This window comes from Zonotrichia leucophrys, chromosome Z (genome assembly GCF_028769735.1).
Source record: "Zonotrichia leucophrys gambelii isolate GWCS_2022_RI chromosome Z, RI_Zleu_2.0, whole genome shotgun sequence".
Taxonomy (NCBI): Eukaryota; Metazoa; Chordata; class Aves; order Passeriformes; family Passerellidae; genus Zonotrichia; species Zonotrichia leucophrys.
Window position 1 is genome coordinate 66101145 of NC_088200.1, and position 288358 is coordinate 66389502.

At 37.2% G+C, this 288358-nt stretch overlaps 1 protein-coding gene across 7 annotated transcripts; it reads left to right on the plus strand.

Annotated features, from left to right (window-relative positions):
• Positions 1–3919: 3919 nt before the first annotated feature.
• Positions 3920–162242, plus strand: PRR16 (proline rich 16). 7 transcript variants are annotated; one of them, XR_010443140.1, is made up of 4 exons: positions 3921–4174; positions 98204–99092; positions 115445–115540; positions 142832–145791. XR_010443140.1 is itself a non-coding variant. In XM_064736574.1 (3 exons), exons 1-2 carry the CDS (start codon positions 4013–4015, stop codon positions 98954–98956), a joined length of 915 nt encoding a protein of 304 aa, XP_064592644.1. In that variant the 5' UTR covers positions 3920–4012; the 3' UTR covers position 98957; positions 142832–145791. The 7 variants fall into 7 exon arrangements, 1 of the variants encoding a protein (XP_064592644.1); XM_064736574.1 differs by lacking the exon at positions 115445–115540 and having other exon boundaries at positions 3920–4174; positions 98204–98957; XR_010443144.1 differs by lacking the exons at positions 115445–115540; positions 142832–145791 and adding an exon at positions 162187–162242.
• The last annotated feature ends 126116 nt before the right edge of the window (positions 162243–288358 follow it).

The following is a 288358-nucleotide window of genomic DNA, read 5'->3' on the forward strand; positions in this document are numbered from 1 at the left end:
AAGATGAAAATCTGTCTTTCACAATTGAGTGGAATGCAAGTTAGTGGCATTGGTACTTTATCTTAGCCATTGTTTTAATTTAACTTATGATTAATTTTGAAGATTTTATTGAACATTTTAAATACTATGTGTCCAACATTCAAGCCTCTGGCAATTGATTTAAGCTTTCTTCCATACAATTTCATTTGGCAAGAAAAAGACAGTTTTACTGTTTCACTGCCTCCCTAACTTGTATGTGGATAAGTGGAATACTCCTTTAAGGACACATTTTAAAGAGAGATGGAAAATAAATTACGGTTGTATTTTATCATTCACCAAATTAAGATGTAAACATCTTTTTGCCTTGTAAATCAATTGCTTTTGGTTGGAAAGTTTCACAATGATTTAAAATTAATCAGAACATCCAGATCTTGTTTGACCTAAAAGGATTTATGGAACTTTTGCCTTTGATAAATAGCCCAGACTTCAAACAAAATACCTGCATCAGGCAAAATCAAATTATTTTTTATTAATTTATCTGAAATACTAACAACTGGAGGAAACTGGGCTGTAGTTTTACATCTATAATCTGTAAAGTGCTCCCATGGCACTTTATATTCTCATACAAGAATAACTACAAAGATTTTATGGTGCTAAAGAAGTCCCTCCAAGCAGGCAAGCATCTGGGACTTTTTTTTTTGTTTGTTTTTTGTATGAGAAAAGTGATTAAATTTAAAAGTCAAAACATTTCTTATATTACTGCTGTGGCTGACTTTCATGCAAAATAATTTCTGTGATTCATGTACATTTTATGATAACTCATGATTTCCTGCATAGTTCTCAAATCTTAGTGACTCCATACATAAAATAAATAGCATAAACAAAACAGCATGATAAAATCACTGCTTTGTGTGAGTGCAGTTCATTCTATTTGTAACACTTGGCTGAGATATAGGATGTTTTTTTCCAGAAGGAAAAGTGCCATCTACTGAATCACCAAAACAAAACTTTGCAGCATCTTGATAGATTTTTGTGAGAGAGGTCCTTCCCAATTAGTGCAAGTCTTACTCAACTTGCAAACTTAATTAATTGAGATCACCACTGACACAGTGATATGGCACCTCACTAAGTAAGTATTTAATATGTTGTGTGGGCTTTTGGGTTCTTTTTTCCTTGAGTAAGTGTTCCTGGATTTCAAGTGTTAATGGAAAATCAGTGAACTGTACTTTGAATGTTGTAAGATTTCTACTTTTTGAATTACTTTTGTCCCCAAAATTTCTGGGGGGACTTCTTGAGCATCCTCTGCATCTCTTTAACACCCTATAGAGGTCAACTTCTGATAAGGAGTTGCTCTTATTTTGCCTGGTTAGCCAGTTCAGGTTTGGTGAAGGTATAGACAGAACGACTATAAAAACAATAAACTGACAGCACATTAATAAATAACATTATATGCAGAGAAAGAAGAAAAAATAACTGAAATTACTAAGAGACAACTTTGCTGTGGGAAAGGACTTATTAGTTAACTAAGACATGGTTTGGCAAAGTATAGAACATTTTCCAAAGGCTTTAAATTGCTTTAAAGACCAATAGGACAATAAACTTTATTCAGGAGTTAGAAGTGCTGTCAGTATTCTTCAGGGCTAAGCAGTAGAGACTTGAATGAAGCACCACTGTATAATCCTGCACAGCTCTTGGAAGAATGTCACTACAGAAGTGGAAGGATTGGGAAAGTGAACATGATTAATATCTCCAAAAGTTTGGGAAATCTCCAAAGATAGTCACAGGCTTACAGGAATTGGATAACCACAGGATTACGGGTAAAGTCTTGTCATGACTTAAAACTAACTGATGATATAGAAGAACAGGAATCGATTATTCCTTCTTAAAATAAAAAATATTTAGCAGTGAGACATGGCAACACTTTACACAGAGACAATCTATAAAATGCTCAAATTACTGTGGCTGTATCAAATCTGGTAGCAGTTTTGTGACAATGATAATTATTTGTACAGTAAGAAAACTGCCCCTTATCTATTTAAGTCATGTTGTGTGTAGCCAGGTATACAGTCATACAGCAACCTTAACTTGTGTCACAAAATAGGCCTTTTTCTCTAATTATAAACTGGATGTGTGCTGGTTTCTGCATAGATAATTCCACTGATAGCTTTTCATAAATGTTTTATTTTTTTCTGTTCATACTATACCCCTGAGGAATAATATTCAAACACATTAATTAAAACTTATTCAACAACTTGTGGGTTGCTTTCTTTCTAATTTAGTGGTGACTGCAGTTTGGAAATTCTGACTTAGCCAGCTTCAAAAATCATATGATGTTGTTGCTCATATAGAAACAGTTAAGTAAAAATAACCAGAGGGAATGATTTTAAAAGTCAGTGTTGGAAGAGCTTTCACTTGGTGAGATAAAAAAGAAATCTCTCATTTGACTTGAGAAAAGTTGAGAGGAAAGACAGGGGCTCTTCTTGAACATGACCTCCTTGAAATTGTTTGAAACATCTTTGAGATACTTGGGCAAAAAATTAAGCTCCATACCCACTAACATTCACAATTTCAGCCAAATATCACAAATTTTACAGTGGCAAAATGTGGAAAGATAATTACACTTCATCCTAGGCAGTAACAGGTGCTGTCAGGCCCTCTCTATTCATATCCCATTCCTACAGTCTTCCCAGAGACAAACTGTTCGTCACCAAGTGGGATTTTTACCACGTGCAGACACACTGCTCTGGGCAAGGTTGCTTTTCCTGTCCTGCTTTAGCTAGGTTAAAACATCTCAGGCTGCCAAAACTCTTAGAAACATTTACAACATCAAAGTCAGCTGCAGCCATGCAGGGTGATGTTCAAAGCATGAGTTGGCTGCATGCCCTCTTCTCGCTGTTCATAGCTAGTGGAAAATAGAAATACCTAAACAAACTCCTTTTAGCTTCTTTTGCAGTAAAATGGAAAACCATCAGAGGTTAGTTATATCTTACAATCTCTTAATTTTTCTTCACAGATCCATCTCTGGAGAGTGGTAGGGGAAGGATGTGTTCAAAAGCGGCACTGGCCGGTACTTCAGAGAAAGAGCCTCAAAGAATATTTGTGAAAGATACTCGGGCTCATGTGCCTCATTTATTTCTATATGGTGTGATACACAACCTTGACTTCCCAACCAGAACAGGGTCTCCTGATCATTGTGTTTCTGCAGCACAGTTTACACAGGTGAGTAGGGACATAAAAGTGCCTTTTACTGATTTGGTGACATTTACACAACACTGTCCTTCCATAGCTCATTCCTTAGTCCAAACCGAGCCATGTACACTCCAGACGCCGGCCACTTAACAGCACAGGTGTGTGAGTGCCACCCCTCCAATAATGACTTTTATCAGCAGAAACAGGCACTGCTTTTGTCTTCTTCAATGAGCCAGCCACGAAAAGCGTTTCCTTTTTGGGGGCTGTTTTGGCGGCTTTTGACCTTTTCCCCGTCAGACCCGGTGCGACCCGTCCCGCTCCTGCGGACAGCGGCGGGGGGCTCCGGGGAGAGGCAGCGCTGCGCACCCTCTGGGAGCTACAGCACGGTGCTCTCGCCCCCACGGGCCTTCGGGCGCCGAGGAGAGCGGAGAGCATCTCTTCCGAGCAAGCCGCCGGGTCTCCGCGGCGCGCCAACAGCGCGGGCGGTGGGCGCTCCTCCCCTGGCCCCCGCTGCCGCCCGGAGCCGGGGCCGGGGCGGGCCGGGCCGGGGCGGGCCGGGCGCGGGCGGCGGCGCGGGCGGGGCGAGGCGCAGGCGCGGCGCACGGCGGGCTGCAGCCGGGCCCCCGCGCCGCTCCGGGAGCCGATGGCAGCTGCACAGCGCGGCCGCCCGGCGGAGCGCGGCGCGGCTCGGCGCCCCCGGCGCGGGATGCGCGGGCGGGCAGGCGGCGGTGGCGGCAGCGGCTGCGGCAGCTCCGGGAGCTGGAGGGACGGGGCCGGGCGGCCGGCGGCCGCCGCGCTCGCCTGACCTGCGTGCCCCGCTGGCCGCGCCGGGCTGCCCCGAAGGATGTCCGCCCAGTCCAAGGGGACCGCATCCTCCTCCTCCTCGCCGTCCGAGGGGCCGCCGGCAGCCTCCAAAACCAAGGTGAAGGAGCAGATCAAGATCATCGTGGAGGATTTGGAATTAGTCCTGGGAGACCTGAAAGATGTCGCCAAGGAACTTAAGGAGGTGAGAACGAAGGGCTGCGCGGCCGGATCCTCCGTCTGCCCCGTATGGGGCAAGCGCCCCACCGCCCGCAGGCTGGGGTCCGGCTTCCCCCGGAGCTCTGCTGCCGCCCCCAGGCTCCTTTTACAGCTTCTCCACCGCGGGCCGAGCAACTGGTGTCCAGGCCGGGCACGGGGCAGCTCCCGGCCGTGCCCCGGGGTGGGCGGCAGGGCATCGCTGCGCTGCCCGCCGTCCCGGAGCGGGCTGGAGCCCCGGGTGCCGTGCGCCCCGGGACCGCTCCCCGCCGCTGTGAGGCCGCCCTTCTCGGGGACTTCCCACCTCAGGGCACCCCTCAGAGTTTTTATTTTTGCCGAGGGGAGCCTCTCCAGAGAGGTCTCTGCTGGGCGAGGGTGCTCAGGGGAGCTGCGGGACCCGCAGCAATGCCCGGTTCCGGGCTGAGCCGCGCTGGCGTCCCGGGGCTAGGAGAGAAGTCAGGAACGAGCCCGCTGCCGCTCCAGCGAGTTTAAGTTTTGGGCTGCGCGGTGCAGCAGCAGCGTGCTGGCCCCGAGCAGCAGCGGCGGCAGCAGCCCCAGCCCCAGTCCCGGCTCCGGCCCCAGCCCCAGCCCCAGCCCCAGCCCCAGCCCCGCTCACACCTGCCCGGCCGTGAGCGCTGAGCCGCCCCGGAGCCCGCACCCGCCGCCCTTGGCGCGGTGAGGCTGCCTCAGCCGCTGCTGCCGCTTCACCGGGAGCTCAGCGCCCTGCTTATCGGCCCTATCTGGCAAGGTTGCCTTCGCGATCTCTTGCTGGTGGCGGGTGTCATCTCCTCTGCGTTAATCTGCAGGCAAAGTGCGATTGCCGCGGGCATGTTCATGAGAGGGGAAATGCAGTAGCTGAAGGAAAAGAATTTGGCTGTCCTTTTGGAGATTTCCTCTTTATCTTGATATTGCTACACAGCTGGTCGACAGATGGTTGGATTATACACCGAGATTCAAGTCTAGAATCTCTGTGTATTGCTTTATAATCCTATATTTGACATTTGTAATAGGCTTCGGTTTTTTGCCTTCATATATTTTTCTATTTTAACAGCATTGTCAACAAGTTTCTTTGAACCGTCTTTTGCCATCTGAGGCAGTCTGAAATTCACCCAGTGCTTTGTATAATGTTGAAAGATGTATAAACACACGGCTCACTAATCACAGCTGTTAGACTCTTTTTTCGCTCACAGTGAAGGTTCCTCCTTTTTTCTTTTTAATATACCTATAATTTATCTTTTTCTTAATGTTCTGCTGTCTATGCTTTGCAATTTTTGAGGTATTTTGAAATAGAAATAAACAATATTTATAGAGCACCTCTTTAAACGTTTCTAAGACTGATAGCGTAAACTGGCTTCTGTTGCTGCAGAAGCACATTTTCAGGACCTGGAAAGGATGTAATGTGCTCTGTCCCATGAATGTAAATCGTTCCCTGCACGTAGTCAGTCCTAGCTTTCTTCTAGTGAGCAAACAGGATCGCTGTAAGTGGAGATGGTATATCATCATTTACTGTGGCATGTTTTATCTAAGCAAACTTGTCTGCTCTGGTTGACTGAGTCTGTAAAAGAGAACCGGATTTACCTCTGCTTGGTAGGGAAACCTGTAGAGAAATGGAGCTGTAACTCTGTTAAGTACTGTGTTACCTGTTGAAGGGTGCAAGGATTGCCAGTGGCATCTGTTTTGAGAAAATGAAGGTGTTTTAATAGAAAGGATAGTTAAATCTTGTTTCTGACTACACATGAGGTTTTTAGTAATGCTTTTCACCAAATATGCCTTGCAAAGATGGTAGCTCTGATACTCCAACCACTCTGAGTAGCATACATGTACATCTGCTTCATTTGTGTAACATTTGTTTTGGAAAGTCTGCAAAAGTTTGGCATCTGAGTACCTTTAGTTTGTCTGCCTTTATAGAATGGGCTAAATCTGCACAAAAACCCTTGACATAACTGCATTGTATACTTTTTATGTAAAAGTGAGGTAATTGGTGATATTATAGGCTGATAACCAGTCTCTTTCTCAGGTGGTTTGTAGGTGTTAGGAAGGAATGATAATCTCTTGGTTAAAGCTAACAGGAAGCTAGTCTGTAGTCAGTTTTGGTGTATTACGCATAGAAATATGACTGTGCTTCATTTAGGTTCCCTACTGTAGGGCCAGTCAAAATCATGAAATAGAGGATGGAAAGTTCACACTTTCCACTTTCACTGCAAATTCTGTATTTCTGGAAATGTTGTTGCTGCCTTTTTTTTTTTTTTTTTTCCCTCAGGGTGTTTGCTGCAGCCCAGCTGTTGAGCTGCAACCTTTTCTGTTACTTTCTTTTTAGATGAGTAATATTGTATACTAGAAACAGCAATTCATTTTTTTTATTACTATTTAAAAAGTTTTCCATTCTGCTACAGTGAGAGGGCATGAAAGTTTTTTAGCCCCTTTTTGTGTAGTTCCAGTAATATTTATTCAGTTGTGGTGTAGAAAATACAATGGTACTGTAACTTTTTTTGTTTACATAATTTACATAATTTTTAAAACACATTCTTTTCTTTTCATGCCTACGTATTTGTTACCCTTAAATATAAATTATGATTATTCTTGATGGAGCACTTAAGTTATTATGATAGACTTCATGACTACCTTTCAGTCTTCTTTTTTAAGATTCATGGTCAAAGTACTGTCAAAATGAAACACCATTTTGTTGCTTCCAAATGAACTGCTCTGTAGCAGTAAGTAGCATAGCTATACAGCATTTATGTTTTACTACATTTAGCTTGTTATGCTTCACTTACATTAATAAATTTGCATCTGCCCTTTGTTCTGAACCTTTTTCTGATTGGTTCTTTAACATTTTTTCATGTTTTTAGAAAAAGGAGATTGAGAAGTGAGTAGAGGATGGCACGTTAAACGCAAGTGGGCAAACCATTAAGTTTATAAATATTCTCCAGAAGCATGTGACTAATCATGCAGATTAAAACAAATATATTTTAAGAATTACTGTGTCTCAGAAATGAGACATCCCTTTCTTCCCTCCCTCTCTCCCCCTTATTTATTGTTCCAGTCTGATTAGGCTAAGGTAACCACAGAAGATTTAGGATGGAGCAGGGGCGTGACTGGGAGGCATGGAAGGATGGAGCAGTGCTGAATCCAGAGTCTGAGCTCGTGTATGGCTAGCCTTCTCTAGAGTGCTGTTAATTTAGGAGAGGCTTGGATGAACCCTTTTGTCTCCTTGTGTGGGTGTGTAGCAACAACGGGATGTGGTTTTGCATTGAAAAATGGATTTGAAATGGTTGAAGTTGCTGTTATTTAATGAATATTCCAAAGAAAAATCAAAAGGGTGCTGGAGGATTGAGTAACACTTTCTATTCCTTTAGTCCAGACTATTTCAAAACTAAGTTGGTGGAGCTTTGATTGTCCTCCAGAGGATTGAATGAAAGACCTTTTTCACTGGAGTTTGTATAGAAAAATGGTTATTATTAAGTCTTTTTAGGAACTGATACTTATCTCTCTGGTACCTAAGAACCTAAGTAATGTACTGTTGGAAAACAAAAGATGTGTGCTAATTGAACTATTGTAGAATGCATTATGTAGCCCTCTGATTACTTCAGAAGGGATTGTAGGGGATGTACATGTACACCTGTGGACAGCAGGCCACAGAGATTTATATAACCTCATAATGATAATATATTTTTTAAACCTTCCTTGCATTCACATTTTATGGTAATGTTACACATTTCTGTGGTCTTGTGCTTGTTTTCATGAAGGAAATACTTAACTAAATAATTTGATAAATACTTTTTGTAATAATAAAAATTCATCTTGCAGAACAAATTCCTGGAAGTTATGTGTGAGGCATTTGCATAGCTTTTAATTGGCTAAATATGCTCCAACCTTTTATCGAAAGGAAGCAGCTGTGTAGCTATTGCCAGTGTTTAGAATACTCCAAAATGGAGGTGCAGGAGAAACAGAAGCCCTCACAGGCATTGCAAGTACATCAGTGAATTTCCAGTCATTTGAATCTACTTCCTCTGCTTTGAATCCTGTGAAAATGTCTTGCTGACAGAATGAGTACATTATCTTCTGTCATATAAATGATGTGTTTATTTTCTGTAAAGATATGATCTATATAATTTCAGCATTACTTAATAAATAAATATTTTCTAAGTGATGATGAGACTAGCAGATATCAACCCCCTCCCCCAAAACACCACGACAAAGTTTGTTACAGGACAAATGTTGGAGATTTTTTCAGGGATGGCCTAGAAGGCAGCTGTGAGGAGCAGGTTCTCACAGCCTGTTTCTGTGAACAACAGAGGTTCTCAGGTTATTTTTAATTACAGGTAAAAGTGACAAACATGAAGGCCTTGAGAGCCTTGCACATCAGAGTTCTCAGGCAGCTTTCTCATAACAAGTGGATGTTCTATTTTTGGCTGTTTTGGGAAAGCAAGAATAATTTTGAGAACCCAAATCTTGGTATTGGAAACATAAGGAGGGGTTGGTATGTTATGTCTGACCTATTGTGAGCTCAGATTTTGCAATATGCATGAAGTGAATTAACACTGTTATAAAAGGTGCCTGATTGATGAATAAAGTGGAGTCGATGGCTGACCAATGCAAGGTGGGTCGTCTCCCTTCTAACTTCAATAGACAAACGACCTGATTCCATAAGCAGGCCACTCATCACTCTCTTTAAGTGAAGGGTGATCATGTGTTCTGTGGTTTTAATTTCTGGATCAGGACTGCAGAAGTGTATTACAATTTCAGCTGCCAGTTTTTTTCCATTCTATTTCTGGTTTTGTGTTCTGGTAACTGTCCAGATGGCAGAAGGTACTTCAAGTTCTTGCCTGTTAAACCAGAACTAGGAGGTGTCAGGTCCACCAGCAGGACTGGAGCAGCAATACTCAATCACGCATGAGCATCTCTGATGTGTGGACAGTGAAGGCACTAATATAAAAGTGTTTTGGGTTCACATTGCTGCATGAAGATGAGGTGGGGACTTATTACAGCATAGGTACAGGAAATACCATATAGAAAACTAAGGATAGGTAGAAAAATAGCAAGCATTTTAATCCATTCCTTTTCTCCTGGTTCTTGCCTCTTTGGATTCTGTCCAGGTGTTAAGGACCTGCCACTCTTTTTTGCTAGGTAGAGGCAGTTGGAGCTTTTTGTGCATAGGCATTCCTACCATTAGAAATCCAATTAAATGCAGATACCCTGCTTATACCTGGATGAGGGATGCAGGCCCTCACTCCAGTGTTCCTTCTGGAGTCTTTCGTGCATGCACTGGCTGTGTATGCAGATCCTGGTCAGTAAGTGTGTGAGGGACTGAAGCTTTTTTGTAAATTTTTTTGCTGTGGCTGGGATTGGGGTCTCGTTCATGTACCAGGACCAAGGTGTTGCATGAATAAAGGCAGTTGCCATTCCAAAATTTGCTAATCTCTCCAAGATTAACAGATTAATTTTTTCTTCTTTATTACTGCACTTGTTTCTTTTGTGTGTGATACAATCATGTACAGTACCTGGATATTTGACTGCAGAGTATGATTCATTGTGTAAGGGAAGCACTGCACAGCAACTTTATTGTGATCTGCCCAGGGGTCCAGAGAGGGCCATAAATAGTCATTGCAGATAACTGTGTTGTATTTTTTCTTCCCATTTATTTCTTGTGGTCTGTGAAGCATTTATACAGCTGTAGACAATAAAACCTGCAATGAACTAAGATAAAACTCTTATGCTAGTAGTGTCAGTTAAACTAATGGAGCTAAATGGTAACTGTGAACCATGAAAAACCCCATGTGTTGGGGTGGTCAGAAACATTTATATGCTGATGCATGGCAGAGCAAGGTTGCTCCACATCTTGATTTGTAACCATGTCTGCCAAGAGTCAGTAATTGTATTGTGTAACCCCATGAAAAGAATACCTATACAGAATTGCTTATTGATATCAAGATACTTGACAGAGGGAAGCGCACTGCTCATTTGTGCCACCTATTTTATGCTTAAACTCATGTTAGCTACTTCATTACTTACATGTAATACTGAACTCTTGATAGCAATGTGTATTGTGCAGTCAGGAGGTAAATAGAGCATATATAAATTCAGTTTTCAAATAAAAACAGTACCACAGTGGAAATATGTATGTTTTTATAAATTTTGAATTTCACACAGTCTGTGCACTGCTTACCATGATACAGGAAACAGAAATAGTGAGGCACAAACTTCAGTCTGTTGCAGTCGGATTTTTTCCATTGACTTTGGAAGAAAGAAAACTAAATTTAAGTGATGAAAATTAATTTTGGGTTGCATAATTTGTATTTAAACTTCATAATTTAGAGAATTTAGTTGCTACTACACATGTGTACGAGTGCATTATGCAACATCAATGACTTGGTTGAACGGGATCATTGAGCATTTGAAGATTTTTTATGTTTTCTTCTGGGAATGGTACAATGTTTCTGTTCACATTACTCACCTTGGACAAAGTTCTGGAATACCCCTCCTACTTCCAGTAAAAAAATTCCAGCCAAATTACTGCATATGTTGTACACATGTGTTGTGTACAACTAATTAGTACTGCTCTTGGGAGAACTGGGGGAGAGGTGCAGATGTTGTCCCTGGGTTTAGAGTGGTTTCCCACAGTGCCTGTTTCACAATACCTTTGTGAATGAGCATCACTATTCTCTTCCAATTTTCCTTCCTTTTAGAGTTGCAAAATATCGATGGCTCATAGTCTTCTCTTAATGTTACAATTGTTCTTTGAAAGGCTGGTGAAAAAAACAAAATGTTCAGTAACCTCACAGGGTTATGTGTATCTTGTGCAGCTTTATCCCTTTTTCCTACTTCAGCAGAGGTTGCTGCTGTGAGGCAGAGTAAAGGGGTGTAATTTGCAAATGTATTGCTTTCTTTCCCACGTAGCCTGTGCCTGACAGCCGTGCAGATTACCGCTAGCCTAGTTACCTATATGTAGACAGGGCTTTATTTTTCTTTAGTAGTAGTGGGGCTACTTGCTTGTTTGTAGTGCAAGTAGTTTGCTTGCTTGTTGTTTGTTTTTAATAGAAGCAGCAAATTGCTTCAAGTTAATGTACACTGTTTTCTTGATGGGTAAAATGCTACCTCTTATTTAGGTATGAGTGTGTGATAAAGGACTACAGCCTATACATACCTCCTAATTACAGCTCCTGTCCATCTCTACACAAAATTGACTGGTCATTCTTGGTGCTGTGACCTGCAGTGCTTCAAAATGCCATTTATTACTGTACCCAGGGGAAGAGGAAAAGCAGACCCTGTCGAAGGGCTGAGAAAATCCTCCAGCAGATCTCAGGCTTTGTTCAGAATTGTTGCAGTACAGCTGATGTTAGGCAGTGAGGAGCAATTGCCTCTGAAGGGCAGCAGTACCATTGGTTGTTCCTTCTGCAAAAACTGTGGTGTGTTCATGCTTCTTTAAAGGTTAACAAACCCATCCGTTGTTTCATGCAGCATATGCCACATTGCATTATGAAGACTGAGAGCACTGATGTTGAATCATTTCCAGATTTCATTGAAGATTATTTCTCAGTAATGTGAAAAATCCTGTAATTTTAAAATGCTTTTAATTTTTTCCCCTTACTTTTTTTGATAAATCCACAGTCATTATTCCAGTGTTGGACCCATGGTGCTATTATGTTCTTTTGTTTGTTATGGTCTGTGACTTCAGTTCTTTGAGTGAAAAGCTTCCAGGTAGAATCAGAGTAAGATATCCTTACTTCCAGTGCAATCATTTGCCTTGTCGGTAGGAGAAGAAGATAAAACTCAATACCTAGGAAAATAGTGTGAGAAGTTAATTATGTATTTATTAAGTTTATTAGGTGAGCGGAGCTGCAGCAGGTTCTTAGACTTCAATGTGATATGAAAAGCTTGATTTAAGCTTTTCATTCAGCTGCAAAACATAAGCGTACCAAAATTTTGGTATCTACTGACATTTCCTACTTTACTAGAAATGTCACTGTATTAAAGCAGGCAGCTTATGTCGCCTAAAAGAAGTAGAATCTATAAACTTAACAAAGTGAAAGTATTAAGAAATTGTTTGGACTCGCTTCTCCATTATAATTTCTTGGTTCATAGCCATGTAACAGTGTTCTTTCTGTATAAAATTATATGTAAAAATTTGAAGCATCAAGGTCAGTATGTTTTTTCTTTACTGCAATGTAATAAAAAAAAAGTAATTCTTTTTTTGTATGCTTTTTCATTGAGATTTTCAGCTAAATAAATGACTAAAAGTTCAGTAGTTAGTGGACAAAGAGTTGAACAGATATTTTATTTCTTAATACAGAACTACAGACTGGCTGAGATTCAAAAGGGCATCTATAAATTGACCAGATTATCCATGCAAGAGCCAACTAGAGCAGGCTGTTTAGGATATTGTTCTTGAATAGCTTCAAGGATGGTGACTCCACAACCATTTTGGACTGCCTATTTCAGTGTTGAATCACGCTTTTTTTGGTCTTGTGTTTAGGTTGAATTTCCTGTATTTCTAATTGTTCCCCTTGTTGTCTTCTTTACTCCTAATCAAGTATGTAATATATGCTCCAACCCCTTCCAACCTCTTTTCTGGACTAGCTCCAGTGTGTTCAGATCTGTCTTGTCCTTGGGAGCCTGGACCTGCACACAACATTTCTGATTTAGATTCAAAAAATCAGGTATATATATTTAGTAAAAATGCTAGGCCACAAACATTTGCTTCCGTCAATAAACATCTCTTTAGCTGAAATTTTAAAATTAGCAGAAGAATATATTGTGTAATTTTTCATCAGAGTTGCAGTAATAAATGGTTGTGTACTTCTCACTGCTTGTGATCCGAAGACAGATTTTATTAAATTCAGACAGAACAATGAACAGCAGATTTGCAGCATAGCTCCCTGTATGAATATAACAGGTGCATACATCCAGGGCTCGGAGCTGGTGTTTGAGGGTGCAGCCACTGGAGAATCCATGTCATGTTTGGCAGTGACGATTGGAAGGAAGGGCTGCAGCCCCTTCTGCTTTTATAGAATGCTACTGCTCTCATAACATCTCTGCACTAAACTGATACATGCTTTTCCTCACCTTCTAATGAAATTGTCTGCTTAATTTTCACTTTCATTTTCACTCTACTAATCTCTTAGTAATCCTTCCATTCCTCTGAGGCTCTTTGTTTTATTTTCCTAGCCCTTTTCCTCTTTCTCCCTCCTAACAGGTACAGGTGTTAGTGTGACTTTATTTACCTCACTGCTAGGAGCTGTCAGACGTCATCTGTGTTCCTGAGCTTTAGAGTGCTTGTCTCTCCACTCTTGAAACTTGACGCATGAAAGTCAATATCAGAATTTCAAGATTGTCCTAAAATTTTCAGGTGACTCTGACATTTATCTTAAAATCTAAATTGTTCTGCTCTCGCATCTTCTGTGTGCTACTAGGAGATTCTTATGTGTTGGCTCATTGTTAGTAATTGTTTTTAGTTCAGTTTCTAATCTAATGTAGATAGAAAGTGAAAGCTGTTTTTTGGATTCAAGTTAACTGGTTGTTATTACAGCAGCAAAAGCCAACCATGGTAGATTATTTTAACATTGTTTTCTAAAGTTTGCTTGATCTTTTCTCAAAATACTGCATAACTGTTCTCTTAAATAAATTGTTTTCAGTTACCAGTTAAACTGTACTTTATTCTTTGCATGTTTTTGCTGACAGTTGCAGAGATGCTTTGAATGAGGTAAGTTCATCGTAGCAGGTGGTCTGTGCTAGTGCTAAGAAGTTTTATCTGTGATATCTAGGGTGGTCCAGTCTAGAATTATTTGGCTTTCAATGCTTATAGGTAATTTTATGGCACGTTTTAAGGTTCAGTAAAACTATGGCATTTGATTAAAGAAATAACCTGTGTATGAACACACTGTTCAGATAACTTATTAAGACTGGAAAACTATACAACTGTGTCTACCTCTGCTGAAGTAATAACTTTCTGTTCCTTGAAATCAAAATACAGGTGGTGTGATGAACCTGAAAGACTTAGAGAACACTGTCTGTGATCCTCCTGCTCAAGCAAAAGAGGGAGGAGATTATGATTGTTATTATTTCTTGTTCTCTGTTGACAATTGATTTGCATGTGCTTGTTTTTCAGTTGGTGATTATTTGATTCTGTCTACTAAAGAAAAAAATAGCAAAAAAAGAATGCTTGTATTTTAAGGACTTAAATAGTATCCGAACACTTATTTATTTTGTTTAGATGCCTTTAATCTCATCAAGCAGAATGTTTTCTAATGTGATACAGCTTTGATTTTGATAGAGCTGTGCCATCTTGTATTAGCTTGGCTGTTGTCCCTAAGCAGTTCCAGTCATTCCAGACACTTGATCTATATGTTTGTGTGCAAAGTTGGTGTTTTGGATTCACATACCTGATTTTAGGAGAAATCAGAACCCCAGTATTCATATAGACAGTAATGTGTTATAATTGCAATGATAAAGTTGCCATTCTTTTATTTAAGCCTGAAATTCATGTCACACAAAAGAATTGTAGTCTAAGATTGATTAAAGCTATACATACATGGAAATTTTCCATTCAATATCAGGTAACTTATAGAAATGCTGTTTAAAAAAATCTAAAAATATCTCCTACATTTTAAAAGTTCTTAAAGGTAGTTTTGAAACTTTCTGTTCAATAATGGATCTTTTCTGAGTGTTTATGGCAAGATTGCAAGTACGAGAGGTATGAGCCTCATAGAAGAAAACAGACTGTATTTCAATGAATGACAGCTGTGTACTATTTCTAGGAGATGAGCACTTGGCAGGCATCATGAATATCTACTTCAAGTTTCTAACGAATCAGAAAAAATTATATCAGCTCTATCAAAGTCAGAGTTTATTCAGTGTACATCATCTTAGGAACAGAAGCTACTTTATGATAATTTCAACAGAATTTTTAACTTACCTAGTTATTTTTCCCATAATCTGGAAGTCTTCTAAAAGTTTTTTTCTGACTTAATATAAAAACTGTTTCTGAATTTGTATGTTCAGCAGAAATTAGTCCATCAGGGGCATAAAACAGGGTACTAAGGTAAAAATTTAATGAATAAACCTCTGGATTTATTCTTTCTTTGGGAAAATGTAAGAAAGGTTGATGTGATGCTTTGTATTATGGAGTCAAATGTAGTTAATAATGATCTGTTATGAAGAAAGGAAAATCTCGTAGGTCTTGTGAATAATTTGCTAAATCCGTAATGGGCTTTTGTTTAGGTTTCACAGCTTCTGACAGTGACATCTCATGTTTTAGGAGTGATGCCCTGGTGTTGTGTGACAGCTTTTTAAATGGCTTTTGGTTTTCTTATCACAATCTTTTGGAAGAGTGGCAAGGCCCAGAGGGAATTTGGAACATTGTTGATTCTTAATTTTCTAAAAATCAAGTTTTCATTTAATAGCAACTTGTTTTGTTCAGGCAGAGTACTTCTGCCATGTTAATCTGTTATTTCTCAGTTTAATTTACTAATCAAGAATGAGGCATCATTTTTGTCATTCTGAATTACGGATATGATATGTCTTCCTTAAATGCATGATTTCTTCTACATAGTGAAACAAAGGTATCCGTTATGTAAATGCTGATACATTGCAATTAAATTATGATCAAGTGGATTTTATAATATTAAATGTCTGTTTTTGAACAGATTAAATTTTTTCCTTGCTTTTGGTGCAGTAATCATAGACATGCAACATTTCTATAGAATTCTTCCTTGAAGAATGTAGTATTAATCTGGTAACTGTGTGGCTAGGAGACGCAACATCAGCGTTTTGCTTTCTCCTGCTTAGTGCACTAGCAGGTGTATATGTCTTTAAGGTTTTCTTCCAATGGAGGAGATATATGAGACTTCACATGCTTCTTACTGCAGATTGCCATTTAATGCAGACAGGAAGTTTAGTACTAAGTTTAGTACTTTTGTGAAACTGTTTAATCTAGGCCAGTAATTCCATTGGATAAACAAATACCGAGATTGTTGCAGTTTCTTTTTGCTAATGTTGTCACTCAGCTCTGGTAGCTCTTGAATATTTCTTAATTTAGTTGTTCGTATATGTTGATACCTTAGTAAAGAATTTTTATTTTTTGTTTTAATTTCTCTGGTAGATTCCATATTTGATGAAAAAGAAAAAGCTCAGTTTTGCTTGAGTTGTTCTTCAGAGGAATCTGTGCAGTACTATAGGTGCGATCTAATCAGAACTTTGCTGGAACTCTGTTTTGCTAGATTCTGACATTTCATTTCTATTTGGTGAGAAATTGCCCTCTGGCAGCCATTCCATGATGAACCCTCTGCAAAGAGCTCTATGAATTCCTTGACTTCCAGTCTGTAGCACAAAGATATTTAGTTTCTCCTCATGGTTATGATCATGCACAAAGGGAATTTTATCCCACTTTTAAGTATCTGAGAGACTTACTTCATGCCTTGTGTATTGTCTGTTAGCTCTCCTGCATCAGCAAATCTATTGAGAGCATTTGCAACTTTTGTGATACGGTAATTAATAAAAATAGTGTATGACATCAGCCAAAGTCTGGTTAAGGAGTTCCATTACTGTTTCTTCATGACCCAACTCCACTGCTTGTTCCATATCTAGAAAACATATTAACTATAAAATGATCAGCAGTCCATCTGGGCTTCTCTTTTCAGACAGTATGTACTTAAATTGTAGAATATTTTGCTGCTATACAATATAAAGAAATATGAGTTTTTATCCATTGAAGATGAGAGCAGACAAAATTAAGGAGAGGGTGTTCTCTGAAGCCATAGAAAAGCATCTCTGTTCTTCAGCATCTCCTTCTACCTAGACTTGGTAAAGCCTTTGATACTGTCACCCACAGCATTTTCCTGGAGAAACTGGCTCCAGGAGTGTAGTGGGTGTACTAATTGAGGGGTAAAACACTGGCTGGATGGCTGGGCCCAGGGAGTGGTGGTGAATGGAATTACTGGTGGCCCATCACCAGTGGAGTTCCCTGGGGCTCAGTCACAGGGCCGGTCCTGCTTAATGGCTTCTGTCAACATCTGTATTTTTTAAATGCAAGGCCTCTTTATGTTTAAGGCTTTAAAATTGTTTGTTTATTTCCATCTAAATGTGTTAATCTACTGTTATTGTGTGCCAGGGTTTCTATGATTACCTTTTTTTTACGGAGTCTGAGATGGTCTGTGTGGGTGTAATCTTTAATTGAAGAAGGATTTGAGAAGGATTTGTCTGCTTTCGCCTCAGGAATACTCGTATATTACCATCAGCAGTGCTAATGTTGCAGGTGTAAATGGACATATTTGGAGTTGGGAAATGCCAGTACCAGTGTATGAGTACTTTACTGGACAATGAAGTAGATTCTGTGGGCTAGATTCAAAGACTTCTAATTACCAAGCCTTTTTGTGAAAGAATGATTACAGTCCTGTAGTGTTGTTAAATTACTGTTCCAGCAATATATATTAGAGAAGTTGAGCTTGCAAGGAGATGAGTTGAAAAGGCAAGAAAAAAGTGAAGGACACATGCGGGTTTACAGAATCTGAGCAGTGTCTGTAGGGTCTGGCAATGAAATCTGAAATGTCAGGACTACAACCTCAGAAGGATTTTCACTGAAGTTTATCCTTGCTATTTATTATCCTTGCTATTCTCATTTTTTTTTTCCTACTTCCTGTAAAAACTTGCTGTCCATAACCATGAATTGCCAGTCTTATTTTCATGAAGGTATATGCCCACTTTTTTCCACATTGGTAGTCGTCTACTATTATTTATAGGCCTATGTTTCTATTTCTTTTGGGATTCTTTTGTCAATATTTTGTTTTTTTGGATATTCAAATGTCAGATTCTCTTGCATATTGCATCATTAGGAAAGCATATATTGTGGTTCTGAATTTTCTCTGTTTTTTCATACCATGATTATTTTCCAAAGGCATATTTCAAAATGCCTTTTTCTATTTTCCCTCTCCTTTCTCCCTCCATCTTAGAGTAAGTGCTACTTACAAGACTTAAATTCTGCCCTTATTCTAAGATAAAGTAATGGTACTAAACATTAGGTGTGCTGTCCTGCCCTGTCCTGTTTTGTTTTGTGCCAACTCCTTAATGCTCTCATGGGGACAGTTAACTTTGACAAGGTTCCCTGTCTTCCTTGGAGGGTTAGGTTTCATTTGATGTGAAACCATGGTCACTGAGTAACACCCTGCTGGGACTAGAGTTTCCTATCCAATAGTTTTTCCCCCATTTCTGCTCTCTCTAGTCTTCTGGCCTTTATTTCAGGCTCTGGGAAATGTTATATCAGCATACCCCATTAAAAGTAAGAGTAGTAGTAGTTGAATACAGCAATTTAAGTGGTGTTCTTCTGTGAGGGAGTGACATTAAAAATTTGTCTCTGCGTGTTGGCATAAACCTACTCTATCTGTGAAGTAAAGTAGTGTCAGAAGGACCAATTTGCTATAAAACACTGTATGTTCATGTCAAAGGAGCATTGTCCAGAATGGCTGGATACATTTACAAATGCGCAAAATGCCATTCTGGAGTTTACTTGGTTTTGTAAATTTTTTTTTTGCTTTGAAGACAAACGTAATGTTGTAGAAAGTGTAACACATCACTAGCTGCCAGATGCTTCCCATTATAAAATACCACCTTCAGTTATTTTGTTAAGGTCAAATAGTTCAGACAGAATTTTTCAATGCTGAGTTCTGTATCATGCTGTTATTATTTTTTAAAAAGCCCCCTTTCTTTTAGACTAAGTAGCTGATCTACTTCAGAGCAATAAGCCTGGGAAAACGTCATGGTTTTGATCATGCTTGTCATCTTCATGCTTGAAAGCTTTCCCCCCACCCCCAGCCCCCTGCTGCTTCCTTTCTGTACTCTAGCAAAGAAGTCTAGCCTTTGCTAGAGTGTAGTTTTTTGATCACAGAAGCCTGTCTGACATGACCAGGGGATGTAAATGTTCCCTCTGAGCTGCTGTAACAAGGTTCTTTTTTGTCTCCTCCTCTCCTGAGTAAGCCTTGCTACTGTGGTAGACTGAGTTGTTGGAGAGATGCATACCTCCAGTGAAAGGAGAAGGCTGAGGATAAACTGAGCTTAAGATATTGTGGTGCACCTAACTTGCAAGTACAGTTTGCCTTCATAAAGGAAGATTGTCATAGAGGGGTGGAAAATGGCTGTAAATGAGATACCAATATGAGAATGAAGTTGTGACCAGAGGTGTGTATGTTAGATAGCTCTGGGAAGAAGAGAAGTCTCACTGGAAGCTTGAGAGTTTTGAGTGGAATTCATGTACTAAAGTCCCTTTTCTTCAGAGTGCTGAATTAAAAGATTCCCAGTGTCCTAGATTTTCTTGGGCCTTGACCTCTAAGTGAGTGAAACCCTCTAGTAGAAGGTGCCTTAGTCTTTCACTCATATCATGAGTGTCAGTTCTCATTTCATTGTGTACCAGTGGTCTTATGGCAATCTGCATGACACAACCATGAGTGCAGTATCAAATGATGGAGTTGGTCTTTTCCTCTATTTTGGTTTGCATTTTAAACTGGGAGATGCAACATAAACTTAGGTTACATATTCTAAAATGGTTTTTTAATTAGTTTTGATGAAGTTTTCAGTTGCATTTCCATAGCTGTTTTATGTAAGCGTGCCTTACTCAGTGTATTACGCGATGGTTTGTGTAATTAGCTGAGTGATACTATGCCACTATAATTATTTGATGTAATAGCCCTGCCTTATACATAGCATGACATTCAGGGCTTTTCTGAACGAAAAATTAATTCTCTGTTGGCGTTTTCTGTGGAAAATGTCACTGTGGTGCTGGAAACTCTCATAAATGTTTAATGCGTTTGTTTTCATAATACATTTATGAGGTGAGGGGGTTTTATCTCCAGTTCACAGATATAAGACTGGAGGGTGGCAAATATAAATCAGTAAACACCTTATTTTTCTGTGTATTAAGGACTATATGGATCTCCTTACTTCAGCTGAAGTGGGTTTATCATTGACAGATCAGAAAATAAGAAACACACATCTGCAAGATAGGTGCAATTTTGATGTCAGTTATATCCTATGGTACCACCAAGCTGTGTGACAGAGGCAGGGGTAGGATCAGTATATTTTTGAAACTTATTGAATTGTCTACTGGATCTTCCCCCTGCCACCTTTTAGGTATTTTTTAAAGTCTCTTTTGCTTTTGTATCTTCCAAAACAATAATTCAGAGCTCTCTTACAAAAAGATATTGCTTTAGTCTCAGGCCAGCTTGGCTTTTGGTGTTCAGTCACATTGGTCTTAGTTGAAAGTCCTAAGTCTGGACCACAGCTACATGAGTCAGGAGCTCCAGTTAAACTTCTAAGGGTGATTTTGTTTATTTGAATTTATGTCCCAATATTTAAGGTTTAGACTCCAGTAGAAGGGACACTGATGTCATGTAAAATTTTACTAATTAAGTGGTCCAGGAAAACTGAAACATGCATAATGGAAGCCAACATCTAAAACCAAATCCCTGACTGAAACAACACTGCTGTAAAATGGCAATTTCCAAGATGGTTTATGCAAAGCAAATCCGCAGCTAGCTGAAATTAGCTAACAGAATTGTGAAGAAGTGTAATAGTTTGTCTATCTGTTAGCTGTTTTCAGCTGAAGTGCTGTTGAAATCAGTACACATTAGAGGATACCACCAAAAAGCTGACCGTATTTTTGGGAGGATATTTTGCCTTTATATTTAAGCAGTCTGGTGTAATGGAAGGTGCCCTGCCTATGACAGGGAGGGGTGGGCTTAGATGACCTTTAAAGTCCCTTCCAACCCAAACTGTTCTGAGATTCTGTAATTGTCTTTTCACTATTCTGTGTTCTCAGAACCTTTTCCAGAGAAGGATCTTGTAGTGCTCATGTAATGTTCACTGGTCTCAAAGGCATCAGGTAGCTATTTTAAAAGTGTTTCAGAATCTGAGGAGTCTAATCAGTCTATGGCAGTATATTCAATTATGGTTGAATAAAGTAGCTGCAAATATCCCTTTTAAATGATCTGAATTGCATAGTTTTACTAAATCGACATTTTATCCTGCTGGTATATAATTTTTTCTCTATAGTCTAAATTATATAAATCTCCTTGTTAAAATTTCAATCCTGTTTTATTTATCAAAGATAATCTAAACTATTTTCATTAAAAATGTATCATGTTCTTGAAAAAATGTGCTCTTGTTTTACCTTGCTAACTAGATCAATAATCTCCGTCAATCATGGTATGACACTCAAAGAGAATATTTAGTTCCTTCCTTATGAATGATCTTGATCCCTTTCAGAAGAAAAGTTTAAAAAATAGTGCAATTTGCTCGTGCTTCATTATAACATGTACTGTGAAAACTGACTGGTTACACTCTTTTATTTTAATTTTAATTTTAATTAAGCAAAACCATCGAGGAACTAGGGTAGATGCTTCTTAAAATTTAAATTGAAATCCTTGGAAAAATGGAGCATATTGGAAAAAGGCTGTACTTTCTGTAGGTGAACTATGTAACACACTGCTATTTCCATGGCACATTTGGTTTCCATGCAGTGTACTTTTTATGTAGTAAAAAACCACCAAAAATTAAAATACTAATATTTTCCACTTTTTATCTCTGGCAGTCCCTTTTTTCTTTCACTGGATAATACCAACTTTTTTTTGTTTGTTTGTTTGTTTGTTTTTTGGGGGTTTTTGGTTTGGTTTTTTGTTTGTTTTTTTGTTTGTTTGGTTGGTTTTTTTGTTTTGGGTGGGTTTTTTGGGTTTTTTTTTTGTTTTTTTTGTAAAGGCAATGAAGCTTCTGGTGTAATACACCATGAGGAAAGACACTGTTTACCTACTGCTCCAAATTGGTTTTCAGTCCTGAATTGTGTTGCAGCATAAACAAGAAGTCAGTGATGTATTATTTTGTTTCACATATGTTGCAAGACTCTTCCTAGTTTCAAAATAAGGGAAAAGGAGGGTTTTTTTCCATAACTTTTTGTTATATTTAGAGGTGGCAAATTGCTAGTTTACATACAGCTAAAATTATGCCTAAGTCAGCAGTTGAAACTGAGAAACAGATTATATTGTTACTGTGTTGACTTTTATATAGCTTTTGTGTTTTTATGTTAGGGTTTTTAAGCAAAACAGAGTTTAGCGCAGCTTTGATACGCGTGTACTGCTGGCTGTTCTTTGTATACACAAGTGTACAAATACATTGTGTTACCTGTTTGGTTTCTTTTACACATTTCTTTCAAACTGTATCCTTTAGTAACCTTTCTGCATAATCACTGTGACGCTGTTCAAGGTCTGGGGCGTTCAGAGCACATTTTTCAACTTTCTTGCTTGACTGTTGATGTCCTTCCATTGCATGTGCATCTGTTCAGATGCTAGGAGGACCATCTTTGCAGTTTCATTAGCTGAATTAGTTTAAAATTCAGTGGGAAATAGGAGTTGTTGTTACAGCAAACATGCAAGACAAGCCCTGGCTCTGGCTCTAAACATGAGCTTCAGTAAATTCTTCTCTTGAAAATAGTTTTGCTATCTAAATGTGATTTTAAATTTGAAACTAAGCTCTGAAGTTAATAATTTTTCCTTGGTTGACCTAGTTTTGTGTTTTATTACAAGTATAGTGCACCTGGAAGTGCCTCCTGAAAAAGGATTTTGTAAATTAAATGCTGTGTAACATTATAGCCTAAATGCAGATCTGCATCTGTGCACTTGGTTTCACTGTATTTCATGACCTCACCAGGGTGTTGTAAAAATAACTGCGGTGAAGATTGTTAAATGCCTATATATTATAGTAATAGGAGCCATGTAAGTGCCTAAGATAGATAGATAGACAGATAGCATTAGTACATTAGAGGTTTCCTTGAGAACACTAACCAGATTAAGTGCCAGTGTTCTCCTATGTAGCAATGTTAATTGCCAATTTTTGGCAGTCACAGAGGCGCTAATTACTTCTTAATAGAACCAATGGAAGAAAATTTTCCACTAAGCTTTTATGGATAATTATTGCAATTTTTTTCCTTCCAGGAGCTTGAAACTTTGCTCTTACAGCATCCATCAGATCTGTCTTGCAGATAAATGGTAGCATTACAGCACACGCAAGATTGTGTTCTACAGCCTTATACCATTCTTGTCTGCCTTTTAAATGAAACAATTTAGAACCTTCTCCTCCCTATCAGAATAGTTTCAAACTCTTCAAACAGAAAGTTTCTACAAACAACACATAAAGACATTGCTTTGTCTTGTTCAAATGCATAGAGTATTTACGCAGTGCATTGCATAACAACTGCATCTGTAGGGTCTTTCCACTGTAACCAGAGCTTTTGAGGCAAAGTTTTGCAACCATGAGGAATAAATCTAGAGGAGTGCTGGGATTTATTGTGCTGAATTTGCCAGTGTCTGTTTCCTTTCTATGGCTCATTCTCTACTTATATATTGATGTTGTGTTCTAAATAAAAAGAAGAAATCATTGCATGAATGGTCTGAGAAATAGAAGATACACTCAAGATGCTAAGCATTAAACCACGTCAAGAGGTGAATGTGTGATCGCAGTTAGACTGAAACACTATTGGTATTATCTTATGTCACCCTTCTGTCAAGAGTTTGTCACACTTCACTGGGATTTTGGTGTAGTACTCATGTTTCATAATTTTCATAAACCAATATGTCATGCCTTTTCTGTGGTAAAGAGGCTAAACATTTGTGGTTTTGGCTGCTTACCCCAGCATGGCTTCAGTATTCCTCATGGGTAAAGTATCTGTGTTGGGTCCAATCCTGTTTAGTGTCTTTATTGATGACCTGGATGAGAGCATTGAGCCCGCCATCAGCAGATTTGCAGATGACACCAAGCTGGGGGAAAGTGCTCATCTGCAGGAGGATAGGAGGGCTCTGCAGAGGCACCTGGACAGGCTGGCTCATTGGGCTGAGTCCAACAGCACGAGCTTCAACAAGACCAAGTGCCGGCTCCAGTGCTGCAGGCTGGGGACAGGGCGGCTGGACAGCGGCCAGGCAGAAGGGGACCCGAGGGCCCTGATTATCAGCTGATGGACATGAGCCAGCTGTGTGCCCAGGTGGCAGCAAGGACAGAGGCATCCTGGCCTCTGTCAGCAATCGTGTGGCCAGCAGCAGCAGGGAGGCCATTTTCCCCTTTATATACTCAGCACTGATGAAGCCCTCGAGTGCTGTATCCAGTTTTGGGCCTCCTGCTTCAGGAAGCACATTGAGGTGCTGGAGCTTGTCCAGAGAAGGACAGTGGAGCTGGGGAAGGATATGGAGCCCACATCCAATAAGGAGCAGCTGAGGGAAAAGATGTCTGAATCCAAACCATGACCTAACACCCCTTTGTCAACTAGGCCACTGAATGCCACATCCAGGTTCTTCTTAAACACCTCCCAGGGACAGTGACTTCACCACCTCCCTGGGCAGTCCATTCAGTCACCCTTTCAGTGAAGAAATTCTTCCTAATGTCCAATGTAAATCTTTCCTGAGGCAGCTTAGGGCTGTGTCTCCTTGTCCTGTAGCTGTTTGCCTGGGAGAAGAGACCAATCCCCATATGGCTACAGCCTCTTTTCAGGTAGTTGTGGAGATAGAGATAAGGTCTCACCCAAGTGTCCTTTTCTCCAGGCTAAACACCCCTCAAAGGTCTTTTCCAGCCTAGTTGATTCTCTAATCAGGTCTTCAAGCTTAGGAGGTTTCTTGAAGAGCAGTACTTTTAAACAGATTTAAATAAACACAAATTTAAAAGGATATTGAGGTTTGTACTGGTCAAATTCTAGTACTTTATCATAACACTATTAAGATAAAAGCAAGAGTGTTTTGGTGGTTTGTGGGCAGGTAGGGACAGGGTGTCCCAATCCATTCACTCAGTGATGATTGATGTTCACACTGTTCACACAGTTGTCCTGTATTTGATTCCCAAACTCTGACAAGTGTGACTGTTTAAAAGATTACCAGAATTTGGACAGCTTTTATTTTTTTTTATTCTCACCATAATAATTATCCAACTAGAAGGATTAGAGGATAGCCAGTGTTTATACATGAAGTATTAATCATAAGGATCTTGTTCTTAATGTTACATGCAATGATTCCAGCCTATACACATAAATTATAAATTACAACACAATATGTAATTATGATCGCAGAGTAAGAAACCTTTGTTTTAATTTCAAAAATAATTTTGATGTTAGCGAAGTTGAAGCTATGTTTGCTTAGAGACCCATTAAAAAGATCTCTTAGTGTTTGCGTGTATATCAGGATGATGTGTTTGTAATGTAGTGTATATTCATTCTCTTGTCTAGTGCTAGTTGATTTGCATTAATTGTTCCCCACCGCTTCTTAATCCCTTTCTATATGCTTATAATTACAAAAAAGCCTCATCGAAACTAACAAAAAAAAATCCCTTTCTTTCATAATCGCCTTTCCATCCCAAACCATCTTTTTTCACTGTCCTTACAACTTAGTGATTGAGTATCACAACCCTTGCTTACAGTACTTTATGTGGTATTCATTTGCACTTTTCAGGGATTTTAAAACTGCAGCTGCTTATGGCTCTGATCAAGATGAAAAATATTGTTGTTCTCTTGAAACTTAATAAAATAAATAAAAATGCGAGTTACAAAGTTTGTTTCCCTTTCTGAACTTCTTGTCAGAATAACAATATTGTAATCAGTTTGTATTGAAGTATTTTTTAGTCTTTTAGTTAGTTATTCAGACAGATGGAGTCAAATGAATAGATGGGGAGGATCGGAAGCAGCATGGAGAGGAATGGCTTCTAGGAAAGGATATGCTCTTAATGGTTGGAATAGATGGAGTGTAGCAGAAATACCTGTGTGAAGTAACCATCAGCTTTGGATGTAACTGAGTTGACTGCTTCCCTCATCTCCTGGTGGTAGAAATAACTGCAGATGGTTCAAAGACATGATTTGAATTACCAGTGCAGGACTGCTGGGAAGATGTGTAAATCTAAAAAGTTCCATTTTCCAAGATCAGCCAGATATGGATGTGGAGCATCCATATGAAAGCATAAACACCTGTCAAAACAGACAGATAGAAGAATTCATGTAAAACAGAGGATGAAGAACTATACTCCTTATAAATCACTCTACATCTTGTAGCAGTTTAATCCAAACTCTCATTAATATCTGGATGTTGGACTAAATGGCTAGCACAGGGACCAATAATGATATCATCCTCAGCAGCTGTCTTCCCATAACTTGTAATTCCTTAATAGAATATTGCAGAATGCTGATACATGTAGAAGTTTATTCCTCAGAACAAAATTCTGACTGTGTGATGATTGTCCACAGTTGGATGTAGTCCAAGGCACTTCTTTCAGTTCCAGGCACTCAAATCATGGAGCCTCATTAGAGCCATCATTCTGTACAGTACCAGATCTGCTGATGGCTCTGCCACTGTTCTGCCACTTTTCCTGCAGTCTGTGTGTGGAACAGGGTTATATGAGGAAATCTGCTATATTTCTTGTGTAACACATTAGATGTTTATTTGCCATTAATATACAACAGATTTTGTGATGTGTTTTTGGAAGTAGGATTCCCTTCTACTTTCAGAAACTTTGGCCATACAGGAGGGCCTTAATTCTGTACCAAAGACATTACTGTTTCAGGTTTGAGTTTGTCATTAATTTGAAGCTGAATTCAGAAGCAGTACAATTTAGTTCCAATGAAGATATGAACCAGCTTATAGTTCTTAGAAGGAAGGATTTCTTACAGTAGTAAGTTTGTCACACGTGGAATTTTAAGCCTGTAGGTAACATCAAAGTAAGGACAGGAGGTATGTTTCAATAACTGACATAGTTTCCTAAATGTGTGACTGATTTACTGGAACCCACCAGCACAGGAAAGTCTAAACTGCTGATGCCAAGTCTAAAGAAACCCTAACAGTAGTACTAGAAATGACTGTGTTTCTGCTAATAGATACTACATTCTCCTTTTCTTTATCATTGTAAATTTATTAGGTATAAATCTGCATATTTTTAATTATAATTTCAATGAATTTTGGGAGAATTAAAAATGTAAAATGGTTTTGTAGTCAGAAGTCTTATTTGATGGTTCAAAATCTGTGTTTCTCTGGTTTTGATGATAAGTACAAATTTTGTGACGAGGCAGCCATTTGTGGACTGTTCTTTAAGAGACCCTTAATTAGATTTAGTCTTCCTAATTTTATCTCATTAAGTGCTAAATGGTTTGTCTCTAGTGAGTGTTTAACAGTCTGGATGATTTAGATTGTATACTTACTCTTTTTTGGCCCTTGTCTGAGATAAGAGGGTTACAATGTAGGCTGTGGAGGTTTCTGATTTTTTAAAATTACAGTTAAATTTTAAGGCGATACTGAAATTACTTTATTTCGAGCCTTGTGAAATATTTTCCCTTTGAAAACACAATAATTTATTCTGTAAAAGTTAAAATGTTAAGAATTTATAATGCTATAAAAATATTTTCTGGGGATTTCTTATTTTAGTCTTGTATTGTTCTGTAAATCTACTTGACTGAGAAAGGAAACAATCTTTGGGAATTGACCTTGGGAGGCTGTTAGGTGCTCTGTCACTCTCCCTCTTCACCAGGAGAAGAGAGACAATAAGGTGAAAAAAACCTTGTGGATCAAGATGGGAAGAGGAAGTCACTCAGCAATTGACATCACAAGCAAGATCAAAACAGACTTGGGGAAAATAATTTAATTTATTTCCAATTAAAAATGTAGAGTAGGATTGTCAGAAACAAAGGCAAAACCTAACCCACCTCTCCCTTACCTCTCCTTTCCCAAACTCAGCTTTACTCCAGCTGTTCTATCTCCTCGCCCCAAGTGGGAATTGGTAGTGGGCTTGTAGTCAATTCCTAATTTGGGGTTCCTTCTCCTACCTCCTCATGCACTTCCCCTGCTCCTGCTTGGGTACCCGTCATGGGATGCAGACCTTCAGAAACAGGCTGCTTCAGCAAGGCTCCTGCATGGGTCAGAGATCCTGCCAGAAAACCTGCTCCTGTGTGGGCTCCAGCCTGCAGCTCTGGCTGAGACCCTTCTCAGCCATGGCGTTGCTGTGGGTTGAAGCTTCTTCCAGGGCTTTTCCACCTGGGGTCCTCCTGCAGATGGGTCTCTACTCCACCATGGACCTCCATGGGCTGCAGGTTCCAGCTGCCTTACCATGGTCTTTGTCATGGGCTGCAGGGAATTCTCAGATCCAGTGCCATAGGACACCTGCTTTCAGGTATAAGGAACGAGTTTTTCACATGAGAATGGTTAAACAATGGGACAGGTTTTTTGTAGAGGTGGTAGATTCCTCATCTCTGTAAGCATTCATGGTCAGGTATGAAGAGGCTCTGAGCAGTTTGTCCTAGTTGAAGATCTCTCTGATCATTGCAGGGTAGTTGGACTGACCCTTAAAGATGTCTTTTGACACTTGGTGATTGTGTGATCGTGGCTGCCGAGCTCAGCTGTGCGCTGGGGTGGGCCCGTTGGAGCTGGCTGGAGCAGCTGTGCTGGCACAGTGTCTGCTCACAGGGGCCTCCCTAGAGCTCACCTGCCAGCACCTGGGCAGCTGGCACAGCACAGAGGCTGAATCACTTGTACGGCTGAGTGGGGGGTACCTCTGGTTGATGGGACACCCCGATACTGAAGACAAGATGTGGCGCAAGTTCTTGTCAGAATTAGGAGACATGAAACTGTTCTAGACTATGAGTTCCACTGGTTACTTTGGAATACATAAAGGCTGTAATTGTTTAATTTAAGGATTCCCTCTTTATGCAGGAAAAAAAATTGGAATAATGTCTTGTCAATGAAATGCATTATTTCAGATGTGTTATTACAGTTGATATTGTTGATCTAATTCAAAACAATATGGAGGCTCTAAGGTCTTTGCTTTTACTGTGTGATGGAAAGTCTGCTATGTCAGTAGCTGAATAATGCAAATTTGATGTCTGCTCAGCCTGCTGGGTTGATACCTGGCATTTTTTTTTTTGTGTAATTCAAGATGTTTTTCCCCTGTCTCCTTCAATGGCATTACTGTTATAGCACCCTTGGTAATCTTCCATAAATATTTGCTTCCTTGAAGTTGAATATAATTATAATTTTGGTTTTTTATTAAAGTGTTAACAAAGCTTTGACATTTAATTCACAGTGAATTAGATATCTTTAGTGTTATTACAGTATCATGTTCAGGAGGACATTTGGGTTGAGGTGGCTCTAGGTGAGTAGCAGGTTTGGACAGATGCTTTGTTGCACTTCAGAGGGACATTGCAGGTTTCCTCGCAGAAAGAACTCGTACTTTGGAATGTGGCACTCAGCACTGAACTGATGGCATTATGCCAGGAGCTAAGAGAACTTTCTTAGGGCATGAAGCTCATTCTGACTTGCCTGAAATGTTATCTATTCTCCAGAGACACAAGATTGTCATTATTAGTACAAAACTACTATTTTAATAGGTGTCATAATAATAAACTGGTAAAGTCAGCAGCCTGAACAACATCAGATTCAGTCCTTATAAGAAAAACATTGACACCTCACAGGAAAGAGAAGTAATATCAGTTGGGTCACACTTCTTTCCAAAAAAAGTGACTTTTTAAATTATTTTGTGACTGAAAGTGAATTTGATTGATGATTGATAATTGACTGATTTTAGAGTCCCCTAACATCAGCATGGTAATGTAGAAGTATCTGGAGCAGTAGAGGTGAGGAGAACTTACAGCTAGAAGCGAAGTCAAAAGAATACAGTGTGTAAATTTCAGAAATAGACAAGAAAAGGCAGTTATAAACCTTTATGAGTGACTCCTTGCATCTCTCACTTGAGAATTATACACAAACTATTTTATATTGAACAAGTACACTATTTTTTTGTTCATTTAATGTGTTTATCTTGTGAGCAAGTGCATGCTACGGTATGTCATTCAGGGAAGCTGATCTGAAGCATTGAGTTTTTCTGAGCCCTGGATGGGATGATGGCAGGAAAATGAAATTATCTGGGCCTTTTAAAATTCTGAGATGGGAAATATTTTAGTTCAGGAGGAAAAGGCAAAACTGAAAGCAGCAGCCAAGAGTCTGTACACAGCTGTGACCATGTACAGACTTTTGCTTCTGGGACAACCTGAGTCTTGCCACCAGGCTTCTTCTGTTTTGTGTGTGTATTTAATACCCTGCTGCTTAGAACAAAATACTGAGGCTGGCAAGTGGAATAGACTCGCACAGTTGGGTGATGAAGGAAAAGAAATCCATAGGTTGCTTCCACAAGTACTTCGTTGTGCAAAATGGTTTCTATTACCTGGTTGTCTATCAGGGCCATATTCACCAGATACTGTAGAAGAATGTCCCTGCTGGTATGCAGTGTGACAATAATACAAAAATCAATGGGTGAGTATTAACTGGAAGCACAGGAAAACAGTATTCATCAATATGATTAGTTCAGCTGTGGCTTTTTGCATATTTTGTAGGAGGAGGTAGAAGGAAGATAATGTTTTTCTGCAGATATATCCAGCCTACCTTTGTGGGATATCACTGGAGAAAGGTCATAAATTTTCATTTGAGAATTAACACTGTGGGATAATCATAGATATACTACTATTGATGTTCCTGCTGCAAGGCTAAGTGAGAGTTCACAGTGGAGAATCGGGAAGGGAAGTCAAAGCAGGTAATGCTTGAAAATGTGATCCACTAGAGAGAAAATGCTTTCAAAAAGATTTTTTAGATTAGCCATCTTACCTGCACTGTTGAAGATAGTTCTGGCTGAGACTAGTTTATCTTCCTCAAGGCCTGGGAAGAGGATGTTGCAATAAGCTCTGCAGTTGCTGTAAGGTTTCTACAGCAGATCATAACAAGATTTTTTGGCCTGGGATGTTTATGAAAACTGTTCAGCAGAGTGTATGAGTAAGAGTGCCCAGCATAGTACACAGATGTTACAAATCATGGAAGAACTTGTAACAGCTGCCTTTTCTCCATCAGTAATCACTCTGCCTTGAGGAATGGAAGCCTGTATTTCTTAGTGTCTGCAGAGCCTGTCTCTAAGAACAGCGCAGATTGCAGCACAGCAAGAACTGATGCTAGAATGCTATTGATGGCTTACCTGCTATCAATTAATTATTGCCTTCTCTAGTGAAGCCAGAAATTGTAGTGGACAGAAGACATCATTTATTCTTTTTTTCCCCCCCACGATTTACCCACCACAAAATAATAAACTGCAGAAGTTTTCTCTCTCAAACCTGGCCCAACTCTGTTTTTGCAAATAGTGGCATCCCCAAACACTCCAGCTCCTGTACAGTATTTTTGCACTCTCAGATTCCCCAAGTTTACAAGCAGTAACATGTTTTGTGATTTCCGTTCATCTGGTTTTCCTAAAATCTCCAGCCCTCAATCTCAGTGTCAAGTGTCATTCCTGGCACCACTTCTGTGGTGGGTGAATGCCAAGGATTTCAAGACCTCTAGTCATCGGTGCAGTAGGTCTTTGCTGCGAAGACCTAAGGGATATGAAGAGCTGAAATTGCATATATTCAAATGCACCATTCAAATCCCCCTTTTTTTAAGCCATTGGTGTGAATTTTGGAGGCTTTTTGAATTTTAATAGTTGGTTTAGTAGTTTTCATTTCAGCTCTTTATTCCAAGGTAAAGACATCCCTTGTATTAGGGCAAGTAGCACATGTTTGCACTAACCTTACTAGTTCCTCTTCTGGTGTGGTGCCACAGCTCAGGTCCTTTGGTCACAGATCTCAGAAGCCCCCCTGCCTTGCCAGTAAATAATTCCAGCAGGCTGTGAAGAGTTTCCCTGAAGGAAGAGAGACTGAATGACTTCTGTCAGGATCATTTTAAGAGTTTTAAAGCAATGATCTTTGGAATAAGCTGGAGCAAGAAAACATCCAGCTGTGATCATCACATGTCATGATGTGATGCCTGAGCTGTTCAGTTATGTGTAAGGTTGTATGCAGTATCTGTTTCCAGAAGATTGTTTTACAGATCCTAATTTTATAAAACTCTTACCATTGATGTCCTGCCTGTATGAAGGCTGTTGCTTTTTGATCTTTGTTCTCCAGCTTTACAAATATCTTGTATGTTTATTGTACATTTGATTTTTCCCCCATTTTTCAGATAATGGAGGAGGTACATTAAAGTATGTGATGTACTGTACATTTTCTAGGTCTACTTGTGTGTATGCACAGATATGTTTCTCAAATCTATTGCTTTCCCCTTATGCAGATCAGTTCTGAGACATCTCCTCTTTATCGAATGGCTTTAAAAACCAAAATAAAGCCAAAAAGACAGACTGAGATTTTGTTCTTGGACAAGCATCAGAATATAATTATGCTGAGCTCCGGTTAATAATCAGAATGTATGTGGAGCTTAAACTGGCTATTAATGGTGTACCTTTTTTTTCCTAGACCATGCAGGCATGATTTTTCCTGTGAAACTCCTTTTAAAGTCTTTATTGCTGTAAGTATGTCTTTGAGGGGGAAAGTGTTTTTCAGCATTTCAGTGTATTTGCTGCATGACTGATGCAGCCTGATATGACTTATCACAACATGACTTGTCATCAGAAAAAAGCTGAGAAAACAAAAGTGAGTTCCTGGAAGCTAATGCTGAGAAAAGAAGTGCTAAGGGCAGAGCAAGAAAAATGCATGCTTTAAAAAATGGCTTCTCTTTTCATCATCTTGTTCTCTTTCCACATAAAGAAAAAGTGGATAGCTAATAGAAACTTGTCAAGCAGTAAACTTTTAGATCAGGTCTTCGATTTAGAGGCTCTTTTCTAGTTTTCAGACAAAGGAAAAAATATGAAGGGTATTGCTTTAGTTCTTTTTTTGGGGGGAAGAAGGGGTCAGGCATTAAATTCTTAATAAAGGAAGAAAGCTGATAATGAGAAAAATAACTGTGGAGATTGTAGATTTTAAATATTGTTGCATTTTTATCAATCACTTTTGGTAGTTGGAAGGTTGAAAACATTTATTTTTAGTACACCAATCTCTCAAGATTGAATTTTAGCATGCAATTTTTATTAAGTTTTTTATAATTAATTTTGTAAGTTTCTGCTTTGACAGCTGTTGTTCTTCAGCTAAAGAACTTTGTGGAAGTCAAAAATAAAGCACAAATCCAAATATTCTTTTTGGTTAAATAGAAGTATTTAGTAAATTTCTGCATATTTAAGAATTTGAATACACTCAGGAGCATGATCATTTTACAAAAGTTCTACTCCTAAGCTCTTGTATGGCAAGTTAAGAAGACGGAATAAAGCATTCTTAACTGGTGTCTGTAATGAACTGAATTCTGAATTTACTTTAGGTAGACTGAGTTTATCTGAATGGTAGTTATACCGAAAACAAATTTGAAGCCTTTTGGAAGTTATTTCAAGGCCTCCAGGTGTTAAATGGGGGAAAATTTAGTGCAGGCACAACCTATCACACCTGTTCTTATGTTTCAAAATACAGTCTGTGCCAGGTCCCAAGTGTTTAATATCATTTTTGCTGGCTTTCTGCTATTTATGTTGCACATATAAGGTAGGATTCTAGTGCTAGGAATTGCTAATGGGAAGTTGATATGTAGCAGCATAACTTCAGAATGAGTGCTGCAGTATTTTAGTCAGGTACTTTCAGTTCATGATGGGAGAGGAAGCATGAGCAGAGACAGGAGTCCAAGTCTACCAGAAAACTGCTGGAAAAGAGAACTAAAGAGATGCAGCGTGAAGTCAGTAACCAACATTTATATGTTAAGCGTATTTTGTGCATCATGTGGTTGAATGCATAAAGTTTCTTTTCCTTCAAAGAGCCAGTGGGAACAGAGTACAAACTGCGGGGGGGGGCTTGGTCCAGCTGACTAATTGACATCCAGTCTCACTCATTATGTCATTGCATTAACTTTTGTTGTCATGGATCCTGAGAAATGTGAATATTTGACATGAAATTTTCTCAGTTTTGGGGTTTTTTTGGTGGTTTTAAAGATTCATGTGCTTGAACCTTATTAGAATCACTCTAAAGAGAGAAACTAATTTTGTTATGTGGAAAGCATTTCCTAATTATATATTTTATTGTAAACTCTGTAATCATAATATTTCTTAGTTGCAACTCAAATACAGAGGAAGAACAGCAGGGAACTTCAGATGCAGTTTAGCAAAAGAGCCTGTATTAGAAATTTTTCAGCTCAATTTCCTTTCTGTGCCGGAATTTATGTATGTTATTTTCTAGTTAAGGGAGTTTAAAGAGATGGCTTAATAATGTTTGATAATCCTTTCTGAATTAATTCAAAGTGACCTAATATACTAAAGAGCATATGAGTCATTTGGAAAAATTTAAAAGTTGCCTATTTCAATGGATGTTCTTCTTCTTCTCTGAGTATATCTTTTGTTAGTGAAATCTGCCAGCTGTCTACTAATTTTTAAGGAGTTCTAGTGTATCACTGGTTAATAATTGTCTTGAAACTTTCAATAGGTTTGGAGTTATTAAGGATAAAACCCAGATGTAGTACAGATGGGTTCTTTTACTTACATAGTGCAAATGCAGTATGTCAGCTTTAGAAACCTTATTGAACCATATAAATAAAACATAATGAATTTGGGATAACGTTTAGTCAGTGTTCTGTAAATGACATGGAAAAGGTACTTAACTCAAAATTAGGTATAAGTTGTTATTGAATTGGGAAGATGAAAAAAATTTGCATTGGAAAGATGAAACAGATTTTGTTCTGAAGTAATGTGGGTTAATTTGTTCATTGAGACTCCCAGCTTTTGTATTTCCAGCATTGTAGTAGAGATTTGTTGGGGTTTTTTTTGCAGCTGGCAGATGTTTTCTTTTGGCTGTGTTGCTGTTTTGTAGTTGGCAGCTCTAAAAGTTCAGGCAGTTACTCCTTACCTTTATGAACGTGTTCTTTGTGATCTCTCCGTGACTTCTCAGCATGACTGTAGCCAGCTTAATTTGGTTCTGTGAAATAAGCATCACCACCATGTCAAGCCAGTGACTCTTGCAGACAAATATCACAAAGAACAAAAAAAGAATAAACCTATAAGAATAAATCACCTAGAAATATTTATTTTTACAAGTATTTTAAAGTGTGATTGTTCTTTCTCAGATTTTGTCTCTGTGCAGAACATGTGTGGAAAATGCTTTTTCCTCCCCAAGGGTTTCATCTAGCTTGAGGCAGGGAGAGAAAAAGAAAGAGGATATGGAAGAACATGAGTGAAATATAAACACAACTTTGAAAGCAACTTTAGTGGTTTTACTTGTCCAAGTGTTTTGACAGAGGTAAGCCTCCCTCTCCTTGTCTAGACTTTATATGTCTTACCATATGAGTGGCATCTTGTTTCTTCAATTACCCTTCCTCCCGTTTTCCTTGAAATGGATAAGAAATGTTTGTTCAGGAAATACTTTTCAGCTTGCTGGAGTGGTTTGACAGTTTTTATGTTGTAATAAGTAGTGTTTGAAAGCTCAGTTTAGGAACAATCTGCAAATATGTAATTTATTTTCAGATGTAGATAAATACGCATAGAAACTACCTGGCTTATTCATTTAAAAAGCCATCTTAGACTCATCACTTCCTTATTTCATCACTGCATATCAGTTGGGCAATTGGGAAAATGTAAGATCTCTTGGAAGTGCTTAGGCAATATTTTGACTGTAAATTTTTTTTTTTTTTTTTTTTAATATGACTGACAGTCCTGAGTAGCTGTGATTCTGTGATCTTTTCTTTATGTGCCTGGTGAATCCCACCTCTGGTATGTTGAAGTGATTTAGTCCAGTCAGTTGCATGTTCCTGTAACAAGATTGTGGGAACCTACTGGTGATCATCGAGTTCCCTTTTCCTGGTAAAATGTCTTTTTTTTTCCTCCATTACATTTCACTTAAATATGTTAAAAAGGAAAGTTTGAAAAAATTTCTAGTTCTCTAGTACTCGAAAAAAGTCTAAATTATTGTGATAATTGAAAACATTTATTTTGAGGCAGAGATTGTTATGCAAATATCTTTAGCCCTCCAGAGCAAGATTTCCAAACTTGCAGCATAAAAGGTAAATAATGACGCCTAAAGATACAGAGTGTTGTTTGAGAGGAGGAGGAAAAGGAATCTCTTTGGAATACTTGGTGTAACCCACAAGGGCAAAATTGCTGTCTTCCACAGAGCACTGAATATGAATCCTGGCTGATTTACTGCCCTCCTGGTGGGTCTTACTGAGGCAGCTGCACAAAGTGCTTCTTTTGCATCCCATATGTGTTGTCTGAGCTTTACTGAGGAACTGATGAACATCAGCACGACCTGATCTTCACAGAAACAGCACCAGGTTTCTTCCAAGAACTCAGTTGTTCCATCCATGGGGTTGTTCACTATGTGGGACGATGGAGTAGCTCAGGATGGTGTTGCTCAGGCTGTCCTTGTGCCCTACCGCAGCCCGAATGCAGTTTGTTCATCTGGAAAGGGTGTGATGACAGACCCAGTCTGCATGGAGCTGCAGAGGGGGCTTTCTGTGTGCAATTTCCGACTTGCAAGTCAGGCAGGTTTTAGTTTGTACCCATTATTCTTAAAGCAACTGGAAGTGTTGAAGTTTTGCATATTCTTAGGGTAAGAGGTTTTGGCAAAAATAGTCCGGACATTACAAAGTATGCACAAAGGCGGGTTCTGCTTAGCTTTCCATATGCTCCCTGGGCCACCAGAGCACTTTTGAGATAGCTGCTCTCAGAACCAGAGCTGCTGTTCTTCATAAAGCTTGTGGAATTCCCAATTTTCTGCTCAAGGAATAGTGTGCTGTGTTACTATTCATGGAGTGCTGTTTTGGATGGTGTGGTCTGATGGGCTTTTTTCAGGTTCTTTCAGTAGTTGAAGTAGAATGATGTCATCTGGAACCTCGGTAATTCCTGATTTCTTAATTCATATGTTAAAGAGAATATGCAGGCAGGATGGTGGTGAAGGCAAATTTGTTTAGACATGTATTTATCATTCCAAACTATGTTTAGAGGCGGGCTAGCAGATAGAAACTGAAGGACTTCTGTCTCTGCAACGAATGTGTGTTTTACTATTTAATCTCTTCACGGAGTACTGAAAATGTTCAGTGCTTGATTTAGAAGGTTAGGGATGGAAAGGATAGCAGACATAACTAAAAAGGATTTATTTTCTGAACACAGTTTTTATGTTTTCATTCCTTCCATTCAGGGATGCTGACTACCTTCAGTGTTATGTTAAGTAAAATGGATGAATCTTTCTGTTTTTCAAAGCTGCTAAATGTGATTTCCCTTCCTCTCTTTTAATTTTATATGATTTTAATCTTTTTTTATATTAGTGGTTGTTTCTGAGATAGAAATGTTATTAATAATTTTGGAGAATTATTTTTTCTTAGGTTAATAAGTATCTTAGGAGTGTTCTAGCCTCTTTGACCAAAGATGCATAGGGGAAAAAAAAGGTATTTTAGTGCCTGAATACCTGGAGAGTGGCTTTGTTCTGGGATTATTTTTAAGGTTTTGGAAATATGACATGACTTCCAGTAAGTTGCCTTTACATCATCCTAATTTTCATCTTACTTAATAGAACCTGTTTTTTTCTTAAAAACTAACAAAGTAAACTTGCACTTCTCACTTCAGAGAATCCACTTTACCTTAATTAGACTTCAAATGGCATAAAACTAGGGAAGCTAGGTAAAATAACCTTTAATTCATTCCTTTCACTATTCTCTTTGTTGGCCATGAAAAATAAAAATACTTATTTGCCTTAAAGTTTTAAGTTTGCAGGGCTTCAGCAGTGCAGTGAATGCCTAAGCTGTCTTTGTATGGGTCAATATTATCTAAATTTCACAGTATTTAGAATACAGAAGTTTTCTTCATCATTCTTTGCTCCTTATTTTAAAATTGTATTTCAAAAGACTATGTCATTAAAAATGCTCCACAATTTCAATTTGATATCTTGTAAATAAAATAAAGGCAGTGAAATTTGGTACATCCTAATTATTTGGCAAGGAGGACAGTAGGAGTGTCAAACCTAGTAGTTTAATAAATCATAATTTGTAACAATTTCAGTACTGGGTAATTAACATTTGAGAAAAAATCTTCTGCAGATTAGTGAACTGTCAGCATATGTGTTAATTCAAGTTTAAAGCCATGAAACAGTTCCCTGCTTCAACAGGGAACTTGGAACAGATGAGCCACTGTGATTCCTTCCAACCTTACCAATCCTGTGATTTGCAGAATAATTTCAGTTATGCTCAGGGTTTATTTGACACTCATAACGAAGAGCAAATCTTACAGATAAATTCCAGTACTCACTACTCTTCTTCATCTGCAGGTGTATTTGTGAATTATTTCATTAATGTTTCTTACATTTTATATCTTGACATATTTTATTCTATGGAAAATATCTGTAAACAAAAACAGTGTTTGTGTGAAAGGATGAATATCAAGCCTTTTTGGTGAAGTATACAGTCCCATTTGTTTTTCATAGGGCAAGACAGTGGGAAGCTTGGCAAACAAGCATAACTTAATTTGCTTTCAAAGATGTGAATGCCTCTTGAAGTGAAAAGACCCACTCTGTTGCAGATCTAAAATTAGATTACATATTTTATAGTCAAAGCTGACAAAACAGAATAGCTTCATGGTAAGTGCCATTTCGTTGATATGAAAATGATTTAAAATCCTTTTTATGTGGCGTTTTTGGTTAAATTTAAGCTCAGATTAAATGCTTTAGACCTCATAGTCCTGTTCTCTGATGGATGTCTATCTTATTTTTTTATCTCAAAATAAAATAAAATTAAAATAAAGGGGAGTTAAGAAGTTATTGGAAAACTTGATCCACATTCCAATATGTGCAAATTCCTGTATTCTTGACACAGCTTCCCCAGTCTTAACCCATGAAGATTTTCAAGCCCTTCAATGAATGAAAGAAATTACGGAGAGAGATCAGAGCTTCTCTGCTCCTTGTCAAACCCCATGGAAAATTTTTACCTATAATTCCGTATAATTTTTATACTTGTATTTATACTACAGATACTTACATAACTTCCAAGCATACATTTTTATTTTCTCCTTGCCTTTATTTCAGGCTGTCTCAGGTGACACTGGAGACCCAGGAAGGGGTGATCTGTTAGGAAATGCGGCCTGTGAGTTGGGTGCCGCAGGCACAAGGCCCAGCCAAGGCCAGGCCAAGGCAGGTGTGGTCACAGAATGCTGCACTGCTTAGCACACCTTGTTTTCTTGCTTCTGAGCTTTCTGGTAGTTTTCCAAAGATGTGGCAGGTCTGTTGGGTGGATCTCTTTGACACTGCAGCTTTAGGCAAAATATTGTGGTGTTTGGTGCAAGATAACCACTGCTGTACAGCACACTTTACTGAGACTGAAAGCAGTCCTCTTTCTAATCTAGATGGGAATTGAAAAAATGATGCATCAGGTGGATGTGCCCCCTAATTCAGGCAAGGCTGTTCAGGTATGATGCTTGGCCCAGGCCTGCTCTTTGTGGCAAAAGAAAATTAAATACAAACATGCCGTGTAGGCAATTCCTCACGGTCCTGTACTGTCTTTCTAGATATGTCTTCCACAATAATGTTTTTTCCTGTTGATTCACCTTCCTGAAAATTAGTTTGTTGTTTCATAACAATTCACATTTTGAGCATTATTCCACTTAACAATTGCAGAAGACAAAGAAATTAAAAATATACAGGTGTAGTATTTTGCAGCTTTATTGCTGCTTGTCTTCAGCTGATGCTGGTTTTTCTAGTGACTTTCTTGTTTATAGTCTGTTTTCCTTTAACCCTCACATCACTTGTCAAACACAGATTTAAACTAAGACAGCTTGTTTTCCTCAAGATGGTTCCCTTTATACCTTTTTTGCTATGCAGAGGCAGATATCTGAATGGATTACCCATGCCAAGCTTGAGCATGAGATTGATTTAGGGGCAGAAAGTGGGTCATGTCAGTCTTGCCTGAAAAATATAGTAAGATTTAGATGACCTGCTTTACCCAATGGTTCAATTGTGATTTACTAAAACAATTCTTAAAATAGATAATACATAATTTTAACTCTTCTCTAAATTATACCTTTGCCAAGGCAAGTACTAATTTAAAGAACATTAATATATTTCCTCCCAGTTTATTGATCAGCAAATCAGGTATCACATCTTGGAGAGACTATTAATTTAATGGCTTCCATTATATAGATATATATATATATAAAGGTATATATATACCTCTTTAGTCCAGAGGTGAAAAAGAGAAGAGGTGAAAAAAAGAAGTTCCTGCCCACTTGAAATATGTGTGCATCTGGGACAGCTGTGGTGGAGTGGCAGCACAGCAGCTACACAGTCTAGCATGACAGATAGAGATACAGCTGTAGATTGCATAGCAGGCATTCCTAATTTTCCCTAGTAGTACAGTTCCTAAATGCTATCATTAATCACTTTTCTGTATTTAATCTAAATACAGCAAAGTGTGGATTGCACTTACTACTTACAAATAATCACAAACCTGTGAATAGTAATCGTGAAGCCTCGATGAACAGACTATAATGTGTGTGGAATATATAGTTAGTGCAATTACTCCATATTAGTATAATTACTACATATATGTAGACATGGTATTGACTTATACATGGATTAATGCAGTTCTGCAAGACTTTGTCTGAGAGATGTTGTATGAAGAGCAACCAGTTAGATAGGTGCTTGGTTTGTGTTAATCATTGACACATTTTAGGTTTGTATAAAACCATCTACATAACTTTTATTCTGGTCAAATCCCTGTCATGTCACTTGAATAGAGGTGCACACTATCTGTGTGAGGCACTAAGCAAGCAGTCAGCAAGAAGGACAGAATTTTCAAAATGCTTGTTTTAGGTTGGGTGGAAGGGAGGACGTCACTGTCAGCCTGTCTGGGCTTTACCTGGGTACAAAAAAAATGCATTTGAAACGTAAATGTTTTGAGAATTAAGTGTACACCAGTGCTAAATCCCTTACTTTTTCAACTCCTCAGAATGTAATATAAACTCTGTTTATATTTGAAAACAGAGAATTTTGACCTTTAGAAAAACCTGAGTTCAAGAAGTATAAAAAATTTTATTAAAAGTGTAAGGTTTGCTGCAAATACAGGAAGAAAGGCATCCACTTTGGAAGCTGATGTTTACATAAAACCCCAAAATGTTACACTGTTATTTCTATGATAATTAATTAACATCACGCCAGGGGTAATCATAATTCAAATGACTTGTATGTTTCGTTTCTAACTGCTGTATTTTGTTCTTTTTAATACTTGATGACTTTAATCAAGCCAACAGCCCTTCTGAAGAAACTTTTGGTGCAGTACTGGATGAAAATAAATCACTTTTTTTTTGTAGAATCCCCTTTAGATTTGTATGAGTTGTTTTCCTTTTCCACACCTCTACAAAGACTTCTCTATAAATTGTCTCCAGAGCAAGTCAATAGCATTGTAAGATTATTTTTTTTTAAGCATATATTGTGACGATCTAGATGTGATCTCCAGTGCTTGTAAGTAAAGCTGATTTGAGGAGACCAATAGCATAGAGTCAGGTCTTTCTTGACTTTGGCACAATTGTTATTTCTATCAATTCTTTGCCCTTTTCTCCCCAGTTTCTACCCTTCTACTGTACCTCTTAACCACCTTGAGTGCAAGCTGCAGAAAATGATGGCTTGCATTTATCTTGTGCACAGTGCAGTGGTGCTCCAACTCTGCTCCATCTCTGAGCACTGCTGTATTAATAGCAACCATACAGCAAGATACAGGGAATCTGTAGTATCTGCTGTACACAGATTTCTGAAGCACTGGGAACACTAGGTAATTATGAACCTAATGTATGTACTGTAGAAAAATCCCAGACAACCTCTTCATATCTAGGTAATGTAATCATACATTACCTAGACATGAAGAGTAATCATAAAAAGCATCCGACATTTTCTTTTCTGTTAATTTAAAACAATCAAATCATAATTTTAGAGGTGACATGCTGTTTTTTAAAATGGTCCTTTGGACTGGAATGGACTGGAATAGTCCTTTGATGTTACAGTGATGTTTTTTGTTAAAAAGGTAAAACCAAAAAGGTCTGAGCATTACGGTGTCTAGGGGAAATCCATTGTCTGTGAGGGAAGTAAGTAATTGGCATTGGTTGTTCCTCCTATTGCTCATGGCATGAGACGATTTAGGGGCAGCCTTGCCAGCACTGGAATAGAAATTACAAACACAGGCCTGCTTGACTGGGGAAGGAGGTTTTGGGTGTCTGATGAAAGGAGCTGCTCACAGCAGAGTCAGCCAGAGGGTTAGACCGGACTGCCTGAAGCTCCATCCTGAGGATCCACAGTCTCTGGCACAGCCCCTGTGCCAACAGTTCTGTGTTCTCCTGGGGAAAGAAAGGTTTTCTTACAGTCAGTCCTATCTTGTCATGTCCCAGTTCTTGCAGTTGTCTATTTGGTCTATACTGTTAATGAAAAGTATAGTCTGACAACAAAAATGAAATTACCATATTTATATCACCAGAACCAAGCTATTATAAATGGACCTAATAAATTTAATATATTCAGCAAGAGTGTCTTTTTCTGTTTTGACATCCACTTCAATGCATGCATGATCTTCTGGTACTCATTAAATAATTGCAGTACTTAGAGGGTTACTGTTTCTTTCAATGAAAACATCACAGCTTGATCTAGCATTAACTACATCTGGCAACAGGAGCTGACAGTGCAAGTAGGATTCTTAAATGTGCTAAGAGGAGGTTTGAAACACTAAAGTTTCAAAATGAAAGTGGTATGTTAGAAATTACTCGTTTGGAACACGGTGTCCAATTTTAGGTTGCTTTTCAAAGTGGAAAGAAATCAAGTGACTAAGCGGATCAGCTAAGATAGAGGGCCATTAGAATGTCTAGTGTGCGGTGAAATTTGCTACATATGAAAGTGGAGATTAAAAGAAAATGCTGATCAGGATTTGGGTGAAACATGCAAATTGTGAATGCTTATGAAAATGAATGGATCCTTTTTCTTCTGTTATAAAAAGAAGAGAAATTACTATGGAATAAAATTACTTATCTGTATTTCTGGTCTGCCTCAGTGGGTAGTTACAGGTATTTTATTTTTAGTGGTTTATTAATTATATTTATTTATTTATTTGGTCTTCTCATATATGACTAGTTGCTGAATCAAAAAAAAACTAGGTGTATCAGTTTCTATGATCGTGTCATAAATGGAGGACTGTGAAAAGTGGAGGTGCTCTAAAGGCAGGATTTTTCTCTTCTTTTCAAAATGCTCACAAACCTGTATCTGAGGGCAGAGTATCATGTAAAATATGATCAAGCATGGCACATGCAGTGCACTGTGGAACGGTACCATTACAAACATTAGATCTTTTTTGTACATTTTAACAACACTGAAAGCACAGCTACGGTTTTTGACCATCGTGCCAGCATTGATCTACACCTCGCACATTAGCCACTTGCTTAGACCTGTCAGGAAATCCACTTCTGGGCTCTTGCATGTTTTTAAAACCTGTGAAGCCTCTCTAGGTGCTGTCTGTCCTTGCTGCATGCTCTGGCTGTGCCCAAGGGCTTTGGCTGCAGACTCTGGGTGGCCTCAGGCGTTGTGGGGTAACCTGTGGGCTGGGAGCTCAGCAGACCAGCTCGCCCTGCTCTGCTCCTTGGTGCGGGGACAGCTGCCAAGGGCTGAGCAGGGGCCTCAGGGACAGATCCTGCTCAGTCCCAGCAGCCTGAGCCGCCACTCATTTGTCCTTCATGGATAATGTTTCCCAGTCCCACCTGCCCCTCGCCGTCCTGCTGAGAAGACTTCAGCTCCCTGACAATCCTTCACAGGCCCTGAAGAGATTTGGTGCCCCTGGAGCTGCCCCTCTCTCCAGGCCTAACCAGCCCTGGTCCTCCAGCCTCTCCTCACAGGGAAATGCTCCCGCCACAGAATTATTAGTGTGGCTCCGCTGAGCTGATTACTGTGACTTACCAATGTTTCCTACTGGTAAGAGGCCCCGCACTGGACTGAGTGGTCCAATGGGTCTGAGTAGAAGCAAGGAAATCCCGCTCTTTTTATACAAGATGTGGCTGCCTTTGCTTTACATCCGAGCCGTTGAGGAGTAATGGTCTTTCCTGGAGGTGCACTGAAGGTATATGGTTCAAATGTTCAAAGCACTGGATTAAAAAAATAGATGTTGTACATCATTAACCACCACAGCATTATCTGTACCTGTTAATAAAAAATATTGTAGTGAAAATCACATATCTTAAGCACAACACCTTTATTCAAGATTGTTGTGTCCTTAAGAGCCTCTTAAGTCTATGGGGGTTTTGCGAAGGTGTTGCCAGAAAGCTTTCCCACAACTTGAGTTAGTGAAAGTATCAACAGAAAATAAAAGAAATCAGGTTTGGTAATCTTGCAACTTTTTTCCTTATTATTTGGGAACAGCAGCTGCAGCACTTGAGGCAAACTTGAGTAAATGTTCTGAGTCCTGACAAGCCAGTCTTCTCTACTAGGAGCTAAACTCTCATCTAGAGTAAACTGATTCACTGTTAGTGAAAAGACAGTAGTTGTTTTGTAGTACAAAAAGGATGCCTTTTGCTGAGATCTTGATGTTGAGAACTACTTTTTTGTCATGAAAATAGTTATATTTTATTTCCCTTTCTATAAAAAGAAAATATCTTTTCCCTGGTGCTATGAAAATGTGATTGAATTGGAGTAGTTGTTCAGTTTTCCTTCTTACAGAACTGGTGCTAGACTTACACAAGCAAACAAACAAATTACCGAAAAAACCCCTCTCCAAACCTGAGAAATCTGTGGTTTTTATGGATTGGTGGCATATTTAGGCTGAAATAAAAAATAAAAAATTCCATTTTAGTTTGCATTCTAGAAGATTAAAGATAATAGTGTAGAAATCAGTAATTTCCACAACTTTTGTTCCTGTTTTCCTCATTGTGAATACTCAGAGTCTGCTTTCTGTAGCTGGAGGTTTAGTTTGTTTGTTTTCAGTGCAGAAACCTATCATTTCTGCATTGCATGCTCTGCCTTCTATTTGGTTATTCAGAAAGGGGCAGTGTAAGAGAGTTACACTTACTAGTGTAAGAGAGTTAACTAATAAAAAAGAGGAGAAGCACATGAAACATGGAGTTGCTGTGGCACAGATCTGATGCAGAGCCAGACCTGGCAATGGGCCAAGCCCACATTTAAAAAATCCTGTCTAGTGCCAAAAGTGGGTGAATAAAACATTTTGGTCAACTATGAGATCCATAAAAGTGGGTTAAGAAGTTGATATTTCATAGAACCTTTAAGGTTCAGAAAGACCCCCAAGGTCATTGAGCCCAGCCTTTGACAGAACACCAGCATATCAAGTAAGCCATAGCAGTGAGTGCCACGTCCTCTCATTTCTTGATCACTCTCAGGGATATTGTCTGCACCACCTCCCTGGGCAGCCCGTTCCAGTGCTTGAAATGTCATTTCTCAACTTCAAAAGCTGTCAGTAAAAATACTAAGATAGCCTTTGATGTCTTTGTTGTGAATTTTACACTTTCTTGCTTGTTGTGGTATTTCTTCTGAATATTAAGATCTGTGAATACCGAATACTAATGTATTCAAATTGTTGGGGTGTTTATTCTGATGGAAGCTGACTACCTTTTTTCTCTCTTTAGGCAGATAATAATACTCACTACACATAGGAGATTTTCAATGTTGACAGTTTTGTGGAGTCATTAGTTAAACAGTTAAGAGAACCTTGGTGAAGTTGAATTCACTTAAATGAAAGACATGAAAAATTGGAATGCAGTATTATCAAGTTCTAGTATTTTCATTTTACTTCTCTTGAGAGGCTTTAGAATCATGACTGGATCACTAGTTTTGATGTAGCTTCCAGAGGTAAAACCAAGTATTTGAATAATTTAGTGTGCAGAGGATCTTTCTTAAATTTTGGTTGCCATAACCTTCCTCTCAAATGACCTTTTGTTACTTCTTTTATTGAGATCACTAATGGAGCATTTTTCAGAATTTTACTGTAATTTACTTTAAAGTCACACAAATATGTACTTTATTACAATTTGGTATGCCACACAGTCAAAGTCAAACACCTGTTTGATCTCGTGATAGCAGAGCCATATATTGTGGAAAATGCAGTATTTAATTGTGGATTGATACATCTGATATACTTGTCATTTCTTCAGAGGCAATGCACAACTGAGTTAGATGTTAATAAACTAGTTGCAGTATTTCCATCTTCCACTGTCATATTCAATTGCATTTCAATAAATCCATGTTTTTAAACTTAATTATGTAATTTAAACCAGGAAGTGAAGTACTTTCCATGTAGCAAAAGATACCTACATTCTTCTCTGTAAGCTGCAGAAGGCTGCTCTTGAGTAATTTTCAGTTAGCTCTCATATTTGTGACTGCTGTAAGTAAAAACAAAACACCATATTGTATGTTTGAATTATTTAGTGTGCATATTTATGACTGTAGTGTTCACGTGGATCATTTATACTCTGTTTGGAGGGGGGCAGTGATGCATAAAATGTAATGCTAATACATGATACAGCATTAGCATTTATGAAAATATTTCATTTACAGAATACAGCATAATAGGCATTTTGAAGGTCTGATGCTTTTCCTGTGCCAGTAATCCTGATTAAAATAACATAAGAAGGAATTGACACAAGCTGGTATAGTCCATTATGCCAGTAATCCGTGGTTTAAGGAATCCTAAGATACTGTGCATGTTGGTCTGAAGGTACTGTTGAACCATAGTGTTAATGGTCTACAGAAAGATTTAATTTTGTCATTTTATATCAAATATATCTTTTGTGTCCTTAGGGGAAAAAGTTTTACGGGGTGACTGAAAAAAATATTGTCAATAAGCAAAGGCTCTGGATGTAACTGGAAAAATCCCACAGATAAATAATCTCTGGTGTATTTTGCAACTATTAAATAAATGTATGTGGTTGATTAAGGCATGAATTTTATTTTTCAAGAAATAAAGTTTTTGTATTGATTAATAGACTAACAGAGAAAACTGGCAAACACCTATTAAGATTATCTCAAACTGTTGCAGTACCTAATCACGACAAAATGAAGGGAAGACTGAGTGGAAGTTAATTTAAATTTTTTAGTATTTGTAACCCCTGTACCTTTAGATGTTGAAACTATAGATGTTGATTTTCTTGGGGAGTTTAAAAGTAAAAGAAAAATACTCAGAAATAAAATCAGATGGATTGATTAAAATTCAATTTATGGGCTTATCATTACATTCTTCAAACAAAGTTTTGTGATCTATATAAACAAGAAACTTCATGACTGAAATCTGGAAAACATCTGTCACGGATGACAGAACCTGAGAATTATTTTGTTATAGCAGACACAAAGATTTAGAGAAGGTCTACTAGGAGGTGTAGAATAAACCTCTGTGATATATACTCACTAGTTATGGGAAAGTAGGAAGCTGGTATAAATGATGAGTTGGAGGTAGGATTTTGCTCTTCAAACTTGCTGATAATGACAGTCATATCAGTTGCTGTAGCACATGTGGACAGAGGGTGGACAGATCTTCCCAGATTCGGGGAGAGCTGACTGAAAGTCAGTATAAATGAAAAATAAGACCAAAATGTTTGAAGGGAACAGTTCTTCTTGAGAGCCAGCTGAAGGGAACAGAGGTGGTATATGTTATTTTGGATTTATTGAGGACAAATATACCAGTGGAGTGAACGCTGATTTGCTGAAGAATGGGCAATTGTTTTGAGGGATGACTAACTGTTGATAGCATTTAGGACTAATGATACAGGTTTTTCAAAAAAATCAGCCAAACAGAACTTCTGCATTTGTTTTTGCAAACATGAATTCCTTGTAAGATGTGTGAAGTCATTGTTTTAGAATGGCTAAAGCATGAACTGCTCATAAAAGAAAAGATCAAAGTGAGAGTGAGAATGAGGAGTTCGGACTTGTTGGTGAATAAATGCAATGAACATTTAAAGAAATGTCACCATGTTGTGTCATTGCATCTTTAACTGATTTTCATGAGTTTAATATGGATTTTTTTTAAATTGCTGCTTTCTCAAGGCAATTCTGGTTTTTAGTACAAGTACAGAAGGCATTACAGTGAAACTAATAATTTATTTAGTTCTACCAATCCATTACTCCTGTTCCTAAGAGCCTGCAAATCACAGGATAGGGTTGGGTTTTTTTAAGAAATATTGTGGAAATAAAGACCAGCTTTATGCATTTTTTCTGGTGGAAGTGACTTTGAAGTTTTAAAAATGATACACTAATATCACAACTAGGCCATGTGCTTGTTGTATTTTAAGAACTGTAATTCATTTCTGAGACAACTTACAGGAGCTCAGCTGCTGGAACAAAATGTTCATTGCAAAAAATTGAGATACTTCTCAGCTATAGAGATACCTATGTGGGAGATTCAGTGTTTTTCAAAAATAAACTTATGCATTATATTTTACTGATGAACTATGAATGTTGAACTGTGGTTAGCAGTCAAAATGACTAGTATGGTTCTTCAACTAGTTAGCAATTTAAAGGTAGATATATCTTTTAATCTTTACTGATATATGTGGTGATTTGATCTGTTACCTTTTCAGAGCTGTTTCAGATAACTCCTAGGAAAAAATCATGTTGAAATTATAGTAATTTACCAGAAATTTGTGGAACAATGATCTGATTTTTTCTAAGCAACCTAACTAGAAATTGAACAAGAATTTGGTATCATGTGGTATCAAATCTTAATATGAAACTAGAAAAGATTATGTGGGAGAAATACGACAATGTGTGTAAGTTTTTGGGCCTTTTCCTCAGGTAAATACTGCAGTTTTGAAAAGATCTTGAAAAACTACAGGAATACTCATTCCCTTCAGGCCCCTTTTCCCATACAGCAGTGAAATATGGGTAAATCCAATACACGAGTTTCTGGCCAAAGCCAGGCCAGTGCTGCATCCCCATCAGAGAATCAGCTGGACTGCAGCTCCATCAGGTGGTCACAGGCAGCTGGCGTGGGTTTGGGAACTGGGCCACACACAGTTCTGTGAACAGATGCCAAAACAGGACACCAACAAAGGGCAGGCAGAAATAGTCATTACATGGAGGAGGTGATACTAGTGTAAATCATAAATTAGATCGGCAAAGTTAGAAATACATTTTGTTGCTTCCCATGGAGTTTTTTGTTTTGGTTTGTTTGATTGGTTTAGTATGTTTCTTTCTTTATTTCTTTTGTTTTTAATGTCTTTTTTCTAGCATTCTGTTTAGTTTTGATTGAGCTGCCACTTGCATCCAAAGCACTGTGGCCAGCAGGTCGGGGGAGGTGACGCTGTCCAGCTCTGGATCTTCAGCACCAGAAGGACATGGATCTGTTAGAGCAAGTGCACAGGGAGCCACAGATTTGATCATGGTGATGGAACCCTCTCTTCTATGAGAAAAGAGTGAAAGAATGGGGGTTGTTCAGCCTGGAGAAGAGAAGGTTTTAGAGTGACCTAATTGTGGCCTTACCTTTCCTGAAGGAGCTACAAGAAAGATGGAGAGGAACTTCTGACACGATTATGTATTGGCAGCACAAGGGACAAAGGGAGGTTTTATAATGAAAGAAAGTAGGTTTAGATTAGAATTTAGCAGGAAATTCTTTACTGTGAGGGTGGTGAGGCACTGGAACAGGCTGCCCAGAGAAACTGTGGATGCCCCGTTCTTGGAAGTGTTCAGGGCCGTTTTGGAGCTCTGAAAGATGTCCCTGTCTATGGCAGGTCGATTGAAACTAGGAGATCTTTGAGATCCCTTTCAGCCTGAACTACTTTGTAGCCTATATAGGTTGGTAAATCAGACCTGTAAATCTGGAAAATCTGGTAAATCTGGAAATTCAGGCCATCTCCTTCATACTTGAAATTTTAACTTTGCAGCAAGTGAAACAAAAGTTTTTCCATCAGTTTATTAGCACTGTTTCCAAAGGCATCTCTGCTGTCCTACCTGTTTTCTCTGAGACTTATTTTTTCATGAAAACCTTAATTTTCCTTCTAATGCCTGGTCCTTGAAATGGATACAGAGTACTCAAGAAACTAAAATTTGAAAAATAAATATTAAAGAAGAAGGAGAATGTCAGTGTAAATGTATTTGCTGACTCTTCCTAGTTCTAAAAGTGAAATAACTACAAAGAAAAATGCATGCATCTAGAGATGCCCAGGTTAGTTATCCGTACAAAGGACATACTTATTCTTCCTGCTGCACTGGTAACAGATATTGAGAGAGCTGAAGGAGGCTTGTTTAGAAAGGGAAGTAATCTGAGAGGAAACCTGTCTCTATTTTTAGCACAGGAGTGAGAAGTGCTGCCTGTTGTTGTCTCGCTTGAACCCGATTAAGCAAATTGTCCCATATCAGTAACCCCCTAAACAGCTGGGAGTACCCTAGTGGTTTTTACTGAATAAAGTTTAAAGATGATAAATTTAAAATGTTCCATATTTTGCTAAAATTAACAATGATCAGGAAGAGTCAAATTCTATTGCACTAAAGCTTGCATGGAAAACAGAATTTAGGCTTCTGGTTTTTGCAGATAGAAAATGCTTAATATTTGGAAGAAGAAAGATGTTTATATTTGGTTTCTTGACTTTAAAAAATAATTATTTGAATGTATCAATTTCATATAAAAGAAGGAGAGAAATCTTTGGGCACTAATTTGTATTTCTCTATGCATAATGTCATGATTTACTTTTATTGTTCTTTGGTGCTTCTGATTAACCTGATTCTGTTTAAAGACCACTTGTAGAAACTCATTTGACCAAGAATGGAAAGATGGATTCACAAACTGGTTTTAAAAGCTAGCTCAGTTAATATTTACAATTTATTTGATGCTGGCCATGAACTTCTCAGTTTTTCTTAAGAAAATTGGCTGATGTATTTTGTATTTGGTGGTATGTTTGTGAGTTGTTAAAGTGATAATTTAAAGTTTTTCACCTTTCATTGTCCCTCAAGGTGTTCGGCCGTGGTGAACCTCTGAGTGTTGTAAGCAGGTCTCTTTAGATGTGCTGTGGGTGCAAAGAAACATCCGCGAAAGATAATACAGATGTAAAGACTCTCATTTATCATGGATGCTGATTGAGGTCTTGAAACTATTTATTTGTGTTCTCTGGCAGCTCCTGAAGTGTGAGCCTTGATCTCAGCTTTTTCATGTTCTGTGAAGAAGTAGCATTTGTGTGTGTGGAAGGAGCCTCGGGACCTCTGTGCTCTGCGCTGCTGCGCGGAGTAGATAGGAAACCTGAGTACCTAAGCTCCTTGTGTAACAATTCAGGAGATGCAGGTACATTTAAGTGGGGATTGCAACAATCAGCAGATGGGACAGGGCTGAACTGGTCAGGAGAAAATGCTCTTGGTGCTGTGTGGGTTTAATCTTGCCTCCTGGACGCAGGTAGGATGTCCAGCTCCTTCCTAGTGTGAGTTCTTTCTTTCACAAACAGCAGAGGCATCACTTATTATAGAAAATGTCAGGAAGTGTATGGGAGGTGGTGTCTAAAAATAAAAGTGATAATTGCTTTCTGCTGGTGGGAGGATTTATTTTGGAATACAGAGAAAAGAGGAAAGAGTGGAAAGGCTGCAGCCAAGGGAAACCACAGCAGGCTTTAGCCTCCATTTTGGTGTTACCTCTCAGTTACTGCAGATATTTGTGATGCTGATTGCTTATGTTTGTACTTGGTGTAAAAATTCTTAGCGCAGATACCTGATGAGCCTCTGATGAGATGTTTCTGCCATTGTTTGATAACATGAGCACTTTCCCTCTGCCATGGATCTAGAAGCCAGGTGGTGCTGGGGAAGCAGCAGGCTGTTGGGTGCTGATCAACCTTAAGTGCAAAAGCCCCAGATAGGGGTACATCAGAAGTATTGGGAGGGAGGGAGGAAGGTTGGTGGAAGATTGGTAGATCGGGAAATATGTGCCCCTTTTTTGTCTGCAAAATTACAGGAGAAATGGTTGAGACTAGTCTGCAGTAGTCCAGTGCTACAAATAGACAACATTGCAGCTATTTACCCAGTCTATTGTATCTTTTATGCTTTAGTGCCTGAAAAAATAAAACTGAAGAAAGCTTGAGAATTTTGGCTCAAGTGGACATATGTGATAATGAAATACATTTATATATTGAGTTGCATGTCTGTTGATGTTGAAGGATCACTAAAATGGCAAAGCATTTATTTTTTGCATTATTGAAGACAAAGTATTTGTTAATTCCTTCTTTTTCTTAATCCTTAGTCACAGTACCTTTAAGATGATGCACGTCTGCATATTTATCAATATCAAGCTGTGTTTACCAAAATTAAATATGTTCAAGTTTGAGATACACTTGTTACAGCATTTACAGTACATACACATGTGCACAAAGTCTTAGAAGGCATAGCTCAAGTAGTAAGCAAAATTGTAGACTTTCTCATTTAAAAGAAAAATTATTTTTTCTATACTAAACAGATTTTCTCAGATACATTCTCCTGAAGGAATTAAATAAAAAGTTCTCCAATTCTGAAATTAAAAGAAGGTAAGAGATGATCCTTTCCCCTTTTTGTGCTCTAAGACTGGATCAAAATTATGTCTTTTATGAATATCTGAAATCACATAGACTAAACAAAATTCTCAGTTGATATGGTTCAGTGTTCCATTGCCCTTTCTCTTGTAAAGGTTTCTTAATGGAGTCCTCTTAGCTGCACTTAAGGCAGATTACTTTTTCTCTACATCTTAGGTGTTTAGTGGCTTTATTCTCTCCAGTTTTCTTTGCAGGTGTGTCTGTCAGCAGCTTTAGAATATTCTTCTCAACTGTTCTGATTCCTTTTTCTATTTTTCAGTATACTGTGCTGGGTACATACAAGACTGGTAGGAAAGAGAGCTATAGAAAAGAGGAGTAAGCAGCAGAAAAACATAAAGAAGATAGGTAGGGATTACAGTTTTACTGGGCTTAGTGGCGATCATTCAACATAAAAAATGGGTAGTTTGGATGACATCTGGATTTATACAGATAGGAAATTGTTATATGGTGGTTTGGTAAAACAGACTAATGATTTTTGTTTGATTTATTGTGGTCAGGTGGCTGTATCTGAGAATTTCCTCCTTCTTGGAACAAATTTTTTCCCCTCTTGACAGATTTAGTAAAGATAACAAGGAATTTAAGATTAAAGTGTGAATTGGACTCTCTGTAAGGCAGAAGTGAAATGCATAGGCAGTGAAATTTCTGGGGCATATCTTACAGCTGTGTCAAACTCGTATTGGGTAGAAATACAATATTGTTTCTGGATCTGTCAGTCATGCACCTTTCAGAGCTAATGAAATGCAAGAGGCTTTCTGAATGAGGTCCTATTTTAATACTCATTCCACTTTTTTATCTTTTCCTGCTGTGGCAGAAGTGCCATATTTCTTTCCTAAGATGAAATACATGATTTTCCTTCCTTGTTGCCATGTCAGATCACCATTAGCTGTAGCTGTTCTTAAGTCTTTAACATAATATGTAGTATACAGACAGCCACACCAGAAACATTTATATCCAAGAGATTCTTCATTTTGATCCCTCTCAACCTGTAGTTGTTTTATTTTTAACTGATGTTTGAAAAATTTTTCTTCGCAGATTTATGTGGCAGAATGGTGAGAGCTGATGGCAGTCTATGAAAAGTTCAACTCACTTTATATCATTAAGTTTCCATATGTTTTACTCAATTTTCTTTAATTAAGAAAGGTCACAAACCAGTAAGATACAAAGTGGGGAATAGTACACCACTAGAAACACAGTTATTGAGACAGCATTTATTTACTGACTGTATTGGAATTTAAAAAAATATTATTTTAAAAATCTAGAAATTAGAAGTCATTATTGAAACATGATTTTAGTTTTTAAGTTTGATAGCTGGATGTGTGTTTGGAGAATAATTCTTGTTCCATCTAGCTCTTTTAAAAGTTATATGGATTTTTTTTTTGAGGAAATCAGTCTTACCTGGCTTTGAAAAGGCAGAATTCTGCTAATGTAATTGTGAAAAGCTGTGTAGAGAGACCTGCCAGGAAAGTGTTGTGTTTGTCTGAGATGCTGACGTGATGACTTTTCCATCTATCCAATTCTTTTACTAATAAAAAACTATGGTTGATGCAAACGGCAAAATAAAATTGATGTCTGATCAACAAAAGCTCAGGTTTTCTCTTTTCCTGTTCTGATTTGGGATGGGCATGGAGAGAAGGTCTGCTTTGCTTGCTCCAGAATTGGTAAGCACCACAGCAGCATCGAGAACAGAAAGCTAAGTTTCAGATGTCACTGGGATTTCTTGAATGCAGAGCCCATGACGCAGAGCTGTTGCTGATACATGTTAATTTTGGCATCAGGTTCCTTCCTCATCTGTGTACACAGGAGTTTGGACAGAGCACTGTCATTGTGCTGTGTCTGAGGCTGCCTGGTGACAAAAATTCTCTGCTATGTCTGCTAAACTCTTGTCTCGACGTACCAGGAGTCAGGAAGCATTTTTTATCACTGTGGGGCTGTGCCAGCTATGCAGCAGCACATGGCACCCGCATGCCCTTCTCTTTCAACCTGAAGTCAGCCAAATCCATAGGTTTTATTTGAGTGTTTCAGTCATTGTAGCAGATATGTGTCTTTTATTGAGAACTCTGTAGGTGTCCCGCTGTGATCCCGTACATGCTGTGACCCTCTCAGTAAGCTCTTCTACCCGTATGCCCTGTTTCACGGCTGCTGCTCCATCTCTCAGAGTCTCTGAACGCAGACAGGTGTCTTATGAGCAGTTTTTAATGGTTTTTTTTTTCAGTGAATCTTCTAAAGCCTTCCACATATAGAAAATTTAAATCTGCACTTAACAAAGTCAGATACGACAAAATGTTAATATTTCTCTTGGCTCAAAGTTTGCCACAGGATACAACAGTATGTGAGGTGTTTTTCAGGAAGCAAGAATTTCCAGTGGTTAGCAGAGAAATTGTTTTAGCACTTTTATCGGTCTGCCAGGGTAGGGTAATTTCAGGAAAATACCACAGTATCCTAGGGAACTATTTTACTTAGTATGACTTACTTGATATCCATAAATACTGAATATAAAGCAGAGAAAAATCTTTCATATAGCGTGGCGTTATGCAAAAACTTTTTCTTATTATTTAATACTGTAGTACCTTTAGGCATTCATGGAAGCGTGTTGCACCTAAAAGTTGATTAGGCTTTAAGGTCACTGAGGCTGCTATTCTTGCAAACATCTGCAGATTTCCAGACGCATCTTTTCTATCATACTGTGGAAACAGAAATTAAAAATATATATATATACATATTTTTTGTTGATAAGGACAGCCCATATTCCTGCATAATTTTTCTAGTAGTTCCTGCACTACATTTAGTCCTTTTTCTTTCAAATGTGGTTTTTATCCTTTTGCTAAATATCCCGTCCATTTCAATGAATCATAATTTCTGAGGTAAATATTTTTTTAAAGAGAAGAGTGTTTATGAAGGTGGAGCTTCATTAGTTCAGGAACCGGTTGTCACCTGTTTATAGACATTGTTGAATCCATAAAGTTGGTGGAGCTTTGAATTCATTGGCATTACTAGAGACACCTGGAAATTTACAGATATTGTGGAGACACTTTTTTTTGTGGCCTCTTTCTGGTATACTGGGGATCTGGGAGAATTTTCAGTGTTCTTGGTTGTGGGATGTTTGGATATTTTTTATTTTTTTGTTTTGGTTTGGGTTTTTTTTTTTTTTAATGTAAAAATCTGCTTTGATGAATAATACGTGATTAACTGTGGGTCCAAAGTCCTTTCTTCTGATTTAGGTGGTTCTTCCTCTCTTGTGTTTGTCCAGCTGATCATATTCTTATGTAGAAGCAGCACATTGTTGGCTTGCATCTTACCTATTTCAGATCACATCCCATGCTGGTGATTTAAATTCTGATCCTCTTCTACAAAACAACTAAATTGCCAGTGCCTGTGGATCTAAAAAAGGATAGTCTCCCTTGCTCTGTGTTGCTACTTAAAATGCAGGATGGTAGCAGAGCTAAGCCACGCACCTGAGCTGTGTGATTTGCTCAGTTTTTCTGGTGTGGTAGTGACCCATTGGCAGGTGGTGTTTTGGTACTGCCTTCAGGGAGTTTTGCTGGTGGCATGGTGGGATGCATGTATGAGATGGATTGGAGTCTGTGAATACCTGCAGCAAGTTTTCCTTTGTCAGCAGGCTGTGGGAGTGATGGCAGGGTGCCAGGATTGTTGTCCCAGGTTTCTCTGGTGTTCAGGGTTATCCCACGCTTCAGCTTGTAGGGTGGCAGGGCTGTCTGAGAATGATTTGTTACGACACTCTATGTGGCATTATTTCCGACGCGGGGAAGCCTTCATGTTTTATCTTACTTTGGGCTCCAGTGTCTGAAATTGGAGGCCTACTTAGAAAAATGGGAGAAGAGCATTTGCATAACTCAGGTGCTCACAGCATCAGTGTCATGTGGGTATTTTTAACCTTGATGGATTGTGCAGGAAAGCATCCTGCCTAAATTCTGTAGCATGTGGCAGCGTCATGGAATAGATGTTATCTAGACTTTCATTTTTTTCCTGAGACATCCTCTTCTCCCTTTTCCTTGGTTAATGAAAAGTTTATTGCTTTGTTCCTTAATCAGTCTAGTCTCAAGTAGACACACAGGAGTGGAGGATGGGGGACTAATAAAACTTAACTGTACCCTAAAACATACCTGCTGCAGACAGTGTTTGCAGACTGTCATTTCGAGGATGAAACATAAGGAAAAGACCACAAGTTATTGCATCTTTGTGTCTTTCTTATCCATTACACTTGGTACCCTGTAACAGAAGCAAATTAGATTTGTTTTGACATGATTTGTTCCTGACCAGGATAGTCAGTGTTGGCTATTACTCATCAGTCTGTTGCTTTGCCCGTGTTTACAAGTAGTCACTTTCACTATTTCTTCCAGAAGTTTTTTTTTTAGGAATTGAGGAGTTTCCAGTAGTTCCTTGCATTTACAGGGAATTTACGGGGAGCAATAGTATAAATTTTAAAAGGTAGGTATTCTTTTCACCCTTTTCCAGTCACGTCATATCTCAGGTTTTAAAAATGGTTAACCTATCTCCTTCAGTGGTCTATGATTCACTCACTTTTAGAAAGAACAGTTCTCCATTCTTTCATGTTACTTGGATTCCTGTTTATTCGCATTTCTTTGCTTCTACCAGCGTGTCTGCAGTTGTAACTTTACAGAAGGGTAACAAAAAAAATACAATGAAGTGAAGTGGCAACTGTATGTTGCTATATTATTTATTTCAAGTTAAGAAAGAATAAGATTCATGAGAAGCAGGACATTGGGGTCAGACTTTTCTCTGCAGAAATAAATTTTGTGCTATATATAGTTGTCCACCTTTTTTGGCAGCAACTGCTACTTAGCAAGCCAGCCATTATGCTCTGTATTTCATCACTTAATTCATGATGAGAATTTTTGTGAAGGTGAAATTCCTGGTGCTTTGTATCAAGGATGTAAAAAAAAACCCCAAAATCCCCACCAAAACCTAAACCAGAATAAGAAATTACAGCCCAGGCATCAAGCACCTCAGAGGCCTTACACAGCTTAGAGAAAGCGTGGATGCAACTGCTTGATTATGTTTATATTCAGGGGCACAAGTCTGACGTTTCATAGCTAGTCAATATTCTTACTAAGGATCCAGCTGGCTCTTAAAATACTTTGTGTGCAACTGTTTCACCTGCAAGCTGAGAGCATAACTGTATCTTGATATCAGGAGTAAAAGATCTCGGATATCTTCTGCTGTAGTGGTTTGCAGTGGTTTGGTGGTTACACAGTGGTTTGGTAACCTGTGGGCTGTTAGGATCACACTGCAATGCCTACAGTTAAACTTAAAATTCCTAAACTCCCAGCAAGGTAGTTAAGAAGTCTGGCTCCGATATTTCAGTTTCACGCCTTGGCTCTGTCTCATGTTTTAACTGTTGAAATTAAATGGCTTGATATCCTTACAACAAATGCATAAATTGATTTCCAAGAAACTAGAATAAACTCTAGTTTTTCTGAGATGGACTTTAAAAGTTTCAAAATTTAAATTTCAGGAAAAATTAAAATACAAATTTCATTTGCTTCTGAAAGCAAATATTATTATTCACAAAAAAGTTTATAATATAAAAAATAAGCAAGCCTGCTTGTTGCAAATAAAAAATAAATTTAAAAAGATGAATACATTGTACATGTAGCTAGGCAGACAGTTCACTTTTGAACATTGATTTCATTTTTTAAAATATATTCTCTGAACTTTCATTATCGACATTTATTTAATACTGAATTTGTAGTTATCAGCAGTGCAGTCAACTTGTCATGTTTTAAACAACTAATATTTGGGGGCACGGGTTTTCCCTCCAAAATCATGATAGTCCTTGTAAATGTCAAATGTGAGTGTTAAAATAATTTCAGATAAATGGTTTTTGAAAGACCAGGTAACTGACAGGTTGTGTCTGTACTGATTGCTTTCAAATCTCAGTTCCTTTGCTATAGGTTTCTCTGTACTATCTTAAAATAAAATAGCTATAACTGTAGGAAGGCATCAGGGGTAATAATTTTTAATATAAGTTTCCTTAAGAAATTATGGAAGACTGAATTAAACTCATGGGTGTTTGAAGCAAATTGTACTGCTTTTGCTAGGCAAGAAATACTGCCCTTCTGTTTAAAAAAAGTATATCTCACAAGTAGATTTTCCTTATAAAGTTATATGTTTTCTGTGGCCCTGTAGTTGCTCAGGTACATACTATCTTTAAACTGGTGGCTCTTTCTGTGTGTGTGTGGCACACACACTGTTCTCTGGGTAGCTAAACCAGTGTTTTTCAACTGATATTTCTGTTATAATTGTTACAGTTCTGATTTATAAAATGCTACGTACTAAAGTGATTTTGGAAAGATGATTAAGTTGCTTGTTGTATATACATGCAAATTAAATAGTTGTTTCTGGTTTGGTTTTTTTTACAAGAAGGTCTGTGACTGTATAAAATACTGTAAAACATTACTGTTTATTAATAATAGATTTAGATGGTGATCCAAGATACAGTATTCCTCCTTTTTCCTATTGATGTGCTGGCCCATGTGAGAGGCGTGTGTGTTGAGCAAATGGCACAGTGAGATGGGAATCACATTTAGAACATGTATGCATTGGGAAAACTGCATATTTTGTCCTGAGTGCCGCAGAGGTTCCAGGGCAGTGAAGCATTACACTTCCTTGTTTTTTCTGTGACCTTATTCTCCACGTGGAGTTGATGCTCCTGGCTGGTGCAAGGAAGTGGTTTCTGATGTGTGGGGTCTCTGAGCATGAGAGGGAGATTAGGACAGCTTGCAAATTCCCAAAATGTGGGAGGGGCAGCAGAATAGGGGATAGTCTGGCAATGGGCATAGCTGCTGTACTGATACCATCTGGTTACTGCTATTGTGATAAAGAGGAAAGAAGTTAAAGCTAGAAATGGCTGTTTGAAATACTTGGAGACACACCAATCTTGAATTGATTTGTGATCAATCTGCAAGCAGTGGGAAACAGAGTGGGACAAAACTTCAGTTCTCTCCTACAGCTCCTATCTGCAGCCCTGCCAGTTTCACAGGACAGCAAATCTACGTGACATCACTCCCCCCCAAAAAAGATCAAACCAAAACCACACAAAAATACATTGCCATGATGTTTTAAGTATGACATTGCCAGGTTTTAAATATGACCATCTTGTAAATTCTCTTGTTTTTATTCTAGTAAATGACTGAAAAGCTCTGTGGCTTGCACTAGGTTCTGCAAGCAGCATTGTTGTACTAACACAGAGAGCATATCAGGTGCAAAACCCACCCAAGTTTTATATAACCAATTTATTATCCATGGAGATGATTTGCAAAGGCTGAGCTGTGTGTTACTGTGGAGACCTTATTAGCAATTTTAAGCTGGATTTGGTATATCCATGTGAGCTGCCGTTGCAGCAGTAACTGCAAGGAAGAATACCCTGAGGGAGAGATGATGGGATTTTTCATTTTCCTTAATCTTAAGTGCAGTTTTGTCAAGCTTCTTAATGAATGTTTAGCTTCAGTTCTCCCTGATGGTGAGGAGGAGTGTATTTTTAGGCAGTGTTTATGTCCCCATGAATTCTGGAATTTGTCACAAACAGGTTGTTCTGCTTTTGGTGACAAACTGCTGCTGCTGCTGCCTCACCTCTGCCTCTCTCCATTGTGGTATGTATTCCTGCACATTCCTGTGCTCCTGCAGCTGCACTGATGAAGAGTAATGTGTATAGCACCATATTTTAGCCCCTGCCCGGTTTCATATACCTTATTTTGACACTGGCAGTGGTCATATTGCTTATCTTCACAGACATTATTTTTAGTTGCAGGAGCCTGCCCAAGAACCTCTCTGAATACTGCCTAAGATGTACATAGGGAGGAAGGTGACCTATTTTGACTCTCCAGAGGATACTTGCTGCCTTTTCACTAGAACTGTTTTTTGCTTCTTAAAGAGAAAGTTGCCTTAGGCCGCCTTTAATGCTATACTGAAGGTAATTTACGTGCTTTGTACATAGGCAGGTATTATCTGTAAACTCTTGACCACTTTTTAGAGACATGCACTGACAGAAATCAGTGTTCAAAATGTGCAGTCCCTGCCAGATTTACATAGGGAGGGAGACAGACCCTGCTTCACCTGTTAACTTTCTGTATTTCCAGACAGTTTAGGATCTGGCTTTGGTGGGATATGTGTCCTCAGATAGTTCCTTGGTTACATTACTGCTTCTATAATCTGGTCTGTTGATGGGACTGAATTGTTGGCTGCTCATGGAGTGCTCATTTTGTATGGTTCTGTAGGCTTTGACTGGATAGTAGCCATTCTGCAGGAATCACTAATTTGCTAGTAATTATTATATGTCTTATGGAGTAATAAAAGCAAAATAAAATCTTGCTACCCTTTCTGGTAAGGGTTTGCTCTGCCTTCTTGTAGACGTATTTTGAGTATGCCAGATCAAGCTTTTTTTTTTTGCATAATCTTTTCATTTCAGAAGGATCACACTTAGTTTGAGACAGTAACTGCAGAGTAGTTCCTAGCTGGCAAAGGGCCTCTTCCTTAGCTGTGCAGCTGGCAGGTGATTAGTGAAAACCTTTTACAAAATATAGCCTTAAACTTGGTGTTGACAAGCTAGTGTTTAGTTTTGTGAGCTACAGCCTCAAAGTTAATTTTCAACAAGGCCCTCTTCCCCACACAGTGCAACAGCTTGGGGAGAGTTTTAGCAAGATTTTCTAAGAGGAGTAGTGTGTTTGCCTCAACCCTTCCAATTGGGAACCTGAATTCTGATTAAATTTTATGAGCTACCTTACTAGTGCCAGTTTTATTTAAAGCCTGACAAATTTGCATCTTTCAGAAACAGGTTTTTTTTCAGCTAAGATTTTGGAACCAGATATGAAGAGACTGCCTGCACACAAAATCTGCATAAACAATTGTTTTAGCAGTAAGGCCATTCAAAATCAACAAAACCCAGTTGTTTTGCAGTGCAATGGGAGAAAAGAAATTCGAGGTCTGTAGCAGTTCAGCACAATTGACATACATTCTAGTTACCAAGATTGTTACAGTTCTTACACCACCCTTCCTTCTGTCTGCCCTTTCCTTGGTGTTACATTCAAGCTCTATCACCATGGGGTGAGCAGTCCCTAAGGTGGTCAGTTTTGGCTGGGTAGTGTTGGTTTAAGCAAGCTGTCAGCATGCACGTACCAGGACAGCATCCACATGTGCCAGGACACTCATAGTGCATGTTTCTTCCTCCTGTTTGCCAAGGAATGAATCTCTGATGTTGCTGGGATCTCCTTCTCCTTCCTTGAAATCACACCGTGTGTGCACCACGCTTTACACCAGGCTCAGTTTTACTGGTCTGTCAGAATTTGATAGATCCAGTGGGTTTTCTGTATGTTGGCCTTTGTTCCCTTTGCTGTCCCTAAGAAAAATGCTTTCTCTAGATACCAGGTTTTCAATAACTTCCGCTGATGGCAAGAGGGCTGCTTATAGCTGCAGGATCTCCACTGTGATGCTCTATCCCACTGTTGTGGTACAGTGCTTGTACTCCTTTGCACTTTATCCTGTTTCCACACTTTTGAGGCTGCTGTTGCCACACCATGCTGCTTTTTTTTCTTTTCTTTTAAATGCAGATGACACCATTGTAACAGGGTCGTAAGTATCTAATTCTGTTCAGTCTAACTGCTTGTCACTACCAACTATATAAAAATTGTGGTTATGCCATGTGATTATTCAAAGATAATTAAAATTAAAAAACAAGTAGACATTAGGCATCTAGGCTTTTATAGCTAAAGCAGCAAAACCAAATCTCTGTGCAAGCCAAGACATACTCACACAAAGCCTTACAAGTCCCAAGGCCTTTCAGAGTCATTAGGACATGTATTACTTGCACTGGTGATGCTGTAGTCACAAGGCTACAGAGTGACAATACAAAGCACATGCAATGCATATTTCATACGATGAGTAATTTGTTGTATAACAGTCTAAAAGAATTCCTAACAGTCAGGAGCTCTTTTAAATAAATACGAAACCCAACTGTGAAGTAATTAAAGGCCTGGTGGAGGTGTGGTAATAAGAGAAGGGTTCAAAAACTCTGCCATTTTCCAGCTTGTGACACAACTTCAAAGGCAGAAGAGATATGCATCATCAAAGTTATGTTTTTATTAAACAGGAAGCATCATCCCCACATTTCATGTAAAAAGAAGTAGATCTAGAAAGTGTTATTAACATTGGCTCTAGAGGAATGCACCAAAACAGAAGAATAGGAAGCTGAGCACAGAGAGGCTAGAAATGCTCAAAGGTGGGACAGCAGAGCATGGGGAATATGTCACTAGCTTTCAAGCTTGCTTTAGGGCAGGATTCAGGAAAAAAAACCTTGTAATAGTTATGCAAATAAAACCATATATATGGTGATTGATCCATGTGTTTTGGACCTGGGATTGGAGGAACCTGGGAGTCTCTGCTGCAGAAACATAGGCAATGACGGTGTTTCCACACTGATTTGTCATGCTGTTTCTAATGTTAGAACCTCATGGGATTCTCTGGTTTTACTCTTTAGCTTGCCTGAAGCTGCAAATTAATTCAAATGTGATCATTCTGGGCCCTGTTCTTTAGAGGACATGGATCCAGACAAGAAGTGGTCCATGCCTTGTTGCAAAGCTTGCTATGTGGTCAGTGTTTCTAGAACTTTCAGAAGAATGTCCTGCAGTATGAGTGTTTTTTACTGTGTTCAGATAGAACAGAGAAAGCTTTGCAGTGTTAAACCAATGGACTCTGGAGTGTCCTACTCATTTTAGCCCTGCATTTTATAATTCTAAGTAGCCCTATCTTTTTAGTACCATACAGGGACTAAAAGTATTGTTGATGGGTTTGTGTGTATATCTTCCTTCATGGGGATTTGCAGCATCTTGATCTGCCTCTTGTTTTTTGAAACTTGTTTTCTACTGCAATCTTTTCACTAGTTTGTTGAACCAAATTAAATTACTAGGTCTCTGGTGAAAGTAATCTTAAGTGTGTCCTGTATAAGTAGGCTTAATTTCTCTTTATATAGTGAAGTATATTGATGCTGCTATAACTCTGTGAGAAAGAAGAACCAGAGGCCATGGAGTGAAGAGGTTAGAGGTGATACAGGAATGAGCAGGAAATTTCTTTAAAGTAGCTGGGAAATCTATGATACTTATGCTGCTTGATAGATATAAAATAAAAAAAAAATCTTTATTTTAAAAATCCCTAAACTTCAGAGAACAGGAACAAAATCACTCCTCCACAGAATACCATTTCTCTTTATTTGTATGCAAATGGCAACTCAAAGTTGCCATTTTCTCAAGCAATAGATTTGTTTTCATAATGCTGATTGCAGGTTTTAAGGATGTTGGGGTTTTTTCCTACCTGTCCTTCATTACCAGGGTTTCTGCACCTGAGGTGAAGCCTAAATCTTTCACCATCTGCAACATTCCAGAATTGGGAATTGTTTTCCTCCTACTACTAATTTTTTTTGTTGTTGTTGCTGCTGAGGACCAGATTTTTCTTTCTCAAATGAATACAACCATTTAAAGATAGTGCCTGAGAGCAGAAAAGACATATTGTTAAAATTTTTGTTCTCTGAAAGCTTTTGAGTGAAACCATGTTTTCAGTAAAATAGGGCATATCTGGGCTGGGGGAAGCTTTGTAATTAGAGGATAACTTTGTGTTCAATACTACATCAAACCTGTATTTACAGTGCACCAGTGGTTTTGCTAACAGATATTGGAGAAAAGAGCTTATCACCGTGGGCTAGGGCATGAAGGAAAAGTGAGCCGTGTTTTTCTTCTTTACCTACAGATAAGAATCAGCTAACCAGACTGCTCAAGAGGAGTCACATTTTAGCCCAAGTGTAAATGGGGCAGATGTACTTTGACAAGACAGTTGGTACCACTTAAAAATAAAATCACACCTGTCATGTCTGAAAAAGCCTAACCCAGAACCCTGACTTTTGATATTTCTGTACTCTTTAGGTCAGCTGATAGCCTGTGAATTGACTCTTGATTGTTTCCCCAGAAAAATTAGACAGTTGTACATGACAGTTATGGAGTTGTCCTCTTTTCTCCAAATATATGGATTCTTTTATGTGGGCACAGGACCTTAGGTATGGATTTGAATATTTCAATACAGAAAACCAATTTCAGTAGTGAAATTCAGTAGTATGGTTCTCAGAAATTTTTCTTCTGGTAGAGGGAAGTCTAAAGTCTTTTGTTTGTCCCATACCAATGGGATAAATAGTAAAAGTCTTGCAGGTGATTCATCATGAGCTTCTACAGACTGAACTCCTTTCTTCTGAATTCTTAGTGCTCTTGAGACACCAGTTTTAGGTGTTTTTCTGTTTTGACTCATGATTTTCTTCAGTAAAAAACTGGAAACAGAATGCAGCCCATTTATTTTAGAAGGGTTTATTTTATTTATAAATGTTTTCTTAAAATATTAATATGGGAACAATATTGGAGAATGTTTTCAAAAAAGGCAGAACAATACTGAAGCTAACATTTTGTGCGTGATTAGATAAATTAGGTTTCTGAGGTGCTGGCTATAAAGATTCCATTTGTTTCACAGAAAGCAGACAGTAACAGCATTTAATGGTTACTTTCCTAGTTCAGGGGATAAAGAAATTTTTTACTGTAAGACCAAATACTGCTTCTGAAGTTAAAGACTGATTGCTGGTAGCCCTCTTCAGGAATTCCTGTGTTCTCTTCCATTTTCTGTCATTATTAATTTTACAAAGTTTAAGAAAAATGTGACAGAACTTGGTTTTAAATCTTTGGACCCCAGGTATTGCATAAAAATGGCTCTTTACACGTGAGATCTGGGAACCTGCCTAGCCAATTTCCCCTAAGATCTTTAAACATAATTAAAACTCAAGTAATGTTGTGTAATGGCTGTTCTGAGTGGTAGCCTTAACTGTGAGAGGTTTCCAAACTAGGGTTTGCTGGATTGAAGTTTAGAGGATTCAGTGGAAATATCAGATCCCTCAATATTGCTGAAATAATTTTCAAGTCTTTCTTGCAGCTTTTAAATGTTTATGCCACCAATCTTTCTTTCTCGAGTATCTCAGTATTAATAATGGGAATGGCAGAAAAAGATGAGTCAGAAATGACAAATCTTGAATTTGCCAAGGAAGTCATAAACTTCCTGCCTGAAAATTGGCATCTACCAAGGGAAGTTATCAAAGGCTAAAATAGGGGTAATATTTTAGTTGCCATTGAAAGCCAAAGAGTTTGGGAAGTCTAATAACCTTGAAAGTTCTGCATTTCACGTTTTGGCTGAAAATGAAGTTTGTGCTTTTCAGGATGGCAGACACTGAAACAGAGAAGCATGTTGTCATGGGAGAAGCTGACCTTTATGAGAGACTGACAAAAGCAGGGATAGAGCATATTTCTTGTGGAAACTGTAGGGGAAGAAGTAGATCTTGGTTTCGTTTTCAGAACTTTGAATCCTACCCCACTGCTAGTTATTTTTTACTGTGGTATTTACTTGAGTTGCATATGCAAAATTTCTTATTTTTAACACAGAAATTTTTGTTGCTGACCCACTGCATTCTTTTTCATATTGAAATTACCCAATTGTGTGTATGTACCAGCATCCTGTGAAGCTGTATTAATAGAATCTGTCTGAGAACCATATGCTGTATTTCAAACTGCCTTTTTTTTTTTTTCCTCCTTTCTTTTTTTTCCTGGGACTATAAGTGGCTGGAGACCTTACAAAATATGTCTGACAATCAGGAAAAATCTGACTAAGTCCCAGGGAGTGTTCTGAAGTGTATTTATTCAGACCTATATATTATTTGCACCACAAACCATAGTGTTTGGTGTTTCTTTAATATGTAAATATTAAATGTACAAAATGGAAAGATGCAGGCAGCAAAATGGGAAGCAGAAAGATGACTTCTACTTTTTTTTAAAAATCACAGAATTTACAAATGGAGGACCTGTCCATGGCTTGCATGCATTCATATTTGAAATGTAAGGAAAAAAGCTTTTTCCACTGACACTTTTTTAGTGTCAACAGTGTCAATTGTTTAAAACTATACATGATGAGCAGTAAGTGTGTAAAAAATTCCCAGTGATTTCTGAACCTAACAAATCAGGTTTCTTGAAATAAAAGATTTATTTCTATCCTCAAGTATTTTTCTTAAGTGCAAAAAGAACAGATGGCTATTGCCATGCAGTTAGAAATGCTTTGTCTATGACAGTATAAAGCTGTTCTTTGAAATTCCAGTAAAAAGTATCAACTTCTCAGGCAAGGAAGTTTTACTGTAAATTATAGAACATGAACCAGTGTATCAGCAAGATTAAAAAAAAAATGTATTATTGATATAAATCATTAATAGTTTAGCTTTTGAAAATCTCAAGAATGCATTGAACCTACAAACTATTGTAAAAATGTAAAAGAAAAAACAAAAAAGCAAAACCCAAGAAACTCTTCAGAAAAATGAAACAGAATCAAGTAAGATTATTAAAAATTGTGATCAGTGTACTGATGTGTCATTACTATCCAGGAATTTTTTTTTGCGAAATACTTCTGTAACTCTGGTGATGTTAGGTTACTGCTTTGGGTTGTTTTATCTATGCAGAGAAAATTAATACTTTGCTCTTGAGATTATTTGTTGTGCAGGTGAACTGAATGTCTTTCCAATCTGCAGTATTTCTTACAGCATCACCTAAACTGCACCTGTGTGCTCAAAGATGTGGAGTTTTTTAGTTGTGCAGCATTCAAAGCATCCCAAATGCCGGCCAGACATGTTACAAACAATATCTAGTAAAGCCATGAAAGCCCTGAGCATCTGAAATGCTTTTTGCTTCATAATATGCCTAAAGGTCTTGTGTTCAGTCAGCAGCAGTCTCTGAGGTCTCTGCTTCCGAAAGCAATTTGAAGCCAAAGGAATTCTGCTCTTGCAATCACGGCTCTTGTACCTGAGGGAGGCTAAAGCTGACTGCCTCTGTAAATCACATTGGTTCTCCTGCACTTGGTGTTTGCTCTTGTTCTTCTTTTTTTCCTTGACAAATGCTACTTTGATAAATTCAGTTTGGCAGGCTTGCTTGAGGAAGAGGCTTTGTATTTGCCCCTCCTTTATATTCATGATTTATTTTTTTCAAAATCAACTGCTGGCATCATTCCTAGTCTCCTATCTAACTCTATAAAATTACTTGTGGTAATATCCATCAGTTTTAACTGCTTCTTAGAGTTAATGCTGGGTTCAAATCCCAACCAGCTAACTGATTTTTCAAAAGGTGTTGAAACTGGAAATGGTTAGCAGTGCTGTAGTGTGTGTGTGTGTGTGTGTGTGTCTTGGAGCACATCTGGGCTGCCTGTGTCTGGTTTTGGTGCCCCAAAATGAGACAAAAGACATTGATTGATGAACGGGGCAGAGCCCAGACTGCTTTGCAGTGATTGTCTGGAGCATGAGCAGGGGCTGGGAGAGCTGGGCTCCTTCACTCTGCAGAGGAGGCTAAAGGAGGTCACAGGCTGCCTAGTGAGCATTTTCTGCTACCCATAGGGAGGAACTGGACTCCTCCCAGACATGCATAACAAAAAGATCAGGGACAACAGGCAAATTGCAAGGAGAGCAATTCCAATCAAGTGTAAGAAATTTCACAGCAAAGATGATGAGACAGCTTTTTGGGGGCCTAGAAAGCAGGGCATACTTAATGGATTTTTAAAAACTCAGTCATTAGAGTAAAAAAATATCTAAGGATTGCTTTAAGCAACCTCAAACAAGTAGTAATTTTTCATTAACCTTTAGGTCCCTTATAATTTATTTTAATTGATCTGTGAGGAGCTTTAACAAAGGTATGTGGACAGCTTCTAGTTGCAGTACCTATTGTATATTTAGTGTCCGAAGGTGCTTTTCCATTCTGTGATTCACAGACCCTTTTCATTATTTTTCATGAACAAGTAGCCTTAGAGAGGCTTTTAAATTACACTGTAGAATCCGCTTTCCTCTCCTTTTGTTTCAAGGAAAACATTAGCAAGACTCTTTTAATAAAATGGTCCAGTAGCTCTGGAAGACATTATTTTCTATGGCTGTTTATTTTCAGTTAGGGTTATGAAGATATCCTTTAGAATCAAAAAGTACCATGGGAATCTGGTTGAACACTTTCAAGGAAAAAATTAAATCATAATCAAAGCAAGAGAGTATATCTTGAAATACTTTTGTATTATCTAGTGGTAAGGATATGAATCATGTGTTAAAATTTTGTAGATATACTCCAGACATGCAGGAGTTCCCATGCTGAGCAAAAATAGTGGTAAGCAATTAAACTTCAATATTGGGTGAATGCAATTATGTGGAGGAATAGCAGAACAAGAACAGAGTTGAAGGAGATGTTCTAATCATTTTAAAATGTTAGCAAACAATTGTATTCCCAGACATGTTTTTTCCATTTTAATTCTCAACACATGTATGGTCTTTCTATTGATAGGACTAAAAAAGATAATTTATGGCCTTCATATAAATGCTTCATTATGCTTAGAGTTTCCATTACATTCCTGTGTCAGACCACATAAGACAAATACATAAAATTAAAAAAAGAGACATCAAGTCTCATCTCCAGTTGATGTGTACAGTGTTCTGATTCATTCAGCTAAATGAATCAGAACTAATGTCAGAAGTGGTTGTTGGTTTTTTTCACTTAATTCTTCAGGTGGAAAGAAATGTCAGTCAGTTTTGTGTCTATGACAGAATGTAGACCCCTTCTTGCTTTTCTGGACCTCACTATGTCTTGATTGTCTTTTAGGTTATGTACAGCAGTCTTAAATGAAACTTGGTTTTTGAAATGGTGTTAGGTCTAACAAATGTATAGTTCAAAATTAAAAGCTTTCTAGCCAATGTAAGCCTGCAAAAAAAAAAAAAATCTGTTTTCAGTATATCAGAATAAGTCATTCCTTTTGGTAGGTTGAAGAATGATTAGGTTTTTGAGTGCCTTTGGATGCTGAGTTCTTCAACATTTCAAAGATGCCTTTCAGTGTGATTTCAAACACCTTTTGAATCTAGAGGGTGGGATAAGTAGAGGAAAGAGTAGAGCTCTTGTTACGGCTTCAATGAGTGCATCATCATCCACATTAGTAACCAATTTTATCCAAATTTATCCTAAACCAAATTTTATCCAAATTTGATACTTTCTACATTGGTACATAACTGCTGTGCTAGTTAAGGGTTTGCCCCAAGGGCAGGCATCAGTGAATATCTAGACAAGTGACATTTACATACAGTTAGGTGAGAGTCATTGTTATGAAATTAAAAATCCTCCAGATATTGTCTATTTGTGTAAAACGTTGTCAGTGTTTTCCTCTCACTTGTCCAGAGGAAAATTACCGCCCTAATGAGGTAATTGTTTCTGTCGCAAGGGCTCAGTCATCCATGCCATAACCTCGCCAGCCTCTCTGCTGGTCACTCTGTCTCTTCTCACTGTCATAGAAATGAAACCCAGGCTTGACCAACCTCTCCTCTTGTGAGTATCAGGGCTGGTTAGGATCATGGGTGCAGGGGCATTGGATCTAGGTCGTTCCTACCCTTCTGCATTGTCCATGTACGTGTATGGCCATGGGACATCTTGCTTCTAGCAGGATTGCAGCCACTTCTGGCAACAGGACCTTGTATGGGGCCCCCAAGTCTTTCCAGCCTTACTTCTCAAACAGTTATTGTTAATAAAAATATTGAAACTAGATTTAGAATGATAAAACATTTAACATGATTTTTAAACAATATTTTCTTATGGCTGAAACTTGCAGAATCTCAGCATTTGCCAAGTTACTGTTTAACAAGGCAGCATCTCCTGCCATGTTGATGCGAATTCTTTACTAATCATTTAAAGATGAGCAAACCAAAACAAAAACTCGCAGGAAGACCCACTGTCTCCTCCTGAGAGCCCAGCACTGTGCCTTGGGCTCCAGCTGTGGCTCATCAGTGCTGAGTGGAGGGGAATGATCAACTCCTAGGAGGCTACTGACAGGCCTTGCTGTAAGGGCACACTGCTTGGTCATGGTCAGCGTGGTGTCCAACAAGTCCTTCTCTGCAAACTTTCGTTCCAGTCACTTAGCCACCTGATGCCAGAAGTTAAGTGCTTCCAGCCCATTTCTGCATGGGATTCCTGCTTAGATAATTTTTCATTGCCTGCTCTGCCTTTGGTAGCTCAGAGGCTGAGACCTGTGAAGCCACAACGCCTTGGAGGAGACACAGTCCATTTCTCTCTTCTTACCTCTGATAGTGTCTGTGACAGTGGTCACAAGGGTCTTCAGGGTGAGAGAGAGGCAAGAATGTTGACCTCATGTTCAGAAGGCTGATTTATTATTTTATGAGAGATATATATATTACATTATGACTATACTCAAAAGAAATAGAAGGAAAGTTCTCAGAAGGTTAGCTAAGCTAAGAATAGAAAAGAATGAATAACAAAGGTCTGTGTCTCAGCAGAGAGTGAGACCCAGCTCTGCCGTGAGTGGTCAGTAAATCCAAACTGCCACAGGAGACCAATCACGGATCCACCTGTTGCATTCCACAGCAGCAGATAACCATTCTTTACACTTTGTTGCTGAGGCCACAGCTTCTCAGAAGGGAGAAAAATCCTAAAGAAAGGATTTTTATGAAAAGATGTCTGTGACAAGTGTCTAGATTTTTCAGTTCCTCTGTGGCATGAGTGGTCCACCAGCATGCACATGCTGCAAATTCCCCGCTGTCATTGCCTCCTAGGAGGCTGGGACCCATGCTGGTATTTCTTGTAAGCTTGAAGAAATGCTAAAGATATGTTTAAGACCCAGTACAGGAAATTTCAAGTGATCTCACATCCTCTTACACTTAATTTTTGACTGCATGTTGAGCTTTTTGGTTTATTCATAAATCGTCAATATGAATGCATCTTCATAAAATTTGGCAACTCTTTTGATTTCAGGACGTTCTCCATTCGTCAGTACATGACATTTTTTAGATGCAGTGATTTTTATTTTCTGAATTGAACTGAAATTTCACAGATGTCACCTACTAAATTTTAATCTTTTTCTGTGCAGCTAGGAACACTGTCAGTCACAATGTTGGCTACTGTGCAGTTCAAGAAGGTTTCTGAATTTAAACTTCTTTCTCAGGAGGGTAAGTAACAAGCAGCTGGATGAGAGGAAATTTCACTTATTCCACCACGGTACAGAAGTCCTGTAGCTGTGAACTGAGAGAAGATGGTCTTTCTATGGTTTGAAAATAAGCTTCCCCATTCATGTAGAATTAAACATCAGCAAAGAGTAAACAAACTGAATATACATTAAAGCCTCTTCTCCTGTGACATCTGGCTAAAGTTAGGTTCTACTCTCTAAATCCATTTGTTAGGGTAGGCTGCAGGTATGAGGAAAAATTAAAGTTCTTTATTGTTATTTGATGAGAAATTCATGCCTTTAATTCCAGATGCTGGAGCAGCTGATCTCTCAGTAAAGGTCAACAAATAAACAAGGCCAAATAATAAATCGTATCAAAGTTGATAATTACTATCAGCTCCCGTTTATAAAAATACTTGCTTACTAACATTTTTAAATTAGAAATTATTTCCAGTAAACAGATTCATAGGGCATTTTATTTTCATGCATGAGAAATTAATTAGCTAGTTTTACAATGGCATATAAAGATTGTTGATTCCAATATAAACTAAGAAATCTTGGCTTTTGTAGCTCACTTTTTGCTCACTCATATTAACTTTTTTGGGTTAATATGCACAAAATTCCAACTACCTATATTTGCACTCCTCCTAAGTCTGATAGTTCTTTATGTGAATATCCACATTTGTGAATGCACAGCCAGCTTCTGAGAATATTCTTCACTCCTGATAGACCCTTTAGCCTATTTTCCAGTCAGTATTGTTTTGGAAACCTGTGTTCAGTGCATTCCTTTAAAAATATTGAACAAAAAAATTAAGAACTCTAGCCTTATACAACAACATAAGGAAAGCAATGCTTCAGGCAAATCAGGACAATAGGAAAAGACCAGGTCTTTCTTGGGAGCTTTGAGCCATGCAGTCATCACATTTGTTATCTTGCAGTCAACATGATGTGAATAGAAGTCAGATGCTCATTAATTCAGTCAGTCCATCTAAGCAAAGCTTGTGCTGTTTGAACTCATCTGTTCCATTTATTTGAATACTTTAGTACTCTTCATATTATTGAAAATGTCACGGTTTTCCAGCAACAGACTGTGATGGCCAACAAATCAGCCTCCAAATGTATTCACTGCTGGTTTTCTTTCCATCAAGCTATTGGGATATTTGCTTACAGGCATTGTTAAGGTATCAGTAATACACATATGTTTCCAATTCTGAAGGAAGGTACATGCTCAATAAGCATCAAAATGCAATATTTTAAAGTTTCTCCAAAATAAGAGTCAGAGTGACTGGCTCTTTTAATTTATAATTAAAATCTGAATGATTGCCTTTAATTTGAATCATCTGTAGGGATAATTCCTCTATATTAGGGCCAAGACACCCTGATCTTCTTTTCATGGAAATATTCCCCAGAAGATAGTGTTACTCAATTACAGCATTTAAAATACACATTTTTTTTTTCTTAAAACCTGGCTTTCAAAGTATTTAAGAATTCAGAACAAGTAAGGCAAGGAAAGGCATAGTACATATCTGGAAAAAGAATCTTTAGACTTACCATGTGACAAACCAGGGTAAAAGGAAATTGCAATCAAGATCACTTTCTTCTTTTTCTCCTCACTAAAGGTGGATAAACAAAGTTTCAGGAGTAACACAATTCTTTGCCTCTGCTGCATAAATGGAAGAAGTAAAGAAATTGTGTTTATATAACTTGCTCTGTGGAAAGGGTAGCTTGAAGCTCACCAGCTGTAAGATGAAGTCTAGGAAATTATTGCCAGCTCAGCAAACATGTAGAAAAGATGTGAGACAGAAAATTAAATGTACTTGATGACTTATGAAATGTACTGACACTGACTTTATCTCTTCATGTCATCAACTTATGACTCATCAAGTTTGTTTGTTGGTTTTTCTATTATTGTTTTGTTATTTCTATTCCTCCTTTCCATTAAAGAAAAAAAAAGAAAAGCAAGAAAATTATTGTGTTTTATGCTAGGAAGTCACATATTCTAAAGGTAGCCAATTGAAAATGTGTGAAAAATAAAAGCATATGTTAATTTTTGTGTGTTAACCTGGAATAATGGTATTCCCTTAAGATGTGATTGAATTTACATGAACGAATGTTACAATAAATAAAGAAAATATACAAGTAGTGTTTTTCTTATCTGTGAATGCCTTTTCTTTCTTTTAAACATCATGTTTTCCTCAGTGTGCTGATATTGCAGATTAACTGAAGTGACATGTAGCTTCATCACAATAAGCTGATTGTATCAATTTTAACATCTGAAATGTGTAGTCAAACATGTTGTTCCATTTATGCTGATGGACATTTGTCTTTAGGCTGCATGTACTCAAGGGGCTGCTGGACACTCAAGTTAAATCAGTAAGTGTCCAGATATGTCTTACTTCTTGACATCTGCAGCTGTGTTCACTCTTCTCTTTTCATTCGTCCCTCCTGTTTCACGTTTATTCACACAGGAGAACAGGATGACTCTCCCACCCTAGAACAATCTTGCACTTATATGTCCTTAATTGCCGCAGATAAGCAGGTTTTTTCAGTAAGTCGTGGCTCTGTCTTTTTGGGTGAAGAAGTCAGGGGATGGTGCATGGCTGGAAATCTAACATTTACCTGAAATCCTAGGACTTTGCGTATTTCTCCAACTCCACTTCCCTGCAAGAAAAAAAGAGGAACTTACTGGAGGAGAACATATAATCCATTCATATGAACATATAAAACATTCAAGTTAGAGTTCAACTTTCTTAAGGGATTTTCTGAAATGAAGGAGTGTAGGAAATATAAAAGAATGGCTGATTTTAGCTAAGACAAGAATTTTAGTGATGCTGTGTCTTGAAATTGCATCTTGATAGTTTCATTTAATTCTTATATTCTACATTATGAGAGCAAGTGACTAATCTTTTCCTTGGTAGTGGTGAAAAGGAAAAAGATTAGTCACTCATACTAAGGTGTTGGTGAATAGCAGTTTGTGATTTGATTAGATCTTCCTTCAGCTGCCACTTTTCCAAGCTGAAGAAACTTAATCTATCTATGTAGGGTATTTTACTCTTCTTTTCTATACAAAAGCCATTTCATTGCCCTTTCAGTTGCCCTTCTAGCTACCTCTTCTAATTCCACTGTGCCATCTTTGGGATGAGACACCAGAATTGAGGACACTGGTCCAAATACGGTGTATTTTGGATGCATTCACTGGCCTCCTGCCATCAGTGATTAAATTCTTGTTGGAGTTAAACTTTCAAATCTTGTTAGCTCACTTGGTTTGTAGATTTGATTACCCTGTGCTGGGACCCTTCCTGACTGAATTTCTAACATCTTCTCTTCACTGAGTGTGGAGGAATAAGAAAGGAAAGGAGAAAAAGGATAAACATGCATTTCAGCTTGCTGTTGTTGTACTGAGGTATTCAGGGAGTTTCATAACATTACTCCTTGTAATGTGTAAGGTTAGCGTTTATTTGGAAAACAACAATTGTGATTACTAGCCTATTCATCTCAAAACAAAACAGGGTTGGGGGTGTTCCTCTGATTCTGAGTTTTAAATCTTACTGAAAATAGAAACAGCATGGTGCTTTTTATCACATAACAGTTTTTAAAGTTTTATTTACCTTTTTCCATATCTGTTCCATGAAGATTCCGGGCATTGTTGAATATTTCCAGGGGGTAACATGAAAAAGAAAAGGAATTATGAGGAACAATGCCCCATTCAGCAAGTTTCTTCCAGGAAGACTTGCCACTCCACACTAAGCAGTTTTTTGTAGAGGTCTGTCTTAATATAAACCTTATCAATTTTCTAAGAAGTTGGTGTTGCAGGTTGTCATTTTAGCTGGAAAGTGGCAATAAGAAACACCAAGAGTAAGTAAAAGATAAGTGTGATTGTCTTTCTCATGGTGGACATTAATCTATCATTGTTTGTGAGCAGCAAAGGAATTTTCTTCTGGGTTTGTAGGATAGATGTTCATAGGAAAATTTATGTACTGATATTCTTAGTATTTCTAGAGGTGAACTCATTGGATTTTCTTTTCATAACTTTTATGAGCAGATAGGTCATTTATAATCACAAGTATTAATGAATTAATAAATGCCTCTTTGTGAATTCAGCATAGAGATGTAAGCATGGAATTGCAGGAATTTATGCTCTTACTATAAAAGTAGTCATACAGTAGTCAACACAGAGCTCTGGCCTCAACTTTGGAAATCAGACTTATTAAGTCCTTTGTGATGCTCCTGCATAAAATTTTACTGCATAAGGTCTTGGCAATGCTTTGTCAAGTTTATTTTTACATGTCCCAAACTGCTGTGCTTTTACAAGCATTTCCCATGACTGACATCCCTGCATACACTTTTATTATTTTCTGTGTGATAAGGTGCATAGAGAGAAAGGAAAGAAAAAGCTTTTTAATTTTGTCACTTCTTCTCTAGAGCAGAAGACTGCTGTTGCAATTTTCCATCACTAGCACTAAATTTTTCCTTATTGTTCATTCTTTAATTGTTAAATTAACAATTGTTAATTGTCATAGTTAGGTTTTGTGGTTCTATAGACTATTATTTTGCATATAATTGCATGAAATTAGCTGAATATGTTTATATATGAGTCTGTGTCAAGGTTCATAATGGACCATATATAATAGGCATATAAATTGAAAAATAGTCCTGTTTTATGGAAAACTGCATTTGTCATACGCAGGACAAATACAGTACAGACTAATGCTTTTGAGATGAAGCAGTATATTCAGTAAGGATGAAATACTCTAAATGGCTTATTCCCGCTTCTGTTGAATTTAAAAGCCATTAAAATTCCCAGCTGTTCACAATATGCCTGGACTTACACAGTCAGTCAACACTTCCTGAAATATGAGGTCTTTACTATAAAATGGGCTTTGAGCCTTGTGAATGCACCTTGATTCTCCTGTAAATTGCCTGGATAATTATTTTCATTTTCAGTCACCTCACAAATGCCATTTGACCAATAAAATGTATTAAAAAGTTAACTTGTGTTTGGTTATATCTTCTCAATGACTCTTCTTGGTGCTCTTTATAATCTTTTTGCATAGATCTCCTCTGGTACATAAGAAGTGTTGCAGGGAAATAACCCCAGATCATACTTCCTGCTAGAGTACTAGGGCAGCATTTTTAGGAGTAGAAGCACAAAACTGTGTTGATAATTTTTCTCTCATGCTCTAAGAATAGCATCTAGTCAAACACTTACTTTGACAAATGTAATATTTTGACTCGTGTGTGAACTTGCATAATTCCATGGCTTCTGCTTGGGCAGTTACTCGTCTCTTGAAGATGAATAAAAATAGTTCAAAACCTTTCACACAGCCCAGCCAACCTTCTACAGTCCTCTTTTTCAGCTGTAAAAAGTCTCACCAAAATTTGTTTACTAGCTTGCTTTCTGTAATACAGTATCACTCCCAACACTCTGTGGTTCATTAAACTTGGCATAAAATTAAATAACAGTGTTTTGCAGCAGCAGAAAGAACTACAAGCAATTGCAAGCAAGACTTTTGGGGGGTGTGGGTAGGTAAGGACTTGTTTCTGAAGTTCCTTTAATCAGTAAAAAAAGCCCTGGGATCTTATTAGAAGTAGTATATGGTGCGAAACAGAGTAAGAGAAATTGGTAACAATGTTGAATTCTGACTAAATAAACCAAGATAATGGAAATACAGCTAATCTACTCTTCAGAACAGTAACTAAAGTTATACTGTATGTTAAAAGCAACAAATTGTGTTTATTTGTAAAATGCATATAGCTATCTTTTGATACCATATAATTTTTAGGGCAATCAAAAAAATCAAATTAGAAGAATACTTACTTTTCAGCACTGACTATATTTTTAGAATTTTTCTTATGCTGACAGTTCTTTCATTCAGTACAGACAAATTGTTTTCTATAGTTAAAGATTCAGAAGTTAGTAAAGTTAATTTCACAGAATCCTCCCTCAGAACCAATCCTGGTCATGATCTATGGTATTGCAAGGGACAGAAAAGCTTTTCACTGTTCTGCCCCCAAAACTGATAGACCAGTGGTACAAGAGAAACTTCAGTAGAGTAGTGGTTGGTAAGGGATGCCAGATGCATCTCCCAGGTGTACTCAGGAGAACTAACAGAAAACAATGGATTGTGTCCAGAGCTGGGAATTCCATGCTTGGTGGGTAAAGTGTGTGAACATGAGCCCTGGAGACTGGAGATTTTACCTACTTACTTTTCAGTTCATGTAAATGACTTCTGATGTCTGAAGTAGCTCCAAAACTGCAGCGTAGTCTTCTGCCATTTTGCTTGGCAAAGCCTTTTCTCTCTCCTCTTTGTCACGGGCCACTGGAGAAGGCTTTTCCACAGGCACAGCTGGGCACAATTGCAGCAGGAGACCTCAAGGCAACACGAGCTTCCTTTCATGGACATGGTGGTGGCTGATCCCTGTCTTGTTTTTTCCCATTTCCAACAGTAATGGATTCCTAACATCCTCAGGAGAGTTTTTAAGTTAAATTAAAAATTAGCATGTCTTTTAGAAGTTTTATTCTTCAAAGTCATCCTTCTGTCATCTTGTTAGTATTGTACTTGCAAAAATGAGAAAGAGAAAATATGGATATGTATGGATAAGTGGCTGATTTGTGATTTGTGTAGTAGTGTTAATTTCATTTGGCTGTAATCACTGTAGGATGGTTTTCTCCCTTTAATCTTCCCTATTTCAGTGTTTCTAGATATCAGACATCCAAGACAAGCAGGTATGTTACACTTTCTCATGCAAAGATGCATCCTGCTTATTCTCTTATGGTCTATTGGAACAGCAAGTTCATTCAGTGATACACTCACTACTTTGAAGATTAAGACCTGTGTAGCTTTGATGCATGGAACATTATTGAGGCAGCATGTTTGGTTCTTCTTAGCGTTGGTACTACTAATGATTGCTAAGGTTTGAGCAATCTGAGCAGTTCTTACATTTTAGTTGCCAGTTGGGTGTTGCACATGCATGGTACTGCTGTGTATGAAAGCTTCAGTGGCTGCTTTAGTATTGTCAGTGTGGTTACTGCAGTACTTCAGAGTGGTGCAGTCTGGAGTGTTGATGTCGCAGCACAAATCGCAATTTGCAAATCCCCATGTTCAAATTTTAAGAACATGAACTTAGTAGCTTGTGCTAGTGACCAGAACAGGAGCTCAAAGAAAAAAGCATTCATTTTCTTTTATTAGTGCATTTTAATAATGTGATTTTTATTCAGTAAAGCCATAGCTGCTTTAAAAGTTGAACCATGTAAATGTCAGTTATTACTCTGAACTAACATGGTTTTGCTCTTGCTTTTGGCTCAAATATTAAATATTTTTTACTGAACCCATGACTGCAGGAAAGTTGTTTGGCAAAAGACAACGGTGAAAGATTTGAAAAGCAAATAGATGTCTGAAAAAATTCAGATACTGAAGTTGTGAAAAACTGTGTTTAATTTTGATCACGTGTTTAATCACAACAAGGTGGAGGATTGAAAATAATGTGATAGAAGTGAGCAGTGTAATGAATAGCTACAATATTTGCATATAATAGATTTCAAAATATATGAGAAGGCAATATGAGTTAACAGAAAATAGAATTTAATTTGATTTTCATTGAATGGTGCTTCTTTGATCAAAACTTTTCATAACTCATGGATTAAAGACAACTATGTCTTCATTTTCTGTGATGAAAGCAAATTATTTCTCCCCTGACGTTGGAGATCACAAGAATTAATTTTCACCTCTTTTTTTTTTTTTTTGGTAGAATGCACAAAATGAGAAGTTGGAATGTCTGGTTTTAGTAAAGAATTTGGATGAGCAAGTCTGATATTTTTCTCTTTCAAAGTTTTCATTTTATTGAGAGAAGGAAGTAGATCTATATAATGGAATTGAACTGGTCACAATGTTGGAAAGAAAGCCTAAAATCCTTTTCCTTTTTCTCTTTTTTCATGCTTAGTAAAAAACTTTTATGTTTAAAAGCCAGAGTGCTCTTTTCCAGCCATTGACCAGGCTTATAAAGATATTACTGCTTGCTTCTTCTTGTAAGGAAACATGTTAATCAGGAAGTGAGATGCACTTCAGTGTCTAGACAAGCTTAGGGGTCTTTTTCAGTTAAACTCTAATGTATAGTTTTCAGTAAAATGCCCTGGTTTAATATGGATACAAAAAATAATTACAGACTCTTAAATATGTGTTCTTTGGAAGATTAATTTCCACAGCCTGAAATTATTTATTTTTGTGTTCATTAATTCTCTTAATTAAACTCTGTCCTTACAGAGAAGGATTAAAGATAACTCTATGGCTATTAATGTAAAAAACTTTATTAGTGAATTTGTTCCTTACTAGGATTCACTACTACAGTCCAGTGAAGAATAATTCAGATTTTTATGCTCTGCAGTTCCCTCTTTCACTCCATCAGTAAAAACTGTCAGCATGAATGAACATGTTCTGCGTCTCTACAACATCTTGGCTCATGGATTCCCCTTTTTATTGTTTCCTTTATATCATCATGATGCATTCTTTATTCTCTTTCTTTTTTTTTGAGGTAACAGTGCCACCCTTTCGGATCATACTTACTGGTAGTAAGGAACCTAGTTTTATCTGCAGAATCAGAATCTGATGTCAGTGACTAGAAATAGGTTGATTTAATTAAGGGGAGAACTAAAACTTTTATTTCATTATCTGCAAATGTGGGTGTGCTTTCTTAAACAAATCATGCAACAGTTGTAATGCTTTAAAGATTTAGTCTTTTAGATGTCAGGACTCTGTTCTGCCTGTTAACTCAGTTTATTCTAATTGGAAACCTGTAATCTGCAACTAGATAATCTGAACATAAGGGTGTTTTTTCCTTGCCGTCACGGTTTGACCCTGGCACAATGCCAGTGCCCCCATGAGAATACCCTCTCCCTGCTGTCTGCTGTGAGATGTGACCAGGAATAAGCAAAGCAGGCTCCGGCTTAGAAATAAAGAAAACTTTATTAACTAAACTACAAGAAAATAACTAGACTACAAGGAAAGGAAAACAACCACACAAGGAAAATGAAAACCCTACAAAAGCATTTTCCTCCTCCCCCCACCAAATTTCCCAATGCAGTACATTCCCCCAAATCACCAACTCTCAGTCAAGCACCACCCTTTAGAATACTCAATCTTCAGTTCATCAAGAGTGAGGAGTCCCTCTTTTGTCATAGGCTTCCCCATGAAACACCATTGAGACCTCGTGTGTTTCCATGTCACTCAGCACCGCCCAGAAAATCCTTTGCCATCGTGACACCTTCATTCCATGCCCAGTGCTCTCACCACTGCACATGGACCAGAGCTGCTTCTAGGGTTCCCCTTTTAAGGGTGCTTTTGTCCAGTTCCAACAAAGAGCACAGTCTCTCACTTTTGGGACACCTGTACCCCCCAGATTTCACCCCCTGGGGCCAGAGGGTCTCAAGAACAGAGATCTTCTCTTCCACTGAAGAGAGGGGGCACCAACCACGCTCCTCACCTGTTGTCTCTGTTCGTGCACTCTTACACATCACATCACTGCACTCCCTTGGCTGAGCCACTGCCTGCCCCTAAATGCAGTCTCTGTGTCACAGGAAAAAAAATGGTTCCGTCTATGGCCACACAAGAAAAGTCCAGCCAGAAGGCCACTCCGTCATCTCTCCCCCACTCAAGTCTTCTGCACTTCCCTCGTGGCCCATCCCCTCTTATCTCATCCCTTATCTCTCTTCTTACTTAGCTCCAGGAGGATCAGCATTTTTGCAAGGTTTCTATCATGCAAGAAAAGGGTTTAATATCTCAGTCAGCCTGTCCAGAGCCCGGGCACTCCCACGCTGCCCTGCCGGGCACCTTCTCGCTGCACTCCCCCCTTCTCCTCCTGGGCCGGCCGCTATCAAATTCTGTTGCTGCTCTCCCTCTCTCTCTCATGGAGGTGGGGGGTGGCTGCCCAATGTCTCCTGGGGCTCCTCCACCCTTCCAATCCTCAAGGGCCTCCTCACCCCCCATCTCTGTCCAGCCCCAGGCCTACCGCAGGGCTGCCCCTCCCAAGCCCAGCAGCAGCAGCTGAGAGATCCGACCCCTTTGCCTCACGGTCCCAAGAGAAACTCCAGGGGCGCAGCTCTGGTTTTTAACCCCTGTGTGGTCTCAGAGGCGTGTCCCATTGTCCCAATGGCCACATCAGGTGCCAATATTAAAATCTGAACACCTATTGGTGGCTACAGCCTATCCCAGAAAACTCACTTCCTGTCAATGTCAAACCACGACACTTACTAAGCTTCTGAAAGTCTTGAATATTTTCTTCTTTAGTAGAAATGACATGTTTACTATATACCACAATCACTTTTCAGGTTTCATAGTTATGACACAAAAAAAACCCCAGACCAAAAATTCCCCAGAAACCCACAACAAACCAGGCAACCAAAAAAATCCACTCCAAAAAAGCAAAACAAACCCCCTCCCTCTAAAAAAAACCAAATACCCAAAAACCAGAAAAACAAAACAAAACAAAAAACCTAAACCAATACAACTAAATTTTCTGTCTTCTACTCTCTGCTGGTTGTTTAATGCTACCATGACTACCTATGTGAGGTACATTGCATTATTTTCATTCTGTGATTTATATTTTTTTTGTGTCAGAGGTGCTGAAAATTTTGAATTTTTTATGTACCTGTGCATAAGCCAGCCCTCACAATGCAATCTCATGAATAAGCTGAGCAACTTTAATGCTTAATTTGCTTCATTACCTTTCTGCTGTGACTATTTATATATATGGATTCAACATACGGAGATTTTTTATAATATTTGATGTAATTTCTACTTTGAAATGAATGCATGTTTGTGTAGCATATATTTGTTTTTGCTAGTCATTGAGGCACCATACTGTTGTTTGTTTTTGTTCATTGGAAAAAATGCTCAATATAAGTTCTGATATTCCTCCATGGGAAAAAGTAGTATTTTCTGTAATGCATTAAACACAGCTGTTCCTGTGTGTACTACAACTCTTATGCAGGGAAATATTTAATCTTTCAATTAATGTGTATGTTTATTTTGGATTTCTTTAGAAAGAACAAAGGGATCCTGTTTTCTTCTTGAAGTTTGGGTTCTCAGACAAGAGGTTTATATCATTTCTTAGGCAGATATGAGTAATGCTTGAATGCCAGCAAGATCTAAGACCCAGGCAGTGCTGGGTGTGCTGATCAGTGTCTATGAGAACCTCACTTTGTGGTTGTGAATGGTTTGATGTGTTCAGAATTGCCATGGAGACTTTTAGTCTTACATAACCTAATACGTCATATACTTACACCCGGCTCTGGAAAACATGTAATTTCTGCAATAGCTTACGACAAATGTTATCTGAAAAATAACTCCCCAAAAGGTTGTTAGATGTAGGGAATTTCGAGTGTTTTGTTTTGTTGTTGATTGTTGTCTTTTTTCCCCTAAATAAATATTCCAGTGCATATGTTGCAAGGAAATGTCAATGAAAAGGATATTTGAACTTTAGAACATCTACACTTGGTACTTGACTGTGTTTTATTTATCCTACTGTCAGGAGAATCTATTAGCCAACAAGATTACCCAAAATCGTTCCACTCTGCAGTACTTTAGCAGAATAATAGTTAAAGGTAGCACACATTTTGCAGGATGGGTTGCATGAGAGGTGTAACCCTTGTTCCAGAGCATATGATGTAAATGGATAAGAAATAAATAGAAGAGAAAAATAATGCCACATAAAGATTGAGCTCTGCTCCTGAGTTAACACAGTAGTTACACGAATAGCAGAGGTGGAAATTAGAAACCGCTGGGCAGACTCCAATCTGCTGTGGTCTTCTTTAGGATAACCTGTGTAGTATATGAATACACAGCCACTACATTCAAAGCATTTTGTGTGATTTTATTTTTCTGTTAAAAAAGTATTATTTATACTGCTGCAATACCTCTGAATGGATAGCATGTTGAAGGACTTAATGGTATTGGTTTTGCAGTATGATCATGTTGTTTTTAAGCTTATTTTTCTGGACAAGGAGGAAATATTTGATCTTAAAAATACTTTAGGAGGTATCAACAAAGCTACCTGCTCTAAACATGGGGACAGGTATCATCAGTGGATCCATTTTTTTGGTAATGGTCTTATCAGTGCAAAAAGGCCACTATTGTAACTATCAGGCTAGAAATGTAATTTTGCCCTTAGATTTTACTAACCTAGAGGAAACAAAAAACAAGATACAGTGGTCATCAGCTTACCTGGATATATTATAAATATCTGACAGCAGGTGTAAAATGGAATATAATAGTGCATATAAGTGTATAAGAACTCTTGCATAAAAATGTACATAAAAGATGAAGAAAATCTGTACACCTAACAATGTCTGTGGTGTTTTGGAAAGCTGCTTTGGTTTTAACTGAATAGATGTTAGGAACAGTCCAAACAACTATGATCCTTGCTTATACATTAAAGCTGAGTTTTTTTATGTCATGACATTTTCCTTAGTACTTGTGGTTAAGAAGGTAGTTGGTGTGTGTCACAGTCCTAGATATTCAATAGAAATATTTAGTAAGTAATGGTACAACTAATGTTGTACCAATAAAGTACCAGCTGGCTGTAATTTAAATGTACAAAATTAAATCTCTAGAATATAAATCTTATTTATAGAATCAGAGAATGGTTTGGGTTGGAAAAGCCCCTAAAGATCATCTTGTTCCAACTCCCTTACCATGGCAGGGACACCTCCCACTGCATGAGGTCACTCAAAGCCACGTCCAACCTGTCCTTGAACGTGACCAGAGATGGGGCATCTACTTGTGATGAGGGCTAGCTCTTCCAGGTTTCACTGCCTTCACAGTGAAGAATTTCTTCCTAACATCTAATCCAAACCTGCTCTCTTCAATCTGTACCTATTCGCCCTTGTCCTGTCATTGCAGTTCCTGATGAAGGGTCCCTCTCCAGCTTCCCCCCAGGCCCCTTCACATCCTGCAAGGCTGCCATGAGGTCTCCACACAACCTTCCCTTCTCCAGGCTGGACATCCCCAGCTGTCTCAGCCTGGCATTGTAGGGGATGTGCACCAGTCTGCTTATTGACTTCATGTTCCTCCTCTGCACTTGCTTCTACAGTTCCATGTCCTCCTTGTGTTGGGGACACCAGAACTGGACACAGCTCTGCAGTGGGGTCCCACCAGAGCAGAGCAGAGCAGAGCAGAGCAGAGCAGAGCAGAGGGGCAGAATCCCCTCCCTCGCCCTGCTGGCCACGCTGCTTTTGGCACAGCCCAGGGCACGTCTGGCTTTGTGGGCGGTGAGCACATGCTGCTGGCCCGTGTGGAGTTTTACATCTGCCATCCCCACCAAGTCCTGCCCCACAGGGCTGCTCCCAATCTCTTCTCTTCCTGCCCTGTGGGAGTGCCTGGGATTGCCATGACCCGGGTGTACGAGCTTGCACTTGCACTCTATTGAACTTCTTGATGTTCCCACAGTCCCACTTTCCAAGCCTGTCCAAGGTCCCTGTGGCTGGCATCCCTTGCCCCGGGCATGTCCCTGCCCCACACAGCACGGCGTCATCAGGGAGCTTGCTGAGGGTGCTCTCGATGCCACTGTCCCTGTCACCAGCAAAGGTGTTGAACAGCATCAGCCCCAGATCTGACCCTGGGGATCACTGCTGGCCTCAGGTCTGTGTGTGGACAAGGAGCTTTTTGCCAAAACTCTTTCCATGCAGTCGTCCAGGCAGCTGTTCATCCACCAAATGGTCCATCCAACAAACCTGTGTGTCTCCAATTTAGGAGATGGATGTCCTGTAAAACAAGGATGTCCTGTGAAACAGTGTCCAAAGCTTTACATAAGTACAGGTAGACAGTGCCAATTGCTCTGCCCTTATCCACCAGTGCTCCCTTATCCACCAGCAGCTCCATCACAGAAGACAAGATTTCCCCTCTGTAAAGCCATGCTGCCTTTCTCCAGTCACCTCTTTGTTTTCCATGTGTCTTAGCATGGTTTCCAGGAGAATCTGCTTCATAAGCTTGCCTGGCATAGAGTTAAGGCTAACTGCTCTATATATCCCCAGGTCTCCACTTTACCTTTTTTAAAAATGAGGATTACAGCTCCCTTTTTCCTGTCATCAGGAACTTCACCTGACTGCCATGATTTTTCAAGTATGATGGATAGGGACATAGCAATTCGTCTACCACTTCCCTCCGAACTCTCAGAATTTAATTTAATGTTAACTTTTCCTTATCTCTGAATTACCATCTTCAATATGTTACATCTAGCCTGAAAAAATGTCTTAATTCCTGCCAGGAAGATGCAATCTACCTAACTCTGCATAAAGGGTTTTCTCTTATAAAGGTACCTAATGTCTCAGAACTTATGGCACTTAAGTAAATATAGTTCTTTTGACTGAACCTAATCAAAATATTTCTTATGCCTTTTAAAAATTAAGTGCAAACCCATAATATTTTAATAGTGTTCATTTGAAACTGTAAAATAATTTTCAATACTTACCTTTCTTTAGACATTTCAGAATTGCCTAATTTTTCAAACACAGATTATATTTTTCATACGTTTTACAGCACTTTCTAAAGTTAAAAAGACATGCTTTTTACCTTATTTTCAGGTATTCAGGTCCAGTTTTTTGGGCCTGAACCCCAAGTCTACATTCACAACTTACATTTGCTTTGCCAAAAGGGAAAATATTGACTCTAGAATAATATGTCTCAGTATTAAAATATGAGTTGGGGCTTTATAGTCTACATGCATAATTTTCTTTTCACTAATAGCCCAGAAAATGAAACAACTGTTTGTTCAGTGCTGTCTGAAAAAAGATTTTGAACAGCAGTGTTTCTGATGAGATTCATGGTATCTTTCAATGCATAATGCATACACCAGATGTCTCATGTGCTTAACATCTCACCAACCATGTTCTTTTGAGTGGTGGAACTGCATTTTTCTTTGAATCAAAGCCAGCCAAGATGACCTCCATAGGATAGCAGCAGAAGGAGGCACTTGATCTGTCTTTCTAGTTCTTCTCTGTGCATCCTGCCAGCTGCACTGGAAAAATTCACTTTTTACATCTTTACATCTAAGGACCACTTCAAAATACCAGGTACAAAACATTTCATTCCTGCTGCCACAAGTACTACAGTTATAAGAAAGGGATTGAGGTTTATAAGGATGAGATGAGGTGAGGACTCTTCAAAGTGGATTGTTGGCAGTGAAAGAAATGCTTTAGTAGTTGAGGCATTGTGCCATTGACCTGAGCAGAATTTCTGATATATGGGGGGAATGAGGGGAGGAGGGAAGAGAGAGGGGGAAAGGAAGAAGAAAGGGAGAGAGGGGGGAGAGGGAAAGGGAGAGGAAGAAAAAAGTATTCCTGTCTTGTAAACCCCAGAAGACATTGTGAAAGGAAGGTACAGCAAATAAGACAGGGGTTTTTTTCCCTCTTGTCTTGAGGTTTGGATCAGATTTTCCATATATAGCCAAAATCACTATAGAAATAATTTATGAAATATATAAATTTAAATTAAATATTCCATATAAGTTTTAGTAAGATGCTCGCTCAACTGAAAACTCTTTTCACGAAAGCCAAAAAGCAAAACCAGGCTTCAAAGGCTAAACATCAACAAGTCTTTTAAAGGAGTGAATCATTTTGACTTTATCTTTGTTGGAAATTTGTGGTAGCTGTACTGAATCTTGACTGCAGTTTGTAATTTGCATGGCTGAGGCAGACAGTTACTCCCCTACCCAGCTTACCACTGTGTTTTCCAAATCTGTTTGAAATGGTTTTCTACTCCCTGCACAATGTATTCTACTACTGTAGTTTACTTCTGTAAGGCAATTATTGACTTACCTAGGAAAACAGACGTCTCCAGAATTTCACCTTCCACCTGTCATTTATACCTCTGAAAGTCATGCCTCTCTTTTGTATTAAAAACAGCAAAACTAACTTTATCCAAAGGAAACCTATGCCACAGATGCAGAAGCATCTGGACTGAGTACACAGAAGAGGGACTGGACCACCTGCAGTCAAAACACAGTGTTGTGGTCCTGAGTACTGCACCATGTACCTTGTGGGATGCCGAAATTCTCTTTTAATAGTTCAGTATTGCTGGGAATGCAATGTTACAGCCAAATAAGCCCAGCAGTTTTGTGGAATATGCAAAAGCAAAAGAAAAAGCAGAGTAAAAGCAAAGAAAACTTTCTGTTTCTGTGTGTTATTAGCTAGCTGATCTGCAACAAGAAGCAGAATTGGAGCAGCAGGTACTTGTGCCAAAAAAATGAGCTAATGGTCTTACAGGGACAAAAATTTAATAGTCTTAGCTTGAAAAAACATCTGCAGTCTTGTTTTTTGCCCCACTCAAATGATTATCTCCATCAAATGTGCTGGAAATACCTGAGCTAGAAATTTCCTGGGATTTTTTTTTTTTTTTGGAGCGGGCACTGTATATCATTGCAAACATTCAAACATTAGCTGAAAATTCTGCTTCTTTACCTTTGCTTCTCATGCTTCTCATGCATTCCCAATTTATTAATTTCTTTTTGGACTGGAAGGCAGATAGATAGCTTTCTTTGAAATAAGTGACTTTGATCACATTCAGCTTTAACTGTAAAACAACTGACCATCTGTGTAAACACGTAATATTACATTGTTTGCTTTGAATTTTGTTAAACAGCTCTCTTGGCAATGATCCTATTATGATAATATGAATGTACAATTATTGTTAAATCAGTTAATTATTTATTTAAAAATACTTAGCTACAGTTTGCTTACACTGTCTGAAATACGTTAGTCATAATCACTTGAAGGGTTCAGTTTTAGATGTCTAATAAACAGACAAAAGTTTAATATATAGAATAAAAAATGAGATAAAACTGTTTTTGTATATACTTCTCAGGTGCCCATGTAGCATTTTATTGAAAGGAATCTGAAAAAAATTGTATTCTTAAATATTAAGATAAAATATTATTTTAATTAAATTACTAAAATATATTGTGATACACTGTGAGCTGAGGTCATTTAAGCAAACATTAATTTTAAAGCTTTATGGTTCATAGCAGTTACTTTCTCTGTTAACACAGTTTGCTGATTTATTACTTTTATTTATTAGTGGTGTACACTTACCATGGGCTGTCTCCTGTGACGTGTTTTGCCCAGTACATCCAGATGGAAAAGATCAGATTGATTTCCAAGAAGCTTTCAATAGGGTCACTATTGCAAAATGTTTTGTGCTGTCTCATTCTTGGAAAAATGTCTGTAGTACTCTTATTTCCTGTTGTTATGTGCAGCTCACCAGCAGGGTGGGGGCGAGGTGGGAGCTTGTGCTCTTGAGACCTCCCAGCAGAAAAAGATGCAAACTTTCTAATAATAATCATCTTTACCTATAGCATTGTTTTCATCCTGGCAGATAGTTCAACCTGTTGCATGAACAGCACATCTTTCAAGGATAGGATTTATCAACAGAAAGAGTATTGCAGGTGTGTCTGAAAGCAGGTCTATTGCATTAGCAGGCTTTCCATTTTTTTGAGTATAAAAAGCAGAGAATGCTGTCACTTCATCTAAAATTTGCTATAATTTTGTATTTAATCCTCTAGTTCTGTTCATCTGTGTTGAAATTGTATTTTAAAAACTGTCCAACAGGAGTAAGTACTTCCAGGTTAATATAAATTTCTTGCACATTTCATTTGGGTTTAAATGTAACTTTGGAGCTGTAACCTAAATGGTGCTGAAATACTAAAATATGGATGCCATCTAGACTCAAAGGAGTATTTTACTAATAAAATCCTTTAAGTCATAATGTCCAACAGCCTAACATGTGGTCTCAGAAAAGACATATTGGCCGTCCTTGGAGAACAGGGTTTTTTGTTTTAGTACAAAAGGATGATAAACATTTATTTCTGGAGCCTATTTTAGAGGGTCAGAGGAAAAGGAAGGATGCCAATTAATACTCTGCATAGTGAGCTGGTTTATTTAAAATTAGAGAAATACACCCAGTTCTTAAGACAGGCATTAACAAAAGAATTGCAGTGGAATTGTTTTATCAGCTTCTCAGCAAGTTTATTTTGGGTGTGCTAAATATTTAATTCAGAGCTATAATGTTACAAGGTTGTTTGTTTGTTTTTTTAACAATAGCTGTTATTAATGTATTTGAAAAGTGTACCTAGGAAAGTATTTATGAAAATATGTGATTTTTCTAGTCCTACAAAGGAACTTCTAGTCTCCACAGTTGCCATGGTTAGCATTAATTAACATACTTTTAGTAACTCCTACATTCTGTTTACCTTAATAGTTAAGAGCTTGGACAAATATTTAGCATTCATTTAAATTAATATGATTTCTAATTAAGCAAATCACTGTATTTGTAGTCGTTGTGAATGGCTATTTATGTCAAAGATTGTTATGTAGGGAGTAAAATCTCTAAGGTTTTGTGCTATTGCATTTACAGCTGGTTTACAACATGTTTATTCAGAAAACATTAGCAATAATGAGAATGCAAAGATTAACCATTCCTCGGTTTTTGTCAACATGCAGGTATCTTCAATTTTGTTACATTTTGAGAAAGAAAAGCAGTAGTAAGCTGCAAGGAGTATAACTGAAACATATAAACAAGGATTTAATATTAATTCCCAAAAGTTTTCTACAGGGAATACCTTTTACTTTTATTACATGCGTATTTAAGCATAGAATTCTGATTAGCAATTTGTCTTTTGAATTTCCTTCTTTGTGCCAATGAATGTAAAAGAATTGTAGGCAAAATTCTCTCTCAGATGTATATTGGATATGCCCAGCTTCATCTTTTTTTTTCTTATCTAATAATATTATGATAAAATTTGGATATTCTTTTTAAATAATCATGCAGGCTGCATCTACCATGTCAAATCTAAATTTGAAGAGTAAGAAAAAGAAAGGAGTATAATTGACATCAGTCAATTACAGTAGAGGAAAAATTGCTTATTTCCCACTAAGTTCCGGTTTTCTTTGTGAGTCGTGAAATCAAATTTTCTTATATTTTATAAGGCAGGCTTCATTAATTCATTTGTTTAGTACTTAAAAGCTTTTTTTTAATTTCCTAGTCCTGAGTATTTTTTCAGTGTTCAGGACAAGCTGTACCAGCCCTGCTTGCTGCTCTCACAATCTGCTTTTGAAGAGAGTCCAGGGTAGCTCTGGGTTAACTCGGCTGGCTGGTTAGCACTGCTGCCCATGGAGACATGCATTGTGCTTGCTTTTCCAGCTCTGTGGACTGGTTTGCTGTGCTTGCACAGTGCCGAGCCTGAGCTGCAGTTTGTCTTTCAGCCTGGCTAACGAGCTACACGTGAAATCATTGCACTTCTTGCCAGAGTTAAGACAAGTGTCATCATTCTGTGATGATCCAGGTGTGACACAACAGATTTATTCTGATTTATTTTTAGTGAAACTATTTATTTTCCTATATTGACAGATATGAGATGATGTGAGTATGTCACTCATTTCCAGTATTTCACTGGAAGTGTGAAATTCTGTTGCCATTAAAAATGAATGAGACTGAATCAAAGCTGACTTGTTCCGATTAATATTTTAGAATGGCTATTTTTTGTTAAAAATATTATTTGAACTTGCTTTTTTCAGAAGGACTTTCTGTTTGTTTTTACTTTATTTTCTCAGGGTTCTGTTTGTTTATCATGGTTTTATCAGGCTTCTTCTGTGTGTGACAAGAATTGTAATTGTACTATTCATCATGAATACATGCTGCATATCTGCCTTCATGTCTCTGTTCTTCCAAACAACATCCCTATGAGATTTCATCCAAAAGTGTTCACAGGAGAATTGCCACGGCTATGTCAAATTCTTAAATGGGAACATGAGGAGCAGCTTGCTGTAATTTCTTTTCTTTTTTTTTTTTTTTGTTTCCTTATTATTTTGTCATGGAAGAAAATACTTTTAAAAAAAAAAAATATTTTGAATGTGGGCTTCCTAGTTTCCTTTCCCTGAACTGCTAATTCAGAATCATGATTTTCATGGCCATTTTAGATTCTCAGGAGCCCAACATAGTCATAAATTTTCACTTACATGTTTATTTCCAACCTAACTTGGCGTTCAGTCTATTTCAGAATGTAAGGGAACAGTTGAGTAATAGCTGTCACTGAAAAATAGGCATTTTGAATTTCATTTATTTACAGAGCCTAAGATGGAATGTACTGCGTCCAGCTCTTTGGTCCCCAGTATAGAAAGGACATTGATCTACTGGAGCAAATCCAGAGCCACTCAGGGGGTGAGAGGGATGAAGCACCTCTCCTGTGAGGAACAGCTGAGAGAACTGGGATTGTTCAGCATGGGGAAGGGAAGGGAAGGCTGTGGCATGACCCCGCTGCAGCCTTCCAGTGTCAGAAGAGGGATGGAGAGAGGCTTTTTGCAAAGGCATGTTGTGATAATACAAAAGAAATGGCTTCAAACTGAAAGGGAGTAGGTTTAGATTAGATCTCAGGAAGAAATCCATTTCTGCAAGGGTGGTGAGGCGCTGGAACAGGCGTCCCAGGGAACCTGGGGTTGCCTGCTTCCTGACAGTGTTCCAGGCCATGTTGGATGAGGCTTTTAGCAGACTGATCTAGCGGAAGGTGTTCCGCTCATGGGCAGGGGGTTGGAATTAGATGGAATTAGATGATCTTCGAGACCTTGTCCAGCCTAGGGTATCTGTGACAATGTGTTAGTCTAAAGCATAATTCTAGTTTGCTGATGTTACTAATGTATTCTTTGCCCAAAACTTTGTGGTGGCAAAGACTTGATGTCTGTAACTTTGCTTAGGATAGGGTTGATCTCTTGGAGGCTCTGACATCCAAGGGCTTCACACCAGCCTTGCCCTTTCGAGCTGCTGCAGTATGAGTGACTAAGCTGCTGACATACTCCTGTAAGAGAAAGCTGAACTAATCTGCAAGGAAGTTTGTATTTGCTCAAATACTGAATTAATCCCCAGTGCTTTGTTACAGGGTTTTAGCATAAACAGGCATTACTTATTAATACAGCTTCATATGCGAATATGCTGATGGATACATTGTAAAAATGAACAAAAAAACCAACCCACAGCCCAGTTGCAAGACTGAGAGAGATTCTGTAGCTGTAGTTTCACAAAACAGCTACAGCTTGAGTTTATGCAAGTTCATTAAGCTCTTTGTCTATAAAAGCATCTGGTTTTTATCTCAAGCAGGAAGAGGTGTAGGTGGCATTTCCGTGTAGTGAAGGTGGGTAACTGGAGGATACTTGGGCAGATGCCAAAAGTTGGCACAGGTTCTACCAGATATAGGCATGTTCACATGCTCACTGTAGATACATATGCCAAGATCTGCATAATACAACATCAGCTAGGAAGTTCTTGGGTGAGAAATTGAGAATGGAATAAGGTTCTACACAAATATTTCTGTGTGACTTTTCTAGTGTTCTGTCCTGAGCACTTGCTTTTTGTAATTTTTCACAATATTGTACTAAGTAGACCACTTGCCTCTCCTGATACAGCTTTTCTTTTGCATTCTTTTGGCAATTTTTTAGCTTACACGACATTATACACTTGTTTCTAGTCTAATTTTGGTTCTTTTTCTTGTTGACCTGGAAGCTGTATTCTCTGGGGATTGGGGGTAGCGAAAGGGACAGGTAGCAATGCAGAGAAGTTTGCTGCAGGAAAATACAAAAGATATGACCATGGATGGAAGCTGAAATGCAAGCACCAGAGAAAACATTATTATTTTGCTGTTATGCAGCTTAAACTGTAAAGGGAGATATTGTTTCTCACTGTTAACAGGGACCTGTGTTTCATTCTTTTTTAACTCTGGGGTAATTTGGAATTTACAGGCGCTTAATAAGGAAGAAGCTTTGTTTGTGTCCTTAGATATTACAGACCTAATCACAGAATATTCTGAGTTGGAAGGGACCCACAAGAATCATCAAAGCCAACTCTGAAGTGGATGGTCCATGCAGAGATCAAAGCCAGAACCCTGGCATTATTAGCAGCATGATCTGACCAGCTGGGCTAATCTCATGTTCCCCGTATATATTGAACTTCATTTTTGTCAGCAAAGGTCTAATAACTGTACAGGAAATCATAAGATAAAGTGATGGGAATGTACATAGTTTGACAGTTTTTCTAGAAGATTCTGGTACTAATTGTAGCAAGTGAACAGTTTTTGTGGGATGAGAGGTGCAATCATGAGATGTTAGAGCTGCTGATATAGCATATTTCCCAGTCCTTTACTTAAAGCAAGAGCAGTCTCTTCATGGTAGAGCTGATTGCTCTTATTCTTAATTACATATTTATTTTTGTGGCTTGTCAGGTAGCTAAGTTTTGCACAAAAGGTGCAATATTTGTCTTTGTCAAACTTTGCAAGTTTTTGGGATTGCTTTAAAAATAAAAAAAGAAAATATATTTTATTCCATTTATTTTGTCCCCCAATTTTTTCATTTCACCACAAAATTATTTTAGCTCTGAACAAGAACTAGTCTCATAACATGATTTGATTTTGGTTGATTTAAAATCAAATTCAGCATCTGTCCATTACTATTGATTTTCTGGTAAGCTTCAGCAAACTTTTAAATCTCGTAGCTGCACATAGCTATGGTGTAGTACGAAAGAATACTACATGAATTATACCTTTTCCATCTCAGAAGTAATATCACCTAAGTTCCATCTTGTTTATGCAGATTTTTTGAGAGCCACTAGCCTGTACAGAAGCAAGTAAGGAAAAAAAAGAAAAAAAAAAAGAAATCTAGTTTGTAAATCCATGTGAATCTTTGAAAAACATTTTAAAAAGGCTAATGGGTGAACATCTTAAGAAATATTACACCTTTTTACTTCTGTGAACTTTAAAAATCATGAATCTTTAAATGTATATTAATTTCCTTCCTGAAAAGCAATTTGCTTTTTTATTTAAGTGTTGCAAAAAAAGCTCAACAATTGTATGTGGTGGATTGAGGGCAGACAGTGGATTCTATATTCACTGAACATTGGGACCTTCCTTAAATAGGAGGAAAAACAAACCTAGTGAAGCATTTATTGTAAGGAGACAGCAAAACTCTCCATAAATGTACTTTGGATGTATATTAGATAATCACACAAAGAAGCAGTGAAAAAAAGTGTTTGTGACTAATTTTCTGAGAAGTTTATTAATACAAGCAAGAAGTACATGTTACTTTCTGTGTCTTGTTTTAGTCTTATGATTACAAGTTAGATTCTTGGAATGAGATCCTGGCATCTTGTGAGAAATACAGAGTTTTGAGTATTGGTATAATGAAGTCAGGACATTTGCCCGCAAAAGGCCTTCAACAGGGGAGCTAAAAACCAGACAAAACTTACAAGTACAGCTCAAACAATGGAAATATTAGGTCAGAACAGGCTGCTTTTAATAATCACAAGACTTTTTCTTGGACTAGATTCTGAAGTTCTTTTAAACAGGAACTGCAATTTGACCTCAGTGGAAAAGCAATATGTTATGCTAGCTCTGTAGTTTTAAGCAACTTTATATAAAAATTTGGTAACACTGAGGATTGGGTTAACTGTAAAATGTCTTTGCATTGCAAATGGTTTGCAACTTCAGTGGGGATTTTGGTCTTTTTTTTTGTTGTTATTTGGTGTTGAATAGGTTTTTTTTCCTTTTTACCTGAACTTGATTTTACTGGTTAATTCTCCATGCTCTGTTAGTTGCAGCACAGAATTTCTGAGTCCAAATGCATGTTGCTAAGGGTGTAATCTTGTATTTTGGCAGAGAAATCCAACTCTGGGTACCTAATATTGCTAAGATAATTAGGTATCTTAGATGAGATAAGAATAGACTGATGTCCTGGTTCATTCAGGAGTGTGACATTGGATTCTACAAAGCTTGAAGCCTCAGGATACTGCTGGCAGGGTAGAAGTGGGCATATCTGCACAGCTGAAATCCAGTTAAAGGCTAAGGGGCTCCTTGAACTATATAATTAGGTATCTCCAATATTTGTGCATGTGAATCAAGTCCTGTTTTATTCAGAAATTAAAGAATGGACACATTTCTGCACAACTAGAGCATCTTTTCTTTTTATCTTTTTTTTTTTTTTTTTTTTTTTTTTAATTAACATTGTCTCTCTTACTGCCATAGAGGATGCACTGTGAAACAAGGGGTTGTTTTTTTGTTTTTAACTACAACAGTTTCTCTGTGTTAGTCATGAGTTCTCATGTTGCTTTTACATCTTATTTGAATTTTACCTTCTGGGACAAAAAAGCAGAAGAAAGGAACAGCACACAGACTCACAAATAGTGGTGGGAATGAATCTAGACAGATAAACTGTGTTGTTGTGTCAGAGCCATTTCATGCTGGATTTATGTTCTACAAACGGATAAGTGACAAAAAAAATTTTGATGTGTACTACACATTTGCCCAGAAGGCATGAGATAAACTCTGTAGTCATTAACTTGAAGGGTAGTTCATAAACAGACTTTCCTGTTACTCTTGAGAAAATTTTTTGCTCTGCTATGCATAATTTTTCTGTTTCTTAGCCTGCCAAGGAATTTCTTTGGTTTATGTTGCATCAATCCATTCTATCACTGTTGTAATTTAAGAAAAGATGATAGGATGCAGTAGGATATATTTATATATATATAGGCAGACCCTTATATTTACACAAATCCATCCAGAGGGATGTTTAAATTTCAGGCTTACTGCCCAGAACTTGACTTTTTTTTCTTTGTTCCTGTTTCCTTCTGAGAAATTCTCTCTGCCTTATTTTGCTTATGTAATGGAAGGTGATAATAAGAGTTCTTTCACTTGTAAGCTGTCATTCTTGGAATGAATTTTGGTACAGATGGGATTTGTCTACCTTTATTCTGAAATTTTCCTGAGTTCTTATATGCCATGCCCTGGAGGGGATGTGTGGGATCTGGCAGCTACTAGAGTTCTACTGTAGAACTGTAGATTTAAACTTGTAGAATAATTTTTTTAATCTTTAATATTTCAGGGATTTAATGTCTCCAGTTTAAGGGTATATATTTTCTCTTTTTTTCTTTTTTTTTTTTTTGAGAAAAAAGAGAAATTTAAATGCAACATGATACTTGACTTAGAATATTGAATAAATTAGTTGTTTGAAACACTTTTAGAGAAAAATTATTGTAAAGTTTTTTCAAAGATGCTTGAAAGCTCTCTGAATGATGCTTATTTGCATGTTTGCTGGTTTTAGGAGAAGGAGACCACTAAACTGAATTGAGGCATATGAATTTTTATGAATTTTATATTACGCAACTCAGCTTACAGTATGAGCAGTGAAAGCTGGAGTGCTTTTTCATTTTATGGTGGTTTTGCTTTTATTATTTACCTTTTACTTCTGGACACATAAGTGGGGGACTGATCTGACTGAATAAAGAATCACTGCCTTCAGTAGTGGCTTTCATGTTTTTTGCAGTTATTATGTGGCTCATATGCCTAAAAATAGTTTGAAATTAGTAGTATCAGCACCAAATTATTGAAAGCAGGAAGTAGAAATGAAAGTTTCTGTGGCACAATGGCCACATCTGGTTTTTCATTTCAGATGTATTGGGTTGCCTCCTCCAGAACAACACAGGTCTCCCTGAAGGACCCAAAGCAATGGCACAGGTTTTTATTCATGCACCAGAGTTAGTTAGCAGCATTTCAGCTACTGATTACTTTAGGTACACCCTGGGAGGCTGTGAAGGACAGAAATCAGTTTTTAAATGTGTCCCAGTGCTACTGCCTGTGGTATCTGTTGTAGTTATGTGTAGCTCATAACTACAGTTGTTCAACTGGCTACTGAGTTAAATACATTTTGCAGGGAAGGCTCCAAGTAAACGCACCGTTGGTTTCATGCCATACCTAAAAATCAGTAGAAAAGGGATTCTTGAAGACTAGAAAAGATCTAGCAATGTAGAATCTAAAACCAGAATTCTGAGATGTAGAGGAAAACTTTAAATAAAGTGCATGAGTTCTTAAATACTTGTGAGTGAAAACCAAGCAACATTTTCTCTTTCAGCAAATGCTATTTCAGGATTTTTTTGGAGGATTTCAGATCTTATGGAAAATGCTCATAAAGGGAGATAACACAAAAGAGATTTTGTTTCTCATAGTCTCTTTTATGTTAAAAAAAATGTCAGAAAACTGTGTATCAAACATATGATTCTACACATATAATATCACCTGTGCAGAGAATGCAATTTAAACCTGGAGTGTTTGAAAGGTCAGAGTTAAAAGATGCTCTGCAGAATTTTTGGGTTCAGAAGCTGTCATGTAGAAGCTAAAGCTGAACAATTTTGTCTCCCCCTGCACCGGAAGGCAAAGCATAATGCTGAAGAATTACACTTCACTCACTATGATATTACCAAGTAAACCCTGGAGGGAAAGAAAGGAAATTTCATTCTAGACTGTTTCAAGTTATATTTCTCTTGTATTCAGGTGATGAGCTAGCAAACTAGCCATCCTTATCATTATTGTTGTCGTCATTTTTATTATGATTATTTTATTACGTTGACAAGAAAAAAGAAATAATGGTAAAAAAAACTGGATGCTTCAGTTCTGGGGAAGACAAGCAGATAGCGGAGAATGGTTTAGTTTTTCTGTGCCTTCTCTGGTGTGTGCTTTTCTCACTGTTCTCACTCTGGCTATTGTGCAGGTGGTTGACCAGATTGACACACTGACATGTGATCTGCAGCTGGAGGATGAGATGACAGACAGCTCCAAAACAGACACCCTGAACAGCAGCTCCAGCAGCACGACGGCCTCCAGCCTGGAGAAGGTGAAGGTGCGGGGCAGCGCGCCGCTCATCAAGCCGCCCGCGCACCCCTCCGCCATCCTCACCGTGCTGCGCAAGCCCAACCCGCCGCCTCCGCCGCCTCGCCTGACGCCCGTCAGGTGCGATGAGCCCCCCAGGCTGCCTCCCTTGGCCAACCCGCTCAAGACCAATGGCACCCTGCTGCGGAACGGGGGCCTGCCCGCGGCGCCGGGCCGCGTCCCCAACGGAGATGTGTGCTGTGTGCCCAGCAGCGGCCTGGAGAAGGTGGTGATGCCGCCGCACAGGGCGGAGAAGGAGCGGTGTGCCCAGGCCGGAGCCAGGGAGCGAGTGCGGTTCAGCGAGAAGGTGCAGTACCACGGGTACTGCCCCGACTGTGACGTTCGCTACAACATCAAAAACAGAGAGGTGCACTTGCACAGCGAGCCCGCCCGGGCTGCGGGAAAGCTGCCACACCAGTGCCCTCCTCTGCCGCCTCCTCCACCTCCACTGCCTCCATTTCTTCTGGAAAATGGAGGGTTGGGGATAAGTCCCAGTAATAGCTTTCCTCCTCCAAGACCTGCAACTGTGCCTCCACAAACTGCGCCAAAACCCCAGAAGACCATCTTGAGGAAATCAACCACTACAACAGTGTGAAGTATGCCCCTTGTAATAACTCTTTGTTTTTTCCTATATATAAACATAAATAGGTAATGAGCACTTTCTACTTGAGCAATAAAAAGACCCAGTGTATTACACCCTGTGTCCAGTGAAGTGGCATAAAAATCACATGGTAAGTACAAAGAAGAATACTTGTTGGTCTTACCCTTTTGGCAAAGGGTGCTGGAAAAATACTCATTCTTTAGCACTGATGTTGTAAACATCTGTAGCAGTTTCTTATTTGTAGCATGGTTTAAAAGACAATGAAAAGAAAGTTCAGTGTGAAAAACTGCATAGTGATATGTGATAGGTTTCAGTCTGATATAAGGGAATAACTATTTCTCTCCTGGGTTTTGGGACTTTTCAAATGTCTTTTGATGAAGCCAAGTGGAGTACCAGGTAACAGCCTTACTGAATTCTAGCAAATGCTTTTTTTCTCTTCATGCATGCTTGAGCAAATTCACTGTATGTGGAGTGGTTGCAGTGGGGGGTAATCACTGGACTCTCAGCAACTTGGTCTTTGGTGGAGAAGTATAATTGAAAAAAATAATTGAAATATGTGTTGGCACGGCTCTGGAAAACCGAGTTGCATTTTGTTTCTCACTGTCTCAGTGCATCGCTCCTGGTGTAAAGTATTGAGTCTGAGATGAGCAGGGATTGTCCCATTAAGTTCCCCTTTTTTCTCCATCTGCAAAATGGTAGTGATATTTTATCTCACTGTGCAGTGGCAGTAGGCTGGAAAAACAAAGCCCAGTTCTGTGTTTTTCACAAAGCTTTTGTCTGGTGCAAATCTTCTTTTTGAAGGCAAAGAAAATGTTGCTTAAGGCCTCCAGGGACATCCACTTAATTCATGTAAAGAGCTTTGAAGTTGAAAAGCTCTGTGCAATTATGGAGCATTAACATGCAAAACAAGATATTTTACATGTTATCACATTTTGATGGTGAACCCAATTAATATTCTTACTAGTTGAAAAAAAGTCCTCAGTGTTTTTAATTATTTTGTGACAGAATATCCTTTTATTCTCACAAAGAGAATTGCAGGGATTTAGTGTTTAAAAAAAATCCAGTCAATGAATAAATCTGATAAAAAATCTGTTATTTACAAAACATGTACCAAAATAGTCTCAACGGCCAACAGCAAATGCTATATTAAAAAAAAAAAAAAATGCTTATTTTAGCTGAAGTATAAAAATTACTTTATGGCAAAACAGAAAAAAAATCCGACAAAACAAATTTTGAATTTTAATTTCTATTTACATCTAGTAAATTAAACAGATATTGTGTTCTCCTGTATAGGTATTCTAGTATTTAAACCAAAATAATAAGGATAATTGTAACAAAAGTCCCATCAGATGACTACTGTTTGTAAATCTTTGCATTAAGCAAACATTTTATTTTGTGCAAATACACATCCAGGGTCTAAAGCCTCATTAAGTGTTCCCTGCATAAAAGGCAAAGAAAGGAAATCATCCTAAATTCTTAATCATGCTTTCCCCTCATGCCTGCCATGTGTTTTTCATGATGCACTTTACATTTGGTATTGTTTGACTGTACTTAATCCCAGGGGAGCTGCTGCTGAGTGCAGCGAGTCCAGGCTGCAGCAGGAGACAGGAACTCATCCTGCATCTGTGCAGGATCTTTGCTGCCCAGATCAGGATTATGGCAGGTGGGTTCTGCTCACGTGCTGGAACTCCACAGCACCTCCCTTGCTCATACATTGAAAACTGCATTTGAAATCACTGGAACAATGTGCAGACATACCCACATTGCATAGCTGTAGGATTTTCTTTTAAAAAGAAAATTCCTGCTGTCCTTAAAATATCACTGCTCTACAGATCATACACCCGTTATGAGCTAGTTTAGTATTTTTTTTCATTCTTATGCAAGCTACTGTTTACAAGAAATACAATAATGAAAATAAAATATTGCACATAAAATATTAAAGAAAATAATGCTGAGTAATTTTAGAGCGTGGTGGTGCATATGTCTTACCTCACTTGACTTGGTTTTTTTGGTATGAGCTCTGACAGCAGAGTGCTGCATTTCTCCTCTGGGCTTGTCCTAGTCTTGTGAACATGTTAGCACCTCCAGACTGGATGCTTCACTCAGTGGATGTGGACTGACGTACATGTAAATTTCAGTTTTGTTACAGCTATCAGCTCTGGAAAGCTTAAACAGCATCCAAGTTTCAGCAGTTAATGTTCAGTTTAGGTACCCAACATCTTATATCTCATACTTTGTCTTCTCCTTCAGAAGTGCTTTCTTGTCTCTTCCCCTACACCTCCTGAGTATCTTCATATGATATGTGCCATGAAAAGATGTGAGTTTTCAAATGCAGTGCTATCTCTGACCAGCAATGCAGCTTCCAAATGTAATGGAAAAACATTGTTTTTCAGCAAAGTTTTGCAACCCAGTCTTTCTACAACATGTTCCAAGGTCTCTGTTAAATCATAATACAAACATTGAATCAGTTATATTTTAATGAGAATGTCTCTGGCCTGTGCCCCATTGTAAGGTATTTTTGTCAGAGTAATAATTTCACATTAATAACATGTCAGAATAAAATTAAGGTTAAAACAGGTAAACTTGCAAAATGTGCAAAACAATTAAATTTTGCAGCACTGTTTGGAAACTGGTAATAGAAATGGCGTAGCAACAAATGCAGTAGTGTGTTCAGCCAGCAGTATTTTTTACTTTTATATGAGGAATGTAAAGTATGTGAAGCATTTTTGAACACCTGCAAAACAGTGTGCTTCACACTTTAGTGAGGAATACGCAATAAACTAACTGGACAGGATGTGTCTGCATTTGTAATGTAAATGTAATATTCTCTGAGATTATATTTAGTGTTTTGCAAATATGTTTATACCTGAACAAAATGAATGTCTAGTAGCAGTACTCAGAGCTTTAATTCAGTGTTTGCCGCTCCATCAGTCTGCTGTATGGCTTTAGTTTCCTAAGTTATTTTAAAATCTCAACTGTCCAGATCTAGGCTTCCCAAATGCAAATAGGAAAGGTTGATTCTATCAGTTTAATGAAGGGAACAAGTTTAGGAAAGTTAGTATTAAAAAAATGAAAATTACCTTATTTGTAATAATGGCATTCATTAAAAAGGTTAACCCATGGATGCATTGCAAGAAAGGAAAACTTGGAGAGTAAAATCCAGTAACAGTTCTTTTGAAGGATGCAAGGTAGGAATCTTCAAAAAGATAATGTATCTTTCTGCCGCCTGGTAAAAGTAGTTGTTCTTCCTTCTCTCTTGTTGTCTGAGTTGTTACACCTCTCATTGCATCATCAATTTTCTTAAAAACAAGAAAAAATTCCAAATTGTCATTGATGGTTTTTTATTATTAAATCAATATCTTATTTAAAATGTGGTGTGATATAAGTCAAGTACACTACAGCTGTCGTTATTAGCTTTCTTCAGATACTTTGTTTATTGGTTTTGAAGCAGAAAGAAGTATGACTCCTTTAATTACCAGAGAGATTTTATGTGAATGTTTGCTCAGATCTCTTTCTTTCCGTGTTCTAATTATGGCTTTCCTTTCAGTAATGTCACAAACAGTAATCTTACATGTTCATGTAAAATCATACCGTGGCTGCTGTGTCACTTGTCTGATGCAGTCTTAAAGTAGGCATGAGTACTGGGCACATATTTTTGCACAGGCAGCATTTCTCACACCCCTGTATAAATGCTGTGAGCCGTGCTTTTTCAGGGGCAGTATGTGTGTTTAGAAGCAAAATATCCACTGCTCAAACTAGTAATCATATTGAAGGCATAATGCTCACAGGTGCAGAAAGGTCTTGCAAGTGAGGTGTGCACAAAGGCATGTGGTAGAAATGTACGTGGTTAACCTTGCTAAGAACAATTGCTAGAATACTCAATCTGAAAAAAATATTTGGTATCTGTTACATAAACACATATTTTGTAGGGATATTTGTGATCTATCTCATGTAATATCTACATGCTGCAGCCTAAAGTTTCTGTGGCACAGACCACAACTGAAGCAACAGCAGCACCAGCATCGTCAGCAGCCCTGGTGTTACTGGGTCAGTATCCTGTGGAGCAATGCTTGCAAGCTGCAGTACAGCCTCATCTTTGGTAACAGTTACATGTTGATGGGATTTAGTCGGCAAAAAGTAGCAGGGATTTTATCTCAATCACCTGTTTTATGGTGGCTAATAGTCCAACAGAGAAAGTTTCTCCACCAGTCATAATTTTGGAAAGGGATTGTAGAAATCCATCTTGGGATAGCTCTGGGGAGCACAAGCAAGCTGACTTTCATTTCTGATCCTGGATGCTTGACACGTCTCTTAACTCATGCTGGTCAGAGAGCTCTCCTGTTGGCTGAGCCTGGAGCTGCTGGGATGGATGGACCTGACCGTGCATCCTGGTGCAGGCGAGAGGCCCGTGCTGGAGTCAGCCAGCGCTGAGCAGTCTGCTCCTGTCCTCCGAGCCCTCGCTTATTTAGTGAATGGCAATGCTCTTGTTGCTGCACGTGGGAGAGTTGTGTTAAGAAATTGCACCTGCTCCGTGTTCATCAGCTGAGCTGTATTGTTTCGGTGGTGAAGCACAGCTGGTATTTAAGTTCTCGGTCTTTTGTAATGCTAAATCTTTAGAAATTTTGAAGGAGGGGTTTTCTTACTTTTGAGGTAATCGTTCTCCTGTCAGGTTGTACAAATAAGATGAAGATCATCATGCAGTTACGATGAAGGTGGAGTAAAAGTTTTCATACTTTGAGGGATTTGGTTTGTTATTGAAGGGCTGTGTATCTTTTGTTGCATGAAAATGGTTTTTATAGGTGGCTGAGAAAAAAGTAGAACATAAATTGCGCCTGATAGCCAGCCAAGAGCAGTACTTTGAGGAATGAATAAAACCAGAATCATTCTGCTCCTTGCTTGGGAAAGATAAATACTGCAGGAAGGTCCAGGAATTGCTGCATCTTCTCCTCATGGCAAGAGGTTTTTTCTTTATTTCCTGAAATATTGGATGTGTATACTACAATTCTTTAAGGAACTTAGTCCAGTCTATCTCATTGTGCTTGTAAATTATATTCATGAAAAAAATATTTTTGAAAGAGCTGTCTGATATCTATCACAGCTGTCTCTAGATTTGGATTGCCTGATACTTTGAATAACTTTTCATGCAATCTTGCCAGCAATAATGGGGAAAATTGCATAAGAAGGGAAAATAATAGGCAAATTTTGAAAAAAACACTTTCAACCAATGTGTTTTAAGTATATTCCTCAGTGTGCTTACATAATGATAGCAACATCAATATGAGAGCTTGTTTTTCTTTATGTAGCATTCTTAACATTACTTGAAAATCTTGAATTATGAGTTTAATATAATAATTACATTAAGTGGTAAGGAAAGAGCCAGTCAGTGACAGAAATTCTCACAGAAGTGCTTATTTCCTTTCCAGTTCAGTACTGATTTTCCTGAGTAAAAGTTGTGTGTGTTGGTCTCCTTCTTGGACAAATTAGCATGTGAAAACCAGAACATTATGATAGTGTCTTTTTGTATAAATCTCTAACGCCTGCAGGATATTTTAGTTTTTTTTCTTTGCAAATACAGTGATGATTTGGATGATGTGATGATACAGTCATGTACTGGAATTAAAAGATTGTCTAGGTCCCTATATCCCTTCAAATGGAGTTTAAATCTCTCTCAACACATCTTGGTAATTCCTGAGCTAAGATCCTTTTTCCCTATTTGTTGACAGTAGTCCTGGTGTTGTATAAACTGACCTGTGATCAAAACCCCCAAAAGTCTGCTGGTCACACCAGTCTCTAAGCCAGGTATTTTTCTTCATGATTTTCCTGTTTCTTTCCCTGATTTCCTGCAAAGGGGAGGACAGAGGGAACAGAACTGGTACTCCAGATCCCTTGACCAGTTGTCTCAATGCCCTGAGGACCTGATTGACTCTCTGAAGCCCTTGATGAGATTTCATTGCTGCCTACCTGAAAAGCCAGTAGAGGCTGATAATCAGTGGGCCACACCAGGCTGGGTTTTTTCTTGATGATGGCTCTTACATGGGCCTCAGGGAGGCAACACACTCCCTGTGGTGTGGGTCTAGTCAGCGTATTGGGCCCTCCATTCCTTTCAAAAGGGAGTCACCAGTGACTACTGCACTTCTTGTTATTTAATTCAGGAACTCATGATGTGGGGTTGGGCTTCCCTGCCTTAGGCAACCTGTCCATCCCAGAGGAACTTCAGTCCCCAGTTTCCCTGGTCCCTAGATTCCAGGGCCTCATATCGTATTGTATAAGGACAACTGTGAAGGTGAGGCAAGTTGGATGGGAATTCAGTGCAAATCATCAGTCAGGAGAAGAGTGAAGTCAGCACCTTGAATTTTAGGAAAGTAACGTTTCAGCTCTTTGAGAACTTAACCAAGAAACCTAAGAAACTGGGACAGGGGAGCAGAACAGGACTGTAAGGTCTGTCCATGGAGCACATCCCCACATTTAGAATAACTGGAAAGCAGAGAAGAGTCAGCATAGATTAATCAAAAACTGCTGGTTAAGCAAAAAGGAAATATGGAAATGCAGAGATAATGGAAGTGGAGGCAGATATCCTGGGAAGATTTTAGGGAGAGGTTGCCTAGTTCTGTAGGTGTGAGATGAGGAAGACCAAGGCAGGGAGCTGAACTTGGCAGGGGATACAAAGAATAATAAGGGCAATAGGTTAATCAGACAGAAAAGGAAGGTCAAAGAAAGTATACAGCCCCTGATTAACACAAACTGGCAAACTGGCAACAGCAGGCAAGGAGAAAGCTGAGGCACTGAATTTTTTCACTTCAGTCAATGGCCTCCTCTCTTCCCATTCTCAGATGGATGGAAGCTAAGTCTATCCCACTGGAAACAAGGATCAGCTCTATGAGCATCGGAAGAACCTGAATGTATCTAAGTCTATGGAATTCAATGGGATGCATCCCAGAGTACTGCGGGAATTGGCTGCTGCAGTTGCCAGCCCATTCTCCATGATACTCAAAAAGTTGTGGCACTCAGGGGAGGTCCCAGGTGACAGGAAAAAGGGAAGCATTGAACCAACCCATCTTAAAAAAGAGTAGAAAGGAGAAGCCTGGGTTCTACCAGCATTCAGTCTCACCTCAGTGCCTGGGAAGGTCATGGAACAGATCCTCCTAGAATGCACATGGAAGACAGGAGGGTGATTTGAGGCTGATCAACTTGTGATCTTTTACAGTGCAGAGACTGCATCAGTGGGCAGGGGAAGGGCTGCAGACATTATCTGTCTGACTCCTGTAGGGCATTTGAGTTGTCTCCAACATCCTTCTTTTGAATTGGAGAGATATGGATAGACTATTCAGTGGAGTAGGAATTATTTGGATGGTCACATCCAAGTAAGAGGGAACTGGTCAACAACTTGATGTACAGATGGGGATCAAAGGACACCATGCCATCCAGAGGGACATGCACAAGTTTGGGAAGTGAGCCCATGGGAAAAACCCATGAAATTCAATAAAGCCAAGTGCAAAATGCTGCACCTGAGTCATGTCAGCCCCCAGTATCCACGTAGGCTGCAGGATGAACAGATCAAGAGCTGCCCTGCTGAGGACTCAGGGGGTACTGAGGGATCAGGGTTTGGACATGAGCTGGTGATGTGTGTGCAGAGCCCAGAAAGCCAGCTGTACCCTGGTCACAGCAAAAGTGTGACCTGTGGGTTAAGGAAAGAGATTCTCCTCCTCTGCGCTGGTGGGACCCCAGCTGGAGTACTGCACCTGCCTCTGAGTCCTCAGAATGGAAAAGACATGGACCTATGGGAGCAGAAAAGGGCCTCAAAACTGACCAGAGGGAGCAGGGTCCCTGCAAGGAAAGACTGATGGACTTTGCATTATTTAGCCTGGAGAAGAGGTAGAGCAATCAGGGCTGATGTTGAACCCAGGAAGAAGGGAAAAGTGCAAGGTGATTTAAGATTTTGTTTTTATTTGTTATTTTCCTACTCTTATTTGATTGGTAATAAATTAATTTCTCCAAATCCAGTCTGTATTGCCTGTTATGGTAATTGGTGAGGGGGTCTCTTCCTTTACCTGATCGTACTCTTGAGACTTTTGTTATATTTTTTCTACCCTGTCCAGCTGAGGATAGGGAGTAAAAGAACATCTTTCATGGGCTTTCATCCAGCCAGGGTCAGCCCCCTCCCAAGCAGTGACTAAGAGTGCCAAGATCTAGTGAGCTGTTACTGGAAAATATCTTTTCCTTATAACTGATCTTCAGAAAAAGTGCAAATTAGAAATTCCGAAAAGGAAATTTCATATTAAAAGTTTAAAATTTCTGGGTATTATTGGCTTTAACTTAAATGATTAAATGTTTAGAGGGAGCTTATTCATTAATTCAGTGGAAATAATGTTTCTGAAAGCAGAGGACCTATTAATATTGCAAAAAACCAGGTATTGTTGTCTGAGTTAATAAAATCCAACTAGAAATAAGATCAAAATCCTTCACAGTGAGAAGAATTTATTTGGGAAAGTAGTCAGTAGTCCACAGTATGAAGTCTTTGAATTAATTCTGCATTTCTCTAAAAAGGGGACACACTAAGTCTTAGGAAAATACTACAGTCGTAAGCAGGAAGGCAAAGTAATTTACTCTAATGCTCACTGTTAGCTATTAAAAGAACTGATACACCTTTCATTAAAAGACAGATGAAAAATATACTTTTCTGATGTAGCCAGCAGGTGCAGTTTTGTACTTGACAGAGAGAAGAGATGAAAAGAATCAGTTAAGCATGCCAGAAGCAATGAAAAAATTAAAATGTCAAACTTTATTTTTTATAGACAGGCACAACTCAGTACAAATTGTTCAGAGTGTTAATGAATTGCTTCTACTTACATGGTGACTTGAAAGGAATGTGTTGGATGGCTTTTATGAATATAAATATGAATATATGGAAGTGCTTCTCTGGAGTCCAGAATAACGATTTCAGAACAAACCATCTTTCTATATCTGTGTGGAAATTCTACAGCAGAACAGCATACTCTAGATCAACTGTAAAGACAAATCCTTTGACAGCCAAAGTGCTTCTCAGCTGTGCAGTTATCGATCCCAGGATCGGTCAATAGATGCAACCATAAACCAACTCTTAAAATTCCAGTGCTGATGTAACTTTATTTAACCCTGATCTGTTTCTGGGAAAAACTTCCCAACTCACGTTTGCTGATCATTCCTACATCCTATATATATTATATTTAAATATAAATAAATATGAATAAATAATATATGTATTTATTTATATGTATATATACATATATATATATATATATTCCTATAAGTCCACCACAAACATTTTTTGCAGTGTAGCAGTGAACCAGTTGAGTGGCCCAGGCTGTGTGAAGCAATGTTCAACCCCAAAATTGGTGAGTCAGTCAGACTCACCTCCTCAGAAAGAGGAGAGTGGAAAAAGAATCAGCCTTGTCACAGAGATGTGGGCTTTTCCTTGACCTGTCTTGTTTCTACAAAGTGTGAAAAGAATGCAGGAGAAATGTTTTCATGTATACACATCTAGAAATATTTCAAATATGTTGTTGGGCTTCACCAAAATAACTAAATACAAGGTATAATCAAAATACGATTTTGAGTTGTTTTATGATGTAATGAATCCTTCTAGTAAAATAGACCTTTTTATAAGAATAAAGGAAATCAAGCATCCTATTTCTGAGACATTTATAATATATTTTTGCAACAAGTAGTCCTCATTTTATGTTAGTACAATACATTGTTCTAATTAACAAAATCTTTTGTTACAATTTGTTGAGCAAATTGTTATTTATTTGCATGATAAGGTTATCATGTCTTTGTGGCCAGAAGACATGAGAAAATAATTTTAAAAAAATGAGCAGTGTCTACATCTGAAAGCCATCGGCCAACACTGACTTTGTCTTGTTAGAAGTTTTAAAATACATCTATTTTGGTTTATTGTCATTAAGGTTTGACCTTGTCACAGTGGTAGGCAGACCAATTATGCCAGTGGTCAGTGCAAAAGTGCAGAAAACAGAGAACTTTGTTCCAAGTAGTTTATATCTTTGGTATAATCTGAGATTGATTCTGATCACACGCAGACTTAAGAGTAAGTAACAAGTGGGAAAAAGTATTTAAAGCCTGAATTGTATTATTTAGGTAAAAGAAGAATTAAACAAGGAAAGTCTTGCAGAAGAGTAGTAACTACATAAAAGCCTTGGTCTCAACATTAAATTTTCTAGTACTAATGCATTTTTTACATACATTGCTTATTTTAATCCACTTCTTTTTTTGGTACTCAGCTCCAGCTGTAAGAAGACATGGTGTTCAGTCATTCTTCTAAGGCTAGGGAGATAAGAAATAAAGTTGTAAAGTTGTAAATAAATTAAGTAATTGATTTCTAGAAAGAGGATGGCCAGTATAGCATTCTTCACTGTTGATCTTGTCTGAATTCACAGACTGATGCAGGAAAACCATTAGAAAAGTATTGTATGTACCAGTTCGTTTTTAACAATTTTCTTTTGCTGTCACTCATTAACCATGCGTACAGGACATTAATTATTTGTCTCTCAGACATGCAATGAATCTTTTAAATTGTGTTTAAATGAATATTTCATAAGCTTTCAGCACCTGTGCTTGGTGGTGTGTTTTCAAGGAAAATTTGATCTATGAGTGGAAGCTTTAAATGTCGGAAACACAAAGCAGGGAGCTTAATCACAGTGCCATAAGATTCTAGGAAAAAAGGTATGTATTATTAATTATTAAGAGCAGAAAGCTATGGTATTAGCTTTCTGTTTAATAGGAAATTGTTGGGTAAGACAAACTCTGCTTCATCTATATTCATTGGAAAAACTATGAACTGTACATCCGTTCTTCATGAGGAAGAAAACAAGTTTTTTGCCTCTGTCTTCACTGGCAGCCCCTCTTCCCACAAGTCTTGACTGGATGGACATAAGGATGGGGATTGGGAGAACAAAGTCCCTCCCACTCTAAGTGAAGACCCGGTTATTGACCACTTGAACAAACTAAATGTATTTAAATCTCTGGGACCCAATTAGATGCATTCCAGAGTCTCAAGGCAATTGTCTGATGGCATTGCCAAGACACTCTTGATATTAAGAAATTCATAGCAAACAGGTGAAGTCCCAGGTGACAGGAGAAATGGTTGCTGTACCCATCACTAATGAGGATATAAAGGAGGACCCTGGGAAGCACCAACCTGTCAGTGTCCCCTCCATGCCTGGGAAGATCCCAGGACATGGATCTTCCAGAAGCTTCCAGAAGCTCTGCTAAGGCACAGGGAGCCAGGGCAGCTGCGCCAAGGGTGAGTCCTGCCCGACCAGCCTGGTGGTCTTTGCATCAGTGCCTGAGGGAAAGGCTGCAGGTGTCGTTTTCCTGGGCTTAGTAAGGCCTTGACATGGCCCCCATAACATCCTCCTCTCTGAACTGGACAGGTGTGGGTTCTGCAGGTCAGCTGTTAGACGGACAAGGATGTGTTGGATGGTCGCATCCAGAGGGTGGTGGCTAATGGCTCAGAGTCCCAGAGGATGTCAGTGGCAAGTGGTGCCCTCAGGGGGCTGTACTGGGACCACTATTACTTAATATCAATGACACAGACAAAAGGATCGAGTGCACCCTCACCAAATTTGCAGGTGACACCAAGCTGAGGGGTGCAGTGCATCACACTCCTGAATGATGGGATGCCATCCAGAGGGATGGACAAGCTTGAGTAATGGACCTATGGGAATGTCATGAGATTTAACAAGGCCAAGTGCAAGGTGCTGCACCTGGACTGGGACAATCTCTGTTATCACTCCAGGCTGGGGGATGGAGGGACAAGAGCAGCCGTGCCCAGAAGGGCTTGGGGGTGCTGGTGGGTGAGGGGCTGGACATGACCCAGCCATGGGCACTCACAGCCCACAAAGCCAAACGTGTCCTGCAACCAAAGCAGGGTGGGCAGAAGGGTGAGGAGGGGATTCTGCCCCTCTGCTCTGCTCTGACCCCACCTGGAACACTGCATCCAGCTCTGGGGTGCCCAGCACAGAAATTGACCTAATGGAGTAAGTCCAGAACAGGGTGGATTAATCACCAAGGTGATTAATAGGATGGATCACCTCTCCTAAGAGGAAAGACTGAGAGAATTGGGATTGTTTAGCTTGGAGAAAAGCAGGCTTTGAGATGATGTAATGCCAACCTTACTGTACCTGAAGGGAGGCTATAAGAAACCTGGAGAAAGATTTATTCCATGACAAAAGGGAGTGGCTTCAGAGTGAAGGATAGTAGCTTTAAATTAGATATTAGGAAGAAATTCTTTACTGTGAGGTTGGTGAGGCACTGGAACAGGTTTCCAGAGAAGTTGTGGATGCCCCATTTTCAGAAGTGTTCAAGACCAAGTTGCACGGGGCTCTGAGCAACCTGGTCTAGTAGGAGGTGTCCCTGCCATGGCAGGGGACTTAGAAGTAGATAATCTGTGAGGTCCCTTACAACACAAACCATTCTGGAATTGTATGGTTTGTTTTTTCATTAATTTACCTTGTGAGTCTTTTCTGTGTGGTAGAAGATAGTCACATCATTGTGTGGATACAAAAACACATGGTCAACTCTGACCTATGACCTGTCCTACATTTTCCTTTTATAGAAACTGGTGCATGGAAATAGAAGCCCAATTAAGGACCAATTTGCTTTTGCCAGGGATTTGTACTATTTGGTACAGACTTGGAATAGGGAACTAGCAGATTTCCTAGGGTCCCAAATTTAGATGGGCTGGATAACTACATATGTCCAGTTTACATGGCGGAGGGGTGGGGCTGTGGGGATGACGTCTATGAAAAGATGCCAAAAGTTTTCCCCACATCAGACAAAGCCATTTTCTCAAAGGTGGATCTGCTGCTGACCAAAGCTGAGCTGTCCACAATGTTGGTGCATGTCTGTGATAATGTATTATTCTTATTTTCCATTAGTCCACTCTGGCCTTTGACTGGCAGTAGTCAAATTTTTCAAGTCTGAAAAATTTTTCAATTTCAAGTCTCAAAATTTTTTCAATTTTGAGCCTGTGATGGTAACTGATGAAGTATCTCCCTGTCCTTACCTCTTTATGCCGTTAGCATTTTGTGGTATTTTGTCTCCCCATCCACTTGAGGACAAGGGCAGTGAATTGGCTTGGTGGGCACCTGGTGAGCTAGGCACACAGGTGAGGTCAACCTGCCAAGTGATTCATGTTCGAGAGCCTGGCACTGCCTTGGTGGAGCTGATCTGGTGCCCAGGCCTGGCCCAGGTGAAAGTCACAGCACCTGGAGTGCAATGCATGTTCAGCATTTCTTCCCCCTGAGACTTGCTTAGGTTCTTGTATGATGGCAAAAAAGGGCACTCTAATTAACATGAGACTGATGCCCTCTTTATGGCTTGGTACAACAAGGAAATTGGAAGGGGCTGGCCTGCCTTGTGTACCTGGCTTTTCTTCTCATGGCCCAAGCTCTCTAATGTATCCACAGCTTGAAGCTTGAAGGCAGTCGCACATGCTGTGGTCTTTTTTCATAATGCATTACATGAACAAAATCAAAGGAAAATTTTCTTCACATTTCAATTTCACGTTTATTTTATTCTGTGTTAAAAGAACAATTCCAATTTCTTTTATGTTGAAAGGACTAAATAGGATCCCAGCACAGAAACTAATTTTTCAGAAAACTTCTGTTTGATTATGAAATTATATACTGTATAATCTTTTACCTGTGACAGAACCAGATCTGCCTCTTCCTTTTCTAAATAAGGGATCTGAGGTCAGTTTTATGCATCTTCAGAGGAACCTTCCAAATTGCTATGAATATAGGCAGGCAGAACACATGATTTTTGGTTGCAATCTAATGTGATTGCTGTAGGATAGAGCAAATACTACAGTGCAAATTTCATTTATAAACAATGTTATAATGTTAAACCTAATCTTCCTCACATCCTTTTTTTTTTTTTTTTTTTTTTTTTTTTTGACGACTGGTAATAAGTTACAGCAGGAACCCAGAAGAATTAATTTCTGGGCAAATTGAATCCACCTAAAGGCAGGCAGCAGTGAAGTGTAAAGAGAGGATGAAGAGTGCAGGGCAAGGATGATTAGAAGAATTTTCCCTGACTTATTTCTAGGGGACGTTAAAGGGAGAGAAATCTAGTGCACATAGTGGGTGAACAGAATATGTGCCACAGGACATGGGATTTAATGGCTCACTTTACTCCCTAGTTCCTTGGTATGGGTCCAGTTTATTGTGGTAACTTGTTTATCACTTACCATCTGTTTCTTATGATGCACAACAGTGAAAAGTTTGTTTGGCCTCTTTCCTTTGGAGAAGGGTTTTGGTCATTTCTCATTACTTGTTAATGATTTTCCAAACCCAAGAGCTTAAAGTGACATGAGGCATCAGAACCCAGAAATTTTACATACTCACTTTTCATCCTTTCTCCTTACTGTCAGAGAACTTTTTGGCTGTCCAAACTATACAGGTGCCACATTCATTTTGCATTAGAAGCTTTTTCAACACAGTCAGTAGCAAGTATTTTGGTTTAGTGTTAAAATTTTATAACTGTTTTATTTCTGTCAGTTATTATGGCATGCCCATATTTGTATGGAAGCAAATATTTAAGTGTTGCTAACAAGAACAGCGAAAAAACTAGAAAAAATGTTCCTCTGGTCAAGCTTTCAAAATATGAAACTTCTTTCTGGGCACATAATTTTAGAATGATGCTTTAATAATTTATTTTAAAAAGCCAAAGCCCAACTTGAATGGAGCAGCTTACTACTGTTTCAAACATGAAAAATTTAAAAACATTTATAAGCATTTTTCTGTATGCATATCTGTACATAACAGTGTTGTAGCAAACAACTGCAAGCTTATGCTGTTATTTCTTGCCCTTTTTAAGACATAAAATTCTATTGGGTAGTTATGATTTGAGTCTCTTTAATACCTGTCAAAGGTTATTAAGCGTCAGATGTTGGAACCTGGGCATTGTTGAGGGTTACATTTGTTAAGGGGCTGCTGATTGCAGCAAGTACTGTGGAGAGCAATAGGAAGCTATTACCTCCCCCCCCCCCCCCTCCAAAGGCCCAAACCTTAATTTACAGCTCAGAAACAGCATTACATGGCCAAATGCCATCGTCAAAGCCAGCCATGCCATTGCAGGGCTGAAAAGGGGAGAACTTTGGAGAAGATGGATAAAAATGATTAAGAGGCAGTGAAGGAATGACCACACTGAAATGGAAAGCAGAGGGTAAAGTAGAGGTGAGGAAAAAAGAATGAAAGAAGAATGCAAGAATAACAAGCTAACCAAGAAAATATTCTAATTTCCTCATCACTGGCTGGCATTCCATCTCAGATTAGGTTTCAAGGTAATCTCTAAGTGATCTCTTCACAAAATTTCTTTCCTGAAAGGCATGTGACATGAAATGATAAAACATTTAACATTCGTTGGTTTTCTAATGAATATGCAAGGAATGGGGAAAGGTAATTTGCTTTAGTTCTGTATCTTAGTGTGTGTGCTATTTACTTTTTTTTTTTTTTTTAATTCTCATGATGCCTGGAAGTCCTTTGACTAAACAGGAAGTTTTCTTTTGAACTTTTATGACTAACATAACCACAAGAAAGCTAAGAGCATTGCTGGGATTTCAAATAGAAGAAATGCAGCATGAAGTAGATAACATTTTATAAAAGCCATAGAAGTGGTCCTGGGAGTAAATGAAATTACAGAAGTACAGATGCATCTTATATAGAACATGACAGTTAAAAGGGAGTTGCATTGAAATATCATTTTAACTAGCTTAGACAGAAGTTAACCCTCTGAATAGACAAGACTAAAACCATCCCTAGAGCCAGTGCCTAGGTTATTGCATCAGGGGTGAATTGAGCCCAATGTACTGATGATAGAATATGGAGCTTGAAAAGGGCACAAACAAAGATGAATTGGAAACAGATGTCAGAAAGAATTTTTAGAATCATACATTTATGTAGTAGCTACTGGGCAAGGCAGTTGATGAAAAACACAAAGGGACAAGAAGAAGGAAAAGAGAGATTGGCATATCTTAATGCTTCAACTAAAACAATCTGTGCAGGTGATGTCTAATGTGCCGAACATTTATTCTGCTACTCACTACCACGTTAAAATGTAAAATGGCAATATTGGAACACATTGAATCTGTCTCTTAATAATTTGCAGTGTATCAGTCATATTATCAAACCATAGAATGGTTTGGGCTAGAAGGAACCTTGAAAGATCATCTATTCCAAGCCCCTGCCATGAGCAGGGGTGGATTCAGCTACGTCTGGTTGCTCAAATAGTTGTTCCATTTTTTCACTACCCTCATCATAAAAAAGCTTCCTTATATATAGCCTGAATCTATGGTCTTTTTGTTTAAAACCATTACTCCTCACAAATGCAGGCCATATTAAAAAGTCTGTCCCCACTTGTTTTTGTAAGCCCCCTTTTAAAGTATTGAAATGCTGCAATGAAGTCTCCCTTTACTCTTCCGTCCAGGCTGAACAATCCCTAATCTCTCAGGCTTTCTTCATAGGAGAGATTCTCCAGCCCTCCAACAACTTCTGTGTCCCTCCTCTGGACTCACTCTGACAGGTAGGTCCATGTCTTTCCTGTGCTGGCACCCCTGAGTTGGATGCTGGGTTCCAGGTGGGCTCTCACCAGAGCAGAGGGGCGGACCCCCTCCCTCACCTGCCTTGGGTGCAGCCCAAGATAATTGGCTTTCTGGGCAGCATCTGTCTCACCTCTCATCTACCAGCACCCAAAATATCTCTTGGCAGGGCTGTTCTCCCTCTGTTCACTCCCCAGGCTGTGTTGATGCCAAGGGTTGCCCCAGCTCAGGTGCAGAACCCCCCTGCACTTGGCCTTGTTTGAAGCTCCTGAGGCTGATGAGGGCCTGCTTCACAGCACTTGCTTGCCTCATTCAGCATGTGCCAGGTGATTAAAGTTATGGAAGTAATTTTATAGGTACTTTTCATAACTCCAGATTGAAAAAGACTGTTTTCACAGAACTTCAGAGAAGCTAGCTGTTTACACAGTGTACTGAGGCAGAACAAGCCTCTGCTGCTAGGAGACTTACTAGAGGATTACTTCTAGGAAGCTCTTACCAATGGCTGCAGTAAATAATGTATTTAATACTGATACTTACTAACAGAGATCATCAGGTGGCCATTGGATGTATTCCAGGCCTTGTACATGGAACTGCCTGCAGTAAGAAGACATGAAGTGATTTTTCCCAGATAGTAATTCTGATTAGACTTTAAAAAGTACTTGCTTTTTCCAAGTCTTTTGCCATTTAAATCACACTATAACAATTTAGCACAAAGGTAAGCACTCAAAAAAGTCATATATCTAGTGTAGAGATAAAAACTTCAGCTTGAGGTTTGATTCAAGGATTCTTTCTGGTGGCACTCACCAGTTGCATAAAAACATAATATGGATTCTGAGGTTCATACATAGTCACAGATCTGTGCATTAGTTAGCAGTAGAAATCCCAGGTAAAATGAAACCTGGACAATTCCATGATAGTTTGAAAACTCTTTAGTAGAAGGAGCACATTATATGAGCTTAACTGGAAATACTAGTCTGCTTTGATGTTTAGACTTGCACTAAGTTTGAAAGCCACTTCCAGGACTGGTCTAAGTGCCAAACGACATATACCAGATAACCAAAGGTGTAATTTAGCTGAACTGATATTTCTGATTTTCATTAGACCAGGAAAAGTGCAGTTTTGGTCATTGAAACATTCAGAGAAACAGGATGTATGACTTGAATCTTACAAAGCTCTGAAAGTACTGGAAATAAAATCCTCCTGCTTTTTCCCCTTTTAGATTAAATAATGCCAAAAATGCCAGATGAGTGTGCATCAACTCTGTGATATTCTTTTTGTGATGATACTGAAGTCCCAGTTGCATTGGGAAGGTGGTCCTCACTTGGTCTTTCTCACCTGTAAGAGTTTTGAAGGCCTCAAAGATTTTGATCATTTTCAATTGTTATTCTATCCCTTTATGCTTTAATTGCTCAAAATTGCATACCATTAATTTTATCTTTTCAATCAATCAATACTTCTAAAAATTCCAAGCATTTTCTGTACTACAAATAGGACAGTATATATCAAATTTCATTTGGGCAGTATATATCAAATTTCATTCAGTATAGGCACATTCTGTTGCCATTGTTTGCTTCAAAGATAACAAAATCATCATACTGGTTTTGCAGATATAAAAATTTTTACCCTAGAAATTCATTCTTGGGATACCATTCACTGATTTATTTTTACCCCAAAATTACCTCTTGAAGAATAGGAAGTATTAGTGTTTCCTTTTTTACTTTGGATTTATGATTTCATAGTGCAAATACTCATAGGTAGTGACAGCTTCTGTATTTTAGATTTAGTTGAAACCTAATGGCAAATCAGCTGCAAATATTACAAACACAATGTTGTTATTTGGTTTGGTGTTTTGCTTGTTGGGTTTTGGTGGGGTTGGGGGTGGTGTTATTGTTTTTGTTGCATTTCATTTAATTGGCGTAAGGAAAGTTTTGTTTTGCTGGAATTTGTTATGTAGCAATCTGTAAAAGTATTGGACTGATCTGGAGGCTGATAAATGAATCCACAGTTTCACACATTTTTACCAAATATTTCATGCTTCAGTTGAATGTCCAACAAAATGGAATTGCAATTGATCCACCACAAATCACATAACCATGTGATTTGATTTTCTAGCATTTTCAACTTGAAATCCATGCGCTCATCTGTGACACGATAATATTTCACGTTCACGGTGATCTGCTGGCAATGTTGCTGAAGGTTTAAAGCCACAAATAGCTCTGCTGCTCTGTTCTATGATCTCACACTGCACTTCAAAAAGAGCAGTTAGTGCTCTGTTTCATTGTGAAAACCCTGTAGCATCTGCAGTAGTTTTCTGCTTGTTGCTTTTCTCTGTTAAATAGTCTGTGACTGTGGAGCCTGGTTGGTTATAGACCCATAGCCAAATTCAGCACCTGCAGAATGGACAGATTTCACCAGTGAAAGTACAACCATTTATACAAATAGGGTGGTTTTTAATTACAGCTTTGAAATTATTACTCAACATTCCCGCAATGTAAGTCATCCTTAGATGTCTTACGCTTCAATGAAAAAGCTTCCCTGAGCTCTGGAACATTATTTACTGCAAATTTCCTCAGGTTTGGATGCCACCTCTCAATTAGTCACGTGGAATAGTTTAAAAGGGCATTGCTTTTAAGTACATTTTAATGCCTGTTTTTTCTGAAATTTTAAAGGTTTGACATAAACCCACCATCTCTAGAAAAACAATGTGTCCTATTAAATATTAAAATTTATGTGAAATGTTGTTAAGTAGAATTTTACATTGAGTTGGGTAAGAATGCAAAATTGCATATCTAAAGTTAAGGTGAAGATGAATGACAACTTTGGTGTACACTCACAAAAATTAAAAAAGAAATCTTCTTTAAAAAAAAATAAAATTTTATTTTCTTTAAAAAGGTTAATTCACAAGAGAACAAAAAGGGTTTTTTTCTTTCTTTGTTAGAGAAGTCAGCTCTGTGCAGAGTTATAAAACATTTTGTCTTAAGAACTGTTATTACATTTGGTTAACTATTGAAAATGCTGGTGTTCATATTATAGGGTCTGTCTGGAACAGTTTATGTTATAGTTAGGAAAAGAGGGCCTAATCCTGTAATTGAGGAACAGGGTAAGAAGATTTATAAAGAATTAAGTAATAATTAATTATGTATTGAAACTAGCTACATTCAAATGACAGATATTTCAAAATACTTGAAACAACATTTTGAAATCTGCATAATAAAATTCCAACTGTTTGTCTCTTTAAACAGAGTCCTCCTAGACAGAGCTGGCAGAGCAAATCAGATTTACAGAAAATTATGCTAGCAGCTCAGGAGCAAGCCTGCAGCGTAGTCCCTGATTTTGAAACATGTAAGTTTGCAAGCATCTTGAAGAGTCCCAGAAAGGTGAAGCACAGAAGTGCAGCAGTGGTGGAGAGCTCTTCAGGGTCTGGCCTGTGGCAGCAGGAGCATGAGGTGCTCCCCTGCTCTTTGCTGGCAAAACGTGCTGTCACAAGTCTGTAATAGATTATCCTCCAGAATTAAACCAGGCTCTGTCCCTTTCCAGGACCCCTCACAGATTTGCAGTGATCAGGAGGGGAGATTTGCACTGCAAAAGTTCCTAGAATTAACCCCAAGGATAAATTTAAACAATTCATTCCAGCCCACCTGAAAAGATGACATGATTTTTGATAAATTCATAAACTCTATTGTATTGCTGTATAAAAATACTTTTCTTGCAAAGTAAATTTGCAGTTACTCACATATGCTGTTCTGGACCATACTCATTGTTTCAGGACATGCAATTTTCCAAGCAGTGTAGTGCTCATGCAGATTTGTAAATTAACAAGGCCTGTACTATTCTGGATACTACAACTTAACTCCTGTTAGTGGAGTTATCCTTGATATTTATAGTTGTTGTGTATATTTTATTATGGTAATTGATTTTCTTGTATTTATTTTTAGGGGTTTTTTTCTGGGTTTGAGAGGTTTTTTAATATATTTTCCTGTCATATTAAAAGAAACAGGGGAGGAGATGACATCTAACTGGTATTGCTTGCTAATGCAGACTGGTAGATATTTCTTAGATATTTTCATTTTATAGATTAAATTCCTATAAAGCTGAAAAATTTAACTTCCATTAGACCAGATTGCTTGAATCCCCATTTAACCCGGCCTTGAGCACTCCCAGAATTTGGGAATTTTTTACAGTTATGATTCAAGCATCAGAAAACAGAGTTATTTATGAACATTTCTTATGCTGAGAGCCAGTAAGTGCTGAAGGCAGAGGCTCAGCATGTCATAGAAACATGTAGAGTCCCTGGAAAGATTCTTTGGGACAAGGCCAAAATCAGCCTGGCCTAGCTCTAAAGCCTGCTCTTGTGGACTGGGTATGGACTGGACTCTCCACCTATTCCTTCCAGTTTTTCTCTGATCTTTTTATCTCAAGGAGCTGATTGGAGATGACTAAAATGATCTAATAAAAATTGGTTCAAAAAGTTGCTGCCTGTTTCAGCATCTCTCAACATGTGGAGCTTCACTAATAGGCAAATATTAATAATAATGTCTAGTTTAATAGTGAAATTCTCTCCAGAAGATATGTTTGAGATTATTGCTATGTATTTTCTAAACCATGTATTAAAACTGCTTTTACTCAGAGGTTAATGTACTGTGAAAGGTAGATTTTAATGCATGTGTATGCCATGGGCTATTTCAGACTTAGCAAGCTGTAGAAAGCTGTATTAGAATTCTTTCATGTATGCAGTGGTTCTGGGTAGTTTGCTCTTAATTTTCTTGAATTAGTTGAAAAGTGGCAAAATCATGAAGTGTATGTTTCTGTAAGTCTGAATTTTCCTCATAAATGTGTAAACTGTGCTTCAGTCTTACTGTCTTAACACTGAGTATTGTCTGAAGTAATGTTTAGCACCGTTTTTCTCCTCCTCTAGGGATATCTGCACTAAGTATGTGAGTCTGTCCATTCAGGCTGTTCACTGAGCACTTTCCACAGTTTTTATTCAGTCGTTCCACCACTACATATATTCTTAATTGTGTTGCTTTGTGAACTGAAATGAAAACACTGTGTTGCTATGTACCATATATCATGGTTGTTTATAGTTGGAGAGAATAAAGGCATTTAGGATTTTCATTGGTTTTAATTAGTGACACTATTAGCTTCCTTCCTAGAGTTTTCCCATACTAATGTCTTTGAGCTCAATCATTCCTGTCTTTCCAGTCCTGAACACAAGAATGTGTCTTCTGTTACTCCAATATTCATTGGTGTTGCCAGTGTACTGTCCAAAGAGGCTCTGGCCCACTGAATTAATTTAGTAGTATGCAGAGTTAGTGACTGGATGTGGTGGACTTTGAGAGACAGGTTCCATGCAGAAAATAACTTGGTCAAAAAAGGATGCTTTAATCTGAGTTACTTTTTTTGCCTAAGAGATGTATTTCCTTTTTTGAGTTTACTAACAGAAGTTACACAGAGGATAACTTTGTCATATTACTGCAAAAATTTTGAGCAAGATGTTGCTAAAAAAAAAAGGACAGAAAAAACCCCAAACTTGAGTTTTGCTTGCACCTCAATTGGAAACTTTTGGAACAGATAAAGTTATCTTACTGTTAGTCACCTCTAAGTCCATTTTTCTCAATAGCAACTTAACATTTCTCAAAAGTGTTTCACACTTAGAATCGCTTTGCAAATATTACCACTGTATTCCAGCATCAGTGTTAGACGTTGTCTTGAATATCACCTGTGATAAAGCAATCCATGGTGCAGTTTGTTCTTTTGAGAGATGAAAATTACAGCAATTTCTGAAATAGCAGCAGATCTTGTAGAATAGTGTTTCATGAAAGTATTCATTTACTTTGCACTTTCATTTGCCTTGCAGAGAGAAAAAATCACAACTGCATAAAATAATCCCATAGCTAGCTCATAAAATGTTCAGGCTAGATGAAAGGTTGGGAATGGTGGTGATTAAATTACTATGGACAGCAGCTCAGGAACTTTACATGTACAGATGAATGCAAATAGGTGGAAATTATGTGGAATTAGAGCATTCAACTGCTTCCCCAGTCTCTTACTGCAGTAACTTGATTGACATTAAACCTAATCTAGATTGCTTCCCTAATCTAGATTCTCTCTTCAGGCATTCAGTTACCTGGAAAATTTATCCAGAGAAGCACCTGAGGAAAACATTATCCAGCCTTTTCTGTTGCTCCTGTCTACCTGGCTAGCTCTATATTTATTTATAATAACAATCATGTGTAGTTATAATATCTATAATACCTATAGTAGTAGTTGTGATAACTAGTTAGCTAGCTAGTTAGTTATTAGTCATCAGTAGATCCCAGGAAACACTACCCGCTTTCTTATATTGCTGTATAACAAAAAGGCATTTACAAGAAATACCAGCCTTATTTGCAAGCCTTACAGCCTTGCAAATAATCTAGAAATTACCAGTTGAAGCAGTCAATAAGAATACAAACTGTGATGTCAATGGTATGATGATTTTGGCCTGACTCCATGATGAGACTTCTGTTTTTGCTCTTTCCTTTCATGAGGTAAATTGCACTGACTCTGTTAGGACATGTGTCTGTGTGACAGCTGGCATAACTACTCTGTTTGTCCTTTCATGTATTTTTTGGGCATATATTTTTCATATATTTTGCATCATATTAGGTCCTGCAGGTACAGCAGGTTATGGGGGCAGGTTTTTGGGAGGAGAACAAAATGTACTGCAGAGCAAGATGTTTGGGCATGTGGAATGAAAATTTTTGAACAGACAAAGAACATTTAGCATTGTGCCACTGGCAGATTTCAAGAAAGAGACACTTATTTAGTAAAAGAAAAGATGAAGAAATTCTTTTTTAAGGATTGTTAACTTCTAGGAATCTTCCAAATAATGCTGAGTGTAGAGGAGGCCTTGAGGTACATTCTGAGGAAGGGCAGACTTGTTCAAAATAATTTTCATTTTGTTCCAAAAGAACCAAATTGCCTTTTTCAAATGTTACCATAGTCTAGGATCTCTACTGAAAGCAAACACTGAAAATTGAGAGTTTTTGGATCTGAAGCATATTCTGCTTAGGAAGTATGCTGGCAAATCCACCTGAAAACTGCATCCCATGTCAGGTCCTGAGAAAGCATTTTTGCTTATAATTTCTCTGCTTAGTGCTCTTGGGTAGCTGTCAAAATCCTTTTGGATAGCACAGTATTAGGATAGAAATGAGAGAACACGACTGTTTCAGTGTAAAATGAGTTTGTTTATAATCCTTTTTCATCAGGATGCTCCCTGTGTCTAGAGTAAGTTATTAACTGCAGTCATGCTGTCTCTTTGCCAAGGACGTGCATTATTGTCTGAAAAACTTGCACAGTTTCACGAAAAGCCATGGGAGAAAATGTCATACTCACTGTAATTTGGAATCATGTTTGTCTTCTAAGTAGACGATAGGGTTAAAATCCAATCACAGGAGGGAAAGAAACATTGCCTTTCTCACTACTAGTAGGATATTTTGACATTTAAAAATCTGCTTTCATCTCTGAGGTCTCTCCCTTTCCTTTCTCTTCTATGCACATTCTCTGGATGGATTAAAGAAAAAAAAAAAAAGGGCAAGCTCTTCAAGTGGATTTGATCTGGTCAGTTTTTGCTATGAAAACCTGTGTTCACAGAGAAATTATTTACAGGAATGTTTGTTTCTGAATCCCAGCCAACTGTGAATGTCAGCAAGGCAAAGTGGCTCAGCCCTGCAAATGTCTTTTGCCTATCTACAAAGCCCAAAACACATTAGGTTGTAAACTGCAGCTTTCATTGAGTAAAGGCATCTCTCGTATTCACTAGTCAATAAAAACATTTAAAGGTAGTAAGTTACAATTTTCTACTTGTGGGGTTTTTTTCTGAGTATCTGTGTTACCAGGTTGATATGTGGCATGTAACATAGGGCTAGGTGAACTTCAAATGAGCCTTCTAAGATAAATTAGTCACTATCTGAAATTATAATAACTATTGGCAAACTTCAGATACGTCTAGGAACAAAACCAAAGTTATTATTTCCTATTTTGTTTTGCCTTATTTCACTTTGACAGAGCAGTGTTCTTGCTGTTCAGTTTTACTGGATTACTTTTCTTGAATATTTGCAATAGTCTAGTTGAAGTTGCTTTGCATGGAATATACATAATAGAGATCATACTTTCAGCTGGCTGATGATACTTACCTATGAACACAAAATAAAATCCTGATAAATATGTTATTTTCTGTGTATTATCTTGTGTCTTAGGAGTTTTATTTTGGTATGGATAATGTTCTTTCTTCAGAAATATTCACCCATGAGAACTCTTGTTCTAAATTGTTTTGATTGGTTTACACCTATATTTTTACATGTAGAATCAGATTAAATTCTGTCCTATTTGCATCCTTTATCATGCAAATCAAAATACAGTTTGGCCCAAGCAGTCTTTTTCTCCATCTTCTGTTATGTTTTGGTTTCCCAGCAGTTACAATTTCCCCCACTCCACAAAAGGCAGCTTTGTTTTGTGATTTTGAATGTGCAGGCTTTTCACTTTGCTGTAGAGGGCATTCTGTCTTTTCTCTGATAGTAATATTACAGACTACAGTTCTAATATCATGCATATGATTTAATAGTAGTAGTTCTATTCTGATCACCTTACTGTGTGTGTGTCTTTGCTTCTTTGCTGTCCTGGCTCACTGGAGCACTGAGATTTGGGGAAGATGGTCATCAGAGGAACAACAGTTGATGTCACAGCAAAATGAGGGCATATAAAGTTTACAGATTATAAAAATCCAGTTTGCTCCCAGAAGGTCCTCCAAGCAGACAGGATAAATTGGTACTATTTGGGCTGGTTCTGCAGCTCATATCTCTGGTGAATGCTCTTAAAATCAGAAGGTTATCTGAGATTTCTCTCTACAGGCGAGTGTTGGCAAGTTCAACCTGGCAAGTTCAAAAGAGAATTTTGCCATAAGTACTTTTTATTAGAAATCACTGTGCAAATAGTGGTGGAACATCTTCATGGCTATGGTATTCGACTCTTTGAGGCACAGAAACCTCTCAGACTGTACTCGGATCCTGAACAAGAAGCTTGTCTTGAAGTTTCCTTCAGAATGAGTTGTAGAGTGTATTTTTTGCATTTCTGAGATATGGGGGATAGTTGGAAAGTAATTTAGCATTTTTCTCATTTTAGGATCACCAATAAGAATGGGAAGAGTATCCAGGTTTTCTTTCTCTTGGGAACCACATGGGTCAGATAGAAAGCAGTATAAGTAGTTTGGGGTGTTAATGATGATGAATTTAAGAACAAGTCTGGTTACAGGAGGAAATTAATTCTGGAGCAGAAATGAACTTCAGACAGTACACATTTCTGAGTTCTTATGGAGACGTTTGTTGGAGGAGAAACTTTTAGAATTTCAATTACTGAGAAAATAGTTCAACATGGAGTTCATTTTCAGCTGAGGGCTAGTTAAAAATGGCATGTTATCTGTCCTCTGTGTGTCTCTAATGAAGACAGAAATGTGTGGTTTGTAAGCCACACATTTCTGGTCTATTATGTCACGAGCTGTATAAAAAGCAGGCATTTGGGATAAGTACAAACCAATTTCAGCCCTGTGGTCATGATCAGAATTGGATAATAATGCTTAAATAAATAAAATTATTTAAGAAAATACCTGATATGAAAATGTGAATGGTTAAGGTCAAACATGAAGAAAACCACTTTTTTTTTTTTTTTTTTGCAATTTCTATACTGATGGTCATACATGATAACATTTAAAGATGACTACAGATATGTTAGCATGATCATGTATTTTTTCAGATAGTACAAATCTTGCGTGATCTACAAATTCTTATGCTTATACATGTCAGTTGCACCTTCAGATTGTTGAAATTTGTATTTTACAGACATTTCATCAGTAAAAATGCTTAGTGTCTAGACAGAAATAACATTACCAGAAAGTTTGACGATGACTAGTGGATTTTTTTGGCACTCAGTCAGGTGAACAGCTTAAGCAAATGCAATAATTTTGCTAATTGCTTTGAAGAGTCTTACATTATCTTCATATTACCTTTAAAATGATCAGTGTAACAGTTAGCTGTGCATTGAAAAGGTTTTGTTGACATTAAGTACAGGTTAAAGAAAATATACCTCCTAATAGATACTGTGAAATGTTACAATTAATCCCTGTAGGTTAGATGAAGTTATAGAACGTAAGTTTAAAACATTGAAATTTTAAGTAGTATACGCATTTCTAATTAAACCCTGGGTTATGAGAGCACCTTTTTCAATTTTTTGCAGCTATTTGCATTTAGATATCCTATAAATAAATTATTAAAAACATTATTTAGAAAGTTCTGGCCTGCTATGTGATTTCTGCCATGGGTACAAAATGAGATAGCTTTATGAGTTTGAAAGACACCCTCAAGTAGTTAATGATGTAAATGCATTAAAATCTCATCTTAGATTTTATGTTCAAGCTAGGCTTCCTTGCTAAACCTTCTTAAAATTAATGAATAACTCCCCTGTGCATTAGGATTTGGGTATCACTGGTTTATGTATTTTCTGTAATAATTAATGCTGTGACATCTGACAGCAGGGCCAAATTGCATTGTTACTGTTAATTAACCTTGGATTTTAGAAAAGAAACAGGGGAAAAAAACACTAAGACTTGGAAATACAATTTCAAAGTACTTTTATAAGTGCATTTGTTTTAAGTGTGAAATATGTCTATAAATTTCATATTCTATAGGAATGTTTCTTGGACATAGTAATATCTCTTTTTCTTTCTATTATTTAAATTGAAGCTGGGCATGTAATTTATCAAAGAGGAAAACAAACTATTTAACAAATTTTCTTCTACAAATCTATTTTTGCCTTGAGGTTGAACTGAGCTATGAGAAACTCTATAAATTCATTGTATTCTAATGCTTATGCTTTAGAAAACCATAGTATTTTCAGCAACTCTAGTAGATGTTACAGGGTTAAATAAAAGATGTTTCTCAGTGCAAATCAGCTGACCCATACTGGGTCAACGTTGGCTGAGGAATTAATCAGTAATGGCAGAAAGAAACTAGATGAGAGCCAGCTAGAATGATTTTTACAAAGATCTGTGAGAATTCATAACAAAGAGGAAGCTATGACAGAAAATAGAGGTGAATTTTTGGCTGTGTAACCAGTGAATGTTTTAATTTTGTAAGTCATTAGTGATGTAAACTTGTGGGAAGGAGGTGCATGCATGTGATGGGCAGGGAGCGTGCTCTCCTTGCTGAAGCTTTGTCAGAACAGCCAACAGGCATTGAGCAGTGCAAGAGCAAAGGGCTGGGCAGCCATGCAGAAAGCACAATTAGTATGGATGAGAAATTGAAGAGGGGACTGCTATCAACTCAGATGTCTCACAAAATAAAAAGAAAAATTGCCATTTGTTGAGAGAAATTTAGTCTACTTTTAGCATTACCTGAATTTACATAAGTTTGCATAACTGCAACAATCCATTCTGAGGTTGTCACCTCCTTCACGTGTCACAAGTTCCTATGTATTATATGTCAATGAGGAGAAAAATACCTAAGGTTAGATTAAGAGTTAGAATGTTGGGACCAAAAATGCCTATGGAAGTATTAAAATCCAGAGAGATTAGATGGATAGGCCCATTTGTACATGAATGTTTTACAGCAGTGTCACTCTTTAGGAAAAAGTCAGAAATATTGGAGTGTCTTCTAGTCTTTCAAAGTAGTAATGTAACAATAGCAGTAAGGATCAACATGCTGAGAAGGTTTCAAGACTACAAATATACATTTTCATGGAGAGGACATTTGCATTTTTTTCATGAAGCAAATTCCACCTTCATTAAGTAATGTCTTGATAGAAGTATTCCAGAAAATACCAGGAGAAATTAAATGAGAATACTCATTTTCAATTCTGTGAATTTTTTGGAATGTGATTTTCCCAAGTAAAAGTGTGTACCACGTTGAATTGCTGGCCTCGTGCAAGCCTGCCTGCCCTCAGAGGGTTGGAGCCTTGCCAGGCAGGTGGGGATACAGGGAAATGTTGGGGCAGGTACAGCAATCTCTTGTGTCTGCACCCCGTGGTGGCAGTGTAGACACACTCTGGGGAGCTTGCAAAGAGGCAGTACAAGTCATCCCTGTCGCTGCCATGGGGCTGTGTCTGCAGCTCCTGTGGATTGTTTCTCCCTGGTGCAGATCTGTCACCGGTGTCCAGGCTGTTCCGTCAGCCCAGGTGCACAGCTTATGTAGGTGGGGAGGTGTCCACCTGTTCTGAGGCATCACCACAGTGAAGAGAGTAGAACAGCCCAAAGACAGGGGCAGTGTTCCTTTCATGCAGCTTCTTTCTTAAAGGCTTGTTTGAAAGGTGGAAATCAGCCTGCACTAGATCACATGGAGCATAAATGATTCAGCATGAAACAGTTAGTACAAATTTTATTTCTATATCTTCCATCAAAACTCATCAATTTATCACTGGTAAGGTATGACAGAAGGAATGAAATAAAAAAAATCTATTGTAAAAGCATTAAATCAAACAATGATTACTTTAGGTGATGTTTTAAAATTAGCTTCTTAAGTACCCCATGCTTTTTTGTAAGTACTGAAAGATACTCAGTATATTTATGAATAAGTGCAATTTCTGGGTATAAGACACATTTTAAATTCACTAAAAATATGTCACCTTAGGGTACTTTTAAACATAGATTTTGTAATTGCTGGAAAATTATGTGAGAAATTAAAATTCTATTAATCATCATTATTGCACAGGTTTCTATCAGAATCAACAATAGGAATTATATTTTTATAAATACAGAAAACATAAATAACCTCCTTCGAATTTCTTTCTAATTCCATCTCAGTTAACAGGCCTTTATTTAAAAATCCTATTAAACAAAGGAAGTTTATCTGTATAATCCTGTGATTTTCTGAGAGAGAACTTACTGGTACTTTCTTAAACCAGATCAAGAGCATATTGATCCTTCTGCAAAAGCCTTTATGTTACTTTTTCCTGATTGCTTATTTTTTAAAGGGAAAAACCTTATCTGTGATACCATCGTCCAACTTAGTTTTTGTAATGCCACTATTAGACAGCTGCAATAAAAACAAAATTATTTGTAATTGGTCCTATACATAGATTTATAAATTAATTTCTATCTCAAGAGCAGAAGACTTGTCTTTCAATTAAAGCTTCTAAAGCACAATATGGATTTTAGCTACTTCTGATGCGTCCTTATCAGTTAGTAGAGTGTTCAGCTAACTCTCAAACAATTTGCAGTTTTTGAACTTTCTTATTTGTGGGAGCTTTTTCTGGGGTAAAGGAAGGAGAATAATACTTGGAAAGAATTATTCACCTCTAATCTATGCTGTAGAAAATCCTTGTGTACCATGTAAACCCCTTTTTTAACTAGTGTATAATTTGACTTCAGCCCACAGGCAAAATAGAAGGTTCACTGTTTTGATTGCTCTCTGTAGCTCTACGGTGACATTTCTCTTGAAATTAGTAACATGAGAAATATAGTTATCACACTACTGGTCTCAGAGTCAAAGTCATCAAAAAGAAAAAGAGAAGTGGCAGTTTTAATTTCCCAATATTTTCACCACCTGAGGTGGCATTACTTGCAAGTAATGCAAGCCTGCAGGGCCAAAGGGTTTGTTTTTTATCCATCCTTTTAATTATACCTCTAAGGAAAGACAGTGGATTTTGACTCGTAGTGAAAGTAAACATGAACTGTATATTTGTATGGCCAAAATGAAAAACCAAAATCTGTCATTCCTTTCAGCATTTAGATATTCTATCTGACACAAATCCAATTGTTTTTCATTCACTCATAAATAAAGCATGGGACAGATGTGCTAGGTTTACAAATTGCTGGAGAAGGAGATGGTGTTTATCGGCTGCCTTTCTTTTGCCCTCTGTTGCTGGAGATAAGAGAAATCCAAATTGACTTGCTTCCTCTGCCTGAGGCATCTTAAACTCACAGCTCCCTGTGTCTGAAGCATGCTCTGTGTTTCTGTATGTGGCAGTATGGCTTCAGCTGCTCATGGCTGCTCTGAGATTTTGGTAGAGGACGGTGCTGCTACTAAAGAGAGAGTACTGAGATAATCATTGGATTTTGGAAAAGCAATCCAAGTATCGTGCTGAAAGGACAGAGTATCCATTTTTTCGTCTGCTGTATCATGTGCCTGAGGGATGGAGTGAATTTCTCTTTTGTTGCCTCCACAAACACACCCTCTTCAGTGTGTCCAGCAGTTATGTAAGCACTTCCAAGGGCATCACCCCTAAAGCCTCCCCATTAGCCACAGTTTCCCATCGGATCTCCTTCAGACCCTGAGCTGCTGCTTCTGCAAATGTGATCACCGGCCAGGTCATGCTTTGTGCCAGCTGTTCTTTCTCAACAGCCAGTGAAAACCTCAGCAAATTCTGTCTTCCTTCTCAGGTTCTACACCAGAAGCTGACTTCTCACAAGCTACAGAGGAGGTCAAGTGTTCTGACTCTTTAACTTCTCTCCCCCCAGTCCTTTGAGTAAAGCCACATTCTCTTGCGGATGAGTGGAGTTACCTGACACTCATTGCAGCAACAAAGGCAGCTGAGCCAACCATTCTCTCCTGGAGTAAGTTTAGACATTCCTTAAAATAGCCTAAAATTTGGTTCTCAAAGTAAAATAATTTTGGTTGTCCTGAGACTTTTAATAGAAAATTTAAGAACGATGTAGCTAGCAATTTACTGTTCAGCACACACTCTATGTTGGTGGGAGGAGTGGTAAGACTTCACTCAAAATGGAGTCTGGTGGTGTTGTGGAAAAAGACTTTTCAGAAATGAGCTGTCAGCTTGTCATTTGTACATTATATTTTTTGCAGTTTTGATGCGGTACATGAAAATTTTGTTACATCATCACGGTGCTTTCAGCTGATTGCTAACTTACAGTTGAGGTTAGTGCAGAGATTTATATGCTCACATGCTAAGATTTCCTGTATTTCTTTCTGTTCTTCTGTTTCCTTGTTTTCTTTTTGGAGAATTACTATGGCACAGATAAAATAGTTTACAGAAGTAAATTTGGCATCTTTACTTTCTGTGATGCTTATAAATTGATGCCTTTTTTATTATATAGGAAATGTATTTTGAAAGAGCAGTATTTCTTTGCAAGCAGTAACTATGTTGTTCCAGTTATTGATACAGATGATACAGGTTATTATCCAGGACATGCCTGTGGCTACAAAATACAAGAATTGGACATAAAAGCAGCTGTTCCAGTTTTCATCACTAAAAAATTATTATATTGCCCTTACTTAGGTGCTCTTTTAGACATTAAGACTTAAGAGGCTCTTAGATAACTTTAAAGGGAAATGATAGTGAGGAATAATATATTTTTCAATATTAATCATGAAGAAAGTTTCATCAGGCCAAAGCTACAGTTTCTCGCCTTGAATTTGCAGGGGAAACATGAAGCCATTTTATTTTTCATTACTATTCTAACTAGGTAAGAATTTCCAGTAAATATTTCCCCTCTCCTTTGTGCTGTCCAAAACAATTATTTGCACACTTCCATGCATACACAACATGCACACATAGACACACAAAAACTAACAAAAAACCCAAAAACCCCAAACCTACCATGAAAACAAAACAGAGTGCATTGTGACCAGAACAGGGGGAATTATCCAAATTATAGATTCAGGAGTCTTTCCTTCCCCTTTTGCTCCTGTCACATGGTCTATAACACCTATAACAATGTTATGTCACACCTACATAATCAAGTTCTGGAAGCTCATTTCTAGGACTGCTCAAAATAAATTAGAAGGCATAATTCTGAGTGCCTAAGAAAAATGTAAATACTGATATTTCTGATAAACTGCTATTTCATCCTTTTTTTAGTCAGTTTCATATGTCTTGTTGTATTTGAGTGGTGGGTAAGAAAGCTAATAAGTAGATTTTAAGAGAGGCTGCAGAGGACCATCTTGTTTTTTTGTATACAGGTATTTGCAAGAGCTGTTGAAACAAAAGTTGACCCCTGCAAAGGAAGGTATGCATTGAATCATTGTATATTTGTAAAAGTTATAAATTCCTGTATTTATTTTTATAATGCTGTAAGCATGTACATTCTAGTAAAGTAGAGCTCTTTCCAAGGTTAATGTTCCTGGAAAATACATAGTGTTTTCCATATGGAGACTTCCAAATGTCTTCAATGTAAATGTCATGCCAGGTTGATCTCTTTCATATATATTTGCTGCTGAAAGTACAACACATATGAAGATACCAAATAATACCCTGATATTATTTTCACCTTCCAATCTAAAAATATATTCAGTCCCCTTTGTGGTTTATATTCCATTTCTTCCTTATACCATGATTTCCTTGGGAGCTCAAGAAAGTAACTGGTTAAGTCTTGGTAATGAATGCATAGAAGCCTTAGTATTTTTATTTCACAGTGCAGAAAGGCTCAAGAGTTGATGCAACCCTTACTATTCTGCCTGCTGGAAAAGGGCTGTGATTGGGTGGGTGGGCTTCCAATACGCTGTTAAAGCATGTAGTAAAATCTCCTTGTTGGCCTCAGGACATCTACTGGATTTAGAGATTTCTGCCCAAAATTCACTTGTGAGCTACTCAGTAATTTCTAGTAGCTAAAACTTCCTAGAAACAAAGACAGAACATCCCAGTGTCCAGCAACCTCACAGAAACCCATTTTAAAGAAAATAATTGAATTTGAGTATTTTGACTAACCAGAATAATAATGAATAGTAATAATAATGAATCATTGTGTGCCTTTAGTCACATTGGCATGTTTAGGGAGAACAGGATAATGTAATTTCAGTAATCTCCATATATCTACTGTCAGTGAAATGAATACTTTTTTCTTGTGTGGCAAAATATTTGTGCCAAATGATAAAGGAAAAAATAAATCCTGTAAAGCACATGGTAATGAACAGTGAGTGGTTAGCTAGAATCACAAATTATTTCATCCCTCAACAGGTAAATTGCAGAAAAAATGCATCAGAGAATTTATGGATTTTTTTCTGACATCTTTTAAGTCCTTTTGGCTTGCAAAGTAGGCCTAATCCTACAAGGCTGATGTAATTTGCTCAAGTAATTTGAAATAGATGAAATGTCAAAATGTCAAAATGTCAAAAAAAAAAAGGCAGAAATATTGATAGTTTCATTGTGTCCTACATGTCTCTTTTCACCCATATAGTTATTTTTTTTTTAAAAATAAGGAGGTGGAGGGCTGCCAGCTCACTTATCATCTATCCTTCCTAGCTTCAGGCTGAATAAGAAAAGGTTACACCTGTCAACTGGAAGATGTACTCTGGGGAGAATGATTTTCAAACCCTTTACAGGTCACTTTAAGGCATGTAATTATACAAAAACCTCTAAACTCTAAACATTGAAACATAAAAATTTTTAAATAATAGCAGAGGCAAGTCTTTTAAAGCATTTAACTATTCTCTGTGAACTTTCAGTTGTAATTATTTTAATGCCCCTTTCCCTGACTGATAAAAGGTTTTTTCCTTTGTCAAGTAGATTATGCTGTATATCAAAGTAATTTATTTTTATTCATTGAGTGTAGGTTCACAGGCATTTTTATTATCATCCTGTTTTCTGTTGTATAATCAGCTCCAGGAACTGACTGTTTCAAAAGTATGCCACAAGATATCTGAATTTTTACAGAAAGATTACTGACTTACACGGGGTACAGGGTGCTGGTATATTTTCTTACATATAAGACCTTCCATCCTTTTACTTTCTGGCATGAACTGGAAGGCAGTGATGGCAAGGTCCTCAGATTAATTAAAGAGGTATTAGGTGCAGCACTGATATGGAACTTCCCAGTACTATATACTGGATGTGACACACTTTGGCAGTAATTCCAAATCTAAACCTCCTTCATCCTTGATATTTTTTGTTTTAATATTTACTTATTCTGATATTGCCCAGGTAGACAACCTTTGTGATCGACTTCCCAAGTGTTTCAATAGCTATATTTCACTAATCATTAGGAATAGAATGTTGCATCTCTTTCTTTTACTAATCTCTGTTCTACCTCTAGTTGACACAGATGTGCATTCAAACTAATTAATGAAATTTGCTTTGACTCAGCATGAAAAGGCAGGAAAAAATAAGAGCATGTGAAAATAGTATCCGATATTACCTAATTCTTATATTACAAGAAAAGCAGTAAGAATGAATGGGTGGGTTCCCTGGACCATAGGAGATTCCCTTGGAGCATCTCAGATACACAGCCTTAATTTGGGAAAACATCCATAGGCCTCAGGTTTAGGTAGATGTTCATCTGCATCCCTCCATACTCAGGGAAGGATGCTGAAGAAACAAGTTGTTCACCACTATCATTGCCGGATTTATTTGTTTCACAAGTGTAGCCAAACCTCAACAAGCATCAAAATTCTATTTGAGTGTTTTGGCTTGTAGGTTGAATATTTCAGATTATTCACTTCTGAAAATAAACAGAAATCTGTAGAGCCTGAAAAGGACGGAGTGAAATAAAACGTTAGCTTGTAGCATTTTGATTAAAATTATTGCTTGGATCTCAAAAAAAATCTGCAACTGAACCAGAAATGCAGCCAAATTTTCTTTTACAGAGTGAAGTGCCTCATATGCAAGACTGGCTTTATGGTTTGATTATTGTCTACTGAGCACATGGTATAAATTATTTCATAACCACTTATGAAGCAATGTTCAAGTACTTTTCTTTTTAAATGAACTTATAGCTAAACAGTTGATATCTCCTGTTGAAGAACCACCCCAGACATTAAAGTATTTTTCCGTTCACAGTAATTTCCACATTATCATTAGGATGTATCTCCTAGGGATGAGAAGTTTGAGTGCTTCTGTACAGAGACACCCACCCCATGTAATTCTCACATGGGTTGCTGCTCTTGGCACAACTGTAGTGGCCACTTGAGCTTGTGGATGTGACCTTGCAAACTACATCTAACTGGCTGCAGTCTTCTGGGTATTGTCCAGGATTTGTCCAGCATCTAGCCTAAAGGAGTAGAAGAAAAAGTGAATTAACATGTTTGTATGTACATTATATGTATACACATACATAAGACACATGAATAATGCATAAATATACATATAAATGCTTATATATACATATTGACATATATATTCTATTGCACCGAATGATAAGCAAGCATTTATGTGTAATTAGACTTGCTTTTTAAGCAAATCTACTTCAGAAGCCTGTCTGCCAATAAATATTGGGACAAGCTATAGCTTCTTAATTTGAAATGAAATGCATAGCTCAAATGTTATCCTCTAGTACAAAGAAAAAGCTGGTTTCATCTTCTTGATAATTTCTTGCTTTTTTATGCATGGTAGTTAAGTACAAGATGATTTTTTGAGAAAATAAATTTTTGGGAGCTGGTAAGCATGTATCTGAGAGACAAAATGAATCAAAACCACCCTCCCAGAAATATTGGTGAGTACTTTTCTCATGAAAGATGTATCATAACATATCCAAAAATTCATGAGAAAATAAGTAAGCTTCCCAGGACTGTGTTCACACTTGGCATAACCAATTCTATCTTAAAATATACATTATGATACCACCAAAACAGTTTTCTAGCACCTAACGAACCAAAAAGGCAAATGAAAATAAACTCATTTATTTGGGTAAAGAAAAATTACCCAATGAAAATGTTTCTAAAATTTGAAATGGTAAACAGAAATGTATTGTCACTGCCAAAAGTATGTCTGAGGAATTGTAAAAATATAATTTATACTTTCTGTGCATCCTGTACATACTACTCTACTTAAAATTTATGTGTTCTTCTTTTAAATGGTGACATGCTTCTGACCAGTGAACAAGACTGCCAGGTTTTCCCAGGATACATCATTAGGTCTTTTTCCAGTGCCATTCTTTTCCCTATTAGCATTTTTGTGGTTGGAGTTTTGTCATTTTTTACATTCATCATAGCAACCTATAGTGTAAGTTACTGACTCCTGTGATGTCAAGATACCTGGTACCTCTCACCTTGTAACTTTGGCTGCTTAGATATCAGCTATATTGGAAACTAGTGAAATTAACAAAAAATACCTCAAAAACAAAACAAAACAAAAAAATACCAAAAAAAAAAAAGGAAAATACTTGATTGCGTGTTGTAGGTCCTACAATATTACTTCTCACAAATCTAAACTGATACTTGACTGGGACTAGCACTACATAAGTGTGGCCAGTAGTAACAAGCAGTAGCAAGCAGGAGATTTTTTGAGTTTCATATATTGATAAGCACATTGCCTCTGACATTGATTGCATGCTTCTCACTATAAAAAATTACAGAAGCTCTCAGAGTCAATGTTCTGGTAGTCTTTATTTTGTTGTGCAAGCAGACAAGGATAGTAAATATCTATGAATACACTACTTAAACAGTTGGAGTTCAGTTGGATAACCATATTTAGTAAGTTCTCTCATCATATACATTCTGTCATAATTTATGGTTTTCTATTCAGGATTATATTTATAGAACTTTGAATAGGAAAAGCTCTAGAGACAGCAAACCTGGCATGACAAAGAACTTTATAATCTCATTAAGGAAGTGTTGCTAGGAGTGGCTAGTGAGATCACAAGAATACCACTGTAGAAGCTAATACACACTGTCAATGCATAAATGAATGTAGTGTGTAAAGAAGAAAAGGGAAATGTGTACATTTCATTTGTAATGTGTAAATTACACTTTTCATGCCATTTTCAATCTCTTGCTAAGCTTGGAAAGATAAACTTCCAGTAAGGAACTGGAATTTCTTATTTGCTCATTTACAAATAAATTATTTATAGATGAAAACAGCAGGATGGGAAATCACACATTAATATGTTTTCTGAAGCTTCTGGTGAAAAAAGTAGGAATAATTACAAAAAAAGTTTGGTGGTGGTTTTTTTTTTTTTTGGTGGTTGTTTAGATTTAGGTGGTTTAGTTTTTACAGAAAAAGATGTCTCAACAGGGATCATGATGAGGATTTCTTGGACAGTAGAAACTAGCAAAAATTCCCAAAATTTTAGCGAAGCATTCCCTTTGCTTTCAGTAATTCTTCAAATGAGGGATTTAACATAGTAATTAATCTTACTAAAAGAGTAAAAAGCTTAAGATAAAATAAATAAAATAGTCTATGTCTGAATCTAAATATTTCTGTATCTTTCAGGAATAAGTAAGTAACTTATACAACAGTGTTGGTTTTGCATTAGAGCAACCCATGAAAGTGATTTTTTCTGAGAAGAGCTGCTGAGAGCTTTCTCTGTGCCTAGCAAAACCAATTGCTGACTAGCTTTTTAACATAGCTTTTTAATTGGCTATGTTAATGACTAATTAAAAGCTAGATCCACCTCTGTGAGATTTGCACTTTAAAATTAACAAACCCCAGGATTGCTCTCTTTTCCTCCAGGCCTAGAAACAGGTAACAACGCTGGCTTGGCCTCCCCGGTCTTGGTTGGGTTGAGCTGGGTGGGCTTTGCCACAGGGCTGTGAGAAACAACTGCTCACTTTGAAAATTTAAAAAGGTTTTTCAAACCTTAAAAAAATACAACAAAAGCACTGCATAAAGGAAAAACCTGCAGCACTGGGAACTGCCCCGTGCGCATACCACGTGGCTGGTTCATCTTCAAGATGGATGCTCTTCAGGATGGATGCTCAGTCTTTTATACCCCTGGTGCTTGCATCAGCCAGCCCTGGCCCCTCCCAAAGTCTGTCAGCCAGCTCTTCTTTGACATTTATCAGCAGAAACTCCTTTCTTGTAACTTGATTAGAGGTCAGGTGTTGCTGTGTCGCACCCCCTCAGCAACAAGCTTGTCCATTCCCAACTGCCCCATACAAGGGACACACGTGCACGCCTTATGTTTACCTGCCCTAGACCACCCTGGCTGTCCGATGGTAACAGTACAGGGGGGAAAAGGGAATTATGGGGAGAACATAGTACATCTAAAGTACAATAACACAACTATACATCACTAAAGCATTTCTTAATATTCACACAATAGTTAAAAAATAACAATAGTTATCTTTTAATTGTTAGAGCCAATCATCTCACTATCCATCTATAACAAGGCTGAGCCCTTTCTGTGGGACCTAGCGGGCCCTATCCCGGTCAGGCCAGGCCCTAGCAGCTTCCAGGCAGAGAGAAGGGAGGCTGTGGAGTCCTGTCCCTGCCAGGCTGGGCCTCAGTGGCTGCCAGGCAGAGAGAGGGGAGGCCATGGGCCTTGGCTGAGGCAGGACCAGGCCCCAGCAGCTGCAAGGCAGGGAGAGGGGAGGCTGTGGGCCTTGGCTGAGGCAGGACCAGGCCCCAGCAGCTGCAAGGCAGGGAGAGGGGAGGCTGTGGGCCTTGGCTGAGGCAGGACCAGGCCCCAGCAGCTGCAAGGCAGGGAGAGGGGAGGCTGTGGGCCTTGGCTGAGGCAGGACTGGGCCATGGCTGGTAACATCTTGTAACCAGGTCTCCTTTCCCAGCACGGCAGCCTCACGAGATTCTGTGGCTGAGGCCAGAGGCCGCCCTGCGGCCCGCACAGAAAGCGGCCCTGGGGCTGGAATTGAACGCAGCAAAAACCAAAGCCAGCCACGGATTTTGACCATGGTCTTTGACACAGCCCCCAGTGCAGGCTGAAATACATCACTGTAAGTGCTCCGGGCTGCCTGGCAGGGATGACCCACAGGCCTGGGTGTGATTTAACCCTTTCACTGCACAGACAGATAAATCTTGCAAAGCATTGATCCTTTCTTGAGTGAAAGAAAAGAAAAAGAGTAAAGACATGTAGAAGGCAACATTAGACACTAAAGTCAGTAAAGAAGAAGCCAAATTTCAGATGGGAAGGAAAATGAGGAGATGCCTTTAGTTTTGGGCTGAAAACCTCTTGTAAAGCTATGGAGAAGAATGTAATTAATACATAAGACTCTTTTTCCCTGTAACTCAGTGAAGAGTGTGGGGGATGAAGCATTCAAATTGTAGCAAAGGCATCTATGATAAAACAAGCAGATGTTGCAAAAGCTGTGATCGCATGAGAAGTTTGAACAGAGAGAGACAGAAGAGTTTGAACTGAGAGAGAGAAGACTCTTTGTGCCCAGGGAAAGAAGAAGACCTCTGTTCCCAGAGATGAAGATGATCATAGAGATAGATAATGTGAATCTTTGCTCTGGAACAGCTCATCCTTAAAATATGTACACCATAAGTTGACATAGCCCATAAATGCAGGTGTGGGAAGGTTGTGAAAAGATGGGAGGGACTTCACAATTGCAGATCCCTGGGCGTCTGCTATTCGTGGAATTTAAAAGCCATGAACCAACTGTTTTCTTGTGGAGAAGTCTCCATGGAAAGACAATTCACTAAGTCTCCCTTAGTGAATTGAAGAAAGAGTATTCTAGAGATGATAAAATGACTGAATTGTTTCTGTACATTGGTAGTGGGAAAGAAAAGGTTGTAGGGAGAGGAGAAGTGTTCTGAAGGTTTTATTCTGATTCTTTTAGTTCTGTCAGTTCTGCTAATAAACTTTTTTTACACCCTTTTAAAGTTTTGAGCCTGCTTTTCCTTCCTCCGCATCCTATATCAGAGCAGGAAATTAGTAAGTATATTCTAGTGAGTACACTGGCATTTAGCCAGTGCTAGACCCACCAATGAATTGGTGCATTGGCCAGGAAATCTCAAATTGGCCAACCAAAGCCATTACAACAACTTAACAGATGCCATTAGTATTTAAACAATACCTAGAAGATATCTGCACTATGTTTAGGAAGATTTATTACTATATAATTTTTTGTAATTTTTTTTTCAAAACATAAGGACTTTTGTTGTACTCCTAAATATGTGAGTAGAACTAATAACGGGGCATGTGCTCTGACATGCAGTGTCCTTAAGACAGGTGATAAATAACATATGTCCAAATTATCCTGTCTGGGCTAAAATAGCCCAAATAACAAAGCTTTTTTTTTCGGCTGGTCTTTCAGGTGCTTCTACCTGACTTAAAAAGATGGAGAAATTACATGGCTTAGTAAGAATCAAGTAAATCTCCCTTTCTCAATTGAACATGAAATACATTTCGTAGTTGTTTTCTCCTTTTTTCTTGATAAAGGGCACGAGGCCCAGTATAGAAACCATCACTAAAAGTATTTCTTTCTGTGATTATTGACATCCTCACTGAACATATCACTTCAAAGTTGGTGATGTCTTCTCTATAATTTTCTTGATGTCTTCCAATCATGTCACTGGATTTATTGGTCTTTATTTAAAGACTTTATTTAAAGACCAATAAATGCAGTGGTTTCTCTGCATCTGAGAATGGGGCAGCTGTTTCATGGGCCCGAGGTTGAAAGGAAGCTTCCCTTAGTAGCCTTGTCCCTAAACATTTTCCATTCATAGGGTTCTGCTTAGCAATTTGTCCAGAGTCAATATGGTCATGGCCATGATGCGAAGGAGGATTCCTTGTAGATGGGACTAGACTCTCTCTCAGTTTTTTAAGAAGATTCTAACAAACAGAAAAAAGCAGAAGGACATAGATGGTTTTCAGGTAATACATGCAGCAAAGTAAAATTTATTTTTTAGTACAGAAGAGTGGTTATCTAGTTTTGAATAATGGGGAGAAGAGCAACATTGGTTTCTTTGATTCTCTAGCTTTTGAGACTTAATAATGATGCTGTAGAAGGAAGAGAATAACCTGGCGATGCTGCCCACATACTGAAAAGGAGAAGGGACATGAGCGAACAAAATGGTTTCCTGTAAATTGTCTGAGCCCTAGCTCCCTAATAATGACTTTAATAGGGTCAGAGTTTTATTATGAGTTTATTGATAAGATATGCTGTAACAAAATTATTTTGTAATGATGAATTAAACGTACATATCTGAATGTACAGCCTTGCTATCAAAAGGATAGCAGACTATGGGATTAAAAGCTAGACAATTCAGGATAGGAGTCTGTAATTAGTAGGCAGGTCACTTTTTTTTCAGTGACTGGTCTTCTTTCTCTTGCTGCTCACTTCTTCATGTGTACAATAATGGTTTGCAAATACAGATTTTTGGGGGAGGTAGCAAGAGGAACAGCTGGTTTTTTGATGCAGGCATTGGTACCTAATGAATTTTCTGCTGAGCAAGTTTAACCATAATTTTTAGTTTAAACGTATTCTTTATTAATATGGAAAGGTGCAAAATATTTTCATAGTTTTTACTCTTTAGCACAGTTAGTATAAAGAAATTAAGGCAGTCTTTTCTTTGTTGGTAGAATATTGATGAAATGAGGGTGGATGGCACATGGTTGTATGGAATGAATTGAATTGCGTGGGTTGACGACTCTATGACAGAAATGATGGAGAAATTCAAGTATACTTGATAAATCACTTCCTGGTTTTGTAAGCAGTCATCCTGGGTTTGGTTGGGACAGAGTTAATTTTCTTCTTGGTAGTGTTTTGGATTTAGAATAAGAATAATGATGATTAATACACTGGTATTTCTGTTGTTGCTAGGTAGTGTGTACCCTAAATCAGCTTCCTCTGCTTTGCCAGTGAGGAAGTGCGTAAGAAACCATGAGGGAGCAAAATCAGGAGAGGTGGCTCAAATTGGCTAAAGGCACATTCCATACCATAAACTCATGTCCAATAAACTGAGGGGGTTGGGTGGGAGCTGACCATACAGCTTGAGGACAGGCTGGATATCAGCCAGCAGCTGGTGAGCCATATTGAATTGTCTATCCCTTTTCTTTCTTGAGGTTTATTTATCTCTTTTTTTTTTTTAAGTGTCACTTTTGTTACAGTTGTTTTTGTTATCATTATTATTAAAATACTTGAATTTTATTTGGGTTTATATATTTTTTTCCTCAGTTCTCCCCAGCCCACTCTGTGGTAGGGAGTGATTGAGCAACCACATATTACTTAATTGCTGACTGGGATTAAACTATAACAGCATGATATTGTCTAGTTTTATGAATTACAACTCAGAGGAAAGGATCATATTGCTCTTCGTGTCTACTGTGCTTAGCATTGTATTTTATTGTATTCAGAATTTAAGTTGTTTTCTGACAAGACATTCTATTTGCATTATCTCTTTTGTGACTATTATTGTCATTATTTTAAATGTATGTTCGTTGTACCATATTAATCTTGTTCCTGAGAAATAAGCTGCATTTAAGGATAATATTGTCTTTTTTGGTGATTCTAATGAGATAATAACATACAGGAATCATTAGCCCAAATGTAATTGAAGCCTGAAACTGTGACAGCTGAGAAAATGTTGTGTGTTTTTAGTGATATGAAGGCTGACTTCCGTTTAAAAGTAAGCTGCTAACAGATGTTTAGAACACTCTTCTTTTTCATTAACAATGTGAGTCAAACCCTGAATACTTGACTAGGAAAACAACTTCCTGCTAAGCTAGTGGTATCACAAATCTACCATGTTTGCTAGGCTATTGGGTTACACTGGGCCACTGTAACAATTCTGAGTGTTAAATAAATTTCACTAAGTGTTTTATCTTTTCATTTAGTGCTGGGGGAACAACCAAAAAAATTTACATTACACTAAATTCAGATTCCTTTTTTTTTTGTCTGACAGTGAAATTCTGTCCTACCTCATGAAAATCTTTGTCAATGTAAGTGGTTCAAGTAAGAAATACGAGGAAATGTGAATGAGGGGCTAGATTTACAAAGCTAATGGCAAAGAAGTGATCTTCCTCCTCATTGAAGTTTGTACCTTCAGGTGTAAGTCACCACAAGTGCATGAGGAAATTGTTATTCTTTTCCTCAGGAGGTGTGAATTTAATACTTTAACCTAAATTAGTGTCCTAGCTACCAACAAGTAAATATTATAAGGTGTCTTTTTTAGATACTGCTGCTTTATGTTCCCTAATAAATAAAGCTAGGAAAACTCAGTAGGTCAGTGAACCTCAGCATTAGACTGCAGCATTATTAGTGTTTTATAAAAATTAAAACAGTTTCACAAAAATGAATATGAAAGACCCAAATCAGAATTATATATAATATTTTTGTGACTAGAAAACTTACTTGTCAGATGGGGAGCTTCTGCTGAGTTCATTTTCTATTTAATTTATTAACAAGTATTAGAGTCCAGATTTCACAGGAGATGCAAGTAATCACCTTGAAAAAGGTGATTTCAAAGACACCACTGAAGTCAAACCCATTTACCCCAGAAAAAAAGGCTTGTATACATAATAAAGTGCTACTATAGAAGATCATTTCAAAATACCATTATTTTTTTAACTCCTGCTTACATGAAAACTGAAATGATAATTAAAAATTATATTTTGTTTATTGACTTGTCTTTTTAAAGTAGCTTTTTTTATAACTTTGCCCTTCTTTTCTTTTTAACAGCACCTTCAGGCTTGAAGGAATATCTGTATTTGGAGGCACGTCAATTAATTTGCGTATCAGATTCATCATTGTGACTTCTTGCAGGCCAGATCTGAGAAGTAACCAGGAAACCTGACCTTTAGTGGAGAATGGAAGAACCCTTGAAGTCAGAGCACAACTGAGCACTAGTGTAATCTGCATTGAATCATCTTTCTCAGATCTGACAGCTAGAAGCTGAGTCCTGGCAACAGCCACAGCCTTAAATTCCATTCAGTGGGAAAGAAGGATAAGAGAACTCAATGTTTTGCCCCATTGCAGAAACTGCTGTTTCCAGGCCTAACACCTGAGTCCTGTGCTGAGCAACGAGAGTACCAAACAAGGAGGTTTTTATGGGTACAGCCAGCATCAACAAATATTTCAATATGTAGCCAAAAGGAAAAAGGAAGCACTTAGTAATTTCAGAAAATGGATGCATTTATTGTAACAGAGAAATGTTACTGTCTGTGGGGAAGAACACCTCTGTTGTCCCTTGTATATATTCAAAGCCATACAGGAACAGGGCATAAGTGAAGTCACTTAAAAGGATGCTGTCTCCTGTCCTCCACCCAACTTTGAGGAAGTTCTGCTCTTAGAGATTGCTTCTCGAGGCACTTCTGTTATTTGCACTGTCACTTCCATTCAGGGTAATGATGTGTGCCACCGTTTGCACAGATGGCCCCAGGAGATTTTTGACCACAACAAGCTATACTTTGCCAGGGCTCCAAATGGAATTAAAAAGTTAGAACTGAAGAAAGACATTTATGCTCTCTTTCACTATGGGGATCTCTTCACAGAAAGGATTATGGTCCTTTCTTAGGATGAAATAAATACATGCATATACATACATATATACATATGTATATATATGAAAAAGCAGCAACATGATAAGGTGTATTTAAAAAGGGGATATAATCTTTTTTAATAGCATCCATTTTTTTTATCATATTAGCAGCCGAGAAATTTAATCTATTGAATTATACATCAAAAAACGTTCCTGTTGAACATTGACATTTAGTCCCAGTTACTGCTAAAGAAGTCATTTGTAATATGTACTTGACATAAAATTTTTCTAGCCATTTGTCTATACTTCATGGAGAAATCTAACAGACAAGCAACATTTTCAGTTTATTTTTCTAAATAAATGTGTTGTTTGTATTATTTGCAGTCACTCATTTTGGCTGGTTTTCATTATCTCCAAAAGTGATTTAAAGACAGAACCAAAACACAGGGATTGTTTGTTCTTGTTAAGCTGTAATGATTTGCTGAATGAAAGCTTTAATATAAATACTGTAATTTGTAAAATGATGAAGTATATTTATATAGGCAAATATGTATGGAAAACAAAAGGAGGTATTTTAACTCTTAATTTCAGAACATAGTTTATTTTAATATCCACAGGAAGAAATTAAATATATAATGGGATAGGGTTTTTATTATCAATGAGTTTTACTAAGTGAAAATTTGGATGTTTAAGAATGAAATGAATGTAGTCAAATAATGGTGGTTTCCCAAATTATATGAAGACCTTTTGCCAGTTGTCTCATTTTACTCAAAAACTGATTTAATCATCAGGGGGTTGGGTTTTTCTGGGGGGGTGTGTGTGCTAAGGTTTTTGTTTGGTGTTTTGTTTGTTTTGGCATACTGACAGGACCATGAATTTGATACTATTTGCTCATAATTTGAAAAGCTACAGAATAAAATATTGTTTCTTAGAACAATCTACAGTTTGCAGTTAAGAACAGTCATTGTTATCAAACTAATGCAGTGTTTTGTTGTAGAGTTACTGAACATTTCAATGCTAGAGCTGTTTTGAATAAATTTTTTTTCCTTTTTTTCTTAGTCCATTAGCCTATGTGTAATTCAAAGAGAAAAGTAATGCATTTGGTTCCCAGTTCACTTAAATAATGTGTCTTAATTCCAGTCATATGTATCTGATTTTTAAAAAGCTGAATAGTTTTTTTTTTCCAGTGCATTGCTTTATAGAAGCATTTAAGTGCTCACTACCCGAAAAAATACTTTTCAACAACAGAAATAATTTTCAAAAAATCTGTGGGTTAACTTTGTGAAGGGCAGATGTCTTAAAAATGTGTTGCTCTGCTCTAATGTGCTAACAAGTGTAATGCGTGTATATTTGTGTGTGCGTGTGCACGCATGGCACCCTTACCTGCTCATGAATGAAATGCCAGTTCTGCTGAAGTAAGTGCCACAAGTCCTGTTACTGCAAAAGATGCTCATGTTACTGTATTCTTTGGTGAAAGACCTCTGTCTTTGCTTGTGACTCTGAAGCCATAAACAGCTTTTGAAGTTTGTCAGGAAATCAGAAAATTAAGTACATTTATGTTAGGCTCCCTCATTTGGCAAAAATTGGGATGATCTTATGATTTGAATCTTTTTATGAAAGTTAGTGGTCAATTTCCTTTGGCGCAATGGATAAATGAAACCTTTGTATTTGTTAAAGAATGATGTCTGTGTTTTGTTCACACACAATTCAGCTTTTGGCTTATAGTGTTCTTACTGTGATGTCATTCCTGTATCATTAGAATAAGTTATTTGGACACATAACTGGCTTGGTTTTCCTCCTTTTTTGGATTATCAGTATTTTAAAATTGGAGAGTTTCTTCTTTGAGACAAGTATTCAGTTGTTTAAGAAGGGAACAACATTATTGAAACAATAAGAAAATTTCAGAATAATAATTCGAACACTTCCATCATTGTCCAATAATAACAATTGAAAAAGCTCTTATTTTTGTGAACAAAATGCATTCATCTGTATTTGAAAACAGCCCAATAAAAATCCAGTGGAATAATTTGTTACTACTTGCAAATACTTTTCTGCTATGCTGAGTTCTAGATCAGCTTGTGTGTAAAATTTTTATTGCACAAAACCCACCTAAAACAATGCTCAGTTTTCTTCAGAAAAATACATGAGATATGAAAAATAATGATTTCGTCCCAGGAGTGGTTTTATGTAATTTGTGCAATGCAAAAATGATGAACAGATACCAACATGTAGGCCTAATTTAAGTGACAGATGTAATTGGAAGATAACACTGCAAACCACAGGTCTCATTAATCACATGCTGTTATTTGCACCTCTGCTTAACTGGGACTTCATGCTGGAAAGTAAATTTCAGTGTGCATGCACACTCATACAGTGTTATGTATCATGTCTTATTTTAGTGGCAGTGTCACTGGGAGAAATTCAGAAATTTCTTGATTTAAATTAAATTCTTAGATAAGTATTCAATATTGGATATAAATTGAGATTATGTCTGTATATTGTGCAGATATTCCCATCAGATAGCATTTAAACACAATTTCAGAAATTGCTGCAAATAATTATCACTGAAATTTTGTAGTTTAAAACTGGAGGAGATAATTATATTATCTATTGAACAGCAAAAAAATTGTGGTATTTCCGTTATGTTCATCCAAGCATACTGACAACACCAGGAGAACTTTTTCCCCTGAGATGACTTTTCAGCAGCTAATGGGTCCTTTTGTGGGTATTTGTGTCATGCATATAAGAAAGGCCTACGCAAATAGTTCTGGCCTAATAGTGCATTGTTTCCTTAGAGGGCATCTGAAAAGCCACCTGGAGCAGCCAATAAGTTTGAAAGGATGAGGTGTGCAAAACAAAATGCTGACAGATCTAGACTTGTCTGCAAGACAGAATTTCAACACTTGAAATTTTTAAAAGACAAGGATCGCCATCTTTCATGAGAAAAATTGGGATATGTTAAAATAGCTCTTTTACAGAGCGGAAGACAAAGACTATGAAAACCTGGTGATCACCAGGGTGATATAAAAGTGTCCCTCCTGACAGAGCTGCTCCAAGTGTCACATGTTGAGAATATCCCCAAGGGACAGGTTTTGTTTTTACCCCTGTGATCAGTGGTGTGCTGGGTACATGGCAAGGCAGTGATGTTGTTACTAAAAGCTGACCACAAGACAGTGGTAGGCTGTTGTCTAAGGAGGGCTGGAGGAAGGACAGCCACCATTCTGCCCAGGAGTGTCCTGCTAGGGAGGAAGCTGTTACTGAGACTGGATCGTAGAAGGAATCTCAGAGGACTACTGAGACTAAATCAATGATTTTCATGAACTGGACTGTTGAAGATGCCATGAGAGGGGGAAAAAAAGGGATGTTGTTCAAAATACTTCTCTCTCTAGATTCAATGTCCTTGCAGATCTGCTAGGAAGCCATGAAATCTCCCCACAGCTGGGCTGAATTTCAGAAAAGATAATTATAAACAAGAACTCCTGTTCAGGAGAATCTGGAAGGAATAGGGTAAAGTCATGGCAGATGGCATAGAGACTATTCAAGTTATTCTTGAAGGAAGAGAGTAAATACATTCTGCTTAGCTAGAAAGGCTTGGGAAAGGGTAAAAGGGAAACCACACAGCTAATCAGCAGGGTATCAGAGGCTACTGAGGGCAAGACGTCCTTCAGATAGTTGAAGATTTTTAAAGAAAGTGTAAGGACTAAATGTAAGACTAAATACAAATTTAAAAAGAAAAAAAAACCCCAAACAACAAACCCAGAGCAACATAAATCAAATCAACTCCAAGGTACTTAAGAGATTTCTTAATTAAAATAGTTGAAAGAAACTAGAATTAAGAAATTCTGTTTCTGCAGCAGAGCAGAGGGAAGTCTGAGAGTCCATCTGTAATGCTGAAAGATAATCGAGGAAAACAGAAGCACTTGCAAGAAGCTTTAGGAACAAGATGGTCAGAACACTTTAACTCTGCTCATGCTGTGGAAGAACTTTTGTAGGTTCTCACACATTATTTTTTTTTTGTGGGGGAGCTCATATGAAGTCATGGTTTGCCAGTTTGAGGTGGTACAAAACAAAATGAAGGGATATAAAGCTAAGATTTTTAAAGACACTCCGGGGTGAAGTAGCCAAATCATGCCTGTGGAATGAAATTCTTTGTTTAAAGTTATTTTGATAGCTTTTGAGATGTGAGGTTGCAACTATGTTGCCAGTTTTATATTGAAAGAGTATGGTCCATTGAATCACTATGAGGCAAAAGCAGTCAAACTTCAATAATGTATCTCTAAAAGGAGCTAAACACATCTAACGGTGTCAATATCACCAAACACCACAGGAAATTGCACAGATGGCTAAGAGAAAACACAAAAGAAACTGCAGCTGGCTAAGAGGAAAGTTCCTAACTTCATAAAAAGATGAAGAATATTGGAGAAAATAGTGATTTTTGTGTCAGTTTTCACAGGCGACAGAGGCCAAGAGTGAAGTTCCAAGGGACATATTCTGTGATCCATGTGTTTCAAAATATATTTGAACATGTGAATATGCTGGAAAAGTAGTGTATAGTTAAGTGGTGAATTTGGTGATCATACTAAATTAATAAAGATGATAAATAGGAGAGGTCCTGAATGACTGACTAAATTAATTTTATTAAAATTAAAAATTAAATTGAATAAAGATAAATATAAACTGATATTAAAACAATTTTATATTTTATATTTTATATATTTCACTTAGCTTTAATTTAGCAGTTAAATGTTTTTGTGAAATTGTTGGTCTTGTGCTTAGGAGGGCAGAAAAAATGGAAGTATGCAGTTAACATTTATTAGGAAAGCAGCAGAGAAAATAAGTGAACATTGCATACTTCATTGTATGCAACAGATATGCAATAGCCTAATATGATATTTAACTTTTTAAATACTATGCCCAGTTCCTTGACTGGAAAACAAACAAGCAAACAAACAAACAAACAAACAAAAAATGTGATCAAACTGAACGTGATCAAACTGAAAAAGCTTCAGAGAATGAATGAAAAGGTAGAAAAATAAAATGGTACAATTTGATTCTGTCTGTGAAGTGACAGCAGGTAATAATTCTTCTGCTCAACAGAGGTGTGAAAGAGAAGTAGAGTGACAAGATCATGAATGGCATCAAGTGTGTAACAGGGGTCATCAAACAAATCCAGCCACTGGGTAGCTCAAAAATAACACAAAAGTGTTTATGTAAGCAATGTGGAGGGAAGCTGTGGAACTCTTTCACTCAAAACATATTGCATATGCTGAAAGCTTATGGGAATGAGGGGCTGTGAGAAGAAAAGGAAAAATAGTAATTTTTGAGAGTTGCTAAATGAAGTGATCCTGATTTTGCTTCTAGTGAAGACACATTTGTGTCAGGGTGAGTATAATGCAGGTGAATTTCCACATGTGTGTTCTGGATCAATGTCAGCTACGTTTGTGACTCACCTATTCCATTTACATAAACTGAGACCAGGGAGCAGAAAATTCTACTTTTGCAACATGTGCTATGTACTTTACAGAGGCACAAACAAATTAGCAAAACCAGCCAAGAGCTTTCATATGGAAAGCATAGGAAAAAAAAATCTTGAAGATGGGTAAAGGATGATGTTCTGAGGGTTATGTCATTATTGAAAATTCACCTGTTCAGTAATGTGGTACATTGAGGTTTATCTACTGAGATTTAAATAGACACATGTAGTTATTAAGAAGACTAATGTCAAGCAAGAGATTAATGTTTCAGGAAGCAAAACAATCCCAAATTAAAAAAAAAAACCAAAACAGTCTTTTGATTAGTGCTGATTACATATTTCTTTAAAATAAAATTAATCTGTTTAATTGTTTCCTTAGTTTTGTCTCTGAAATAAATATCTTTTACCAACAAGTATATTTGCATTGCAAGTTGTGAGTGGAAACCACCTGGATAATCAGTATGAGAAACAGATTTTGAGAATCTGAGCCCCACATTGATCAGACAAACTCCCTTTGAATTACCTATATTTGGATAGCTGGGGAGTTTTCACACATTTCCACCAAACTGACAGCAATTGGGCATATGACAAACCCATTATTTATAGTGGATAGTTTGACACTTTATTTTGTTAGAGAGATTAATACCTGAAATATATTACTAGAAGACCCAGTCAGGATTTAAAACCCAGTATTTAAAACTTTTGAAAATTAAATTGCCAGACAATCTAAGATTATAAATGAACCAAAATCTATATATAATGTGGAATGCAATGAAATTTATTTGATCTTGCCTATTATTTTTTTTTCATTTAAACAGATTTTGCAACAGCAATAAATATATTGTGGAAAAACAATTGTACAATAAGGTCTTTTTCCTAGAGAAAAATGTTTTAAGTTGTTGTATCTGCAAAAGTGCATACATTTCTAATTATTATAATTCAGTGAGCAAAATATTCATTACTGTTGTGACTATCACTCTTACAGTTGTGGTGCTATTGATGAAATAGGACAGTACATTTGGTTTTAAAATTGTTTTTCATCTATTTCTCGAAGAAATGCTTGCTTTTTCTCCAGCTTCTCTGTAATGCTCTCTGCTTTCATATTACTAAAAGAGACTTATGCTTAGCTCATTCCTCTGTTTTCAAACCGCAGTTGTCACTGTGACATTATAAAACAAACTTAATTAATCTGCTGGGAATTAATTTCTGTTGATCGTATGCCCTCTTCTTTTTGCTGAGCAGGAGATATTGCAGGATGGTTAACAGGCTTATTTTAGTTCAGTTATTTGTACTGATTTTATCTTTTGTTAAAGTAAATGCATACTATTTGTGTGCAAAAGCTAACTAAGGACACCATCTTTTCTACAGGCTGTTTAAACAGAGATTTCTAATTTAATTTAGAGTATCTTGTAAATGGATGAGAAGTATTTCCATCTGGCTGGTTATGGCTTTGTTCTTTTTGAACTACCCATGTGTTGCTTAGAGTGGAATGAATTTAACTAAAAGAAATCACTATATAACTCCCTTTTTTTACTTTGCAAAATTATTACTTTTCTGACATTAGAGAGGATCCTACCTCACACTTAAACAAGTCTGTAATTAGGATTTAAAATTTCTTCATGTTTTTGATTGTATTCAAGGATACAGTAAACAAACAATGATTAAATGTAGAGTAGCAAAAGGGAGATATTTTCAAAAATAAAACCAAAAAGATAAGCAAATTAAAACATTTGAAACGTGCAGCTGTGGGATCTCAGCACCTCAGGACTGAGGTGCCGAGTCACCGAGACCACCCTTGGGGGGCTCGGGAGTCCTGGAATGTTGCCAGAAGTGTCTGGTGGCTGGACTTTGATCCTACACAGGAGACGACACCTGTATGAGGATAGGAGGATTTCACCGGGGTGAATGGTGAAGGGATTAGTTAATTAGAGAGTGAAACACAGGGTTTAGGATTTCTGTACAGGGGGATTTAGAGAAGTAAGATGGAGGAATTGGGGCGTGTCCTGTCCTTCTTCTTCTTCTTCTTCTCCTCCATCTTCTGTGGTGATGGTGGCACTTTGGGATTGGTCATTACTAAAAGTGCACTGGTTAATAAGGGTAAAAGGTATTGGGGAAAAATGATAAATATTGTATACGTAACTTTGAGTATAAAGATAGGTGACCGCCCCGGAGGGCAAGGGAGTGTGCTCATGGCTGGCTGCTGAGCAGACCTCTGTCGGGCCGAGAGAAAATCTTTTAGATAAACAATTAATAAACAATTAATAAACACCGAGACCGAGAAAAGATCTGAAGCCTCTTCTCGTCCTTTGATACGCGGGCTGCCCCAAGGCCACCCCGGGCCTTTCCAGGCTATCTAAACAGCTGAAAATCGGACATGCAGCCACAAATGAACTGAAAATGCATTATTAGATATAGCTAAAAGATCTAAATTGTGACATGAAAAAGGAGAAGACACACTGAACGTTAGATTCCTGGAACTGATGCCTGCAGAATATGAATTAATGAGGGGTAAAATATATATCATCATTTTATCTTCAAACTTTCAAACGTTTGCAGTTAGGGCAGATGAAGCTAAGCAATGCTAGAAAAATGTCTGGTTAGGATGTCTTTCTGGTTAAAAAGTGTTCTGGTTTTGCTTTGGAGGTGATCAGCCATAGTCTTGACTTCATAACCTTCTCTGATGGTGCAGCCATGCTTTCTATGTATCCTGGTATTTTATCACGAACACATTTTTCCATACATACAACCTGGTCTATCCATCTTGGTCTTCAAGGCCACTGTCCCTTCTGTAATCCCTTTCATATTGTTTGCTACTGCTGCAAGGTGTTTATCTCTGCTTCTTCAAACATGGCCCTTAGCTTTAACTTTGCCAGACTAGAGGCAGCTCATCTCTCTCACGCTCCCCATGCCAGTCATGTTCTTTAGGTCCCCTGTAGCTTCTGCTGCAGGTTCTGCACTGTTCATCCAGCTCGGGGCAAGAGCACATTGTCGGCCTTGTGGTCAGCTCTCACCCTCAAGTCCTTTCAGCCTGGGTCCTTGCAGCTCCTTCAGTCACTCTCCACCATCTGCATATACTCTGCCCTAGGTGCAGATCTTGGCCCTTCTGCCTCCTAAGCAAAATCCATACATTTCCTTAGATCTTGCTGACATTAATTTTTGTCATTTGTTATGTCAGTCACTTTTCTTAGCATCATGTAGAAATTTGTCAACTTTGCGTTCTATGTCACAATTCAGATCCCTCATGCTGTGTTGCATCATGGCAGTCATTAATACAGGTAGAGCATGATTTGCCTACTGGTAAATCTCTGTGTGTTGTTCCTGATTGCATTGCTTTCTGTGTGTGCTCAGAAATTATTTCCATATCAATGCTATTTGTGAACTTTATGGTGTAAAAAGTGAGGTTGCTTTTTTAAATGTTTTCTTGATCTCCTTTCTGTCTTAATATGAATATAATATTTGTCTTTTTTCAGTTGGTGAGGACCATGATTTTTAATAGATTATAGTAGCCATGTGTTCTCTGCAGTCAGCACCTCTGACACCTTGAGGTGTCAAGCTCAATTTGATCTGGCATCCTGTACTTAAGATCAACATTTTTAAGCTAATTCTTGGTCTCTTGTAAGCCTGCATCCAAAATAGGACAGGTATTTACAGAATATAAAAAGTAGGCTTTGACTGAGGTGAAAATATCTTTAAATAATTCAGCCTTTTCCATATAATCTAGCAGCCAATTGGTTCTCCCATTCAGCAGTTTGTATTTTCAGTGAATTTCCTTCTGATATTAGCATACGTGTAAGAGCTCCTCCTATTACATTTATGTCCCTAACTAATTTTAGCCCTAATCAGGTATTGGCCTTTTTATCCTTAACAGAATGAGCAATACTTTTATAGTCTTTCTTTGATTTCTGTTCTTGTTTTCACTTCCTGTATGATTTCTAGCATGTAAGTTCTCTGTGTAATGATGAAATTTTTACAGAAATTTGTGCTCTTCCTGCATGAAGGGGTCCTTTTCTCCTGAGGTCCAAATAATTTTCTTTAAAAGTCAGCTAATTATTCTGGATGGTGCAGAGGCTCCAAGAGTATTAATCAGCAATATTCTAAATAAGTAAAAATCTGCTGTCCTGAAAACAAAATCTTCTGTCCAGAAGGCTGTTCTTTGCCTTTCTCCAAATCTTGATCTCATCTTCTCCTGGTCACTGCAACCCAAACTGATGCTCACAGCTGTTTTTCCTCTTTAAGCAGCTGGTCAAACAGAGTATTTTCCCTGGCTGGGCCCTAAACTCACATTAGAAATTCAAATGCAGTGCTCTGAAGATCTCTCCACGATGCTTAAGGTTTGTATTACTTGTTCAGTAGATTCCATATGGTCAAAATCCCTATAATGGACCAAGGGCTCTGATCAAGGGATTCCTTGATACATATGAATAATGTCAAGGAGGCCACCTGAAACGGCTGGATGGATGACTCAGCAGGAAATACTTGGTTGTCAGAATTTTGAAGGGTGCAAATATTTGCTCAAGTTACTGCAGAAAGGCTTTTAAAACATCTAAAATTTGCAAACATTGAATATTACCTGTTTTGATGAATGAAGTTTTGAGACTTAAATAGTCTGTCATTCAGGCAAGCATAGAAATTCTTTTAATATATTATGTAAATTTGCTTTTAATTAATTTGTGCTTAACCCATATGCATATGAAAGTAGATGACTATCTGTGTGGGCAAATCAATACAAAGGGCAGAAAAAAGTTAAATTGCTTGGGACTTGACTTCCACTTAATCTGGATACGTAACAGGATGGAAATATGTGTGTCCTGCTACAGGTATAAAGAGGATTTATTCTCACATTATTTTTAATTTCTGTTGACAGTATAATGCTAAAGGATTCACTGACATTAAAATGAGACCTTCTCTTGTTTCTACTACTGTTTTTCCAATCAAGAGCAGATTGAGTCTTTAATGTGTGTTTGGCTCCTTGTAGGATAGCTCCTGAATTAAAAAAAATAACTGGGAATTTTTTCTTTTTTCCTGTGAGGATCTCAGTAAAGTGTGGGTAGAAAAAGAGCTGAGAAAAAAATAATATTTCTTTCTCATTGTTTGAAATCTATTATGTGAGAAATAGAGTTGTCTTCTGAAGATACATTGTTCTTCTGCATGAAGCATGAGCAGATGGGAAGCTGATTTAGATTACTCAACTTTAACTAAAGCTACCTAAGGGGAATCCTTCATTATTCCAGATCATTGAGATAAGTTTTGACTAAACATGATCATGTTTAAAAAAATTTAGCAATTTAGGGAATATTCATGGATGGAGCATAAACATTAAAGGTAACAGATACACTTAATTTTACAAGGAGTCTTCTAACACATATAGGAAAAAACAATTTTTTGGCCTTGTTACATTTGCCATAATCAGAAACCACACTGATACTAGAATGAAAGGTTTGCCAAGATGAATAGAAGATAACAATTTCCTAACTTTTCATATTTTTTTGATTCAAACAAGTATTACTAGGTTACCATCTCTACTTGCCTGCATTAACATTTAGCAGGTCTTCTTTTTTAGAATTTACTCTAGCTTATTCTAGAGTAAAAAGTATTTTCTAGAATTTACTCTAACTTATTCTGCTTGGGATGAAGCAACCAGTATATTTTTCTTTTCAGGGAATCATATTGACAAAGCAGAGACATGGGCAGATATATTTACTCAGAATATATAATTTAAACATGAACCTTTCTAAGCTAAAATATGTCTTTGAAATTTTTCCAGACCCCCATTAATAGGAAATGGGCATGAGTATAATCCTTGAGGGATGATATTTTAGTTTTGATTGAAACAGGAAATGCAATTTAATGACATCTCTAAGGAAAGAAGGATTAGGGCTGCAGGCAAAAATATGAAGAACAGAGGGATTTTCAAAAGCTTGAACTGCAGAGGTAATACATTCTGTTCTTCTACCCGCTGGACTCATGTATCTGATGAAAGTGTACTTACTACACAGATACAAAAGGATAAAGATTACAGTCATCACCCGCTGTTCTTCCTGCTGGGTTTTCATGTACTGATTCATCTTCATAGAAACAATCAGTTTACCAGGGGGATGTCTTGTGGCTTTTTGCTACTATTATTATTATTATCAGGTTTTAAATTTTGCCCATTAGGGATTTAAATATTATGATTTTTTTTTTTACAATACTATTTATTATGGTGTCTGAAAGCTCTTCTAATTTGATGGTGCAAGTATTTTGAAAGTGTTTTATATTTGCTGAGAAGTTTTGGATACCAAGAATACTTTGAAGTGTTTGGATAATGAGAATGTATGCAACTGGATTTATCCCCTTAAATTCTTGTCTGTTATTTTTGTTTCAGTGTTAATCAAACCTCATGGGTTTTTTGCATTCATCTATTTTTAGTAAATTTTTTCCAAAATAAGCTCTAAATAAGCTCTTTTTTTGCTCAAGCAAGGCAGCATAATGCAATTTTTTGTTACAATTATATTTAATTATTTTATATATAGATCTATATTTATAGGAACATATTTTGTGTTGGAGAAAAGTTGCAAAAAATTACAATTCTGATGTTTGAAATTTTTAGATAGTACATTATTTAGTGCCGCAAAGATTGCACACACTGATCTTTCATGCTTACATACTTTTCATTTAGTTTTGGATGGAGCAGTTTTGACATTTATCTTCATTGTCATTGTGCCAAGGGCAATTTATTTTATTTAATATCTTGCTGAAGAATGGAATGACAACAAGTATTGGAATCAAGTATTTGACATGATACATACTGTGGTAAAGAGTATTCCTGAGGCAACATTACTGAATCAATAATACTGTACAATGCAAAAAGTAGGATGACTTTCCTTTAGAACACGTATGACAATTTTTCTCTATTTCCAATTTCCAATATAGAAAGGATGCTAAGGGTTTTTTTTCTGGGTGTTCATAAGACTGCATTTCCAGAAATAAATATTTCTCTGAGAGCGCTTATGTAAATCATGATCATCTGAAGGCAGAATATGTTTACTGACAGTTGGAACTGAGGGTCTCAGTCTAACTGTGAAGCACTGAATCCCTGGCTATTTACTCCTTGGAATCCATAATAGTTATTTCTTTGATTAGAGTGTTTTTTGGATAAATAATGGTTAGTGTGCTAATAACATAAGCAAAGCACTCAGAAAGAATCAATTTTAGCATTGCTAAAGCACTGCTGAAGTGCTCTAAATGGCAAATGAAATAAATGTATTTGTGAATGAATGAAAATTTGTTTCTGAGCACATAAAGAAAATTTCGCTGTCACCATAAATGGAAATATGCTAATCTCATGTAAGTACAGTGTCAGCCTTTAAAGCAAGTGCAGGGACTGACAACTTATTTGAGAGAAAACGAAAAAGAGGGAAGGGAAGGTTCGGGAAGGTTCGGGAAGGTTCGGGAAGGGAAGGTTCGGGAAGGGAAGGGAAGGGAAGGGAAGGGAAGGTTCGGGAAGGGAAGGTTCGGGAAGGGAAGGTTCGGGAAGGGAAGGGAAGGGAAGGGAAGGGAAGGGAAGGGAAGGGAAGGGAAGGGAAGGGAAGGGAAGGGAAGGGAAGGGAAGGGAAGGGAAGGGAAGGGAAGGGAAGGGAAGGAAGGGAAGGGAAGGGAAGGGAAGGGAAGGGAAGGGAAGGGAAGGGAAGGGAAGGGAAGGGAAGGGAAGGGAAGGGAAGGGAAGGAAAAAGGGAAGGGGGAAGGGAAGGAAAAAGGGAAGGGGGAAGGGAAGGGAAGGGAAAAGGGAAGAGGCAAGGTGAGGAATCATTGGAATGGAAGACTGGATGTCTTGCTAAAGTCAGAGTTTCAGGCACTGGCAGGAAAAAAATCAGTCCAAAAAATGTGACTTTCTGGTAGTTAACAATTATGCATACAGACAGGATTGTATACCTTTACTTGCACCTTTCGTAGCTTTTCAGAGGCTAAAAAAGTTTAAATACATAAATAGGCCTCCTCTTTTCATATTCTGTATAAAAAGAATTCCTGTGCCTCAAAGTCCACATCCACTTTTTCTAGAGCATATTTTCTTATGTCTTATGTACTGCTGGAATCCAAGAACCTCAGAGAAACCCATAAATCATTTGGGAGAAACTAAGCTCTAGGCAAAGGCAAATTATTTAACAGTATTTCAGAAAGATAAATATAAGGACATTATTGAAAATGACATATATAGTAGCTAGGGTCTTCTGTAGACATAGAGAGAAAACTCTCTGGTTGAATCTGAGAAATCATATGTCTTAATGGATAAATGTAGAATAAAAGGAAGGCAAAAATTAAAAATGTGTGGCTTCAAATAGTCTGGATATAAAGGCTTTGACTCAATGTGCACAGGAGGGCATTTTGGAGAAACTAAATGGAAGAGCAGTAACAGCACCCAGAAACAGAATATGGAGACTGTCTTTGTCAGCACTGAGGGATGGACAAGTGGGAAAAGTAATTAAATTAATAAATTTAAATTAGGATGGTAATTAAAAGGCAGATGGGGAAGGCAAGCCTGTTTGAACAAATAGAATTTTTCTTCAATCTGAATTCCACCAGAAAAAAAAAAAAAACCGAAAACTGATAGCACTACATTTTCTACTAATTGAAAAGCTCTTTGAGACCCCAGTGTTTATTTACAGGTTTGAGTTCTTTGGCTATGTTGATAGATTTTGCTCTATTTATTTTGATATTTGGCCAAAGTATACATATCTGTTCTCACACTGCATGTACCATATAGGAACCAGAGTATTAAATTTCATTTTTTGATATGGTTGTGCTATTATTGTTTGGAAATAAATCATTACTATTTACTTTCTCATATCCAGCTTTCCTACAGTGACAGCTAGGTGTTGGATTTTATTTTTTCTTGTGATTTGCTACTGTAATATAACTCTGAAGCTGCATTTTTACATGCAAGGTGAGAGTGGATTATCAGAGGAATAACAATCAGCATCACTATTTTTGCAAGACAGTAGGACTGATCACTACTACTTTCACAACCTGAAAAAAAAAACAAAAACCCTTCACCAAACAAAAGAAAAAAAGCCACACAAAGCCCCCAGGCAAACAAACCCCAGACCAAACCAAAGTCCAAACAAACTACCAGCCAAAAGGAAAAAAGAAAAACAAAACAAAAAGCCCCAGGATTTTTAACTGTCCTGCAACATAGGAGATGGCATTCAGGAAGTAGTAACTCTATCCATCTCTCTTAATTATAGAAACTTAAATAAGATAAACTATGCATCTTGAGTACCTAGATATAAAGGCAGAGTTGGGAAATACTGAAATATATACTCCTGAATAAGGAAATACGGGTCAAAGAAAAATCCTCTGGTTTTATCTCAGTTGTATTTATACCATTTAAGCTGACTTAACTTTAAAAATGCTCAATATTTTATCACATCTGTAGAAGGTAATTTAACATCAGCTGTTCCAAATGCCCACAAAAGCCTTTCAGCAGTGTAGCAGCACCAAGCAGTTCATCACGCCATGTTTCACCTCCAAGAAAGGATTTGGGTTCATGGGTAGCAGTTTACAATTGATGGAAGGCTGTACACCCAAGCATCAGGCCCTTTATGTAAGTATGAAGAAATTCTTACAGTTCTAGAGCTTGTGGGTCTACCATCAAAGTAAATTCTTGGTATGTGAAAGTATTTGGAGACTAATTTTAATATTACTTAATTAAGTCATATTGGAATTGACCTAATATACCAAGCAAGACAATTTTCTGGTGTATGTTTTGACAAATTTAAAGTACATAACAGTCACTCCCAGTTATTTTACAAATCTGCTCTCTTTGTAATATGAGGTAGGTCAGAGAATTCTGACCTACCTCATATTACAAATTTACCTGTTTACAAATTAGCCACCACACAATGAAATAATTATTCTGCTCTATTCCTTTTGATTCTATCTAATTACTGCTTTGTAAAGAAGAGCCTTCCAGGTCCTGTTGGGAAAAGAAGTTTCCAAAACAATAAAATTTGAGTCCTGGGTTATTGTTGAATTTTAATCAAAAACACATTTTACTCACAATTATCAAGACAGCAGCTACATACTAGGTGCAAAGTTACAACATGTAGCACACCTATGACACATGGGCATTTGAGTCAGGATGGGAACTTAATGAACCTAGGCAAAACTAGGTCCTTTTCTGTCTGTCCCTAAATGTCCCAAGTGTTGGCTCTCTTGTGACTGCTTTTGTCTCTGGAAGATTTTCAAAATCACTTCAATTTTAAATATGACGTATTCTGTCAGTGAGGTACAGCTAAAAAGCCATGATTGAATGTGAGAGTAAAGAACTTGCACTAGACCAGTGAGATTCCACAGTCATTAGGAGAGTTCAAATCAGGAGTCCACTAGAGCCCAAAATAATGCACCATTTTGGTGATTAAAAGCAAGCATATTCTATTTTGCTGAATTAATTCAAGGAACTTCAATAATTGTAAACAGGATAAATGTGAGGTGTTTTTCTTTTATGCTACAGAAAAAAAACCCAAACCCTTTTAATCAAAATGTGTTCAATCACCTGAATGTCACTGATATTCTGATGACAGTGGACACTAAAGCATCTTGCTCCTACGCTGAATAAAGTAGGTAAGAAAAGACTTATTCACACAAGGATATGTACTGGCTCCCTGTGCATCACAAATAGCTATTTACAGACAGCTCTGAAAGGCTGCACCTCTTGTCTCAGTCAAATGCATGCCTTCCTGTTTAAAAGGTGTTTTCATTATCTTTTATTTTTTTTAAGTGTTTTTAAACAATCTAACTTTGACATTAATACTGAACTTAGTTTAAATGCTATTGCAGGTTATTTTTTAAATACCCTACTCCACAAACCTAGGACATCATCATCCGTTTATTAAAAAGAGTTTATTACATGCTAAAACCTCATTATGTTCCTACATAAATCTTTTGGTGTAGTAACAACAGCAATCTTTTTGTTGGCTTTGAGCCCTTAATTTCACTAACAGATTAGTAATAGAACTGTAATATATTTTTCCTCTACAGAGAACAAAACTGAAAGCATATGTATTGGAGAATTTGCAGTGAGTGTACAATGGAGCCATAATAAAATCTGTCATTTCAGTGTGCAGCCAAGGTACTTTGTTTTACCAATGTAAGAAGAAAAGAGGCAGAAGCAGTTGCTGTGGTGTGACAGCATGGAAGCTGTGTGTTTCAGCCTTGTTTCAGGCAGTTTAGTGTTTCTCAAGCATCATCTCAAAATTGTGATCAATAGAGCATTTTCTTGTGGTCTGTGCAATGTTATCTCATTAAAGGTTGCTGGTAAGCTTCCTGGATTTCCGCTGCTGAACCATCTCTTAAGACAGCTTAAACCACATAGCAAACGTGCTTAATATTTCTTTTTCATGCTAAAAATTGCTTGGTCATTTTGAAGATGTGAATAGCATCAAGCAGTCCCCCTTTTAGGATGTAAACTGTCAACCAAAACACTTTGCAGTTCATCACTACCATTCCTACAGCAGAAGAATTTTTACTGTCTTAAGTTCTTAGGAAGCACATCTGTTTTGGTGTGTTCTTTAGGAAATGGTCTATTGCACCAAGATTAAAATGTTTAAGATGCTCCTTTTCTCGCTGAGTGCAGAAGGTTCAGAACAGGCCATTGACAAAATGCTTAAAGAATTAAATCACCTTATTCACTGTGGAACTGCCATGAGACTTGCTTAAAAGGATAAATGTTTCATCCCCAATACAGGATATTTTGGTCAGGTCATGAGTGTGCTTTGAAAAGACTTCTCATTGACTTCTAATCCTGTAGTTAAATTTACCCAGATACAGCATCAACTATTATTCTTAGGAGCAAGAAATTTTGTACCCATATTTTAGTTCTGCAAGTGGTTCTGCTTTTTATTTTCAAAGTCAACATGCAAGAGCTTATCTGGCAATATTCAGTATAACTGCAGCTTTTCAGACACTGAGCACTACTCACAGGACATTTTCAGTGTAACAGTATTTTTCTTCTTTTGGTTTCTGTGTGGTTGTTCTGTGCCCTGGAGTAATGTTCTCCCAAAAATCAAGTATCTGCAATCGTTCCTTGTGGCAGGGAACTGGAACACTGCATCTAAATTCAGTTTTCCCCAATGTTCTGCTGTTTCCAAGCCAGGATGAAGTACAAATTCATCCATTTACAAGGAAATAGAACCAAAATATTGGAAGTTACCTGTTTCTGTTCTTTTTATTAAAATAGAGAGTGGAAATTACAATAGTTTTAAAATAATGTTAAGGACTGAAAAGAGGGCAAGGCTTCTTCCTTATTTATGATTAATTAAGTGTATTTCAGTGAAGAATATTGCTTTTGAGACCATTCTACATCTTAATACAACTTAAAACATATAGCTATGGAATGAAATGGTTAGCAGGGATGACGCAAAAGTAATGTAGTTATATCTGCTATGATTTAGCACATAGCACATTGCTCATAAATCAATTAAATTATGTTAGTCATCCTATTGAGAGCTCAGAATAACTCTCTTTATATACTAGATGATATAATAGATTCCAGGAGGGAATGGGATGTGGCACAGTAAAGCAGAGGGCATAGAAAGAAAAATTTGACATCTGCATGCTGTTACAGTGAATCTGGTAGCTAGTCCTGACTTTGTAAGCAAAGGTCCTTCATTCCCAAAATTTTTGTGCTTTTCAGCAAACCTAGCAGAACAGGCATTAGTATTTTACTTTGTGTTTGATCTTTTTAGTCCAGATGTGTTTATTTCAGATTTTGGGTTGTTTTCTCTGTAGCAGCCAGCTATAACAGCTCAGATAAAATCCAACCCGTCCATTAAATCTCTGTCTAAAACACCACAAATTAAAAAGCAGCTAGCAGTAATTTTAAAAGCACAGGTCTGGCCCTGACATGCTAATCTGTGCAGATTTTGATGAGTATAGGCTTTAGATTTTTATTGAAACCTTGGGAGAAAAACACACATACTGTTAAAATTCTTCACCTTTTGCTCAAAGCTTGTCTTTACTGAATCAGCTGACCATGTGGATTTTAAGGTTCCACTGGTTCTTTTATTTTAATTTAACTTCATGTTCTTCTCTTGGTTTCTTGCATAGCTCCCTGAGGAAACAAGGCCTATGGAATTGTGTTATCTGCTTCCACGTTTCACTTTTGGAATTCTTGGCCATAACCAGCCACATCTGGCTCCAGAAAAAGGGCTCAAAGAGTGAAGTTTCCAAGCTCCATAGACAGACACAGCTGCAGCCACCTCGATAGGCAGGTAGGGAAAGAGGTGGGGGGAAGCATTATAAAGACAAGCATCCCAAATTTTGAAGTTTGTAATATGACTCTGGTTAGATGATGCATTCCAGTGGAAATTAAACTGGAAAAATACCAGTATGTTATTGTCAATTCGAATCAACATATGCCACATTTTTTGTTAATTACATTAGCCTCTTTTTATTCACTGATGTCATTACAGTTTCCTCATTAAGAGTAAGCAGAGAAAATACTGACATGCAAATCAAATTCTTTTGTCTCCTAAGGGAACAAAACAATTGTTAGAATGATGTGATACTATTGCACGCTTCTTAAACTTCCAGCTCAAAACACTGCAATGCTCTGATAGAAACAAATTCACTTCAGTTAAGATGTCCTTGCTAGCCCATTTCAGTACCTGTTCCTATTATTTTTGCCAAGGGTCATAAAATCAGTTCACATAAAAATAATAATAAGTATATTTAAGTTTTGTATGATTTCTTGTATAAAATTGTCTTACGAAAAAACCTAGATGGGTTGGAAATAGGAATGTAGATGAAGACTGGAAGTTATTTATATGGTAATTTTCCTTTATCTGAAGTATATTTTAATATAATGAACATTTGTAAACAGTGACTTGAGAATCATACGGAGATATTGAATTGTATAAAGGAGCATGCCCCAAATTATCCTAAATTATACTTGGAGTAGTCCTGCGGACCACAGAGATAAACTGACAGGTTTTTGTGTAATTTAAGGCACAATTTAATCTATTTTTCTCTAGCAGGACTATTCATTATGAGCAAAATTTGAAACTTGAAGGCTACATTTATCTGATTTGATTGATAGATACATAATCCCTAAGAAAATGGGCTAGCTGTATTCTCTGGATCACAACTGAACTACAGTGGTGCAGTAAAATAAGATATACCGCATTCTGCCACAGCTTTTAATATAAGTGATAGAAATGTGTGAGGCATAAAAACCCTCAGTTCTGGCCAAACAAACAGCGGCATACAGCACCTAGGCTTCTAGCTGCAACCAGTGTGAGGTTACAGGCAGCTCCAGGTGAGGAGAGAAAAAGAATATATATTGCATTAAATTTTTGAAGGCATGTAATCGCAATGTTGCAATACGAATAGTGTATTGTGGAACACTTTGCTACCTCAAAGTCTTTGTAGCTCTAAGAAATTCCAGATGTGTGAGATACCAGAAATATTTCCCACATGTTGAATTGAGCCACACTGCTTAGTATGAAATGCAATGGCAACAGTGTTCCAAAGGAAACTTGTGCCTGTCTTACTCTGCTGCCAAAGTTTAACTGAAAACCCTTTGAACATTGTTATTAAACTACAGCACCTGAAATGAATGCTTAGTATCTTGCAGTGGCCTGTGAGAAAATAAAATTTTGCAGCATGAAATAGACATGCCAGAGTAAAACCTTACATTATAAAGTGCAGTATAAATCCTAAAATAAAAGCTCAGAGGTGCATTTCTCCACAGCGTTAAACAGAGGGTTTGAGCTCATGCAGAAGAAATGCTGTTGTCTTGGGAGGCCAGCATGATGCTGTTTTTCAAATGAATGACACATTCTGTTACCTGATACCCCGTGACAGTTTCTGTCATGACTTACATCTGCATCGGCTTCCCTCAGTGAGAAAGGTGGAAAAATGGTAAAAAAGAAAGGCCTCTGGGTCTCTAAAAGTTGTTAGCTCTTTACTGCAAATGTGATTAATTTAATCAATGGGAAGGCATCAGGATGAAAATGGTGGCTTTGATGACATCAGGATGGAAATGGTGACTTTGAAATGGTGATAGTCAGGATACCATCAGTTTTAGTTTAATTAGCACGATGCCTGCTTCTGTGTGCATATTTATTTTGGTGGGTTATTTTCTACTCAGGTGGTCATTAAAGGGGATACACAGGCACTAGATGGGAAAGAAAGAATATATTAAGCTTAATTGAACAGAAGTTGACCTCTAACTTAAAATAGAGGAAAGCTTGTGAAACATAGAGAAACTGACAGTGTTATGTCAGTGTAGGCATGTGTGGGGTGTGGACTTCATCCATCCTAACCCTACCCTGAACAGTACATGGCAAAATAAAGCAGAAGCACTGAGCTGTCAGGTGTAATCTAGGTTAGGTCCAGATATGGTGCAGAGATGTTACAGTTCTGGAGCGCTGTTGAGACTTGGGGATTATTAGCTCAGATGTAATTCTTGAGTTAATGTGCCTTTCCTGACTCTAGATCTGATCTGACATGGCATTGCTTTGATCAGGGTGGTTCTGCAAGACCAAGCAGTGAACATACAGAAAGTGGTGCTTCACTTGGCTTGTGAAACAGTCAGGGACATAAATACCAATGCAGGTTTGCTTTAAAAAAATGAGATAAAACAGCAAGCATAGGTATGATGGTTTACATATAAAACTCACTTGTTTAAAATCTTTTCTCAGAGAAGTGTGCACCTTTTGCCTGATACACTTCCTATTTTGCAGAAAATTGTTACTCAGCCTCCACAGTCCAACTGTCTTCCACAGCATTTTTAGGGAAAAATTATAGAAAAATTAAAGAGCTTTCCTGGGGACTGTATTACAGGTAAAATTGAGGTAAAAACAATCCAGAGACACCAGTGAGGACACTTCTGGAGAAGAATATTGGACTGTTTCCTCACAAAGAAATAGAAAAACAGATCAGTTTACTCTGGAGTCTGGACAAACAACTCAGAAAGATCATCCTTAATTTTAGGCAGAGAGATATCCAGGATCAATTGTTTTGTTAACACACCAAAAGTAAAAAGTAAAAATTGGGTCTTTTACTGACTCTATTTCAAGCAGATTAAGGCACTTGGGGGAAAACAATGAACTAGGAAAGAGATTGTTCCAAAATATAAAGCCAAATATTTTCAGTAAGCTGAATATTTTTTTACCATGAAGACATGCATTTCTTAGTTCTTAGTAAGATTCTCATTTTGTGGAGTATTTGAAGGTAATAATGCAATTGTACAGCTCTTAAAAAATTAACAAGTTTACAAATTATGACAGAAATTAACAAGGAAAGACAAGCTTTGTCTGCTTGGAAAGCTTATGAAAAAAAAGTTCAAGTACAGAATTTGCAGACTTTTACATGTATAAATTTTAAAAATAGCTACCTTCTAAAAAGGTTTGTCAAAATATAAATGATTTCAGTGGAGGTTGCTTCGTGCTTTTAACTAATCAAATTGGGAATAGGGCCCCTTTAAATTCTATTTCAATACTTAAAAAATTACAAGAAGGAAACCAAGATATATATGAAGTGTTGTCTCATTCAAATGAAACAACTCCTGTCACATAACAACCAAGACAGAAATACAACATTGAAAAATAATGGTGTAAAATCAGAGATAAAAATAAACAGTTTATTCTTGTTCTACAAAATATTTTAAATAAATCCTGGAATGATAGACAAAAATAATCTTCTGTTCAGCTCTCGGATTCTCCTTGCTTTGCATGCTTTCCACTTTTCCAGGCTTTATGAGGGTTTTCTCTCTGTCCCTCCAGCAGCTCGACCTCTGCTCGCAGCAGTCGGGAGAAGCCCTCTCACATCTCTGACCCTGATCTGTGCTCCAGTCAAAGTCATTGCTGGATCCGAGGGAATTTTTATGTTTAACACAAACTGTGTGGCTCACTAGCTCAGACAATTCAGAGAATGCCTTAATGCCAGGAGAATGCCAGGAAGAGCCCTGGAGTTTGTAAAGGCTGAAAGTAGAAGATGCTTCTTTAGAGATCAGAGCATACATCCAACTAACACACAGTTTTCTGGTTTCAGGTGTGAACTTGTTATTAAAATATTCTGAATCTGTTTTCCCAGCTCTTAGTGACTACTAAAGTAATGAACAAAAGAAGTGATAATATTTATGAAATCTTTAAATTTGACACAGGTGATATTTTTGTAGCAGTCTTTGGCAGCAAATACACAATACAGTTGGCTTTGTTCCACTTAAAGGGTAAAAATGTTAATAAAAAACTGTACTAGCTCTCTATTTTTCTGTCACAGGTTGTTTTCAGAAAACTCTTTTGCCATCAAAAGAAAACAACTACAAGATATAAATTCTGCAACTTTTACTGTTCAAACCCACAAATGTTTGTGCAAATCCTGCCCTTTGTTGGTCTAGGCACGTTGGAAGAAACTCAGGTCTTCTGTGAAGAGGATTTGCAAGCAAAACCCTGAGGGTGTACTTCCATAAGAAGACTCAGCTAAATTAATATCTCTTCTCCACTGGGATGCGTTCCTGTTTCCTTCTGTCCTACCTGGCAACCTCAACTTACCCTCTCCATGCTACTTATCTGATCACGTAATAATTTGATTCAGCTCAGAAGAATAAAAAACTGACTTGGCAAGAAAGAAATAAAATTAAATGTTAACTTTTGGGCTGGTTGTTTTGGTTTACTCTGTGATCACAACAGTAACAGAGGCAGTCTGCTCCCATGAGCCCCTCACACCGCTGCAGAAACCACCAGCTTTCTTCTGGTGAAAACGAGCTGCGTTCTCATATTTGTTGTTGCATATATCATCTGTTCTTGTTCTCCACTTATGCCAGCACTGAATTCGTTTTCTCTCCTTCCCCAGCTGATACTGTGGCACATAATTCTTCTCTCACACACTTTGTTCTTTATTTATTTAGCATACTGCTGTCCCAGCAAATCCTTGTCAGTGCTTTCCTTATGTTTGGTTTTCAACCATTTTATATCTTGATATTATTTAAAACATTAATATTTAGTCTGAAGTGATGGAAAAATGTGTCTGAGCATATATTATGAATAAATCCATTGAAGGTTTACATAGCTTCTGGCTACAAAACAGGTTTAGATTAATATTAAATAAATCAAAGACTGATCCATTTTTAAAGAAGATAACTGCTGAACTGACAGAAGAGCTTGTGTTAGAAGTTTTTCAAAGCTTTGAGAAAAAAAAAGTAAAATATGATAAAACTTGCTGTTATGATACCAAGCAATCTTCTAAAAAAAAACTAAATAAAGGCAACAGCTGCTGAGCAATGGGTTACTAAGGATTCCAAAACCTCCAGTTTATGTTTCCTCATTGAACTAACCCATATTGACCCAGTAGTGTCTAGAAAACAACATCTAATTTCTTCTAAATCTCTGAACACTTTTTTTCACTTCTGATACAGGAGAACTTTATTTTTGAAAGCCAGACATTGTTTGTTTGTGCCTGATGGAGGTGAGCAGGAATTGCCAAGAGCATGGTGAGTGATGTTGAGGGTGAGCAGCAGGGAGGTGATGCCAGCTGGGCCCCAGCGCATTCCCAGCTGCATGTCCCAGGACACAGGTCACAGTGCCAGCCCCAGCGCCATCCCCATGGGATCCTGGCTGTCCTGGGAGGGGAGCACACAGCCAGGGCTTGTCATGAAACTTCCCTCAGCTGAGAGTGAGGGGACTTGTAATGTACAAGCAGTTTCTGTTAGGGTCCATCCTAGTGAACAGATGACCTGATGGTTCATAGGAGTGATCTCAGAGTGCAAAAACGAACACGGTACAAGGGGGTTTGCAGTGATAATCAAAACAAATGCAGTTTTATTTAAATAATCACAGTAAAAATGCGATAGAGGGATTAAGGGAGAGGAAAAGATAGAGAGAGAGAGAGAGAGGGCGGTAGGGAGAGGGGCTATAGCTACCAACGCAGAGACGAAGTCCTTTGGTGCAGTCCAGTTGAGGATCTGCCTGTTATGCTGGGGAGATCTCAAAGGCTCTAGCTAACTCAGAGGTTTTTATTACTGAAAATTGTAAGGGGGGGGGGGGGAACAGATACAATAGGGAACAGATGTAACAGGTAGTCTATGTTCTCAGCAGTAAATGAGCTTGATAGATGTAACAGGTAGTCTATGTTCTCAGCAGTAAATGAGAGCCATTGTGTTCTCGGTCCAGTGGTCACAACCTTCAAGCAAGCATCTCGCTTTGGTCAGCTTGCTCCCCACACACCTCCCCCAGGCTGGGGGTTTCAGTCCCAGTCCTTGGAAGGAGCAGAGGGGCCTTTCAGGAGTTTCATGTCTCAGTCCTTGGTGGAGAGGCTTCTCACATCTCCGTCTGTCTGTCACGGTGGTTGTAAAACAGATGAGGGTCTTCTGTGGGAGACCACCTGAAACTCAAGAGAAGTCCAGCCAGGCCGAGAGGTGGGACAGTTTCCACAGCTGCTGTTGTTGCGAACGGAGCACGGTGCCCCCTTCTTAGCATACAGCAAACACTCCTGTAAAAACAATAACTCAACACCGAGCTTTCATGTCTCAGGGCCTTTGGTGTGTGACTTTTGTCCTTCAGAGCCAGAAGTTCTAGACGGGGGGGTCTTCTCTTCAGTGGTCTCCCAAGGACAATTGTGAGGCAGATGAGGGAAAATTTGGACGGACTCTCACAGTTCCCAACAGCTGTCAGACTCTGCTGGTGTTGCCTGGATTGCACAGCCTTTCTCCCCGTCTGGCTTTCCATGGGCAGGGACCTGTAAAACACTGCCACAGTGTTTTGGAGAGCTGACTTCAAGGGGATGATGGCATCAACAGCTCTCCAAACTGCTGGGATTTTGAGCATGCAGTCTTTCTCAGAAGACTGTCTTTGATTTTTGTGATGAGAGGGGAAGCACAGTCCAGCACTGTAAGTGACTGAAAACCCAGGCATATAAAACCAGGAAACCACATGCCCACATAAATTTTTATGTCCTTATTAACTGGTATGTGATACCACAGAGCAACCAAAGCTGTGAAATCTAGGCTGCTTCATTTGTTTAAAATCCCATATATGAAAGAAAACCTCACACACTGTTTCAAGGAACAACATTCAAAAAATGAAGGAGTAGAGAATTTGGTGGGTTTGCAACCTGAAAAAACAATATGTGGACCACAAGCTGAAGCTGGTCTTGCAGAAATTTTAACCACCAATTTTTACCCTTTGGGGAGTATACCTGTTTTTGCCTTATCTGTTTAAATATGCAGGAGTTTTTAACAGAGTTGCACAGGTGTGTTTTCTTGCAGGTGAAAAAACAGAAGTATAAGAATTTTTCCTTAGTGTTAAAAATCCTGAGGGTGACTGTGTATTCAGTTTTCCTAGAAACAAAAACAAGTTCTCATCACACACAGGGATGGAGAGCTATTCCACTGTAGAAAACTGCCTTGTGCCAAACTAAAACAATCCTTTGAGCTGAATCATTGACCAAATGTGTTTCCTTGAGCTTTGTGAATAAATAAGCTTGCAGCTCATTAGCCAAACCAAGCCCAACAATAATTGCAAAGTATATTTCTGATTGACTTGATTTGCTCCAAATATTTACTTGAGATCAAGCAGAACATTTACAGATAATTAGAGTTTAAAAAAAAGTTCATTTGTAAAGTGTATGTTATACATGTATATACACCCTAAAAGCCAAATGAAAATTCAACTTGCCATTTAAGTTTTTTCACATATTTTAGCTCTGGAATATTATCTTAGTAATATTATTCATCAGAGCTGGTTTTTGTGTACAAACTTTTTGTAGTTTTGACTGTTCTATCTTGAGCTATGCTACATGTCCTTCCCGAGATATCTTGTTCTAGGCGTGTTGGCACTCTCTTGCTTTCATGCTGAGAGATTTGTATTTTAAATATCTTTTAAGTGAACATTTCTCATACCTAGAGATCATCACTTTCAATTTTTCAGTAAATTTCTATGCACCAAACCATCCCTATTTTCACATTAAAACAGGTTAAACAGTGGACATTCCTTATTTAAACAGAACTGTATAGGTGAATATTAATCTGGCATTTAACTTGAGGTCCTTTGGCTTCATGTTTCTTAAAAATTTTATCTGTCTTCACACTACCTTCAGAGAACCCATTTTCCTCTTATTCACTAAATGCTATAAGAATTCAGATTAAAATAAAATTATGTATAAAATCTGGAACAGCGTAATACTGTGTGCTTGTATAGCAAGATAATGGATAACATTTTTAAAGTAGACTATATGTAACAGCACCATATCAGGACACTGATTCTAATGTTCCAGAAAGCTGTCTTCCCTTTTATATACTAGAACTTTTCTGAACTTCTGCCTCTGATTCTCCTTTCTGCTATTTCTTTGCAAGTGTTTATTTGGTTTTGTTTTCTTTTTGTTGTTCTCCTTTATACTTAAAAATCTGCTCAGCTCAGAAACATCTACAGATTTCACTGAAACAGTTTTCTGCATCCAAGTTTCTTTAACATCTTCATTAACGTTCTGCAAAGGGATTAAGCTGTTTCAATCAAATATGTGACACTCAGCATTCTGGCTTTAGTCTTTATCCTCATTTATTGTGTTTTCTGGCCATAACAAATGTTACAGGGGATCAAATGTTTCATGCAGTCAGAATAATAGATTAAATAGCAAAGGCTATTTCCCTCATGACTGAGTGAATTATATAAAAATTAAAATAAAAACGAATGACTAAAATTACTTTCAACGAGGCAAGGAGGATCAGCTCCCACACAAAAAACCAGGGTAAAACACACCATGGGGAAAACAAACAAACAAGCGGAAGAGCAGAGTTAGTTCTAGAAAAATGCCCCTCCCCTCTCATATGGAGACACTGCAACTTCTGAAACTCCTATTTTTTAGAAATCTTGGGGGACATATTGCTGTAGAACCTCATGTTATCTAAGCAAAAATGTAATTCATCTCAGCCTTGCAATATCTGTCTATAGAACTACAAGCACTGTGAGCCACATTATTCATGACAATCTACTGGGGATGAGCCTAAAATATTTTTAATGGAGTAATTTACAAAATCTATTGCAACATAACTTTGATCTCAGCCAATATACCCAAAAAGACACTCCTGCAATCAACAAGGCCTCTTAAAAAGCTTATCTAATTTATCATGAGGTGACATGGTGATTGAGAATGTGGTGTGTGGCTTCCTAACTCCCAAAAAGATATTACTAAGGTAAGGAAAATTTCATTAGCTGAATCTGAGGAAAACACATTCATTTTCACAACACACATTACCTACATAGGAGAGTTTTATCCAAGTAAACAAAAATGATGATGTCTCCAGTAATATCATCTTTGCTCACAGTGAACTCTATTCGTGCACAATAACTGAAGAAGTTACAAGAGGCTTTCAGCCATGAGACTTATTTACATAAAATAGTAATAGCTGATTTTGGGCTTTACACAGAACAGCTCAAGTAGTGTGTGATATCTTCTTTCAATGAGATGCTATGGATGAGATTTGGATGGAAGCAATGGGATGAAACTGCGTATGTTTGTAAATTAATTCAGTGGTAAGAACATGTCATTGGCTTTAAACAACAGAAATCTGAAATAAGTCAGACCACTAGGAGGGTTTCCTGAGTCTGTCAAGTGTAAGGTTCTCTTCTGTCTAAATCCTGTCTAAACAACATACAGAGGAAAAATCATTTTGGTTTAACATATCTTTCAAAGCCATACACCACAGCAGCACAATGAATTCCTTTTTTGTTCCCCTCACAGCTAGCTCTAGTAGTAGCATCATCAAGATAAAGATAAACTCAAGTCCTGGGGTAAAATTAAAGTAAGCTGAGAAACATGCCTTGATATTTGGCTATACTATTTACTCTGCATGCAAATCATCTCCCAAGCATTTATTCCAATAAAATTGTCGTTTAAAACAGTTAAAGTGTGGAGAAAAAAAAAATTAACATGAAATCCTCTTCCAGTTCTACCAAATACAGAGTGAAAACTGAGTCACTGAATTACCTGGTTGCAATGATTAAGACTGTGAAGGGAAACCCTGCTCTTTTGGCCTATTTCCCTTCTCTTTCTCACACATGCACATGCATGTCTTGGGTGTGGCATATGAAGACTCCTCCACACATTTGATCCGCTCTCCTTGCAAAGGCATGGCTTCAATTTGCCTGTTTCATTATCTGATTATCTGTGAATAGCTGAGGTATATTAAATTCACAGTCTGATAGACACTCTATGACCTTGTATGACACAAAGGCATATAATTTTAAGTGTAAGTCACCAAAATAAATCAAAATGAAAATCAGAGGGTGGATATATTAAGGCCCCAAGGCTCAAATCTTCATTGGGGCCTAATTTTTCCTGAAATAATGAAAGTGAATTGTGTGACTCAAAAAAATCTATGCATCATGTCTAAAAAAGCATTGCACTGTAAGGTAAGGTCTGATGAAAGCTGAAAAGTTGCACAAAAATGTTTAATAGTCATAGCCATCCCTTAACTGTGAACTGGCAAAAGTACTTTGGGTGTGAAGTTCTCTCATCCAAAAATAGCTCAAACAACTGGAGAATTTTATATGTTGGTGACCAATATGGGACTTATATTGAATTTACTAAACTGTCTTCTTTCTATCCTTTATCTTCTTGTCCTCTCAAGAAGACTAAACCAAGAAATTTGAAACCAGAACCTTGTATAAGTGAATTGGAAAAAACTTGACTCAAATTTTAACATGGCTGTGTGTATTTTTGCGCATTCTGTTTTATGGCAATAGGAAGGAGAATAACTGCTTGTGTTTTCAGGGTCAGTTAAAAAGAAGAGCTTCCTAAGAGAAAATCGAGTGTATTCCAGTCCATTTATTGTGATTTAGCTTTTTATGTAGGGAAAGAGGATATAATTTCAGTAGATTTAACACATTAGTTCTGAATCTTTGCTTAATGTCCTGAAATATAGTCTACCGTTCTCTGGATGTTCATCTTTTTTGGTAAGGAAAAAACTCTCATTTGTCAGACTGTGGAAAGGGCAGAAGAAATCCCCCTTGTTTCCGTGTGATTTTAGATTATACGTTACAATAATAATGAAAGAAAATTTGTAAACTAAGTAAACTACTAACTTACTTACTAAGTGTAAAAGGTTCAGCTCTCCATAGTACTACTTACATTGCAAAACAAAAATTGGCGCAACATATTTCACTCACCAGACCAGAGACAGTAAAATTCAGAACAGTTTTGTTAGCTTTGTAACAGATATGAAAACTACAATGTTAATATAGGTAAAAATTAAAGAAAGTGAAAATAACTTTATTGTGTGCACTTTGTGTTGTGCACTAGCAGTGGTCATAGTAATGAGGCTAAAGAGAAAAACAAACGTAAATAAGTACAACAGAAAAAAAACACGTTAATTTTCCTCTCTTTACTATGTGATTTTGCTGGGGCTGAGGTACCTGGCTGGATTTCCACACCTACAGGTGTGGAGATGTTTGAGCAGAGAAGGTAAAAAGGCATTCAGGTTCACACAGGTGGCCACAGGACTGTGCAGACGTCCCAGCTGCTGGGAGAGTGCAGAGCCCTGGTGATGTCCGTGCTGAGATCAGCCTGGCCATGCTCATCCTCTGGGAGGAAACAGCTCCCTCATGCCCAGCACAGGACACTGAGCAGGAAAACACACCAAGTAAGCCAAACAGGGCAGATCAAGGCTCACAGCGTCAATGGCTCAGCTAAATTGGTGTCTGCAAACCAAAGTGGGCCTATGCTCTTCACATTTCAGTAAAACATCTACTCTTTCCCACTATCCCAGAGGCTGAATAAAAGCTGTTTATTCAGAGAGGCCCTGAGGCTGACTTTAGTTTTTTACACTTGCAAAGCATCGTCAAAAAGGCCAATGGTTCCTTAGAGGCACATTTCAAAAAAAATCAGGATTTATGCGCACATTTTACTATTTAAAGTGCAAGATCTGCTCTAAGAGTCATTGCACAAGAACAGCACAGATTAAGAGGACTTATTATTTATTATTTCAAACCATACTGTATGTTGAATATCACATGTGTCTAAGCATCCAAAACATCTTCCTATAACCATATAAGATGCTTTCTTCCTTCTTTTCTTGGTAAGAAATGTGCAGCTGGACCTAATTAAAAAAATCACTGATGAAATATATGCCAAGAAAATACTCAAGCAAGCTCTTCCTATATTTAATTTACAAGGCTGAATAAAAAGCCTGGAAAAGCAAAATCTTCCTATTTCTTCTGCCCAAGATAAAGAGCAAGTGTGAACCTGCATATTTATCAACAGCAAATTAATGCAACATCTCAAGATTTTTTTTTTTTTTTAATACAGATCTGATTTGATTTCATTTCATTTGCATTTTCTTCCTTTTGTGTGCTGATCAACAGCTCAGACTCTTAACATCCCTAGGGAGTTGACAGAGAGGAAAAGGAGTGCAAGCTTTGGGTTAGGCAGCAGGCCTTCAGCTATCCACTGTACTGAGTGCTCAAGATGCCCAGTGAGCACCAGTTGCAGGCTGTGCAATTGCACTGACGGTAGGCAAACAAAGAACTTCCACACATGGCTGTTGAGGACTGATGATACAGAAGCAGCATGCCTGCAGCCTTTTGGGAGGAGGTATCTAAAAATCAGAAGTGGCATAATTTGATTTTAATTTGCTTCAGGCATGCATGAGACCACACTGAAATGTTAAATCTGTGACTGCAAATATGCACTGACATTGATCTTTCTTTTCAGAGAGAAGCTTTTTTTTTTAATTATTATTTTTTCAGAGATACACCAAACAAAAATATAAGGCAGTCATGCATCAATGTATATTTTGGAATCAAAGACAAAAATGATGGTGAGACTAGCTCAACTTGTATGACCCATATATAATATGATGCCTCATGAGATTTGCACTAGCAAACAGCATAAAGACTTGTCTGCTGGGAGATATTATTTCCTTCACCTTATTCTGCTTTGAATTTATATTATGTAAAATGTAATTATGAAGAGAAATTTTGCGGTTTAAAAGCTCATAAATTTGTGTGAAAATGCAGATACTCTAAGCTCTCTGACATCTTTGGTCAACTTGCACCAATTATAAGAACCTTTTTCTGTTAAGAAAATGATCAAAAATAAATCTGCATTGGCAAATATAGAAATGGCTGATGAAGGAATAATAGTTACCTTGACAGATGCAGAGCAGTAAGGCACAATACTGTTTGCCAATTTTTACATCATTAGTTTTCTCCAAAGAATCCTTAGTAACATAACTTTTGATCTCAATTTGAAAAAAAAATTCTCTTTTTTTTCTGTTTGTTTTTTTTTTTTTTAAATTTGCTGTCTTGTTTGTTTTCCAGTAGCATCACACTTTGCAGAGTCAATCATCTGGCTGTAGAATTAGGGTGGCTTATTTGCTTAAATACAGCAACAGGAGGTTAGAGCTCACTAGTTTTATTGGTTTTATTGTGAAACAAATACCACTTTCACCCTCTATCTGTGTCCTGTGCCACACCAATCAAAGATTATTTAGTAGTGTTAATCATAATATTAATCATAAGTGTTCTTTTGATGTTAGGCTGATGCGGTGCCTGCATCGCAAAGACAAATAAATAAACATCCAAAACACAATTAAGTTGACTAAAACATTCTGACAGAATATGTTGAATTTCATCTGATGTATTACACCTGGGGAATAATCTTTTTTTTTTTTTTTCTTTTGGTTAATGTTTATCAATGAAAAATAAGGATAAGGAAGAGTTATTGAGCTACCTTTGTCTGAACATGAATCTTGCAAAAGCACAAGCATAGAAAAAAAGGACACATGGTTATCCTGGCTTCCACAATGACTGCATAGGCAGTAGTGAAAGTGCTATAAAATTTGCTTGGAATGAATATCATGTATTTTTCTAGGTCAGTTCATAAATATCTGAAAGTAATTCTAAAATTAATCAGTGTGAATAACATATTCGTTTGAGCAACTAAAAGAATTTTATTTCTGGTGCAAATATGGTTATATATAATATATATATATATATAGGTTCATAAAATAACTTTTTATTGCAGCGTTGTTATTAAAGTCATAAAAGTGAACCAGAGTTAGTTTGAGACGGCTCTTTTTTGTCTTTTTTCTTCTCATAAAAAACCAAAAATATCTGTGGAGAGCAACTATTGTTACTCAGTGGAACTACCCATTATTACAATGCTCAAAAATTATTTCTAAGTAGAGTGGTACAGTTTAGCAATTTTTCTATGCAACCTTTTTAAAATTTCTTTATAAGAACTGTGAAGTAGCTTCATGTAGAAGATATTTTAGAATTTTGCCCCATTCTACTTTAGGAGTTGTATGGTTCCCATAAATCATTACAAACACCCACATCATAACCACTCTGAGAAACACAGTATTTCTAACATCAGGAATGAGTTTTCCATATTATACATCTGCATATATCCTGTCAGTAAATTACAAGGAAGAAAAATTATACATTTCTACTATTGTGGCTATAGAGGAAAAGTCTTTTACTCTTTCATGAAGTTGATAAGATTTTTCTGGGAGCAGGGAAATCCGTTCCTGTTTTCTGCAATCATCATGCAGAAACAAGGAAAGATTGTTAGTATGATATGAATAAAAATAGTCACAGAAACTTGAGAGAGAAAATGGAAGCCTATAAATGTGTAGATAAAATGAGAAAAAAATGAAAGTGATAATTGAACAAAAATAAAACTATGTAAAATTCACAGAAAAATTATCACTGGTATATTTAAACTCCCCATGGACTCACATGATGGGAGAGTAAGAAGACGATCTGCAGTGCAGCAGCAGAAATTATATAAGTTATACACTGGGCATGCTATTAGTAAGAATACTGAAACTTCATGTAAATGTTATTACATTTTTATTAAAGCAAATGATAAGTGTCTAATCGTTTTTGGAGTTCCTTCTTTTTCCAATGACAGCTCTAGCTGTTCAGGGACAAGGCATGGCTCACAAAATAGGTCATGTCAAGATATACTACATAAGCATAAAATGAACAGTTTGTGGAGCAATTCACTATCTTTTAGGTCCTTTCAATTATTTATCCTTAAAGGTGACAGAGATAATAAAGATAAATAACATTTTTTTTTAGACATGAGCACTCAACAATTTTTAATTAGTTTTAGTACGTGATACATAAAGGTGGAATCAAGTAAAGATTTCAGATACAACTCTTGACTTCAAAGAGACTGGACTAGTTATTTTATACTGGATCCTATCCTTACCAAATATTTCCTACATCTAATCAAAAGCCAAAGACCAGAACTACACAAACAAACACACACACAAAAGAAAAATAATAGAGAAGGTGAGGTGTTCCTTGCAACTTTGCTCTCACTTCAGAATGGATCCCTTTGTCCTGACCTTATACCCAACTTTTGAATTTGTTCACAGGAAACAGGGAAACTTGCTATATCCATATGAAGCTCTAGCTGTTCACTGTTGGGCTTAAAATTAAACACAAAATTGAAACAGGCCTGATGATTAGGAAGTTGGAGTCCAGTCAAGTCCGGATCTCATTTTTTAGTTTCTCAAAACAATGGAGACATTTTAATTTAGACTGCTTATAATTATCTGTTATTTAATATATTTTAAAATTACAACCATGGAAAATTTTGATAGACTTGTTTGTCTTTATTTGCATGCATCATCAGAGAGTAAAGGATTTATATGACATGACTTGCAGAATATAAAATAGTTTATTTAAAGAAGAATATTTACAGGGTTAGAAACTTTTTGTTTCTTTCAACAGTCTTGTTACTTGTGGGTTGTTTAACACATTGTGGGATTAATTCTCACTAATTGCTTTATAAGCACAGAACAATTACCTAATAGTTTTGCTTTTGGAGCATATGGTTTTAACTGCTTTTGAATTAAAAAGAAATAGAAAGGGATTATAGCACTGAGTAATTCTGAAAGTCTAAGAAGTAGTTTCTGATACTTTTTCATAGAATCACAGAACATCCCAGGTGGAAAGGGACCTCCAAAGCTCTTCCAGCCCAAGCTTTTGCAAGAGAGGGAACTTACATGAAAATATCTACCACCCTCTTTAATTGTATTTTGAAAATCTTCAGGAGTGGGGACTTCACCACATCACAGAGGAGGTGGTTGCAGTGAATAAATGCTATATAATATACTAAAAAGAAAATGCTTTTTTCTGTCGATATGAAACCTCTCCCATTTCAGCCTATATCCATTACCCCTTGTCCTCTCTGTGTGGCACTTGTGAAGAGGGAGCCTCCATCCTCTCTGAAGCTGTAATTTGAGTACTGGAGTTCTCTGTTTAGATCCCCTGCAGCCCCATCTTCTCCAGGTCGCGGAGACATAACTACTCCAGTCTTTCCACACAGGACAGGTGCTGTGTCCTCTTACCATTTCCGTGGCCCTCTTTTGGATCTTTTCCACACAGCCCACAACCTTTGAAGTGCAGGAACCTGAACCTGGCACAGTGCCCCAGGTCTGGCCTCACTGGCACTGGCATGACCATGTCTCTGTCTCTGCCACTAGTGATCCTGCAGACGCCCCCCAAGACAGATTTGTCTTTGCTGCTGCAGCATCACAAGGCTCACGGGCAGGCTGTGTCCACCAGGACCATTAAAGCAAGGCAGCTTCCCACCCACACTGATCATAACAAATGTTAAAAAACATCAAGTGGTGTTGGAATCTGTTAAATAATAAGGGCTCCTCTCATGGAGCCATGGAATCATTTAGGTTAGAACAGCAGTTATAATAAAATAATCGACTCCACTAACTTCACACTGTCAAGTCCACCACTAAACTATGTCCCCAAGTGCTGCCTCTACATGCCTTTCAAATACCTCCAGAGATGGTGATTCAACCACTTCCCAGGAGTTACAGCCCACCCCTGAGGTGGCATAACTGAGATTCTTGTCAGTAGATGCATTTGAGCAGATTACAGTGAAATGATACTGATGTGTGTGCATGTGTGTGTGTGTGTGTATACATATATATATGGAAGATTTATTTTAGAGCAACTTGATTGCAATGGAAAGACAGTATTGAGCTATTTCTTATATCTAATTATATCTGTAATAAAAATTAATAAATTAATAAATTAATAAAAATTAAGCAATAAAAAGTATAAAAATATCCCTTAACGAAATACATAAGTTAAAGAAAAGAAAAAAAGGAAAACACAAGAGTAGGTAGTGGGGAGGAAAAATATTGCTACCTGTGAACCCAGCGACAATACTCAGTTATTGTAATTTCAATGTTCATTGATTAATGCTCATTGATGGTTTCAGTCCTCATCTGTCAGGGGTGGGGGAGCCCCCAAAACAAAAATTTCAATTGGTTAATACACATTCAGGTTCAGGTGGGAATGCCAAGCACACCTACCCTCTGGGAAGAGTTTGAGGCTGTCTGTCGCAACACAAGGGAGCACGCACAGTCCCCTGGTGATTGCCAGAGGCCCCAGGGAAGGTTCCTCAGGGGTGGGTTTATGACCCTCTCTAGGACATAACCACTATTTCTCATGCCTGCATAGCTGACCCAGCTGTGTCTTACCAGAAGAGATAAATACCCTCTGGCTGACATGAGAATGTCCCAAGATTTTTCTGCTAGTCTATGAAGGAACGTGCTGAAAACCAGTGACTCAGCCACTTTGTGCAGCAGAGCTTCAGAATAAATTGCTGTAAGGTGGTCTGTGGCAATGTTCTTCACTCAGGGCTCACCAAATGTGGTGCTGCTCGTAGGGGTCTCAGGATGAGGGAAGAGACGAGAATCTTCACTCTGTGTTTCAGAAGGCTGATTTATTATTGTATGATATATTATATTAAAAGAAAATGATATATTAAAAGTATACTAAAAGAAAACAAGAAAGGATTTCATCAGAAGGCTATCAAGGAATGAAAAGGAATGATAATAAAGTCTTGTGACTGCTCACAGCCTTAACACAGATGCCTGTCATTGGTCATCAAGTAAAAACAATTTCACATGTTGGGTAAACAGTTCTTCAGATCACATTCCAAAGCAGCAAAACATGGAGAAGCTGAAGCTTCTCAGCTTCTCAAAAAGAAGAAAAGAAAAGAAAAGATCTTAGCAAAAAGATTTTTCATTAAATATGTCTGCGGCAGTGGTCAGAGATTTATTTTCAAAATCTTGTTACCTGGTGAATAGCTGAGATTAACATAGGAATCAGTATTGGCATTCACATTCATTTTTTCCCATTTGGCATTTCTCAGTGCTTTTAATTTATATAGAAAAAAATCCTTAAAGATATTTTATGAGTGATCAGTCTCTGCGTACTAGAAATTCTAGGCTTTTTGCTGTCTGCAAATAATCTTCCTTTCCCTTATACACTGCCTGATTATATATCCTCTGTAATCAACTTTAAAAATGCCATTGTCCTGAACCTTCTTTAAAAAGAAAAATAGCTTTGAATACACTTACTTAAGGCAATAACAAACAACCAAAGCAGGAATCAATCAATCTCCCGCAGGGGGGATTACAGTGTACACTGCTTTGTAATTTTTTTTCAGTCACACGAAAGACAATAATGTAATCATGAACAGTCACCGAGGCTTTACAAAGGACCATGTTTGACCAGCCTGGCAGTGCTCTGTGGCTGCTTACATAGGCAGGAAGACAGGAGACACCATAAGCTTAGTCGGGCTTTTGAGACCATTTTCCCAGCCCTCTCACTGGAGAAAACAGAGGCTGGAGAAATGGACTGTTCTTAGGCTGGAATGGAACTGCTCACTAGGCTCAAAGGGTCATTATTAACTCAGTTATTACTGGACTGGTTAATGCCCAAACGCACATGGAAATTCAAGGACAACCTCCTAACAAAGATAGGGCAGATTGAAAGCTATAAATATTTATCTTGACAAAATCGTGGCTTATTTGATCTGTGTTGGCTGTTAGTCTTCAGGTGGGAGTTTGGGCTAGGTAATCTCCAAAAGAACCAAAGAGCATTTTTATGATCTTATAATTCTATTATCTATGACTACTACACAGTGAAGCTTTCAGTATTATGAGTTAGATGCACTTCCTCTATTATTCCTTTATTACAATCCATATAAAGTACAATCTCAAAATCACAAACTTCAAAGATAACTGTGCTGCTTGCAAAACATTGAGAAGCATCTGTCATTTCTTCTTTGTGAAAAAATAAATCAGCTATCCCATGAACTAACTTCTTTCATCCTAAAACTCTAGATCTACCAATTTAAAGTAAAAAGGTTTAAATAAAACTTTATTTACTTTATTGTAAGGTTTGCTTGATTTGCTTTGTTGTAAGGTTCCTTTTCAGCCACTTTAGCTGTTAACTGAATCTGCCCATAAAAACTCCCCCGCCCCATATTCAGAATAAACAGCAGCAGACTGTCTGATAAGGAGCAGAATGTGATGAAGGAGTAACACAGGCTGAATCACTAGAGGGTTCTTTAGTCTACTAACTTACATCACAGATAAAGTTCAAATAAGAACCCTTTAAAAATTACATCCTGCCTATCCTGGGAAATAATGGAAAGGTCTTATCCGGAGTTTGTAGAGGGAAGTTTCCATTGGTCTTGTGGAGGTTTTACTTTTGAGGGTTTTTGTTTGGGGCTTTTTGTGAATTTTGTTGTTGTTGTTGGTTTTGGTTTGTCTGATTGTGAGGTTTTCTGGTGGGGATTGTCTGGGTATTTTGAGAAAGAAAATTATTTATAAGAATCAACAGACTATGCTGCCTAGAGCTCATTGTACAGATATAAAGAGTATTTTTTAAAAGTGTCTCTCAGAAGCTTTCTGATGATTTTGTGTCTTTTACCACATTGAAAACAATGACAAAGGGTATTCTTCCAGAAAGTAATTTTCAGGAGTAGCACAGACTCAAACTCTCCATCAACAAAAGCATCAAGTGTATGGCTTGGTAACCTATGGTATTGTTTCAAATAAAATGACACTCACTATTAGCCTCAAAATACTCACTATTAGCCTCATTGTTAATTATTTTTCAATTTGGCTCTGCTAATGAATAAATAGCAGAAGGATCTGTCCCTCACCCTAGATATAAAATGGTGCTTTGCATTGGTCCCTTAGGCATTTGCATTTATGAACAAGTGCAGAGGAAAGTCTAAAATGAAAACCTTCAGCAGCTTGAAGATTAAACTGAGATTTGCTTTTCAAGTTATCAATAAGGAATATTGCAGGAAGGAAATTAATAAGCATTAAGCATAGGAAATTCTCTGTTCTCATGGAAATATTGCCTGCTTCAGCAGTGGGTAATTTAACTATTATTCATATCTCACGTACTTATAAAAGAAGAAATAAATGAAAGAAGATGGCAATTCTTTTATAAAAGTATGCAATTCTGCTTATTAAGGGGGATGTCTATAGCTAATTTGCGTTTATCAGAACAAACAGTTGCAGGTACTGACACAGGCACTGTGAATTTCATGATAATACTGAAATTATGTTTGGAAAGAAATGTAATATCTTATATTAATTTAGTTTAAATTATTTTTTGACAGAATAAGGTCACCAATATATTTTAGTTTTCTGTTATTTTCTGCTTGTGTTACTGCCTCTATGTTAAGACAAATCAGTTTACCTTAAGAGGACTGCGTGCTGTCTAGAGTACATTAACTGAGCATTGGATTGTATTTCAGTAGCTGAAATGGAGGAAAGTTTTCTATCTCTGTGCCACATTTATCTTGTCAAGAAACCTTCTCAGTTTTTAACTTCTTAGTTCCATTATTATGTATTTATTTATTTATTTATTTATTTATTTATTTATTTTAATTAGGCAGTGATTGGATTGTGAATGGCAAATCATACTGAGAATTAGGATTTTAGAGTGGACTTTGTTATAAGAATGATACTGCAGTAAATGAAACATACTGTAGTAATTGAAAATTTGAAGAAATATATTAAGCTGAAGGATCTGTTAAGTCTAGATCCAAAGTAAATGAAGTAACATTCATCTTAAACATTTCAATAAATACTGATTTTGCCAGGCATTAGATTTAAAACCAGAAAGTTATTACTTGCCAGAAGCAATTACAAGAAGTTACTCCAAGAAAGTGACTGAGCTGAAGTGTTAATTTCAGCCCTGCAACACTACTGATATTCAGCAGCCTGTTTTTAAAAATGTTATAATGCTACTAGCACCTATCTTAAACCTCCCTCAGCTGCTCTCTGACTTAACACTTCCTGTGAAAATCACAGCTTCACACTACTTCAACACTTGTTGCACTTACAGGGAAAATTCTTTATTATCTTTAATCATTTCATGCTCTGGAATAAAATAGACTGAGTTTGATTTTTGGGATTTTGGTTTTGGTTTTTCTTTTTCTCTTTTTTGGAGGGTGTTAGGTTATTTAGGTTTATTTTGGGGTCAGGGGTTTGTTTTGCTTTTTTGTGTTTATTTGACCATTTGGGGGCTAAGTGTGGGTTCTTTTTTCTTTTTTCTTTTTTCTTTTTTCTTTTTTCTTTTTTCTTTTTTCTTTTTTCTTTTTTCTTTTTTCTTTCTTTTTTTTTCAGACCTTTCTGATTTGGTTCAGTGCTCTGCTCACCATAATGGACTATGGTAAGAATAAAACTGACATCCTCTTTCGATCAGTGTACAAGCTTCTTCTGAATTGATTCTAACATTAAGATTACAATTATTACTACTGCTGTTACTTGCAATACTTGCAGTATTGAAAGTCACTGAGAACAAAACCATTCCTATCTCATTCAGATACAATATTGAATTGACAAGTCTCTGACTTGACTGACCAAAACCTACCTGAAGCCTTTTTTCCTTTCCATTCTTAAAATATATGCAAAGCATATGCTCTGAGGAAATTATGATTTCATTTTCAAAGCTTTTTTTTCCTTTTAATTAACTGTAATGCCAACAAGTAAACACGGGTTATAGTATTTGAACACCCTTTTGTTGTCTATTCCTTAATTTCTATTATACTTGTAAGGTCACTATGTGATCAGAACAAAGGTCTTGCCTAAGTACACTCACAAAAACACTGGTGTGTTTTTTCTCCACACAACAAGAACATCAAACTCTCTTAAGGTACCTGAGAGGTCTGCGTTGATTACAGTAAATACCACGTATGTCTTTAGACACACATTATGAGACATTAAAAAATTATTTAAGGGAACAGTGGAAGTAAAAAATACACCTGATTTTATCACAACTACTTTTGTGAGCAAAAATACTAAAGCATCAAATATGGGAAAAATTTATGGCAGAGCTTGAACCATAAGAATTTGATTTTGTAGAATATTGGAACTCATTACTACATGGGAACTGGCATCCTCAGAGGTAAAGGGAGGAAGCAAATTCACACTAACAATAAAGGAGTTAAATCAATAGTTTTGTGCAGATGTGTGTGTGGATGTGTTCACAGTAGTGCACAAATGCATACACACAAGTGTAAATCTCCAGTGGTGTACGTGCTTAGGATGTTTCAAACCTACCAAGCTAATGTGGTAACGAGTTTTATGAGTGTAATTTATTTTCTTGCTCTGTATAATGCTTGCAGTTTCAAGAAGATAACAAGAGGCATATGGGGTTCTTATCATTGAGAATAAATATGGTATAATTGGCAATTTAAAAAAATATTTTATATATTGTGTATCAGATATCTGTTCATATCTCCATTTGGATAGAATGACTGGAGACAGTAGCAACCCAGTTGCTATGTAAGAAACTTATATTTAACTGTGTTGATAATTTTAGCATCAAAGGATATCAAATATGTGTGCATTCAAGTGAGTGGCAGCAATGTCAAGTGCTTCATTTAAAACGCCCTGTTAATTAGAAAATTGATTGATTAGAAAATTGATCATTATTTCTTTACCAATTTAAGAGAGCTTTACTGTTGCAAGAAAGTCCATCTTAAAGAATTGCATAGCAATAGGAAATAATTATTAAAATGCTAACAGTTTCTGTATTCTACCTAACAAGAACTTACTCTATGCAATATATTGACAATTGCAACACAAGAAGACTACTGATTTAACAAACTGAGAGTTGAATGGTGCTTAAAATGAGATGGGCAAAGAATAAGTGATATACATACACACCTACACAAGGGAAAGCACATCTTTGACATTACACAACAATTAATTACATTTTAAAAAATAGTAAAATGACATTAAAACATGGCTGAGATTTGCTAGTGAGGAAAGAAAATCAGAAAATTACAGATGAAAACTTTGAAATCTTCAGCTTTTTGGATGAACAGGTTGCCATGATTCAACAAAAACCAAGAAAGAAAGATGTCTAAAACTTAATTCTACTTCACTAGTAATTTCCCCCATGTGAGAACAAGTTTATGAAGCTAATTGGAAAAGCAAGCAAGACATGCAAAGCTGTTGTAAAATTCATGTTAGTGAGAAATTTCATTAGCTATTATAAAGACATCAGGGAACAGATGGCTGTAGTTGCTACTATGTTGCTATTAAGGCTGCTTTAAATTATATTGTGATAAAAACATTTACCATACCACTAGCGTGCACATATTTAAGGTAAAAAGGACTAAATTAAAAAAAAAAAAAAAAAAAAAGGTTTTTCTATAAGCCGATCAGGATATTAACTTCATCTGGAAAATTGTCAACTCATAGGAGCCCTAAGTTTTAAAAGTTTAGAGGATCTCACTGGGATGGAATTAACTTTCCCCTTAGCAAACCTTATAGTAGTGTCATTTGTATTTGCAGGAAGAGTGCTGTGAATGACACACCAGTATTTGGGCAACTACTGATCTGTGCCTGCACAGCATCCATTCTGTCTGTTGAAACCCCACCAAGGCTGGTGGGCTGGGTGTGGGAAAGAGACTTGGAGTGCGCCAAAGGCATGGGGATGTCCCTTGCCATGTGGTGTTGAGGTCAGAAAGAAGACACAAGAAGAGACAAGGAGAGAGGGAGGTGTTTCTTATTAGGTGATTGTCTTCAGAAGCAACTTCTACATGTATTGGAGCCCTACTTCCCAGGCTGGGTATTAGCTGAATGGAAATAGAGAATGCACCTTGCTATTTTGCCTTGTTTCCATGGACATCCTTTGCATTTTCTCATTATACTGCTCTCATTGGGATACATGTGTTTTTCATCTTATTTTCTTCCCCATGTCCTGCTTAGGAGGGGGAGTTCAAAATTGTCTTGGTGGACACCTGGTGGCCTTCCAAGGTGAACCCACTACTGTCCTTTCCCGGCACTCAATGTGAGGCAGTTTTGAATTTGTAAGTATAATAGTTATTAATTGGCAGACTTGTGTGAGGGTCACAGAGTTTAATTGCTGCACTGCTCAGCTCTTTATTTTGCTGAGGTTGGAAACACACTAATAGAAACAATGGCCATGTGCTTTGCCCTGTCATTGATGCCTAGCTGCGCTGGGGTAGCTTTGTCATGGGCAGAATGAGAGCATATGTCCTGCTCCTAATTCAGGATTGGTGTGAGTGTTTTTGATGATGAAGCTCCTGAGGCTCTTGATCACTTTTAGGTGGGTTGTTGAATATTTTTAACACTGTCAACTTCTTCTCAGGTTCCTGAATCCAATGTCATCCTGGTAGAAGAGGGCACAGTTTCAGGGAGAGATGAAAGCAAAACATGCCATTAGCCAGGTCGTCCCTGTGTGGCAGGGTATGTGGAAGTATTTGGGTGGGTGTTTCGGGCAGTTAGCACCTTTCATAGACTGGGATTTGATATCTGAACCAAGCAAATAATCTCAATTAATTAAACCACTGTCTGGTAGAAGGGTATTTTGCCTTCCCCAACAAAACCCAGCAGCTTCTAGCGCTATTTTAAGGCTTGGCCCAGGTCTATTGAGCCACAGTTCAGTGATACTGGAGTGGGTAGTTAAGACAGAGACTCAGACTGCCTCTGAAGATGCCTAGACTGAGACAGTGAGCCAAACTACAACTAAGAACATCAGTTGAGACAGGGACCCAAACCTTAGCTACAGTAGTCATACAAACAGTGGAAAAGAACCAGTAGACATGGAGGCTGATGGATCCATAAAATTTATGTCTTTTCCTGGGGCTATGAAATTGACAGAAAAAATAAAAAAGATGCAACCATTAGCAGTGTCTGGAGGATGTTCCTGTCAAGCACGAAGGAAAGACAAAATAATCAGCAGGACTTGCTCAGTCTTCAGTAGTCCCATATGGCCAGTGGAAAATTCTGGCGGAGGCTGAGGTTAACAGTGAACTATTATGGCCTCACTGAAGTCTTGCTATGGTACTGCGTTCCAGTGTGGGGAATAGCAATCTGTTGTTTTAATAATGGACAGTCAGGATCGAAATTAAGCCAAATGCTGTATCTGAGAACCGTTTATTGGTAACAAAGACGAGAACGAGAAGGAGTTGCCCAGAAGAGGGCTAGAAGAGCCAGAAAAGAATGAAGGAAAATGGAAAAGGACTGGGGGAGAGGAGAGGCAGAGAGAGAAGACGGAGGGCAGATCAGGGCGGATCAGGGGCCGCTGCCGGGCCCGGGCCGCGGCCCGAGGGGCCTGCCCAGCTCCCGGAGAGCCGCGGCTCCTGGGGCGGACATGCGGTGAGGGGCAGCCCGGACGGGAGCTCCAGGACCCTGGACAGAGTCACGGCGACGGGCTGGATCGGGGCGGTGAGGTTGAATGCGGGCAGCCCAGGCAGGGAGGCGGGGAGAAGGGGCAGTGCGGTGGGCAGGGACACAGGGAGGCAGGAGAGGCGTGAGGGCGGGCAGGAGCCAGCGAGGGCAGGAGGGCCAGAAGGCAGGCTGGGGCCAGGGAAAGGACGGAGTGAGCCAGCCAAGGAACTGCAGCGAGCCCCAGCGAGCAGTGCTGAGCCCTGATGCAGTCAGTTTTTATATCCCCCGGCCCCTCCCAAAATCTTTCCGTGGATAGGAGACCGTTGGTCAGCCCCAACTTTCTTTGGCACCCTTTGGTGCAGACCTTTTCACGACCTGGTTGGAGAAACCCCTCCAGTGCTTCCTACAGCCTGCCCCAAGTGAGGTGCTGCCAGGTGAAATCCCCCCAGAGACAAGGCTTCCCCAGTCCTGGCTGCCCCTGTAAGTGGCACTGGCACAGGGCCTGTCCCTGCAGACAGCCCCGACAGCCAGGGTTGAGGCAAACTCAAATGCTGGGTCAAAGCTAGATGGGCTCCACACATAATGCTAAGTGCTGTTGTGCCACACACACCAGAGCTCTAACAGGAGGTCTGAGAGGTTGCATGCTACAATTGATGCTATGTGTTTTTCCAAATTCCTTTGGCAGCTGAGTGCAAGCCATTCTTTGCTTTCACAGGGAGCAGTATCTCCTTGTGAAAGCCACCTGGAACTGGCTGTCCGAGGGGTTGAAGCACAATCCCACGACTTGCCATGGAACAATTCAACCTGCACTGGGACAGAAGAGTCAAAACAGCTAGAAAAGGAAAACACTCAACAAAACCCACCTGTGTTAATCAGTTTATAAATCTGCTCTTACTTCTTTACGATCTGGCTTCAAAAATGTCATAGACTTCAGGTTTTTGTCAGGATCTTAGAAGTTACAACCATTCATCCAAAAAGGACATTAGTATGTTTTGCTGGTCTTAGCTGGGATTGACTTTTTTCACAGAAGCTGGTAAGGGTGTCTGTTCTGGATTTCTGCTGGAAACAGTGTTGATAATTCAGTGTTTTCGTTGCTGCTGAGCATTGCCTATATGACAACACACAACTTTTCTCACTTTTACTCTTTTGATTCTCTTGCCATCCCACTGGGGGTGAGTGAGCAGCTGTGTGGGGCTTTGTTGCTGGCCTGGTTTAAACCATGACAGATGTATCTACAGAAAAGCTCAGTGTCAGGGGAGAAGCAGGCAGAGAGATCTGAACAAGGTTGTTACACTGCTTTCTCATAGCTTGAGATGGCACAATTTTTTTTTCGCAGTACTTCAAAAAGCAGGTAGCCATAATGGATAATTCAATAGTGTGGGTTTCAGTTATGCCTGTTTCTTCATTTAATTTCAGTATTATTAGTGGTTATTAATGTATTGCCACATGTTGCCAATTATTTATAGAAACTAAGATATGACCAATGAAACAATCATATGTGGGAGAAATTCTGTGTGTATAAACAATGCATCAAGTGAAATCATGCAGTAGGACTTACAAGAACTTACTAAAAATTAAAAGTAAGTATATTTTCATGTTACCTGTCCTACACCCAAGTTTTGATCTTCTATAAAAGCTTCTTATACAGTAGCTCTTAGCTACTCTGTGAGGCAGATCTAAGTCCAGTAGGAAAGGAATAAGATTTATTTCAAAATTTGCTGGTTTAAGAGTCCAGTATTTATTTATGTCTAGAGTTCAGGAGAGCATCTATTAGATGCATTCTTTATAGGTGTATTGGGTTTGCACGGCCTGGGTGTTGGTATCGGGGGTTCACAGAGGTGGCTTCTGTGAGAAGTTGCTGGAAGCTTCCACCATGTCTGGCAAGCCAACCCCTGGTGCCTCCAAAGATGGACATGCTGCTGGCCAAGGCTGTGCCAGTTAGAGAGGGTGGTAACACCTCTGTAATAGCAGATTTAAGAAGAAACCAAAACAAAAGTTTTTTTTCAGTTTTAATATGGGCCAGAAAAGAGCAGAGTGAGAACATGTGAGGCGGACAGCTCTGCAGACATCCAGGTGAGTGGAGAAGGAGAGGCAGGAGGTGCTCCAAGTGCCAGAGCAGGGATTCCTCTGCAGCCCATGGTGAAACAGCTGTGCCCCTGTAGCCCATAGAAAATCACAGGGATGCACAGATCCACCTGCAATCCAGAGAGGACCCCCACACTGGAGCAGGTAGATGACTGGAGGAGGCTGTGATCCTGTAGGAGACCTGTGGAGAGAAAGGGGCCCTGTTCCCATGTTGTTGCAGGCTGTCCTCAGAGGACTGCACCCCACGGAAGAGTGACCCACGCTGCAGCAGATTTGGGAGGGCTGTTGTCCATGGGATGGACTCATATTGCAGCAGTTCTCAGAGAGCTGCTGCTCGTGAGATGGACTCACACTGGAGAAGATCATGGAGAAGTGTCTCCCAAGGGAGGGACTCCACAGTGCACCAGGGGAAGGACTCCTCTCCCTGAGCAGCAGGAGAAGCCACAGATGATGGATGAACTGACCTCATTCACTCTCTCCTTGTGTTGCTGGGGTAGGAGGTACAGCTGGAAGGAGGGAGGGGTGGAGGGAAGGTGCTTTTGAGGGTTTGTTCTACTTCTCATTATCCTGCTCTGATTTTGTTAGTAATAGATTCACGTCATGTCTCTAAGCTGACCTTGTTCTGCCCTTAATGGTATTTGGCGAGTGATCTCTCCCAGTCCTTATCTCAACCATGAACCCTCCATTAAATTTTCTCTCCTCTGTTTAGAGGGAAATGAGAGAGCAGCTCTTGTGAGCGCCTGGGCATCCAGCCAGTACCAATCCATGACAACAGGGTTTGAAATCATGTGGTCCCTTTTGTTGTACTGACTTAGAGTGTACGTAGCCGGACTGTACTAGAGGAGTATCTGACCACTTTTGTAGGGGTTTCTTCTTTATCAGTTATTGTGAGTTTGTTTCAGAGGCACACAACAGAGCATGACTTTGCATGGCAAGGTTTTGATAGTGGGGAGGGCTATAAGGTTGGATTTTCTGGGAAGATGCTGGAAACTTCCCCCATGTCTGACGGAGCCAGTGACAGCGCACCAAGATGGACTTGCTGTTGGCCAAGGCTAGCCCATCAATCATGGTGGCAGAGCCTCTGGGATAAAATAAGTGGAAAAAATTATTGCACAAAAGTTCTCTCAGCCAGTGAATAGTGGAGTGAGCAGATGTGAGACAAACAGCCCTGTGGACACCAAGGTCAGTGAAAAAGGAGGGGGAGAATGTGCTCCAGGCACCAGAGCAGATATCCCACTGCAGCCCAAGGAAGAGACAATGGGGATCCATTGTTGGCTCCCTTCGGCCCATGGAGCTCCATGGCAGAGCTCCACCTGCAGCCTATGGAAGATCCCATTCTGTACCACATGGAAGGGACCCAAGAGGGAGCAGTTGGTGAAGAGCTGCAGCCCAAGGGAAGTACTCACATTGGAGAAGTTCATGGAGGACTGTCTCCCATGGGAGAAACCCACTGGTGGAGTAGGGGAGGAGTGAGGGGAGCCCTACACACGATGGGGAGGAAGCGGCAGAGTGTGAAGAAGTGATTGCAGCCCCCATTTCCCATCCCTTCATGGCACTGGGAGGAGGAAGTAGAAAATCAGGAATAAAGTTGAGCTAAGGAAGGAGGGAGGGATTGAGAGAAAGTATTTCTAAGATTTTTTTCCTCATTATCCTGTTCTGATCTGATTGAAAATAAATTAATTTCCACAAGTTGGATCTGTTTTGCCCATGATATTATTTCTCTGTCTTTATCTCAGCCCATGAGCATTCTGTTGTATTTGCTCTCACCTGTCCACAGAGGATAGGGCACCTCTGGTAGGCACCAGGCATCCAGACAAAGTCAAACCAGCACAAAATTAAGGAAGATTAATGTATGGTAAGAATCAATCTTAAAAAAAATCTATTTTCTTGATGTCAGTCAACTAATCAAGCACTATTATCTTTTTTTTTTTTTCAGAAAATCCACCAAAAATGCTGCCTATTAATGTGTCTGGGTCATGACTATTTATGTGTCGTGATAGTAGAGGTGCTACTAAGCTGAAGTGGAAGAGATTCTGCCTTAGATTATTTATTCAGCATCCTAGTAGTCTTTATTTAATTTGACATTCTCTCAAAATTTAGAATCAATTCATATACTTTTAAAATGTAAATATTAGAGTCTCTCAATGTTGTATGACTAAATTAGGAAAGTTTGACATGTTTTAACTTTGGAAAGGATTAAATTTTGATATATCCATTATTTCTCTTGAGGTAGTTTTAAGCACATATTTAGGATTTTCTTTTTTGTGTATGTGCCAGCGGATTTCTTTACAGTCCTAGCAACTTTGACACATTGGATGTGGAGGATTTTCCATGTAACTGCTTCCTGGAAAAGCAATTCACTCATTGCTGAGTGTGAGAGCTAAGAAACCAGCCCCAGCATGATAGTGAGGGTTTGTGAGACTCTAACTCAAATTTTGAGGGTTTTCTTGGAGAGCTGGAGTATCTTGCATGACTAGGGGAACAAAGAAGGGGCCTGGGACACAGTCTAGAGTTGTGACTAGACTTGCATTCACAAATTGGAAACATTTGCATGCAATGTTTGCATGATATGCTTTTTAAAAAATATTATAATACTATGGATCATTTATGTCACATTCACAGACTTGGAAAGAAGTAAAGAAATCTTATCTGAATATAATTTATTCCTTGGATTCTAACTCATTAGCATTGCAACTACATATTAGGAAATTATGATCTAGAGATATACTAACAATAATATCAATCTTGGTTTCTTGAAACAAGAGTTTGAAACAGTCCTTTTTCTGAACAAGTTTAACTCAATATCTGTGTCTTTTCCTTTGGGGGTTCATTTTTCTACTTGAGCATTCTATTACTACAAACTGCTATTTCCTGAGAGGGAAAAACATGTAATTTCAACATATGCAAGCAATAATTAATGAAAGAAATTATCAGCCATGAAATAATGCAATTTGAGAGTACAATGAATCTAGTAATATAGAAATTACTGCATAAACTGATTTTTAAAAGTTATAGAACAAAATAAGTAAATGTTGTGCCATGAAGTACTGGATGATCTCTCCAGACATGCATAAACACATTATCCCTGGTCATAGCCAAGCATGATTCATGGCAAAAGTCTTCATCCAAATTTGCAGGGAGTGGTTATTTAACTCATGCTCCAGTAAACAAAAAAAACCCACAGACTGCAAAAGTAGTAAGAAATAATTCAACGTGCTAAAAAAGAACTTCAGTTCATATTATTGTCATTCTTTACGCTTATATTTTGCTATATTCAAATGGTTTATAAAAATGCATGTTTTGAGAAAGCAACCTGTACAGATTTTCTTATGAGCTGAATAACAGAAGGGAATGTGTATTTGAAATATTTTGGTCTCATATGTGCATTGTTTCCATTCTTGTAGGAGATCAACCAGAGATCAATATTTTTTGCAGGAGATCAACATATTTTGCAGGAGATCAACATATTTCAAGATTTGTCCTATGTAAGCAGTCCCCTTTTTGTGTCAATATAAACATTATTAATTGGCTGTAACTTTTCAAATTGTACATAACAGTACACAAATCACTCTTTTTTACCAAGTTTTATTCTGTTTAAATCTAGGGGAGATCAAGCAGAAGAAAGAATGATCAATGAGAGAGGAAAGAAAATTAAAAAATCTTCCACCTTCCACAATTTCAACTGAAAAATCTGCATCTTAAAGTAACAAAGTGATGAATATCTAAATCAAATGTACATGACCTGAAAATAATTATTTCATTAGAAAAATTTTCAAGAAACAAATTCTGAAGCAGAAGTTTCACTTACTGTGAAGATTTAACCATATAATGTTATTTACTGAGCTTACATATCTTATAGGTTATTCTTCTACAAGATTTTCCAGCTGATTAAGACATAGTGAAATCTGCAACTTTTGGATGCATGAGTTTGACCTCACTTTTTTAATGTCTGCTCATTTGTCAGTGGAACAGTTACAGAGGGTTCTTTTCTTAAGAGCAAGTAAGTATTATGTACAGTAGATAACACTCATACTCTTTTACTGTTTCTGAAGAGAGTTACAAATGTCAATATTATTAATTTACTAACAGCTCAGGCTGTTTTCCAAACAGAAGCACAGCGCATGATGAATCACTCTTTATCCACTTATAAGAAGGTAGCTTTTCTAGAGAAGACTCATATTGCTCATAGTGCATGAAATATTAATAAGGGCTGATCTGTAAACAGTTCTGTGTGTAAAATTGAGTGGAAAAAACATTAAAAAGTTTTAAAAAGCTGAAAAAAATTACTGATACTTATAAGAAAAGATGAACTTATCAGAAGATGAAAAAGAAATCCTCTTCAAAGGCATGGGGAGAGATCTGGAAATGTAGGAAATCAGAATTACCAAAAGAGTGCTCAGTGTTTAAGGAGTACAATTTACACTGCACATTACATGGCACTACACACACAAGTTTACACTATCTTGAGCAGTGAGGTATCTTTAAAATAAAAAGAAATTGGAAGAGCCTGACTGACCAGACTTCCCAGCCAAAAGATGTGTCACCTTCAGTCTTTCTCATACATCCTGACAGGAGACATTGTCCTGAAAACCTTTATGTCGATATCTGAAGATACTGTACATGTCTTTTAGATGGCTGGAGATGAGCAAGTTACCTATCAGAAAAAAATGAAGAAATTTGAAGAGTATTACAATATGGGAGAAAAAAAAACTTGAACAAGAACTCTATGGCTTTTGGGAGATGTTAGTTTTAACATTAAAAAAAAATCAACAACCCAAACACAATTTTTTCATGCAAACATATAAAAAATAAATTGAAGAAGTCAGAAATACAGTTATGCAGTCCTTCTGAATCTCTAATGCGGCATCAGAGTTGAATCTCAGAGCCTGAAAAGGAAGATTTTGAGAATTCTGGGATGACAGAGCACAAGACCAATCTATGAGGCTCTGGAAATTGCCATAGTTAGAATAGTTGAAGAAAAGCAAAGACAATATTAAGGCAAGCTCATTTTTATGGTTTGTCTCTTGAAAACCCTAACTTCCAGGTTCTATCCTAGAATTCTTCTTTTTAAACACCTAAGACATGATCTGGTATCTGTCACAAAAGAAATTCTTTTGTATTTTACATAACAAATGAACCTTTCTAAGATGTATCTGAAAGAGCATGCTAGAGAGATATATTCTATATCTCTTTTTTTCCCCATTTGTGCTGGAGATCCCTAAAAGAACATGGAAATATTTATGCTAAAAGGCACACAGATTTGGGTATACTGGGAGAATTAGGAATCCTTTGGAACTCAAGTTGCTGCATTTGGAAATGTTTGCCATGTAATTTCTTTTTTTTTCTTCCAGCCTGTACATACACTTAATTCAAGTTAAAGTGAACCCTGTTCACTCAGTTTAGAAAAAAGAAAATAATTTTCCTTTAGGATTTTTGCAAAAAGATTTTGATATCATGTACTATAAGACTGTTGTGGCTTTTCAGTAATTCTGTTTAGGTTTCATTATATTTTCTACATACATTTACTAAATTTTCAAGTTCACTGGTTGTCTGAGAGAAAAAGAAATTTTGGCTAGCAGAATCTTACTATACAAATGTTTCTCATAACTTTTTTCTTTTTTTTTTATTATACTTTCAGATATGTTTTCAAAGTATCTTATTTTGTGAATCAAACTACCTCTTCTTGTACGCTGAACCAATCTCATTCAAATTTTCGATACAGGCAAATTAGGGACAAGACTTAAGTGCAAAAAGTCATAGTATTGTGTCACTATCTGCAGCTAGTGATATCTGACTTGCCACTTATTCAGCTGAATATCTACTTATCATTTTATACTTGAGTCTTTATCTCCAGAATATTTGGAAACTGCATTGATAAAAACTGGAGAAAAAAGAAAATGATTGATTGTGTGTCAAAATTTATCATTACAAATAATTTTTAAATAGCATTTCTTTAAAAATATTAAGTAGTGTCTTATTCTATCAGTTTTTATCAGGGTATAAAATGTCACAGCATATGTACTGTATTCGAGGTATTTTTCTTTAACTACAGTACTTCTATTCACAATGTAGTTCCTTCCCCACTGTAATCCCTGTGTGCACATGATTTTTCCTCATACATATTTTGTTTGTTATTCTTTTGAGAACTCTCATAATAATAAAATTCCGTATGAGAAATCTTGAATGTAGAAATCATTGTGTGTATGGGTGTTTGGTCACTACTTAGTGTAATTTTTGACCTCTATTTTTTTGATTTTATGTATGGAAATTCACAAAATCAGGTTATCATTTTTGCCATTAGACTTTCTCATTCTCATTTTTTCTAAAATAAATGTGATTCTGAATAAATTTTGCCTGCAGGCATGATATTTTTCACTTTTCTTTTAGATTTATTTAATCTTTGTTTTCCCCTCATTGTTCTGGTGAGTCAGATTTTAATATTTTAAAATGTTAGATTTTCTTGTAGGAAGCAAGTATATTATAATAATTTTAAATGTCATTACAAAACATGAACATGTTCGGACCCTAATCAAGTGCTCTTATTTTCATTTTTATGTGACACTGCTTCAAGTAAGGAGAGGAACAATGGCCTAAATAAATGTTTGTGCTCACTATGCTTTAGCAGCAGTAAGATGAAAGGATTTAGGGTGACATTACCATTAGTGATGGTAATGTCAGAGACCAGCAAGAGAATTAAAAGTAACTCCTGTTCACAATTTATTTAGAAAGTGTTGTTCTGACTTGAGGACTCCTCAGTTCTGCGGACTTGTTTGCTGCATTGTTCTTTCCTACCATCCTATGCTGGCAGTGTTTATAGACACATGATTTTGAGAACTTTGAATGGCCGGTGAAGAAAGTCAGGGCTGAACTGAAGAATTTGGAGTGGAGGAAAGATATTTTTCAATCCAAGCTCTCATGAATCCAATTACATTTCTCTCAAAGAAAAAGAGAATAATTTTAAGAATTCCTTCTTTACGAAGGTGGATTTTTTAATTATTCTGAAAACACATTATTTATAGTGAGAAAATTTTAACAAATGCAAGATCAGGAAGAAAAAAAAGTAAAAAATGGGAATGACCAGCCAAGTTTTGACATTTGTCAGAAACATGTTCAAGGAGAAGGATTTGCCTATGGGTTTAGACAGCTGGTCAGTGTACAGGAGACCTATATTTATCTCTGTCCATACACACGGGAAGAGGACTGTAATCATCAGAGTAGCTGGTATTTAGGGCTGGATTACTTCATCTATTTTATTAATATTGTTCTATTCTGGATACTATTCCATTTTTAATATAGCACTTCAATATTTATTGGGCCTGAGAGTTGCACACAAGTGTCTTAGATCTTAGTTGACGTTCCTGGAAAAGAGAAAGGCTTTTCTTGTTTGGAGTTTTGTGCATTGGTTTTTTTGTTTTTTTTTTTTTTTTAGTCCATCATATTTTGAAATCAAATTCAATGTCTTAAAAGAGAAGAAGCAGAAGCAACAGCAGGTCAAGCTACTTTGTCAATGTCACCGAAGCATGCTAATCCCAGTGAACAGCCTGTCGGAATGCAAACACCTCCAAAGAGACTTTGGCTTAATGCAGTAGATTTGATACTAGAAGGTACTGGGCAAATCTCAAAAGGTAACATGGTTTGAGAGATACTTAACAGGAAACCCAAGATCATGCATACTGTCAAAAGCAGTACACAGAAAAAAGAGGGAATGCTACACAAGCTGAATGCTAGTCTGTTCCACCTGTTATTTCCATCCCATGCCCCCAGTACTTAATTACTTCTAGTGAACAATTTAAATTCTGATTTGTTTTAAATTAGTAACTTGCTCTTATCTTGCCAGGGCAGAGAAACCTCTGTCTCAGTGAAACCACAAAGTGTGCAAGTATATGATTACTTTACACCATCTATTATGTTCAATTCCTTTCTAAATTATTAGAATATCCTCACTGATTCCTGATCCTGGTCCTTTCTTCTATCTTTCCTATTAGGAGGTCAGCTATTATGAATGTATGGCTTAACTTTGTCCTGCTCCATGCAAGAATGTTCAGTCTAAATTCAACACCAGCATAATTTCTTTTTTCTCCTCAACTCCTAATAAAGCCTCCAACGAGGCAGCAAGAGGTGAATAGCCAGTGTGGGTAGTCATTCACCAATTTAAAAATATCAGGTTTTTCCCTTATTTTCTCTTAGCTGTAGGAGGAGATTGTATCTTAGTAAGAAACATTCTCAGGTCAGCCAATAGATGGGGCTACAGATTCTAGGTTTTTAATGGCATTTTCAGCTTTGCCTTTATTTTGTTTCCCAAGGTTAATAAAAATTATGATCATTACTCCTCATTTCTATCAGATATATTTCCTTCTGGCTAGTAAGTATTAGTTCAAGCTAATATTAAGCATGTCAAGCAAAATATGTTTGTTTTGTCTAGCTTCTTTTTTTTTTTATAAGACATTCTTCATATATTTTTTGTATTCAATCTCCTTAACCAGATCTCCACCCTAGAATAAAACTGACTTCTGAAACCAGCCATAATATTATTCTTCAACTTGGTAAAATAATCTCTTTCTTCTATTAACTCTGTGAATCCCATACTACTTTTTGTCACTTTGTAATTATACCCCATCACACATCTAATACATAAGGAAAAATAACTTCCCCATCTGCTACTACAGTATTTTAAATAAATGTATCCTTATGTGCAAAAATTTTCAAACCTTCATTGATTTCTCCAGTCTGCAGTCTGCTTTTCCTTTATTTTAAGATTGAATTTATGGAGCTCATGGTCCCTCTTTATGTCTTCAACATGATCATGAAATCTTTCACAGCCTTTCAATTTTAGCTAAATAAAATGCTGTCAAATGTAGCTTGTGGTATCAAAACACATCATTTGTGGTAAATAATTGTAAATGGTGTTCCTCTCTTAAAGGGATAGAATTATGTAATTAAATGTTGCATTATTTTCCTGTGCAAGGTAATTTTTATTTTCTGTTGGACACTTCATTTGCTGACTACTAATAGGAATTTATGTATCTGAAATTTTCAGTCTTGTAAGCCTATATGCTAGAGAGTTCTCTGAGTTAATAAGCTGAAAAAATCAAGTAACTAGAAAACTCTTTAAAGGCCAGATTTTTAAAATAAATAATACTAAGTTCTGGTCAAGGACACTTAAACTTGTTTTTAACAGTTCCCTACACTTTTGGGTTCTTGGTAAAAGGCTTGAATTACTAATATTTTCTTCTCACAGTTGTTAGCTTTCCTGCAGATTGTTGGAGCACAATGTCTTTAATTTTACTGCTCTTTACAGCGATGAAATAATGGATTTGAAAAATAATTTATAGGAATTAAAAAGCATTATTTTAGGCACCTGCAGATATATATTTTGTACATAGGCCCCTACTTCTCACAAAAAATCTTTGAAATGGAATTACAAATAAGACTACTCAACTGAATATTAAATTCAAAAATACATGCTAAAGAAATGTTACCCAATCAGGTAACAGAAGAATACCAGCCAATTTTTTAAATCAAAAACAGGTTTCTGAAACAGTTGCAAAGAAATTCAATATGAGAAATCGTTTTGAGGATCAATTTATTTATGGACTTTAGTTGCAAAATGAACTTCCAGCTAATAATCCATCTCTATCTCTATTCATTTCTTTATGACACACACAATACCACTAAAACCACTGTATTGGAGCTGGTGTTACAATTGGCCCAAAAAAAAATCAGACAAGCATTTAAGTAATTTACATGTCAGCTTCAAGGAAATATAAAAGGAATTATTTCATCTGTCAAGGAAATGTCTATGTTGCCAGTAAATACAAGATATGAGATTCACTGCATTTTCTTCAAAGAGTCCTTAATCATATTTTCTGCCCAAAGGAAGTTTCCATTTTTTGCCCCTGGTATGAGATTGATGGCTTATTTTCTTGCAGATTCTCAGAGAGGGAGGGCAGAAGCTTAAGCATTAAAAAAACTGGAAATTAATCTTTGCAATTGTGACCTACTGCCAGACTTTTTTTGTTTACCCTCACAAGCATATTATAGTGAACTTTTTCCTTCCCCTAAAATTCTGGTTGAAAATTGCTAAAGCGCTGCACTTCAGAAATTATAATTTAATTTCTGTCTTTTAGTAAATGCTCCTCAGACCTTTTTATATCCATTTGGAACTACTTTAGGCATTAATTAGGGAAACTTCCATAAATTCTGTCTCTTCTGCAAGACCGGTAAGATTTCAACATACAAGTAGAAATAATAAAATATAAATAAACAGATCAAGCCCCTTGAGGATAAACAGAAGATTTTCCCTGAAGATACTTATCCACTGACTATATTAGGAAAGCTAAACACAGTACTGCTGATTCATGCTGATATTTTTTGTGACAAAATAATTTGAAAATATGCATACAAGTCAGCAGGAAAACTCTTGGAAATAGTTTGGAGACATTTCTACACCTTTTCTCCATGAAATTGCATGCAGAAATTCCCTTTTATACAATATGAACTAAAATAACCTTAGAAGTGTGAAAGTACTAGAAATGCATGTGGTAATACAAAGGCAGGAAATCATATATTTTATGGTTCCCTTTGTGACTTTTCAGTTCAAACTTAACTTAGATAATTGTCAGAATATTCACTAAAGAAACACACTGTAAGAAAAGACATTTTGCCCCCAAATTCAAAACTCTCAAATAGTTAATCCACTTTTGTTGGAAGAAGAGCCTAGAAAGAATTTACCACTACCCGAATTTTACACGGTAACTCTGTCGGAGGAAAGGAGAAAAATTTGGGCAACTTAAAAATCATACCAGGTTTTGTAAAAATTACAAAGAGTAATGTTGAAATCACTCTAATGAATGCGCAGTAACTACCATCTTCATCTGAACAAACAGAACCGGTGAACTTCGACTGCACAACTGCTGAAGCTACTTGCCCAAAGAAAACCAAACCAAATCAAAACAAACCCCACAAACAAACCAACAAAACAAAAAACCAAAAATACACAAACAAAAAACCCAAAAACCAAACCAAACTCAAAACCAAACAAACGACAAAGCCACAAACAAACAAACAAAAAAAAAAACCAACCAACCAAAAAAAAAAAAAAACACCAAAACACCCCAACCAAACCAAAAAACAGAAAAAAGAAAAGTTGAAGACTGTGCTCAAACCACTTATTTCATCTCACATTCCAAAATATTTGATATTACATCAAAGTCATATTTTGGCAGTAGCTGCTGTTTTCAGCAAAACAGGCTCACCTCATCTCTGCTGTAAAGATGATCCTTTGATCTGGCTGTAATGAAACTTCAAGGCTTTCCTCATCAAGAGAATTAGAACATATCTTATTCTTGATCCAGATAAACACTATGAATTACTGAAACAATATATCACCTTAGATATTTTATTTCCTGGGAGACCAGTCCATCTGGATTGTTTCTCTGTTTTATCTGCAGTGTGTAAGGTGACTCGGAGAACAAATGTACTAAAATCAACATTTTTAGGTCCAAAAAAATTAGAATCTATCCAAGATGCTTTGAAGGCTTACACTTGCTGCTTTCTTTTTAGCAATTCAAAGACCTGAGAAACAGATTTTGAGACAAAAATGCTATGAAGAAAATTTTTTTTTCAAAATCATAAAATCTTCTAAAAATCAAACATAAAAAAATAGACAGACGGGATCAGTTAATAGGTTTTTACTTCCACAATATATGACATGTTGAAAACGGTCACACTTGTGTAAAAAGCAAAGGCTACCTGAAAGGAGATCAAATCCTGGCAAGAAACAGGAATGTAATCCAGATAATTTCTGGATTTGTTTTTCTGCAAATTGTAATAACAACAATTAAAATAATTCCTGTAATTATTTTCCACTACGTGGACTAGGAAGAGTGGTGAGATACTTCTTGACTCTAATATAGAAAGTGTTTACTCTGAATATTTAAGAAATAGAAGTGCATCTATAAAAGACACTGTTCAAGACTGGGGAATAAATAAAATTCCTTCATAAAATAAAATCATCCTAAACAACCTTCATGATAGAACTTGTAATTGTGCCTGCTAGCTATTTTGTATTCCTGATGTAAAATTCACTTGGAAAGCTAAGTTCTACTCATTGTATGAAAATGCTCAGGATTGTGTGAGGGGCAAAATTACACACAACTGCCTACTTCACTCATATGTAAAACCAATACTGAGTTTTCTGGGGATTCTAAATATTAAAAGACTACAACCCAGAAAAAAATAATCTAAATTATTTACAAGAAGTGTTGCTATTCTTTCTCATATTTATGAACATTGATGGTTTGTGTAACTTATCTCTATAATGAGTTATGTAATGCACAAGAGAAATTCTTACATGACTGCTTCATGATCCAGTGAAGCATTAAAAAGGATGCAGTACTTTAGATTTCCTGAAAGGTTTAGGCACAGTTTGATATATTTAGTGAAAAAATGCATTTTAAAGGTTAATTTGATTTATTTAAAATACACCTTTTAAATAAAAGGCATACCCTGTTATACAGAAAATTCACTTAAATGGTGCATCGACACATTTTAGTTCATTAGAAACAGGAACAGTGTAGTTAATGTGCCAAAATAATTCATAAAATATGTGAAATTACATCTAGTTTCTGTGCTTTATGAAGCTTATGCAATGGTGCCTTCATTTTCATCTAGCTGCAGCACAACAGAGCAGCAATCTGTACCATCAAAATCGAGCAAGCTAAATGGAGTAAGTGACAACTTCCCAAACCCTTTTCCAATAAAGTGTAACTGTATCTTCTGAAAGGATATTTGCAGATACATTTACCTTGCCTAACTCCTTTGTCCTCACTTTAAATCTCGATTTGTAGCATTTCCATCATTTGGAGACCTCAGAAACAAAGTATTTAAAGTACATTGCTACAAAAATGTAAACTGGTACTTTAATACAATCATTGGTTTTCAGTTTTCCAAAATTAGTATTTTAAACCTTCTTCAATTTTGTTTCTTAAGGGTAATGAGTAAACCATTGTTATAAAGAAAAATTTAGATTCATATAGGTACAAGTAACATTTACCACAGTTTGACATCCTCATAGTATACAATAAATATGATAATGTTCTCACATAATTTTCAGACTGTAAAGCTTTATTATTACTGTAATGCTTCTTAAAATTATTTACCTCAAAAGGGATCACCTGTTTTTTTTGCAGATGGGAAGGTTTTTCCTTCTTCCTAAGCACCAAGATGGCACTATTGCTCAGGAGGTAATCTATGTCACCACAGAATGAATATCACAATCCTTTATCCTTCTTCAAAAGTGATTTCATCCATTACTTTTACCACAATAATCCATAGCAGAGCACTCTTCTACTGTTTTTGTCCTATTGTTTCTTTTCAAAACTTTACAACTACATGAAATTCTGTGTAGATGCAAAAGCTAACTACGTCAGTTATTTCAATAATTCCTATATATATATATAGGATCTATATATATATATAATTTCAATAATTCCTATATATACTCCTCCTCTGCACCTCAGTCATGTTTTTGAAGCTCTTATTCTTGTTTTCTTCTTAACATAGGTTTGAATTTTTTTTTAATTACATTTTTTCCCATTTATGTTTTTATTGAAGAGACTCTTTTATTACTGCTGTATGAAAAATCAGAAAAAATCTCCCAGGCTAAAAGATGAAATATTTAAGTATGTAAGTAAAGTAATAAGAGTTGTCTATTTTGGCAAAGAATAGAAGGAATTCAACTTTTTAACTTAATCTTTCAATACATTTAATTTTCAATGTTCTTGAGCTTCTATTTGATTGAAATCAGAATAATCAGCTTTTGAAATATTAAAGGAAAATAATTTTAGTCAACCAGATAAATTTATGAAGTACAGATGACTATAAAATTATCTTGTAGTTTCTTGAAGAAAAAATGTGATGCGAAAACTCATTTTTCCCAAAGGGACTTTTTTCACTACGCATTTTGTTGCCAGAAGAGATGACAAAAAGCTGACTCAGTGTCTCCAAATAGCATCAAAAGTGTGGTTAATGCCTAATAACTGTATGATTTTAAGATTAGAAAGAGGTGATCCAAAATAATATGCATCTATAATTTCAATATTTGCATGGAAGGTACTCTTCATAATTAACAAAACAGGGTAACATATGGACTGCTGAATGTCTACCCCAACATCTCTGAACTGTTTAACACCCAGGGAGGATTACCATACCAGAGCCCTGAGAAAAGAGGAGATTAAAGTGGCTGATTCTGGGTGAATTTTCTGGAGAGAAGAGAGAGACCAGATAAATGCAGCTGTGGTTATAAACACCCAAACTACATCAACAATACAGAATGATAGCTTCTATTATAGGAGACAAAATGTATCAGTTATGGACTCATAAACACTCTGAGTTAGTTTGGAAACCTTAAGAAAGACTGCAGTACTACTTTCTTCATAAATATAATTTATTTCAAGAATTTTACTACTTGATGTTTATTTCCTGTGAGAGTGAAAATTGCCTAATGAATGTGTTCATAGATATTACGTATCTAAGATCTTAACACAAACGCAGTGGATGAAAGAGAAGGGCACTGATAAGAAATAGGATGACAAACTACTGCTTTTAATTTCAGCCATATTGGTATATGCCTTTTCATTTTATTTCTAGGAGCAAAGTGTCCTACCATTGTCAACTTGGTCCCTTTCTCCAGTCTTTTCACACAGGGGGAAGCATCACTAAAAGCTAGCATTGAAAGCTGTGTCCATGTCAAGGATAATGTCTGCCTGTTTTCTTCAAAGTTTGCCCATCACTGTTCATCCTGCACATCAGTTTTAGTTCAGATAACCATTTGGTCTCCATTTAAAGGAAATTTTGACTAGCTGGCAGGTAGTGACCTGCCACTAGCTAGCACATTTACAGTCCAGACACATATACATGGCACACATCTCTAAATCTTACCTTCTAAATTACACTGACCAATACCAGACTTGGTTTCCTCATAAATGATCATTGCTGTCATTGACCACGAACAGCTCTGCTCTTCTGCATGTTTTATAACTTCATTTTCTATTTTAGCTCTCTTTTTGTGAACAAGCTGCTGACAGTTGCCCAATTTCCTAAATGCTGTGGAAATACATTCCTCTGTGGGAGAGAAACATGCTAACAGCCTAAGCTGCATCACAAAAGATGAGAACCAAGTGAGATACATAGGCCTGACATTATTTACTTTCTATATTTTCTCTCAGGTCTAAAACATTTCAAAACAAAATTTCCCTAATTATATAATTAGGAAGTCAGGCACTGGCACCGGCTGTCAGAAGAAATGCACTAGTCATATCAGTGGACTCTAAACCCTGGCAAGACATTCCTATCGCTGCAGTATATTCCCTTCTACTTGAGTGACTATATTCACTTGCTCCAGGCTCTTCCCAGATCTCTTGAGAGTCCAATGTTCAATTTGTTGGATGAATATTTGAAAAGTGCTTCCCGCAGGAGGGAGAGGAAAACCACATTAAAAATTCCAGTAGAGAAAATGAGAAGGACAACACTAAGAAACAGAAACAAGACAAAAATTAGTCTCAAACCAAGGTACTGATATGTCAGGTAAAGGAATGGAAACAAATCTCATTGAAATTCAAACTAAATTGATACAAAGAACTTTCACCATTACTGCTGGTTTACATTCTGCTTTCCTAAAAATATCATTATTCTGTCTCAGTTTCTAAAAATGTTCTGGTTCATGCAGTAGAGAGAAAAGAATACCTCAGCCAACCAAACCATCAGCTGGGAGAGGATGGGCACAATACACCTTGTCACTGCTCCATTTCAAACACAGGCCAACAGCAAATTTCTAAGCAACTTTAACAGGAAGTTAAACTTGATATCTAGTGAGAGCATCTAGTTTTGTATATTTGACAGTCTATTTTCTCAATCTGATACTGCCAGTGACAACACTGGAATCAAATTACTCATCCTGGCTGCCCCAAAAATACTGTCAAGTGATTTAGAACCAATTTCTCATTTGCACTGGACATACTGTGCAAAATTCCAGCCTTCAGACCGATATTTCTTATTGTATGGTTTCTGCGGCTGATAAGATTACAGGTCTTTTAATCATTTCCAGAAACAAAAATTAACAACCTCACACTCTTCATGGCTGGTGGATTTACTACAGTAGAAGAAGCTAACAAGTTATGCCCAGACAGAAACCAGTAATTAGAGGGTCTTCCCCAGCAAAATTTCTGCTGAATCTCAAGCTCCAAGCTTATAAATCTGAAGATCTGTGAAACTGTCATATGAACCAACAGAAACTGTATCCAGATGAATTTTCCAAATCAGCAGAAATCTCCTCCTATTCATTGCTATTCCCAAGGGCCAGGTCTGAGAATCACTCTCTAGTTAAGAAAGATTGATGATATAACTTATTGTGCCATTATCCAGTCTTGGCAACATAGTCCCAAAATTTACCATTAAAAAAATTATTAAAATCTTTATTAATTTGAGGATCTTGGAAATTAAGTTTTCCATCCATTTCTTGACTATATGTATATATGTATATATATATATAAAAAACTCCAGCTTTATGTCTTAATTGAGACTTATCAAGATGATTGAGTTCCACTTTGTCTACAGATAAAATGATGTATTGAACTTCTGTGTCATCAAATGCAGTCTTTGAAATTTTAATATGCATATGGGGACAATTTTGTTACCTTATTTGAGAAATCATATTGTTTCATTTTTCTTCCTTGTTTCTCCAAAGTCACTTCCAGTAAACCATTATTATGTGATTTCACACGTACAAAGACCTTTAAAAACACGGGTGATATTAATCTGTGACGATGTTCACAGGAGTTCTTGGATGAGGGAAGAGACGAGGATTTGACTCCATGTTTCAGAAGGCTTGATTTATTATTTTATTATATATATTACATTAAAACTATACTCAAAGAAATGAAGAAAGGTTTCATCAGAAGGCTAGCTAAGAATAGAATAGGAAAAAATGATAACAAAGGTTTGTAGCTCGGCTCTCTGTCCAAGCCGCTGCGCTGTGATTGGCCACTAATTACAAATATCCAACATGGGCCAATCACAGATGCACCTGTTGCATCTGACAGCAGCAGATAATCAATGTTTACATTTTGTTCCTGAGGCCTCTCAGCTTCTCAGGAGGAAAAATCGTAAGGAAAGGATTTTTCATAAAATATGCCTGCGACATTAATCCTTTTTGTTTCTCTTTCTGACACAATTTGAGGATTTGGTCTTTATTAGATAAAGAGGGTAATTATATAAAAATCTGAAGTGTAAATTCGGAGATACATTTAAGGTTTGAATTCTGAGAATGGAAGTAAAAATAAAGGAAGGGAATGCTACAGTTCACTGACAAAAAAGACGGTGAGAAGAAGGTCATGTGGTTGTTCTTTCCCCCAAAATTGTCAGTCTGTGAGTTGGAGCTTCATTAGATTCCTTGTACTAAGTTTAGTGTTAGCTGTCCCCTTAGTGATGAGAGTAAAAACTGACAAATGAAAAAAATCATCATGTGAATTCTTAAAAAGTCTAGATGTTATATCTTTGCTGGTTTTTACCTTCTTCTTTCAAATACAGCATGAATCCATCATGAAATATGTCTGTCATTTGAAATAGTATCTATGAATTGCACAATTAGAAGTGGGAGAAGATGAAAGTTAAAAGATTTCTTCACCTACCTGACAGAATTTCAAATTTAACTGTTTAAAATGACAGCATATTTTTCTCAAATTTAGATCTTTTAAATTAAATTTATTTATTTAGTATTCAGATAACAACAACCTTTTACAAGAAATTTAACAAATGTGCTATTTTCATTTCAGGAAAAAAAAATATAGCTGAAATACAGACTACCATGTCCCCAGGTGGCCAAGAGCACCAAGGGTATCTTGGCTTGTATCATCAATAGAGTGGCCAGCAGGGCCAGGGCAGTGACCGTCCCCTGCACTGGGCCCTGGTGTGGCTGTACCTCACACACCATGTTCAGTTTTGGCCCATTCTCACCCAGAGTGAACTGAGGGTCTGAGGGAGCTGGGGGTGTTTAGCCCACAGGAAAGGAGCTTTGGGGGAGCCCTTGTTGCTCTCTGCCTCTACTGGAAAGGAGGGTGTTGCTGAGGAGGATCAGGGCTTTTCTCCCAAGGGACAGGATGGCAGCCTCAAGTTGTATCAGGGGAGGATTAGATGAGACATGAAATAAGAATTTCTTCACTGAAGGGGTTGTCAAGCATTGAAACTGGCTGCTCTGGGAGCTGTGGACACAGCATCCGTGTATGGGTTGTGTGTGCAAAACTGCATAAATGTGGCACTTGGAAACACGGTTTAGTGGGGGACCTGGCAGTGCTGGGTTAAATTTTGATTATCTTAGAGGTCTCTTCCAATCTCCATGATTTTATGATTCTATTAAGTGTTCTTATTTTCTCATTTTCTACATGTCAGGCTCAGTCTAAATCTTCCTTTCATTCTGTGAGTGCCCTGAAATTGATGAAATAACTTTGAAAGGGAATGAAGGGAATTTCAAAAGCTCCTAATAAAGTGGCACCATCAACTTTTGTACTATAAAGTGAACAGAGTTAATGGATGTTTGGCATCTCTAAGGGCCAGGCTAAAACTGAAAAGGAAGACTCATAAAACAAAATAGTTATAAAAAACCAAAATAAGCATCATTACTGTGGCTTGTTCTGCTCTTATTTAGGAATCCAGATACTTATTATATCTGTATTACCATAAAAGTTACCCAAAGAATACAGTGAGTCTGAAGAAAACCATCTGGTCTATCATTTAATAAAGCACTCTTCAGACTAGAGTGACAAACAAATGGATGAAGCTGGAAAGAAGTATTTATGGTATACATCTTACCACATACACACGGCATGTAAAAAATCGGTGGAGATAAAGCTGCAATTTCATAATTATAGCTGATACAAATATTCAGAAAAATTCAGAAAAATTTATTTACTTTATGAAGGTGTTTTGAGAATTCTAATCTTGTTTCAGCTAATTTAGGTCACTGCTACTGTTTATGAAGCACAGGAACAAGTACGTACAACATGCTTTAGACCATTTGTTGCACTAGTAGGGAATCAATAATGGACTAAATAATATTAATGAATAATTAAGGAATGAGAGATACAGGACACAATAACAGCATGTATCAACTATGTATTCAGACTAAAATTCATGATAATAAATCAGTGGTGATCAAAGTAGTCAGACTACAAAATATGTTGAAGTACAAAGTAGTTACTTTAAAGACTTGTTATGTTTTCTATGGTTTCCTTCATTGTTTTCAAATTTCTGGTAAATTCTTACTACTGTTACCGTTGGTATTCTCCCCCTTTTGCTATTGAAAACTTTAGTCTGAGCTCCTTTCTTTGCCACAGTCGCCATTGCTGTGCTGGGGTTAAGCCCTAAAAATATCATAAAGATATTAATGTTACATCAGCTTTCTATCGTGCCTGTTTCAATAGCTCAGGTTATTTTGCTACACTGGCATATAGAAGATTTCAAACCCAGTAATAATTTTGTAGCTATAAGTTATTAAGAATCACATACAGCTGAAGACTTGCACTGTATTTATAAAAATAAAAAAGGAGTGTCATCACAATGAGGCAGAAATCACGGCCACAGCAGTGATCTGTAAGAGGTACCAGGCACCCTGACCGCTCCCCTTGCATCTGCCCCCTCAGCAGACAGGCAGGAGCCACGAACTGCCTGTGGCTGTGTGCCTGAGGGGCAGCAGCTGGTGGTGCTGCAGAAGGGCAGGCTGGTGTGAGGAGCACAGCAGGGAGGGGAACATCGAGGCAAAACACAAGCCACAAAGGTAGGAAATAGCAGGCAATTATAATGGGGGGGAACTGTAGTGAGGACCTGGAAAGATGAGAAGCTTGGTTTGCTTTCATCCTCTGTTGGAATTAAATAGATAAATAAACTATCCTATTTTAAATGCCAGTAAGCACTGAATGTGAAAGCTGCTGGGCTTCAGTTTTCCTTCATTTTTTTTCTGATACCTTAAAATCTCCCAGGAACCAGAAGAGATCTGCTTTGTCAAGCTCCCATGAGACATTCTGTAGATGCTAACACTGTTCTTTGATGTTACTTAGCTGGGAATATGCCGGTATATTCTGAAATACAGCAAGAGAAGCAGCATAACAATAACATAGTAGCAGCACGTCTTGTCTGTAACATAAAGGCAATTTTTTGGCTTTGGAGGATAGGGGCTCTAGATCTAAGGAGCTTTGGAGAATACTTGAACACCCACTCTAAGTGAAGGAGGAGGACAGCAATTAGCAACAGCCGTACAAGTAATGGTTTAACATTTAACTGTAAAAAGCCACAAACACCTCTCATGTAAAGAGTACAAGTAATGATTTAACATTGAACTGTAAAAAAAACCCAACACCTCTCATGTAAAGAGTACTGAACATGCTCATTCTACTTGAGTCTGTAATATACATATACAGGGAAAAGTAATTTTTTAATATAGAAAAATTATTTCTATACAGAATTTTTCTAAACAAAAAACCTCCCAACTTCTTAATCAAAATGACCTAGCATTTGAACTTAAAAACTTTCAGATTCAGCAGTACTGATTCTGGGTTTCCATATTTTGTTCCAAAGTCATAAAACCTTCCCATGCTCGGAAGGAGCTGAATGATAGCTGCATGCATTTTGATTTCTGAACTGATGAGAAGAATTTCATTGTAAATCTACTTATCTTTGACCATCTCCTGTAGATTGGGTCCCTGATTAAGAATTTCTGGAATCCATTTCCACCTCTGCAGCTCTAAGCATGGATGTCCTCTCCAAGTCCCAAGTCCGTAACTCGTGTTTTTACAGGTAACCAGGAAGTAGGGCCCCAGTTGCTCATTTAAAGTATGGGTATGGAAGGACGTAGTGGTAGATCTAAGAAACCAGCTCGGATAGCTCCTGGTTAATGACATGTTATGGGCTTATCATTTCTCTTAAAGTGTCCTAATAACTACATTGTAGGTTCAGGTTGAATGAAGGCAAGCTACAGGGCTGTGTATTGTGCCATAAAATAGAAATTGCCAGGGATTTGAGATGTGTGGTCCTTCTTGAGATGCTACTCTGGTAATAAGAGACATCAGGGAAGGACAGAGAGCTTATTCCAGCTGCTCTCGGGGTTGTTTATGTCCTAACTTAAACTTTCATTATATTAATTTTAGGAGAAAAAAAAGCTTAGAAATAGGAGCAAATAATTCAGAACTCCCTTGCTACCAGTTTAGTGCCAAAACTACTCATCTCCTTCTTCTGTATGTTTTTGCTGTGTCTCCCTCTGGTCCTAAACATCTTGAGTAATTTATTGTATGATGGCTTTTTGCCCCTCCCCTTCTTCCTCCTTCATGATGAGGAGGATCTGAGATGGAATTAACTTCTCCTGATGACAGATATATCCTTATTATTTGTATTAGTTTTTACCAACTACTTATTTCTATGCATGATATGACTTATACTGTCAATGTACCTTTGACATAATTCAAGTAACATGCTCTCTTTGTCTTGATAGATATATACAATCCATTTAGGGCATTGATAAGAAATAGAACACTGCAAAGATACAGGTGGGATAGAAAACATAATAGATTTTTGTTTGGAGTTTCTTAAATACTACTTGGCAAAACCAGAGACCCTGGCTTCATTAACATAGTGTTTAGAGGGTTTAAGGGAGGAAAAGTAGAACAAACTCCAAAGGAACAGCAAATCTCCATATAAAATCTTTTTTTCCAGCTCATGGTGGAAGGCTGCACTTGTCCTTCACTCCGGTATTTCTCTCGTGTTTTTCCTCTTCTTTTACACCATGCAAATCACACAGGAAGGGAGAAGTGTGTGTATTTGGATGTCAGTTCAAAAATAAGAGCCCCAATATGTAAAATTAGCACTTCTGGGAGAAAGCATCCGTTAACAGACTGTTTTACATCTCATCATTTCCACAGTACTGCCATTCACTGTCATACTTGCTGTCATTTTTATGATCAGCAGTGACTTGAAATTGATGTGAGACATAACTGGCAATGATATAGATTTCTCCATTGCATTTGTTTGTTTGAGCGTGCATCTGGGGTTCATAATTTTTCTTCCTTGACAGAATTTTTTACACACAGAAAACAGAGCCAAACATTATTTTGAACTTTATTCACAACCCTATTATAATGAACCTTACTCAAACTCATTCTGATATGAAGTCCTCAGTAGTATAGGGTAAAAATGACTACAAATTATTTTAATTTATTAGAATTTGTGTGATATAGGTGTTTAATAAATTATTGGATGCTAAGATCAGAGTACCATGAATATCCTATCTTTAGTCCTACTAGAACATCAAATAGGTCTGCTAGGGCAGTCTTAAAACCAAATTCTTAGTGTCAGACTTAACACTATTTTAAAATATATTTTACATATATTTTAAATATGTTCATTAAAATATATGTAAATATTCCTTCATTTAAATATATTCATTTCAATAAAAGCAAAAAATGAGGGAACTGCTCCTGCGTCATTTTTAATATTTTTTACCTTATTTGTTTGAGAAGTTCTGGCTTAAGATGAGGGAGGTTTAAAATTTAAACAGAACTTATAAGCAAGATCATGTGGAAGATGTGTCTTTCATTAAGACACCACGGCCTTCAGAAGTGGACTCATTATAGCCTTCAAATGCAGTAGAGCCCCTCAACTAGTGCAATGGAGCAGAGATAAGCCTTTGGTATTACTACAGCAGTGGGGAAGGGGGAAAGAGCATCAGTGATTCATAGAATTTTCTCCTTTTTTCTTAGTGTACTTCATACTCTGAAATAGCACCTTTTTATGAAGGATGCATGTGTTAAACAAAAGAAATAAGATGATGCAGTGATGTCTTTATAAATTACAGATTTGCTTACAAATTGACCTAAAAATTTGAATAGGAGAGTTCTCTTGTGCTGTGAATTCTAACTCTTTGACTTAAAAACACATTTCAAAAGATTAATCCTACCTATCAAAAAAGGATTAATTTTTACATTGCATCCTTCTAATCTGTGGTGTCTGGCCATTTTCAGGATCTTCACTTCAGTGAAATGTGAGCTTTGGCCCAACTGTACAGCTCCTTTTTTGATCCCAAATGAGATGCAATCTCCTGAGCAGCAGTCTTGCTTTAGAAGGCACATGAACCTGTACCCTGTGCCCCTGGAGACAGCTGCACACTCCCAGTGCTTTTTTTTTTTTTTTGTGGAGCTGCTGGTGCTCAACCAGGTTGTTTTAAGTAGCTACACTGGTATTGAATGAGTCAGTGGTTTAGACAGGGTTAATTTCCTTCTAGTATAGCTCCTTAACCAACATCCCTGAAGTTTCAGATGAGCATGGCAATGGCAGAAAGAAGGAGAAAGCTTGCTCAAAGGGTCAGAGACTGAGGATTTGGATAACTCCAAGGAAAAGATGGAACAGATCATTGGTAGTGTGAAGCTACATACAATCTTAATTCAACCACAAAAGTTGTCCAGGAGTTGTACTCGACTGCAGGTAGGGGACCTTCTGAGCTCTAACCTCTCTCCTTCCTGAGAATGCAAGAAGAAATTGAGAAGTCATCAATATTGTGCTTGTGGTTCAAGCTACATGTCAGCAGCCAATCTTGTCATCAAAAACCTAAGGTATTCCATTTTTTTTCTGAGTGAAATATATAAGTAGCACATCACTGAAGTATTTGTTGAATTTGCTAAAACTGAGAAGAAAGAAAATGGATTTAAAAAAAAATTTCAAAGAATAATTATTTGTTAATCAACATGCTGGGATTATGCGAAGATATATTCCCCTGTTACTCTTATTCTGCTTTCAGTATACACTTGTTTAGGAAGATTTGAAGCTGAAATTTGTATTTTTTTTCTCTGTGAAACCTATAGAGTCTTTATCTGAAAATGTGTAACTACTTTAAATTCCTTATTGAATTAATTTGAAGATCTTAGAATTTTTCTGTATATATTCCAAACATATTGTCCCCCATATATTTGTTCAACATTTACTGCGTTTTCATAAATTTACATATGCAAGTAAAAACTTTCCTTCTCACCATTCTTTCCTTTCTGACCCTGATAATGGACCAATATTGACTTTTGTGGCTGTAAGGATCAACAAGTATAAAATACCAAGAATTAATCAACCCATTTATTATTTTTAAATTATATTAACAAGTAAACAAACAGAAAAGGCTGAGTAAGAGTGGAATGAATCTGTACTCAAGAACCAGCGAAAGAAAGAAACACATTGGACTGAAGATCTTTAAATCAGGAGAAATCATGAGAATTTTCCTTTCCCTGCTTGTTTATTTTCCAATGTAAATTTCCTATGTTTATTACCTGAATACCGTAATAAGACAGAATATGGTTGAGATCATATTCTTGTCTTTAAAGAATTTTTTTTCTAAACTTCTACACACTGAGTAGCAGCAGTTTTTTGAGAACCTCTGAAGCAGTATATTTTTTGTAAGTGAAGACATCTTGACTTCTTGGGACTAGAAAGAAACACAAAGGAAAATGTGAGAGAGTAATTTATCCTCTCATCAATTCTAACAAGCTGAATAGGCAGGGACTGAAGCAAATATTTACAAATAGGCAACCTCCTTCATAATTTACATACAATTTCTGTGGTGTTATATGTTCTAGCCTTAGCTTTTGCACTTCTGTCTTCTGCACATTTCTGTCTTCTTAAGAAATTATTTAAATTTATTTTAACTTAAAATTCACATTATTATTATTACTATTTGTGAAATTAAATTATTATTACTCTTTGTGGAATTGATGGTTCTAGATGAGGGGACAGGAAGAAGCTGCTTCCTTTGAAAGCTTTTGCATCTTCAGCTCTACCTGTCCAGACATTCTAAATACGCTTTAAAATTATTTTGGGGAGAATTAATTTTCTTTGAGGTTATTTTTTGGGAGCTTTATTCCATTTGCAGGTATTCCTGCATTTAAATCACAGTAAAGTGCTACCTGACAGGAAAATATTCTCACAAGGATCTGAAGCCAAAGGAGATTTAATCTGAACTTGTATCTTTAAATAGTCTTGGTTTATGTGTGAAAGTACTGGATAAAGGCCTGATGGGTATAATGAATCCAGTTCCTTATTTAAAATAACGTTAGTAATTTGAAAGATGTCCAAGCTAGTAAAAATGACACTACTTGAATTCCTCAAATACAAGCTACATTTTTTTGTCAATTGTATGAAGCATAATTAAAAAATAACATAATTTCAGAAAAATAATAACTAAAACAGGTTTGAGTAAGATAATAAAAGCTTGCTCATTGAAGAGCTAACCTGCAATATACTGTGAAGAAGTTGCATAGTGTGCATGCTCTAACCCCAATTTAAGCAACATTTACATTTTTTTCTATAAATGCAGAAAAAATTAGATAATTTTAAAAAAGAGAAATTGGAGAACTGAAAGAAAAGAGATTTTCTGGTATTTTACAGTTCAAAGTTTAGTTTTCACTCACTGTTTTTCTTCATTGTTTGTCTATAACAATGAAGAAATGAAGAATAATGAAGAAATTTTATTGCAACTAATGCTGTAACAATGAGATTTTCCTCATTAATTAATTGGAAATTGATTAAATATTTACTTTTATGTTTAGGGATCCTGCTCTGAATCTTCTGATGAAGTGGTTGGAAATTGCAAGGGTAGTGCTGGCATCAAAAACATCATCTGACATCCGGTGATTAGGCTAAAGTTGGAGAAAGAGGAAAAGTATTGGCCCCAACTGAGCTACAGCATGAGTAATGATGGAAGACATTTCCTCAGCTATGGTGTACATCAGTGGTACTTACCTCTGATACTTTCAGTACTAGTAGTTCACAGCAGAGTTTGGTATGTTCTTGTTAAAACTGCTTACTTTTGGAACTTTTCAACTCCCTCTATCCCAACCAATATGATGAATTTAAGAAGGAAAAACCCAAAATATTTTAATATATGCTTCTTTTCAGAAAAGTGAACAAGCATTAAGATTAATGTTTAAAAGATAGACCTTAAATAGTTACAGAATATCAGACTACCTTCCTCTCATATTTTCAGTTTCTTTCATGTGGCTTTTAACTGGAATAATTTCAGTTAGTTATTACGTAGCTTTTCTTTTTTGGCTTCAAAAAAGAAGCCAAAAACTTCAAAAATAGCTACTAATTGAAATCAAATTCTACTCCTCACCCTTTTCTCAGATTTTTTTTTTCTTATTGAAGTTGTTACAAAACAGTGATTTTTAAATGAATTTATTCTTGTACAATAGGAAAAAACATGGTGGCCACATCTCAAAGGTATGTAAAGCAAGGGAAATTTAGATATCATTAGATAAAAATTAGTTACATTTCATTTCAATGTAAATTATTATATATGTACCTAGATACTTTCAGAATTTCTTTAATAAGCCATGTTTTAGTGTTTTACACTAGAAAACTTGTCACATTAACATTTCTGAAGTATGGGAAGTAAGGGAAGTTTATTTCTAATTACTTAGGGTGAAAAGTAGAGAAAAAGTCTGTCCTCATCACATTTCTGTTTTAAAATGCAGTCTTGATATAGAGATATTTCATAAAATTATACAATCATTAAGGTAGGGAAAGAGCCCTAAGACCATTGACTTCAACCACTAACCTACCACTGCCATGCTCCTTGCCAAAACTTGTTCCCAGAAGCCACATCCACAGGTTTTTTGAACCTGACCAGGGACAGTGACACCACCATTGCCCTGAGCATCCTGTTCCAGTGCCTGACTACCCCTGGGGTGCAGAATTCTTTCCTTTCATCTAAATTAAACCTCCCCTGGTAAAATTCAAGGCTATTTCCTCTGCTTCCATCACCCCCTTTCAACCAGACCAAACATCCCCAGCTCCCTCAGAGCGAAATATAATTTGCTAGAGATCTCCACTGTTTACAATAATTCTGTATTGCATTAATCCTGTAATAAACATTCTCTTATTTGTTTTGGTTCTGTTTGCTTGCTGCAGAGGCTCTTTGCTAAACACAAATCACTAAGTGTAAAGACAACAGTGTGAAGGTTTTGCAATTCTTACGATAATGTAATGCTTAAACTAAAATCCCAGGGTAAACTTGCATACTGTGAATTTTTTTCCTGTGCAGGGTCTCAGTGGTTATCTCAAGCTCTTGAAAAGATATTTCATGACCCGCTCAGGGTTTCAGTGTGCTAGACAGTCCTTTTTTCTGTGTTTCTATTATCAAAAATGGCTTTGAAAACCTCATAGAGTTTATGTAATTTAAGAGCAGAATAATGCCACACTTTTTCACTGTCACCCTTGCTGAGATGCTCCTAATGCTTTTTTATCATCATTAATTTCTGTCCCATAAAAATTACACAGAACAGCATGAAAACCCCTAGATCTTCTACAATAGTGACTGTTTTATTTTGATTTGATTCTGGACATAAAACCCAACCAACCAACCAACCAACCAACCAACCAACCAACCAACCAACCACACTCACACAGGCACACACACTCATTCCAGAAGCCAGGAAAGCAAACCCAAACCCCCCAAACTGTAACATTCAGTTGAAATATTCAGTGTCCTCCTCCAACTATTCTGCTAGAGTATTTTTACTGTATTATATATATTAGGTTACATGTTATTATCATATATGTTATGCAATTATATCATCATTATTATACTGCGGTCAATTACATACCTTGAATTATTATGTTAATTTGTGGATGTGCATTCTTAATTAATTTTTAAACATTTAAAAGTTTCTAACACATAACTACAATCACTCTGCAGTGCGTGAGTGATTTTTATCCATAATTTCTCACAGGAATAGCAGTGAAACACTCAACACAGGTAAGAGCTGTAAAGTACTGTTAATAGAGGCAAAAATTTCTTTCCTTGCTCACTAAGGTTTCAGATAAATACACTCTTGAAGGACCTGAAACTTATGTCCTTGTCCTGTAGTGGAAAGGAAATAAAAAGATAATGAACAAAGAGACAGTGTCATGGAAATGGGGAAAGTCTGGGAAGTGTCAAGGAAATACATTATTTGCTTTGTCTTGCCAGGAAATCTCTGTTCCCCCATATATATTCTGTCCTTGTGCTGTGATAACAGGGGTAGAAAATAACAAAGTCAAACTAGTATGGTCAGAAAATTTAACAAAGGGAATTTTCTTTGAATTAATAGTTAATTCTCCTGGTATGTGTTTCCACATTCTGTGATTCAGTTAATATGCCATTATTTGGATGATGAGCTGTTCTGAGAAGCACCTTCTTAGCCCTAGACTACAATGAGATTGTGGAGTATATGTTTAAAATGGCCTTGTCTGCAACTTTTCTCTGCAACTTAGGAAATGAACTTCAGTATTAAATGACAGATTATAACCTATAGTACTGACCCTAGTCAGCATAGAAGCGGGTGGTAAATGCATGCTTTGCTAACTGATCATGCATTTGGGACACAGCAGCAGGGAATTTTTCATAACAGGTAAAAACTTAAGTCTTTTATTGGAAACCCTAATTCATAACCCTAAACTAAAAAAACCCCCGATTTCATTACAGATCACTTTCTCTTTCTCCCTGTCCCTAAAGAAAACCTCTAACAAGCCAACTTTTGGAGGTTTCCTTAAGTAACCTTCTTTTTCATATACTTAAAATGAGAGAAATCTTTGGTCTGATAAAAGGATCTGTAGCTCTTACAGTGTGATAAATAACCTGCAGCTAAATTTTCTCATACAAAGTGCATAAGACAATATGTACTTTGTGTAAGAAAATTTGACTGCAGGTTAAATTTTGCATGTTCCATACTTTTATCAAAATTATGATCTTATCTTGTGAGAAGTCAGGTATTTTACTGAGAGGTAATTTCCAAACCACTACACACTCATTTCTGTTAAAAACATGAAGTGTTTAGGAATCTTTTTTTGTCTTGAATGGAAGGTTGCTGTGAGACTCTTTATTCTCAAGGCTGAGGATTCATAGTGCGTCAACCTCTGAATCACTCTGAAAGTAATTCTATATAATAAAAAAGAAGGATATTTGGAGAGGGAACAAATTCTTTGTCTGGTGTCAAGTATTTTATTTTTGTATGGGGAAAGATGCTCTCTCCTGGGTTCACCACCCTTTCCAGTTCGTATTAACTCATGAGCTGTTGCCTGCTTTCAGTAAGAGAGTTAACTTTTCTGTCTCAGAGTCTCATAACTTCACTACTGTCCCAGTTTCTGTGATGATTAGACAGGCCATCTTGAGAACAGAACGCTCTTTTCTTTTCCTTATTTCCTGGGTTTTGTACTGCTGACTGTTTGAAAGAGTTGAGGAGTGTCCATGTGTTAAACGATGCTGTCTGTAGCTCATTCATGCGTGATAAAGCTGGGGTTATGATCTTCTCCTTATGCTAATGGTTTTCTTAAGGTTTTAAAAATTCTTCTGTTAAGTTTCCATTCTGCCTAACTTAATTTATTTCGAACAGCCAGCTGATCCAACTTTTTTTTTTTTTCTTCTGCAGGCATAAGAGATATTTATATTTCCAAGGAACTCTATCTCCTCTTAAATTTTTCTGTGGCTTTGATTAGTCAAAAGTTTACTACAGGAGCAATCCCAGCAGTCAATTCCATAAAGGGGATAGGAATATAAAGGTAATATTGCTATAAAACTGAAAAAAAACCCCCAAGATAAAGTTGGAGACCAAAATTCTGACAAATAATATTATTCTGAAAGCAACATACAGACTAGACTTTCATAAAGGACTTCAGAATTTCTTCTTCATTTTACCTTTTTTATTTTTTTTTAAACAAGTGGATCCTTAAGAATACAGAAAGGGAATATACAGCTTATCTTTCACAAAAAGGCTATTAGGGCCTACATTTACCTTCACAACTTGAATTTAACAGAAGATGATAAAAAAATTTACTCAATTAATCACAATTTTAAACTGATCAAAAGTGATAATACTTATTTGATCTTCTGTATAATTTTAAAAAACCCAACCAATATTTTAAAGGAATAATGTTTAATTAAACTCTTCTAAGAGTTTAGTTAAAGATTATTTAACTAAACTCTTAGAAGAAAATTTTGTTGAGAAAATAATCCTCAAAAATCCTATGGGCTTTTAGAAGAATGATTGACTGCTTTCTGCCTCTCATATTCTCTGTAATCAGAAAATCAGAGCTGTGCCACACATAACAGTACATAAAATATAAGATGTACTAGACACTACCAGCAAAGCCATGGGTTTGGAGAATCTGTGAGTGCAGAAATATACAGGTTCTTACTGAAAAGGCCTGCAATTTCATGACATTTCCAGAAACATAAAAAATAGGGGTTTTCGGCTCTACGTTATATTTGAAAAGTCTGTCCTCTTGTAACGGAACTGGACATTCTTTGTAAAATATTTTAGAATTTGTTGTGCAAACTTATCTGTCTGATTCTTGCTGTCAAAGTAATTTATTGGAGGTATCTGAGATTGCTTTCTGGCATCTTGTATTAGTTTTCACTGTTATTTTTATAATTATTTTATATTCATGCCATTTATGAATGGAATAGAAGAATTTTCATACCATTTCTTGTGTACAATACGCAATTCTAAGCACCCATCCAATATGTCTAAATTAATAAGCTGTTCATTCTGTGGTCTGTCTTTGGAGTATTATCTACTCCTACTCTGAGCAGATAATACTACTCAGAGTAGGAGTAGTTTTATCTACTACAGTAGTCTACAGTAAGGAGGTGCATGAAAAGAGACCTTAGGCAAAGTAAATTTTCAAGTAATGAACTGATTCTTCTATGGCAATAATTGCAGAAAATGGTGATTTACTTCTAGGATGTTTTTATTTTTCAGGTAGCTTGACTTGTACCTTTACAGCAGTATACATCAACTTCATGTGTATTTACTGAGGTTTTTAATTTCTTTAATTTCTTCCCTAATAAATTTCATTATCTACCACAAGCTCTGTTCTCTCAACAGTCATCACACTGACAAGTCAAAAAATACAAAATAAAAGTTGAGTTTTCAGCTCTATTAGAATGCAGAGAAAATAAAGATGAGTTCTCTCTTTTAAAAGTGATGTGATTAATATGTTACATAGGTATCTATGTGTATTGTACTAAGAAGGGTGAACTTCATTTTTTTTCTTTAAAAAAAAGGGTTGAAAAAAATCCATGTAAGGATGTGTTAGCTCCACCGACATCTTCTCAATTTGTTTTTACAGTGACTAGAATAATGTCAGCCATTCTGATTACAAACCATTAATCACAAAATGGTGTGTATGAATAAATACTTGTTAAATTTATAAAATGAGTTTTCATAAAGAGAAAAATAAAATGTAGGTGGCTTTTGAATGACAGTGCTTTCAAGGGGGATAGGAAAAGTCAAATTTGTAGAAAAGACCAGATTAAACTTGAAAGCTAAACAGAAATTTTAAAAGTCGAATTTTATAGTGGATCTGGTTCCAAGGAGTTGTAAGGGGAATTTTTAGCACCTTAAATTATGTTGTTGCAACACCTCACAGTGAAGACAGCACTTTCCTCTTAATTGTGTATATGTTTTCATTTTGCAGAGTTACTGCAAAGGAACCTTTTTGATGCCACACGTACTTTGTAAGTGGCTGCACATCAAACTATTGTTGGTGATGGAATTTCTGAAGTTGTGTTTTAAAAGAGTGTATACGTCCCTAGAGTACTCTTTCACAGTGTCAGGGTGATGCTCAAAATATATCGAATTCCTGATCTACATAATGAGATTCAGCAGCACCATGCCTACTTGGTTTACTCTGCAAGAGGTCTTATTATCAGTTATGTATTATCCTACTGCTATTCGTATATATATGAAGAAAACTGTTTGGATTCTTTTTCCATTTTAATTGAAGTATCTTGTATTTCTCAGTAAGAAATGACCATTCATCAGTATTGCTTCCATGACAGACAGGATTTGAAAAAAAGTCAGTCTAACACTGTAATACAAAGGATGCTGAAAATCATTACGTTGTAAAGAAAATTTAAAGACTGTGCATGTGTTTAAAATTTTTTAAAACTTTAAGCATTTTTCATTTTATAATCTTTCAAAATGCAGTAACTTTGTATTTTTCAATGCAAAAAATAGTTCCTTTCAGGAGAAAACACTAGGAAAACCTATGTGCCTCAAAGCTTTTATATAAATTAATGAATTTTTTAGAAAGCAGATTTTAACAATGGTTATTACTTCAGATGGTCTAATGTCTGAATACGTACTTCCTGAAAGATTGTGCTTACAGAGAAGCTGCTAAGTGTATTCACAGGTAGTTTTAAAAACTGTCGTAGTTGTATACAGGCTTTGAAATACATCTCAAAAATATCAATTTCTGTTTCTTTTAGCTGTGTGATGAATAACTCTTGACCTGTCATGCTGTTGCTCTTGTCTACGTGGCCCTTGTAGAGAAACTTCTGAACACTGATGGCATGATGCTATGCCTTCCACAAAAGCGTTTCAAATTATAAATGCTTTATGAACTGAGGTATACATTTAAGCTGAATTTCATATTGTTTTAGGAATAAGTTCAAATCCTTGAGTTGTTCAGGGATTTTTCTAATAGAATGGATTTTTGTCAGTATCATTTTTTTATTCTGTAGAGAAGAATGGTAGATACTGTCTATGTAACAAATAAATAGGTAGATATCTCCATGTTACAAATCATACACAAATGTAAATCTTAAACTGCCATACTTATAATGCATTCAAAAGAAATACAGATTTTCTGCTTGCCTTTTAATTTTGTTCAAAGAATTACCCAATGAAATCAATATAAAGTAAAATAACATGTAATTTTCGCAGCTAATAAGTGAGATATTTCAGTGCCCTAACTCCTGTTTTTCACACTAAATGGGTAATCTGACTTTCTGCAGTAGGACTATCAATGGAACATGGTGTTATTCAGCTGAAAGCATTGATGGATATAGACATCTAACTGTAAAACATGAACTATGCCACTTATTTTCACAAATATATGAGTAAATGTATGAGTGTGTGTGATTTTAAGGCACAACACACTGTATGGGGGATATTCATTCCTCCAATAACTTCAAATAGAAACATAGAATTTTTTCTTTCCACTTCTTCAAGTGCTGTATTTTTCCTACTGTTCCTGAAAACAGCTAATGTGGGCCTTCCTGCAGTGAATCAGACACTATTCACTTTGCATACTTCTCAAAGCTCTGCAAAAGGTAATTAGTAATCAGATACGACTCAGTTAAACTTTTCTACTCCATATTGTCTTAAACTGTGTGAATCATGGAATGTTTTGGGTTGTGTAGGAGTGAAGCTGTCTGAGGATATCAGACTCAGGCCTGGGGAAACAGGCCTGTAGTCAGCAAAACTAATACTCATATTAGGGCCAGCAAGGCTCCTGCATCACTGATTCATGGCAGAAGAAATGCTAATCCAGGTCCCTTAATAAGGTTGCAGTTCTGGAAAGTTCATGGTTCTCTCTGTTCCTATTGGTTGTATTCCTTCTGCAATGTTTTACATATCCTTCATCCTCACCTCTTATTGGACCCTCAGATTTAAGCTCCACCTTTTATCCAACCTTATAAATAAACCCTACCTACACCAGTTGGAAGACCTTTGGTATTATCCCATACATTAGCTGTCCGCCTGCTGTTCGCCTTCTGGTGTTTGTTATTTTTGTTATTATCAAACCTTTTCCTTTTTGGATAAATCTACTGACCGGTCCTTTATTATTGCTAACCTAGCTTCGGACGACAGGTTCCGAAGCGGTGGCAGGTCGGACTGCAGCAGACTGGCACCCAGGCCAGGACCTTCTGGTATTGAGAAGGACCTGCCAGGATCTGTCAGTGAGTTCCTCTAGCTGACTAGGCCACACCTTTCCCTCAAGGATTTTCGGATTTCTGCTGTGCCAGGCCTGGCAGAAGTTTGGTCAACAGCCTGAGTGTCAAGAAAAGAGGCAGCCCGGCAGAAGTTTTGACAGCCCAAGTGTCTGGGGGACAACAGCTATTTGGCAGTCCACAGGATCCCTGGAGAAGAAATCCTGCCGGAGCAGGTAGGGAAAGGCTGACATCCTCCCATCCTCCTGCCCTAACCAGGGAGGCATATCCTACCCCAATCCAAGTTTTGCTTGTTGCAAGATGGGTGCCCGGATATCCCACAGAGAAAAGGACCTATATAATCAATTTAAGTTGAAACTGGCTACACAGGGGAAATCATTTGATAAAAAGGAGCTCAAAACCATCACTAAGTGGGTTTTTAAAAATTTTCCTGGTGCTACAGCATCAGAAATCATTAAGGTAGAATTTTGGAAGTCAGTCGGAGTCAAACTGTATGACCTAACAACAAAGAGGGACGCCGACTTGCTGAAATTGCTTCCCATTTTTCGACTGATCTTAGAGGCATTGAAAACAGAAGGAGAATGTCAAGACTGCAGTGCTGTCAGTAGTCCTACTAAACCTGGGACTGCCTCCCCATCCTCTAATCCAGGGAGTGGGACAGGGGAAGGAACCTGCAATAGTAATAAGCAGGAGAGCTGCCGACCTTCTGCCTTTCCCCGTCCTCCTCCTTCTTGTCCCTTGGGCTTTCCAGCAGGGAGACACAGGGCTACTGATACCGAGGAGGTGTCCAGGAGTGAAGTTAACACTGCTCCTGCCACCCTGTGTCCTCCTCCAGTCCCTCCTTATGAGGCCCGAGACACCAAAGGCCAAGTCACCTTGGACCTTCACAATTCCTTGCACCCTGTACCTCCGTGTTCTCCTCGTCCCTCCTTCTCCACCTTTTTCCCGACCACCAGAAGTGCAGTGAATGGCGTGGGAAACACAACTGATCTCCATCTTGAAGTTTCTACTAATATAAATGACTTTGCTGTCAATCACCCCCGAGTTACCGCCCCTGGCCCCACCCACTCTGCCTCAGGCCACGCCCCTCTCAGGAAGACCGGAACTCCACCCACCTGGGTCCCGGAAAGGCCCGCCCCCAACATGGCGGCGCCCAGGGAAGCAGCACTGAAGCCTACTCTAAAACATCACTATGCTAACACAGTTAAACACCATTCTAGTAAAAAAATATTAATGATGTCGAGCCATTCTTCCTCCTCCTCCTTCTTTTCAACTTTGTCATCTCAACAGCACCTGAGACCAACTAAATCTGAGGACGACCCCTGGGAGAAAATCCACAGGATTGCAGTAAAGGAGGGGGATGGGGACTTGGTGTCAGAATTCACTATGATGCCTGTGCAGTATGGAAGGAACAGTGTCAGCCCTAGCTGGGAACCCATAGCCTGTGGGGAGGTCAAAGAACAATGGAAACCATCACAAGAGCATGGGAGGGAGTCATCATAATTTAGAAGCCTTATGTTAGCCACCTTTTCTGCCCATGTGTTAACACCACATGACATAAAATACATCATGATCACTTTATTGTCCCCATCTGAGTATGGCCTATGGGAGATGAGATGGAAAAGACTGTTAAATCAATTACTAAAATATTATGCAGGGGACCAAACACGAGTAGCTACAGGAGCAGTTTTAACTATGGCTCATCTAGTTGGGGAAGGGGCTCACACGAACCAGAATGATCAGGCAGAAAATCTTTCTCAAGCAGTTGTCAATGATATCAAGGACGCAGCTAGAATGGCTCTTTTACAAGCTCCTGATAGCAGCAAACCTAGTTTAAATTTTGCTGATATAAAGCAGGGTCCTTCTGAGCCCTACATGAAATTTCTGGACAGGCTAAAGCTCGCCCTAGATCGAGAGTTTGTTTTGGACAGGGCAAGAGAGGAGGTGTTCAAGAGCCTGGCAGTTGAAAATGCTAATGCCAAGTGCAGACAGATGCTGTGCTCTTTAGCACCCGAGCCCGAGCCCACCATCGCACAAATGATCGAGGCCTGCCACAGATTTACCACCCCAGAGCTCTCACGTCAGTTGCAAGAACAAGCTCTTACTCAAGCACTCGCTGCCATTCAGGCAGATTCCAAAAAACAGCAAAACCAGGGATCCTCCAAGGCATGCTATAAGTGTGGGGAGGAAGGACATTTTGCAAGAGACTGTTCTCAGCATAAGCCAAGACCACAGTTTAAGACTCATGGCTGTGGGAGACAGTTTTACTGTGATAATAGATTTTATCCAAAGCAGGGAGGCGGCAACCACCAACAGGGAAACTGCAGACAGAAGAGCACAGGACAGCAGCCTGTGAGGACACAAGGAGTCCTGTCGCCTGTATCAGAAACCACTGCAGGCCAGGAAGTCCAGAGCTGCAGCATATCCTCTCCAGTCTCCCAACCATCATGCCTCCAGGTACCAGATTAGAGCTGGCCACAGCAGAATCAGTGGTGCTTCCAAACTCCAAAACCTGTCTCATCAGGACAAATCAGCAGGGACCAGAACAACAGCCATGTGAGTTTTTAGTTCTTGCTAAAAGCAAACTTACAACCAAATGATTTTTTTGTTTTACTTTCTGTCCTCACTGTCACTTTGTCACAGAAGATCACTGCTTTCGTCACAAGCCCTGTTCCCCTTTGTTTTATGCCTGAAAGACTGATTATTGCTCAGGCATATTTGTTACCAAAGCCAAATCATACGAGTGCCTTTGCTGCGTGGACTAAAGTAATGATGTCATCTGAGAGATGGGCACTTTCCAACCCTAGTTATGGTCTTCCATACCCAGTTATGTGACCTAGAGACTGGAAATCAGTCATTATTGGTTTTAAATACTGCTTTTTTAGTATTCCTTTGCTCGCAAATGATGCCCCACGGTTTTGCCATCCTACAACAGACAAGCCCCTTTACAGAGATACCACTAAAATGTTTTGCCCCAAGACATGAAAGATTCTCCCACAATTTATCAATGGTATGTTGCCAGGATTCTTACCCCCATCAGAAAGAGATATCCTGAAACATTGCTGTATGACTACATGGATATCACTTCAAATGCAGTAATTGCAGCCATTCAAGATGCAGGATTCACCATCACAGAAGCAAAAATCCAACAACCTTCACCATGGAAATATTTAGGATTCCAAATAAGAGAACAAACTATTCAACCACAACTAAGAGACAATCTCAAGACACTCCACAATATGCAGAAGCTTTTAGGTGCCATCAATTGTATTAGACCATTATTAGGAATTACAGATGAAGATCTTGCACCATTACTTGAGTTGTTTAAAGGGGACACAGCTTTAAACTCACCAAGGCATTTAACAATAGAAGCCCAAGGTGCACTTGGTAAAGTCTTACAGACTGTCCAGACATGTCAAGCCCATCAGATTAACCCTGATTTACCTTATTTTTTTGCTATTTTAGGAGAAAGCCCCTGACTTTATGGTTTAATTTTCCAGTGGGACCCTAGTGTTTATGATCCTTTGTTAATTTTAGAACAGATTTTTTTATCCCACCAGTTAGGAAAACCATACTACCCCACCTGAAATTATGTCTCAATTAATTCTGAAAGATTTGAATCTAGATCTTGTTTACTTTCCCTTTCTGGAAAAGATTTCTCAGTTATCCTTTTACCTACAACTTCTAATTATTTAAATTGGTTAATACAACAGTCTCATTGTATATAATATGCCTTAGTTAATTTCACAGGACAAATTTTTGTTCATTATCCAAATCATAGATTGTTACATTCATGTTTTGAGTTAGTCCTAAAGCCACTGAGAAGTTTTGTTCCTCTTAATGCTATTACCTTTTTTACAGATGGCTCAGGGAAATCCCAAAAGTCTGCAATAACCTGGCAGAATCCCAAGACCAAAGAACGGGAGTCTGACATCGAAATTATGGAAGGTTCACTACAAATCATTTAATTGGCTGCTGTAGTCCAAGTATTTTCCAAGTTTACAATTCCTTTTAGTTTGATTTCAGATCCTTTTTAGTTGCAGGTGTTGTGGAGAGAGCGGAAAATTCTCTTTTAAAGGCTGTATCAAATGAAAAACTGTATAGTTTACTTAAAGTAGTTTTCATCCTTTCTTTTAGACAGCAGCCTGATATTATAATGCATGTTTGTTCCCAAGTACTTCCTTACCTGGTTTCATTGCAGAAGGTAAAACATCTGCAGACCACCTCACAATGTCCATTCAAACACCACTGCCAAACGTTTTTGAACAAGCTTGTCTAAGCCACCCACTTTTTCATCAGAGTACCCCTGCACTAATGCCTATGTTTACCATCAGCAAAGACCAAGCAAAGATGATAACGAACTTCTGCCCAGATTGCCACAAACATTCCCTTCCTTCAATAGGAGAAGGAGTGAACAGGACTAAACAACTTGGAAGTATGGCAAGTAGATGTTACACACCATCCATCTTTTGGGTGATTTAAATACATACATGTATCCATAGATACATTTTCAGGAGCAATCTTCGCTTCAGCTCATAGTGGAGAAAAGGTGAGAGATGTAACAAAACACTTCCTACAGGCCTTCTCCACATTAAGGGCTCCCCAAGAAATAAAAACAGATAATGGCCCTACTTGTACCTCCCAGAGATTACAACAATTTCTTAATACATTGGGTATCAAACATTCTACTGGAATTCCATATTTCCCTACGAGCCAATCCATCATTGAAAGAACACATAAATCTCATAAAACATGTTTAGAAAAACTAAAAAGGGGAATGGAAACCTTAGCAATATCTAAAAGGCTCAGTAAGGCAGTGTATGTCTTCAATTTTCTAAATTTCTCAATTCATTAATTGAGCCCAATCCACTAATTATGAGGCATTTTTCAAATACCACATGAGCAAAAATAAAAGAGAGACCACCTGTGTTAATTAAAGATCCAGAAAGTAGTCAAATCCTAGGACCTTTCCCACTTATCACTTGGGGAAGGGGGTTTGCTTTTGTCTCCACAGATAAAGACCCCGGTGGATTCCAGCTGAAAACATCAAGCCTCATCTCCAACTGCTAAGGGAATCCTCTATGGCTCCAGAAGTCAGTTCTGAAGAAAATACCAGAACAAGACCAGACAAGGACCTGACATGATGTTCAAAATTCTTTGTTCATTTTTTGTAGTTTCTTAAATGCTGTCGTTCTAGGAAGTCATTGGGTTGTCCCACAACCAAAACCAAAACATCTTTGTCATGCTAGCAAACATAACAAAACAGGACATGATGTGCCTTTCAATAGCCAGCCCAAGGAACCCTTTATTTACCTGCCTAGTTGGGTTACCTGCAGATTGTGGCCAATACCTGAGGATGCCATCCATACCCTACAGAAAAACAGTCCTAAAATCACAAAAATATATAATCCTGTAGACGCCTGGGACTATTGGACCTGGAAACTCCCACATGCACTACAGGAGCTGCAAGAATTGGAACTACTTGGCTCACCAAAAATGGATTATTGTCTGAAACTTTATTTTATGAAAGACACAAAACCGATTAGAAAAGTAATGAAACCTAAAAATTTAACGGATGAAGATATAGTGAGATGAGATGTTTCCCTATGCAATCAGCTGTACAAAAATCAAAGTCTGTGTTGTAATAACACTTTTTCCATCTTGTCCTGGTCCAGTAGCCACCCCATCTAACTTCCACGTGGTATCTTCCTAATCTGCAGGGATAGGGCTTGGTCAGCATTCCCATCACATATCAAAGCTTGCCCATGCTGCTTGGGGTAACTTCCAGTGCTAACACCCAACATTACAATGGCACATAAAGGAAAATTGGCCAGATTAAAAAGATCTACTCACTGGTTTGAAAAGGTTTGTGATGATAAAATTACCTTTTGGACCAGTTCAACTAAAATTGTAATGTCTGTTTGCTACTGCCATGGATAGCTTGCAACCAAAGCATTAAAACAACGAGAGGGAATTGGATGTCAGCTGAGTAGGCAAACCAGTACTACATCAATTGCCCTCAGTGAGCTGCTCACAGATGTTCACAGCATCAGGCATTCAGCCTCACAGAATGGAGCAGCCATTGATTTCCTGTTGCTAGCAAGTGGCCATGGCTGTGAGGAATTAAGAGGCATGTGTTGCATGAATCTCTTTGATCATAGGGAGTCCATTCATCACAGCATAAACATGCCAAAGGAAGAGGTTAAGAAGCTACAAATAGTTCAAGGAAAAGACTGGATAAACACATTGTTAAAAAACTGGAAACTCCCAAGTTACATGCTTTCCATAATCAAGACAAACTCTTATTGTTAATACTGTAGTTACCATACTAACTTTATTACCTTGTTTGTTTGGTTTGTTTGGTTACGTACTGAAAATGTTTAAGAATTTGTTAAGTTCTATGCTCATAGAAAGAACAAACAGGGATGTAGGATTAAAGCTGTCTGAGGATATCAGTGTCAGGCCTTGGGAAACAGGCCTGTAGTCAGCAAAACTAATGCTCATGTTAGGGCGAGCGAGGCTCGTACATCACTGATTGATGGGAGAAGAAGCGGTAATTGAGATCTCTTAATAAGGTTCTGGAAAGTTCATGGTTCTCCTTGTTCCTTTTGGTTGTACTCCTTCTGCAATGTTTTACATGTTCTTAATCCACACCTCTTATTGCACCCTCAGATTTAAACTCCACCTTTTACCTAACTTTATAACCTTTAACCTTGCATTCCCTACCTACCCCAGTTCAAGGTCCTTTGGTTTTATCCCATGGTTGTTGATCTGCTGTTTGCCTTCTGGTGTTTGTTATTTTTGTTATTATTAAATCTTTTGCTTTTTGGATAAATCCATCAACCAGTCCTTTATTATTGGTAACCTAACGTCTGCTGACAGATTCTGCAGTGGTGGCAAGTCAGACTGCCGCAGGTTTGGAAGGAGCCTTAAAGATCATGTAGTTCCAACTCACCTGCCAGGGTCAGGGACACCTTTTACAAGACCAAGTTGCTCAGATTGACATCCTGCCTGGCCTGGAGCACTTGCAGGGATGAGCCTCCACAAGATCTCTGTGTAACCTGCCCCCGTGTCCCACTAGCCTCATGGTCAAAAATTTCTGTCTTATATTTAATTTAACCTACTCTGTTTCAGTTTGAAGCTTTTCCCCTTATTTTCTCACTACATGCCCTTGTAAAACGTCCCTCTTCAGCTTTCATGCAGGCCCCCTTTGGGTACTGGAGAGCTGCTCTAATGTCTCCATGAAAACTTCTCCATCAACCATCTTTTCATCTCCAACAACCCTATCTCTCACAGCCTGTTTTCATAGTGGAGATGGTCCAGGCCTCCAAGCATCTCTGTGGCCTTCTCTGGACATGCTTCAGTAGGTCCAAATTCTTCTTATTTAGGGAGCCCCAGGGCTGGATGTGTTACTACAAGCGTGGTCTCTAGAGAGCAGAGCAGATAAGGAGAATGACCACCCTCAACCCTCTGGTCACACTTCTGTTGATGCAGACCAGGATGCAGTTGCCTTTCTGGGTTGTGGGTGCACTTGATTAAGCTCCCAGCCACCAATATCACTGTGCCCAGGGATCAATTTCTCAACCCATTATTCAATTCATTCTCCTGACAGCCTAATTTGGGCTTTAGATTGCCCTCAGCCAGGTGTAGGACCTCTTGTCCTTGAAGTTCATGAGGTTCACACAGGCCCACCTCTCAAACCTGTCAAGGTCCTTTGGATTGGAATTGCTTCTTTTGAGGTTGTTGACTGCACCATGCAACTTGGTGTTACCTATACATTTGTTGATGGTGGGTTCTTTCTTCCAGAGGTTTATCATGTCAGGTTGAAATGGATTGCTTTGTATGCGGATGTTTGTGTATTACTTAGACCAGTTCTCTGGATTAGTGTGGGGTGAGATCTCGAGGATCTCATTAGTAGAAAACTGTTAACCTAGACACCGAGGCAGCCCTGTGATACACTAAATAAAGGGTCTAGTACTAATGGATTTAAAATTTATATGTAAGGATGTTGTGTTACTTGTCTTCCCTGGTTTTTTCTCAACTAGTGGACAATGCACTCTTTATATAAAAGGCAATTTGGCACAACTGTTAAAAGATTTGGAAAATCTGAAAGAGTGCCAAAATCCTCTATCTACATTAACTTAGCTCTAGAAGGCCTAGTCTTCCTAGAAAATTGTATGTAAAGGAGGGAAGAAATATTGGGAGAATTATCTTAGTTTATAAAGTCAAGAAAAACTGATAAAATTATCTAAAAATTCTTTGAAGCAGCCCAATAAATGGTTACATATTTTTTCAGAGGAAAGAAAATTAAATCTGCCTAACTTAGCCTTCTAAATAAAAGATAGACTGGGAAAATCCATGCCAGGGTTTTTTTACAGAATTTGTTAGGAGGAGAAAAGAAGCAGGCATCTTTTAAAGACATTGTCATACCAAATTAAAGTATCGTTGTTGAGGAAATATTATTAGGCTTTAAACAGTGTAAGGAACAGCTGTAAACTTTGTATTGTTCACTAATTTTATAATTTAAAAATAAGATCCCACACAGATAAAGTGGAAGGCATTTCTTTTTCTTTGATAAGTGGAAATGGAATAGTGGTGTAATCTGTGCTTACCTCTTTTAAAGTTAACCACTTGGAGTCCAAAAAAGAGGGAGAGGTGTTTATATATATATGTAGAGAGAGACTCACTCATGCAGTCTATAAGAGGGCATCAGTTTTAGGAGCTTGGGCTATTTTCCTTTATTGTAGTCAACAGAGAGATGCCAGCTCTTCATTGGTGCTGCTTTTCTTCAGTTATAAAGGGAGATTAGTCCTCTAAGGCCCTGCAGTTGCTTTATGCTGGCATAATTGTATGTTGCCATTAAAAGGAGCTCATGCAGCTGCTGGGTGAGCTTGATATAGGAAATTGATTTGGTCATAAACTAAGCTGATGAAAGAAAAAAAACCAAGACCTTTCAGTCATATTAATCCTCAAATCTATCTCTCTGTTTGGATGCATGAATGCTTTAGATGGCAAACACAACAACATGTGAATGGGAATGCACCCGGAGAGTTCAAGGAAAAGCATCTGTGTTGGCTTAAAGTGAGCCGAGCCCTCAGGTAATGTGAGCACTCTGCTAGGAAATATTTATTCTGATATTCTGTATGAATTTTTCTGCTTTTCTGACATATCTTTTTGCATATGCTGTGTGTCTGGGACTAAAGCCACCTTTCACTGGCCTAGAAATTAATTTTCTGTGCAGGCTGGTTATTTCTAATTGCAGTCAGTAACTTAGCCTCATCTTCTTTTGAAACATCTGACCTATGTAATTGTTGCAGCAGGGAAATTGTATTAGAAAAAACAGCAATAAAACTTAACATGGGAATTTAACTCATGATAGAAAACCAGTGTATCACTGCTGAAAGGAGCAAATAGAGATGTTTCTCTTGCAGAAATGACTACCTGATCTCTCATGCACTGAAGCACTATTGGTGAACACTGATCTGGTTGTGTCTGTCATGCTCACACACTGCTGAGGTCTTCAAATTACCCAAATTAGAAAGTTATTTCAGCTTAAAGTGTTATTTCAGTTTATAGTCACGTGAGAGCCTATCTTCCAAATGGTGAAATCCCCTTGACTACCAGACAGTTTCCACGCTAGCAATTTCTGTAAAGCCAGGTGTTAGGATTTAAGCCCAGCCAGCAGCCAAAGCCCACACAGATGCTCTCTCACTCATCAGGATCACAGAGAAAACTGGAGGGGTAAAAGCCAGAAAAAGTATAGGTTGAGATAAAGACTGTTTAATAGGGAAAGCAGGTAGTACACACAAGCAAAACAAAAGAAGGAATTAAGTCACCACTTTATGTGCTGACCAAGATGTCAGGTGCTCTGGAAATCCCTTTGGTCAGTTGGGTCACCTGTCCTGGCTGTGTCTCCTCCCAGCTTCCCTGGCACCCCCAGCTCCCTCGCCAGGGTGGAAATGCAAAAGCAGGAAAGGCCTTGGCTCTGTGTAAGCCCTGCTCAGCAATAACAAAACATCTCTGTGCTATCAATCCTATGTTCAGCACAAATCCAAAACACAGCTCTATACCAGCCACTGTGAAAGAAATTAACTTTATTCTAGCTGATAGCAGCACACTGGCTTTTGTAGTGATACACTGAAAAAAATGCTGAGATAAATTGATTAGAGTGTTTGCATTATTTATCCTAGTGGGTAGTATCACATTTATAAGGCAAACTTGTTTTCGCTGGTTCTAGCTTAACTTTTAAATTTTCTTAGTCTGTGAAGTCATCAGTTGGATCCAGAGACAAAGTTCCGTTATCCTTCTTCCCTCTTCCTTTCTGCCCAGCCTAGCTGACAAAGAGTTAGTTGCAATGTTAGCCTTCCTAAATGAGGGGAAAATTACACTCCTTTATGGTACTATAATTTTTTAGTTAAAAACTTATTTAAATAGCTAGACCGAAGGAGCAGAAACTGATAATATTGTTATTAATATCATTACGTTTCCATTATCTCATAATGCAATATCATCATCCTCTTTAAAAATAAATTAATAAATGAAATATAAAAAACCTATAGAATATAGTTTAAACTATAAAATATAGTTTGACTATAGAATATATGTTTAAAGAACTATTTTTCCTACTGTACCTGGCCATTTACAGTCTTAGAGAATAGGAAACTAGTTTTGTGATACTGATTAGACCGAGTATTTTTATATTTTACTCCCCAACATCTTTTGATTGTGCTACTGATTTTTAAATTTTCTGTACTTAGAAATTCTAGGGCCTTCTGTCTTGTAAAAATTGGCAATGTAACTCCAGACATTCGTGGCACACTGATCTGTTTGATGCCTTGGAGTCTTTTCATGACTTGCAGTGTAAAACTGCAGTTAATAAAAAACACCCCTAACAAACAACAAGCACGCACACAGACACACATATACACAAAACACTCCGACCAAAAACCCAAACAAACAAAAAAAAAAAGTGACTACCTAAAATAAAAATGACTACATTAAAAAAAGTCTCAGAGGCAGATCTGACCAGAATTTGTTTCTATAAGTGTTTTAATTCTAATGACAAAGCAACTTAGCATTCATCATTTCTCATGCTGCTACTTCCTCTCGTGGTTTCCTCCTGTGCAATCACTTACTCAGCACAGTGAAAAGATAATAAAACTCTACTTGCATTTTGAGCTTGTTGCAAGCCCTCTCTTTTTGAGTAACTGAGTAACATTTTGAGCTGAAGAATGGGAATAATTTATATCTCAGTGAATGCATAAGCTGTCACTATGTTGTGTTAAACATATCTTGTTTGGTTGGGATTTTTTTTGCATTGCTACTTAACTACGTTGTAAGAATGTGGCTCATTCTTACAAAGTAAATCTAGTCTTGGTGATGTAAAACTTGTGACATTTCCAGATCTTTTAATGGATGTGTTTTATTATTTTAAGTCACTATTTTAATAAGTTCATTATTTTATTATTTTACTTACTGTCATAGACATAGAGCAGGTGGAATTAGTGGCTATGTTTTGATGATGTGAGGTGTTGCTAACTACTATATGGTTATCCTAAGGTTGGCCTAGGAGCATATTATCACATTTATGTGTTCTTTCAAATAGGGTACAGTTTGCTCTCTTTTCAGGCTTGACAGACTTTCTGATTTTACAGTTTCAAATATCTGTCTGTAAAATCTGATTCAGATGGGTTTTTTCCTTATATTTTCTGTGAATGCACTGTGGCATTTTTGTATATACATGTAGAGTAGAACCCTTTTTTCACTACATTCTTTTTCAATTTTTTTTTAATGCAAAGAAGTAATGCCTCTAATGCTTGGGTACTATATGCAAACGGAAGTTCTCTGTTATTATCTTTTTTCTCTTTATTAAGTTTATTTTTGTGTTCCCTGTATAAAACATGCAGAAACATTTTGAAACCATGCAAGAATTGTGTTATCAGTGTTTACCTTTTTTTAAGATAATTTAGAAATTTTAAATAAAAAATACAGGTAAAAAAAAGAAAAAGGTGTATGCATTCTTCCATTAAAATAATAAAGTAATGAATTATGATAACCATTTGTTATTAATTTTGATTGAATGTATTACTTCCTAATACTTGCTAAATTCCTTGCTGTTTTGCAGAAAGGAGAAAAATCACTAGAATTTTTTCTAGAATTCATGGATGTCAGCTCAACCTTTGCTTATGGTTCTGCAAAGCCAAAATCTAAATGGGCAAGAATACTGGCCAAGAATGGCCCAAGAATACATAAAAGAGGGGAAATTTTCCCATAGAGCTTAGCGTATTCACTCCTTGGCCATTTCTTTTTTTTTTTTAATCTGAGGCTATCAGTATGTCCAAAATCATAAAGTTAATATTTCACATCCCTGAAAAATTCAAGTGTAATTCATTGTATCATTGTCAGATGTATCAATTCCTTTCTACAATAATTAGCCTGGATCTCTGTAAATGCTGCAAATCAGCACAGCTTAAAAATGTACAGGTGGATTCAAAAAATTGTAAGAACATATGTATATCCATTGGTTTCTGACTGGTACAAAGATCTGGAAGATGCTTTTTTCTCCCTGCCTGCTTCAAATCTTTTTGCAAGTGCTCCAGGCCTAGAGAAATGTCCGTGTGTAAGTAATGTCAATTTATTTCAACCTTCAGTAACAAATCACAAAACAAGCAGGAAACAAGAGAAGTGGGGCAGGAGAGGGAGGAGGGAGGAGTGGAGGAGGAAAGAGGCAGAACAAAAATCTTAACCATGGAGTAAAGGAGGAGATAGATTTTTAAAAACACTCTCCTGTTATTGCAACATGCTGACTTCACTGCTGCCTGAAACTGCTTTCAATTCTTATTTTAAAAGTCATCATTAAGCAACTAATAAGTCAAGAAATGATATCTCTGAAGTATATTTTCCTCATAAAGAACTTCCAAATTAATTCAAAAGAATTTCCATTAGTTAATTATCTCCTTGTGAAATAATTTTTGCTTTAAAGGCCTGTAAAACAGCACTAGAAACCGACAGGAAAATATGTAAATGTTCATAAATTAATGTAATGGAAGATATCTTGATATTGGCTCTTAGTTCTTGCAAAAAATCTTCATGGAACTCATGAGACAATCATGAGCATTAATGTTTGCACACTCTTGTGTTCGTCAAGTGAAAAGTTCACTTTATACTATTTTCATGTCATTCCTGGGCATTGAGTAGCTGGGGCTCATTTGAGCTTCATTTCATACTTCATTCATAAGAGGAGAATCTGTGCAGGAACCACTACTGAGAGAATTTGCTCTTAAGAAGCAATACTAAAAATTATATATTTAGGAGATTCATAATTTAAAGTCATTAGTTCAATTTTGTATTGAGTATATTCCATCAAAACTGCTGAATCGCGTGCTGGTTGCATTTACCTGAACCTCTTAATTTCTGGTTTCAGTAGTGCTACATCAACACATAAATAATTGAGAAAACAGGTGGATTTAGGTGCATTGTATAGGGAGACATCTCTCACTATTTTTGTTTCTACAGATCTGGTTATAGAACACAGCTTTCATTTACAAGAAAATATTTAAAATATATTGACATATACTACTAGCCATTTTTTTTGTCTTAGAGATGAAGTTGTTTGGTCTTAGTTGATAACACAGCCAACTTTCAGGACAATGAACTAAAGTTAACTTCTACCAAATAGCTTTGTACAACTATTGTTACACCTTGAAACTTTGGGCTTCTCTATATCCAGTTTAGTGCCTGCTATGGTTGGCCTTTGTTTTCATAATAATAAAATTTGCTGATACATATGTGTTTTATAACTACAGAGTGGTGTCCACACAAATCAGCAGGTCTCTTTAACAGATACTGCAAGCCTTTTCTTGTCTGCTGTGGCTTAACAACCACAGCAGCGACCCTTGGAAACCATAAACCTTTTCTTGAGGGCATACAATAAATCCGGAATTGCAGCCCAGCAGGGCAGACTGGTTATGAGCAATAATCTTAAATACAGAAGTGAAAGCCACATGTTCAGACTAACAGGATTCAAGTGAATCCCTTGACAAAACACACATCTGCTTTAGCCTAGCTGCTTTAGCATAAGTGAAAATTAAAAGATCTATCTAATGTATTGGCGTTGGGATTAATGGTGTTCAGGAATCTCCACATGGGATAGAGAGTGAACTACAGTAAAAAATGAAAACAGCATCTATGTATTATTCTATAATTAAATATCAAGGTTATCTATCATAGTAATTTGCTTTCTGAAAAGCTTGTTGCTTGAGTACGTTATTATCATCATAGCTTCTCCTCAACTCTTCATTCTTATTAAATACAAAATTACTTTTCCAGCCTATTTTATGTTTGCCAGTAATAGTAAGTATAGCATACTGAGAATGAAGAGGAAGGAATGGGAAAAAACCAAAATACTTGCACTTTAAGCTTCTAATTGATAATAATTGAAAAGTGTGTAGAAAACTCTCCCTTTCACCAAGTAAAAGTTCTTAAAATGTAGAATGAGAACCCAGCTTTGCTTCAGCTAAAAGGATCCCCAGTTATCCACTGGTACCTTTATCTACTGGTACCTTTATACCTAATTATTATCCCTACAAATAACTTCTGGCAATCAAGCACAGATTGGCACAGACCCTGAATTTTTTAGATGATAAGTACTGAACATATATGAAAGTCTAGCTTGATTGCTATAGTTTCAAAGTCAGCCATAATTTACGACTAGATTGAGAAAATTATGTTCTACATTCAAGTGGTAGGGAACAGGTAATGGGGCTTGTGACTGTATCTGCCTGACCTATTTAGAGCAGGCAATTGATTCACAAAGTGGATCTTTCTTTGCTGCTTTTGATTCCTTCATGGAACATATTGGTTCTGAAAAATTGCTTGTTATTTGCAATTTGAGGGTGGGGGTTTTGGTTGCTTCTTTTTCCATTTGCTTTTTTGGTTATTTTTTTCTGGTTGGTTATTTTTTGTTTGGTCTTTCTTTTGCCCAAATCATAAGGGCAAAACCACCTTATAAATATGCTAAACTCTATTTGCTGTAATTATTTACATAATTTTAAGGTGTTAAGTCAGCTGAAAGTGGATGTAAGGATAACATGATGCATTTGTTTCCTGTTTCAATAACATTTAGAATCAAATTTTCAGTATTTGGCAAATATTTTAAATAAAGTTTTCTTCTAGGTGTATTTTCTGAAATATCTGCCTCATGTTTTGGTACTCAATGAAAAGTGTTGTGCAGGTATCTTCAGCTTCAGTTTAGGACCTGAACAAATAAATGTTGTGGTTATGGCTGTGGCAATGTTCCCCCACTCACTTAAATACCAATGAATGTGGCTGATTATAGTTGTAACTCTGATTATTTCTTTTTACAAGTTTTTAATTCATTAAAAAACCCTCCCTGTTTTTGTTTTCAGTAATTAAAGTGCTATGGTATTTGTTCATGCATGGCACTAGGGCTTTCAGAGAGACAAAGTTGTGAATGGATCAAGTTGCAGCATGTTTCTGACTCTTTTTTTTTTTTTTTAAGAGAATAGGAGAGATTTGTATACAGCAGAGGTTACAAAAAAAAGACTTTCTTGTTGTAAAACATTTTCTTTGTGCTCTCCACATTATTTTTTTATAATTTCTTTGTGGAATTTCTTTAAAAGTAAAACTAAAGCATCTCTTGCAAATGAATGCATCTATAAGTTATTGCTGTTACATAATAAAAATAAAAAGTTTTTTTTATTGTTTAAAATTATAAGAATTTTTTCATGCACCATGCATAAGATATAACAAGTCCAAACTGGATATTTAACTGCACATTTTTAGGTATATATTTAGCTTGTGCTAGGAGGTACCATCCCCACAGGTTTCTCTGTAGCATCTATTAATATTTATATTTTATTTTCCCTTTACTGGGGTGTGCAAATCTTGTTTGTGAGGAGGAAAAATTTGCTCCAGGCACAGCTAGGATGTCATCACATCTATGCCTTTCTAAGTGGGTTTTTTACCCTCCAAAGCAATGCAGGAGGTGCATGAAGTGTTAATACTTCAAAGATGCAGATTGTCCCTCCTCCCTCTCTCATGATTTAGTCTCTTTCCCAAGGAGTCTTAACCTAGAGTACTTTGTCATAGGTTAATACCGTGGAGCTATTTGAATTCCTGTGAGGGATTTTCAGATACATTGATTTCATTTCAACAGCTGTGTGGTGTACAAGAACCAGAAAGAAATGGTTTGACAAAGATTTAATTTTTTTTAAGTAGTATTGATTCTATTGCATGCCAGAGAAATCTTGATTTCTTATTTGAGGTTCACAAGTTAATTGACATACAGAGAATAAACTGACTGCATGGTTTCAAAAGAAGTATTAAGTGCTTTAATGAAGCTTTTCCAAGATTCAGTGCACAATTATGTGGACAAAGCTAATTATATGGACAATGTTCCATTCTTCCTTTGAGCATTCAATGCAGTATATTAACAGAAAGTGTTATTGACCTATGTAGCACACAGTTAAGCTGTTAGGTCTGTGAAAAGCATCAGATTTTAAAGAAAAAAAGTATTTCAAGGAGAGTAGCCTCTGAAGAAATACAATTTTAAAATACAGACCTTTAGAGTAATTTCTAAAGTGTGTATTTTTTTGCAATTGCTTATTATTTTATGCCTTAAGTCTCTGAATACTAAAGTTTTACTGCACTAGCGGAAGACGTTCACTTACATGTTGTCATGTAAGCACTTACATGCTTGTTGTCAAGCTATTACCTGTTTGTTGCAAATTTTCCTATTTAACTGTAGAAGTTACTGCCCTTGTGTTGTATGTAGGCATGGTAAAAATTATCATGGAGAGAAAAAAAGCCTTCTTGCATTTTGTACTCTGTCACATGAGAGTTGAGGGGATGAGTTTGCCAGGAATCAGAGATTACAAGGAGGAGAGAATATTTTGTGGAATGCAGCAGAAGAAAAAGAGGGAATTTAAAATGAAAGGAAGGTGGAAGATGGGTTTACTGTACCCATACGTAGCAAAAATTCTCTAATTTCTTTTCTCAATTTTTATTGCTGATTCATTCTACTTACATGTGCCAGCTGGATTATCTACAGGGAAAATGGCAAAAAGTCAGGAGGCTGATGCCTAAGGGATAATCACAAAACATTAGAGTAATTAAGTTACAGAGCCTATAACAACTGCAACATACAGTCTGTACAAAGAATATATATTTCATTATTAAAATGGTTTTTGTTAACGTATTTGTGCCATTATAATTCAATGGCTAAGGAAAACAGGGAAATATGAAAAAACATAACTCTAGTTGATACCACCACACTGGCTTTTGTAGTGATACACCGAAAAAAATGCTAGATAAATTGATTAGAGTGTTTGCATTACTTATCCTAGTGGATAGTATCACATTTGTAAGGCAAACTTGTTTTCACTGGTTCTAGGTTAACTTAAGCATAACTTAAATTATGGAGATTCATATCCAATACCAAAGCACAAGAAGCAGGATCAGTCTTGAGAGGACAGACTTACCCTTCTGTAACAGAGTTTTTTTCTGTACAACTGAATAAGCTATTGGATTGTTCATGTTCGTGTCACTGAAAATACCCAGGAGTACTTGTAGAGACTGCCTAAACACAGACACCTAATTAATTTCCTTTTTAAGTTGTTCCATTTTATTTTCCTTGTTTAGATTTTTCTACCTGACGATGTTGATTATAAGCAATCAGCAATATGATCCTTTAAGTTTTTTAATGGTACTTACTGTGAGTTAAAAGTTCTCTTTATAGCTCATGCATGTTTACAACTGTGATATGAATTCTTAACATTGAAAATTCAGTGCAGCTCTACCAAAGAAATGAGGACCTAAATATTTCATAAGCTACAAAGAAACAAAAAGTCATCTCCATTTTCTGATAATCAAAGGGTTACTTGGAAATATTAAAATAATAAGAAATAATTGTTCTTTTTGTTCAGCCTGGCTGTTGTACTGCAGACACATTCCTATTGCATCTTTGTGTGAACATCTGCTTCCATCTTAGTAAAGAAAGAAAAGGATAGCATAGCTATTTTTGTTGATCTGACTAGTGATTATGATTAAAGAAAGTATTCCCTTCAGTTTCAGTGCTTGTACATCTTCCAGAGTTCTCTCATGCTTTCTGCCTAAAACACCCACCATTTCATGTACTTCTACTGTACGAGGAGGACTCGTACAGTAGAAGTACTGCCTCTTTTGAAGGCTTCACCTGCAGAATGGCAAAACATGGAATTCAATTTATACTTCAGATTTTCAATTTTTTGCATGTCTTATGCATGGATTCTTTTAATGGTGTGGGGTAATTGGGTAATTCTTGAAGTCCCATTCATTTCTATGATTTCTCTACTGAACTTCACCTTAAAAGATTACCTGCAACTTTATTAACTGGAAAGGCTATGTTGTTTCCGATTTATTTTTAAGCAATCTAAACAATGTGAAGCTTGGTATATATATATCATGTTACTTGGATAGTAACATGACAGGTCACAGGACTGCACACATTCCAGTATTGTAGTAATTGAAATTCTTCAACCCAGAGCAACTGCTTCGCTGAACTGAGGTGAAACCATATTTAGCCACATGAAATAGCACTGTTAACTCTGTTAGAAAAAGCACTGTTAACCCTCTTACTCCCAGAACTTTACCAGCCAAGGATGGACAATACCAAATTAGAGTTCAGGAATGCCAGTACTAAAACTGAGTAAGCACTTTACAAACCCTGTCCAAGAAGTGTACCCAGCTACATGCCTACAAAATCACAGAATCACAGAATCACCTGAACTGGGAGGGACACACAAGGATCACCCAAAGTCCAACTCCTGGCCCTGCACAGAACAGACTCAAGAATCAAACATGTGATAGGAGCATTGTCCAAACATTTCTTGAACTCTGGAAAGCATTCACTTCTCCAGTATTTTATAGCTTGAGCTCTGCCATTTGCATTTCTTTTGCCAATAAGTATTAATAAAATAACATATTAGTTTGCTTTTTCTCTAATTCAGTGTATCAATTGCATTTGCTTTTTCCACTGTAATTATTCTGGGACAGAGGTACCTATTATTAAGCTAATATAATAAAACCATAAACTTCTCTGTTATGTATTATACTGTAATAAATACCAAAATATTCAATTATACATGAAATCTATGAGTAATTCATATTGGCATAAAAAATATTTTGGAGGAACACTTGCCCCCAGAAACATATTTTTTCTATGGTATTGGCAAGAGATACAGAACCACCAGCTTAGAAAATAATTCATGTAACACTTTACATCACTAAAAACTTGCAATGAAAAATCAGAAGGGATGGAAATGAAAGCAAAAAAATACCTGAGTCCAAAAATCTTGTGTATAATTTGACTAGCATGCACTACCCACACCAGCAGAAGTTAGTATGCTAAAGAGGCTTGTGGTCGGTTTTTTTAAGCCTTTGCCAAGAAAAACAACTGGAAGTATCCGGCAGACTTCTAGGAGTCTGCTGACAGCAGGTTACGGGCTACTGCTATATTTATAGACAGCTGAGAAATACTTTTTTTTGGAAGACAGCTGCTAGGAGACAAAATGTGCAGGAATACATACCTTCTCTGGAAAATTTGTGTGGGTAATTTGAATTTATGATCGAAACTCTTTTAAAAATGGCAGAATTTTCTTGCATGCAATTGTGTCTCTTGTACAAGCTAGTATCCAGCATTCCTGTCCATAGGATTCAGTGCGTTTTGGTAATGATTTCTTTTGCCATGAACGAGACTAGAGATGGCTCCCTTCTTCTGTCCCGCTGTCCTGCATTCTCTGCATTTTAAAACTATACATCTCATATTGCTCAGCCTTCCACACTGTGAAATAGAATCTACTTCACTTTTCAATAATTGTCTCATATCTGCTAATTGATTTTCCTGAGCCCCAACCCTTATTCATCTAAACTTTGATATGTAGAACAAGTCTTCCCTATTAATCTGTTTTATGTGGGCAAAGGGAGCATTTTTTTTTTAAGAATGAAAAAATTTAGTTCTTTTGCAATAGGGTAGCTCTCCCAAGGCGAACAAAATCTATCAAACAGGATGTGAGTAATTTCCTTGATGGTGATAATGGTATCCATAGAAAGAATGCCTGAAGATTTGGCTTTAGATTGATTCAATGATAATCTCCATCTGATTTTGCTTTCCAAACAAATAAAGACCTGCATCTGTATTTCCAATATCTAAGAAATGTCTTTGCATCTAATCACGAGAAAATTATTTTTAAGCTATTTTTTTCAGTAAAATCTTGATGTTAAAAATTTACAGGTAGCTATTTTTCCTCCTCTTCCTGTCCATATGATGCTGCCCAAGGTAATCCCTTCTGGATAAAATGGTCAGGCAGCTGTGTCTGCTGGCGCCTGTTTCAGGTAGATGGGAGAAATTCTGTGGTATCTTTGATTCATTTCCTCTCCAATCCTTTTCAGATTCCTGCAATTCAAGCTTGAGTTTTGACTGTTATTGAGTGTCTGGTAACAATAGTGTTTATTCATAGCCCGTTTATTTTGTTATGTTGTGCCTAATTTACCACAACTGATTAGATGAAAATGCACATAAACCACAAATTTTGTTCAATAGTGATTTTTTGCCTTGGTTGTCCTGCTTGGAAGAGCTTTAATTTATTCAGTGTCACTTTCTTCCACATCAATTTGTAAATGGCTATCAGTGTTCCAAAGACCTATTATTTACAAGGTGCTTCTGGTAGCAGGCTCTGAGCTGGCTAGGGCCCCGTGGCGGGCTGAGGCTTAACAGCGGCGATTGCTGAGTCATGATGAGACAGCAAAATAAGCGCCTCTCGAACCCTAGCTTATCTCTGTAACCCCATAGATACCTTCTCCCCTAACCCTTACTATTGGACAAGTTTGGACCCTTAAACCCTACAAAAAGGAGTTGTTTTAGCCCATTTGGCAGAAGAGCTGTCGCTGGAGCCTTTCCTAGACCCCTCAATAAACCATCGCTGTGGAGCGCCAGGACCTCCTTGTCCTCTCTCGCATCTGCTTCCATCCCTAGCCCTCTGGTGCTCTGGCAAGCACAAGCTGAAGTCCTAAGAGACTGATAATCACTAAAGAGCTGAAATCCACTGAGCTTGCCAAAGGTAGCCACAGCTTTGGGTGGCGTGGGTATTGGGGCACCCTGTCTCCAGGAGGGACTGAGTTACCCAGATGGGACGGCCTTGCTCGGGGATAAGCCTGATCTGAGGACCAGAGGTCCTTCACTTCTGGATTAGCTGGCCTTTACCTGAATTACTGCCATGCTAGGTGTTTTTGTCTTCTCTTTTCTTCTTCATTTTACTTTGTGTTAGGTCTTTTCTTTCTCAGATAAATTCACATTTTTGTTCCTATCCTTCTGGCACCTATTTTTATTGAATACTTGATGCTGTTTAGCAAAAAACTTTCTACCAGTAACTATTTAGAAAACTTTATCTTTGATTTGGTACCTAGAAGTGTTCCAATTTCCTCATCAGTCCATTCTTTCTGCAACTCTCTTTAATGTCAAAGTAATTTAACTTAAATTAAAGAAAAAACAAACCAAAACAAACAAAAAACCACCACTAACAAAAAAAGAATGCCAAAAAAACCCAACAACCAACCAACAACAACAACAAAAAAAAAGCTCAATGAAAACAAAACTGTGGCTACTAATTTACTTTTGACTGACAAAACAAAAAAAATTCTTTTTCAATGGAGGACTCTTCTTAGCTAGTCATCCTAAATCAGTGCGGTTTGTTCAATCATGCCCTCTCATCTTCTTGCTAACCAAATTAAAAATTCTCACTGAAAGAAAATTATTCTCCTCCCTCATAGAACTCAAAAGATTAATTCAAAGAACTCAAAGTAATTGCTCCCATCAAGACTGACTCTTGTGTCATCACCTGGAAAAGGCAGCACCAGACGCAGTAATTGGAAAACAAAGTGATAAATTCAAACCAGTCACAGGACACACTGCCACTTACGCGCCCTAAAAGGGAGACAGATGGCAGTCAGGGTGTGAGGAGGTGTGTAAAAGGCTGGTAAAGAGTTGTTCTGAGAAAAGGGAGAAGAAATTAATGTGTTGGGAAAATGTGGGAGGCACAGCTCTGTAGCTGGACGGACTTGGCTTCCCTGTGGAGTTATTTGGGATTTAGCTGTCAAGTGTTTAACTTCCTGTTCTTCATAATTTTTTTGTCTTCTTCAGTAAGAGAGCAGGAAAGCTTGAGAAGAACATGAGGTGAGGTAAGATGTAGTCCTTTCATAAAAGTAAAAAAAATCAGATGTGAAGTGAGCATAAGAAAAGGGAAAGGATAGGGAGAAAGGTTATTTTAAAAGTAATAGAGAATATATAAATACATTATATGATAACCAGCTGATCTACCATACTTTAGAAAATTGACTTTTATGAGGTTGGCAGAAATTTTTCATCAGGAATATTATCTTTTCTATCTGCAAGTGTAAAGGGATGACAGCCAAACAACTGAAATTCCCCTCAGAACACTGATAATTCTATACTTTTTAATAGTAGTTTCTTTTGAGTTTATTAGTAGAAGTTACTTTTTAGAAGAAATTTGTAAGATGAGAATAGTGTAGGTAACATAAATTGCATACTGAGTTTTCAAGTAAATATTATTTTTCTGAATTTATGTCTATTATATAAAAAATCATTATAAGAATTTTTCGTCTAGTAGGAAAGTAACAGCTGAGAAAACGAAATGAATTTTTAACTCATGTTGTGACATTACACGAGAAAAAAATCTTGAAGTGAATATTCATTGTGTCAGATGAACAAGAAATTGAAATTTTTTACTATATGCAATTAAACAGCAAAGAAAAAAATATTTTCTCGCAAGATTTAAAACAAAATTTAAGAAATCTATTGCTGCAAACCATGGACAAGCTAACCAAAATGTTGGGTTTGTGCAGAATGGCTTGAGTATATAGTTATAATTAATTGCTATGAACTTGAAAATAAACACTGAGAAGCTCAAAAGATGGAAACAGCAGTGTTACTTGGAAACTTACGTTTCACTGGTTTTCAAAATTACGTAGGATAGCACTTCATTGATTTGGCTTAAAAAGCAGAACACACAAATCTCTGTTTGGTGTGGTTTCTACCATTGTGTGATGTACATTAATTACGAGAATATTAATTTGAGTAATCTCATTTTGCTTCTCTTAACCATACATTTACAATAGAGTGAAGGATATGTGAATGTGGTGATGGGACTTCGGATGCAAAATCTTTAGTGTCTTTTCTTCATCTCACTTCCAAGCCCCCACTGGTGTGGCCTTCACATTCCCAATCAGACGCCAAGATAAGGGTTCAGGTTGAAGATGTCACTGCAATTGCATGGGTAAAGGATGGCCTCAGCAAAACTACAATCAGAGACACTTCTTACATCAGAAATAGGCTGGGCAGAACTGAGGGACAAAAGAGGCAGGAATGACATGTGCTTGTACACTTATCTCATGTTCTGACATGCAATAGCTTGTAATCCTAAAGACAATGAAACAATCTAATGCTCCCAATGTGTCTTTTTAACTTGCAAATTTCAGACAAGGTAAAAGATCAATGAGCCTGACTTCTCTCTGATGTATTATGGGCTACATTTCAAGCAATTTCACAGCTTAATAAAGGAACAACTCCTTGTCACCCCTGGCTATTTTTGTTATTTCAAGACATCTGCCAGAGCCACCTCACTTGTAATTTCTTGACATAACCTTTTTCAAACACAAGCAAAACCAACTGAGTAATTCAGTTCAATGAAGAACAAAACTTTCCTAGTCATAATGTGTCTAGACATTTCAGACATTTCCTCCTTGGTTTCAGACTTACATTTTTCTGGAGTAGTAATTCTAAGCCCACCACCCATGAAATAGCATTATACCAATTCTATTTTTGCATGGTTGTATTTGTGTGACACCTGCTGATCTGTTTTCCTCAATGGCTTGGGCTTTCTGCTACACTTTTGAAGTATTTTAAGCATGGAAAGGTAGAATGTTTGTGAGAATCACATAAAGCTTAAACATTGGCTTTGCTTCTCCATTTCTAATGAAAGTTGTCAGTCTGCAGATTTTCTTGTGATTGAATTCTAATTTTATGGCAACTTCTCAGAGTTTTTCCCATGATTTCTCAAATACATATTCATTGTTGGGTGCTTTCAGAGCAAGATGTTGTGTTGTCATATGAGAAAACACTGATGTACTATGGTTTTTGGAGTTGCATTTAATAAAACTTGATGGCTTGGCAACTTTTCTTCAGTTATTTAAGCTGTAAAGATTCCTCTTCTGTCATAAATGATCAGTAACAACTGTCTCTAAAAGCATTACATATCTATATATAGATTTTTCTTTTCTTTTCAGGAGCTTTTTTTAGGAATTATAGTTCAATTTAAATATACTCAATGTTTTTATACCCCCATCTTTATATCTTCTGATGTGGCAACCACAAAATGATGTAGGATTAAAAGATAGAATTTATTAATCTGAATTAATTTATAAATGCCTTTCTACATGACATACACTTGTCCACTCAATTTAATTGTGAGGAAAAGCTCAAAAGATTAATTAAAACTATATTAAGTCTAATTTTCTTAAAAGATTCATTCATGCGTTTTAACACTTTATCAATATTATTCCAACTCTGCGTAATTCAAAGATCTCTCTTATGCAAACTGTTCTTCCAATTAACAAAAAAAAAATTGAGATTTTTCTCTTTAGATATATTTTGCTACAAAAATAATCCCCCAATTTTTTATAAATGCAACTGTTATTTGAGGGTGCATAAATAAATTTATTAGCTGCAGACAATCCATTCCAGCACAATATTTGTTCACAATTTCCAAATGTGGTGAAAAGATAACAAAACTAAAAGTTTTCCAAAATCATGCCATTTTCTCCAATTAACTCTATCCGGTGTCACTCAATACCCTCTTGAATACAACACAGTATGTAATTTCCCTCTAGAATGTTATGATTATTAATAGTGAATATAAAGCACATATTTTTATCCTTAAACTTCAATTTTAAAAAATAGTAATAATTTTGGGTTCAGCTCTGGCCATGTATAGGAAGAGAGGATAACACAACTATTATTATGACATCCAGTACTATATCTGAACAAAGCAAAATGTGCCACATTGTTCAATTTTAATACATTTCTTATTTTCTCATGAAACTTAAGTCATTCTTCTGTCATATTCAGACAGAAATATTCAGACACAAAAGAAGACACCTGCTTCATAAAAGGTCTGCTCCAGTCCTTTGTTAATTTGAGAATATAGAGATATCTTAGTATATATCTAAATATACTCCATGGAAATTTCAGAATTTCTTTTTTCAGTTTTCAATCATTTCTAAAACAAGTCCTGCTAGTTTATGAATTTGAGAAAAATTTAAAAATTTTCATCAATTTTGTATTGTACTGCTCTAAGTATGACAGGTCCTGGTAAAAAACCTAAGTGATACCTTTTTATACTCAGATTATATGAAGAATATCTGTGTCCTTTTCATTTTGAGGAAATATATAAATAAATTGAAATAAAGAATGAAGTATTATAGTAAAAGTGCTATTTACCAAAATGACAAAAACATATCACTCCAATAAGCTAAAACTGAGTTTGGACTGCTGCAGTTCATCAAACAGTGAAAAGGAATGATTCTTTTTGTTTTATTGACAGTAATGTAAAGATTTTTGCAAGCTCTGTGCAATTACCTTCAGAGGCATTTTGACCCAGGAACTGAAGAAGGTATATTTTTTTCTTCACTGAAGCAGATGCTGCATATTAAAATTCACAGGAAAAAAAGAGTATTTTCAGAATATTGTGTATGTCAAGTTAATTTTGCTTAGTAGAGGATTCCTAGGACTGCTGTTTAAGAGCAGTCTGATGGCTTTAAAGAAGGCATTGTTACCCTGTGTTTTCAAGCACTACTGACTTAGGAATAGACAAGCGTGAGAGGAATTCTAGTATGAGGGCAAGGGAGTAAATATTATTTATAAGCTGCTAAATCTCCTGCTGTGCTGGAGAGATGGCGTCTCCAGACACTAATGCGTGACCTAATGTTGCTATAAGCATCAGTATTTTCCAGAGCTATTGTCCATCTGTTTACAAAGTCTAAACAGAATGCTTCTTCTAAAATTATTTAAAATGTATCAGTGATGAATTTTACTGAATTCTATGAAAGGCTAAAAAATTCAGATTTGTGAAGTGCCAAAGCATTTCAAGAAGAAAAAAAATGTGCATTTTATAATCTGTAAGTTTAAGGCAGTTTCTTAAAAGTTAGGCAGAGGTCCTTCAGCAGAAACAGCATTTTTAGCTAAGACCAGCACTAAATACACCCACTCAAACTGACAAGGATGCTCAAAATACTTTTTTTTCCCATCTCATATTGCCTTGTATTCTATTTGGCAGAATGTTATTTTATATATAATGTCATTATATATATAAATGTAATAATGTTATTTTATAACTGTATCATTTCTAGGACAACTACTTTTAAATGGAAACATTTAATATCAGCTTCAAAGCCATAGTAAGACTTTAAACAGTTTTCCTTTTGTAATAACCTTTCAATTATAGTGTGTTAATGGGACACTTTGCTTCAAGTGTTGCCACAATAAAGCAGGAGTGAAAATAAGAAATGCACAGTTTACTTACAAGAGATGATCATTTGGCTCAGTTGTCATTTGGCTGAATGGTGTATCTTCTGGCCACTGTACTGAGTCTTTTCTTTCCCAAGGAATCCTCCTTTTTGAACTTTTCCCATTGCCAGTACGAAGGTTCAGATCTGAACAAGCAGACGTTTGCACATGAAGTTGGAGCTAAGAACAAAAGTGATATTAAAGCACTCATTGTCTTCATCCCACATCCTCCTGCTTTGAAGGAGCCATGAGAGTCCTCACTGCTCAGTCTCTTTAGCTGCAATGTTTGTCATTTCTTCATCCAGGTTTGCATCAGAGTTTCAAAGATGAGTAAAAAGGACAAAAAAGACAACCCAATGTTGAATATATAGACATTGAAAATCTGCTGTTGTCCAAATTTTAAGCTACCATTTTATATGTTCAATAGGGCCAAAAATATCAAAATCTTAAAGTAGAAGTAAACCATTAAAGTAAGCCATTAAAGTAGAAGTAAACTTGTTTAAAATGTTGCATCAGAAAATAAATTATATCTTTTGAATGTCACCCATTTCTACATTACTACAAATTTGGGTAGAGATGACAAATTCAGACAAGAAAAATGGGTTGCTTTTCCCCATCTGACTTTTTTTGATCTTTACAGGATGTTTGCACATGATGTTTTACCAAAGGTCCTTACAGATCAAACTTTCTGTGATTTAACTTAAGCTATCAACTCATCTCCACAAAGTCACTCACTCACTCCCCTCAGCAGGCTGAGAGAAATTGTTTGAAAGGTGAAAGTGAGAAGAGTTTTATGAGCAAAGCAAAAGGTGTGTGCACAAGCTAAACAAAATAATAAATTAATTGACTACTTCCCATAGATAGGCAGATATTCAGTCACCTCCAGGAAAGATGGGCTCCATCACTTTGAAGAGGGACTTGGGAAGACAAGCATCATAATTCCAAGCTTACCTCCTCCCTCCTTCTGCTCACAGCTCTTGATTTTCAGCAGAGTTTTTAATGGGGCAGGATATTCTTCTGGTCGCTTGGGACCGCTTGTGGCCACTTGTCCAGCTGTGTCCCTCCCAGCCTCCCTGTGCACACCATCTGCTCACTGGTGGGGCAGCCTGCGCATGTGCTACATCTGTGAGAAGCAGAAAAGGTCAAATGCTGTGCAGGTACTGCTCATCAATAATAAACCATCCCTGACCTATCAATACTCTTTTCAGCAGATACCCAAACATGGAGTTATATGAGCGCCTAAGAATAAATTTAACTCTCTTCCCAACAAAACCACTACAAAACCACCACATTTCTTTCACTGTAGATAAAAATCACTGGAGAATGTTCTTTAAGATGCTTGTGCTGGAAACATATTTACTGGAAGTTGTCAGAGACGTTTTTTGTGAAAAATCCTTTCTTGAGATTTTTCTCCCTTCTGAGAAGCTGTGGCCTCAGCAACAAAGTGTAAACAATGGTTATCTGCTGCTGTGGAATGCAACAGGTGAATCCGTGATTGGTCTCCCGTGGATGTTTGGATTTAATGACCACTCACGGCAGAGCTGTTCTTGCTTTCTGCTGAGAGACAGATCTTTGTTATTCATTCTATTCTATTCTATTCTTAGCTTAGCTAGCCTTCTGAGAACTTTCCTTCTATTTCTTTTAGTATGGTTATAATGTAGTATATATATCATACAATAATAAATCAAGCCTTCTGAACATGGAATCAACACTCTCGCCTCTCTCTCACCCTCAAAACCCTTGCGACCACTGTCACAGGAAGTCTTTAGGAGCCAAGTATAATACTTGATCCCTGTATTAAATATAAAAGTCAACCTGGCCCTGTAAACTATTGGTGGAAAAGTTTTACATTGTCTTCCATGATGTGTGATTAGTATTTTTTTAAATTTGACTAATAAGATCATTGAAATTGTTTAAATTTAAAGGATTTTGAGCCGTATTTTGATTCATTTTAATATTAATATATATTCGCAGAATATATGTGTATGTGAAAGGCATGCAATATTTTTACAGAGGAGTATTTGAGTTTGTTGGAAGGCATGAGTGAATGCAACTAATCATTCATATATGAGATTATATTGTAATAATCTTGAGCTTCTACTATATTTAAGGAAGCAATATGTGAATATACTGTGATGAGCTTTAGAAATTCTGTTGTATTTGAAATGCATTAGGCTTATTCTCCACTTGCTTGCTTACATGATAAATGGCCTGATATTACTGAGTTTTAAAAGAAATCAACCTAATATGTTCTCTTTGCAGTGTATTTCAATATTAATATATTTTTATGTCACATCTATGATTTCATGGTGCATTATCTTCTATTAAGGCTTGCAACCAATAAATGCTTTGAAAAACCCTGCAGCTTTTTCCATAGAACTGTAATAGTACTGCTTGGAAGGGTCTTCTGGAGGTCACCATGTCCCATCTCAAACTTCAAACAAAATAGCCAATATTTGAGTTGGTAATTTATACCTTTTTTGTAGCTGAGTCTAGTAAAACCTCCAAAGAGAGATGTGTGGCCTTTTTAGAAAATCAATTCCAGTGCTACTCTGTCTTCCCTGTAGTCATACGACACTTACTTTTTCATATTCTTAAAAGACACAAGTGCTGATACACTGATATACAAACACAGCAGCTGCCTAAACCCTTTCTCTCATTATCCTGTTCATTCAAAGTCTGTAGATTTTTATGCAAACAGCATTCCTCAACAGAAATAGCAAAACTCCATAATGTTCGTCTTTCACTGTATGATCCCTGAAATCACAGAACACATCAATTCTGACTTAAGATTATTTCAGGAAGTTCATAAACCTCCTTTATGGAATCCTAAAATTAACTTCCAGAATCATTACATAGGAGTCACCAAGACAATCTGATTTTTGTACGAGTATTGGCTTTGGTGATTAACAGTTGCACATATCTAACAAAATTGACAAATTATTAACTTTTTAGCCAGCCCTGTTAAGTACATTTCAGTGGATGGATTTCTATCAGGAGATTCTTCTTTATTCAAAAGAAATCATGCACAGTGTCATCTCAGCAAAGTTACATTGCAGACAAAAATTAAGGAAAGCTCTCCACTACAGCCATCTCCTGTATTTGGGCCTTCTTGCCTCCGGTGCCAGATCATCCCTCCCTCCCAAATTATTGCTGCTGAGCAGTTGCAGTTGGAATTCTATATCCAGCTAATAGTGGTTTTGTAGCACTGTCATAAGCCATTGACATTACAACAAAGAATAGAACACAATTAGTAAGATCTCAGCAGGTTCTTGCCATCTGTTTATGGACATATGTATCTCTTTCTAATGGACATTAAGTTAAAGAGACTGCCAGTATTTCCTCAATAATGAAAAGGAGATTAGGGAGTTGTCGTACCAGAAGTTTATTAACGTATTCTTTTGACTTCTAACACTTCTTTAAGGTAAACTTACTTTGAATTTGTTGTGTTACTTCTCACTTAGCTATGTAATGATGCCAATAATTCTAAATCTGTAAACTCCATTCCCCAAATTGTAGGCAAAAACCTGTATTTCTACTATTGAAAATAAAATAAAAAAATCCCTTTCAAAGACAATATGGAATATTTGAGTTTATAACTCAGGTTGCACCTTTTTTAATCTGTACTACTGATCTATAATAAAAGTTTTATTTAGCAGACTAAAAATATGTTTGCACATCCTAGGAAAATTAATCCTCTACTTTCAGGAGAACATCATGCTGTGCTTTGTAAGTGGGACAGACAAAGAATTGGCACTTAGAGTATTTCCTGCAAAAATATGAAAAATTACTAAAAACTTAAAATATAGGACTGGTGAGACCAGAAATGGCACTGAAATTCTGTAATATTCACTGAAATCCTAATGAGCAGCCAAAGTAAAGAGTCATTTATGAATCTGCTTCATGTTTTTCTGCTGAATTCTTCAAAATTTCTTGCAAAAGGAAAACTGTTGAAATGGAAATATCACTGTTCCACAGTCTGTGAAGAGACATATGCTGAGGTTTGCTAATAATACAGTGAGCACTTCTCACAGGGAGAGAAATTACACAATGGGCTCTCCATTAAACCTTACCAGAATCACTAAAATAAGAAACTAAAATAAGAAAATAAGCAAATTGGTTTTCAGAGAGTATTAAAGACTGATCAATAAAATAAAATTACAAAATCAGGAAAAAAGGCTGGTAACTTTGTATTTTCACTTTAAATTTAATTTCTTTTCTTTGTTTTAGAACTTTACCATGTTTCATCTGTAATTCTTTTTCTTCAGAACAAATTGCCAAATTATTTTTTATGAACTTGGTATGGGTACCATATGGCATCCTTATTGGCTTTTTTGTGAATTCAAAATATGCAAGAGAAACTCATTACATTCCTTCTACATTGTCATTTTACTGGAGAAAGGTTCTTTACTCCTTGAGTCTGATCTTTTAGAAGTCATCACATCAAGAAAATCTCTCTGCCTTGTGAGACTAGAAATTTAAATTTAAATTTCTTATGGAGATTCCTTAAACCTTGGGTTAAATTTTGTGCAATTACCGTAGAGGTCATTTCAGAAAAGTAGCTTTATGATATTATAGTCTTGCAGAATACATTGAGATTTGGAATTGCTTCGTGGGCTGCAGGGTAGGTGTCTGCTCCAGCGTGGTCCTTAAAGAGTTTCAGTGGGACAACCTGCTTCACCATGGACTTCTCCAAGGTGTACAGGGCAGCCTCAGCTCTGCACCTGGAGAACCTGCTCCTCCTCCTTCATCATCATCTTGGTGTCTGAAGGACTGTTTCCCTCCTGTTTTCCTCACTTCTCTCTCTCACAGCTGCAGCACATTTTTTATCCTTTCTTACACACAGTAATGCAGAGGCACCCTCAGCGCTGCTGAGGGGGCTGTGTTGGGCCAGCATGGGCCATGGTTTGGAGACAGCTGGTGCTGGGTTTGTTCAACACAGGGGCAGCTCCTGGTGTCTCCTGACACAGGTCTTCCCTGCAACCCTCCTGGCCATCCACCTCAGAGCAAAAGCTTGCTACATAAACCTAGTTGAGAGCCTGCCCTTCCCTTCTCTCTCCCCCATCTCCTGAAGATTAAGAGGATGGATATAGGTCACAAAGATGTGGCCTCTCTGGTCGGTGAACAGGTCAGTCCAGTGTAAATGTGAGCTGCCCCTAAGGACGAGCGTCACCACAGAAACACAGAGATCCCCTGCAGTGACCGTGGGTCAGGTGTTTGTGATCAGCATTGCTGCCTGGTGACACCAGGCAACATCCATGCCAGGCTGGCCGCTGCCACAGAGGGATTGCTGCCACGTAGAGCTCAAACTGGGCAGAGATTGCTCCTGTTCAGCTTTGAAGGTGATGACTCACGAGGGGCAGTGGGTTGGCGGCCACAGCACTGCACTACTGCAAGTGGAGGGCTGGGAGTGGTGAACAAGTAGCTTGGAACAGTTTCCTGTCCTGTCTCAAGGTGGGACAAAGATTTGCTTCAATGCAGTGTTGTCCCCACTGCTCCACTCCTTTCTACATTTATGTAGGTGCAATCTCTTCTACTTGCAGGTTTTTGACTGGCAGAGTGTGTTTGAACTGTAATAGGAATGAGAAGTAATACATTATTAATATGTAAAGTGAGAAAACAGGTGATATCATCAGAAAAATGAACAAGAATGGTCTTAGAGCTAACTGGTTGATAGAGACAATTTTATAATGATTTAGTGATTCTTTTCTTTTCTACTTTAGAGTCCTTCAGACAGTATCTGTTGAATTCCAGCATCTTTATGTAAATTACTTTTGTAAAATAATCTTAAGCCAGGCTAAAGCTTGGTTTTTAGGGAAACTTAGGGCACAAAGTGCAGATCCCTTCTTCAGATTAATCACATTTTCATTAACAAATTCTGCAACTGAAGTTGACTGAGAGTATGGGGAGGAAATAACAATAAATGTTTTAGGGGTTTTTTTTATTCCCAGTAATATTTATTACACAAATAAAACTCAGTGGATTTAAATAGTAAGATAGAGATGAATGTTAATACAGCTGCATATTGTAAAAATACGTACTTGAATATAAAATGGCGTATAATCTGTTCCAGTAAATTATATTTGTAAATTTTAAAATGTGCTGCTTGAAATTAAATATGTAGCCGTTGCTTTCATGTCACTACTTTTTTCATACATTTTACCATTCACATTAAACATTTATACAACTCCATTTACACTAATTTGTATTCAGTGGCTTAAACCAGCTTCAAAATAGAGGTTAAGATGCCTTTTTCCAATGAGGTGACAATTGAATTTTGTTTTAAATTATTCTAAGTTCCTTAAGTGGTAGATCACTAGTGTTTGTAACAACTGAATCACTAGAGAAACTTAATGTATGCAACAATGTCCTTAAAACAAAGAAATACACTGTTAATCAGCTGAGAACCAGGAGCTGCTACTGCCTAGTAACTTCTGTCTTTAAAAAAAGTGAGCGGTGCCTTAAAGACCTTCTATGCCATGTTTTTTAGTGTACAAAAAAGACATGAAAGGTTTAGGCTTCTTTATTCTTCCCAAGAAGGAAATTCTGGAAATAACTAAGGTAAAGGAAATGGCGTCTAAACCACTCTTACTTTACATCACGACTAAGAATAGGATTGTTCTGTAAATGTCAGTGACTTGAATTAAGCTGTACTTTAGTACTTTGGTGTAACAAGGAGAAATCTGTCATTCCAAGCAGCTTTCAAGACTGCCGGTAAATGACTGTAGGAATAGGGTTATTTTCCAATACCTGGTCGTTACAACACTGGGCAGAAAAGCCGATGTATTGCTGACCCTCCTGAGGTTACTCAGCGTGTTAATGCTGAAAGACATTTTCTTGAACAATGACAGTCAGTCATGTAGCATGGAGCTCTTGTCTGAGCCATTAATTTAACCATGGAATTTTGTATTTTCTTGGGCACTTAATCCCATTTTGCTTCAGTTCCAATCTAGGGAGAATATTGGCGGCTTATTGACTTTCTATTAAGAAGTTGAAAAAGTAGTTTGAGAAAATGTGAGAAAAAGAGTACGTGAACCATAAACTGTGGGATTAATTGATGGAATTATTTTCCTGGATCAGCTTGATTGACCAACGAAAGCATTAAGTTGGAGGATTTTTTCAATTTGTCAAGGTCTCAGCTTTTGATTTTACTGTGTTGTGTCAGCTGTCATGTAGAACATCTATATTTCAATTAGGTTCCTTTTGATAGCATGGATTTATTCTTATATGTCTTATTGCTTCAGAAGTGCTAATCCATTTCTTCTGGGTTTTTTTAATATAATTTGTGTGAATATGATTTTTCCTTTCAAGTTTTTTTGTTTTTAGAGTTTGGTTTTTTTTTTTTTTTGCTTATTCTTTGTACCTCTACCTCCTTATTCTCATTATAAAAGGGAGATTTGATAGACGAATTGCAATATATTATTTTCTTGGATTTGAGGAAAATTTTATTTTTCCTTTTGCTGTTGCATTCTGTCCCGAATGTATGCTTTTGGTAGTTGCAATTATTTTCTTAAGAGGAGAGCAAGAACAAAAAAGACCTCAGGGTGTGCTGTTTTGTCCAGAATTATCCTCTCAGTGTGACATTTGATGTAATACTGATGGTGCTGGAGACCTATATAGCCACAAATATGGCTATATTTTATATAGTTTTGGCTATTTATTTATTTATTAATTTCTATTAGGAGCTGTGGAGAGATGCAGTTTTATCCTAGCATATTTTACTACACAATTTTAACTACTGTTTCCATGGAGACTCCTTCCAGTCCAGCACTTTCACAATTGTTGGTTTTAATACACTGCCAAGGAGTCAACATCTACCAATACAGAATAACAGGGAGGGAAGATAAAGACAAATTGAGTGGTGTCCAAAGGAAAGTAGGGATGTGATTTCTTTCTCAGCAGTGGGTTACAAATTTGTGTACCAGGATTAGGATTTCTGGGGTTTTCTGAATAAATAAAGAGAGAAACAAATCACATTTTACCCCTTGTGAAGTTTCCTTTAAAGAACTGTAAGCATTTTGAATTGACAGCTGCTTGACATCTTATTTCATTATCTTGTTTCATGATCTGCTATTTAATTGGGTCCCTTTGCTTTGCTTTGTGTTATTACTGAAATTGAAATTAGTTGCAAAAGGCAAGAGAGATCTATGCTCCTCCTTTTTTATAAGACAATAACAAAAATGAAGTTAGTGTGTTCTTTCCATAGAAAAATAGGAAGTAGTTTTGCCAACATTAATGCTGAAAGACATTTTCTTGAACAATGACAGTCAGTCATGTGTCTAAGATATTTTTTTAATCTTTCTAACATGAAGGGAACATTTAATGATTGACCCTGCTTTCTGTCACTACTTAATGCTGGGATCTCACAGATTATGTTTTAAAAAGCAGGTTTTTGGAGTTATTTTCTAGTTTAGGCTCTCAGGGGATTTTGTTTGTTTCATTTTCATCTGGCCTATTATGAAGGATTAGCAACTTTACTAAAAGGCCAATAATACTTTTTTTTTTTTTTTTTACATTTGGGGCAGTGGGAAAGAACATGGTATGTACAGCATACTGCTGTTTTCCATGAAAGCCTGTCCCCTTTTTCAAACATCCTTCTACATCCTTTTCTTTGTTAAACGCATCTTAAAAAAAGAGGTGGGTTTTATGTGTATATTTTACCTGAACCTACTTTATATTCTTCAACACACATTTTTGATGGGTTTTATTTTCCTTGTCACACAAAGGATGATTGTGTGAAAATTATGCTCTTGAGAAAAGTTACTACAAATACTTCCAAGCTTTGTTCTGTCCGATTAGCTTGCTGGTGTTGCTTGTGATTGCTCACTGGTCCCTATAAGGTGTAAGCTGCAAGCTGAAAGACAAAACCAACAACCATTAGCATCTTCAGTTTTGCTGCTTTAGCACCAATTATGCACAGTTTATCTGTATGCAGATAAATATCAGAGAAATTCTGATTTAATTTTAAATAGATATTAAAATTTAAACTTGAGCAGTGAGACACTAAATCTTCTGTTGTTTAAGTTAGTTAATTAAATTATTTTTTAAATATTTGATTATTTCATATATATTGTGCCACATAAAAATATAAATTATTTACTGAGTTTTTTGGGGTTCAAGCTAGAAAAATATTATGTGTGCATTGCAAAATAGTAAAAAAAATAATCCACTCTGTTTTGAAACTACATACAATGTAACAGAAATTATTTAGTTATCTTTTCTCCAACTGAGTGGTAATTTAATCTTTTAAAATGAATACAGACTCATAGTTGAGGAAGAAAACCTTTCTTTTTGGCATTGTTTTAATGAAATTATTGGAATAATGAAGATAGCAGATAGGTGAATACTCCTTTACACTTTCCTGCACAAACTATTCTTAAGATTTAAATTTTCTTTTTACCTCTTCTGAAAAAAAATAGGTTAAAATATGTGTTGTGCTTGTCTATTTTGCATCTGATTTTACAAAACAGTACAAAAAAACCTCTTTATCAGAATAAAAACATACATAGAAAGGAAGATGAAAATTGCAAGAAAATAGCAGGGGTTTGGTGGGGGACACTGCTGGGACAATCTTTGAGGGACACAGCCAGGAGTGGCCAGTAGCACTGAATCCACAACAGAATGCAGCTCAGCCCTTTGTTGAGAACAAAACACTGTATTCTTGGAAGTTTATATTTTTATTTCTGTGGAACAATCAGCTAAGCTCAGGAAAGAGGTACAGGGTGTGAGTGAATGGCTGTGTGAGAGTTCAACTGTAGATAAAAGCCAACCCATCACACCACAGAAACATTTCTATCTCCTAAAATAAAACAAACAAGCAAAATAAAAATTCAAAACGAAAAGAATTCCTGAATCTGGAAAGGACTTTATCAAAATGTTGGAAGTGGAAGACGTTAGTATGGAATAAGTGATTTCTCTCATCTCTACTCAGAAGTTCCTCTACTTTGAAGAAAGCTTATCAGGTTGAATGATTTGTATTCACAAATAGGACATCCATTCGGTCCTGCAGTGTCCAAAAAATTAATGACAGGATGTTTATGGTCCCTTTCACAGTGCTGTGACTAACAGAGGACATGGGGTGTGCGTCGGGGAGGTTGACTCTTCTCTTTATGTCCGTACAGGTGAAAGTGCAGGAGCTCAGGATTTGTCTGAGTAAATTATTTATGTGCCCCAAACATGTAGGTCATTAAAGTAAAGAACAAACACTGTCTGCTTCATATAGCATTTTATTCACTTTGGAAAAAAAAGTCCATAGGACAACTTTGTTCGTGTCCTGTTTGAGTCAATTATTTTGTATACAGTTTTATTTGTGGTTTTCATTTCTTAGATGAATGTTATTGATGTGTGGAAACATTAGCAGGATAGAAAAAAACCCATAATTTTAAATACTGGCTTAACATTTTGATTTACAATGTGGTGGTTTTAATACTTATTTGAATTTTCTCTACGTCCTTGAAAATAATAATGTTTTCAAAAATTTTCAAGCGCATGAAGAGAGTATTTTTGTGTCATTCTAAGAATTCTGATGTGGTACATCTACAATTTTGGCAATAATTCTTCTTCTTACTTCAAACCATGTAAAAGACTAAAAATTTGGAAGCACCTATACACAGTTGCATAATTCTAATCTGAAGCTGCTTTAAGTCATTCAATTTTGATGAAGAATGAAGAAATGTTTTTTGTCCTTCCACATGGAAATAGTATGGATGTAGTTTTGCAGTTGCAATTGACTTCTTTCTTCAGCATGTACATACAACCTTTCCAAATCAGGCTGACATAAATGTGCAACACCCTTTAAAATAAGATTTGAGAATTTACTGGAAAGAGGGAATTTGTATCCCATCAGTAACACAATCTTCCAATTTCCCTTGGAGAATGGGGAATGGAAAAAAAAAAGAAATGCAGAGCATGACTAGAGTGAAAAAAAGGGGTGAGAAGTATTATCTAGTGCAAACTGGTCTGCTATATTTCCTTTATTTCTAGATAACACAGCCCAGAATAAGAGAGGAACTTGCATTTAGATTTTTTTAAATAAGCTGTTTTACAGGATAGAGAGATAATTCTATTATTTGGGACAGAATTAAAAATATTATGATTCTGCGCTGTATTCTAATTCATAGCCCAAATGCATATTCAGTCCCAATCTTCTGGCCCCCAGAGGTGGTAGAATAATAGAATACTCAATTAGCCAGTTTATCACCCATCTCATAGACCTACATCCAGTCTGTATTTTGCAACTTTGTTCACAAGAAGACATGTTAAATGGTGTGGGACACTTCTACGAAGGCCAGACAAGCAGCATTCACCGCTCCTCTCATGCCTGCGGGACGTGTCGCTGCGTTGTACAGTGTGACCAGGTCGGTCTGGAATGACTTTCCTTTGGTAAATCTGCTTTAGCTTTTCCTAATCCTGTTTTGTTTGACTTGTAATACTTTCTAAGAGGCCTCTCTCCATTATTTTCCTAAGGACTGAGTTAAGACTAATGGGTCTCTAGTTTTGGGGTTTTTTTCCTGAGTTCTCTTTTGTGCCCTTTTCAGTAGGTATATTTATCTTCTTCCAGTCATCACCCAGATGTTCCCTGACTTCCACAACTTTGCAGATATCCAGACAGTGACCTGACCAGACAGTGGCCACAGACGGAACCATTTTTTTTCCCTGTGACACAGAGACTGCATTTAGGGGGAAGCAGTGCCTCAGAACCAGGAGGGTTCAGTGTGGGGACCCCTCGGCCCCAGGGGGTGAAAAGTTTGGGGGGGACAGATGTCCCGAAGGAGAGACTGTGCCTTTTTGGGAGGAGACAAGGCATCCTTGAAAGACAACCCTAGAAGCAGCTCTGGTCCATGCACAGTGGTGAGAGCACTGGGCATGGAAGGGAAGATGTCACGATGGCAAAGGATTCTTGCGGGCGGTGCTGAGTGACATGGAAGCACACGAGGTTACAGCGGTGTTTCCAGGGGAAGCCTATGGTGCGAGAAGGACTCCTCTCCTCTTGATGAACTGAAGATTGAGTATTCTAAAGGGTGGTGCTGGACTGAGAGTTGGTGATTTGGGGGAATGTATTGCATTGGGAAATTTGGAGGGGGCAGATGAGGAAAATGCTTTTGTAAGGTTTTTATTTTCCTTGTCGTTTTTTTCCCCTCTTCTTTTCTTGTAGATTAGTTAATAAAGTTTTCTTTATTTCTAAGCAGGAGCCTGCTTTGCTTATTCCTTTGCTTATTCCTGCATCTCACAGCAGACACCAGGGAGAGGGTATTCTCATGGGGCACTGGCATTGTGCCAGGGTCAAACCGTGACACCTGGCCACAAAGTTGCCTTAACACCACTTGTGTGTGGGTTGAGAACTTGCAAAAGGCTGCAGAGCAGACCTTGCTCCGCTACTGCTGGGTCAGCACAGAATTACTGTGGTTGCTTGATCCTGTGGTGGGGATACAGCTGTGTCAGTGAAAACATTGAAAGAGGGTGCTGAGAGCCTCTGCCTGGCCAGCATTCCCAGCCAATATTTTGACAGAGCTGTTTTGTATTGAGACAGCTCTTTCCTGTGCTTCTGCCTATTGCTTAAGGGCCCTATCTTACTCGTGAAATCTTTGGCCAGTTTTTTCCTAGCTGAGACTTCCTAAAAAATTAGTTTTGTCTTATTCTCAGAAAGAGTGCTAATATTTTTTTGTTTGTTCAAATGGGAGGCTTTCAGCTATTCATGGAATTAAAAAAGTAATTTCTTTTCTGTTTCTTCTGAAAAACAACTTATTTTTGTTTTTATTTTCATGTTTTTCCTTCAAGCTTTCATTAATTATCAGTTTTGAATACTAATCAATGTTCATTGTAAATTTATAATATATATGTTGAGATACTTACTGTATGCTATCGCAAGACAACTATTTTCACTATGAAAGTGTCGCAGGCATGATCAAGTATATTTTTAATACGTTCTACTCCACTCACAGTTGCTTTTTTTTTTTTTTCATATTTGTTTTTCCTAGTAATAGAAAAATAGAAAAATTAAATTAATTCCTCTGCTACTCTATTGGAGATCTATAGGGTTTCAAAAACTTGAAATAGGTCATGTCTGTAAAAAAACTTATTTAATTACTAAATTACTGTGCCATTACCCAGTTACTGAGAGGACTTGACTTTCAATTTTCAATACTTCTAAAGCAAGGCTTTTATGAGAGATACATATTGTCAATAATTTTTATTTTATTTTTTCATTTTTATTACTGCAACAGTAGTACATTATAACAACTTGCATAAGACATAGAGCGCTGAACAAGAACTCTCTTCACAAACACCATGTTTCACTGAAACTAATCCTATGCAGCAGCAATAAACTTGATATATTTTATATATTTTTATATTCCCTTTTCAGTGTTAGTATTGGGAAAATTAATCTAAATTTCAAAGCAAAATGAGTAAATATTGAAAGATAATTCGAGTTAGAGTCACCTTTTTTATTAGGAAAGTTAAATTAACTTTATAGTTAAAGCAGTAATTTTACAGTTAAAACAGTATCTTCTTATAAGCTGCTTAGATCTAAGATGTGCAATGAAAAAACGTAAAGTTGCATGTTTGATTATTTACTTACTGATATTTTACTAAGCTTACTGATGAATAGCACTAAGACTGAGTTTCAAAACTGTCTTATTTATATTTATTTTAAAAACATTTATTTTTTGAAGAGCTTTTAATGCTTTTAACTCTTTTACGTATATTAAGCACAACATGTTCAAAATGTTTTAATTGGACATAACAAAATATTTTCAAAGAAATGAAATATCAGCAAGATAAGCGCTTTGTACTTCAAATATTACGGAATAGTGATTTTGACTCCAGCAAGTTAAAATAGTATTGATGTATTTAAAAAATCTCTTTGTTTCTTTATGAACCCTGCATAGATTTGCTGCTCAGAGACATAAATGTAGGAAGTAATCACAGTGAAATCTCTTGAATGTTCTTAGCTGCACATACAGACAGATCCATTTTAAAGGTAATTGCTATGTTCCAGTTATTTAATATCCTGTTCATAAATTAGGCAATACTAACCCATATTTTTTCTTGTTCTTTTCTTGCTTTATACTTTTTTTTTAGCTTTTAATGTATTTTTTTTTACCATATCTGTTTCATAAAATATGACAAGCTCTTTCTGATGGCATAGTGCAGCTCAATGACAGAATCGTCACAATAAGCAGAATTGAATAAAAAAGGGGTACGTACATCAAAAATGTTAGCTCAGAAATTTAAAAGTAGTTCAGCTTTTAGACAGTTTGTTAAAATATAGTTCTTGTTTGAATAAGGCATGGTAAAATTTACAAGATTTTAGCAGACAGCATTTGTGAAAAAGAAAGATTTGCAGATTAGAGTTCCTTTAGATGAAAAAGTAATTCACTCTGTATCTGGAAAAGTGAACCATTCCATTTCTGATGGTGGAATTTACCATCTGCGTCATTAACACATGCTGATGAATTGGGGGGGTTGACACTTTGACACTAATACAGTGAAATTTCCATGTATCAATATGATTAAATTTCCAATAATACATGATTTCTAACTGAGCATTCACTTCCAGAAACTTGTTATTTAAGAAAGAGCAGCATGATTTTCTTGAAATGTGTCCCACTGTAATTTCCTGCCACCTTTTGCAGTTTAGTTCCTGATCTGAGGTTCCAGGAAATTGTTTGATATGTTAATTTCTTTCTTTGGATGCCTGACATTTTAGCTTTTATATCTTTCAGATTCTGTGCTACTTTAGTGTGTCGTTCTGAGCTTTGTATTAAGAGGTGGTAAGCTCTCTTCACAGAGGTGATAGACAAAACAGTTCCTTTCCTACCTTGGGACCAAGGAAAACTGACCCCAAGAGCACAAACAGCTGTGTACTGAGGAGAGACAAACAGGAAGGATGGGACTTCATAAACTAAAGCTGCAGCTGGGCAATTAATTCCAATATACAAATGGACCAAAACTTATAAAAGTGAGAGACCTCGTGACTGGTCATCCATTTTGCGACCATTTTGGGTTCATCTTGTTGTAGCCCTGGCTGGGCTCTTGTACCGCCCAAAGTGTATCCATTAAGGCCTTTTAGTAAATGCCTGCTTTATTCTCTTTAACTCTGTCTAGTCTCTATTCTAAGTCAATCTTCTCAAGGCATCACTTCAGTGAATGACATTTAGTTTACAAAACAATTCAGGCCTATGAAGTGTTTCCAAATTTGCTTATTACACTCAAAGATTTCTCTTTTCTTTGACTTACCATCTAATAAGTTAAGGCACATATTGGAACTTTTAAAAATATAGAACAGTAACATGAAATTCTTATGCATTGAGGAAGGACTAGTATATAACACAGAGCTGCTCATTCAGTCTATAACAGCAGCAGACTTCTGTTAGAGGGGGCCTTCAGATCTGAGGCTTGTGCTGGTGTTTCATTTAAGAATATAATTAATTTTGAATGAATGTTTGTTAATGGTATTAAGAGGCTTTGCCAAGTACAGAATCTCTGTGCAGAGGACACTAAAGGATAGCCTCAGTCATAACTACATCACAGCAGAAGTTCTTCACAGCTGGCATATCAGAGCAGTCCCTCTCTGGAGTGCTGCATCCAAAACCATCTGAATGAGGCAGTTCCTCCTCTTACTGCTGTGGCTCTTGTTGCTCCTTTTAGGCCTGCTAAATACAGAGTGCACTTTCCTCATTGTGTCTCCTGTTCTTTCATTTCCATTCTGCTTTTTTGAATATATAGAAAAAAATCTGGAGGGAGTACCTTGAGAGTTTTCATTTATGTTTAGAGTCCCTATGTGTCTTGCAAGCAAACACTATTCACATTTGTGTCAAAAAGCTAGTTAAAATTAGCTTTCCTAATTTGTAATTGCCATAGTGATTCATATAAAGAAAGCTCAAAATGATGCTTCTAATGCAGTGGAGAAATTTCAGTTGTGTATAAGGCATTAAAATGTTCCTCATTTGAATTGAACACTCTTAAGTTTCAGTGTCACTGTCTTCTGAAAACTAATTTCCTTGTAATGTGAGCCTCTGGGATCAAGAATTAATAAGGGTGGAGTTTATTTTCTTTTTGTAAATACAATAACATCTTGTGTCTCTGTGAGGATCAGAAACCTCTAGTAGGAATTCTGCTACAGAATCAAGAGGCATTTTTGCTCCAAAATCCTGAAGACCCATTATAAAATTTGGCATCTGATTTAAATATGCTCATAATCATAATTTCTATCATCCTTGGTCACAATGCTCTTCTCTTTTTAATTACTCTTTTGCTTTATGAATTATTTTAGCTGTCGTAGCAAGTGTGCTTTCTTTACTATATAAAATCTTACAAAACAGCAGGAATCTTCTGTCTCAGTGTGTCAGGGAAAACCTGTCTTGAAAAGGCACCATTTAGAGTGTATGACACTAACAAGGCAACCAAAGAGAAAAATATTTTCTTAGTATATTTGCTTCTGAGCAACCGATAAACTACTTTCTCATAACCAGTTTTCAAAATGGCTGTTAGAATATATTAAGTGTTAGTGACACAAGCTATATATTAGGGAAGAGAGAAAGGTTCATGTTGATCTGTTACCTCTTTTGTTCCCTGGATTTTCTCAGAAGGCTGAATCATTTCCTTTTTCCCAATGACTGATTTATTACCTGTTTCTTCCCTGTTAGAATCACACAAATTGTGTGATTCTTTTATTGCATTTGTACGGCATTTTTTTAATTGCTTCTTTTTGAATTGCTTTAACTTTTTAAACAGCCTGTTCCTCAAGCCTTTCTGTTCATTACATTGTGGTACAAGTCAAGTAATGTATAGTCTTTATCCTAACACTTGATTTTATCTTTTTTTTTTTTAAACTATTATCTCAGAATGACTTTACTATGTAAAAACATTCTATTTCTTCTTATATTATTACCATTGTAAAGGTTATTATTTCCTTTGACAGAGCAAAACAATTCTGTAGTGTCCCAAGATGACCATGTGTGATTTAGCTGGCTAAGATTTGTACTGTTTTTTCAAAGTATCCTCTTTTTCTTCCCTTTTGAAATGTTCACGTCAGAGCTATTGCAAAATTAAAATAATCAAAAGCCTGAAGCCAAGGTAGACAACATGACGACATCCATTGCTGTCCCCTTGTCGATCCATCCTGCCGTGCCATCAATGAAGGCTTTCAGATTGGACAAGCATGTTTCACCCCTTTGTGAGTCCTGGTAAAGCCGATTACCCTTGATCACCCTCTTTTCTTTCCAATTCTTGGTGGTGACATCCAGAAGATGTCACTTTTACATCAGCTTTCCAGTGGTAGAGGTGATGTTTACTGTTTCCCGGTAGCTTCCCGAGTCCTCCTTTCCCTTTTGGAAGATGAGTAATACTAGCTTTTCTCCATCCATCAGGAAACTCTCCTGTTCTCCAGGATTTCTCAAAGATGATGGAGAGTGGCCTAGCAACAGCATCTGCTCACTCCCTCAGCACCTGTGGATGCATCCCATCGGGTACCATGGGTTTATGAGTGTTAAGTCCATCTAACCATCCTCTCACGCAGCCTTCTCTGACCAAGGGCACATGGGCCATTCCCCAGCCTTTCTCTCCCAGCAGTCTGAGAGGTTTTTAGGGCCGTAGTGAGGACTGAGAAGGCATTCAGTGATTCTGCCTTCCCTGTGTCTTCCATCACCAGAACACCCATTTGATTCAGCAATGGCCCCAGCTGGAAAAATGCCTACTTATGCTGTGATATCTGTAAGATTTTTACATATTCTCCATTTCATTGAAAACTGGAAAACAAAGAACAGAAAGTATGTTTGGGGGTTTTCTCAAGTCTATAAATAGATTGATTAGGCAGTGAAGAGGAAATTGAGCATTTTTTTTTCTCTGATAAGATTTACAGAAAAAAATGCTTGACAAACTCCTAATTTGACAAACCTTTGAGTAACAACACCTTCAGAAACTGCAGTGTGGTAACACTTGATCCATTTCAACTACAGTTCATGCATTAATTATTCAGAAATCTGCATCCAACAATTATTAACTCTTTAGTACCTTACGTTGGTTTTTTTGGTGTTTTTTGTTTTGTCAGAAAATTAATACTGAGCTAAAAAATATCTGCTTCCAGACACACTTAAGACATTCAGTGGTGTTGCATTTACACAAGAACATTAGACTCACCTGATTTTTAGTGGGCTTAGAAATCCTAAGCAATATTATTAAACAATGACAACTTTTAAAAGATAAGCAGTATATAGGATAAAGCAAAAGAATAAAAGCATATAAACGGATCTTCTGTTGACAGAAGATTTATGTGAGATAAATTAATAATTACTCTTTCATATATGAAGATGAGATTTCTGTCAAAAAGAAAAAAATATTTCCATGGGTTATTTTTTTTTGTTTTGAAGGAAGTAAGGACTTTAGCTTTTACCATCAGTCTTTGAAGATCCCCTTGCTATGACACTTGCTTTAAAATGCTTTTTCCAGAGACAAATTCAGAAATTTAAACTCCAGTGCCAAGCTCTCTGGTGCACAGTTTATGAGGCCATTTAATCAAAGACACTTTAAGAGTTTTTTTTTCCATAGTGTTTACTACTGCTGCATTTTCTTGAAAACTTTTCTCAATGAACCACTGTTTAAAATTTATATAATTCACTGTATAAACATGTAATCACAGTCAAGAATATGCCAAACAACTTTGGCATTGAAGTATTGAAGTACTTCAATTTGAAGTATTCAGGTGGTGTATCCTAATACTTTAGAGGAATTTATGACACATTTAATATATTGTGTTCTTTTTTAATACATATATGGTAACTTAAGTTAAAATGAAGCAACCCAATGTTTATAGCCAGATGTAAACACTTTGGATCATTTTCACACTTCAAAAACTGACCTCTGTAAGTATTTACCATTTATATATTTATTTTAAAACTTACCATAATAATACTTTTTGCATGAAGCAGGCAGTCTTGTATAAGTGATTGACCTGACACATAACTTGAATTTACTACTCATTAGTTTTGTATCAGAATATAAGAAGGCAAGCTCATCCAAGAGGTAAAGGAGGCAGATGCCCCAAATTATTTACTGCATCTGAATTGCACATGAAGCTCGTAGCAATGCCTTTCAAACATCTGTTTGTAGCAGTTTATAACCCTTCTGACTTATTTTCAATGGGTAGTTTATGATTATGGTTTGGAAATCTTTGTTCAATAAGTAAGAAAGTGAAGGGCAGGGAACCAAACATTTCTGCAATGAGAGATCTGCTGGTATGTACTGTCTCCCAGGTGTGCTGTAAGAGAAGGATACACACAAAAAATTGATGGAGGGAGAGAGAAATAAATGTTGTGATAAATATCTTGCAGTTATAGCAGCAGCTGGGAAGAAAATTAATGAGAGTCAGATTTGTATTTATCTTAACAGTGCAAGCATATCCACAGAAGTTTTCTAATGATTAATTTATCCGCAATGCATAAAATGTATATTAAGTAGCAGTTTAGGTGCCAGTTCTCATGTCACATACAGTTATTTTCTCATTAGGCTTGTGATTCTCCCTAACAAAGAATTTTTCATACTCTGACATAAATCTTAACATACCAAAAAAATTACTTGTTTAAGCAGTAAAAGAGTGAGCTTGAGATTACTCTTGTTTTTCTGCCTGTACTTAGTAAGTAAAGATTTTCTTTGGGAAATTATCTTAAAATATTTAATTAATTAAGATTAATTTTTTTTCTTTCTGCAAATGCTAAAAAATAACTATCAAATATGTAATTTTTTTTATGCAAATGCTATAACATATAGGATACATGCATCTGAATACAATGTACAGAGGTTTGAAATTTAAATTGAACATCATGACCTCTATGGAGAACAGACATTCCAGGGGTTTATTTAAGTGTTTCATAAGAAATCTGATTTTGTTTTCAAGTACAGAAACTAATACAAAACAGACATTAAAGTTCATTCATTGAATAAAATTATGACACTAAACCAAAATACTATACTTTATTAAAATATCTCTGGATCTTTCTCTACAGATGCTCTAAGTAACAAATGAAACTAGGCTTCTACAAGATAATAGCAACAGATATTTTAAGTGTGCAAGGCATTGGGAAAAACAAAGTCTTGCAAAAAGATAATACATTCAGTTTTGCCTCAAAACAGTGTCTTGGAAATAAAGAATTATGTTGCAGAAATAAATCTGATGATTTCTCCGTGGCTATGACCTGCAAGTTAGAAACTTTAGATGGCATCTTTGCATCAACTCCAGTGACAATAGAGTGGTAAACAACAGGAGAGATTGATTGCACGAAGATCTCATTATGCTCACTGTGCTGTATCTCTTATTTTATATGTGAGTTTTGTTCAATTTCTTCTGCAGAGCACAGTTTTGGATATATCTCATAACCACCCAGAAACTGAAGTAAAACCACCCAAAAAACAAATAAGAATAATTTTACTTGTTGCACCTGAAATGCCCTATTTAATAAATATATTAAAATCCCTGTGTGTAGATTTCCTGTTCAGAAGCCATGAGTGTAATTCAAAAATGTATCTGAGTTGGAAAAAAGTTCATTAAGAATGAGTTGTCTATGGCTTTAAAAACATCTGCGAGTAATTTAATACATCCCATTTATTCAATAGGATGTTAAGAAGTCATGTGAAAAGAAATGGAGAATTCATTTCTGTTGAAAGAAAATAAAGAAAATGAAAGGCCAAACCTACCAAATAAATAGTCCAGTATGCTTCTTTCCATAGGAAAAAAAAATATTTCCATTCTTCTATGAGGAGCTAATTAAATGACCATGAGGGTTTTCACAATTATTACCTAAAATACTCTGTCCTGTATGTTTGAGCCTTTAACCTGGCTTTTTTGTGTTTAATAATGTTTCTGAAAGTATATTTAAATGTTTTAATGAAGCATCTTGATTCAGAAGCTGATCCACCACTATACCACGAGGTTCCTGTGTTACAGAGACAGAATGGCTGAGGCTGGCAGAGACCTCCCGAGATCTCCTGGTCCAAGCCTTACGTTTAGGCAGGGTTAGTCTGAGCAAGCTGCTGTTCTCTCCAAGATGCCCTTCTTTTCCTAGAAAAATTTTAAATGAATGCTTGGGGTTAAAATGGCTACTCCTTTGGGTGAGATAAGTGTGGAATATATTCCACCTCCAGTCATCACTTATGCCAGTTTGCTGGCAGTTAAACTAATGGCTTGGTAGAGAGATCTTTCAGGCTGTTCCACAGAGATTTATGTGGACTATACTGCGCTGGGAAGTTTAAACAGTAAATCTACTATGCAGTGAAGAAACAACAGAAAGAAACTGGGAAAAGGGAAAGAAAGTAAAAGAACCATGTAACAGTGTACCCAGAGAGGGTAGAATTCCTCTAGTGAGGGGAAAGCAGAATGAAGAATTATCAAAAACTAACAGCATCATTACTGACTCTGAAGTTTCCCACCTTCCCCTTAATTTTGTTCTTCTTGCTGCTCAGTTCCTCACAGTGTTCTGGGATTGTAAACAATACTTTATAATAGTGCTTACAAGTGATATGTCTCTAACAGAGATATCTGTAGCAACCTTAAATTGTAGTAACCTGCGTTCAGTCTGGTCTATAAAACACCAGTCTAATTCACCATTAATATTGTTTTCAGTAAACTATTTTCTTTATTTGAGTGTGTTTTTTTATGTCTGGAAAAGGCCTGCAAAAATTTCCTGAATTAATGAAAATGAAGAAACATTGCAAGAAAGCTGAGACCTTCTTAATTATTGCATGTTTAGCATAAGATATTCTTAAAGGACTGCTGGCACTTTGAATAAATTTTGAGTCTTAATGGCATGTTCATGAATATAAATGTAGAAGCACTGCAGGGAACTTTATCACAGTTTCAAATCAAGTTGTTCTTTCCATCCATTTTACCATAGTGGTCACAAAATGCAAGTTTTCTCAAAATCAGTTCTGGGTCACTTTTGATTTGATTTTGTGTTAAGAAAATTAATTCTAGGTACCTTTTAAAATGATTGTTTGTTCCCTTTTTGTTATTGTGAAACATTATTAAATATTTTCTAATTTGCAAATACAATAATCCCCTCTCTTCCATAGAATTGATGAGAATTAGCACTTTCCAAGTGTCTTACTGGGAACACATATATTTAATCTGATAATACTGTCATTTTTTTCAGCGTCTCAGAGGATAGAGTTAGATTAGATCTTATAAAAATATTCTTTACTGTGAGAATTGTGAGGCACTGAAACAGGTTACCCAGAGAATTTGTGGATGCCCTATCCCTAGAATTTTTGAAAGTGATTTTGATTAACCAGATTTTCTGGAAGATGCCTCCGTCAATGGTGCAGGGGCTGGAACTAGATGATTTTTAATGTCCCTTCCAACACAAAACATTCTAGCATTCCATGATTTGCATTTCTTGATGTTGTACCTATAAATTTTACACTAAATTGAAAACCATGTCTCTCTTGTAATGCTCTGTATTTAGTATGAAAATCTAAAACCTTGATGGTCAGCCTTGAAAGTGAAGTACACAAGAAGTGGCAGTAATGGTTTTTTTGTACAAAATCATAAATCATCCTAGAATAGACTATGACTAAAAAGTTCTTTAGCATAGAGTTCATGCCAATGCCAATTATGCATTTTTTAAATCCAGGTGAAATGGAATTCCATCCTGCCAATAAAATTAAATATCCAAACCAAAGCCTCTGGTGCTCTTACAAATGTGGTTTTGTTAGCTATGATATCTTCTTACTGGTGTTGCAACTAATTTTGTCTCAACTGTTAGTTCCTGAATGATGTGGGTGTTGTGCAAATATCCTGTCCAGTTACTATAAGCAGAAGCCATTGCTAGACAAACATGTTTGTTCCTTATATGTCCACCATATGATACAAAAGAACATAACTAACACTACTTTTGTAAGTTGTCATTATTTAATCCACAGAAATCTATAAATATATTCAGGCCCTTATTTTGCTGGCATGAACTACATTAATTGCAAACTGATTTATCAGCTGAGACTTTCAGATGTTGTGTCACAAAGCTGAAGGATCCTGGGGAGAAGTCCTGGTACAAAAAGAACTGACTATTCACAGGCATTTTCATATCCAAAAAGGAGTTAACTGATAAGTTAAAATGCTAGTGAACAAAGAACACCAGAAAAAAGTGGTGTAGACACCTACATCCATATTCTGAGCCTTTGGATCTCATTTTAGTTTGTAATTTTTAAACCTGATTTTTTGGTTCTTATTTATGGCCAATAACATGGAAAAATTGAGAGATCCAAGTTCTGTAAATATCAGAACTTCAATTCAGCAGTTAATCTGTTCTCATTATGGGTTTATTGCATAATTTATTTGTTAAAAATTCAGGCGAATTTAATCTCTGGGAAATTTAACAGTCAAAACATGTACAATCTAGATCGCTACCCAATTTTTACTGTTGAATTTAGGTCACAAATTAGTAACATCTAAGTGCCAGCACTTCAGATGAAATTCTGTCTTTATTACTTGTTTGGTAACCTCAGTAAATATTATGTAAATTTAAAAAATCAATAAGGAATTTTGTTTTATTGTGATAAAAACTGGATTATCTTGTAAAACTGATCTGTACGTACAGGTAATTTGCTGTTATTGCAAATTGAGTTTTCCTTTGCAGTACAAAGACCAAACCCCAGCGCCTTGATATTTAATGTCTTAGCTCTCAGAATAATCAGTAGATGTAGCATTTAAGAATATTGAATATCTAGGCACAATCAATTTGTTTTGTACGTCATTGTTACAGCTAGTAAACACAACTGCTCCAGTCAGCTACTGTGTTTCTATGAATTAATTTTGTGCGACTAAATTTGTGCAGTGTGCATAAAACCAACCTTTTTTTCAATAAAAAACTAATATAGCAATGTATGTGACTAAATACTTAGGCATGGAGCACAAGACTTGAGTACTTACACTAACTTCAGTGAACCCCTCGGAATGTTTCATATGTATACATTCTAGAAAGTAAAGGGAAAGTTCTCACTGACTTAAAATCAGAGGAGCCTGCGAAGTGTGTTGCTATACTGAAATTCATACCTATGCACTGGGTAGCACTTAGGCAGTAAATATATTCCAACATCATAAATATTTTATATTGTAGGCTAGAAGAAAGGTAGAGAAGTACTTTCTTTTTCCCCTGTTTTATTTTGGTTTGAAAATGCTTCACTTCCGTCTGCTGCTCTTCCACCTCTTAGTGTACTCTTAGGTAGAAGGTCCAAAGGAACAATGAGCTAGGAGTCCAACTGTGAAAGAAAAAGACTTGAGTTTGCTTGGTTTTCAAAATCATCAAAAATTTCGTAATTGATTTTTCTAAGAAGGGATGTGCTGGATTTCTGAGCTTACAGAAGGGTATTTAACAGGTGTAGCATGAAAAGTAGTTATGATTCTGTCTTTGAGGATAATGCAGAAAAAGATGTCCTACAGCCATGACTGACATAGACTCTACAATGTTTTTACATGTAGATTGTAGGGTGCAGCTCTACTTGAACATGATAAAAATCCATGGTTTAATGTACTTATTTTATTGTACCTTTTGTCATGAAGTTTTAATCACTGGTTATGGCACTCCTTTCTGTGCTTCTGTTTCATAGATGTGAGAAGAGTAAGAACACTGTCAGATGGATAGTGCAATACCAAGACATTTTGACTGCATTTCAGCTGTGTTTGGGTGACAGCAGACTGTGCTCATTTGGTACTGGGCTCTGCCTGTGCATAGCAGCTGTAGCAAAGACAACTTGAGTTACTGCACAGAAAGTGCAGTTAGAAAGAGACTTGGAAATTAGGTGACCTCAGCAGCTGTATTGGTTTCAGAGGCCTGGCCCAGACAGAAATTTCAATGAGACATTTTAGAATGGTATCTTTAAAAAATTCAAGCAGAAAGCAATCCTTGAGGGTTAGAAGAACCAAATGGTTGCCCATTGCAGGGCAGAGAATTCAGTAAAACTCAAAAAAATTGAAATCAAATACACATAATCATAAAAAACAGCAGGACTTGTCACGTGGTCTCTAAGAAGCTTAACTGAACACACTGAAGTATCAAATTTCTTCACACCACAAGCAGTGAAATGAAACACTTGAAAGAACACTGGTGATCTTACACCATTTATCTTTCTCATTAATTTAGACTGCAGGGAAACAATTGATGAAGGAACTAAGCCTAGACATAATTGCTACTGATCCTGACTGCTGTTGTGAAGTCCTCATGAAGACAAGGAATCAATAGGACCTACTTTAGGATTTTCAGTCTCCAACTGATTCTTGCAAAAGAAGGGGCAGTTAACATCCATTATCTTCTAATAAAATATATCTCTTTTGCTCTTAATCTATTATTATTGAAGAGGGATCTCCCAGGCTCTGTTTTGTATGTAACTGATACCTGTGATTTCCTGTTAGTTTTCAGACTCCTTAGGGCTGGGGTTTTTTTTAACCATATTAGGAAGGTTCTTCAAAGAGCCCAGGCATACAGGAATATTATGTCCCAGCCCTTAAACTATTTTTAACATTGCAAATTTGTCAGTATCAAATAGATTAATGACTGCTTGTGCCTGATGGCAGAGGATGACATTTGAAGTATGGGGCCACAATGTAAGGTGTCATTTCATTCAGATGAAAACCCTACACTATCAAGAAAATTGTCACTATTTTCATGAGACTAAAAACGCTTATAGCAACTTTGGCAGCTCTTCAGGTCTCAAAGGCTGGCTGGTATGATATGCCTTTCATAAACAATATATTTTTCCATGTTCAAGAGGATCATTGAGCCTTTGAGAAAAGGTAGAGGATTTTAGCATCTCTATCCACATCTGATATTTTCTACCTCTATCAAACATGTGGATAAGTAATGTTGTACTTATTTTCTCTCACAGTTCATAGTATGTACAATAACAGAGCTTCTACCAGTTTTTTTAGACAGGACTCGACAACTATGAGATACAGTGAGTAGGATTATGGGTCTTGATTTCTCATCTGAGGCATTAATAAAGAATTTTGCTAAATTATGAACAAACCTCAATCATCCTGATGTTAATCTACAGTCTTTGTTATAGGTGTTTAATTTTTCAATATTATTTCATATTTTAAAAATTAGAGTGAAAAAGAATGTGTGAAATCTTTGTGGTTCTAAACAAGCAGGTAGATGCCATGACCCCAGTCTGCATTCTAAAAACTTCTTTTGGCCACTAGAATCCCCAAATCTTTTTTGACCTTACAAAAACAAAGAATTAGCTGCCTACCTCTTGAGCAAGGTTTTTTGAGCACCATAAAATAGGCATTTCCCATGCCTATCTCAAGCTCACAGACTATTAATCTTTCTCTCTAAATGTCTGCTGTGTTGAGTATTGGAAAGCCACAATGGGTATAAGTACTGAGCCCAACAGCCTTTCTGCTAAATAGATTTTATGGGTTGTAGGAGATAGGTTAAAAATATTGCCTTGCTCACAGATGCTTGAATGAGCTTCTATCTCTCAGGAATGTGTCTTATCCATTACTATGAGAATACTTTCTGTGATGTGCTTAAGCATGATATAATTTAATATTTATGAATACATTAATGGTGAGTGCATTTGTGTGTCTGGGTTTACTCTAATTCCAAGTTTAAAAAATATCTGAGTAATCCAAAGCTCAGTTGTGTAGGTTTCAAGTCCTTTACGTACATTATAATGCCCACATTTATTCTTCAAGCACTACATTAGGACAGGACTCCATAAATCAGACTTGAAAACCATTCTTGCTTCAGAGCACGTCTGAAAAGAAAGAGAAAAACTGACTGTGTACCAAAATACTTCTCCTAGACTTTAGTTTTGCAGCATCCCAGTTCTACATTGTGCATGAGTAAACTGGTTGTAGTTAACTTAAAGGTAAACTGCTTAATTAAACCTACTTGAAATTTAAACTTTCATAACTGCTGTTCTGTCCGCTGTCCATTTTTCATACCAAATCATTACTTTATCTAGAAATATTTCAAAATACCTAATGTTCAAGTATTTTATAAGGTAGGTGGAAAATTGAGGCCTCTAAAAGAATGAATAGCAATGTTTCTTCTGCATGAATCTTATTCCAACCGATGATGACAAGTACTCATCCGAAGGACTTTCTTCCTTTCAAAAGTTGTGGTGCCTCCTAAAGTAAATCTCAAAGTAAATAAATTTTGGTTTTGAGAAAAACATCCACTTCTTGAGGTGTGATAGCATTTTGTGGAGAGCTTTAGTTCAGATAGCTGCTCTTCATTATGAATTAGCCTATCTTTCCAAAGACGAGTTTTTTAGACAGTCTCACCTCTCTGTAGATATTTGCAAAACCATGTATTTCATGATGTCCAGAGAAAATGTCCTTGTTTAGTGAAGAGGAATGATTCAACAAACCACAGCACCTACAGGACACAGGATAGTGCACAGATATCACCAGATATAACCAGATTTTCTTCATCACAAACATTTGATATGTTTTACACTATTGAGTGGCTATTTTTCAGTTTTCATCTAATAATACACATCAGTAAAACAAGTATATGCGATTTTGTGTAAGTTTGCTACTGGAAGGCTAAATTTTTACAATGAGTAAAAGGTTATCTCCAAAGGCTACATCAGATTTTGATATGCAAGACTGAGAAAAGCAAAATACAAAAGGTAATTACAAAACAATTAATGTTGAGGTGGTATTTACAGACTAGACAAAGAAACTCCAGTGACTAAATTGCATTCTGTGGCCTGCAGGTAGTGAGATCTCAAGCTGCTTATTCAAATTTATGTCTAGCTACCCTATCCTGTAGAAAATTGCTGCTTTTAGTACTCACAAGATTCTCCAAAAATTGCTAGTGTTCTCTTCTTTTATTAATATAATGAAGGAACATATAATGTTCAAATGAAAGAATTTATTGCAAATTACTTGTTAAAATAATTAAATAATTATTGTGAAATAATTATCTTTTTGAAATTTTCGAGTGAAATCTCCTTGTAATCATGGTTGTTTTCTCCCTTTTAGATATCTTACAATTCATGCAGACATTTTTTCTAGCTGTTCTAGGATTAAATGTCCTGAGAGCAGCAGATGCTCAAAGTGATCAGGGGAGGTATCCCACCTTTCCCTGGTGGAGCCGGAGGAGCACAGCCTCATGCAGCACCACAGCACCTTGTGTGGCCTGCTCTTTAACAAACTGCAGACTACAAGGAAATGTTGAAAACTTTCACAGATACACAAATACTTTTTCTCAGAGCAGATGTATGGTCAGATCTACTGTCCTTTTTAAAGGAACAAGATCTACTATTGGAGTATGAATCCCAATATTACCAGGTAGATTGTGCCTGGGCCCGTCTGACCCTTGCTGCTGGGCCAAAGGCGGCAACTGCGGTGTTTCACCTCAGAGACACCTTTAGCTTGCTGGAGGTTGCAGCTGGACAGTGAACAAGTCCAGGCTTGTAGAAACACAGTTTACCTTAGGTGGGAAGGCTTCAGGCTATGGTGATGAGGAAAGGAGACGGATTCTGCCAGAGGGTTAATATCCAGAGCTTTATTCCACGGTCACAGAGGTCTGAATCTTGGTAACAGCTCCAACAGAATACCAAGCACATGGTCTGATTGACCTTTTAAGCTCCAGGGGGAGGGGGAGGGACAGGTGTGCCACCAACCAGGTGGGAGGGGCAGGGTCTCAAGGGACGAGGGACACCGAAACAGGCCAATGATCCTCAGGCCTGAAGGGCATCCTTTGAAAGTGACGAACCACACCAGGGCCTTGCTGGGATGTTAAGCCTGATTGACAGAACTCACTCAGCAAGGGGGCGAGGGGGAAGGGAGAGAGGTAGTGCCACGCCTGGGAAGTACTAGGAAGTAAAACAGGAAGTTGCAACACACTGCAACAATCTACAAGGAATTCACAGGAAAATCACTTCCACCAGAGGCTTCTGAACCATCTTACTTTGGATTTGTCCTTGGGGTTAGCGGAATTTGAGGGAAAGCAGCTAAACCTCGAGACATTTAAGTACTGCAGTATAGAGAGCTGCAGATATTATATTAGCTGCACAGCACAGCTAATATACTTTCTGAAATATTTGTATTAAATATTTATGGGCTTCCTTTTTGACATTTGGATTGCCTTGGAAAAAAAACTAAATTAATCTATATTCACTCTATGAAATATTATCAAATTTAAAACTATTTTAATTATAATTAGCTGGATATCCAAATATCATTTTGAATTTCAACATCCATCAGATTCCTTTGCAAATGATGTTGCAAAACATTCATGAAACAAATTTGTAAAGGCTTCCATTCAACAATTCATAAGACTGAATGGCTACTTCTGTCTGACTCAAATCAATCTATGCAATTAGCATAATCTAGCCCAAGAAATGGGTGACAACTGAATTTTCATCTGTGTCACTTCAGACACTTCAGACTTCAGACCCTAGAACTGGATTTAAAACATGATTTGCTACAAATATGACACAGTTGCGTATATAGCAGGAGTCAGATCAGGCACAGTACTAACATTATGAAAAAACAAGTATGACAACTCTTTCTAAACTAGTTTTTAAAGCAATATATTGCTTACTGAGTAAATTTATGAACACAGTTAAATTAAGACTCTCTAGGTATGAAACCATTGGAGAAGTTCTGTATTACATAATTTTAAAAAATTAATCAATTTTGACAGCTGTGGGAGCACGGCTGTGCTTAAAAGTTGAAAGAGGAAGTGCAAATATCTGAGATGTTTTTGAAACAAAACAGATATATAAAGATTTAAAGGAAATTGGAAGAGATCAAAACTCTCAAAAATGTGTGCACAGAAAGGGCAGTCTCTGGCTGGAGGTCTTCTGGTGATGGATTTGTTTGTTTTATCATACATCTTGCTGTCTGTTTATTCCATCTTTCTATCCTGAAGGTTTCCAATATGTGAAATTGAAATACATACTTCTACATAGTTTTGTTAAACAGCTTTGCACAGTCCTTAGACATATGGAAGCGCCAGATATCTGCTATCTTTTTGTCCGTAGATCATATCAGAATAGATACACCTTCTTTTTTTATGACAGTTTATAAATAACATTCAAAAACACTCCTTTGATAAATATTCATATCACAAGAATTATGACTACTTCAGTTGAAAGCAAAGTTACATTTGCTGTCCTAGGGGAGCTAAGAAAGACCTACACACCTAAGTCTATTCTGAATAAGTAATATACAGTGATGTATTACATGTTTTATTCTCTAGACCTCTCAAATGTACAAACTCTTCTTTTTTCTCTCTATAAAGAGGTACCAGCTATGCATATGGATATTCCAACTATTTTTGTTCAAAAGCTGTCATTTTGCCCTTCAGCAATTTGTGTTGAAAACCAAACCCCGGTCAAGAAATTCAAGCATTTTGTTAAAAAATCGGCAGTTTTCCTTTAGAAATTTATGTTACTGTCACACAAGTGGTTATTCATTGTCCCCCTGCATTTAAAGAAACTCAGGGTCCAAGAGCATTTTTTGAGGAGTTTGTGGCTCACAAATGACAGCCTGCAGAATGCTCAGTAGTGGTCAGGGAAGACCTGGTATGTCCTGCGGTTTTAGTCATAATTAAAAATCACTTAAATCATCATTGGAATGTCACTTAAATCCTAAAAGTGGGAAAATCCATATTTGGAAAAATCAGGTATCTGCAGAAGTAATTCTGCCCACGGACTTCCTGTAAAACATGAGAGAATTATTTTACCTGGTTTTATGACTTCAAATCCATTGGATAATAACATTTACAATAGTTTCAGCTGAAGTTCTAATAAAGAGTCTGCTTTTGTCTACTTCTCAGAACAAGCTATCTTTTTGTATTTATTTTTTTCAAACATGTTTGTTTCTTTCAGAGAGTTTATCTAAAGCTAATGCAACCTATACACTAGTTTTGAAAGCACATTTTTCAGCTTTGGGCTTGTCCCTACTGTGCTATACTGTGTGAAAATCTTAGCTATAAAAGTCAAGATTTAAAATTTTACATTATTCAGAGGAAGAACCATAATTTTCTGCTCATGCATAAAAATTGGTGTGGCCTAATTATTGGACAGCTGTTTTATTCTATCTAAATATTCTGTGTGGACATAAGCATTCATTTGGGCTTAAATACACATATTGAGTTTTCCAGCATAAAAATTTTGTTTAAATACAAAAAAAGAAATCTTGAAGATTGAAGTTATACAACTTATTATAAGATTTTTCTATCCCTTTATTGCACTTTTACAAATGTTCTGGTTAAAAAAATAAAACCAAACAAATGTATATACATATAATCCACAGACAATGTGAAACCATGAAACTGCTAATTTCAGTGTTTTCTGCTAACTTTTATTCAAGATTCCTGTGACCTTTATTTGTATTGGCAGAGGAGATTTGCAGTGTAGGTTATGGTACTGGTGAAAGAATATTTACTGTGCTTTTCCTTATCAACAGTGTGAACGATTAGCCACGGGTCATACAAAGGCATGGAGATGCAAAAGGACAAGACTGGTCATAGGTAAATTCATGTGAACAGCATCTTGCAGCTCATTAGAGAAACTTAATGGGATTTATCAAGAGACAGTGAGTAATTCATGCCAGCAAAGAGCATTAGGATTCATACACAATGCTGGGTGAAAGCTGCTGAATAAAAGTTAAACATGATTTCCTCCATGGCCATTAAAACAGATGGTGACTATGTTTGGGGCTGGATTTTCAAAGTCACTGTCTTTATATTTTCTTTTCACATTATTTTTTTACTGTGCAGATTATAAGAATTTGACTTTGAAAGCCTTCCTTGTAATTTTAAGATCTCCTGTAACTTCCTTATATTATTTTTTCCCACCTCCTATCTATAAACTGAGAAAATTTGGTTTTGTAGGCAAAAGCCCAGGAAAAATTCTTCTGTGATGTGATATCACTAAAAGATATTTGCTTCATTGATATCTTTTCCAAATTAATGATCAGTGACATATATTATCCTTGTGTAATGGGTAAATGCTGTCATATTTTCACTGCTACTACTCATTATGTTAAATCCATATTTCAGTGTCAAAGAGAAAGGTGTGTATGCTGTATTTTAAAGCTGTTGATTTAATTTAATTCTTTTGTTTTGCAAGGTTCTTTGCTACTTATTGCATCCTGAAAAATGGGATTCATCTTCTGTTTTAACTAATTCTATCTTACTGTAAGATACTTAACAAAAATAATGCAGTTGGCTAAAATATCTCCTAAAATATGAACTTTGGGGATTTATTTGTTTGGCTCATTTCTGGTAGGTTTGGTGTGGGAGGGACCTGGTATGGTTTTATTATTTGTTTGAGTTTGTTTGTTTGTTTGTTCATTTGTTTGCTTACTTGCCTGTTCTGAGGGCAGGGATAGATAATCAGCCCATTTGATCTGATAATTTTGTCTGGACTGTAAAAGGAGAGGTAAATTGAGTGATACATTGAGTGATAAATCCACAAACTCTAAGGTAGTGTGCTATTAATTTAAGCAGCAAAGAACATTGAGAAAAAATAAGATCTCTTACCAAAGGAATTTTTTCCCTGCAACAGTGCCTGAGAATAGCTCTAAAGCATGGGAGTTAACTAGACTGAAAATGGTGGCAAGTTTGTACAAATTTTTAAATTGTTAATTTTTCATAAGAGAATGCACCAATATTTTGAATACTGTAACTGCCTATATGAATTTACAAAAATCAACACAATGCGCATAGGTTCTCATAACTAATTTTTAATAAAGTGTAATATTTGGATTAGTCAAAATTGAGTCTTTTCTATTACCATCATCCTTTGCAATCACTGAGGAATGCCTACATAACCTGGTTTTAATTTCTTTAGCCCAAAGGTGTTTGTTCTTCTGTCAGTCAAACACATTTTCTCTTACAAGACAACACAATCCAATCCAAACATTGGTGACAATCTTGAAATTAATCTCATCAATTAATTCCGAAGTTACATTCAACAGCACAAATGCAGCTTTAGATTATTTCTTCCTACTAGAATAATAGGGTCAATAGACTTTGTGTCTGCTCCCTTGCATCCTTTTCTAGCACAGCACGAGAACATAAAACAGCTGGAGACACACACATAACTAAGCAGCCATCCATTTAATATTTGGCCTTATTCCTTCCTCTCTGTGCAGAGTAAACCCTAAACCTTTTTAAAATGCTCATTTGAACTGGCTTAACCTTCAAAATAGAGGGGCACCCACAGTCCACATAAAATTTATGTGATTATGGCTTAAACGATTCTCCCTTTCAAATGTTCTGAAGCTCTCATGATTAAATCAGAATCAATGATTCTTCAGATGTTAATCTTATAAATCAGATTTCTATTTGAACGGATCTAAACACTGACTATTTATAAAGAGCTATTTATTGAACTTGCATTTGAGGCACAATAAAAGGAAGTTATACCAGAACAATCCTTCAACTTCATCAACAATAAACCTTTCTCAAACTTTTAATAGAATTCTGACTGTCATTATGATAGAGCACCAATATATTGGCTAAAGCAATAATGTGAAATACAATTGTCAGAAGGTATATAAGATTATTTTTATCAAGCATTCTAGGTCTCAGTATTTTGACATTTAATACTTCAAAATTAGGACTGTCAGTTGTGTTAATCATTTTGGAAGTAGCTCATCCTGCCATATAAAGCTTTTAAAATTAATTCCTAATACTCTTACAAAAGACTGATCCTCATATATTAAAATGTGTTATTAAAATGTATGTGTGTATTAAAATTGTTTTGATGAATTCAAAGGTATATTTGTTCCTACTCCAATCCCAGAAAATACTTTTTTTGAACAGGTTACACAAAGACAACATCAACCACACCATCTTCCTTTAGCAGTTATCCTCTATTGCCTCTGCTTCAGCTATCATGTGTACCAAATAGTATTCATTTTTTATACCCTGATGATCATTTATTTACATCATTAGAGCATTTGAGTATGCTGGTGTAACTATAAATGTGAAGAAAAACACAGTCTCTTTCTTTAAAAAGAACTCTTAAAAACCAAAATATCTCACATAGGCAACAGCATCAACAGCAACAGTAATTATAAGGACAATACATATAAAAAAGTAAATAAATGAGGAAGCTAAAACATCAGTATAATTAGCCAGCTTCACTGTGCATTTCTAGTAATAGTTGTGTAGTTCTCCTTTTCTGTGCTAAGTCTCTGTACACATTATATTCTCAGTCATATCTTATATTAGTTGATAAATTCCTGGAGCCCCAAGATGCTGTTTATCACCAGAGATGAGAAAGTACATGATCTGATGATCTGCTTTCTGCATGAATTTAGGAATAAGTTTTATGGTATTTTCTTTTCAGTATCCTTTACTGTTATCAGGCATTTTTGACAACATGTTTCACTTTTTTATCCTGCTTGTATAAAGAACATATATTTGCTCGTGGTATACAAACATAAATGGTTCTTACCACACATAATGTTCCAGTAGAACCAGTAAAATTTTTCTTATTTCAAATGATTGTCAAAAATACTACTACCACAGATCTTGAAATATAAATAGTAATAGTTTTCCAGTTTTTCTCAACATCAGTGATTGAAAAATAGTACTGTAATGAAAAGGGATCTCAAGCAATGGAATAGAGACAGTAGAGTATAAAACAGCAGTTTCTTTCTGCTCAGATCTCCTAATCAAAGGACAATAATTTTAATACATGGAATTTGGGTCTCAGATGGAAAGATTTTTCTGTTTGCAAAGAACCAACAGAACAGTACAGAGTACAGAACAGGAGAGAGAATCAGCCTAATTTACTTCAGCAAAACCTCCAGACAGAGTCACTGTATTTCCAATTCACCTAAGTATCAAAAAATATAAAGCTAGACTCAGAGCAGGTGAGAGAGTCTCAGGAGTCTCAAAAGTGTCAGAGTCCTCTTCTTTCATTCCTAGTTACAATCCATTAAATACTAACTTTTCCAAAGAAGCCCAGTAAGGACTTTTCAACCTGTACAAGTAAGTATTTCTAAAATAAGTTACTCCAATATTTTAGTATCAATTGAAGATGCAATCCCTCATGCTATAACTAGGTTATTATAAAAACCCTGTATATTTATTTATCTTTCCTGTCCAGTTGGATGGCATATGGATAGATGCTTTTCTTGTAACTTTTCTTCTACATAAACTCCAAAACAGAAAATACAGCAAACTCTCCCATGTGCACTGACAGGCCAAAATTAACATTAAAGGAATAAAATGAAATAACCACATTGAAACTTAGAAATTCCGAAGTGAATTGGTTTTGAATATTCAGATATTTTCTGTACCCTTAAGTTATGGAAAACAGACAATTTGCCTGTAATTCACTCATTATCTCTCTAAACAAATAATTAGTTAACAATTCCAATGAAAATATGTGGAAAACTATGAAAGAAAATACAGTCTTAATAAAACTGGTAAATGCTCAACTTTGAAATTTCATGTTGCAAAAAGTGGTAGAAGAAGATGTTTCAGAGATAGATTTTCTTCTCCTGAAAATTTTAATGGTAATCTGAAGATTTAATACAATCATCATCATCATCATCATTATATTAGTATTAGTATTAGTATTAGTATTAGTATTAGTATTAGTATTAGTATTAGTATTTTTTTATTGCATTGTATTACTGGACAAACAGATTTTTCAGGTCTTTGCAGGGCCAGTCTAGAAATACAGTCATTGTTGCTGCTGTGATTCTTGTGTCAGAAGAGAGGAGTGCAATCTTTAATTAGGGAATAGGCCAGATAATTAACAACACCAGCTTTCTGTAATGGGCTGTAAAAAGTTTGAATGTTTGAAAGAGCTGTAAACTCTTTCAAAAACTTTGAAAACTTTCTGAAAACTTTGAAAGAGCTGTAATCAAAAGATATGTTTTGTTTGCAATGTGAAGAAAGTGATTTATTTGAATGAGTAGAATATGAATGTTTAATTTTCATGTTACTTCTCCTGGTTTATTTTTATTGAAGTACACGGCAGTTATAATTATAATTATAGTTAGAATTAGAATTAGAATTAGAATTAAAAATTACTCAGCTAAAAGTAACTTTTTTCTAGCTGTTTTTTTTATTGAACTAGAAAACTAAGTATTTAAAATAAGCCACTTCTAGTATTAGGAGAATAAGTATTAACTTGCAGTTATAAATAATTTTCTATAAATTTGGGGGTGTTCTTATATTTTCTCCTGCCCAAAAACTGAAACAGATTTTTTTTTTTCCTTAGAAAAAGAGGAGGAAAGATGGAGAAAATTTTGCTTTCCTCCAAGAAAGTAATTTCAGTTTTTTCCCTTCATTTCCTCAGAGGATTTCTGGGAGGTCTAAGGATAAATTAAAGTGCTCCTCATTCCTTATAAATAATTCCCCAGAACTTAAAAGGGGGTTTAGGTTGTCCAGATGGGAGGACGTTTTCTACATGTTATTATTTAAATCCTGCATTATAGAGTGCTTTACATTTATAACCATACATACATATTCAGTTCCAGAATCTCTATTAAAACCAGTAAGAGCCAACAGACCAAATACTAACTTGTGAAGTGGTTGGAACATTTCATGTACAAAAATATTCAGCAGTTAATTATAGTTGGCTAATTAATAGAGGCATAAAAAATAAGTTTAAAACCTTTATTTTTTTTCTCAATTTTTGTGATACTGCCATTTCACTGTTTTTTCAGTCTGACAAGTTCACTATTATAAAAAGGCCACTGCACACACTTTGAACATTTAGAGGGTATGTCTGCTAAAGAAGCATAGGCAGTATAAACTAATTCTGATTTTCCAAGAATGCACTTGAATCAAATATTTGGTTTAGAGATATAAGAATATGGGTATAAGTGAGAAGAGGTAAACAAAAATGTTGTAAGACTGGTAATACTACCCCTGTATCAACCTCCATTTGGTGTCTCCAAAGTATATAGATTATTCAGGGATGCTGCTTATACTGGGGACTAATATTGAGGATTAAGGTTTTTCCTCTCAGGCACTGTTCTAAATTATTCATTCTTTAATTATGCTGTAAAAATATATTTACATTGTAAAAATACTAATTGCAGTTCAGTCCAGTGGAAGCTAGATATTAAGTAGGCTTATTCTTCACACCCCCTTGCCACCTTCATTAGTACAGCATGAGATAATGTTCATTTTAAATTAGCATGCATCCTGAGCTATGATACTGTGGCACAGTGATGAGGCCACAGCTTTCAAAATTTTTCTAACTGCCTCCAGAGGACCTTTTGTCACCAAATGAATCTCAGCTACCATTAACTTGAATAATTCTTCTTTCTAATATCAAATACCACTGTCATGTCAAAATACAAAACCAAATAACCAAAAGAAAAGCTTACCCCCAAAAAATCCCTTTTTTAACAGGTTTGAAACTTTTTCTAGTAAAGGTTATGAAATGCTTTTTCCAGTTAGAGCATTGATATGTTGAAAGAGATATTATTTCTTCCTACCTAATACATCCCACAGAACAGGCAGGTATCTTTGTGATTTGTTTATCATCTTTAGTGCTACAACAATTCTTCTAGCATGACAAGAAAAACAGAGGCATAAACTAATAGGGCCAAACAGAACTGTTGAGTTTCTTTATCATTGGAGGCAAGCTGATAATAACCAGTGACATTTGCTTAGCTGTATTTCAGGGCAATGTTGGAGGGGAGTTTGGGTTGTTGTTTTGTTTGTTTGTTTTGTTTTGTTTTGTTTTGTTTTGTTTTGTTTATTTGGGTTTTTTGTTTGGTTTGGCTTTGGTTTATGTTTGTTTGGTTTGGTTTTTGTTTTCTTTGATTTCTTTCTTGATTTGGTTTTTTTATTATTATTATTATTTATACTGACCTAATTCTGGCTTTAAATTTTTGAGATGCTTGAGCATCACTAATTTGTGTTACCATCTCTGGTATCATGCGATGAGAGGGCCAAGACTTATCTCATATGACTGTTATTCGGCTTAAGCCTAAATCTACTTAAAATCAATTATAAATAAATTTTATTGAAATTATTTGGGGCAGAGCAAACCTGAGGCTAAAAGCATTGTAAAAACCCACCCACTTTGTCATGGTTTATTTTTTATATATTTTATGCTGCTTTATTTTACTGTACAAGGCTCAGGAAGACCATGAACTAAGAGTATTTAACTACAGAAAAACACTTGTGTTAACATGGCATTAATGCATTTTAAGTGTATACAGCATTAGGGAAGCAGACACTAACAAAATAGCTAATTTGACAACTCATTAACAGTAAAAAACTATAAAGTCTTCTGTACAGTTCTGTCAGCTACCTTGTGT

Bases quoted from the DNA above. Each gene is read 5' to 3' on its own strand.
- PRR16 (XM_064736574.1), top strand. From the start codon at position 4,013: ATGTCCGCCCAGTCCAAGGGGACCGCATCCTCCTCCTCCTCGCCGTCC. The intron at 4,175-98,203 runs GTGAGAACGAAG...GCTATTGTGCAG, and splicing joins TCGCCAAGGAACTTAAGGAG to GTGGTTGACCAGATTGACAC.